The sequence below is a fragment of the Trichosurus vulpecula genome, chromosome 1 (genome assembly GCF_011100635.1).
Source record: "Trichosurus vulpecula isolate mTriVul1 chromosome 1, mTriVul1.pri, whole genome shotgun sequence".
NCBI classification, from domain to species: domain Eukaryota; kingdom Metazoa; phylum Chordata; class Mammalia; order Diprotodontia; family Phalangeridae; genus Trichosurus; species Trichosurus vulpecula.
In genome coordinates, this window is record NC_050573.1 from 362,099,382 (window position 1) to 362,387,739 (window position 288,358).

Here is a 288,358-nt window from a genome sequence, read left to right on the forward strand (position 1 = left end):
AATGCCAATAAGTAGAGAGTTACAGGGACATCAAGCACCAGATTCATTTCCCCCCAACCTAAACCCAAGATACTGGTCCACAAAGAAACAAAAAAAGTGCTAAAATTCAAGGGGTGAGAGGTGGAATAAGGGACCACCCACCAGATGCTAGAGTTTCATACTCCCAAGATGAGCTTTCATTATATTCTATCTCTCAGATGTACAATTCTATTACAAAATCCTCTACTGGTCAAGAAACATGACATTCTTTGTAATCAGCACTGAGAGCCACCATGCTAGTTGCTCTAGTTGCTGCACTATGATTAGTCCTAGAACAGGGAGGGTAAGTTTCCCCACTGCTTAGGTGCAGGCGTGGATTATGGACAGCATCATGAATTTCTGCTGAGGAAGTTTTACAGTTTCTTCCAGGCCCATGAATCTTCTCTACGCCTTTGCAAGAACTTACCATGGCTTGTGAAAGCTCCAGCATACGGGAATTTTTGGACATTTGTGGACAGTTCTAATTTTTAGAAAGTTTTTCCTTATGTAGAGTCAAAATCCATCTCCCTATAGTTTCTGTCCTTTGGTTCTTCTACTCCTGTCATGATCCATGTAGAATAAACAATCTCCTCTTCTGCAGAACAATCTTTCAAGTACTAGAAAGCAATGATCATATCCTCTCCCCCAAGTCTTCTCTTCTGGCTAAACAGTCCCAGTTCTTTCTAATTATCCTCACATAACATGAAGTTCTCATCCTCTTTTGAGTATGCACTAGTCTGTCCAAAATCCTCCTGGAATGTGACACTGGTCATGATGTGAGATCTGACCAGGGCAGAGTACAGTGGGGATATAACCTCCCTTGATCTTAATGCAATCTGAAATTGTATTTTTCCCCTCTAAAGTTCTACCTAGTGTCTATCATGTGAGAGAGACACAGGGTTCTCAAAGACTTTACTTGTTAGGAACTAGGTTAGGGAAGTCTTAACAATCTGGAAGTACTTCAAATACAAGTTCAGAAGTGGCCTGCATTTATGTTACCTGAACACTAGCCTTGCTGAATGTAAAGAGGTTTATAACTAAAAAGTTAGCTATAGCAACTCATGATAGATTTTTTGGCCACAGGAATTCATAAAGACTGTCTGCTAAGTAATAGAGGGGGTAGTATCCCCATTAATATCTAAATCAATAGGCTGTAAGCTTCTTGAGGGTAGAAATTATTTTGCTTTTGACTTTGTGTAACCCTATGTCTGGCACATAGTAGGCAGTAATAAATATGAATATTATACAATAGAATTGAATTGTTGTAGGAATTACCCGCACCAGTGAAAATCATGGATAGTTAGATGTATTTGAAGACAAGATCATATTATGATCTTTTGTCAGTCATTTTTATAGTGTTGATTAATTGATCTTGCTATCAACTAAAATCCCCTGGTCTTCTTCACATATATTTCTGTGAAGCTGTATCACCCTCATCCTGCATTTATGCAGTTGGATTTTTTTAACCAAAGTTGCAGAATTTGCCTTTTTCCCTAGTCAGTGTAAACTTGTCAAAAATCCAACCCATCATTCTACCTTATCAAAATCTTTTAGGATCTAGATTCTATCATCTAACATTAACTCTCTCCCAGCTTTGTGTCATGAACAAATTTGGCAAACTTGCCATTTATATTACCATTTATATCTTAATCCAAGCCGTTAATTAAAATGGCAAATAGAAAGTGTTAAGGAGAATGCCCCCAAAGTCTGCATAAGACACCTTTCTCCTGATTAGCACTCATGAATTAATTCACACCCTTTGAGTCTAGTCATTAAAACACTTCTACGGTACCTAACTTTATTGTTATCCAGCCCGCACCTTTTTATTTCTCATCTCACACGTAAGGATATTGTGAGAGTCTTTGTCATATGGCTTACCGACATGCAAAAATACAATGTCTATAGCAGTTCACAAGTCTCCCAGCCTTGTAGCCCTGTCAAAGTGGCTAATGTGGCATGACTTTGTCTTAGTGAACACATGCTGTCTCCAGTGATCATTACTTTTCCCTCTGGTGTTCACAACAATCCATTTAATTCTGCTGGGGACGGATGTCCTATTCACCGGCTTATATTGTGTGGAATTCGCCTTCTTCCTCTCTTTGGAAACCAGGACATTTGCCTGTTCCCAGGACTGCGGCTCTGCTCTCATTCTCCCACAGTTTCTTAATGATCACCGATGTGGCTCAGTAATCACATCTGAAAGTACATTCAGTCCCCTGGGGAGGAATCTGTCTGGGCCAGGTGCCTTGAACTCCTTTAGGGCACCAGGTACTCTCCTGCTATCTCTCACTTATCTTGAGTTTCAATGCCATCACAACCAATATTGGTCTCCCTACTTCACTCTGAGGGTCTTTCTGCTCAAGAAAATAAACAAAAGCAAATTTTCTGTTTCTGTACACAGGCATAATTTCTCTAGCCAAAGCATCAGAGGAGGCGAGTGGAGAATTAAAAACTAGAATGAAACTGGAGCCCGAGGGGGTTGCTAATCCTGCCGTCTCAGTTCCAGTCCCTAATCTTCTATGTACCTCATTCTTGTTTCCATGTTGCTAAATTCCAGTTTCTTCAAGTTCCAAGCTCTAGTACTACTGATGGATTTTCACGGAACTAGTTTCAGCCTAGCTGATTGATCTGTACTCTATACTTTTCATATTCTGCTTGTTATTAATTAATTTTTTAAAGACTGGATCTCCCTATCTCACATAAGCTGGAAGGATAATGGCTGCTCATGGACTCAGTTCCATTACCAATCTACAAAGAAACTTTGGTCTGCTCTATTTCCAGCCTAAGCCAGTTCTCCCCTCCTTAGGCATCCTGGTGAACCCCCATTCCCAAGGGCTCACCATATTGGTGCCAGTCTTAATATAGACACTGCTTAGCCTGTGGCAGCTCAGAACTCTTGAACTCAACCTATTCACCAGGCTTAGCCTCCTTGGCAGCCAAGATTACAAACATATACCACCGAGCCTGGCTATGCATTGATTCTTGACGTTTCCTAGCGTCAGTTTGTAACACTGTTCTTTACTTTCTAACTAATGTAATTTTGTTTGTTGAGCGTCAGTTTGTGACAGTGTTCTTTACTTTCTAACTAATGTAATTTTGTTTCTTGAGCGACAGTTTGTGACAGTGTTCTTTACTTTCTAACTAATGTAATTTTGTTTCTTGAGCGTCAGTTTGTGACAGTGTTCTTTACTTTCTAACTAATGTAATTTTGTTTCCATGTGGCATTTAGGACTTCCAAATGATAACACTCATTCCTGATGTGGCTCATTGTTGCTACCATGATGGTCATGATGGGGACCTTGCACTGTGGGCAGAAATGGTGTTCTCAAGATCTTATGACACAACATAATGTAGTTGCTGCATAGTTGCTACAATTTTTAAAGGATGCTAACCTGAGGGTGAAGAGAGGAAGGCAGACAAGCTACTCTGGCAAATGAGGGTGGTTCCACCAGTAAGTGGTAACTATAGTTCAGCAAACCTGGTCCTCTCACCTTGCTGAGCTCATGAATTATTAGCCACAAAGGCACATTACAAGCCTGGTACCCAGTAGGAACATAAATCTCTTTGCTACATAGTCCCCAAAGGAGAAACAGTGTGGAAAACATAATGGATAACACACTAGATTTGATCCCAGGAAGACTAAGGTTCAAATCCCATCATTGATTCTTACTGGCTACTTGACTTAACTAACCTTTGTCAAAGGGGAATAATAATCCCTGTAGCACTGACATCACAGGATTGCTGTGAGGCTCAAATAAGATAAGACATATGAAGCAGGCTGTCAGCTTTAAGTGCTACGTAAATGGCAGGTATTGGAATCTGGCCACCAGTTCTGCCCCCCGGTTAGTCCGTAGGTTAAATCAACATCGGGCCCAGTAAATCCTATTCTTGGCCTGATGTAGCTTTTAATCCAGTAGAAAATCAAAGTTTGGAACTAGTAAGAGGCATAGGTTACACCTGAAGATGTTTCTTAGACCTAATCACTTTGTGGTGATTGTGCTGAATTTACCACAGAAACTATAGCAAAATCCCTTTACCCTTTATTTAGCACAAGGCTGCCCTGTTTGGTTAGGAATCAACAGGATCATAGATCTAAAGCTAGAAGAAACCTTACAGGTCATCTCATTTAACAAACCTCCTCATTTTATGAAGGCCCAGAGAAACTAATTAATCATAGAGAAGGCATTACACTTTCACCCATGCATATATGTACCCCTGGGAAAGAAACAAAAAGTTATGTGTTTATATCATATAGAAACAGCAGCAGGGTACGAAGCACTTGGAAAATCCAGTAATAGGTAGGTCAAATCTTTTGGAAGCCCTGCATTCGCCGTGATGTCATACAGAACACTCAGATATGTAGTCTGTATCCAAATGGATGGCTCTTTTGGGAAAGCTCCATCATTTTTACACCCTCTTTCCACACCAGCATGCCATTGCTTGTATCTCTCAGTGGACTTTATCACGAGTTAGCCTGCTCCCAGGGGAGATGGTATAATTATAATTGTAGACAATTTGACTAAAATAGTGTGTCTTCTGTTTTAGACCTTCTTTGGGCAGCTGGGACTTCCCTCTTGTTGCACAGAAAACTTTCTCCTTTCATGGACTACCTGGCCATATCACTCAAGACTATCATATATCTCTCACTTTTGGACACTGAGGAGGCAGAGTTCCTGAGAATACAGTGTCCACTTACAACTTACTTTCTGAAAATGATTCTCAGGGAGGCCAAAGTTGGGCCAGCATAAGACAACCAGCAAAAGGTATGAACTTCTTTGTTTTGGGAAATCTGCAATGTATGCTACAGAGTGACATCTAAATTCCTTGGCTGGGCATTCAAAGTTCTCCACAATATAAGTTTTGATTAGACATGACCTCAAGCTATTTTAGCTCTTACAGATTTAGAAACATCAGCACTCCTGTGTTGCAAAGTCCTTTTCCTCTGACCTGGGCTTTCAAGGTATCAAGTTTTTAATTAAACAGTTATCTTGGTTTAGCTAATACTTTTATTTGAAATAGTCTTGCAAGGTCAAGGGAAGATGACCTTACCTGAAGTATATCTCTCCTTGACTCTACTGTTTGAATTAATCATTTAAAAAGCATTAATTAAACACCCAATTTGTGTGAAGCACTGTTAGGTATTGGAGATACAAAGACAAAAGTGGAATAGTCAAGGTACACTTGAAAAAATTGAGAAGTCAGGAAGAGAGGTGGGTTTGAGGGGGGAAAGAAGTTCTTTTTTAGATATTGTTGATTTTGAGATATTTACAATTCATCTAGTTCAAAACATCAAGTATGACATTAGCAACACTGAGTTCAAGTTCAAGGAGAGGGACTAGGTCTGAATATATCCATCTGGAAGTTATCTTTGTCATGAAAAGAGGTCCCTTAGAGAGGAGAGCGCATCCAAAAGGAAAGGATAATCAACAGAATCAAATGCTTCAGAGGTCAAAGTGGATGGAGATTGAGAAAAGGGCACTGAATTCAGCAGTTATGATATCATTGGTAATTTTGGTAAGACCAGCTTCAGTTGAATAGTGAGTCTGGAAGCCAGATTACCAGGGAATGAGAAGTGAATGAGGGGAGAGGAAGTGCTGAGGGTTTGGAAAGTGCTTTCTTCACAATAACCTTATGAGATAGGTAGCAGGAGCATTAATTATTTTACAGATGAGGAAACAGAGGCTCTGAGTGGTTAAGTAGATTGTCCATTATCTCAAGTATCTAAGGCAGGATTCAAATACAGTTTTCCTCACCCCAAGTAATACACTCTATCCACTGTCACATTGCCTCTTAGGGAAGGGAACATGTGTGTGGAGGTGAGGGAAATAGAAAGAGGGGTGGGGTTCAGCAAGAGGTTTCTTTCCCTGACTAGTCTAAACCTATGACATTTTCCCTCCAATTAGGACTAGGTTTTATCTCCATTACCATGGTGACCAGTAGCTGAGAGTACTTGTTTTCAACAAAGTCAGTCCTACCCTTTTCCTATTTTAAAGAGGAATCTGCATTTTTATAATTCCTTGTCTCCCTTAAACCTGCTAGTTATAGTATAAACCCAAACTTCTGTTTGTTTACTTGTTATATTTTGTTTTTTCTAAGTCTGCCATAACAAGATCTTAACAATTCATAGAAAGGATAATAATAGGCAAATAAAAATGCCAGAATGTTGAGCATGACAATCCAGTGAGTGACAGAACATTAGTAACCTGTATTTCTGGAACCTGGGCTTGTTTGTGGCAAAACAGTATTACTTAGGGTGTGGGGGTATGGAAGCATCTTCATGACCCTATTTGGGATTTTCTTGGTAACTAGATGCCATTTCTTTCTACAGCTCATTTTACAGATGAGGAAACCGAGGAAAACAGGGTTAATAAGTGACTTACCCAGGGACACACAGCTAGCAAGTGTCTGAGGACAGATTTGAATTCAGGAAGATGGGTCTTCCTGACCTCAGGTGCAGAACTTTGCCACCTAGCTACCTATGAGCCAGTACCAAAGCTAAGGCACCAAAGCCATGGCCCATGGATATTACTGGGGGCCAAGAACACCCAGGAAGTTTACAATTTAGGCCTAGGAGATCAGCCAGCAAACAGGGCCAAACACTATGGAGAAAATAGATCCAAGATATAAATTAGGAGCCAGGGAATTGTTTTTTTTTTTTTACTAATTTAAAGTTACTGAAAATATCAGTTTCATAATTCTACTTACAGCCTTAAAATTAGGTCATTATGGTAATAGTATAACACTTGGGACAAAATCTTTTTGTCAAGGAATTTATTTTATTTTTAAATTTTGGCTTGCAAGTGAGAAGAGCTGCTTTAAATTAAATTTTCCATAGCATACTAGCCTCACACGAGAGGATTTCTAGATATCAAACAAGCCTGCTGAAAGAACTGTTAGCAGTGAGAATGTTTTTACAGTAACGTGGCAGGGAGAGTAGTAACTTGTAGAAGGCTTAAACTGTTGCTGAGAAAAAACGGGGCTCTCTAAAAACAAACAAGTATAGGACGAGAAGTCATTCTCGGAATCATAAATTTATTCCAACATTTGTTGGTAGAAGCAGCTATTCTTAATTTTTATCCCCTTAAAGCCCCATACTTTTCCCTGGAAAGAGGAAAAAAATTCTATAAAGGCTTTGGATCCAAACATGTTCCAGAGATTGCACTACCACATAGATTATAGTGAAAAATTCACTTTTAAGTTCTTCAGTTCTATCAAAATTACTGGAAAGTTACCTTTTGAATTACATTTCTCCAATTGTTTTTAACTTCATGGTTGGCTTTCAAAAGTTGCCAAGATTTCCTTGCTCTTCCTTTCTACTTTTCACCTTACCCTTGAGTCTATTGATCACAATTTTTAGAGTTACAAATTCAATCCTGCTGGTTCCAGTGACTAACTGTCAGTCATCTGAGCTAAGAGAGAGAGGCTCATCACTTGTGGGTTGGTAATGAATTGGTTAGCCATGATAACACTTGAAATAAAAATGGCACTCAGGCCTGTGCCCCCCTCTTCTTCTTCAAAAGTAGCAGTGGAAAGGGGGTTCAAGTCAATTGAGCAACATTATCTCAGGAATATTCTTAAGTGAAACTGCCAGAAGGATATCAAATAGATGGAGAACGGAACAGGTTAACAATTCTATAATGATGTTTTCATCATCGGTGGCAGAGGAAGCATAACATCATGACAAAATTGGGGTGAGTATGTGGGACAGAGTACCATCCTTGTTCTTTACTCTGAACAGTTAAGTAAGTTTCCTACCTTACTGAGAACATCCAGGCCAACTGGCATGAGCTGTCTAATCTACCATTCTTTTTACTTTTGTTTTAGTCTAGGTAGCTAGGTAGAACACTGGATAAAGTATTGGATCTAAAGTCAGGTAGACCTGAGTTCAAATCTTGCCTCAAACATTAGCCTTGTAGTACTGGGCAAGTCACTTAAACTCTCTCAGCCTCTGTTTTCTCATCTGTAAAATGGGGATAATAACAGCATTCACCTCCTGAAATTGTTGTAAAGATCTTATGAGATAATATTTGTAAAGTGCTTTGCAAACCCTAAAGCACTATATAAATGCTGGTCATTATTCCACTCTCAGAGGTATTGATGTCTTTCTTCCTTGCTAAGGTTAAGCCCCTCTTCCCATATGCTAGAATCTATTTCTTCCTTTCTAACATTTTCAGGTTCTTCATAGCTCCATCCCACCTTCTTTCAAACAAGCACAAAATTTTTCCAACATAGCGGGAAAAAATCTTTATTTGAACTTTCTGCTCCCTCTAGCTAGCATCCTATTTCTCTTTTTCATTTTCACCATCAAGCTTCTTAAATGACAGTTCTGTCCCTGTTAATGTCTCATACTGCTCTTCTGAAGCTGAATTTTTGAAGGTCACCACTGATTTTCTAATCACCAAGTCTGTTGACTCCTACTTTTTGCAAGGTGCTGTTTTTTTTCCCCTGTTTTTGTCTTCCTTTACCATTTGATACTATTAAGCATTTCCTCCTTCTGGAAATCCTCTTATGCCTTGCTTCCTAGACATTTCAATTGCCTGAACTTCTCCTACTTTTGGCACATTGTCCTTTGTTAGTACCCCATTCTCTTCCTGCCCTTAAATTTGGGAATCTCCCAAAGATCAGTTCTTGACCTTCTGTTTCTTTTTTCTTACACTTTTTGTTTTGCTGAATAGCTCCTCTCTTACAACTTCATCTATCACCTCTGTGCTGTCAATTCTCAAATATATAACTCCAACTGGCTCTCTATGAAATCTAGTCCTGCACCTCCCTCTGTGTATATAACATTTTCACTCAAGATTTTTCATCTCAGTCATCTTATCCCCAACTGAACTCATCTTCCCTCCAAAAACAAGTTCCTACTTTCAAATTTATTATTTTTTTCAATAGTAACTCACATTTCTATTGCTTTACATACATTATATTAAGTGCCTTATCTCATTACGTTCATTATCTCATTTGATCCTCACAACAGCCCAGGGCAATAGGTGCTATTATCCTCCCATTAAAGATGGGGAAGTTGAGACTTATAGAGCTTAAGGAACTGGCCCAAGGCCATGCAGTTAGTAAAAGGTAAAGTGGAGGTTTGATGGCAAGCACCACATACTTCTCAGCCAAAAAAGTAGGAGCTGAAGTATAGGAGGGAAAATACAATATATACTTCTCAAGGAGCCAAATCAAAGAATCTTGAATAAAAGGAAGACTGGACTTGTGGAGCTGGAAAGATTAATTTTTACTGAATGAGCAAACTAGGAAAAAAAAATCTTTAAAATTGGTTACTATCTACGGCATATACTTGTTTTTCTCTCACTTGTAATTGAATTATACCTATACCAACTTCATTTCCTGTAGTAAGTGATTGTTATTGCCTCTAAATAGATGGCTTGTATGTTCCTAGAATGATTATCAATCAGTCCACAAATATTTATTAGGTGCCTACTATATGTAAGGCACTGTGCCAGCATACAAATACAAAGATCAAAAAAGTCATTTGCAAGACATTTTATTAATAGGATAAGATGAAATTTGGAAGAGATAAGGTCATAACCACAAAAAAGGGGCTTCCAGGCACCTTAGGGAGTAGAATAAAACCAGGGAGCTTTAAAAGCCAGCTGGCTACTAATTATCACACGTATGCAAAGTTTTAGTCCCCAACCCCTTTTTGATCTCCCCTTGCCTAATATCTATCTCTACTATTCAACCACAACACCTGAAGAAGACAGTCCCTGTGGCATCCCCCTTTCCCACTTAGGGCCCCCAGAATAGCCATCCAAGGTTCTAGGCATTCTGTGGATCCACATTCATTCACAGCAGTATCTCACAAGCTGCCACTAATATGTTGACTTTTTCTCTAGTCAAAGGATACAATTGGCTTAAAGTAAAGGCACTTAATGAAATAACATAATGAGGTTTCCAGTAGACCTTCCCTTCTGTAAACCTAGGGCATAATCTTCCATCCATACTATCAGTGGGAAGGCTTAGCATGCATAAGGATCATACTTGAGGGGCCTTCAAGTGGGAGAATACATGTGGTGGGGGTAACTCACACCTCCAATGTTCAGAACCAGATATTATCATATTGCTTTTCCTGGGCTGGCTCCCTTTGAGGTGCTCCAATGGTCTCCTAGTGATAACAGGTGCAGTATCATAGGATGGGAGATTAAGAGCTAAAAAGGAACTTATGGATCATTTAATCCAACTCTCTTATCTTACATATGAGGAAATGAGACCTAGAGAGGCCTTTAATTAATTATTAAATAATATAACATAACTAAATAACAATTAACACAGGGATGCATACAATGGCAGAGGTGGAATTTAAATTCAGATTCTCTACTTTTAGATTCAATGTTCTCTGTTCACTGAGCCATGATGCTTGTGTCTCATAGCCTTTGCTAGACTGGTCCAATTGTGACTAATGTGAAGGAAGTCTTCCTTGGTATGTTTCTGGTCTTGCATTTTTGGCACATCGTTCTGCCATTCCCCTGTCATCTGTGGACTAGTCAATTTGCTCTAGGAGTCCCAAAGTCTCATCTAAGTGTTCCCAGAGTAGCAATTAGCTGCTTCTCCTATAGTCTTTGTTGAACATTAGACTGTGAGTTCCTTGAGGTCAGGGACTATCTTTTGCCTTTCTCTGTATCCCACAGTCCCTGGCCCATGATAGTGGCTTAATAAATATTTGTTGACTGATTGACTAAGCTTTCCTCCTTGTTACTATCTTCTGTGCTCATCTCTTCAGGGCCATCCAAGCCACATCATCTTCAGACTGCTAGTACTCAGTGGCCAGAACATCTACTAGATTAGGAGAAGTTTATAGCTCTTGAGTTATACCAATCACATTTGGCTAGCAAAAGCCAAGAGTAACTCCACTTTAAGATTAGGTCTTTCCTCTGTAATTCATGTCTAAGAAAGAGCAAAACTGTCTGTTATGGATAACTATCTAACTTAAAGTTCAGTACATACTTCCAAGATCCCCTCTCATTTGGCATACAAATCTCAGGCAAATTATTTAACCAGTATGAGCCTCAGTTTCTCATCTGTAAAATGAGGGGACTGGACTAGAAGATAGTTGAGGTCCCTTCCAGCTCTAAGCCTATGGTTTTATGAAGGAATTTATTCTTCCTGGAAAGTTCCGAGTTATTAAAACCTTGAGTTCATATACCTAATGGCCAGGAATTACTGTTATTGGTCAGGTATCTATTTCATCAGAACATATTGTTGAACTTGCTCCATGACTGGCAGGTATTGGGTAGAATAGAAGACTGTACCTTTGGCCTTATCAGGTAACTGGTACAATGTTAGCCCTGAAGACCCAACTTGGGGGCCACTTCTTTCAAAAAGCCTTTCTTGGTCCTTGCAGTAGAAAGTGATTCCTTAATATTTTCTTAAAATACTTTCTTTCACTTTGTACCTTATGTCATATTCATTCATGTTTATGTTGTGATAAACTATCAGACTGTAAATTCATTAAGAGAATATGTTGCTTTGTAAATCTTTTTATCACTAGTGCCTAGCAAACTGCCTTCAGTGTAATAGGCATTTAATAAATAATTGTTGTATTTAATTGATGGTCCTATAATTTTAGATCAATAGTTTATCTTTTTTTTTTGGCAGGGGAGAAGTCAGGGCAATTGGGGTTAAGTGACTTGCCCCAGGTCACACAGCTAGTAAGTGTATCAAGCATCTGAAGCAGGATTTGAACTCAGGTCCTCCTGACTCCAGGGCCAGTGCTCTATTCACTGTGCCACCTAGCTGCCCCAATAGTTTATCTTCATCCAGGAGGTGATATACATAATGCTTAGTGGTGAATATCCTTGATTAAATTAATTCATTTTGAGGTTCTGGTATGGAAAGATCTTTCGGCCAGTGTTGATGCAGCATTTCTTATCGATTATTTTGAATTGTCATTTCTGGTCTGTTGGAACTTTGGAAATTTTCAAGCTATATACTACCTGTATCCTTTTTCTCATCTTTTCCACTTGTTCCTAATTGACCCCTAGTTGATAGGCAACTTAAAGTGTCCAGTTAGTTCCTGGTAAATTCTCAATCTACTTCTTTAAATGAAGTTGTTTCTTTGAAGAAATGGGTTCTGAATTCTCATGTTGAGTGTGCCTCTTGAATAATATGAATAAATATGAAATAAATATGAATAAAATGAAAATCTTTAATGAAGAACATTTCACTCATACACATTTATTAAGATCCTACTACAATGAATAATACTGTTTTTGACCATGCACAGGTGAAAAACAATATGACCCATGTCCTCAAGGAATTTATAATCTAAAAGATAATGTGCAGAGAAGCAAGATAGACTGTACAATGTGAAAACAGCAAAAGACAAGTCTAGTACCATATAGTACCATAAGGACTAATTCAAAGTACCATAAGACAATTCAAGGAATGAGAGGTCACTTTTGCAAGGCTAGAACACTAACTCTGGTCTCCATATGCTCTTATACCGGAGAGGCTGATAGCAGAGGTGTGACAAGAGAAAATAGGGAGTGACAGGGTATGTTGCAACTCACAAGCAGCTAACAAACAAGACCAGATTTCTTCTTTCTGCTCTTCTGAATATGAAATCTGGAGCAAGCTCACCTCCAACTTATACTAAGTACAAGAAGGTGTGGTCCTATGAAACAGATCCCAGCCTAGGGAGCTTTCCCATGGAACACAAAGGATCTGTTGGGAGTGATAAAGAGGTTGTCTAGGGAAATCCCGTTCTCCAGCTAAGCTGAATTTGCTGTTTCAGGAACTGATTTTTCTCTGCTCCTACCATCCTCTGTCCCTGCACTCTACTGTGGCCATCAGATGTGGCACCTGGTCCCCCCCAATTGACTGAGTTTTGCCCACAACATGACCCTTGTTCTGGTTCAGCAAACATTGAATCAGGGTCAACACATCAGTCTTTTGGCTTGCTTCCTTTTACCTGTTGTCTAGAATCATCCTTGGGCTCTGATCCATGTTGTCTAATGTACCTAGGGCCTTGCTCTTTTGCTCCCCAAACTAATCCTTTAGGCTCCTTAGAGCAGCTACGTGATCTCCCAAATGCTGTACTCTTGTTAAATTCTTTAAAAAAAATTTTTTTTTAAAGTACAGAGACTTTTTTTTTCAGTTCCAAATTCTCCCCTTTTCCCTAATGAGAAGGCAAGAAAAACAAAACCTATTGCAAATATATATAGTCACACAAAACAAATTTACATATTAGTTTCTTGAATTCTTTTTACAATCTTTTTTAAAAATAATTGATAGCTTTTGTTTTTACATCACTTTCATTTTCAAATAAATCCCTCTCTCTTTTCCTCCCCAGAGAGTTATACTTTGTAACAAAGAACAAAGAGTCAAAAAGCAGCTCAGCAAAACAAACCAATAGTTAAGGGAATCTCACAAAACATGCGGCCTCACACCAATAGTTCCCCAGCTCCACAAAGAATAAGGGGCATTTTCTCCTCTTTTCTTTGGGGCCAATCTTATTATAATTACACAGCATTCAATTTCAAGTTCTGTTGTCTCTTTTTATATTGTAGTAGTCATAATGAATATTGTTTTCCTGGTTCTGCTTACTCCCCTTTACATCAGTTTGTATCTTTCCATGATACTTTCTTGTATTCTTTATACACATTATTTCTTATAGCGTAGTGATACTCCATTATTGTACTGAGTCAGCTCGTATTCCTTTTTAACAATTTTCTCCTTCCTGCCTATACCAATTTCCTGGACTGGACTCAGCTTCTTTTATATTAACTAACTCCCTGGCTTTTATTCCTTGCTGTCCAGAAACTTTATATCTATCAGGCTTTCATTTCTGGCTGCTCTTGGCCTGCCCGATCTGTTGCTACTCATCTTCATATTGACATTCTGATGTGATGGTGTGAGTAACAAGAAAGGGTAGATTAGTCAAATAGGAACAAAAGGAAGTTATGAATCTTTCTTTGGCACAGGAAAATCAATGTCATCATCTTTTAAAATGTTCTAGTTCTGTCTTCTTGGTGTTAACTGATCTGGTATTTCCCCATTTGTGTTGAGACTCTCTTTCATCACTTAAGTAAAAAGGTATGAATGGAAACAAAACAGGTTCAGGTCTTAACCACATTTACAGATTTCATATCCCCTGACTTCAATCACATTTGGTACCTCTCGATTGTTCTCTAGGCCTATGAAACCTTAAATCACTTTTGCTGTTACTTCTCCTTTAGCTATGTGCTCACTCTGCCCCTCCTCCCTATGCCCAAGCTTCATTCACCTACTTCCTGAGCTTTCATTTGCTGCCCTAGACTTGTCAATACCTTCCTGGCATCTCTTCAGATTTAGATCTGAATACATCAACCAGCCTAGCCTGCACCAACAGGAGTAAGGATTTGAATATCTATCATTAGCCCTCTCTGCTAAATCTATGGTGTGTGTATGTGAGGGGAGGGCTCTAATGCCCAGATAATGTCCTTACTTTCTTTCCCCTTTTACAATCCAGGGGCTGTTTTAGGCAGAAGGCCTAGGCTGCTTCTCCTAAACTAGACCAGGCAGGACTTTCAGATAAATTTAATCGACTGTGTTAGGCCCCTTTTGATTCATGAAAAGTGTTATCTGGAACATGGCTAAGTACAGTGCAACTGAGTGGTACACAAACAATATTTAATGACCCCTCTCAAATTTCAGAATCAGTCCAACCCCATTATTTTATGCTACCAGCTTTTCATCTCATATACCTTTTTCTCCTTATTCTTTCTCTATCCTAATTTCATGTTCAGTCTTCCTTTCTTCTATTTTCTTCTTTTCTCTTGCTTTTTCTTTTACTTTTTCAATCCTCTGACCAAAATGCCTTAGGACATCTGGCTTCATATAAGAGGGAAAAAATGAGGGTTAATATTTTTCCATTTAATGAAACACCCATGTTTCACAGAGGATGATATCACAGTAGTACTTTCTTCTTGCCCTTATGAGTATATGTATGGGATGTGTTAATTTATTATAGCCTTAAAATATTTCTCTAGATGTGAACCTAAATTCTAGTAAATCACTCCCTTTGGGGGTGTAAGTTATGGAGAAGATATGAGTTATAGTCAGAAGATCATAGATTTAGAGTTGGGGGGGTGGGGGAACTTTTAAGGCCATCTGGTTCAGCTGCTTCATTTTAAAGATAAAGAAATGAGGGCAAGAGATGTTAAATAACTTGCCCAAAGCCACAGTGTCCATAGAGGGATTTGAAACTAGGTCTTCCTTGTTTTCATGTCCAACATTTTCTCATATTATAATTTGAGAGTAAGGAGATAGTTGAATATAGCTGGGGTGGTTAAAGTGTCAATTTCCGATCCAACTGCACTCCGTTGGAATTTTCCATCATGCTTGCTGGGTACCTTTGCTCTACCTTACTCCCTTTTAAGCTTCCTTTTATGTGCTTTCTTTCTCTATTAGACTGTAAGCTTCTTGAAGGTAGACTAGCTTTCTTTTTGGAATTTGTATCCCTAGCACTTAGTGCTGTGCCTGGCACATTGTAGGCCCCTAATAAATGTTTATTGACTCACTGTCCATTATTCACTGGCCCCAGCCTATTATCGAGTCCAAACTCACTGGAGCAGCAGGCTGCTTCAGAATTCTTGAATACAGCCTGAACTAGATGGAAATGTAGTTGGGAAATGTTTAACAAAATAAATGAAAATACATATAAAGTCAATTTGTGGTTTTCTAGGTCAACATACAGCCCAGGGATCTATTTAAGTTTGATGTTATTAATCTTTTTTTTTCTGCTCTATTAATGAGGCTTAGCAAGGGGAAGTCTATCCAAGGGCTGAAGCATGGGAATGCCATGGCAGAAGGGGCCTGGTCTTATGGGCTGGGATCATGACAAAAAGAGCAAACAAGTGAAGCAGTGAACCTAAATGCCAATCTAGGGTAGAGGATGGGAGGAAACTGCCACAAAGGGCAAACTCAAACAACTGGACTAAGGCATTTGCCTCAGGGAAGAAAGGTGGAAAGTTGTCATCTATCTGAGTTTTTTAGAGTAACAGAGGGGGAAGATGTCAACTATAAGCTTCTGACATAGAAATCTTGGTAGGTTAAATAGGGAAGGATCTTTCTTATCTAGGAGTCACATTCTTTCCCAAGAGGGAAGAAATGATCAACTCTCTGTTGGGTCAAAAGCCTGGGGTTTTTCTGAAGGGCAAGAAATAGGCATAGGAATGAGGTACGTGTCATAATATTGGGGCTCCCATAATTGAAGCTAAGCCTTGAAAGCACATTTTAGAAAAACAGACATCTGGAAGCCTTGCCAAATTAAATTCACATCATCGTTTTACACAAAACCTCCCTTCTTCCTAATTTCCCTATTACTGTTAAGTACCACCATCCTCCTAGTCATCCAGGTCCAAAAACTAGTTGTCATCCTTAACTCCTCATTAACATCCAACCCCCCCCCCCCATTCAATCTGTTGCCAGGCCTGTTGATTTTATCTGCCTCACGTATCTTGCATATACCACCTTTCCTCTTCTGATGTTGCTACCACCATCCTAGTACAGGATCTCATCATCTCACTTCTAGACTGTTACAATAGCTTACTAGTTGTTCTCCTGACCATAAATCTCTCCCCACTCCAGTCCCATCCTTCACTCATCTGGGAAAGTGATCTTCCCAAAAAGCAGATCTGACCATGTCACCCCTCCCCCCCCCCATTCAATAAACCCAAGTGACTACCACTTCCTGGATAAAACAGAAAATCCTCTGTTTAACATTCATTTAACATTAACCTTTCATAACCCTCCTCCCTCACCCCACCCAGTCTTTCACCTTGCATTTTCCAGCACACATCAATCCAGTCACACTGGCCTCCTTGCTGTTCTAAGAACAAGAAACTCTATCTTCTGACTCCAGGTAGTTTTCACTCCCTGTCCCTCCTCCTGTCTAGAATGCTCTCCTTCCTCATCTCTGCTTTCTGGCTTCCTTGTTTCCTCTGAGTCTCTAAAATCTCTCCCAGCCTTCCCTATTTCCTCTTTTTTGTTATTTCCAATTTATCCTGTATATAGCTGTCAGCATATTGTTCTCACTAGACTGAGAACAGGGACTGTCTTTTGACTTTCTTTGTATCGCCAACACTTAGCACAGTGCCTGGCCTGTAGTAGGTGCTTAATAAATGTTAAGTGACTGGCATCCAGAAATCTAGAGAACTTAATACCCAGCCCAGAAAGAAGTGAGCTAACCTATTGTAAAGGCAAGCTGCCAATGAAGTAAGTCTGGAAGGAAGAAGAAACTAAAGAAATAGTTCCCTATAGTTGGCTTATAGGACATTACAGTATTACATCTAAATATAACTTCTCCTTTTGAAATTATTACATGCCTCTAAAGAGAGGCTTTGTGCTACTCTTAGAAAGCAGGGGAACTGAGAATGGGAAGAAAACAAAAACAACACAACAAACTGGAGCACTTTCTCTAGGGAAAAACTAGTATGGTGCCAAGACCATTTACAGCAAGGATCACAGTTCTGTATCTTAGAATTGGCATGGGGCATCAGACACCATCTAATACAACTTCCTCATTTCGGGTAGTTAAATAAATATAGCAGGTGGGATTAGAACTCAGGAGACAATATGCTTTCCACTGTACTCAAGATATAGGGTAGGAAAAAGGGCAAGAGAGAAAGGAGAACGAAACAGAAGAGAGAAAGGGAGAGAGAAGATAAAAGCGGCGGGGAGGGGGAGAAGGAAGAAGAAAGGAAGTGAGAGAGGTAGAGGAGGGAGGAGAAAGGAAGTGAGAGGAAGGAAAAAGGAAAGGATGATGGGGGGAAAGAAGAGGAATAAGAGGAGGGAAAAGGGGATGGAAGAGAAGACGGACCGAAGAAAGAAGAAGGGAAGAGAGAAGAAAGGAGAGAAATAAGGAAAAGAGGGAGGAGAAAGGGGGGTTGGAAAGGATGGAGGGGATTAAGAAGAGAAGGGAATCAGGGACATAGGGAAGGGGTAGGCATGGAGAGAGATGTGCAGAGATGGGAGGGAGGGCAGGGAAGAGGAAAGAAGAGTGTGGAAAAGGACGATGGGAAGGAAGAGAAGGGAAGAGGGAGAAATGAGGAAAAAGAAGGAGTTGGACAGATAGGAAGGGGGGAGGGAAAGAGATGTATAGAGGGAGGAGAGGAAAGAATTGAGAGAGAGGCGGAGGAAGGGGGAGTGGGAGAAGGGGGAGAACAGAGGGAAGGGGCAGAGGAGCAGAGGGAGGGAGATAGAGTAAGAGGGAAGGGAAAGGAAAAGGAGGAGGAGAGAGAGAGTGGGAGGAAGCGGGCAGGGAGAGGCGCTGAGAAGCGGCGCCGGGAGCGCTGCGTCTGCCCTCCGACAGCTCTGCTCCCACCCCGACTCGCAGGACACTCCGCACACCCACGTGGCTCTCAAGGTGCATCCGGGTAAGCAGGAGTGGGGGCGGGACCGGCGACGACGCGTGGAAGTAGGGAGGGGACTCGCACACACGCATCGGCACTCGTCGCGCGACCGTCCGCGCTCCGAGAGCGGCGGAGAAGCTTCCTCCGAGCGTCCTGCAGTGCTCCCCTCCCCCACTGCTCCTTCTTCTCCTCCTCCTCCTCTTCCTCCTCGTCCCTCCTCCTCCACCCCCCTGCGCCAGCTGCCAGCCGCCAGCCGGAGCGGGGGAGCCGGACTAACGGTTGCCGCCACCGCCAGCGCCGTCGTCAGGAGCGCCACCCGCCGCAGCCAGTCCGCGCGCCGGCCCGGGGAGGAGCTCCCGAGGCCATGGAAGCCCGGCGCTTCTGAGGGGGATCTGGCGGCGCGGGGGCCCGAGAGCAGAGGCCGAGCCCGTGACGGGGACGAGCGGCTTCGGCGGCGGCGGCGGCGGCAGCAGCGGCGGAGACGAGCAAGATGAGGCACGGCCGCCCGGGGGCGTGTGGAGCCGGGTCCCTGTGCGCGGCGCCCTCCGTGTAACCCCTGCCGGCCGCGGACCCCTGTGAGCCCGGGGCCCGCGGGCGCCCGGAGCCGGCCTCCGACCCTCGGTCCCTCCCCTCTTCCCCCTGCCAGCCGGCCAGCCTGCCCGCCCGGGGCGGCTGAGGGGCCGCGGCGGAGACGGCGGGCGCGCTCCGCGGGGCAGCGGTCGGGAGTCCGCGGCTGCGGGGAGGCGAGGAGCCCAGGAGCAGGAAGGGGCGCCCCGGGAGACGACGCCGGCCCCGGCCGCCCGCAGCCGCGTCCTCCCGCACCGGACCGGGGCAGGGCCCCCGGGGACCGCGACCACTACGACGAGGAGCCCGCGGAGGACGAGGTGAGGGTCTCCCGGGCTGCGCACGGGGCGGGGGAGGCGGTCGTGGCTGTGGCCAGTTCCCTTTTTTTTTTTTGTCCGGCGTCTCGGAGGGAACTTGTTCTGCCGCCCTGCGGATGCTATTGAGGGGCGGAGGGGGGGGGCGGCTCCCCCCAGCACTGGCCGGTGGGTGTCTAGGTCACCTCCTCCCGGGGAGGTGAATGAGAGCCTTGGCCCTACGGTGCTCGTGGTCAATCCACCGGCGCCCCCCAGGCTTGTTGCTGCGCTCCTATCGGTCTGGGAAAGTTATCCGAAATGGGGGGAGTCTGGAGGTATAATAGGTACATTGAAGTCCGGAGACCGGCCTTCTGGACTTTGGCCTCTGACGTCCTCACGCCACATCCTTTCAGTTGCTCAGGAATGGGAGGTCACAAGTGACTGATATCGAGCATCCTACTCTTCCCCAGCCCACCCCCCATCCCCGGGCGTGGGGAGACCCAACCTCATGGCCCGCTTTATCTGGGATAGGAGGCAGCTCTTTTTTGGCAGCTGCTAAAAGCAACGAGTTTCGGTTTAACTGTAGTTTGACATTAAGTTAAGAGTTGCTTTTCTTTACAAAAAACGGAAGTTTTTGTTTTTAAAAAAAATGAACAGAAAACCCCCACACCGTATCTTAATATGGCCGTGGCACTTAAGCTAATCGGGAGGAATTTGGAGCAGTGGTGGTTAAGACCTGGACCTTTCTATTTCTTGTGTGTGCTGGAGAGGGGTGGGGAGGAGATGCTGAGTGTTACCAGGTTAGTAGTTGAACCCTTTCTAGTTCTATAAGAAGCCAGGGCTTACCACAGTTCTGTAAGTTAGTAGGCCTCAATGAGTGTTTGGTGATAGATAAGAAACCCCTTTCTCCCCCACCCCCCATCATGTTTTCAGAGATTCTTTGAACTCTGGTATGACAGTACTATTGATAATGTGTTATCTTTCCCATATGCATTAATAAAATGTTATGACATGCCATATTGATGATGAGTCAGTATTTTTAAATTTTTCTAGAAATCGTGGTGGTTTGCATTGAGTCATCTGCACTTTTACCTGGGTAGGCTTGCTAGTGGGGGAGGAAATTGTGTATATATGTGTGTGTAGTGTGTGGTGGTAGAACAGTTCTCTGCATCAAGCTTGTGACCTTGGCCTCATTATGAGCATAATGCTCAAACCATTTGAACTAACCAGTCCCCAGACAGAATAGATTATGTTTTTTGTGTGTGGTAGTGACTCTCACCCTCAAAGGCTTTGCGAGTGGAGTACAAACTCTGGTCAGTCGAACAATCTTAAAAGGCTTTCAGTTAGTAATAGACTGTCTTTTGAAGACCAGTCTCAAAAAGTTTAAGATACTCATCATCAGAAAGTTGGGCAATCAATCAACAAGCATTTATTAAGCGCTAGCTAAGAGTTGGGCATGGAGAATACAAAGAAAAAACAAAAACAGCCTGCCTTTGGGGAACTTGTCTTTTAATTGGGGGGTGGGGCAGAGGAAGGGAGACAACGGGTATATAGAAGATATATAGAGTAGATGGAAGGTTACTTTAGAGGGGAAGGCACTAGCATCTGGGGAGACCAAGTATTGCTTTTTTACCATAGCTTGTTAAACTGGCTCCTAAGACATAAAGGGATGCAGTTTGTGCTGGTAGAGATAGTATTCATGCAGTGAAATCATTCTTTTGAGGGATTGTTTATGTGTAGTACAGAAATGAGGCAGCGTGGCGATTGATAGAATGCTGGACTTGGAGGCAGGCAGAGTCAGAAAGACTTGGTTCAAAGCTGGCATGTGAGCTGTTTCAACCAGAGCCATATCGGTCTATTTCCTCATTTATAAAATAAGGATAATATCACCTGCTTCAGTTGTTGTGAGGTTTAAATGAAATAATAGGTAAGATCTTTTTTGGGGTTTGTTTTTTTTTGACAGGGCAATTGGGGTTAAGTGACTTGCCCAAGGTCACACAGCTAGACATGTGTGTGAGGCCAGTTTTGAACTCAGGGCTTCCTGACTCCAGGGCCAGTGCTCTACTCACTGTGCCACCTAGCTGCTCCTGCTTTTCGGATCTTAAAGAACTATGTAACTCATTTAGACAAAACATTACTTATGTTGTAGGATGGAAGTTCCTTGAGGGGAAGAATTGTAGAATCCTAGAGTTGGAAGGGACCTCAGAGGTCACCTAGTACAACTTCTTATTCAAAATATGAATAATTCCGTTTATGTATCTGGCATAAACTCATCTTCCCATTTGAGATTGAAGCCCTAAGTTCTGGAATTGATATTGCATCTTATCTCTGCCCCCTCGATAGAACAAGCCAACTTCGTTTAGTCCGGTTATAGTACATAATGATTCTAAAATACCAAGGCAGCAATACTTTGACTAATAAATCTTCAAGTAACAAAGCTCCATTATAAGGAAGTTGGTCATGTTAAAAAAAAAAACAAACCTTCAAAAATCACAGAATTAGGATAGGCTGGATCATAAGATTTATCATAAAGCAGGAGTGTGTTATAAAACTGGAGAGCCATCCTAGATAGTTAATAGATAAATGATTGGATAAAAATTAAATTTTTATGTCACGAGCTTCAAATATCACAGATCTGGGAGGGGGGGAGGTCAGATAGAAGAGAAATTCACTGCTTTTAACTTGCATCCGGAAGAGCCAGAGAACTAGGTCTTTTTGGCTGTCCTTTGCACCTCCTTATCCCCTTGTGATACCCCTGCTGATGCAGAGAAGCAAGTCTGCAATAAAAGATAGTGGATGTGTGCTTCACACATATTCAAAAGCACAAAAGGTATATATACCTGCACATACACATCATTTTGTCTAACTTTTATATGTTCTACAACATTAAGTCAGATGTCAAAATTCTTGTCAGGATGCGTATCTTGTATTGTCTGAAACGTGACGTGATTTTAGTTAATGATATTTTTTGCACCATAAACTCTCTCTCTCTTTTTTTTTTTTTTTGGTATCTAGAACAGGAGTGGGGAACCTGTAGCCCCAAGGCCACATGGGGCCCTCTAGGTCCTCAAGTGCAGCCCTTTGACTGAATCAAAAAATCACAGAACAAATCCCCCTAATAAAAGGATTTGGTCTGTAAGACTTGGACTCAGTCAAAAGGCCAAACCCAAGGACCTAGAAGGCCACAAATTCCCTACCCCAGTCTAGACTGTATCCCTGTGCCACTTGTTCTTTCTTTCTTTGTTAAAGTTTCTTAAAACAAAGTGTGTTGTGGGAAAACATTGAAGAGATCGCTACATTATGCTCTTTACTACATATCATTTGAATTTAAGATTGTTCCAATTTCTGATTTAGTGGATAAAACTAGAAAGATCTAAAATCAGAATATATGTAAAGCACTTTGAAACTCCACTAAAATAAAGTTAAGCCAGGGTCACATGACAGTTAAAAAAAAGCTTTTTTTTTTAAAGAACGTATATAAATGATTAAAATTACTTGATTTTAAAATGGAGAACTGATGATATAATATTTTAATTAATGAAGTGTCCTGGCAGCTCTCTAAGATCATAGGTTGTAGGGAAGATGCCAAGCTGAATTTGTAGAGGGAGCTTCCTTGTCTGAAAATATTCCATACCAATGAAATCACAGGTCCAGTCTTTCCTGTTAATAAATGCAACAAATACTTTTCTTCATGGAAAAGTTTATCTGTTGTTGTTCGGTTGTGTCTGACTCTTTATGATGTCTATAGAGATTTTTAAAAAAAGTTTAATCTGCTTTATTAACATTTTCCCCATCACTTTTTATAAGTCTAGACAATTAAAAAAAACAATAAATTAAAATCTGATTTTTAAGATTTGCCCAATTTCAGGGTGTAAATGTTCACCCTGGAAATTCAACAATCAGCTTTTAGCCCCAGCGGTCTCAAGCACATCTCTGCATGTAGTTTCTATTTTTAGCCTAGATCTCACCCATTTGGGGTTTTCTTAGCAAAGGTACTGGAATGGTTTGCCATTTCCTCCTCCACTTCATTTTACAGATAAGGAAACAGAGTCAAACAGGCTAAGTTACTTGCCCAGGGTCACACAGCCAGTAAGTGTCTGAGGTCGTATTTGAACTCAAGCCTTCTTGACTTTAGGTCCAGCACTCCATCCACTGCTCCACTTAGCTGTCCTTATCTATTGTGAGGAAATCTTTAATAATTTTAGATTATTCAAGCTGCAGCATAGCATGGGTCAGTGGATGAGGTATAGAATTTGGGGTCAGAGGCCCCGATTTCTAATCTTACTTCCTCATGCCCTGTCATTTAACCTCCCTCAGCTTCTTCAAGCAACATGTAAATTAAAATGTAGTTCAGTTTCACATTATGATGACTAAAATGAGGAGAGGCAAAGAGAGAGGCAGATGGAAAAGAGGAGGGAAATGTAATCCATGAAGAACTACAGAAGAGCTCAGCTCAAATCTCTCCTCTTCCATGAAGCCACCTGTCTTCAGCCACACCGTTTCTAGTCTCTGAGCTCTTATTGCACTTATTGTTGTTACATCACACTTTATTTTATGCGTTTTTGGTGTAGATTTCCCATCTGGATAGTGAGTCCAGGGGGCTGGGAATATTTCTGATAGTGTATATAACAGATATAACATCAGCTTGTGAATTGTAAAGCATTATACAAATGTAAAGACATAATTGCTTTTGATAGTGTTGAAAGAATACTTGTTGATAGGGAAGCTTTGTAGATTCTGAAGTATTATCAGATGAACTATTTTTATAACAGAAGGAAGGAACTTCAGTGGTGTAATGGATAGCTTTTACAAGGTAGCCTTTGCTGGAGCTTTTTGAGTAGAGCTGGATTTTATAGGAAGGTTATAGTTCAAGTACAGGTCTGACTAGATGACCTTTGAGGTCATCTTTAAACTCTGAGAGTGTCTGATTCTGTGAAGTCATTTAGTGTAGCTCATTGTTGAAGCTTGCATCTCATCTACATTTCCGATGTGCCCTTTCAGCTTTTCTATTTGAAGAACTCCAGAGAGAGGAACATCACCATCTCCTGAGGTAATCCAGTCCACTTTTTGACTTCTATAATTTGAAAGTTCTTATGTTGAACAGAAATCTTTCCTTTAAATTCTATCACTTGGTCCTACTTCTATCTCTGGGGACAAGCACAATAAGCATAATACTTTTTTTCTATACGGCAACCCTTACAGTATTTGATGATTGTAATCGCAGTCCCTTTTAAGTCTTCTCTTCAGCCTTAATATTCACCTGATTCTCATGCCATGACTTTGAAACCCTTTACAGTCCGGGTCACTCTTGGATCTACTCTCTCCAGTTTTTCCTTGTCCTTTCTAAAATGTAATTCCCAGAGCTGAATATATTTTAAATGTGACCCAATTGACTGGGTTAAAGTATAGAAGGACAATCAACTCCCTTATTTCACACAGTATTTCTGTATTAGAATCTCATTGTTCATTACATGTGAGCATAGATCCACTGAAAACCAGAATCAGCCCTTGTCCAAAAACACTTGCCCATCAATCCTTGGCCTTTTAATCACCCTCTTAGACTGCATTGGTAGACATATAAGATTGCATTATTGGCTTTTTCAGCTGCTTTGTCACATTGGTAGCACTTAGTCGAGTTTGGAGTTCACTAAAGTCCCAGGTCTATTTCACGGGTAATTGTCTAGCCGTATCTGCTCCATCCTATATTTCCTTGTGAACTTGCTTTTAAAAAAAAAAATAGAGCTGTAAGTTTTTTCCTATCATTTGATTTTATTAGATTTTGTTCATCATTCCGACCCATCGGCTTTTTTTCCTAGTCCAATTCCTTTATCTAATATATTAACATGGAACTGGAAATTACAACTGCTTGTAGTCTCTCGTGCTGGGGAGCCTAAGGCTGGTGGATTGCTTGGGTTTGAGAGATGTGAACTACAGAAGGGCTAAAGCCAACGTAGGTATCTGCATTACACCACACAAATATTTTCAGATTTTGGTGTTCTCCCATGAGTGAAAGCCCTCCAGACTGACCAAGGAGGGTTGAATTGGAGTAAGTTAAAACTTCTGTGCCAGTCAGGTTGGGGATCAGGCCGTGGCTATTGGATAGGGAAAGCTAGGAGGTCCAGTTGTCTACAAATTTGATAGGCATGATATGCTAATCTTTAGGTTTTTGATTAAAATGCTAAATGTAACAAGGCCCCATAGCACATCCTTAAAGACCTCTTTACAGGTTTACATTGATCCAGCACTTTGGATTTGATCAAATACTTGCTTAATTCTGCAGTGCTGTAATCTAATCAACAAAGCATTTATTAAATACCTGCTATGTACTAGGCACTGTGCTTTCTCTCCATGATGTTGGGAGAGACAATTTTTAAAAATTCAATATTAAAAATATCATTAAACATCATAATTATAGTGCAACTAATTACATTTAAGTTTATTTCAGTGTATAAAGTGTAATATTTCTATTAATATATCAGTCCTTGCTATGACATTCTTAGTTCCTTATTGTAGGTCTCCATGAAAGGGGAACTATTATCATTCTTATTAAATTTTCTTCATGTGATTATATTTAGTATGTATGCCATTTTTCTGGTCCTGTTTTTTTCACTTTGCATCATTCACAAAAGTCTTTCCAGATTTTTTTGTACTCCTCATTGTCTCCATTTTAACTGCTCTATAATATTCCATTTCATTTATTCAACCATTTCCCAAATTAGCCAAAATTTAATAGGCATAGATATAAAGTCTAACATAAGGGTATAATCTGTGTTGCCAGTGATTTTGGTTTGAAGATTCAGCACTCCTGATGTTTAAAGGAAAGCACATATTTAAGTTTTGGAGGGAAGTTGAATTATTTACAAGTGTTTAAGATTTATCGTAACTTGAGATTTCTGATGTTAGTTTTTTTTTAAATTAATGTTTATTGATTTCTTTTTTTTTACATCACCACAATTTCTTCTACTATCCCTCCCCACCACCAGAGAGCCATCTCATAATAACAAACATTTTAACAAAGAAAGAAAAAAGAAAAAAAGGAAAAGCAGTAGCATTGAAAAAAAATACGAAAATACGTGCAATGTGCCACACCCAAGGACTTCCCACCTCTTCAAAGGAATAGATTGTGTCTTCTTGTATCTCTTCTATGGAACCATTCTTGATCTCTACCACCATTTTGACCACCCTCTCCCTCCAGACCTTAAGGGAGAAAGCCTAGGACCCTAACTAACCCCAAGAGCCTTTGGAATAGCGATGTTTCCATCCCATCCCAGTGGAGAGTGTTCTGGCAACTACTGCTGCAGGTGCTATACTCATATCTATTGAACACTCAAGAAAAAAAAGTTCTTGTCACTAAAAGCTTAGTCATTGTCAGTAAGTTCAATATCAGAAACTGATAAGATTTTGTCAGTGGAAATTACATTAAAGAAGAGGCATTACTATGTGTCGTTGCACGTCTGCTTTGCACTAAGGTCATTTTAGTTTCTTTTGAACTATTAAAAATATTTCTCCAGTCTAAACCTTTTTCAGAGTTTTCCCTCTTTTAAAGTTTGTAGAAATTCAAGAACTGAGGTCTTTCTTAGGAAAATAGGGTAAGGGCAATAATCAAATTTATCTTCTTTAGATCCTTGCCTTTTCCATCTCCTGAAGCTATTGGTCTATTGAAGTACTCAAGGAAAGTGCCATCCTTTGCTACTCAGAAAGGACTGAGATACTGATCTAGATCCCAGGGAAGAAGCTTTTCCTTTTAACCTGAAGTGATCTGAGAAGGAATTGAATAGAGACTATTTTTCAGGAATGTTAACCTCAAATTGTATTTTAACATAATATAACTTTTTTTTTTGTTTTTAAGAGTCCCATAAATACTATTTCAAGTCATCTTAGCAACAGAGGAATGTCAGAAAGGGTGGTGGTGAGGTAGGACTATGGCAGTTCTGATATTTCTCTAAGATAGAAATGGCTTAGATGGTAAGATAATGTTAAATTAAACAAGATAGAGGACTAGATATTTTCTACTATAATTATGACCTCTCAAACCTCCAAAACATGGATTACGTGCAAGAGATGAAGTAATTTCAACTGTTCTCTATGGTCCAAAACAACAAGAACACAAACAAGGTAAAAATTTGTTGAACCAACAATAGAGAAGGTTGATTATACCTAATCCCTAAAAGGTTTACTTAGTACTCCTCCCCCACTCGCCACTATGCCTGTGTCAGCAGGACTGCACAGCTGACCATGAGCTTGCAGTAGAACTCAACTTTACCCTCCAGCCCCCCTCTCTCCTCTCAGTGCCCTAGAGATGCAAAAGACAGAAGCTTTCTCAGCATGGGACAACAATATGATAGGGCACTGTGTGGCAACAGTGGAGAACTGAGGAAAAGAGGAAACTGGAGTAGAATGTGTATGTGACACTCCACTGAACCCAGCATCTACTTGGGGCCAGTTTTAACACCCCAGATGTTAAAGTTAGGGCAAAGATTAAAGCTGGCAAACTTTGAATAGCCCAGCATAGGAGAAAGCTGAGATACCTGTGAGGTCCAGCAACCCTAAAAGAAACCATACTCAAAGGGGAAGGAGTCAGTGAATGATAGGGTACTACTATAAGGGAGGAAGAAAAGACTGAAATTGCCAACAATCTCAGAAGGAAGAAAACTCAGTTGAAGATCTTGAGTATAAGTAGGTAGGTGGCTCAGTGGATAGAACACTGACCCTGAAGTCAGGAAGACCTGAGTTCAAATGTGACCTCAGACACTAGCTGTGTGACCCTGGGGAAGTTATTTAATCTGTTTGCCTTAATCCACTGGAGCAGGAAATGACAGACTACGCCATTATCTTTGCTAAGAAAACTCATTAGTCCGTATTGGCATGCTACAGTCTACAGGGTCATGAAGAGTCAGACATGACTGAACAATAACATAAGCAGATCAGCCGATTGTTAAGATTGATAACAAAAGGGAATATAACCTCTAGGTTAGGTAAAAGAGTCCAGACATCTAAGAATAAATAAATATTCTTTGTCTTTAAAGGGAACTGAATCAATACTGGAGGCAAAAGACCTCATGGATTCCAGAAAGAGCATAGAAGCACAACTGTTTGTTCCTGAATGTTTTAAAAGAGAAATAGGAATTGTGAAAGTAGAATTTATGGCCCACATAATAGTAATAATTAGCAGAACAGAAAAATTTGAATCCATGGTGGTAAGTCTTACCAAGTGAGGGAGAGAATAACCGATTGGGAATGCAAATGTACCAAAGTAAAGGACAGTCTAAAAGAAGAAGAGTAAAAAGCAGTAATGTTAAAGGAGAATATGATCTTCCTATAAGCAAAACATATTGATCTCAATGCATAGAGACAATTTAAGGACTATAGGTCTTTCAGATGAACACAAGTCAAAAAACGTGAACAGTATAATGCAAGAAATAGTGCAAGAAAGCTACCTAGAACTTCTGAATACAGAAAACAAAGTGACAATAGAAAGAAAACAAATTACTAATAGAAAGAGAAAACAACTATATGCTGTAAACTGCAAGACACTTACAGGTTAAATTGAAAATTCCTCTAACAAAACATCAGATTCTGCAAAAGACTGAAGATCTTTATGAAGGAAAGGAAATTGAATAACACTTTCATTCTATACCCACTAGAAACTGCAGAAGGGTATGGAATATTTTGTTCTAAAGAGGATGCAACCCAAAATGACCTACCCAGTAAATTTGAACCTAACCATTAATGAAAAAAGATGAATGCTCACTTATTTTTTTTAAAAAGGGCAATTGAAACATTTCTGGAAAGAAAACCAGACCTGAAGAAATTTATATCTCAAAAAACTCAGGGAACAAAAATACAAGAAAGGCAGATGTGTAATAATCAAGGACGACAACAACAATAAAGTAACACTGAGAGAACACTGAGATTTCTTTCTAAATGCACACAGGAGAAAAAGGTGAAAGCAGAAGTCAAAAAGAAGTGATAGTGGGGAAACCAGGCCCAGAAGCATTGTGGACTAAATCCCACACTGTCCTGCCTATAGGAGAAAAAACTTTTTGGTGGGACTAAATTATGCAATGGGAAGGTACATAAAAAGGAGAAGTGCAGGAAAATAGAGGGGGATATGTGGTATGCCTTAATCAAATCAAATCCTATCAGTGATGTTATCTTTTTTTGTTTTGAGGGGGGAAGGCAGGCAATTGGGATTAAGTGACTTGTCCAGTGTCACACAGCTAGTAAATGTGTCTGAGGCCAGATTTGAACTCCGGTCCTCCTGACTCCAGGGCCAGCGCTCTACTCACTGTACTAGTTAGCTGCCCCAAGTGGTGTTATCTTACCAGGGAAGAATATGTCCTCTAGTTGTTAGTAAAGGGAGAGTCTACCCGTAGGAAAAAGGGTGGCAGGAATTGGAATTTCTAAGAGTGAGGCACAAAAGAAAAAAGAGAGGTTGGGGGCAAGATCTACAAGGCAACAATATAGAAACTGTTAAAAAGAGGGAACCTAAAATAGTTACCTTAAAAGCATTAATTCCATCATGAATGCAGAGAATAAAAAAGGACTGAATAAATACAAGGGCCATGAATCAAAGAATAAAAGGCCAGACTATACAGAAAGAGAAGAAACATAATGAAGAGAAGGAATGAAAATCACTTTTTAGAAAAAAAGACACAGAAAATGAAATTTAAAAATCTGACAAAACAAGTTAAAGAGGAGGAAAGGGGGGGATATTTTCCTTGACTGCTTAACTGAGAGGAGAAAAAAAGAGAAGAAATAAAACCAGATAAGAACAAGAAAGAGAAAGGAACTAATGAATTGAGCAAAATCTCAAAATTTGGATAAAGGGTAACAATTAGAAGTAGGAGGTTTTGAAAGTAAGGGGAAGAGAGCCAATGGGAATAGAGTTACCTTAAAGTAAATTAAGTTAAAATAATTGAAGAGGCAAAATGTACTGTCTTTACAAAGAAAGAAGTGAAAATCCTAATTGGGGGGGGAACCATCAGAGACGAATGGAGTCTTAAACTTATGTAAGCCTAACTCTCATAACTTTAAATGTGAATGGATAAAGCAATCAATAAAACAAAAAAGAGTGAAATTAGATAAGAAAACAAAATACCACAGTCTGTTGCTTACATAAAAACAAACCAAACCTAAAACAAAACAAAACAAAAACACCAAAGAAATACACAGAATAAAAATGAAGGCCAGGAAACAATTTTACTAAGCATGAAAGCAAATCCAAAAAGCAGGAATTGTAATCATGCTGTTGTTTGTCCTAACAGCAAAGCGAAAAGAAACATCCAAAACACAAAAAGTGATAAACAAGGAAACTTACAGTTTGCTGATAGGAACTACATGCATACAACAAACAATTACCAATATTAATAAGACTCCAAATGCCTTAGCATGTAAATTTATAAAGGAGGAATTTTTATTGCAAATTTCTCTGATAAGAGGTCTTATTTCTCAGATTTATAAAAATTAAGAGCAATTGTCCAATTGATAAATGGTCAAAGGATATGAACAGGTGGTTTTCAGAAGTCAAAGCTGTCAATAAAAATGTAAAAAAATGCTCTAAAACACTAATAAAGAGATGCAAATTAAAACAATTCTGAGGAACCACCTCACATTTATCAGATTGGCTAACATGACAGAAAAGGAAAATAACAAATGTTTGGGGGTGTATAGAAAAATAGGTACACTATTGTACTATTGTTGGAGAACAATTTGGAATTATGTGCTAAGGGCTATAAAACTGCACATACCCTTTGACCCAGCAATACCACTACTAGGTCTGTATCCCAAAGAAGCCAGAAACCAGATTGTAGGGAATTAGAATAGCTTGCCCAATTGGGAAAAACAAAACAAAATAAAAATAACCAGGAACACTGTGCTGGTGGTTTCTTATTCATTGAAGGTAGAATTGCAAACTAGTAGAATCTTTTTGTAAAGAATCTTGCAGTATGGACTAAGAATAAATTGGTTTTTTTTTAAAGTATAGCTTTTCTTATTGGGAATATGTCCTAACAGTGTTATCAGCGAGAAAAAGCTATCTGTTCAAAGATTTTTGTAGCAGAATATTTATAATTGAAAAAAATTGGAAGCACCCTAAAATGTTCAACAGCAGGGGAATGGTTAAATAGAATTATGATACATTAGTATAATGAATAATGCACTATGATTAAGATTGAGAAATATAAGAATCATAAATTTAGACATATAAGTGCAAAATAATGAAACTTGGGGCTGGAAGGGGTTGTGACTTTTCCAAAACCACACTAAGTGGCAGCCCTGGGATTTGAACTCAGATCTTTTGACTCCAAATATACTGTTCTTTACACATATGGTTCCCATCTTGAAATAGAATAGGTGACCTTTATATTACCAACATCCTGTTCAAGTGGGCTAAAACAGAATTATTTCAATTCAGTTAAACATTTATTAAGTTCATACTCTGTAAGACACTTGCTAAATCTTGGACACACAAAGAATATTTTCTTGCATGTATGCTTTTCTTCACCATCTTTTTTTTTTTTTTTGAAAAAACCAAAATGACTTTGTTTTTTTTACATGCATTCATTTCCAAATATGCCTCTTTTTCTTCCCAGTGAGTCTTCTTTTGCCCAACTTCTTCCTCTTTACCAGGCCCACAGTTTCTCTAAAAGCTACATTTCTGTATAACTCTATGCCTTCATCAGGGTCAGAATTAAGGAGGATTGGTAAAAGTATAGTGAAATTTTTAGGTGGAAATGAGAAGGTGAGTTGTGAATTTAGTATAAAATAGAACAGATCATCTTCTAAGTAAAGAGAGTAGGCATGGGATTATGAATTTGAGGAAAGTGGAAAAGGATTGGAAATTAGTTCTTTGGGGAATATAATGGTAAGTCAGAGAGTTAAGAGTCTTCCCATGTTATAGCAAGGTTAGCATAAATTTGTAGCAAAACCAAAGATGGCTTTGTGACTTTTTCTAGCAAATCTGGGAAGTCTGAGAGTAGCCATTATTTAGTATTGGGAAACAGTAGATATTTAAGGGAGGGTGAAAGAGTATAGGGTACTATCAAGAAGATTATTGAAATGGCTGACTATAGGATCCAGTCTGAGTAAGGAAACAAGTAAAGCCAGAAAAGTATTGAAGGATTGTTGGAATTGGGAGGGGTCAAAGGATTGGAGGTTACCATTACTAGGATTGTAGAATAGCTTCAGTAGGAATGAAGCCATAGAAACAGTGAAAGGAGGCTGTGGTTAGAAATGGAATTTTGAGTTTATGATCTTGAAGGTGGAGCAGTGCTGGTGAAGAGGAGTGGGGATGAAGGTAATTGAATCTTGGTATTAGTGTTATCATTGTGGATTTTGAAGTCTCTGAGGATGAGGAGAACAAAGACAGTTTCGTTTTTGTATCCACCAGTGCCTAGCACGTAGTAGATGTTGATTGAGTAATAACAGAAGATGGGGATAGAGAAGAAGACTATGAACCCAGATACAGATGTCATTGAAAAAGGTGGGAACATATTCTGGTTTTGATGATTCTAATTTCTCCCCTCTCTCACAGAACCTTAATAAAACTGCCACACAAATTGTCTTAAGACATAGTTTAGAACCACTCCTTAACCCTGGCACTTAAGGCCCTTTACAGTTTGACTCCTACTTCACTTTTCCATCCCTTTGTATACTATATATTCCAGCCAAACTGGACCGTCTTCTGTTCCATAAGCTCCACATGCCTTCTCCTACATTTATGCTGTCAAAACTATCCTCTTCTTTCAAAGGTTATAGTTATCCTCCAGAAAGCCATCTTGGATTTTTCTTCTCTCCTCCAAAAGAATATTTTCTCCCTCTTTCACATTTACCTACAACACTTTAGGTCTCTTTTTACCTCCATCATTTTTTAATGTTATATCAGACTTATCCGTATGTCAGCGTAACCTTTCTCCCCTTTTCCTCTCCTCTTCCCCCAACTCTTTGAGGGCATATTTGCCTTTTATATCTTTTTATTACCAATGCCTGCCACAGTGCTTTGGGCACAGTAGGTGCTTAATAAATGTTTGTTGGATTTGCTAGCTATATCAGATGATGATAGAATAAAGATAGATAAAATAAAGATACTAGTTAAAGGTAGAATTGTTTGCCTGAACATGCTTAACAGTTTTTGACTAAGCAACTTCATAGTTTATTGCAACATTAGGTGTTAACATATGGAAAATATGGCATATAAATGATCTTGTTACATAATTAACTAAGGTACTAAAAACAAATTTGTAAATACCTTTTTATGATTGGTACATTTTGCTTAGGGCAGAAGTAGATAATTCTAGGTGCTCATACTCATATGAGCCCAGGTAGCCAGCCTCTCCCTGTTCTGGGCCACTTTCAGGCAACTCTCAGCTATTAGAGGTGGTTCTGGGAACTATATTTTGAAATCTGCCACAGGTTGTCAGAATTTTTTTTTTCTCAGGGCCATTTGAATTACTGGGCTTCTCTTAGCTCCCTGCTTGCCCATCAGTGGAGCATGATCATAGGGACTTACATCCTAAGATTGATTATTCTGTAAGATAGGTGGGAAAAGATTATTAAATGCTTTCACAAACAAATTACCTGAAAAATAATTCCAAAGAACTTGAAACCTATGAAGAGCATATATGATAATACTTGGCTAAATGGCAGTGTTGAGGAAGGGAGTCTTCTGATTAAATGGGGATGAAATCATTGATATAGTGAAATTTTTTTTGAAAATGCCCAGGGAAAAATTTGGTAGGGATTTGCTAATCCAAATATTATTCAGAATTCTGTCTGGTATGTTCATTGTTCAGAAGTAGGTTTAGAAATACATTATTTTTACTGACCATAGATATTCATTTTCATAAACAGATTATTATCCTGTGTCAGAATACCCAGGTTCCCCTGTGGCAGTAGCTCCCAAGGATCCTCTTGTTCCCATGTGAAAGTGTGAATGGGTTGGGAGGGAGGTGGCAAGAAGACTTCATTTTTTTAAAGTGAAATGTTGTAAGGAGAAGTTCATAGAGCTAGTCTCTGGGTGAGGGGAGACCACATATAACTTTCAAATGTTTATTTTGAATCTTTCATTGGTGTTCAAGAATGGTAAAACTATGTGATATACAGGCTGGGGGAGGGGAAGATCAGGAAAGGCCTCATGTGGGAGGTAGCATTAGAATTGAACTTTCTTAAAATGTCTTCACACTGTAATAAAGTTCACTTGTACACTTGAAGCATCTGTACCTTCTTTAATAGTGGCAATATTCACTTCTATCTTCTTCTAGTCCTATTTGCTTATCCTCAATATATTCTCCATTTTAAAAATTTCTATTCTCCCACAATATCCTCAGGCCACCAGACAATCAAGCATTTAATTAAAGTACTATTATATGCCATAGAAGCTTATTAGAGATTAGCAGTAACTTGAGGGGCTTTCATTGGTCCTTTTTACAATTACAAGGGGAAGAATTGCAAGGCAAAGATCTTGCAGAAAAAGTTTTGGCTAAAAAGACATTAAAAGCAAATGTGTTGTGAAATAGGCCCATTAAGGAACACTCTACCATTTATTAATGGTGTGATCTTGGACAAAAATACCTCTAAACCTAAATTCTTCATCTGTAAAAAGAAAAGATTGGACTAGATGTTCTCCAAGGTCCCTTTCTGGCTCACATTTTATGGTTCTTAGTTTGAGAAATGGGCTCCAAATTTCTATTTTTTGACTGCAATTTTACTTGTATAAGGCATTTCTCACACTAGTTTCTAAAGCTTCATTCCCCTCCTTGCCCTCCAAGCAATTCTGGAGGCTTAGTTATGCAGCTTTTGAGTATATTGTCTTTTTTTTGGTTGGGTGGTTTTTTTTTTCTTTTTGGTCAATAGGCTCCCTCCATTTTTTGCATGCAACTTCTGGGTTTCAAAAACCTGAGTGCATGCTGAAGTAATGATACTAGCCAACGTGCTACTTTTATTTGTTATTGTTGTCATTATCCTCTTGAGAAAAATAACAATATGACAGAGTACTTTAGCATTCATTGTTCACATGATTCATAATGATTCGTGGCAGGTTTATACTTTTTTCTTTTTCTTTCTGTAATTGCATAGAGCACTTATACATCAGGCAAAATTTCAAGACATATAATCATAGATTCTTACAATATTAGAAGTGGAAAAGACCTTAGAGATTATTTGGTTCAAGAGTTCTTAACTTTTTTTGTCATGGACTCCTTTGGCAGTCGGGTAAAGACTATGGACCATAAACCCTTTTTTAGGATAATTTAAAAAAAAAATCATAATCTAAGAAATGCTAACTTTGAGTTTGATTGAGGTTAGTGAAAATTAAAGTGTATTTTTTTCCCATCAAAATTCATGGATCCTATAAAATTTATCCCTGAACCTCAGGTTAAGAGGTTTTTTTGTCCCACTCCCTCATTTTACAGATAAAAGAAATCACGTGACTTATCCAAGGTCATATAGGCAGTAAGTAGCAGAGCTGAGATTTATACCTAGGTTTTCTGGCTCCTAATCTTTACTTTCCATTACACCTTAGCATTTTTAAATCGCCGCCTTTATATTTTGATATATGTTGGTCTTCATTTTAAGGTCTTTTTTTTTAACTAATCAAAAAACCATTTTGCAGGGGGAGGGTGTAGGGGGTTGGGGGAGGAGGGGAATGGAGTTTAGGATAGGGACTAGGCCTACAATTTCATTGGCATAGTGAACTCTCTTGTTAGGAAATTCCCTCAACCAATGCAGTTGAGCACCTTCTCTGGAAATCATAATCTTAGAGTTTCCTAGAGCGCTGGGTTATAGGGCTCCTGTGTGTCACAGGCTAGAGTTAAGACTTGAACCCAGGTCCTTCTGACTTAACCCAGGTCCTGGTTGGCTTTCTACTACTACTTTCTTTTTGTTTGTTTGTTTTTGTTTTTGCAGGGGGGAAGGCAGGGCAATTAGGGTTAAGTGACTTGCCCAAGGTCACACAGCTAGTAAGCATGTCAAATGTCTGAGGCTGGATTTGAACTTAGGTCCTTCTGACTCCAGGGCCAGTGCTCTACTCACTGCACCACCTAGCTGCCCCCACTACTACTACTTTCTACTACTACATGGTGTACATGCTGCTTCTGCCTATTATTAAGGCTCCGATATTGAAAGTAACAAGAATATATATCCACCTGTTAATCTTCTCAAAAATATTAGGGGTCAAAATAGAGATCATAGTAAAGTGAGGAATGTATTGTCCTGGTTTTGGAAAACTTAATAGTAAAGACGTGAGTTACAGTAGGACAAGTAAACTGCAGATTTGGTTTTGAAAGAATTTCCAAGGTTGAAGTGCTTTTCTACCTGGACTGATAGTAAGGAATCAGAAGTAGCCAAGAGAAATAAATTTACATTCCAATAAGCATTAGGGAATAACTATTTCTCTAGTGTCATATAACTTGATAACTTTTCCATTTTATTGTCTTTACCTTCTTTCATGTTTTCTTGTATTCACAAGTACTACATACGTTTAGAAAACTTCCAGAGTATTGTGCAGCTATTTCCAAGGTAGAAGGATTTAGGGAGATAGAGAGATCAGAGTGCACTTTGGATAAAACTTAGTATGGCAGGGTACAAGCGGTAAAAAAGGAAAGGAGCACAAGGACAGCCCCTGTGTTGCAACAGTCTGGCTAGCAGCTGTTGTGGGGGTGAAAGACCAACACAAGCCCAACAACAAGCATGCTACCAGCATGCTGTAAAAGCCCAGGTTCTTTTGATCTGCTTTACTAAGGAAAGCAACATTAAGGGGTTAACAAGCTTATTTTAATCCCACATACAAATATCACTCACTTAATTCAGGGGGAAAAGCCAGCACCCTGAACTTCAGAGCAAAATACAAACAAATTACAAACATCGACAGACAGACCTTGTCTGATTCAAATCCCAATACATAGTTACCAGAGTTTAACAAAGTCCCAGCATCCGGGTTTATGAGCTGGAGGGCTCTTAGCTACAGTTTCTTGGAGTCTTCGCATGCAGTCTTCACATCACATATCAACGCACCATCAAGAGTGAGAGCCCTGTGCAAATGGCTCTGTCTTCTCCTCTTAAAGCATTTCATACGTCATCAAATACCATCTGAATGACCAGAATTTAGGCTCCTATGATTGGCTCTGGAGTTAGCACCTCCCCTTAGTTAGCCCCACTTTGGGGCCCACCTTAGTTACCAATCCACACCCACATAGGTTTTACACCTAATAGGGGTTTGGGCCTGGGGCTTAGCACCTACTAAGACTCAGTGAAATACACTGAATTAACAAAAGCCAAACTCTTCAAGGGCACTTGGTTGAACTGAGTGCTAAGAACCCATTTTGCTTACCAACACATGCTGGGATTGGCAAAAGAAGCAGGAAAGTTGTTAGAGTGCTGCCCCAGGACTCACATAGACATCTCAAATTCAGCATATTTAAAATAGATTTCATTATCTTTACTCCTAAATCTTCCTTCCTCTTGACTTATCCTATTTTTTTTTCTAGTTACCTAGGTTTGCAGCCTTGGAGTCATCCTCAACTGTTCACACTCACCGCTATATCCACTGACTTGCTAAGTCTTGACCATTCTGACCCCATAGTATTCTTTCATTTCTCTACAGTCACATAACTACCACCATAGTTTAAGCCCTCCTCATCCCTTACCTGGACTGTTGTAGTATCTTCCTTGTTTAGTTGGTCTCCCAATCTCCCGTCTCTTTCTTTTCCAATTTATCCTATGTACAGTTGCCAAATTTATATTCCTAAAGTACAGGCCTCACCATGTCACTGCCTTGCTTAGGAAGCATCAGTGATTCCCTAGTGCCTCTAGAATACAATTTGACATTGAAAAACCGTCACAATCTTATTCTAAACTACTTTTCCAGACTGATTTCAAATTATTTCCTCACATACTGTGTTTCAGCCAAATTGAGCTCTTTGCTGTTTCCCTTACACTGCATTCTGTGGCTGTTCCTCAGGTGTAGAATGCTCTTCCTCCTTGCCAGAGCCTCTTGGAATCTCTAGTTCCCTTGGGTTCCACCTCTACAGTGGACTTTTTCAGATTTAACGCTATGCCAAGCCCCCACCTTTGGCCTTTCCTGATCCCCAAAGAAATTACTCTGTATTTATTTTATTCCTGTTTTCCTGTGTCTATGTAGTATCCTCTACAGTAGAATATAATAAGCTCCTTGATGGCAAGAACATTTTTAGTTTTTAATTTCTAGGTCCTAAGGAGTAAATGATTAATGTAACTACTTGAATTAAATCACATGTAGTAGACAGCTAAAAATTGGTGTATTTCCTTCTTTCCTCATGTTCCTCCCAATTTTTCTTGGTTATTAGGAAAACTAGGGTCTTCATTTTTAGCTAGTAGAAAGGATCTTTAAAAATAACATTTTTTTTTTGAGACAGGCTTTTGGATTTTTAACCTGACCCTTGCCAACACCCAAGTGAGTTCTTTGAAATTCCAGTCATATTTCTGTGTACATACTTCCTAACATCTTTTCATTTCAAAGACTATGGTCTTAGAAGACAGATTCATATGTTAGTCTACAATTCTCTAAACCCTTCTCCAAAATTCTTCGGTCTTCTCCAGTCCTTTGCTTGCCAGGACTTGCTGTATCTATTGTACCAACCAACCCAAGTGAATGGTGACTTGCTTGAAAAGAAGTTAGCTGATAATTCTTGTAGTATAATAGGAGATGGAAGTCTTGGTGCTTTATTCCCTCCATCCTCTTCCCATCGTCACTTTCTCTGGAGAAAGTAGTAACAATACACGTTTTTGCCTCATCAGTGAAGGGGTGGTGCAGTTAGAGGGAGGAAGGGAGAGAGAAATGTCTTGAAATTTGATCCAAAGCTCTAGGTATTCCTGAGATATTTGAATCCAGATTCTTTGCCTACAGTTATTCAGATTCTTCATTTGACTGATGGTAGTTTTGGCTCTGCAAAAACAAAACAAACCCAGTCTCACAAACCTACTCCCACACACAGATTCATCAAAACTGAGAATTTATTTGATATTTTTACACAGTAATCATTCAGACCATATTGACTTACTGTGTTTCACTTAAGTTCTGGCTGGGGAGCAGCTGCATGTTATCTTCCTCACTTCCTGTTTGTCTTTACTAGTGGAAAGTTAGTCTGAGGTTGTGTTTTTCTTTCTTTTCTTTTTACTTTATTTTGAAGGGTGCCTTAGATTTAGGGAGGTTGTGGTGGTGTGGTAGATTAAATCTATGCAATATGTAGCTGAGAGTTTGTTGCTGTTGTTGTTTTTTTAAGAAAATTTCCAGTCAATTTATGCTCGCTGGTGTAAAATAGATAAACAGAAGCATTGTCACTTTGGGCCATCTGCTGGTAGGTGGGAATAGCTTTGTTAAACAGAACTTTACTATGGAATTCTATTCACTCTAGTAGAATTTTACCTGTGTGTAGTTGCTGGAATTGAGCCTTTGGTTTTCTTTGCTTGGATTATATATGTTAAATCTGTGATCTAGATTCACTGTCTAGTCTGTTTGATTGCCTATTTGTGCTAATTAAAGCTCCAGATTTTATTTAGCATTTCCTTAATGGCATATTAAATATCTTCCACGGCATAGATGGTATAGAGATTATGTAAGTAACCATGTTTTACTATAAGTAGATAATTGTTTCCAGAAATAGGGATGAGAAGAACAGGTACTATCAAAAGACTGTGCAGAGGTAGAATGAAAAAAAAAACCTAGAAAAAATTATTTTGAGATCCTTTTTTACTCTGAATAACTTTTAAAAACAATAGGTTACATAGCCTTTTACAGTTTGCAAAGCACTTTACATTCATTATCTCATTTGATAAATAGCCTTAAGGATTAGAAATTATCTTTTTACATCGATTCTGTGACGTAAGTAGATTTTCTTTTGCTTTGCACCTGTCTGTGATTTCATCAGTGTAGGGAATTCCAGTGAAAATTTCTTTACCTCTATAGATTGACAATTTGCATATTATTAAATTTCTGTGGTACTGAGAGAGTGAGTGATATATGCCATAGTTATATATCCAGTGTTTGTTCATTTGGGTTTTTTTTATGGTCTAGCTTTATTTTGGGGGGGCAGGGCAATTGGAGTTAAGTGACTTGCCCAAGGTCACACAACTAGTACATGTGTCAAGTGTCTGAGGTCACATTTGAACTCAAGTCCTCCTGACTCCCAGCCCAGTGCTCTACTCACTGCGCCACCTAGCTGCCCCTGTATCCAGTATTTGTAATGACAATTTGAATCCGTATCCTGAGACTAGTTCTTTATCCACGCTGAGTGAGTGATATCTCCATTTTACAGCTGAGAAGACTAGTGACGTACCCAGGGTTGTATAGATCATCAGCCGGCAAAACTCCTGAGTTTTCTGCCAAACCAGATTAAAATGTAATTGGGAAATGTTTAACAAAATAAATAAAAATACAGTACAACATAGATAATATTAATTTGTGGTTTTCTAAGTCAGTATGTGGTCACAAGGATCCATTTCGATTTGAGTTTGACACCATTGTATAGATCCTAATTGTTGTGATTTGGGAACTGAATTTAGTCCTATAGACTAAGGCATCTTTCTGTTATACTACTGCTGCTTTAATCTAATAGTATTTATTATACAGAATAATTTTTTTTAGCTGCTTACTTAGGAGTAGCTTCTTTCTGAAACCTTTGAGACAGTTTTATTCATTTAGAAACATTTTGTTTTAACTGACACCAATTAATATTTGCACTGTAATTTTAAGAAATGAATTTTGACCTTAATGATTTATCCTTTTGGGTAGGGATAGAAATAGTACTAACAGAATGAGTCTTTAATTTGGGATTTAATGGTGTCCTGAAGCATTTACATTTTGGTCTTTATTTATCTAGGTGGACAGAACAAACTTAATTTCTTAGAATCAGAGATTGAACTCTGAAAAGGACCTTAGATATGTCATCCTAGACAACTTCCTTATTTCACATAAAGATGGCTTCATAGAGAACATAGAGAAGTTCATAGAGAACTTATGCCTCAACTTTGTGTTAATACAAAAGTATTGTGTATTTACTGGAAGCTTTAGCAGAAGTGCATAAACACATATCTTTTTTTTTTTTTTTTGCAGGGGGTAAGGCAGGGCAATTGGGGTTAAATGACTTGCCCAAGGTCACACAGCTAGCACGTGGGTCAAGTGTCTGAGGCCAGATTTGAACTCAGGTCCTCCTGATTCCAGGGCCGGTGCTCTACTCACTGTGCCACCTAGCTGCCCCATAAACATATATCTTAACATTTTTATGGCATTTTAGTTAAATTCACCATAATAGTAAAGCCAAATTTGTGGTGGTAGAAAAATAACCAGCATGGATAATTGAAATAGATAATCTTCAAACATTGTTTTTAGTGAAAATTTCTTAATTTCTTTTCCAACAAAGTCTTTTACCTGAGATGTTATAATTTGCAACATTTATTGGTTAGTTTCATTAAAGAATTTTTTCTGCCTCATCTCTTCCTTGCCACTCCTTCCCTTTGTTGGAAACTCAAATAAAAATAATACTTTGGAGCAGTGAAGTGACCTGCTGAGGAAGGGAACCAGATAACTTTCATAATCTAAAAACTGGAAAGTCATCTGTTTAATAACTGAGAGCTGAATATTTTGTTTGGTTCAGCAGGTGTCATGTTGCTTTACCAATAAAATAGCTTATTAATAAGTATTTATTGAATTCCTACTGTATGCCAGAGGCTATAGATTTCAATGCTGTTATTATATGTATTACATTTATTTAATAAGTTTTTTCCTGAGTCACAGAGAATTTAAAAAGGTTTGTTTTTTTTTATAGTGTGGTCAGTCAGTAAGCATTTGTTAAGCATCTACTATGTGCTGGCACTGTGTGAAGTGTTGGGTATACAAAAAAAGGCAAAAGACAATTCCTGCCCCCAGAGAGCTTACACTGTTGTGGGAAAACAACATGAAAACAACTATGTACAAACAAGATACATACAGGATAAATGGAGTAAATTATACAGATGGAAGGGAGTAGCATTAAGGGGGATCAGGGAAGGGTTCTCTAGTAGAAGAGGGGATTTTGGGATTTGAAGGAAACCAGAAGGTAGAATTAAGGAGAGCATTCCACGTGTGAGATGTAGCTGACAAAGATGCTTTGAATCTGGAGATGCAGCTTTAAATTTATGTTACTGTCATTCTTGCTTCCGAAATTCTTCGATGTGGCTGGAAATAATAGGAAAATATGCAGTAAACAGCTTCATCTTAAAAACATAATGCATAATAATGCATTCTAGAATTTGAATGTTAATCATCTAACAAGTTGGTGGATTTTATTGGCCATTTTTACTTATAGTTGTAGCAGCAACAGAATTGAAAGGCATTTTTAAGCATTTAATTTTGTATAGTTCTTTTAGATGCCCTGTAAGAATTATTATACTCCTTAAAATGTAACATACACGCCAAACCCCAACTCCTCTTCTATGGAAACAGAATCTTCTTTTTGGTATCACAGTGCCCCAGGACAATCTTACAAATACTGACATGGTAATTTTATACCTGAACAGAAATTACATCAATGGAAAGAAAAGAGAGAGAGAGAGAGAGAGTGTGTGTGTGTGTGTGTCTGTCTGTCTGTCTGTCTGTCTGTCTAGACCTGTGATTTAATTGTTGTAACAAACTTTCAGTGGGGAAATCTTTATACCAGTGCAGACCTAGTTTTTAAATTTAATGCTGTCTATGTTTTATTCATTATTATTTATTTTAAAAAATTATTTTCCAATTACATTTTAATCTGGTTCCAGCTACACTGGAAGCATAACAGGCTACATGTGACCCAGTTGTATGTTCCCTAATCTGGACCATGAAGATAGTTGAACTTGCTTTATCTTTGATGCGTAATTTCTGTTTTGGAGAGGTTTGAAAGGTGGTGAGGATCAGAGAAAAGGTCTATTCCGCCCTTTGGTGGTCATGTGACTCCAGAATCCCACATCCCCTCTATAGATAAGTAGAGGAAACTATAAAAACTGTATAAAATGTTACCAAATATGAGTGTCTGAAGAGACATTGGTAAACCAAAATGAGACCTGGTTTTGAATTCCAACTCTGACACTTACTAGGTGTGTGGCCTTGGTTGGGCAAGACACTTTATCTCTTTGGATCTCCATTTCCTTACTTGTAAAATTAGGGAGTTGGACTTTGTCAGTTAATAATAATTTATTAATTGCTTACACTGTGCTAAGAGACAGGGATACAAAGAAAAGTAAAAATAATTCCTGCCTTTGAAGACCTTATATAATAATGGGGGGAGACAGCATGTAAGTACATTGATATATACAGGATACATAGGGAGTTGATTGGAGATGTCCTAGGAGGGGAAAAAAAACCTAGCAGTTAGGGGGCAGGGAGCATCTTGCAGAAAGTGAGACATAAGCTGAGTGTCAAAGGAAGGTAGGGATTCCTAGAGTTGGAGGTAAAGAGAGAGAAACATTGCATCAGGATATTTAGCTGCTTCAGTATCCTCTTTGGTAATTTTAACATTATACAGTTGAATTTGAATCAAACCTTGCATTAAAAGTTTCTTTACTATCTGCTTCATTTACATTTTCTTTCACTGCTAAAAAACAAAAAACAACCAACCCTTGCTGCTTTTGTCTGAATGATACCTATACTAAGAATGTTTTTTTTTTTGTTTACAAACTTCTGTCTATACAGCTAAAAGGTGTTCCATTCCATCTCTAACATTGTAACACATAATCTCCATGTGTTTTTGCAAATCACAAAAATTTCATGTAGCTTTGCCTTTTAAACTTTTTTTGCCTACTTGTTTTATAATATTCTTTATTATACATTTAGGCAGTCTAACATCTCTTCCTAATTTGTTCTAGTATAATAACACTTTTTTGTACTAGTGATATTTCCATCTGAAATATTCTTCCTTTAGTCCATTTTGTTAAGGGCTCTTTAAAACAAATTAATACAACCCTTTGTAACGTGAAACATAGTAGCACATTACATCCACACATGACATAGGCAAGTGCAGACTGACGACAGTGCTTCATTGAAGAACTCAGAACTAGCTTGCGTGTTTCACATTAATTGAATTTTGGTTCATATTTATATGATCTGTACTCTATAATTTGCATTAAATTGAATTTTGCATTATTTCAACTCATGTTAATTGTGACCTAACTGTATTGGTTAGAATCAGGGCCGGAATGACAGTACCTCAGATGATTTCTTCAACTTACAGAAAGATGGAAGTTATTAGCAAATTAAATCAAGAATATATTAACTGCCATGTTTTTAATAGAGATTGACAGCAGATGTGTGAATAGTGAAGTTTTCCATCATAACTGTATCCTGTTTCTGTGCCAGCTTTGTGATCTGTGTTAGACACATACAGTTCATCCTACTGGCCTGGTGGCCAGTCTCACTACTATATTGATTCTGTGTCCCTCCTTTAACCCTCTGTCAAATACTCTACATCATGTGTCTCCCTGCTGTGCACAGCCCCTCCCACTTGATTTCCAAAAAGCTTTTTGCTGTGCAATGCTACCCTGAGTTTCTTAATTTGTTCCTCATAAACAAGATGTAGCCATCCACCTCACCAAGTCTCAGTAATACCAGTGAGAGCATATTTACCTCTCCTTACTACAGTATCTATTTTTTTGTTCTACTTTTGTGTATAATATGAGTATAATTTCTGATTTTTCCCCTTGATTCTTGTGCATTCCTGAAGCCTCTACCCTTACTCTGTTTTTCCGTTGACTTTCTAATAGGAGCTGATTTAACAGCTCTCTCTGGATATTTTCCCTGTCCCCTTTTTGTCTTCTGCCTTTTTAGTTTAAATTCCTCTTAATCATATCAGCCTGTTTCTAGGCAAATATATTCTTTCTACTTTTCATTAGATGTGCTCTATGGTGTGACAAGAGCTCTTCATTCCTGAATCTGGTGCTTTTTTTTCGAAAAGCTAAGTTCCTTTCTCTGATACTTAGACAGATGTTCACTTCACCTTCAGTTGGCAGCAGTGATGAAAACACCATCTGTGCCCCTGAATTCTTTACTTTCATGCTCAGGACTTCATGATACCTAGAGATTCATCTGTGTATTCCTAGCACTTGTGATAGTGCATTGTACATCCCATAGTAGGCACTTAATAAATATTTGTTGAATTGTTACTGAATTGCTAGATGGGGTTAGCAGCTATCTTTTTATTCCGGTGACTGTTATACTGTAGGATAGGAAAAGATTGTCATCTGAATCTTTTTCCCTCATATGAACTCATTTTTTTTTGTGATTGAAAACAGGATTTCTTTATGGCCCACTTTGCTTTAATATTTCTGTTTCATAAGGCGAAAGAGAATTATTTAAGATCCATCTTTATTAAGAGAGGTAGCCCTGGTGAAAAAACTGTGCAAAACATACAGATGTCTGAATGAGAACATTAATCCATTGTACACTAAAATGTTCACACAGCGCATTAGATTCCTTATATTTCTTTTAAAAGGTGAAGTTTCAGAGGAAAGCAATTAGAATGACTATAGGGGTTAGAAAGTATTAGCTATGATTTCTGTGAAAGGAATTGGACTATTTAGCTTACCCAAAAGAAGCCTGAGGAGTGACTTAATAACTCAGCTTCATAAATAATTCTACTTGCCGAAGGAAGAAAAAGTATTTTAAAGAGTTGTAAGGAGGATATGTTTCCATAAAAGATAGATGTAATTGCCATAAATTGCATAAGAGAATTAGTATAGATGTTTCAAAACAAAGCTCACTCTGTCTTACTGATAATATTGCTGACTGAATACTAGATATTTTCAAAAATATAAGGGACAATTCTGTCACAAAGCCTATTGTGAAAACTTATTTTTCGAACACAGGAGTTTCTTGTTAATATTTAATCAGAGTTATGCATTCTGGTAGTATTTCTTTGGGGTAGATAATCCTAGTTTCTTACGTAAGGAAGTTGATACCAAGAAGTGGTCTCATTCCACATATCTTTTATCTCTCTCTGAAGCTAAGTGGAAAGGACTGATTTCAGTGGTGAAAACATGTTGTTTTGATTAGTGGAATACACACAATTTGTGATACCAAAATGTGTAAGACATGACCTCGGGCTCCAGGGAACTTAAAATTCAGATGAAGATATTGCATATGCACTTAAGAAAAGAAAAGAAGTAATACAGAATAGTAGTGTGTATGCTTATGCTATCCCTAGATATCTGGGGATTCTTAACCTTCTTTATGCTATGGACCTGTGCTTACAATAATGCTTTTAAATGCATATAAATGTTTAAGATTAAAATGAAAACTATAGTAAAATACATTTATCACAATATTGAAGAAAAATTTAAGAACCTCAAGTTGAGAACCCCTGCTATATAGATGTTTAGAAAAGGAAGAAATAAGTGTGGTTTAGAGTAGTTGGAGAAGAAAGTCCTGCATTTTCATCTCCCGTTACCTGCCCACATGAAACCTTTGTTCTTGCCAGCTGGATCTTTTTACTTATTCTGCAGACATGCTTAGGACATTCTTAAAGGCTAAAGTCTAGAAGAAACATCCACTGCAACCAGACCTAAACAAGAATCTCCTCAATTTCAAACTCCATAAGTGGTCTTGCTGCCCCTGTTTAAAGACCTACAATGAGATGAAACTCTCTCAAGACAGTCTTTTCTATGGTTGGATAGTTCTAATAGGTTCCCTCCAACTTCCAGCTATCATTCCAAGTGTTGTCCTCTGGGGAGATGCAGAACAAGATTAATCCTTACTTATGACTGCCCTTCAGATGCTTCAAGATAGCTGTAAATAAACTTCCCTATCTTTTCACCAGGATACACATTTCCAGTTCCTTTAGCAAATCCATCTCCTTAGAACATGCCCCAGCTTGTCTGTCCTCCTAAAATGTGCCCAAGATAACTGGCTTAGTTGTAGAAATGCTAGTGATAGCAGTAAAACAAGAGAAAGAAATTAAAGGCATAAACATCAGCAGAGAAGAAACAAAACTGTCATTTTCCAGGCAACATGATAGTTTACTTGGAATACCCCAGATAATCAGGAGAAAAATTAATTCAGATGAAGAACAGCTTCAATCAAGTAGCAGGATACAAAATAAATTACCAAAAATCAATTGCATGTTCATATGGCAATACTAAAAACCAGTAAGAAATGATTAAAAAAAAAGAAATGACATTCAGAATAGCTTCAAAATGTATAAAATATCTAGGAGCCAACCTACCAACTGATATTCAAGATTTATATAAATACAGTTAGAAAACACAACAGAAATAAAGGAAGAATAATTGGGGCAATATTCATCGTTAATGGTTAGACTAGGTCAGTGTAATAAAAATGGCAGTACAAACTTACTGTATAGATTTAGTTATATGTTAAAATGCCAAGGACTTATTTTATAGAATTGTAGAAAATAACAGTGTTTATTTGGAGGAACAGAAGTCTAGAATAACAGGGAAAACAATGGGAGGAAAATGAAATGGAAAGAGTACTTTAGGACTTTAAGCTGTATTCTAAAGCAATAATCATCAGATATCTTTGATACTGGTTAAAATAATAGAAAAGTAGACCACTGGAACAAACTAGATAAGCAAGAATCAGGAACAGTTGAACTTAGTGTTCTCTAACAACAGTGTTTTTATAAGAATATAAAATATGGAGTGGGAGTAGGGAAGATTTCCTATTTGACAAGAACTACTGAGGAAACTAGAAAGCAATTTATCAGAATGTAGGTTCTGACTAGGATCTTACCCTATATACCATAAGTTCTCAGTGGATATGCAAAGACAAATCATTAAAAAGAATCTAAGGAGAATATCTAAAGGTATTTTTACAGCTATGGCTTAGGGGAATATTTCATAACCAAACAAGGGATAGAAGTAATTCTTAAAGAGAAAAGACAATTTTGACTACATTAAATTAAAAGGCTTGTGTGAACAAGATCAGTGCAGTTAGTCTAAGAAGGAAAATTGACAAATTGAGAATAATCCTGGCATGAAATCTCTCTGTGGAGACACTTTATTATTTATCATCTGTTAATATTGCTGAATCTTGATTTATTTGGTTAGAAAATGTCTAACCTAAAAGCTTACTGTAGAGGTCAGCCTGACCTCAGAGAGGCTCCAGGAAAGTGGGATGGTTGTAAGGAATGCTATATCCTACCCAATGCTTTCTTTGGGTCCTCAGGTTTTGTTTTGGGACCACCTAAAGCTTGTGTTTTGGATTTCCCAAATTAAATTGATTTACCTACTGGTATACATCTCTAACTGCCCTTCTCTTGGAAACTACCTACTGCTTGTGTGAGGCCAATCAGGCAAATGTCCTTGTGCTCTTGTTGGAACTTTATAATAATGTAGCTCACAAAGACTTATGGAGAGAGCCACCCTCCCTTTTAGGGTCTCTCCCTACCAAATGACCTAATGCATTTTTTTCTAAAACTAATTCAAATTTTGGGGTTTGTTCACACTAATGACATTTGCTAAACATGTGGCATCCAAGATAACATGTAAGTGGAGAGAGAACTGGCTTCCAACAGTCAAGAGGAACTGTGTTAACTCCTGACTGATACTGGTTCTGTGACTCTGGACAAGTCACTTAACCTCTCAGCACTCCTCTAAAATGCAGGTATCAACCTGCATTGGTAGCAAGAGTTTTCTAATTTGGAGTTTTCAATAAAAATGAGATGATATGTTATATGTTAATTCTTTATATATCATGGATAGGACTAACATAAAACTAGGAGTTATTCTCTAATAGATAAGTATTCAAGGCTATAATAAGATTTCAAAAGAAGAGTTGCAAACCATCAACAATAAACATGAAAGACTGCTACAAATAACTCAGAAAAATGCCAGTTAAAAAAAAAAACTTTGAGGTTTTATTGTCACACCACCTACCTGATCACCAATCTCCAGGGAAAGAGGAGAAGCACACCTCTCTTGAGGGCATTGTTTCCAGACTGGTCTCCTGCCTTGGAGGGAGGAGAGTATCACCATTCCGGCTCCAAGTTCTTATTGCCTCACCTAAACTGGTTAAGACTCTGAAAGGACTTCCCACAGAGATCATAACAATATTATACTTAATTCTTTCAGAGATCACAATATTTTGAAAATCTCTCTGAATTTTTCGTCTAATGAACAAACTCCCCCTGGTCAGGCCTTCCCCATTCCATTGATTCTGAAACCTTGTAGGTCATCATCCAAACCTCATTACCCATCCTGTACTGCTCATTTCTTTATTCTTACTCCCCTAAACCCTTCCCCCCCAAGACCCAACCAAAAACTACTCACCTCTCTTTCATTGTGCCATCTAGAACTTGCTTTCATCTTAACTCTTTTACTTTCCCAGTCCTTCCATCTTTTGGCTCTCACTGAGGCCCAAGTCTTCCCTGATGACACAGCCTTCCTGGCCACCCTTTTCAGTACCAGCTGCACTTTCACTCATTCCCTGCAGCCTACTATCAAGGTATAGGGGACTTGGAATACTCTGGTTTCCCATTGTGACTTTCAGGATCTTTCTCTACCACCATCACTCAGTAACCTCTCATCCTTCAAGATTCATGCAGTCCACATCTACCACTCAATCAAAATCCTGGTAGCTATCGTCTACCAGGAGGAGGAGAGCAGCCTATATTGCCTTGGGAGATTTCAGAGTTGTTTAACGATTCCACATTTCTTTGTGGAACAAAAGCCTATCTTTAAACCCCACCCCTCACCCCCTGCCTCCCCCTCAAAAAACCCTCAGCTTTCATTTTTCTTGTTTTATTTATTGTTGTTAAATTCTTTATTCGTATCTTTTGTTTTTATATCACCTTTATTTGTCAAAAAAGATTAAAAAGGGGAGATAGTTCAGGAAAACCAGTGAACACATCAGCAATGTCTGACATTTTCACATTCATAGTTCCCCCACTTCTGTAATGAAAGCAAGGGAAGTGCATTTTCTGAAAACTCCAGTGAGGCTAAGCTTGAACCTTATAATTACATAATGATGGTTTTTATTTTTTTGTTCTTTAAATTTGCATTGTTGTCATTGTGTTTTCCTAGGTCTATCTATTTAATATCAACATTCTGGCATATGGCTTGGTTACACATGGAATTCTGCTAGAGGGTGCCAGCAGATTGTAATACATTACAAACAGGAAATCATGAAGGAGAACTAGGGTAAAAGATATCATCAAAGAACACATGAATGAAAAAGAAAATGGATTGGTCATGTAGCCACAGGGGAGGGCTAAGCAATGGAGAGACTGCACTCTACTAGCATCCTTTCAGTGTTATGAAGAAAGTACAGGCACCTCCTAATACATTGAGTTTGAACTTCTAGGAGGTTGTGGACAAGAATTGCATCTGATGGGTGGGCATGGATGGGTTGTGATCTGCATCTTTGGCTAGAATATCCACATTTATGAGATCGAAGATCCATTTGAGTATTTAAAAGAGATAATTAGTAGCATCTAGAAAATTAAGTGTTGATTACAGAAAGTCAACATAGCTTCACTAAGAAAAGTTTATAATAGTCTAAATTTAGTTCTTTCTTTGAAATTGATTGATCAAAGAAATGTAGATAAAATTTGCCTAGATTTTGGCAAATAATTTGATAAAACTTTTCTGGCTATCTTTGTGGACAAGATAGAGAAATATGAGCCTGATCATAGTATAATTAGATGGGTTTGGAATGAGCTGAATATCGGGACCTACAGATTAGTCATTAATAATTTTACTTTACCTGAGTGCAGAACTAGTAACAATGGGTAGAAGTAGCAAGGAACCACATTTAGACTTAATGTAAAGAAAAAAGAATTTCTATTAATTAAAGAGCTATCCCAGAGTAGAAGGGGCTGCCTTGGAAAGTGGTAGATTCCTTCTCATTTGAGATTGTGAGAATATCAATATCTTCCCTGCCCTGCCATCATGGAGGCTCAAATTAAATTCCCTGACTTATCTAGGCAAAATAGGGCATGCAATAATGGCTGAGAGTTCTTTTCCCAGTGTGAAGAGTTTGAACATCAATTGGATATTAGTTTGCCAAGTGACATTCACTGTACCACCACCCATACCTAATCCCACTCTCCCACACTACTTCCATGAATCTGTACCAGGTCTAGAACCTTGATCTGTGCTGTCCAGGCTCCTTGACTTCCCTAATACTTGGTCCTGTGTGACCTGGATAAGAAGCCTATAAAAAGCTACCACCACCATGTTTTACTGGTTTTGGTGTCCCCTTCCACCAGTCCCCAGAAGACCTGTTTCCATCATCTCTGCCTCCTCAGTAAAGCTGACTGTAAAACTGTCTAGTACTCTGTGCTTCCTTTAACTGTAGGTTGGAATCCTGAACTTTACCTCAAACTCCATTGACAGATCTTTAAGCAAAGTTGAGATGACCACTTGTGTCTTTTGTGGTGGGGTAGACTTTTTCTCATTTGGGTTGGATTTGGGTATTTCAAGAACTTTCTAACTCTGAATTTCTGTGATACCTGTATGTGAAGTTTGTGTTATCTGTATCTGTAGACCAGTTTGGGAGTGTGCTGCGTATAATGTCAAGTTCATGGTTTTGATCCTTGAATGGGCCTTTTCATTGAAGGGGCAGTGTGGTATAGAGGAAAAAAGACTGGCTTTGAATTCAGAGGGCTTTGATTCAAATGCTGGTTCTGCTATCTTTATGACCTTGGGCAAAGTCACTTAACCTTTCTGTACCTCAGTTTTTTCATCTGTAAAATAGATTTAGACTAGGTGAAGTAAGATGTCCCTTCCAGCTTTACATATATGATCCTCTGATCATCTGAAATTCTTTGAGCAGATTTAAGGAAAGTTACTGATTTGAGGTTCAGATGGATATACAGAGAGCAATTTAATCCTAAAATCAGGGGAGTACCTGGGGTAAGAGGTATTTGAAAAAAAAAAAGGGTCTCAAAGGAGACCAAGGGAGTTGAGAAATAGTCCTGACCTTGAATTGATTTAAAGATAAACTAGAGAGGGAAACTAGAAACAGCTATGCTGTCTATGTGCTTTAAGTTTCCTAGTTTGTATATAATTCACACACTGGAGTTCCTTTTCACAATACTAAAATAATTTGCCAATTTTAAATGCTTACATACTATATTGTACTGATATTGACAGAGGCCCTTGTAGGTACTTAACTTTTGGAGCACAAATCCTTGATTACCTGGACAGTTGAGGAAATTTTCTCAAGGGTTGGTGAAACTAGCTAGTGATCTTTTAGTTTTTGGGTTGTCTTAGGCTTCGTTTTGTTGAAAATTCCATCTATCATATTAGAAAAGTTGTAATTTTTCTGCCTTTTAGCAAGTGGACATACACCAAAGTTACATTGAAATGCTTAGTTCTTTCTAGGTAGATTGAAATAGCATTCGGTTGACAAAAATAGGATTTTAAATTTCATAAGCAATTCTAATTTAGATTTTAACTGTCTTATCTGGAACACATTTAAACGGTATCCTTACTAAAATTAAATTAAGCTGCACATAAACGTCTTTCTTCTTTTGCTCTCATTTTTGTTTTTTGCTCTCCCTCAAGATGTTTATTTATCATGAAACATTGAGATTATGTCAGTTAGAAGTTAAATTTTCTTCTTTATTAAGAAGGAAAACGCTTCCCTGGAATCAGTTACTTTTTCCTACATAGGGCAATTTTCTTTGGTTTTCAAAAATACTAACTGAAAAATTGAAAGTTAAACTCATCTTTTTGGTACAATTGTGTATTAATTTTATAGTCTGAATTGTAACAATAAGCTCCATCTCTTTCCTTTTTTTTTACATGATGTTAAAATAGGATTTTTAAAAATGTGCAGCTACTTATTTTACAGTTATTTTAAACGATAATTTCTAGGAAAAGAAAGGTGATACTAGATAGAACATCTCAAAAAAATCATTATTTATTTATTTAATATTTTTTGTTTTCAGCATTGATTTCCACAAAAATTTGAATTACAAATTTTCTCCCCATTTCTACCCTCCCCCCACTCCAAGATGGCATATATTCTGATTGCCCCATTCCCCAGTCAGCCCTCCCTTCTGTCACCCCACTTCCCCTACCATCCCCTTTTCCCTTCCTTTCTTGTAGGGCAAGATAGATTTCTATGCCCCATTGCCTGTATATCTTATTTTCTAGTTGCATGCAAAAACTTTTTTTTTTGAACATCTGCTTTTAAAACTTTGAGTTCCAAATTCTCTCCCCTCTTCCCTCCCCACCTACCCTCCCTAAGAAGACAAGCAATTCAACATAGGCCACATGTGTATCATTATGCAAAACCCTTCCACAATACTCATGTTGTGAAAGACTAACTATATATTTCCCTCCATCCTATCCTATCCCCCTTTATTCAGTTTTCTCCCTTGACCCTGTCCTTTTCCAAAAGTGTTTGCTTTTGATTACCTCCTCCCCCTATCTGCCCTCCTTTCTATCATCCCCTCCTTTTATACCTCCTTCCTCCTCCTTTCCTGTGGGGTAAGATACCCAATTGAGTGTGTATGTTATTCCTTCCTCAGGTCAAATCTGATGAGAGCAAGATTCACTCATTCCTCCTCACCTGCCCCCTCTTCCCTCCCAACAGAACTGCTTTTTCTTGCCACTTTTATGTGAGATAATTTACCCCATTTTATCTCTCCCTTTCTCCCTCTCTCAATATATTCCTCTCCCATCCCTTAATTTGATTTTTTTTAGATATCATCCCTTCATATTCAACTCACCCTGTGCCCTCTGTCATATATATATATATATATATATATATATATGTATATGTATATTCCCTTCAGCTACCCTAATACTGAGGTCTCACGAATTATACACATCATCTTTCTGTGTAGGAATGTAAACAAAACAGTTCAACTTCAGTAAGTCCTTTATGATTTTTCTTTCTTGTTTACCTCTTCATGCTTCTCTTGATTCTTGTGTTTGAAAGTCAAATTTTCTATTCAGCTCTGGTCTTTTCATGAGAAAGCTTGAAAGTCCTCTGTTTTATTGAAAGTCTATATTTTGCCTTGGAGCATGATACTCAGTTTTACTGGGTAGGTGATTCTTGGTTTTAATCCTAGCTCCATTGACCTCTGGAATACCGTATTCCAAGCCCTTGGATCCCTTAATGTAGAAGTTGCTAGATCTTGTGTTATTCTGATTGTGTTTCCACAATGCTCAAATTGTTTCTCTCTGGCCTGCTTGCAGTAGTTTCTCCTTGACCTGGGAGCTCTGGAATTTGGCAACAATATTCCTAGGAGTTTTCTTTTGGGGATCTTTTTCAGGAGGCAATCAGTGGATTCTTTCAGTTTCTGTTTTACCCTCTGACTCTAGAATATCAGGACAGTTCTCCTTGATAATTTCTTGAAAGATGATATCTAGGCTCTTTTTTTGATCATGGCTTTCAGGTAGTCCAATAATTTTTAAATTATCTCTCCTGGATCTATTTTCCAGGTCAGTGGTTTTTCCAATGAGATATTTCACATTGTCTTCCATTTTTTCATTCCTTTGGTTCTGTTTTATAATCTCTTGATTTGTCATCAAGTCACTAGCTTCCACTTGCTCCAATCTAATTTTTAAGGTGGTATTTTCTTCAGTGGTCTTTTGGACCTCCTTTTCCACTTGGCTAATTCTTAGCCTTTCAAGGCCTTCTCCTCATTGGCTTTTTGGAGCTCTTTTGTCATTTGAGTTAGTCTATTTTTAAGGTGTTATTTTCTTCAGTATTTTTTTGGGTCTCCTTTAGCAAGTCACTGACTTGTTTTTCATGGTTTTCTTGCATCACTCTCATTTCTCTTCCCAATTTTTCCTCTACTTCTCTAACTTGCTTTTCCAAATCCTTTTTGAGCTCTTTCATGGCCTGAGCCCAGTTCATGTTTTTCTTGGAGGCTTTTGTGTAGACTCTTTGACTTTGTTGACTTCTTCTGGCTTTGTGTTTTGGCCTTCTTTGTCACCAAAGAAAGATTCGAAAGTCTGAGTCTGAATGAGTCTGTTTTCACTCACTGGCCATGTTCCCAGCCAACTACTTGTCCCTTGAGTTTTTTTGTCTTGTTTGACTGCTCGTAGAGTAGAGAGTACTTTGTCCCACACTTGAGGGGCTGCGCCGTTGTTTTCAGAGCTATTTCTACACAGCAAGTTCTGCCACACCAGTGCTGCTCCTCCCCTAAGAACCACCAACCCAGACTGGACTCAGATCTAAGCAGGCTCTGTACACCTGCTCTGATCTGCCACTTAATTCCTCCCACCATGTGGGCCCAGGGCTGGAAGTAACTGCAGCTGTAGCTCCGTAAGCAGCCTGAGAGCTGCACCACCTCCAGTGCCAGTGGTCGGTGGGCAAACTACGAACTCCTTTCACCCTGTCCCCGCAGCTTTTCCCACTAACTTTCTCTGTTGTCTTTGGTGTTTGTGGGCCGAGAAGTTTGGCAACTGCCACAGTTTACTGATTCAGGGTGCTAGGGCCTGTTCCGCCTGTCTCCCAGTCTGGTTGGTCCAGTCACAGCCCATGCTGGGCTCTGCTCTACTCCGCTCCCAGCTCCATGCGATAGACCTTACCCAGAGACCATCCAGGCTGTCCTTAGCTGGAGCCCTGCTTCCCTCTGCCATTTCGTGGGTTCTGCAGTTCTAGAATTTGTTCAGAGCCATTTTTATGGGTGTTTGGAGGGTCCTGACAGAGATCTTTAGGCAAGTCCCTGCTTTCCAGGCGCCATCTAGATAGAGCATTTTATTAAAGTCCCAATACGTGCCAGGCACTGTACTAAGTGGTAGAGATGAATACTGGTACCAGCAAGCAAGACAGTTACTGCTTTCAAGGCATTTCCATTCTGATGGGGGAAGCCAACATAAAAGGTAGCTGAAAAGGGATGGGGTACTTTATTTGTTGTCCCCTCCCCTCCCCCACCTGGAATGCTTTGCTGTCTCATCTCTTCCTCCTTGCTTCCTTCAAGACTAGGTTCAAATCCCAACTTCTGAAGAAAATTGTTCCTGGGCTTTCCCTCCCTTCACTTAATGCCTTGCTTCTGAGATTCCCTCCTATTTACAGTGTATATCTCAAATGTATATTTTTTTAATTATTCTTTTGCACATTGCCTGCCTTGTTAGAACATGAACCCATTGAGGGCAGTGATTTTGCCTTTCTTTGTATACCTAGTGCTTAGCACAATGCTTGGCATAGGTAGTGCTAAATAAATGTTTGTTAATTGACTAACTGATGATGGCATGGTCTGGAGGTGGCCAAGAATTAGATGGAGTTCTGGTTCCTAGAAAAATAAGGTGGTAGGATCAAAGGTTGTGGGAGAGAGATGAGGATGATGACAAGAGTGTAGGCAGCTTGGTGAGAAGTGAAGGGGAAATAACTTGGAAGCCAAGTTTTGGGTAAGATGTGAAAGCTCAACTATTAGAACCACTGTTAGGTATTATTAATGTCGTATATATGTTTTGGGAAAAGTTTATATAAAAATTACTTGGATTTTCTTTTAAAAATTTTATTGCTATTTTTTGTTTTTGTGTCACCTTCCTTTCCAAATATATACTGCCTCCTTCCACAGAGAGACATTCCTATTAACAAATAATTAAGGTGAGGGGGTAGGGTGGGGGGAGAGTAGCATTATAATAAAATCAGTCTTCTGTATTTGCTATGTTCCAAACCCAAATACCTTCTTCTCCCCTCCTTCCACCCTTCTACAAAAAAGGGTGGAAATCAATTTTTCTTCTCTTCTTTTGGGCTAAGCATAGTTGTTATAATTACACAGTATTCAGGTTTTTTTTTCCTTTCCATTTACATTGTTGTAGTCATTGTGTGTTGTTTTGGTTGTGTATTTTGTGTCAGTTCATGTACTGTTTCCTACCCTTTACACCATTCGACATATTAAACTTGCTAAGATTCAGAAATGCAGAAATATCATCTAGTAAGCACATAGTACTTTTTATGGGTATTAAAGACAAACATATTGGAAAAACAAAGATGGTAGCTAAAGGGTTTCGAGATTCTAAAAGAATCCCACTTTTGAGAAATGGATTAAGTCAATATCTTAGACTGATGTTGGAGAGATTTATGTTTTATTGAGTCATTTAAATTAGACATCATCAATTATTTTTCTTTTACATTGTTATATAAATGGGAAATTGGTTGCAATGATTTTCTGTTCCTGGAATAGAAAATAATAGTCCAAAAATCTCACCATGCACCCAAAAAAGGCAACAAGTGAAGAAATTTTATAACACAAATCTTCAGATACCAAGAATTAATGCTGCAATAGACAGAAACAAAAGCAACCTGAAGAGCTCAGAAGATAATGAAAAAACAGACTAGTGGCAGAGAACCAAGTCAAAACATAGCTGGAAAAGGTTGATGTATTAAAAAGTTCAGGAAAACAGAAGAAGCAGGGGGAAAAAGTAGGGGAGGGAGATTGATATAATAATTATAGCTCACATTTATATAACTGTTACAGAATACCTTATATACATTACCTCATTTTATTTTCAGAGCTCTATAAGGGCATTGCTATTATTATCCCCATCTTAGAGATGATTTCTACATCTTTTCCATTTTTTGCCTCTGAGGTTCAGAGAGGTTACGTGACTTGCTCAAAATGACAGCTAGTAGTTGTAGGAGGTAGCATTTGATCCTGAATCTTAGGTGGGAAGATGAACCTCAGTTCTTGCTTGCTATATTGTTTTTATTAGAGTGAATAGCAATAGAATATAGTGCCTTGAGAGCAGATAGTATTTCATTTCTTTTTGTGTATTCCTAGTATTTAGCAATTTGGTGGGTAGAGGCTTTACTTATACATGTGCCAGTCTACCCCAGTACAATCAATGTAAGTATCTTGAGGGCAGGGACCCTTCCTTCCTTCCTTCCCAGTTTCTAATATCTAAGCACTTGATAAATGTAAGTTGATAATTTATTTTTGTTGTTTAGTCATTTTCAGTCATGTACAACTCTTCATTTCCCCTTTTGGGGTTTTCAAAGATACTGGAGTGGTTTACCAATTCCTTTTCCAGCTTATTTTACAGATGAGGTAACAGAGGCAAGCAGGGTTAATTGATTTGTCCAGGGTCCACAGTAAAGTGTCTGAGACTGGATCTGAACCCAGGTCTTCTTGACTCCAGGCCTGGTGCTCTATCCATTGTGCCAGTTGGCTGATCATGATGAATTTATAGTAGTCTCTTGATAATGTATCTTTTGATTGGTTGTACTGTGATGCTGAGCTACATAGTCCCATCCTCTCCTATGGTCCTGGTCATGTTACCTGGGGGATCAAGGTATTTTGGATGGGACATCCTCCTACCCTCTAGTTTTGGATGGATTATGTAGGAGGAGGTTGGAGTTTCTTTGCTGCTGAAACTTATACGGTCCCATGTTGTCTTTTTTCCACTTTGGTCGAAATTATGACACCAGTGTTTCTTTTTGGTCTTCTCTTCTGTTTGGCAATATTTTCCTTTTTTTCTTTTCCATCGTTTTTGAAGGAGCTCATCTTGACTATGGAACCATTTTTGTCCATATTTCCTAGAAGTACTATGTCCCTTAATCGTCTCCCACCCTGTTGTTTGTTCCCTTTTGCCCTTCCTGCTCAGGTGTTTCATTTTAGATTTTACTCATTTCCTTGTAGAATTTGAAATGTACTCAAATAGAGTTATACATTTACATATTACTGTTGAAACTTCCTCTAAGGTCTCACATTGTTTTCTTAGATTTAGATAGCCTCTACATTTATGTTTGAAAAAATAGTAAAGACATTATTTACTCAGTTAACAGTCGTGTTAACTCATTTATTGTATTGAGTCAAAACTGCATGTTTTGAGAAGCTAAATAAAGACCAGTTTTTGACAGTTTTTGGTATGCATCTGGATTCTCACACCCCTTACAATAACTCTCTGGCTCCCTCTGGGGTTTGTAGCGGACAGATTGGAAACTGTTGCTTTATGGTAATAGTGAAAGCAATTAAACGTAGAAGTCTCTGGTGTTTAAGGTACTATACAGAGTTTCTACAAACAAAAAAATTTAATGCTTTAAATGAAACCCCAAAATAATGGAATTTCTGTGCCTACTTGTAAAGAGTTCTCAAATTCTGGAAGTTTTTTCAATATTTACAAACGTCATTGTGTTAGTGTACCTAATGGTAGTGAATAGCCATGAAGAAATATAATTCTAGTTATTTTCATTTCAAATTTATTTCTTTTGTTCAGTCAACAAATATTAAGCACCTACTATATGCATTGTACTGTGTTAGGGACAATAGGAATTCTAAAGAGTAAGAATTTTGTTGACATAAGGGAGTTAAAAATAATTTATACCTAGCTCAAAAATGCATCATGGCTTTAAAAGATAAAAATCCACAGTAGTGTGTATAAGGTAATAGAGATTTAAAATATAATATTCTCAATTTCAAGAAGCACTATTATCTTACTTTAACAGGTCATAGAAATAATAAAACTTGCATTTTGGGTTCAAATATTAGATTGGCAATCATTGATTCAGATTATTTTCCCAAAACTTGAGAAGACTGAAACATGAAATAACAAAAAAGAATTAGGAAAATATTATAATGATTCTCCAACTAGAGAAATCTCTACTTAAAATCTGTTTAGAATGGCAGAACTCTTAGTTTTTATAATTTGAGTGTCGTTATACTCGGTTATAAAGCTTAGGGCTATCTACCAATGATCATAATCATCAGCAGATATTATTGTGTGATTATTAATACTGTGCTGGATATAAAGAGATATAAATCATGGCTCTTGCCTTGAAAGGATGTTAGCTTCGGAGGGAGAGGTACTTCTTCTTTGGCATTTATTCTGAGAAAGATTGGATGCAGTCAGCCTGAGAAAATATAGTGTCTACCCCTCCACCCTTCCCCAATTCAGATCACCAGTAAGTGGGTAAGGCAGCTTCACAGACTAACCCTCTTCTTAATCATTTCAATAACCAGGCTTTTCCTGACAGCTTCCCACCCCCTAGCTCTAAATCAGTGCCTCAGTGGACTTCCCCTTCCCTTCTCCCCATATACACTTCTCTCTCAGATTTTGTATAGTACTTTATAAAGTTAAATGGGGCAGCTATAGATGGTACAGTGAATGGAGTGCTGGGCCTGGAGTCAGAAAGACCAGAGTTCAAATGTGGCCACAGACACTTAATAGCTGTGTGACTCCAGGTAAGTTACTTAACTCCTGCCTGCATAAAACTGGAGAAGGAAATGGCAAACCACTCCAATATCTCTACCAAGAAAATCCCATGGACAGTTGGTCCACGGGGTCATGAAGAATTGGAAACTACTGAACAACGACAAATTATATTTTCATGTAATATTGTGTGTTATAGCTATCTGTGTTGGTATCTTAACTCCTCTAAGCTATTTGAATGCAAGGACTGGTCTTTCTTAAAGTTAGTATCTCCTACAGCACAAAGCAAGGTATTCTGTTCCCTTTTATACTTTGGAAGCATGTGCGGTCTCATAAATGTTGATATCAAGTAGTACAAATTACTACTCATCCACAGCTTTTCATACTTTGTGTCTTGTTCAGTTGCAATGTTAACTGAAGCTTTCTTGTACCCATTTGATAATTAGAAGTGGGAGGATCCAATCTCTACCTCTTCTTTAGTGACCAGCCTAAATCATTTTTTGGTGGTATGATCTTCTTTGGTTAAGGTGTAGTTTTTTGTTGGGAGCATGCTACAGACTTTTTATCTCACTATGTTTGTGTACCTATTGTTAAATAAAGCTTATTGTCATTCAACACAAACATTAAATATTTACAATGTTTAGAATATTATAGCAAGTTTATTTAAGGCTCATTCCTGGTTCTAGTACTGCATGTGGTAAGGTCAGGTTGAAAGGACAGAATAAGAATGCCAGGATGGAGATTGTTGATGAATGAAGATAGTTAAGAAGAGTAGTGCCTGGTTATGTTCACTAGACTTCAATTCAGATTAATAAGTGCCTTTTAATAATGTCTAAGGAACTTGGAATGCAAAGAAACAAAAGGAAACAGTATTTGCTCTCAAAAAAGTTTAAATTATACTGATGAGGAGAGGTTAGACACTTGACATTGTATTAGCAAGGCAATAATCACAATATAGATGATAATTGTCATTTTTATGCCTATGTGGTTCTGTATAAGCAAAATATAAGAGACTCTCCTTATAGAAGGTAGAAGAAGTAAACCATTTATTCAAACACCAGAGAACCAGATCTCATAACCAATAAGCCCAATCCATCACAGTAGCAACCAACTCCCAAAACCAGTAAGCCCACTTTATCATAACAGCAAGGAACTTAAAACACAATATCACAGCATGGAGCCTCGCCATCCCATAACCTTCCACCCCCCTGCTGGGGCCTTCCCACACACACGGACAGCACAGCACATATCTGCTCTTTTCCTCAGCTCTAACTGCTCTCTCTGAGCATTTCCTGTGACACACTTTCCTTTTCCTCCCAGCAAACTACTCCTACCACATGTGACTTAGGCTTCCTGTGACATAAGCAGATCACATGGCCTATTAATGGGGAGGAAAGATCTTCAAATCCAAATTGTCATTACACATATACAGGTAAGAGCAACTTGGAGTATCAGGAAAGGATGCACATAGAGGGGGTAGAAATGAGTTGGGCCTTGAAGGAAACTAAAGATTCTCACGTATCTTTCCTGACCCCCTTAAAGCATTGCCCTGTATGTTGCTCAGTCCTTCAGTCATGAGTGACTCTTCATGACCCCATAGACCATAACACAGTAGGCCTTACTCTCCTCCACTATCTCTTGAAGTCTGTCCAAGTTTATGTTCATTGTTTCCATGATACTATCTATCCATCTTATTCTCTGCCATCCCCTTTTCATTTTGCCTTCAATCTTTCCCAGCATCAGCCTTCAGCTTCAGTATTTCATGTTCCAGTGAATAGCCAGAATTAATTTTTTAAAGTATTGACTGATTTGACCTCCTTCTTCTCCAAGGGATTCCCAAAGGTCTTTTCCAGCACCACAATTCAAAAGTGTCAGTTCTGTGGCACTTAGCTTTCCTTGTAGTCCAACTCTCACAGCCATACATTGCTACTAGAAAAAGCATAGCTTTGACTATGTGGACCTTTGTTTTCAAGGTGATGTCTCTCCTTTTCAGTATGCTGTCCAGATTTGCCATAGCTTTCCTTCCAGGGAGCAAGTGTCTTTCAGTTTCATGGCTGCAAGTCACCATCCACAGTGACCTTTGAACCCAAGAATATAAAATCTGACACTGCTTCCATTTCTTCCTCCCTCTATTTTTCAGGAAGTGATGGGATCAGTTGCCAAGACTTTTTGAAGCTAAACGTCAAGCCTGCTTTTACATGCTCCTCTTTTATACTCATCAAGAGGTTTCTCGATTCTTCTTCACTCTGTGCCGTCAGAGTGGTATTGTTTGCTTATCTGAGATTGTTGCTGTTTCTCCAGACAACCTTAATTCCAGCTTTTGATTCATCCAGCCTGGCATTTTGCATGATGTATTCTCCATATAAGTTAATTAAATAAGGTGACAATATATACAGCCAATCTTAGACCAGTCAGTTGTTCCATGTTTGGTTCTAACTGTTGCTTCTTGGCATATATACAGGTCCCTCAGGAAACACGTAAAATAATCTAATACTCCCATCTCTTTGGAAACTTGCCACATTTTGTTGTGATCCACACAGTCAAAGACTTTAGTGTGAGCTAGGAGTTACAAATATTATTCTCATTTTCTACTCAGCAAATACTTATTAAGGACTTAAAATGCTAGTGTTAGAAAAGCAAAAAAAAAGTCCTTGATCTCAAGAAGCTCACATTCAAATAGGGAAGAGAACATGCAAATATCTATGTATAGACAAGATATACACAGAGAAAAGATCAAAGGTAATTTGTAAGAGGAGACATCAGCAGTTGGAAAGGAAAGACCTTCTGCAGAAGCTGGCTATAAATTTGTCTCTTGAAGGAAGCCAAGGAAAGCAAGCAGCAAAAGTCATACAACAATTATGTGGTTGTGACATTATAAATCACTGTCAATATTCAAATCTGGGTCTTTCCTAATTCCAGATCCAGAAATTTTCCCACTTTTTGCACTGCCTCTCACTGCTAAGTAACTGAGATTTATACTCCTTATGATGGAAACTAGAAATACAACTAAGACACAGAAGCCAAAAGCACTTTGCATAGAGCCTTGCCCAGTCACCATTAGGTGACTCTGGAACATTTCCTCATCTGTAAAAACTGCAAGTTTGGAGTAGATATCTGAGGTCCCTTACAATTTGAATAATGATGCTATGTGAATCATTTAAATCTATGCTAAGTCTACAGTCTCTTATTTCTAGGAAAATAAAAGTAAAAAGAAGGCAGTGTCAGAAGATCTTCATTCTCTCTAGACTCCTCCACTCCTGACTCTCTGGACAATGGCAGAGCAGCCTCCCCACTCTGAAAGTTCACTCTAGGAAAGCACTGAGACCATCTTTTCTCTACAGATTTTCTCTATCATATCCTTTCACAAGTGCCTTCTCCTTCTCTCTCCCCACCCTTTTCAGCTTCCTTTTATGAGTGGACCCCTTCCATATTAGAATGTAAGCTCCTCAAGGGAAGGGACCACTTTTCCCAGTTCATTGCACATAGTAAGCACTTAAATGCTAGATGATGATGACTTAATCAGGTAAAAAAACTATGTCTACTATGAATTTATGTTACCTAATCTTTAGGCAGTTCTTTTACTTCCCTAGTCTATTTTTTATTCCACTTACCAGAGTGGCTGCTCAAAACCTCTTCTTTCTCAAATCTCCCACAGAATACTTTCCCTAACCATCCAAGATAAAAGACCTTGCCCAAGAAGAGAACTTGAAAACTATAAATAAACTTTTCTCTAGGATTTTGAGTGTAGAAAGGAGGAGATATGTAGGGCATAGAAGAAAACAACAGAATGGGAAAGACGAGAGATCTCAGGGAAATTAGAGATATCAAGGGAAAGTGTCATTCAAAAACGGGCATGAAAAATAACATAAATGGGTAGGGATTTAACAGAAGTAGTAAAGATTAAGAATAGGTGGCAAGGATACATAAAAGAACTATACAAGAATGCTCTCCTTACCAGACTAGGGAGCCATCCATGTGATTCGTTCTATTTTTTTTTTCTTTTTGTCCCAAATGGGGACTAGGAAGAGAAGCAAGCGTGTTGGTTTCTAGACCTTTCTGGGGACAGGAAGGAAGACACCTTTAATAGTTATCAGAGATGGTAAAATATAAGTGCTGCTAGGAAGAAAATTTTCTAAGTAAAATGCTTACATGGACTCAGGGAGGGCCAGCTACCCACATAAAAATCCAGTGAATGTCTTTTAGGGGTGAATCGTCTGAATAGTCTTTTTTAAAAAAATAGTTCTCATGTGTTGGGTTAATTTTTGCATAAACTTTTATTAATTTGGCTATGAATATTATAAAATGCAATTTAAATGCTGTCAATTGCCAGATATTTGAGTAATTATGACTGAACTACTTGACATTTTAATGAATAATTTATTTGAATGAAACACACAAAGATTCTAAATTACAGAAATTTTTTTTCATAAAAGTTAAAACACAAATCACTAACATTAATAGAGGAAGTGAATACAAAAGAAAGCAAATTATGTAAAGTAATTGTACCCCTCAGCCCAAGGATGCCCACTCTGGGTTTAAAGGACCTGCCTGGATCCATGCTGGGGGCCTGACCCCACAGGAGTCAAGTGCTCTTTTGCTCCTTAATTTCCATACCTAGATATTCCCAGGAAAATCTCTAAAAGAAAATCTTTGGCATGGCTAATATCTAAGGTTTTCTGGTGTACAATATGGATATCAGGTATAGGATAGCTTTTTATGTCTTCTGCTAGAAATAACTGCAAAAGACAAAAAGGATTCACAGACATCAACACACAAGGAATTTTAAAGAAAGATCCATTTTATTCAGTATACTCTTGTAAATTTGTGGGACTGTGAATGAGTGCTTTACCTTGACCTCATACCTTCCCTTTTTGGGCAACTCAAGGTAGTCATGGAGTCTTAGAAGGGCCTTGCTTCTCATTTCTTGACTTTAGGTCAAGAAATGGTTCTTGTGGTTCTTGGCAGTGGGCCTCTTTTCCTAAGAAAAGTGCCTTCCTGAGAAGGAGACCTTTCTCTGGTCTCTTCCATAACAGTTGTGTTGCTGCCACTCAAGACTGCTTTTTCCTTCCTCTTTCTTTTGTTTCCTCCGCATTCCCCCTTGTAGCTAAACCACAACTGCTGTCTCCAGTCCTGTGACTATTCCAACCCAGGACCAAACCCTCATGGATAGTCTTTTGTACATATAAGCTCTAGGTAAGTTTTCTTCATTCTTTGAATCACTCCTCATATGAAATAGTTTAGGTAGTCTTTACTGTCCTAGTTGCCCATTTCTGGAAACATTACTTCACTTGATAGGAGCACACATCTATTAATTGTATGTGACATAGTAAATGGGAGTTGTTTCTGATTCAGTTCTTTAACTTGAAAGTTCCTCCTTTGACATACACTGGTTATGTGATCTTGAACAAATCACTTAACCTCAGTGCCCCCAGCCAATGCCTAACACTCTTGAGTCAGAGAAGGTGTCCATATGCATTGGTTGAGGAAGTTTCTCACCGAGAGTCCTTTGCACTGAAGGAATACCACCCTCACCCCACCCCCCAAAACAAAAGCTTGTGTTGTTTTTTTTTTTAAAGCAGCTGCATCATACTTTTGGCATGTGTTGAACTCCTTTACTGTGTTTGTGTAATATATTTATTTTAACATCACTGTGGGACGTTGTGTTTGTCTTCCTTCAATTTCATCGTGTTAGCTGAGGCCAGCCCTTTCAAATTTTTTTGAATCTTGATTCTGACGTTTAAGGTATTGTAAGTTTGTAAAGTATCTTTTTTCTCTGTATTCACCCAAGTGTTTATATATCAAAGAGCTCTTTACATATTGGCACCACTCAATTAATTTACTTAAAACATTTATTAAGTACTTACTAAAATATTTTAGATCAGAGAGATGCTGTTCTATCACATGCTTATCTGTCTTCCACTTGCCAGGGACCTTTCCTCCCTGCAGGCCAGAGAAAGACCTTTCATGCTTTCTATCTCTATCTCTTGATTTTATGTGCATGTAAAGGTTTGGATAAGAGAGAAATGCCTTCATCCATCACCTCCTTCCACCCACAGTGGTCTTGTTGCCTGAGGTACTTAACAAATACCTAGAAAGAGCTCCAAACTTAGACCAAATTTAACAACCCATCTGAGCTCCTTTATCAATGATTAACAAAATCTCAACTAACATACTTTCCCCATTCTGAACGCTAGTTGTCATTATTCAAACCCTTTCTTCCTTATTCTCACCCTTTCAGCCAAGTCCTTCAATGTCCCACTTCAAAATTAGCTATCCCTTGCACTGTGTGCTTTCCAGAATGTGTAGGTAACAAACTTGTTTTCATTTTAAATCTTTTCCTTTTCCACTCTTTTCATCTTCTGACTTTCATTGAGACTTGACTCCTTCCTGATGACACAGCCTTCCTGACCACCCTTTCCAGAACTAGTTACAATTTCACTTTTATCCTCTGACTCATTGATCAAGGTAAGGGAATTAGAATACTCCTTACTTCCCATTTCCACTTAAAAGCTCACAATGTATTTGTTACGCTCTTGACAGTGATAAACAATTATTTTCTCTCCATCACTATTGCTATTTTCTCCTGAAGCAGATTTCTCTCTGGTTCTCTGGTTCTTATCTTCATTTCAGACAGAATAGCACCCCAGATTCATTCTCTTTGGTTTCCAAGGAGCAGGACTCCATTCTAGTTTGATGTTTTATGGATAGTGAATTCTTCCTGTTACTTCCTGACAGGATTCTATTAACTTTCAGAGAATCAGTTATATCTGAAGCCTCTGATTTCTTAATTCTTAGAATTCTTAGGATCAATGAATTTCCAAGGGAAGGTTATATTACCTTAATTGGGCTAAAATACTTTTTCTTTTAAATCAATCTTCAGAAGTGTTCCTCACTCTATTTTAAATTGTTCTATTTTACTCCCAAGCCTATTTCAAACTATCTCCCTTAATGTGTTCCTTGTATGTACTAAAACAGTTTTTCAGTTAATAGCATCCCATTACCTGATTCATTTAAAGTTATATTCTCTCAAAATATTAGTTTCAGTATTTAGCAAGCAACTAGAATTGCAGACCAAAAGGAGAGAAGCATCTCACCTATTGGGTCTCATTCTCCACCAAGGGAAAACTTAGATGGCCTGAAGAAGGGGGGTAGAAACCTCTTTTTGCTTTTGCCATCTCCCTTGCCCTCCAGATCTTACTTGAATTCCAGTTTGATCATTCTAAGTACTCTTGGGTGGTGGGGGAAAAACTAAAAAGATCCATGTGGTCCTTCCCTAGTCTAGTCAGGAGGAAGAATGACCCAGAAGATCATGTTACTTGTTACATGTTACATGTTACATGTTACAGCAGAATTCTCCCCAAACCCTTTAAAAATGGAGATAATTTTAAACATGCTTATATATTAACACAACATAAACCATTTCTCTTTCAAAATTTTCCCTTATAAAAAAAGACATTAAAGATAATGGTGTTATAGTGGCAAGACTGCTGTAAGATGATCTCGGTTCCAAATCTTCAGAGGTTTGTGACCATGAAAAATGAAGTTAGGTAGTTTCACAGTCTGTTTCTGCATCTATAAAATGGGCCTGATTGTAATATTTACACTACTTACCTTACAGAGATACTATGAGAAAATCACATTGTAAACTTTAAAGTGCTATATGAATGAGTTTTTAATTTTTCTCTTATAGTCTTAAAAAGTTGCATGATATGCTGAAATGTTAAGTGATTTTCCCTTGATTACAAAGTTAGTGTATATCAGAGGCAGACTTAAAACAATACTCTTTGTGATTCCTAGGCCTTCCCTCTATCCACTGTACTCCATTGCCTATCTCATTGTAACTGTCTTTTGATCAGGCATTTGTTAAACATCTATTGGGTGCAAAGTTCTGGGAATACAAAGCAAAAAAATAAAATTTCCTACTCTCAAGGAGCTTACATTCTGTCAGGGGAGACATGTATGTAAGTATTTAAAATACATGTACAAAGCAAAACTAAGGTAATCTTGCATTGGAAAACACTAGAAGCCTTCAGTTCAATTAACAAGTATTTTTAAAATACCTACTATGTGCTAGGCACTGCTCTAGGATGTAGAGATACAAAGACCAAATAAAACAGCCCCTTCCTTCAAAGCTGACATACTACTAGGGGAAACAATATGTACATTTAGAATTGAATACAAAACTATTCCATATAGAAAGCTCAGACTAACTATGAAATGCAGTTTGTTAACAATAGAACCTGGGTTCCAGAGGGCATAGTGTCTAGGTAGGAAAAAATAGGGTGGAAATTACTTGGAAAAATGTGCTAACATGAGGGAACAGAGAATGTTGTTTAGAGAAGGGAGCATCTGTCTGGGCAGCATCGTGCTCAGAATCAGTGTATGATATCATTATGTTACAGTTATAAAAATATATTGTAATATAATACTGCCTTTTTTGGTCTTAGATGACTATGGGCAACTACCAAAAGCCCTTCTTCTTTCATCTAATCTTGGTTGCTTTGCTGTCTTCTCTCATGGATAAATAAACTCATTTTCATCTTAATCAATAGGCCTTCCATGAGAAATTTTTGTATTTGTGGGATAGCAAAAATGTATATAGACATTCCTCAAAAAACATTGTGAAACCCCTTTGTGTTATTGTTTAATTGTCTGATATACAAACTATAACATTGTTACTGTGGAGCTAACCATCTTTGTGTTAGGTAACTTCATTTACTATAGCATTTTCATGAAAGCAGTGTTATTCAAGCATTCATCCCTGTGTTAATATTTCATTAAGTCCTGCCCTTATAGAGTTTGGGGGGGTGGGGTGGAATAGGGAGAGAAGATATTCATAAATAAGTATGAAAGAGGGGCTAAGAAAGTGAGGCCCAGGGTAGATTTGGGGGATCACAGTAGGCTTTCCAGGGGTGACATTTGATTTGGGCTTTAAGAAATGGTCACTTGCAAGACACAGCATCATCTTTCTGATGTCATGGTCCTCTTTGAGAATGAAGAACAAACAACAACAATAGGGTATTTAGTAGGCCTAGTTTAGGAGGTGGAGGGGAGAAGAATAGTGTGTGTGGAATTAGTGACTGAAGCATTCCAGAGATACAGAATATCATAATTAAAAGCACAGGGCCTGGAAAGCTGGTGTTACACAGGTATGCTTGTATTTGTTAGCTGTAAAACCTTGTATTCTGAATGATAAAAAAAGGTAAATGCTTTTTATCAATTTAAGGAAAAATTCATTTATAGCTGTAGTTTCGAGTGTTTTTAATCAAAATGAGTGTTGTACTTTATCAAAAGCTTTTTCTGTTTCTATTGATAGAATCATATGATTTTTATTCCTTTTATTATTGATATAATAAATTATGTTAATAGTTTAACTTATGTTAATTCATCCCTCATTCCTGGTATAAATCCCGCTTGGTCATACTGTATAATTTTTGTATATTGTTGTAATCCTTTAGCTAGTATTTTATTTAGGATTTTTGTGTCCATATTCATTAATGAAATTGGGCTATAATTTTTGTTTTCTGTTTTACTCCTGGCATGGTTATTAGTATTATGTTTGTTTCATTAAAAAATGTGGCAGGACTGCTTCTTTGCTTATTATTCCAAATAATTTATTTTTTTATTGGGATTAGTTGGTCTTTAAATGTTTGATAGAATTCACTTCAAAGTCTGTCTAGTCCTTGTGCTTTTTACTTAGGAAACTTATTCATGCCCTACTCAGTTTCTTTTTCTAAAATAGATCTATTTAGATATTCTGTTTCTTCTGCTAATCTAGGCAGTTTATATTTTTCTAATAGTCTTCCATTTCACTTATATTGTTAAATTTATTGGCATATAATTGAGTAAAATAATTCCTTATAATTATTTTGATTTCATCTTTGTAAGTGTATATTCACTAGTGATTTGGTTTTCTTCTCTTTTTAAAATCATATTAACTACTGATTTATGTATTTTACTGTTTTTTTTTACAAAACCAACTTCTAGTTTTATTTATTCAATGAGTTTTATATGTTCTATTTTATTAGTCGAAATTTTTTTTATTTAAAAAATTTTTAATTTAGTGTTTAATTGGAGTTTATAGTTTGTTCTTTTTCTACTTCTTAAAGTTGCATACCTTGTTTATTAGTCCACTCTTTCTCTATTTTATAAAATACCTGAGAATACACCTGCCAAAACAAACCCAAGAACTATATGAACAAAATTTAAAAAAAAAAACAACTTTTTATACAAGTAAAATCAGATTTAAATAATTGGAGTTAATTGTTCATGAATAGGCAGGACCAATTTAATAAAAATGACAGTTTTGCCTAAATTAATTTATGTGTTCAATGCCATCCCAGTTACCAAAAAGTTATTTTACTGAATTAGGAAAAAAAATAATAAAATTAATTTGGAAAAACAACAGGTCAAGAATATCAAAGGAACTAATGAAAAAGTATAAAGGAAGGATATTGAGCAATACCAGATCTTAAACTATATTATAAGACAGTAATTATCAACACTATTTAGCACTGCCTAAGAAATAGAAAGGTAGATCAGTGGAATGGAATAGACATACAATTTGCAGCAGCAAATGAGTATAGTAACCTTGTATTTGACAAGTGTAAACACTTAATTTCTTGAGATAAGATTTCATTATTTGGTAAAATTTGTTGGGAAAGCTAGAAAGCAGTCTGGCAGAAACTGGGCATAGATCAATATCTTATACCATTTATCAAGATAAGATCAGAGTGGATACATGACCTAGATATAAAGAGAGAGATTACCAGAAAATTAGAAAAACATGGAACATATTACCTATCAGACTTATGGATAGGTGAACAATTTATGAATAAACAAGAGTTAGAGAGCAGTGTGAGGTATAAAATGCACCATTTCTGTTGCATTAAATTAAAACATTTTTTGTATAGATAAAACAAATGTATCCATGATGAGAAGGAAAACAAAGTTGGGAAAATTGCATAATTCTCAAGTAAAGGTCTCATATATCAAATATATAAAGAACTTTGTCAAATTTATAAGAATACAAGTCATTCCCCAATTAAGAAATGGTCAAAGGATATGCCAGGCAATTTTCCAGTGAAGAAATTAAAACAATTTATAGTCATATAAAAAATGATCTAAATCATTATTGATTAGGGAAATGCAAATTAAAAACAACCTTGAGACAGCATTTTTGACCTTTCAGGTTGACTAAAACAAATGAAGGAGAAAGTGGCAAATGTTGGAGGGGATGTGGAAAAATTGGGACACTAATTCATTGTTGGTGGAATTGTGAACTCATCCAGTTGTTTTAAAGAGCAATTTGGAGTTGTGCCCAAAGAATTATTAAACTGCCTATATACCCTTTGACCCATTAATCCCACTACTCGGTCTATTTCCAAAGATGATTAGGAATAAAGGAAAAGAACCTCTGTGTTCTAAAATATTTATGGCAACTCTCTTTGTTGTGGCAAGGAACTGGAAATTGCAATGATGCCTGTCAATTGGAGAATGTGTAAACAAGTTTTGGTATATGATCATGATGGAATACTACTATGCTATAAGAAATAATGATCTCTATGATCTTAGGAAAATGTGGATTAACGTGCAAGAAATAATGAAGAGCAAAATGAGCAGAACCAAGACAACATTGTATACAGTAACAGCAATTTTGTTTTAAGAACAACTTTGAGCAGTTAAGTCATTTTGACTATTATAAATACTCAAATTAACTACAAAAGACCTATGAAGGAATATGCTGTCTGCATCTAGAGAAACAACTGATGAATAGAAGTATGTATAGAATGATTTTACATATTTATACATATATGTGTCTAATGGTAGCCATCTGTAGTGTGTAGTAGGGAGAACAAGAAAGTTACATTCAGTATTTTGTAGTGATTTTTTTTTTTGTTTCAGGCATAATTGCATCTTCTAAGTCATTTATTATGAATGTGCTGGCCAAAGAAGTTAGGTTAAAAAAAGAGCATTTTAATGACCCAGCAATATTACTACTAGGTCTGTACTCCCAAAGAGATCAAACGAAGAGAAAAAGGTCCATATGTACTAAGAATATAGCAACTCTTTCTGTGGTGGCAAAAAATTGGAAACTGAAGGAGTGCCCTCAGTTTTAGAAAAACTCTACAAGTTTTGGTATGTTTATGTGATAGAATACCATTGTGCTGTAAGAAATGACAGTGGGGATGGTTTCAGAGAAACCTGGAAAGACTTGTATGAACTGATGCAGTGTGAAGTGAGAAGAACCAAGAGAATAATTTATATAATAGCTGGTAATATTGTAAAAATAGACAACTTTTCTCCCAATTTATAAACTTTTATTTTATTTTTAACATGTTTAAAAAATTTTTTGTTGCCTTTCCTTCCCCTTCCCTCCCTTTTTGCTTTCCCCTTCCCTTTCCCTTCTTTCCGTCTCCTTCTGCTTCCCCTTACACACACACACACACACACACACACACACACACACACACACACAGATATATACATACATACACATTCACTTATATATATATACATAAACATATATACATATATGCATATTCCCTTCAGCTACCCTAATACTGAGGTCTCATGAATCATACATGTTATCTTTCCATGTAGGAATATAAACAAAACAGTTCAACTTTAGTAAGTCCCTTGCAATTTCTTTTTCTTGTTCTTTTTCTTGATTACCTTTTCATGCTTCTCTTGATTCTTGTGTTTGAAAGTCAAATTTTCTATTCAGTTCTGGTCTTTTCACTGAGAAAGCTTGAAAGTCCTCTATTTTATTAAAAGTCCATATTTTGCCTTGGAGCATGATACTCAGTTTTGCTGGGTAGGTGATTCTTGGTTTTAATCCTAGCTCAATTGACCTCCAGAATATCGTATTCCAAGCCCTTCGATCTCTTAATGTAGAAGCTGCCAGATCTTGGGTTATTCTTATTGTGTTTCCACAATACTCAAATTGTTTCTTTCTGGCTGCTTGCAGTATTTTCTCCTTGATCTGGGAGCTCTGGAATTTGGCGACAATATTCCTGGGAGATTTCTTTTTGGGATCTATTTGAGGAGGCGATCGATGGATTCTTTCAATTTCTATTTTGCCCTGTGGCTCTAGAATATCAGGGCAGTTCTCCTTGATAATTTCTTGAAAGATGGAATCTAGGCTCTTTTTTTTGATCATGGCTTTCAGGTAGTCCAATAATTTTTAAATTATCTCTCCTGGATCTATTTTCCAGGTCAGTGGTTTTTCCAAGGAGATATTTTACATTGTCTTCCATTTTTTCATTCCTTTGGTTCTGTTTTATAATCTCTTGATTTCTCATCAAGTCACTAGCTTCCACTTGCTCCAATCTAATTTTTAAAGTAGTATTTTCTTCAGTGGTCTTTTGGACCTCCTTTTTCATTTGGGTAATTCTGCCTTTCAAGGCATTCTTCTCCTCACTGGCTTTTTGGAGCTCTTCTGCCATTTGAGTTAGTCTGTTTTGTAAGGCGTTGTTTTCTTCAGTGTATTTTTCAGTATATTTTTGGGTCTCCTTTAGCAAGTCATTGACTTGTTTTTCATGGTTTTCTCTCATCCTTCTCATTTCTCTTCCTATTTTTTCCTCTACTTCTCTAACTTGCTTTTCCAAATCCTTTTTGAGCTCTTCCATGGCCTGGGAACAGTTCATGTTTTTCTTGGAGGTTTCTGTTGTAGGCTCTTTGACTTTGTTAACTTCTGTCTGTATGTTTTGGTCTTCTTTGTCACCAAAGAAAGAATCCAAAGTCTGAGACTGAATCTGGGTGCGTTTTCGCTGCCTGGCCATATTCCCAACCAACTAACTTGACCCTTGAGTTTTTCAGTGGGGTACGACTGCTTGTAGACTAAAGAGTTCTATGTTCCACGTTTGGGGGGGATGTGCCAGCTGTGGCACACCAGCACTCCTCCTTCCCCAAGAACCCCCAACCCAGACTGGGCTTAGATCTTCAGCAGGCTCTGCAGTCCTGCTCTGATCCACCACTTAATTCCTCCCACCAGGTGGGCCTGGGGCCAGAAGTAACAACAGCTGTAGCTGCCCCACCTCCGCGGCCCCCCCCCCCCCCCAGGGCTGGAAGCCGAACCATGAACTCCTTCCACTCCCGCAGCTTTTCCCACTAACCTTCTCCGCTGTTTTTGGTGTTTGTGGGTTGAGAAGTCTGGTAACTGCCGCAGCTCACTGATTCAGGGCGTTAGGGCCCACTCCGCCCGGCTCCTGTTCTGGTTGGTCCACAGGACACTGGGCTCTGCTCCGCTCCCAGCTCCCAGCTCCGTGTGGGATAGACCTCACCCAGAGACCATCCAGGCTGTCCTAGGCTGGAGCCCTGCTTCTCTCTGCTGTTTTGTGGGTTCTGCAGTTCTAGAATTGGTTCAGAGCCATTTTTTGTAGGTTTTTGGAAGGACTCGGCAGGGAGGTCACGCTAGTCCCTGCTTTCCAGCCGCCATCTTGGCTCCGCCCCCAGACTATGAACTTCTTGAAAGCATGCACTGTCTTTTGCCTTTGTATCCCTAGCACTTAGTACTGTGCCTGGCACTTAGTAGGTATTTAATAAACACTTGTTGACTGACTTACCAATTTGTGGGAAGAGCACTGACTTGATTCAGAGGACCTAGGTTCAAATTTTCATTTGCTAATCCTTGACTAATCTTGATCAATTCACTTAGTCTCCCTGAACCTCAGTTTCTCAACCTGTAAGGGTTTCCCATATAAGTTTCCCAACCTATAAAATAAGAGATTAGGCTACAAAAGATGTCATTTAGTTTAGATGTCCCATTTTACAGGTGAGAAAACTGGTGCCCAGAGAGGTTAGATAACTTGCTCACAGTTTATACAGGTCATAGTAGTAAGTATCAGGACTGAGATTTTGAACCCAGGCTCTTTACACTAATTCTAGTTTACACTAATTCCAGTGGTCTTTACCTTTGGCTAAACATGTACTCTTGAATTAAATGACCGTTTTCTTCCAAGGTTCCTGTTATTTCTGTTTCTTCTTTTCCTTAGAATCCAATCTGAAGTAACAGTTCTCTTCTTGTTTTCTTTTACTTCCTAAAACAGATTTTTATCAGTACAGTTTAAGGATTTCTAGCATGCTTGATTTTGATAGAAGGACCTCGTGTTTTTGGACTTAGAATTAAACTTGGCTTCACATCCTTGCTCTGAATTCACTGTCATACTTTGTCCAGTATTTAATCTCTTTGAGCCAGTTTTCTTACCTGTAAAATGTGGGATGTGTAAAATGTGCAATTCTTTGACAGCCTCTCAAATGATATATACAAAAATAAAGCACCCAAAATATTTTATTAATCTTCAAATGCTAAATAAACCTGTTATTTTGATGATATTGATGGTTAGATAATCTGACATCAAAACTATTCTTTGTTCCAGTGTCAGTTTTTGTGTGTTATGTATCAGCAAATCACAATCTATTTCCTCCTTCTGTTAGGATGGACTTTGATGGATCCATGATCTTACCAATATGGGTACTCCCTCCAACAATTCAGACTGCAATCTTACCATGCCCTCTCACTTCGTGCGATTTGTACATATGTTGCTGTAAAGTTTTCCGTGAAGTCTAACAAACAGAATAGTAAGAAATTGCCATGCATATAGTGATTTAAAATTTACAAACCTTTAACTAAATTATCCCATTTGATCTTCATAACGATCCTTCTGGGTAATCATCATCTCCCTTTGCAAATTATGAAATGGAGATTTAGAGCAGTTAAATGATTAGTGCATAATCAAAACCTTGGAATTGTGAGAGGGGAGACTCAAACTTGACTCTCCTTACTCTAAGTCTGGAGCTCTCTTTGATACCATACTCCCCCTCCAAACTTATATCTAAGTATAATCAAATATAGACTCCACTGTCACATCTGCGTTGCCTCTCTTTGTTTAGTTCTCACCCAAGTGTTCTCTGCTGTGATTCTTCAGTTTTGTGCATTTGTGGGATTTGGAGACCCTTACCAGGGTAACCTCAAGTTGCTCCCTAAAGAGTATTGTCCCAAAGGACTAGAAAAATTCTTAGGTAACCGTGATTTCTCATGTCTGTCTTTAAGTTAGAGGTTGGCATGAAGGATATTATGGTAGAGTGATTTGCAATTAAAGAGAACAGATACGTTGTTGATTTTTGTAGCACTTAATACTCATAGATGTGGTTATTTTGGTCAGAGAATTTATCAAATGCCAGCTGTAATCATTCAGCAAGCATTTAATAAGTGTCTGCTTTGTGCTAGACACTGGGGATACAAAAAAATTAAACAGACTCTGAATTCAAGGAACTTAATATTTTCTATAGCAGGAGCCAACATTTACATACATAGACAAATAGAAAATTGTGATCCTCATAATTACCAAGTGGTAGCCCTACTTAGCTGAAGAGGTATCCTTAACATTGGTTTTCTTTGCTATGTTCCAGTCATGTCAGAGAAGATCTTCTTATGCTATCCAATCAGTTTGGATTAGTATTTACTTCATAAGGGTTAATGTCTTAAGCATATTTTTCCTTTCAAATTAATGGCTTACTGAATCCAAGATTGAATTTATACAAATACTTATTTCATAGTAGATTAGGCTTGAGAAATACAGTGGTATAATTTATTTAGTATAGGAAAAAAATTGCTTGTAGCTTAGAGTATAACTTAAGTTCCTTTTTAATGCTCTTGTGTTCAGTATACTTCTAAAGGGGAATTGTGGCATTAGATCAGTTGTAGTAGCTATATTTAATTGATATATTATATAACAATGATGCCAGCTGTATTTATATATTATATTACCAACACAGAACTGTTTTGTGTCAATAGAAGAAATGCTGTTCCTTAAGAATTTTCTATAAAAATAGTCACTTTTGTGTTTCGAGGCTTATTTTGAATATAAAGTTCATTGGCAATTACAGATGTCCAGTCTTATCTCTGTCTTTTTGGAAAGCTAAGTAGAATTCCTGTGTTTCAAATACCAGAGAATTTTAATTCTTAAGTTATATTTATTGATGTTTCAAATAAGCACCAAAATGAAATAGTACAGGATATATATGATAATCTACACTGACTTTTTGCTATAATGTCAAATGAATCACTGAATTTGTCAAAATGTGGTATTTTGTGACCTTTAAGTGTAGCATACTTTAGGCTATTCATTTTTCCCCCCTTTAAGCATAATTTAAACCTTTTTTTTTTCTCCCTGGAAAAAAGGACTTTTTGTTTGACCTATTTTATGATCATACTGAATCAGAAAGATCATTGTATCATAAATTTAAAACTGCAAAGACCTTAAAGGCCATCTCATCCAATCCCCTCTTTATAGATTAGGAAGTAGACTCTCAGAGAAGTTAAGTGATTTGCTCATGCCCTCACAGTAGTAAGTGGAAGAGACAAGATTTGAACTCAGGCCTTGATTTCTGCTGCTTTAGTATTATTCATGAATTCTATGGCCTATAGAATTTACCTGATGGTACGTCTTCTGGTGATGAATTTCTCTGATCTAAAGCTAGACTGATTTTTGATAAATAGGCATGAAGTACCTTGATTGAACCATCCATACTCACATCTGTCCCAACTTGATGAGACCTTTCAGTGTCTATTCTCTTTCATTTAAAAATTTAATCTTATTTTGATTTCAATTCTCAATTCTCTCTCTCCCTTTTCTACTTCCCCTTCTCATGGAAGAGTTGAGAGAATCAAAACCTGTTACAAATATGTATAGTCATACAAAACAAATTCCTGTATCAGCCATGTCAAAAAGAGAGAGGCAGGCCTATGCTTTATTCTGCACTCTCAGTCACTCAACCAGCTCTGTCTGTAGAGGTGGATAGCCCATTTCATCATGAATCCTTTGGAATTATGGTTGGTCATTGTCTCGATCAGAGTTGATTATCTTTACAATATGATTGTGTGAATTTTTTTTTACTGGTTCTGCTCACTTTACTTTGCATCATTTCATATTAGTCTTGGAAGACTAGTATGTCCAGCGTGTAGGGGTAAAAGAATAGGAGTTGGGTAGATGATGATGCACTAGCAGCATTTTTTGTTCTTTTATAAATATTTATGTTCTTTATTTACCATTTAATTATCTTATACTTCAAAAATTCCGTTAGCCTGATATTACACAAAGTAAAGGAGAAGCTACCTAGGTACACTTTCACTGCAATCCACTAAAAAGAATTCATTAATGGTTATGCAGTGCTTTGTAGCCTTTTCCCTTGTAATTAATTAAGATGAAATTTTAATTTCTTAATGTTTTGTTGAGTTCCTTATCAACATTATAAAATATTTTTTCATGTCTGGTGTAATTTAATTAAAAATTAAGTTTAAAAGCGTAGAACAGTTCATAATTGTATCTTATTCTATATCTCATCTTAAGGCATTGTTGTTGTAATGATTGATTACATAATGAACTTTTAGATTTGGTATTTTCATCTAAATCATGTGAACCTGAACTTTTCTGGGCTATAGATTCCTTATCTATTTAAATTGGCAGGGGAGTCAAACCATATGATTTCCAAGACATGGTCCTAAGCCCTACTTTTAAGGAAATTCAGTAGGTTTTGGTGATAAGCGAAGCCACGTAGTGCAGTGAATGGAGTGCCAGGCCTGCAATTGTTTCACATTGGACCTCAGACACTACTAGCTTATATGACTCTGGGCAAGTCACTTAACCTTTGTTTGCCTCAGTTACCTCATGTGTAAAGTGGAAATAATAATAGCACCTATCTCCCAGGGTTACTGTGCTACTCAAATGAGATAACAGTTGTAAAGTGCCTAGCAAAGTACCTGGCACATAGTAGGTGCTACATAAATTTTAGCTACTATTAAGAAAATTATATTAAACTCTTAAATTTTCATAAATCTCTGAAAACAAAATTAATAAATATTGAAGTAAATTGGATTGAAATCTTTCTTAAATTCATGGTCTGCAGTTTTAAGTAGAAAACAATGTAAATGTTGGCAAAAACGAAGCATTTACAATTAGCGTTTTAGGGTGACAATCTAGTTTGAACATCTCTTGGTCAGGTTTAGTACTGATATAAAAATTTGAAGTAAATACTACATTAATCTTATAATTTGTTTTCCTAGTTTTCTGTTTTTTTTTATTAATTTGAGTTTTTTTTATTTTTCTCATTACAGGTTGTGAAGGTGATTTCTCATGAAACTGATTTGAAGTTATCTTGGAGATATTTCTATATTTATATATTTTAAAGAATTTTTGCATTTTATTTAAAGTGCCATGAGAAAATTTGCATATTGTAAGGTGGTCCTAGCCACCTCCTTGATTTGGGTACTTCTGGATATGTTTCTGCTGCTTTACTTCAGTGACTGCAACAAATGTGATGAGAAAAAGGAGAGAGGGCTACCTGCTGGTGATGGTGAGTTAATTTTTAGAATTTTGAAAAAAAAAATACAGCTGCAGCATGCTAAGATTATGTTTGTATATTTTAATACTCAGTTGGGAAAATGTACGTACTTAATCTTTTTAAAAAATCTCTGTTACCAAATAAAATGATACATTCTTGGCTTTGTTAGGTTTTTGAGGAATTCTTCCAACAGTTAAAGATAGGGAAGAGCAAAATATTCAGTGTACTTAGCTGTTATCTTATTTTTTATGTTTATCATTTTATTCAAATGTTATTCATAGTACAGTACAGTATGAAATGGTTGAAAAATGGAGGTGATAGTTACTTCTTAGCCACTATTTTAAATAAAAAATATATAGAAGTAGTCAATGATTGAATTTCTCAATATATGAAATCTGCTAATTATATTCTTAGTTATCAGCCGGAGAGAGCTCCCAGTCTCCTATCTCATTCCAGATGGAAAAGAACCTTAATGATGAGAGGCCACTTTGGTAACTAGAACAACTTAGATCTTGCCATCTACATCAATCATGGGATCTGGTGCTGGTTGTTGAGAATGCTATAACCTTTGAAAAGTAGGAGTAGGATCAGCAAGAAATATGATAGAGGAAATAAATGCAATTATAAAATGAGTCTGGGTAGGTTAACAGTACCTATCCAGAAGCTACCATATTGCAGTGTCGACTTTGCAACTTTAATTTTAAATTCCATGCATTAGAACATCATGATTTCATTAGCATATCAAGTGTTAGAATAAAAATAATTTAACATTTATGTAACCAGTAATTCAGCTGTTCAAACTTTAGATCTTTTAGTGTTAGGTTATGAAATATATAACTTAGAAATTTTTAAAGGAATTGTAGTGTAGCCAGTTCTTCTGTAGAAACTGCAGTGAATCTGCTATTTTAATTGAGTTTGTAGCCCACTTTTCGTTGCCTGCACTAGTGTGCTCAAAGCTAACATAAACATGAGATAATTCTGTACGTATTTTTTGTTTTGTTTGTCGGAAGCTTTTGGCTTTTTGAATATTTAACTTTGTGAGAGACAGGAATGATGGATATAGAGCAAGCCTTGAAGCAGGAAAACTTGGGTTCAAGTACTGTCTTTTACGCATACTATCTATGTGGCCATGGGCAAGTCATTTAACCTCTTGGGGCCTCTAGCAATTTTAAGACAATTATCACAAAGTTACAAAGTTGTGACTCTGCATAAGTGAAAAGAATTTCCATTGCTGGAGTTTCCCACACTGATTAAATTTATGCAGGTCCTTCCTACTTTCTCTCTTGATTTAACACTTCTTTCTATTTCTGCTTATCTTTTAATTTAGTCTCAAAAGCCCATATATATGTATGTGTGTATACACACACACATACATACATGTACTTGTATGTGCATGTGTGTGTGAGTGTGTGTGTGTGTGTGTGTGAGAGAGAGAGAGACTGGTATTTTCAGTCATATCTTTTTTATTTTTTTGCAAGGCAGTTGGAGTTAAGTGACTTTCCCAGGATAACACAGCTAGTAAAGTGTCAAGTGTCTGAGGCCAGATTTGAACTCAGGTCCTCCTGACTCCAGGGCCTGTGCTCTGTCCATTGTACCACCTTCATACACACACTCACACTGACTCACACACTTTCTCTCTTATTCTCTCTCTCTCTCCCTCACTCACTGTCTCACTAGATAAGGAAACCCGTATACCTTTTGTTGTTCTCTCTCCCAGAGAGGCTGAACTTAACTGCTTTAGATTTCTAAAGCTTCTTCTGCTTAAAGTTATTTTATTAATCTTTATATTCCTTTTTCAGTTTTTCATTGTGATAAACAAAAAGATAAAGAAAAAAGTTAGGTTTTTTATATTTATTCATGTCAATCCTGTGTTCTTGTTTTTCATTCATAGTGGAACATTTTTGTCTTCATCCTTCTATAGATCTCTAACATTTAAGGCCAGAGCTCCTCTTATTTGGATTTTGTTGTTGTTGTTGTCAAATTACTTCCTTAACTATCTCTTAACTTCCAATTTGGCTAAAATAGATATTTGATCAGTCTAGATATCTAGTGTAAATCTTGGAGTTACAGAAAATCTGAGGTTCACCAAACAACTTTATGAAACAAAATTAGAACTTTAGGCACATATTAAATAGGCTTTCCTTATTTTCACATTTGGTATTTGTGCAATTCACAGTACTTTCAAGATTGATTATACTGACACTTATGTAGCACTTTGTACTTTACAAAATGTTTTATTCCAGTTATGAAGAAATGTCTCAGGAAAAGCTTGTAAAATAGACCAGCTAATCTCTCAATGAACTGAACAACTGTAATTGTTGGGAAGCTTTCTCTTACTTCCAGTTGAAATTTATATTTTTGTGAAATTTATATGTCGTTGCTATATTGCAATCTGGGGCAAAATTCAAATCTAATAATCTGTTTAGTGTGATGACCTTTCAAGTACATGAATATAGCTCTCGTGTTCTGGCTCAGCATCTCTAATTCCTTATTATACCTTTCTTGTATAATTCTCCCTTACACAATTTCATGCAGGCAATACCTGTAGCTGAGCACTTTTGGCTCTCATTTCATTAAATAATTCATATTAAGTGTGTGCTATGTGTAAGACGTTCTTGGAGCTAAGGATTCAAAGATCATAAAAAGTAACCTTGTCATTGTGAATTTAGATTCTACTAACAGGGGTCTGATATGTATGCATAAATATAACAGAAGGTGGAATGTGTTGGGGACAAAGGGCTCTAGAAAATTTAAGGAGGGAGAGAACACTTAGCTTCATGATTAAGAAGTAGCACATGAACTGAGCCTTAAAGAAAGAGAATTCTTTCTGAACGACAAGCATGAGGCGTACATCCTAGATGAGGGATAGGGGAGAGTTAGAAGTGAGTGTGAATTATCTTTTAATATGCAGTGGTGGGCAATATTATCTTTAGTTTGAAGAACAGTCAGTACACTTTGGATTGAATACAGTGTGTGTAAATGGAAGTACTCTGAAATAAGGCTGCTAAAGATAGGTTGTAACCAGATTGTAGAGGGCCTTAATACCAGCTTAAAGAGTTTTTGTTTTGTCCTATAGGAAGCAGGCTTTTGAAAGTTACTGAAGCTCTGGAAGGCTTTTAAATAAAGAAATGATATGTTGAGACTCCTGTATTGTAAATATTAGTATGACTTTATGAAGAGTGGTTTGTAGAAGAAACAGCAGAGGTAGTGAGATCAGCTAAGAAGCTACTCAGTGGTCTGGAAGGGAGGTAACGAGACCTTGACATCAATTGGTAGCAATGTAAATGTGAAGGCTATTGAAGGAGGTAGAATCAAAATCACTTGGCAGCTGATTGATTAGATATGGTAGGAAAGGGATAAGAAAGAATCTAGAATTACTCTGAGATTGTTAGCCTGGGTGCCTGAGAGGATGGTGATATCATCATAGAAAAGTTTAAAGGCACATTTGTTTTGGATCTCTGGTGTTTAAGACATGGTTGGATGATCTATGTTAAAGATACCTGGCAGGTAGTTGGAGATGCCAAATGGAAGTTTAGGGAGGAAATTCAGGATTTTTATGGTTTTGGAAGTCATCTTCATATAAGTGAACATTGAACTCATGGGAGTAGATGAGATCATTGAGATAGATAAGAAGTTGGCCTTTGGCAGGACTTTGGAAGGCATCAACACTTGACACACAAGGGAATGGTAATGAAAGGAGTTTGAGAAGGAATTCTTTTAGGTATGAGAAGCCAGAGAGGAGTTGTGAAAGCCTAGGGAAGAGAAAGCAATATTGTGGATAAGTGAAATGGAAAGAAAGATATTCTAAGGAATTAAGAAGTCATTGGTGAGACTTACCTATCATGTGACCAATAAAATGGAAGATTAGACTTTTTTTCTGATCCTTATGGACATCTCAGACCTCTCCAAAACAGAAATTATGCACCAAACAAAGCAATCTCAGCTGTCTTCCATGGCCTTGGACATTAGGAAATTAAAGTAAAAATCCCATGGACTAATGTCAACTCAGACTCAATCAGAACCCCCCTCCCCCACTGCCACCATTTTTCAAATGGGAGTAAGACTATCTTAAAAATTATTAAACTAAAGTTACTGAAGAGAAATAGTATTGTGTTTACAGCAAAAGAGGGGGGACAAATCATAACTTAGAAGAACCAATATTAGAAACAAATGAAGGAAAATATAAGCCTAACTCATAATTTTAAATGTGAATGAATTAATTAATCTAATAAAACTAAGTGTGACAGATTAAGGAAAAAACCCTACAATTTGTTGCATATAGGAAACACGTTTAAACATTTAAAAAACAAAATTGAGGGAGTGGAAATTTATTGTTATTTTTTACTATGCATCGAGGGAATAAAAAAAACAAGTTGCAGTCATGCTATATGAGAAAGCAGAAACAAACATTCAAAAAACAAAAGCAGTAAACAAGGAAATTACATTATGCTAAAAGGAATACCACATATTCATTTGCTCCAAATGCCTCAGCATCCAAATTCATTAAGGAAACAGTAACTGAGCCACTAGAATACATAGACAATAATACGAAAGTGACAAGAGACTTCAGTGTCCCTCTCTCAGTTTTGGATAAGTCTAACAGAAAAATAATCAAAGGGGAAAATATGGAACTGAACTTTTGATGGCAAGTCTCACCAAGCAACAAGTGAGAGAACAATAGAATGGGAATGCAAATATACAGAAAAGAGAAACAATCTAAAAGAAGAGAAGCAAAAAACTAACATTAAAAGAAAATATCGTCACTATGAAAGCAAAACATATTAATTTTGAAGACAGGATACATAGAGACAGCCAAAGGATCAGAGGTCCCCCAGAAAAACATGACAAGATGAAAAAAAATTGAACACCATAATGCAAGAAATAATACAAGGAAACTGTCAAAACTTCTGAACATAGAAAATGAAATTCTAATTGAAAGAATTTTTAGATTGCCTTCAAAAAATATTCAAGGCTGCACACTAAAAGACAAATAGTGGTTAAATTTAACAATTCAATTCAGAAACACCAAGTTCTCCAAGCAATCAGGAGAAAACTCTTCAAATACAAAGGAAAAAATATTCGAACAGCACAAGACTATTCTGCACCCACCAGAAAGCAGGAAGGAATGGAATAATGTTTTCCAAAGAGTAGTGGAACTCAGGATGCAGCCCAGGGTGACCTATCCTTCAAATATGAGTTTAGCTATAGATGAAAAAAGATGTTCATTAATAAAGAGGCTTTTGAAACAGTTTTAGAAAGAAAACCAGAACTGCAGATACTATTTGTTTTTGAACAAGTGCAGGAAGAATGAACAAATACAATGGCCAAGGACAGCAAAAGCAACAGCAGAGAGACCAGTAAGAGACTTTTTTCTAAATGTATACAAAGAGACAAATGAAGGCAGAAGTCCGATGGGGGTAACTAACAGTGAAGAAACAGTCCTGGGGGCATCGTGAACAGAATCTGGTGATACCCTGCCTACCTACGGGGGAATCAGTGCTTTTTGTGGGATCACAATAGAACATGGAAAGGTCCATGAAAAAGAGAGAGGGAAGAAAGGGGAGGTAGAGAGAAATGTGTGATGTGCCCAGATCAAAACAAGGTCTAGCAATGAGGGGAATGTGATCCTTGTGGTCTCAGTAAGAGAAGAGCCAGCAACAGAGTGGATGGGAGGAGAGTGGAGAAATTGAAAAGGGAGAGGGGGAAGGAAGGAGACCTTAGTTTGTTGGAGGGGGGAGGGTTTCACTGATGAATATTCCTGTGGGTGAAGAGGGATGGAGACAGTGTATTGGGAGTTGTCTGCCATGATGAAGACAGTGCGCTGGGTACTTTCTGTGGGGAATCTGATGGTAGAAAAGACTACTTTTCTTGCCTCAGGAATGGGGAGTTTCAGTAGGTAGAAATGAGAGAGAGCGGTTCTAGGCATAAGGCATAGCAAAAAAAAAAAATGCTTGGAGCTGAGAAATGGAGAGTCTTTTCCTGGAACAGCAAGGAGGCTAGTCTCACTGGATTGAAGAATATATGGCAGGGAATAAGGTGTAAGAAGATTTGGGAAGGTAGGGGAAAATGGAACTAGATGGTGAAGTAAGTGCTTTGAATACCAAACAGTAAGTTCTGTTGGGTCTTATAGGTGATAGAAAGCCACTGGAGTTTATTGAGTATATATGGGGAGGGTGACACGATTGGACCTGTGTTTTAGGAAATTACTTTGGAAGATGGATTAGAGTGGGGAGAGACTTGAGGCAGGCAGACCCACCAACAGGCTATTTAAATAGCCTAAGCATGTGATGATGAGGGCCTGTATTAGGGTGGTGGCAATATCAGAGAACAGAAGGTGGAGTATTTGAGAGATGTTACTAAGGTGAAATTGACAGGCCTTGGTAACAGATTGAATTTGGGAGGGTGAGAGATAGTTTGGAGTCCAGGATGACATCTAGGGCCAGAGGGCCTAGAATGGTGGTGTTGCTTTCTTTAGTAATACAGAAGTTACAGGAGTTGGAGGTTGGGAGAAGGCTCAAGGGGAAATATAATCAGAACTGTTTTGTACATGTCCGGTTTAAGATTACTATTTGGCATGCAGTTTGATATATCTGAAAGGCAGTTGATATGAGATTGGAGGTCAGCAGAGAGATTAGGGCTGGATAGGTGGATTTAAGAATCATCAGCATTGAGATGGTAATTAAATCCTTGGGAGCTAATGAGATCACCAGGTAAAGTAGCATAGAGGGAGAATAGAAGAGGGCCCAGGACTGAACCCTGTGGGACACCTAAAGGTTGGAGGGCATTATCTAGACAAGAATCAAAGGAGACTGAGAAGAAATGGTCAGAAAAGAGGAGAACCAGGAGAGAGGGGAGTCCTGAAAACCTAGAAAGAAGACAGTATCAAGGAGGAGAGCAGTGTCAGAGGCTACAGAGAGGTCAAGGAGAATGAGAATTGAGAAAAGGCCATTGGATTTGGCAGTCAAGAGATCACTGGCAGCTTTGGTGAGAGCAGTTTCATTGGAATGATGAAATCAGAAGCAACACGCTGGTGCAAAATGTAGGAGCAAAGGTGTTAGATGGTATGGGTGATCCTTGGCTGAGGCTTGGCAGAGTGAAATTAGTGATATGATAAGGGGTCCAGGACTTAAAGGAAGATGACAGTATAAGAGTTGAGCTAGTTTATAAAGGGGTCAAGATGGGGAAAAGAGGAGACAGTGGCCAATGGAAGGGGAGATAGCCTAGAAGAGAACTGAGAGATTAGAGGTTGTAGTGTGGATAAGAAGCAGGGTTTGGTGAGGGAAAGCAGAGAGAGAGGTGGATAACCAATGTCAGATAAGGGAATTTTGGAATTCTTGCCCATAGGCGGTATATTTGTGGGTGATGGCAAGATCAAGGGTATGACCATCCCTCTGTGTGGCTGAAGGAGTAGGTTATTGGAAGTGAATAAATAGGTTGAGAAACTTAGTGCTTAGGATATTTGAAGAAGAGACAATATGTATCCAATATAAGGTTAGGTGGGAAAAATTGTTAGCCAGGTATCAAACTTATTGAACAAGGAAGGAAACCCACCTCGGCGTCTATAGACAATAAATAGTTATTAGGATTTTGTTTGAGTGGGAATTATGAATTGCATGAACCTCAAAGGAGAAGAGGTTACTGAGTGATGGAGGTAGGGGGTAGAACCGGAAGTGACAGTAAAGAGTGAGAAGTATTCCAACTTTCCCCTCTTGACCAGTTTGCTGAGGAGAATGAGTGAAGGTATAGTCAGTAATGGAAAAGGTGGCCAGGGAGGATGTGTCATCCGGGGAAGCCAGGTTTTGATAACAACTAGTAGGAAGAAGTGGGAGAGAAAAAGATTTAGGATAAGGGGAGTTTGTTGCCTATGGAACAGGCATTGCAGGTGGCACAAAGAAAGAGGTGAGTGGCGTTTGGTTGGGATTTTGGGGTAGGAGGTTTGAGGGCACGGATGGAAGATGGGAATAAGTGTATAGCTCCTACTATGTGCCAGACACTGTTCTAAGCATTTTATAAATATAATCATATTTGATTCTCACAGCATCCTTATGAGGTAGATGACTGAGACAAAGAGAGGTTAAGTGACTTGCCCAGGATCACACAACTAGTAAATGTCTGAGGACAGATTTGAACTTAGGTCTTCCCTATTCTAGGCCCAGGTCTGTACTTACCATCTAGATGCCTCAAATAAGCAATCATATGGTGTTGAGGAATAGGGTTTTGATGATAACCTACAGGTGTTCAGTATCACTGGGATGTGTAGGGTATGACCATATTTGAGAATGTTCCAAACCTGTTCATACCCTACATGTCCCGGCGATCCTGAATTCCTGTAGGTCATCATCTAAACCCCATTTCCAGAAGAGTGGCACCTTCCACTCAGTGATGAACATTTTGGAGAGAAGGGCAACACAAGATGGAAGGCACAAGATGGAAGTTCCATTTCACTACTACTCTTCCTTCAGAAGGCTGGAGACTAGGTAGGAGAGGAAATAGCAGGAGAAAGACGTCTCTCTCCCCACTGACTTTCCTTTTCTTCTTCCCTCAAGGGACAAGCACATGAGGAGATCAAAAGCCTGAGGTCAAAAGGGAGACACATCAAGAGACAGGAGATTAGGCTGGCAGCAGGATGCTTTGTGCTGGCATAGATGGAAGTCAGGTTACTAGAAATGATTGTTTGTTGTATAAAACAACCAGGTATGTGTGTGTGTGTGTGTGTGTGTGTGTGTGTGTGTGTGTGTGTGTGTATGTATATGTATATATATATATACACATACATACATACATATATACACACACATACCTGTATATGTCCAGTATTAACAGAAATATGTATACATGTATATAAGTGTGTACACACACACACACACACACACAATTAGCATCTTTGGAGGCACCAGGAAGGCATTTTGGTGAAATGGCAGACCTTTTCTCCAGATTTTCCTCAGTCCCTGAATAGGATATGTTAATGGTATCAGCTGTTGTCTGTTGGCTTGAATATATAAGCAAGAAATTTTTGTTCTTAATGCCAAATTTATTGTATCCAAACCTCTAGCTTTCTTAGAATTTCTCACAAAATTTCAAATGTAATAGTAACATTTTTCGGACATCAGTATTTCTGTTAATACTGATTTTGCGGGGCAGCTAGGTGCTGCAGTGAGTAGAGCACCAGCCCTGGAGTCAGGAGGACCTGAGTTCAAATCCGGCCTCAGGCACTTGACACATGTACTAGCTGTGTGACCTTGGGCAAGTCACTTAACCCCAGTTGCCGTGCCAAAAAAAAAAATACTGATTTTGCAAGGGCTGTCCTCTACTTTTAGCACAAGGATGCTGTTGTTTCGTTCTAAGGGAGGCAGAATAGACATCTCTAGCCTGCCCCCCACCCACTTTGTCCAAGGAAGACTTTAATTCCTGCCAGAAGGGTAAGAAGGAAGTGAGGGCTTGCACTGGGTTAGAATTATGTCTATCTGCTCTCTTAAATATTACTATTTTTGGGAATGTGATATGACTGAAAACAACTGAACAATACCAGTTGGTCAACAAGTATTATGCCAGCCTGTGCTAAGTGCCAGAGTTAGGTTGTTGTTCATCCTTTGTTTTTGAAGAGGACCAGTAACATTACTGGGTGATGTCTTGACGTGTGTGTGAGTTGGATTTAAGTGAGTCAGCTTTGCACAGAGTTGTCAGCCTCACTCTTCTTGAGTTGTAGAAGTCCTAAATAGAAGCAACAAGACAGTTCATGGCCTAACTGAGAATACATTGTAATGGAGGAAAGCAGCCTATACATGAGCAGCTGAAAATCAGTAGGGGGAAGGGAAGAAGTAGGGATATGGTGGCTAAGACTGGACAGATGGTCATTCTTGACTTCTTCCCAAAATGGAGGTTCCTGGAAGAACTCATTAGTGGGAGAAGGGGCTTACATGAGCTGAATGAAGCAGCAGTGGAGGCATGGTGGTACGCTTTAGAGAATCAGGGGTGGCCAGGCTTGACCTTTCCCCCCAAATGGAGAAGATTTGTACCTTCTTAGGACCTCTGGAATGATTTAGTAGAAAGATAGATTCCTGCATAATAGAGAAATGATTTAGTTAAGAGTAAACATCTATTTACTATATTAGTCCAAATCTGAGCCATAGTTTGGGGTCATAGTTTTCGCTAAGGCTGGCCTATATGAAATCAGTTTTGTTTTTGGTATTGGTTTAAAAAAATATTTTAGACTGTCTTTTCACACGAATACGGTAAAAGATAATCCTTGAATCAGTACAGAAGAAGTTTCTGTGGAAGACATTCTATATCAAAATATGTAAATTGAGTCTAGTTTTTCCAAGTTATATTCCTAAGAGCCTGTTATCCTGCTTTTTATAGAAATAATCAGAAACATTTAATATTTAAATTACCAATTAGTTATATGCACATTCAGTGCATAGTGTGAAAGCTTTTTAGGATTTATCTAAATCTAACAAGGCAATGTAATAACTAATCACAATTTAATTTTATTTCATGTTGAATAGACTTTCGATGGGAGGATCTACAAGAGACAACAATTGCATAAGGATAAGAGGCCTTAGATAAATTGTACCGTATTGTATAAGATGCACCCTTTTCTTTTTTTTTAACTGTCTTATTTTTATTTTTAATGGTTTTTTCTTTATTTGTTTGTTTATTTAATATTTTTAGTTTTCAGCATTAATTTTCACAAGTTTGAATTACAAATTTTCTCCCCATTTCTACCTTCCCTCCCCCCACTCCAAGATGGCCTATATTCTGATTGCCCCATTCCCCAGTCAGCCCTCTCTTCTGTCACCCCATTTCCCCCATCCCCTTTTCCCTTACTTTCTTGTAGGGCAAGATAGATTTTTATGCCCCATTGCCTTTCCTAGTTTCATGTAAAAACATTTTTTTTGAGCATCTGCTTTTAAAACTTTGAGTTCCAAATTCTCTCCACTCTTCCATCCCCACCCACCCTCCCTAAGAAGACAAGCATCATTATGCAAAACCCTTCCACAATACTCATGTTGTGAAAGACTAACTATATTTCCCTCCATCCTATCCTATTCCCCTTTATTCAATTTTCTTCCTTGACCCTTTCCTTTTTCAAAAGTGTTTGCTTTTGATTACCTCCTGCCCTTACCTATCTGCTCTCCCTTCTATTATCCCCTTTTTTATCTCCTTCCTCATTCTTTCCTGTGGGGTAAGACACCCAATTGAGTGTGTATGTTATTCCTTCCTCAGGTCAACTCTGATGAGAGCAAGATTCACTCATTCCCCTTCACCTGCCCCCTCTTCCCTTCCTACAGAACTGCTTTTTCTTGCCACTTTTATGTGAGATAATTTACCCCATTCTGTCTCTCCCTTTCTCCCTCTCTCATTATATTCCTTTCTCATTCCTTAATTTTATTTTGTTTTCTTAGACATCATCCCTTCATATTCAGCTCACCCTGTGTCCTCTGTCTATATGTATATGTATACTCCCTTCAGCTACCTTAATACTGAGGTCTCATGAATTATACATATCATCTTTCCATGTAGGAATGTAAACAAAACAGTTCAACTTTAGTAAGTCCCTTATGATTTCTCTTTCTTGTTTACCTTTTCATGCTTCTCTTGATTCTTGTGTTTGAAAGTCAAATTTTCTATTCAGTTCTGGTCTTTTCACTGAGAAAGTTTGAAAGTCCTCTATTTTATTGAAAGTCTATATTTTGCCTTGGAGCATGATACTCAGTTTTGCTGGATAGGTGGTTCTTGGTTTTAATCCTAGCTCCATTGACCTCTGGAATGCCATATTCCAAGCCCTTTGATCCCTTAATGTAGAAGCTGCTAGATCTTGTGTTATCCTGATTGTGTTTCCACAATATTCAAAATGTTTCTTTCTGGCTGCTTGCAGTATTTTCTCCTTGATCTGGGAGCTCTGGAATTTGGCGATAATATTCCTAGGAGTTTTCCTTTGGGGATCTTTTTCACGGGGTGATTGGTGGACTCTTTCAATTTCTATTTTACACTCTGGCTCTAGAATATCAGGGCAGTTCTCCTTGATAATTTCTTGAAAGATGATATCTAGGCTCTTTTTTTGATCATGGCTTTCAGGTAGTCCAATAATTTTTAAATTATCTCTCCTGGATCTATTTTCCAGGTCAGTGGTTTTTCCAATGAGATATTTCACATTGTCTTCCATTTTTTCATTCCTTTGGTTCTGTTTTATAATATCTTGATTTCTCATCAAGTCACTAGCTTCCACTTGCTCCAATCTAATTTTTAAAGTAGTATTTTCTTCAGTGGTCTTTTGGACCTCCTTTTTCATTTGGGTAATTCTGCCTTTCAAGGCATTCTTCTCCTCACTGGCTTTTTGGAGCTCTTTTGTCATTTGAGTTAGTCTATTTTTAAGGTATTATTTTCTTCAGTGTATTTTTGGGTCTCCTTTAGCCAGTCATTGACTTGTTTTTCATGGTTTTCTCACATCACTCTCATTTCTCTTCCCAATTTTTCCTCTACTTCTCTAACTTGCTTTTCCAAATCCTTTTTGAGCTCTTCCATGGCCTGAGACCAATTCATGTTTTTCTTGGAGGCTTTTGATATAGGCTCTTTGCTTTGTTGACTTCTTCTGGCTGTGTGTTTTGGTCTTCTTTGTCACCAAAGAAAGATTCCAAAGTCTGAGTCTGAATCTGAGTCTGTTTTGGCTGCCTGGCCATGTTCCCAGGCAACTACTTGTCCCTTGAGTTTTTTGTCTTGTTTGACTGCTTGTAAAGTAGAGAGTACTTTGTCCCAAGCTTGAGGGGCCGCACTATTGTTTTCAGAGCTATTTCCACACAGGAAGCTCTGCCACACCAGCCCTTCTCCTCCCCTAAGAACCGCCAACCCGGACTGTGACTCAGATCTTAAGTAGGCTCTGCACTCCTGCTCTGACCCACCACTTAATTCCTCACACCAGGTGGGCCTGGAGCCTGAAGCAACTGCAGCTGTAGTTCTGTCCTCAGAGCTGCACTTTCTCTGCTGCCCCTGGGGCGGTGACCTTACCACAAACTCCTTTCACTCTGTCCCTGCAGCTTTTCCCACTAACCTTCTCTGTTGTCTTTGGTGTTTGTGGGTTGAGAAATCTGGTAACTGCTGCAGCTTACTGATTCTGGGCACTACGGCCTGTTCCTCCCAGCCCCCAGTCTGGTTGGTCCAGGTATAGCCCATGCTGGGCTCTGCTCCCAGCTCCATGCAATAGACCTTACCTAGTGACCATCCAGGCTGTCCTGGGCTGGAGCCCTGCTTCCCTCTGCTATTCTGTGGGTTTTGCAACTCTAGAATTTGTTCAGAGCCATTTTTTATAGGTTTTTGGAGGGACCTGGAGGGGAGCTCATGGAAGTCCCTGCTTTCCAGCCGCCATCTCAGCTGCACCCCTTTTCGAAAAATTTGGGGTCTAAAAACTGGGTACGTCTTATAGAGTGGTTGTAGATTTTTTTAAACTTGCATTTCCCACTTTTTCACTCTTGTTTTTGCACTCATTGTTGTAAATTTTTTTACTTGCATTTCCTGCTTTTTCACACTTCTTGTCTTTGCGCTTATTTGTTACCGGTATATTAGGTTATGTTTTTTCACGTTCTGCCCAGAAATGGCTCAGAAAAGATTTTCATACAGTGCCGAATTCAAGTTAAAAGTGATCCAGTTTGCAAAAGTGAATGGAAATCATTCTGCTGAACGTAAGTTTGGTCCTCCTCCAACTGAGAAAACAATCCAAGACTGGCTACAGGAAGAAGAAAGCCTACTGAAAACGCCACGGCAGAAGAAGGCCATGAGCGGCAAGTTGGCAAAATGGTCTGATTTAGAGAGGGAGTTGAAGATATGGATTGAAGAGCAAAGGGCAATTGGAATTCCTGTGTCCACAAAGATAGTTCAGCATGAGGCAAGAATTGCTGATGAAAAAGAAGTTGTTGATGAAAAAGAAGTTACTGATTTCAAAGGAGGACACAATTGGGTGCTTCAGGTTTATGAAATGGAATGGATTAAACATGTGTACACACACCAGACTTGCCCAAAAGATGCCTGAAAGCTATGAGCCGATGAATAAAACTTGAGTTCAATAACTTTATGTAATACACTTTTTTTTCAAATATCGGGCCCCATAATTAAGGTGCATCTTATATATGGGGAAATATGGTAACTTACCTTGACTGAGGGAACATCCAACCATGAGATTATAGATCGTTTGAACTATTACAGTATTTAAGGTATTTCACAGGTGAGGAAGTGTAGGACCATGTTGCAAGGGTGGGGAACTTGGGGCCTCAAGGCCCCATGTGGCCCTGTAGGTCATCAGTTGTGGCCCTTTGACTGAATTGAAACTTCACAGGACAAATCCCCTTAATGAAAAAAAAGGATTTGTCCTGTAAAGGCCACATCCAAGGACCAAGAAGGTGGCCTCAAGGCCACAGGTTCCCTGCCTCCGGATCAGGAGATCAGATCCCAATCCCTCCAAGCCCCAAGATGAAAAGCCATAGAAAGACTCCTTGGGAGCAGGGGGACCAAGGCCCTGAGGCCAAGAATCCAGAAGATTGTGGGATAGGGGTTTTACAATGTTGAGGGCAGACTGCCTAAAGCATTGAGACAAGTAGTATAATCTTATGTATTAATTAAAAGTTGTGTAGCACCAGTGTTAAAGTGATCAACAGATCATCAGCAATAAGTTATCCCTATGGCTGCTGGTTTTCATCCCTTTATTGTCAAAAGGTTTTGTGGGAGGGAAGCAGTGAATGAAAATGGCTTAGTTTTGGTATTTGGGGGGTGGTTGGACCAGGAGAGTGGTCTGTTTTACCTTTATGCTTTCCTCTCAAATACCTATCTGAAACAGTTTACCTCACTGCCTATGGTTTTGTGGCGGGTGTAGCTGTCGTTCACTGAATGTGGTTTTGTTTATACTGCTTTTCCCTTCCATGTGTTTTTTACCAGGTTTGTGGGGAGCCATAGCAGGTTGTTGAACAGAGGAGTGACATATTTAAAGTGTTCTTTTTAGGAAAATAAATCTGATGGCAGTATGCAAGAAAAATTGTAGAGGGGAAGAGGCAGGAGGCAGAAAGACCAATTAAAATACTTTTGTAGTATATCAGGTATATGGTAGTAAGGGTTGGAATGGTAGCCATGGAAATGTAAAAGAAGAGGATGCAGAGGAGAATTAGAAGCACAGACAAGATTTGTTGACAAACTTAATAAGGAAGGTTTCAAAAAAGACAAGTTTTGAGCACGTATGGTGAGATTAGTAATAGTAGAGAAAGTCAAAAAGTGAAAAAGCTGCTTTGGGGGTATAATTCACCAATTTGATTTAAAAACTTTGACATTAGAGTTTAGAGTTTGAGATGCTAGTATGTCATCTAGATATAGGTGATCAGTAGGTGAAACTGAAGCTCAAGAAAAAGGTTAGTGTGGGGAAAGTTAGATTAGGAGTCATTTACATAAAGATGATAGTTATAAAATAGTATTTCTCAGTGTAACCTAATGTTTGTGGAAGACAGTGAAGAATTTTTGTAATCTAATGGTTTTTTGGTATAGCTGCCGAAAAATAACACCTAGGGATTTTGAATACCCACATGATTGATTTTGCAAGTGACTATACTCCCTGTGCCCTTGCGTAGTAAATTCTGTGGGTATCTAGGAATCTGTAGCCCATAATTTAGAAACCGCTAGGCTAGATGATCTTCAAAGCATACTTTTCACATTCTCTGATTCTGGATGTTAAATAATAAATTTTTCAAAGACAACGATTTTTATAGAGGTAAGAAGACAAATTGAGAGAAGTGTCCATGCAAAAAGGGACAGGTTTTTTTTGCCTTTTTTCAGCATTTGGCTCAGTACCTGGCACATAGCAAATACTTAATAAATGATTGTTGACTGATTAAAAAATTTGACTAAACTAGATAGAAATAGGGGCCAGACCTAAAGTCAATGTGTAGTGCACTCATTGACTTAATTTTATTTATTTTTTTTATTTTCTTTTTGTTTTTTTTTTTAATTTAAATTTATTGATTTAACATATTTGGTTTTCAGCATTGATTTTCACAACAGTTTGAATTACAAATTTTCTCCCCATTTCTACCCTCCTCCCCACTCCAAGATGGCTTATATTCTGGTTGCCCTGTTCCCCAGTCAGCCCTCCCCTCTATCACCCCCCTCCCCTCTCATCCCCTTTTCCCTTCCTTTCTTGTAGGGCAAGATAAATTTCTACGCCCCATTGCCTGTGTATCTTATTTTTTAGTTGCATGCAAAAACTTTTTTTTTTTGAACATCTGATTTTAAAACTTTGAGTTCCAAATTCTCTCCCCTCTTCCCTTCCTACCCACCCTCCCTAAGAAGTCGAGCAATTCAACCTAGGCCACACATGTATCATTATGTATAACCCTTCCACAATACTCATGTTGTGAAAGGCTAACTACATTTTGCTCCTTTTCAACCCATCCTGCTTTATTGAATTTTCTCCTTTGACCCTGTCCCCTTTCCAAAGTGTTTGTTTTGATTACCTCCACCCCCATCTGCCCTCCCCTCCATCAGCCCCCCCCCCCTTATATTTGAACTCAGGTCCTCCTGACTCCAGGGCCAGTGCTCTACTCACTGCGCCACCTACTTGCCCCTGGGACAGATGGGCTGTGAGACAAGTTCAGAGTTAAGAGAATAGGCTGGATTGCTTTTGAGAGACTGTGAAGCTTTTGCTGATCCCAAGCTTCCCATGAAAGCAAAGGCCCAACTTTTCATTGCTAACATTTTATTATTGTTTCTGTGTGGCATTGAGACATGTAATGTCATGACCTCTGAAGAACTAAAAATGAGTATCACGCAAAAGGCAATGGACAGGTGGTACATATGGTTGATGTGAGCAGATGCAGCGTATAACCAGGGAGGGGCTCTGAAACAGAACACAAGTAAGAGATATAATCAAGGAATTACACAACAGGGAGAGCTGATGGATAAGCTGGTCCTGTGGCAAGAGTGAGGGATAACAGCCCTTTCATTGTCAAGAAAAAACAAGGAAGGTCTCTATCCCAGATCATTGGGGCCCTCCTGTGTTGAACTTTTGAGAGAACATGGATAAGAGTTGCATAGTATTGTCAGGCATAGATTGGTTGCATTTGGCATTATTAGAGGTAACCCCTGAATTTATGAGGTTATAGATCAATTTGAGTAAATACTAGACTGTAAAATACAAAGTGGTCATATGGCTTTTTTTGGCTAATGGTGATTATTCCATTAGAATGTAAGTTCCTAGAGAGTAAGAACCCTGGTAAAAAGGGACTCTTTTGTTCTTGTTGTTCAGTTCATAGTACTTAGAAGAGTAACTGACACAAAGTAGAAACTTAATTAATACGTGCTTGATTATTTTGATTTTGTGGTTCCAAAGTCATATAAATGTGAAAGACCATAGAAATTAAGGCACTTGAGAGTAGGGATTGTTTGTATTCATTGTAATTGTATCCCTAAAGCCAAGTAGTGCCTAGAACATAGGTAGGCACTTGATAAATGTTTGTTGAGTAATAAATAGATCACTTTTCATTTCTCCTACCTATTGAAATAGTATTTTTTTCTTTTAAATTCATCCCAGGTGCCAACTCCTCTATGAAGCCATTCCTTTTCCTCCAACCTGAAAAGTGCTCATTTTTCTCAAGTATTCTTATATAGCATTGAACATATGTTGACTTTTCCCTTATCATACTTTCTAATAGGTGTAAGCTTCATGAAGGCAAGAGCAGTATCAGTTTACCTTTGTGACCTCAGTACCCAGCAGCATGTCTTGGAGAGTATAGATGCTGCTAAAATAAATACTGAATTGAATTAAATGGCTTGTTTTAAAATCGTAGTGAATTAGTGGCAGAACCAAACTAGGATCTTGGTCTTCTGCCTTCCAAGTCAAGGGCTTTCCACTATACTACAACTATTCCCTTGAATGTGTTTTGTTGTTTTGGAGTAATGGAGAGGGCCAGGTCTCCCTCTCTAGACTAGACGGAAATTGCAGCAGCCAGGCCATGTTAAATCCCAGTACTGATTGACACAGAAACTGCAACCTGCTCTTTGTTTTCTGACCTGGGTCAGTTTGCCTTCCCTTGAGCAGACTGGTGGTCCTGTTCTCCCAGGGGTTCACCATATTTGTGGCTGGACTTAGTGCAAATATCTGATTGATGTGATCCACCAGCCTCAGATCTCCCCAGCGTCAAGGACTAGGTATGGGTCACCATACCTGGCAAACGTGGTTGTTTTTTGTGGTTTGAAAAAAAATTATATTTGGAATTTAACACTATACCCACATTTTCAGATTGTTTTGTATTATGCGCATGAAGGGATTCCCACAGCCATCTTGTGGAAAGTACTCTAAGTACCTTCTCTGGCAATCTTAGAGTGTAATTCCTCCCCTGAAGGGAACTGATCTTATTCTCAGAGTACTAAAAGTTTTCTGCTTAGTATTTAATTGTTGAAGGAGCTAATTGAAATTTCAAAGGGAGATTATAGCTTTCCAACTTGCATACTAATCATAATTTATTGAGTACTACTGATTACCCCTTTTCTACCACAATATACTACTCCCTTTCTTACTTTCTTATCATTATATCCCTTCCTTAACTTCTATCCCATCCTTTCTTCCCCTTGTGTTCTCTTCTCATTACTTTTTCTTCCCCCTTAAATGAATATAACATGGAGCTGGAATACATTCCTGCTTGCTTTTTCCATTTTTTGAGTAAAGTTTTATATTCCTTGTTCTTAATTATAGAGAAGAGGTAAGCTGAATGTTTTGTATTTCTTTTAAAAAGTTGCTTTAGTTAAGGGACTTTTAACTTGTGTGTGGTCCTTAACTAATTGAATCTTTCTATGGGGTCAGTAGCCCTTCACTAGAAAGATTTAAAAAATTGTCAAGTATCCCCCACCACCATTAGTTGTATTTGGGAATCTAATTTTTTAAATATGTAGCTTTTTGGGGGGAGTCATGTTGAGCAATTATAATTAGATAGTTTAACTCTAATTTTGTAAAACAGAAAAACAGATTGGTTAATTTCTGTAAAATTAATAATTTGTTAGTTAAATTGCCTCCTTATTTTTAGTTCTAGAACCAGTACAAAAACCACATGAAGGCCCTGGAGAAATGGGGAAACCAGTTGCCATTCCTAAAGAGGATCAAGAAAAGATGAAAGAGATGTTTAAAATCAATCAGTTCAATTTAATGGCAAGTGAAATGATTGCACTCAACAGAACTTTGCCGGATGTCAGGTTAGAAGGGTAAGTACTTGACTTATAACATTTTAAAATTTAAATGAAGAGCAGTGTGTCCTGAATTTCCAGCACCTTAGCTCCTGAACGTGTTTGATGAATTAAATCGCTAAATTACTAACTTAACTTTCAAACAGTCAGATTGGTATTAAGATGCCATCAGTTCTGAGCTTCAGAACTGTGACTTTCAAACACTGTAATATTCCTTCTAAAGTAAAAAGACCTGTTTGCCTTAGAAAACAGGTTATAAAGAATTTTAGTATTTCTACATCTTTGCTAAGAAGCATTTATATGGTTGTAGCCTGTGGAGGGCTGAGTATAAATGTTGAACACCAGTGCAAAGAGAACTACAATGTAGTAGCAGAAAAGAACTGTTATTGCATAAGAATTGGATCACTTTTCTAGCAATAACCCAGATAAAGACCCCAAACTGCCACCTGTAGCATCAACGGCTGAATCAAGAGAGACATTTCAATGATACAATTATGGCTGTCCTTTTTTGTTGTTATTGTTAAATAGATTGCCATATGCAATTCAACCCAGAGAGTCACCTTGTTACAGATGAGTGGGTTGGGCTGGCTGAATTTAAGATGGTGTCATTATGTAGTTGAATAGGTGTCACATAAGATTCTGATCGCCGAAGTCAAACAGTCATTATTATAGTTGAAACTAAGAGAGACCCTTTTTTGTTCACCCTGTCTTTCCATATAAAGTCTTCCACAGATTCCTTGTCTCCTACAATGGTCCAGTCTTGATAAGGAAGGATTAGTCTGGATAAAACAAAATAATGTGCCTAGACTCTACTCTTCTTTCTGCTACCTTTTCCTCTACTCCTAGAGGTAAATCCAGTGGTTTTTTTTTTTTTTAACAATTTCTTTTCTTATAACTTGAAAGCACAGAATTTGTTATGATAGCAAATAGTCTGCTTGATTAATAAATCAAAGTCTCTGTTTTAGAAGTAACCAATTTCAAGCCTCTTAAAATGAGAGGATTTTGGAGACATGGTTTTGTTTTGTTATGTAATGTATTTTTTTTCTTTTTTTAAAAACATCATTGTGACTTTCTAGAGTGACACCCCTCAGATTCCCCCCCTCCCCGCCATACTTTTTATAAATGTTCCTTGTTATTAATAAATGCAATTTAACAAAACAACACATTGGCTAATGTGTCTGAAAATGTATGCCTCTTTCAGCACCTCTTATCCCTCATCTTTATCTATAGATTAGAGGTATGCATTTATCAGAGTTCAGAAAGTCTTTTACTGTTTTTTTTTTCTTTTACTTATTGTGGTGTTCCTGTGAATTTTTTTTTCCTGATTCTTTTTACGTTGCTCCACATCAGTTCTTACAAATCTTAACAAGTTTTTTCTGAATTCTTCATATTTGTCATTTGTTATGGTGCGATAATATTCCATGCATTTCTATACCCCAATTTGTTCAGTCATTTCCCAGTCAATGGGCATTCACTTTACTTCCAGCTTGCTTTTACAAAAGTGCTACTAGAAATATATTTTTGTTTATGTAGGATCTTCCTTTCTGACTTTGATTTTCTTGAGGTATATGCCTGGTTGTGTACCATCCCTAGACTAAAAGTCATTTGCAATTTAGTGATTTTTAGTCTAATTCCAAATTATTTTCCAGAAAGGTTGAACTATTTCACAGCTCCACCAAGAGTGCTTAATAGTGTCTTTCTTATAGTCCCTTCTCACATTTATCATTTTTGACTTTTATCATTCTTGCCAATCTAATGAATATGAGGTGAAATTTCAAGAGTTGTTTGAATTTGCATTTTTTTTGTTTGTGATTTGGAGGAATTTCTTTTCACATGGCTGCTAATATCTTGCATTGCTTTTTGAAAAATGTTTGTTCATATACTTTGAATTAGTCAACCCATAAGTGTTTTAATAGTATTTTATTTTTTCTCCAATCACATGTCAACACAATTTATAGCATTCATTTTTAGAAGATTTTGAGTTCCAAAGTTTTCTTTCTCCCTCCTCTATCCTTTTCCAAAAATAGTAAACAATTTGATACATGTGCTTTCATGTAAAACGTGTTTCCATATTAGGCACAATTGTGAAAGAAGAAGCAGATCAGAAGGGAAAAAACCATGAAAAAGAATAAAGTAAGTAAAAAAATATGCTTCAACCTGCATTCAGAGCCCATCAGTTCTTTATCTGGATGTGGATAGCATTTTCCTTCCTGAATCCTTTGTACTTGGATCAACCAACAAGTATTTTTCAGTGTCTGCTGTGTGCTAGGCATTTAGACCATTTACCCACTGGGGATGGCTTTTGTTTTTATTTGTTTGTATTGATTTCCTGTATATCTTAGATAACATAGAGATATTTTCTACAAAGAATGTTTCCCAGATAACTACTTCTCTTGTAATTCTAGCTGCATTTCTTTTGCTTAAGCAGAACTTTTCAATTTTATGTAATTGAAGTTACCCATTTCATTTTTAATGAGGACCCTTACCTTTTGTTTAGCGGAGAACTCTTATCCATTGAGATGTTTAGTTTTACCCTTTTTTAAAAGTTCCCTCCCTTCTTTCACACCCTCCAGATATTCATACCCAGAGCTACTTATATAAATGGTTTTGATGTTAGCCTGGGATCACCCCCCACCCCCAAATCATAGAAAAAGATGCTTAATGAGAAAAGGCCACATAGGAAACATAGACTTACGAAGATATGCCATGCATTGAAGCTGGGTAGAAGGATAGAAATATAATCCATCAAAAATATTAATTTACGCTATAGATAAATCCATTGAAACAATAAATCACTGTGTATACACTACAAACTCAAGTTAGATACATTTCTTCATTGGTTTGTTACTGTTAACAGTTTTGTATTTTCCTAGTTGGTATAACTTAATATAATGTACTGTTTGTGAAGAGAAACTAACCAAGCTAGAATGAAACCAGAAGAGATTACAAGAATGGTGGGATTATTCCAGTCAATCATAGCAAAGTGGAAGAATACTAGATTTAGTTTCTGAACATCTGAGTTCATGTCCTAGCTATATTTCTTACTACTTCTGTTACATTGGGTAAGCTATTTAGTTCTTCTTGGCCTCAGCTTCCTCTTAAAAAATGAGATTGAAGGAGCCAAGATGGCGGCTGGAAAGCATGGACCAGCGTGAGCTCCCTGCCGAGTCCCTCCAAAAACCTATAAAAAATGGCTCTGAACCAATTCTAGAACTGCAGAACCCACAAAACAGCAGAGGGAAGCAGGGCTCCAGCCCAGGACAGCCTGGATGGTCTCTGGGTGAGGTCTGTCCCACACGGAGCTGGGAGCTGGGAGCTGGGAGCGGAGCAGAGCAGAGCCCAGTGCGAGCAGCGCGGACCAACCAGACCAGGAACCAGGCGGAGCGGGCCCTAGCGCCCTGAATCAGTGAGCTGCGGCAGTTACGAGACTTCTCAACCCACAAACACCAAAGACTGCTGAGAAGGTTAGTGGGAAAAGCTGCGGGAGTGGAAGGAGTTCGTGGTTTAGCTTCCAGCCCCAGGGGGGCAGCGGAGGTGGGGCAGCTACAACTGCTGCTGCTTCTAGCCCCAGGCCCACCTGGTGGGAGGAATTAAGTGGTGGATCAGAGCAGGAGTGCACAGCCTGCTGAAGATCTAAGCCCAGTCCGGGCTGGGGGTTCTTGGGGAAGGAGTAGTGCTGGTGTGACAGAGCTGGCACCTCCCCCCCAAACGTGGAACATAGAACTCTTTAGTCTACAAGCAGTCATACCCCACTGAAAAACTCAAGGGTCAAGTTAGTTGGTTGGGAATATGGCCAGGCAGCAAAAACGCGCCCAGATTCAGTCTCAGACTTTGGATTCTTTCTTTGGTGGCAAAGAAGACCAAAACATACAGACAGAAGAAGTTAATAAAGTCAAAGAGCCTACAACAGAAACCTCCAAGAAAAACATGAACTGTTCCCAGGCCATGGAAGAGCTCAAAAAGGATTTTGAAAAGCAAGTTAGAGAAGTAGAGGAAAAATTGGGAAGAGAAATAAGAAGGATGAGAGAAAACCATGAAAAACAAGTCAATGACTTGCTAAAGGAGACCCAAAAAAATACTGAAAAATACACTGAAGAAAACAACACCTTAAAAAACAGACTAACTCAAATGGCAAAAGAACTCCAAAAAGCCAGTGAGGAGAAGAATGCCTTGAAAGGCAGAATTAGCCAAATGGAAAAGGAGGTCCAAAAGACCACTGAAGAAAATACTACTTTAAAAATTAGATTGGAGCAAGTGGAAGCTAGTGACTTTATGAGAAATCAGGATATTATAAAACAGAACCAAAGGAATGAAAAAATGGAAGACAATGTAAAATATCTCCTTGGAAAAACCACTGACCTGGAAAATAGATCCAAGAGAGATAATTTAAAAATTATTGGACTACCTGAAAGCCATGATCAAAAAAAGAGCCTAGATTCCATCTTTCAAGAAATTATCAAGGAGAACTGCCCTGATATTCTAGAGCCAGAGGGCAAAATAGAAATTGAAAGAATCCATTGATCGCCTCCTCAAATAGACCCCAAAAAGAAATCTCCTAGGAATATTGTCACCAAATTCCAGAGCTCCCATATCAAGGAGAAAATACTGCAAGCAGCCAGAAAGAAACAATTTGAGTATTGTGGAAACCCAATCAGAATAACCCAAGATCTGGCAGCTTCTACATTAAGAGATCGAAGGGCTTGGAATACGATATTCCAGAGGTCAGTGGAGCTAGGATTAAAACCAAGAATCACCTACCCAGCAAAACTGAGTATTATGCTCCAAGGCAAAATGTGGATTTTCAATAAAATAGAGGACTTTCAAGCTTTCTCAGTGAAAAGACCAGAACTGAATAGAAAATTTGAATTTCAAACACAAGAATCAAGAGAAGCATGAAAAGGTAATCAAGAAACAGAAATTGCAAGGGACTTACTAAAGTTGAACTGTTTTGTTTACATTCCTACGTGGAAAGGCGACATGTATGATTCATGAGACCTCAGTATTAGGGTAGCTGAAGGGAATATGCATATATACATATATATATGTTTATGTATATATATAAGTGAATGTGTATATATGTATATATCTATGTGTGTGTGTGTATATATATATGTATATAAAAGAGAGAGAGCAGACACAGGGTGAGTTGAAGATGAAGGGAAGATAGCTAAAAGAAATAAAATCAAATTAAGGGTTGAGAGAGGAACATACTGAGAGAGGGAGATAGGGAGAGATAGAATGGGGTGGATTATCTCGCATAAAGGTGGCAAGAGGAAGCAGTTCTATGGGAGGAGGGGAGAGGGCAGGTGAGGGGGGAATGAGTGAACCTTGCTCTCATCAGATTTGGCCTGAGGAGGGAATACCATACATACCCAATTGGGTATCTTACCCCACATGAAAGAAGAGGGAGGAAGATTAAAAAAAGGGGTGGGGCGGGATGATGGACGGGAGAGCAGATGGGGGTGGAGGTAATCCAAAACAAACACTTTGGACAGAGGGACAGGGTCAAGGGAGAAAATTCAATAAAGAGGGATGGGTTGGGAAGGAGCAAAATATAGTTAGTCTTTTACAACATGAGTATTGTGGAAGGGTTATACATAATGATACACATGTGGCCTATGTTGAATTGCTTGACTTCTTAGGGAGGGTGGGTGAGAAGGGAAGAGTGGAGAGAATTTGGAACTCAAAGTTTTAAAAACAGATGTTCAAAAACAAAAAAAAAAATTTTTTTGCATGCAGCTAGAAAATAAGATACACAGGCAATGGGGCATAGAAATTTATCTTGCCCTACAAGAAAGGAAGGGAAAAGGGGATGGGAGGGGAGTGGGATAATAGAGGGGAGAGCTGACTGGGGAACAGGGCAACCAGAATATATGCCATCTTGGAGTGGGGGGGAGGGTAGAAATGGGGAGAAAATTTGTAATTCAAACTGTTGTGAAAATCAATGCTGAAAACTAAATATGTTAAGTAAATAAATTTAAATTTAAAAAAATGAGATTGAATCATATGATCTCTATTTCCTCATCTTGTTCTACTTCCCATGAACCTATCATGTCTTTAACTGGCTGTCATGTAGAAAGGGAATTAGATTGTCTTTCTTGTCTAAGGGTTCAGTGTAAGGAAAATATTCCTAACATTTAAAGCTGTCTCAAAATTGAATGGAGCTCCCTATTGCTGTCAGTCTTTAAGTAGAGGCCAGAATACCACTGTAGTAGGAGTCTACCACTTTTAATTAGCTTAATGTAAAAGTAAAGTGGTATGTTTTCTTAATAGGCATTTATATGCTCTTGGTTACTAGGTACCAAAGGGCCATAAATAAGAAATAAAATACATGGTCCTCAAGGGTAAGCAAAATATGAATCCTCAGTAGACATTAATAAAGCAACCTACAAACAAGTTGACTTGATGTATTAGTAATACTATATTAGTAATACTATATTATAATACCATATTAGTATTGACAGAATGATGACTCAGAAAAGAGTTAAGACATAAGTAGAAAGTGTCTATCAGTATTAGAAAGGGTAAAGGAAAAAGATAAAAATGGAATGAAGTTGGATTTACACAGAAGACTTTCTTACAGATACTAGCTGAGGGCAGTTTTGTATTTCTTAGGCCCTTGAACAGGAATCTTATATAGATCAAAGGACCTAGATAAGGACCTGGGAGCCCACTTCAGGATTTGTGATCTCCTTATGTGGGTAATCCTGCCAATTGTTTTTCAGCAACTCATCTGTGCTTTCTCATATTGTAGAACTCTTATCTATGACTTCCCATAAGCCTTCCACAGGGGGTCTACCCAACATGCTTGAGGCCTTCCTTTATGTCTCTTAACATCATATGGTTTTCAGTATATGAACTGCCAGCCTGTTAACTACTGCTTTTGCAGTATGACTATTATATTCTTCTCCTTTTTTTGGTCAAATATTTCCTTGATATCTTTCATGTGGCTTCTTGCTCATAGCTCATTGTTGTTGCTATTTTACAGCTTATTCATACCTTCCATATTTCTCTATTGCCCTTTGAGTGACTTATAAACAGTAGTCATAATGAATCAATAAGACCATAAAGATAATTGTTATGTAATTATGTTACAAGAAGCCTCATGTCTATATATAATAAATACATCATCAAGAAAAGAGAATTGAGATGTACTAGACTGGCAGGCACCAAATAAAATTACAAAAAAAAACCCCCGACAATATCTTAACAAACAGTGAATGACTAGTTACTTAGGTGACAATCATTTCCAAATCACCTCTTTGTATACAATGGCTTGTTCAAGCAGATTGTGAGAATAGCTTCATTAGAAACAGCAGACTTTCTCTTACAACAAGAAACAAAGAAAGAAAAATGAGCACATACGTACATACACTCACATACATTTTTTCATTTCTCTCCAGGTTCCATTCCTTTCTCTCCAGACTTTAAAAAATTAATTTAATATTTTATTTTTTCCACTTACATGTAAAAACAATTTTAACATTCTTTTCTTCCAAAATTTTGAGTTCCAAATTCTCTCCCTCTTCTCCTTTCCCCCTCATATTAAGGCAAGCAATTTGATATGGGTTATACAAATGCATATATTTTGGACAGTGAGCAGGACCCAGAATGTAATAGAATTTAGGTTGTTTTTATTCTATGGGACCACTGTTTACTGTCCAGTTATAAGACTTTTTATGTCTTCCCTTTTCTTTACCTTCTGTCCCCTTCAACAGTTTATAGAAGTTTCTTTGAAACTCTGCCCTCCATATGAGACAGGTACCAGATTCTGACTTGCCCTTGGTTAGTTCTCCTGCTTGTACTGCCTAAAGCTGGGGTGAGCACAGGATTGGTTCCTCATCTTTATAAAAAGACATAGCCTCTTTGGAGGAATGAAATATCTTTTTGTCATACAGAGATTGTGTAATATTTGTATTGGAGTTAGTGTCAAATAATTACACATTCCAAAATGTAGGTTTGTCTAGAAGATAACATCAGTGATACGTAGGAACATATTTCTCCTCTCGTCAGTGAGGTTGAAATGTTTCTGGAAAGAATGGAAGTAGATTTTTAAGGGGAAAACAGAAATGAATAAAAAAGCTCAGATGCATAGAGAAATCCAAAGCTTATCTCATGAGGAAGACACAAGAATGATGAGGACCACTGAAATCTGTTCTGATTCTGAGATTCCTTGAGTCTTATTTAAGGGAGAGGTTTCTGAATAAATTAAGAATTGGATGATGGTGATCTAATTGCTCCCTCTGGAAGAAGTGAGATTTTTAGCTGAGTTTTATGGAGTGATGATCATAAATTGGGGTTGCGTGGTATAGTGGAAAGAGCTCTGGATTTGGAATTAGCAGAGACCTGAGTTTAAGTCATTGATCACATGCTTACTAGCAGTGAAGCCATGGGCGAGTCTCTTTAGGTTCTGCAAGGTTCTATAGCATGTAACTGTAGCAATTATGAGGATTTGCAGTTTACGTGCTGTTTCGGTGAGTTTGATGAAACAATGTACGTAAAGTTCTTTGTAAACCTTAAAATATCATCTCTGCTAATATGATGATTATAATTGTTATTAGCAGAGAGGCATTCAATTCATTCAGTCTTTCCTTCTGTCATACCTAGCAGTGTAGCTCTTTCAGCTTCCCCTTTCCCTAGTATTGACAGTGGAAAGCAGAATTGGCTCTATTCTCTTATTTTCCTGTCTTTGCACTAATCTGCTATGTGATTTACCTCTAAACCTTGGTTTCCTTCATTCTTTTTGTAAAAGGAGGGTGGTGATACTTGTCTCTTACACTTTTGATATCTGAGGTACCAAACTGATATTGTTTGTGCTCCTGTCCTCTGCCTCCCCGCTTCAGTTGCTGTTAGGGAAGCTTCCATGGAGGGGTGTGAGTGAGGAACTCACCTGGAGTAGCCTCAGAGGAAATTTGCCTTCTGGGAACCTTTGCTTCTTGCTAACTAAACCCTAGTTCTTGCTAACTAGTTTCTGTTGTGCAAGGGCAGTGAAAGTGTTGTCATAATGTAGGGGTAATACTGAACAATGTTTAAAGAAGCATTAGTTGAAATTTTTATTCCCTCTAAAATCAGTGTTCCCCAAGGAGCCCTGCCCCAGTTTTAGCTCTGATACTTGCATTGCCCAGAAAAGAATTTCATGAAGTTTTACATGTGAGTTGTTAATGATTTTCATCCTTCTGGTGAGGGATATTTAATTTTAAGCCAATTCTCTCTTACCTTTTGGTAGTTTTTAGTTAGGTAGCTATGACCTAAAAGACATATGTATTAGTTATGTTTCCAGCTCTTTTCATTTCACTCTCTATGTAACCCTGGGTAAGTGATTTCAACCTTCTGAGCCTTTGTTTCATTTTCTGTAAAATGAGATTGTGTGATCTCTCTATAATAATAAATCCTATGATTCTTCAGCAAAAATGGTGAGGATCCTTCAGATACTCATTGTACCCTCTAATCATTTATATTTTCAATGACAAAAATAATTTCAACTTGTATTAAGCAGAGTTTTTACCCATTGTCATGTCTCAGTCCTATGTCATTCCAGGATATCCTTTCTTTGTTCTTCTCCTTGGGCTCTATTGAATTTGGGTAGACAACCTTATTCTATTCAATTCAATGTACATTTATTAAGCACCTCCAGGATTTGGAGTTGCAAGGGGGAGAGAGAGAGAGAGAGAGAGAGAAAGAGAGAGAGAGAGAGAGAGAATATCAATAAAGTATGTTTAGATAAGGGAATTTAAGAATTCATAAACATGCAAGCTATGTGTGATTGTAAGATCCAAGAGGATGATAATAAATACAAGGTAGTTTGGGTGGCAGAGTGTAGCAGTTAGGATGAGGAAAGGCTTCATGTAAAAAGGTAGTGCTTGGGAAAGAGGGATTCTGAGGCAGAGGTAAAGTGGGAGTTAATTCAAGGTATGAAGAAGGGCCAAGGTAAAGGCAGGGAGACAGGATAAGGGAATATTATATGTGAGGAGCAGCAAGAAGGCCAGTTTGGCTGGATCTCAGGATGAAGAGTATATACAGTGTACAGTGAATGAGTCTAGAAATCTAAGTAGGGCTAGATTGTGAAGGACTCTAAAAGTTAAACAGAGGGCTTTATATTTAATTTTAGAGGCAGCAGAAGTTTATTGAATAGGGGAGTGACATGGTTAGATTTGTGTTTAAGTAAAATCATTTTGGTGGGTGTGTAAAGGATTCACTTGAGGAAATCCAATTAGGAGGCCATTGTTGTAATCCAAGGTTAATAAGGGCCAGAACTAAGATGGTGCTTGTGTGACTGATGAAAAAGGGTTAGATGTAAGAGTTGTTGTAAAGGTAGAAATGCTAAGATTTGCAACTGTGACTGGATAGGTGGGATGAAGAAGAGTGATACTGGAAAACTGGAAGAATAGTGGTAATTTCAGCACAAAGAGAAAAGTTTGCAAGAGGGGTGGGTTTAGGAAGAAGGATAATGAGGGGTTTTTTAGACATGGTGAATTTGAGGTGTTTGGGGGAAATCCATTAAGAAGTATCCTGTAGATGGTTAGTGATATAGGACTGAAGTTCAGGTGAGAGGCCAGGACTGGAATCATAGAACTTTGAAACATTTCTTAGAGTCCTTTGGAGGCTTTCCTTGGAGTAACCACATTTTTGTTTCATCCTCTTTTATTGCACTTCCATTTCAGTTTAGGTGTTTCTTTTGGCTTCTTTGGCTTCTTTCCTTTTACCCTCCGTTTCTGTTCTTAGTGTATCTTGCTCCTGACCAGTTTCTGTTGATAACTTTTTATGACTAAGGCGGTTTTTAGATTCAGTTGGTCTCCTTGTTATGACAGTTCGATTAAATCAGTTAAGCTTGTCTTTGAAATTATTGTAGTCAGAGTTAGTATCCTTTTCAACAGACTCCTTTCTGAGCAAGTACGTTTCCAGAACAGTTTTTTATCTGATGAAATTGTCAAAATTTACCCACTTTTACTATATCAGATATGAGCAAATCAAATGTCCCAGAATCTAATCAGAATAAGAACAGGCTGACTATTCAAGCATATATAGTAATGCTTTGGTTCCAGTAAAATAAAACTTTTGGTGACTGGAAAACTTAAGTTTCTGGAATTTTTTTCCTTAAGTCAGTTAAACATATATTACTCGCAAAAGTAAATCTCTGATGAACAGAGATGTTTGAATGTCCACAAAAATATTTTTTTCAGAACCTCAGGCTTATCCAAGTATGGTAAAATTATACTACTCTGTTGCTAAAAATGGAAATCTGTTCCTTTTTAGAGAATATTTTGCTTTCTTTCTGCCTAGCTATTACCTTAGTCAGTCAACAAGAGATTTTTACGAAAAAGGTGTTATATGAGAATCTCAACCTTGTTTGAATAAAAGTGGAATTTTGAATGTTACTTTTGTGCAGAATTTTATAAAAACTGAAGGCATTTAGGACAGTTTGAGGGGAAAGTGTCAACTTACATCATGTTCTTCAGAAGTTGCCATTGTCCAGGGTGATGATTCAGCATAATTTTTTGCAGGCATTGTAGTAAACCCTTTCCCAAGCTATGTTTTACTTTGAGGCCTATTTTGAAGTCATTCTCTTCTTCCAGTGTTATATCTCCCTGTAACTGTAATAGTCTTTTCATGACAGCATTCTCTTTTTGTTTCTCATTCTTCCAGCATACTTCCTGACTTTGGCCTTTATTTTAGGGCCTGGTTCTGCAGAAGGTCTGGGCTGGTCCTGCTGCTGCTTTCTTGGGGTATTGAGTGTTATGGTATTCCAGGATGTCAGGGACAACTCAGGCTGGGAGACCTGCAATCTTTCAGTGCTCCCAAAAGTTGTATGATCAAGGGCAAAGTCTGATTTCTGCACTTCTGATCTAAGCTCTGCAAGTTCTTGATCTGGGTTTGAGTATAAGGGTTTGAACTTTTGGAATTCCATTGGACTGCTGCTGAACTCAGCCACTAACAGCCAGCTTGAAAGATCTGCTGGTTCAAAGTAACAGAAATGCTGCCTTCCCTTAAGTCTAGAATTACTGCTGTAGTTATTCTGCTGCATGTTTCACACTGGGCTGGACACTGGAACTAAGACCAGCTCCATTCCTGGGGTCTGAGCCACACAGCAGCTGTTCAAAATCCAACTCCTTCTACAGAGCTTAAGGCCTAGGACTACTTTTTAATTTATAATGACACCCCAAGGCATAGCTCCCTTAGGCTACCCTAAATTAGTGACCCAAAACTGGGTAGAGAGCACCTATTGTCATACCCTGAGTTTAGGCCCCTCTGTGCTGGATCTTGGACCTCTTCTTGCCTTGGTGCACAGTCTTTCCATGGGCTGGAATGCAGGCATCATATTCCTATCTAGATGCTGTCCCCAGACCTCCTTGTCTTGCTCCCTATGCTGATTTGGCTGGAAAAATTAATCACTGTGATTTTCCTTGTCTGCTATGCGTTCTGATCTATTTGGAGGAGTGGGAGGTGAGGCAAGGGAGCTTGATATACTTCTTCCTGATATTCTACTATCTTGGCTCTGCCTCTCCAAAGTACATTTTTTTCCAAAATATCCTAGCACAAATTCTTGAAATAATGTGAAATTGACAGAAATTTGTGTTTCATTGTGTTAGTGATGAGTGTTTTCAGTGTTCCTTAAAATTCAAGACGTTGATAAAAACTGTAAGAAATAAAACTATTTTCTGGAGGGTAAGAACATCACTTGGGAGAAGACTTATTTTCATCTTTGACTTACAAATTAATTTTACAAACAAGTAGTTGTATAGAGTGGTGCAAGAAAGATAAGAAAGATAGAAAGATAAAAGGTATTAACCAAATAAAATAACCCAAGGGACTTTCTCAAAAAAAAAAACTAGGTTCACAGTATTTCATAAGGTCAGGACATCATCTGCATCTGTAGTTCTGTGTGTGTGCATCACAGTAATGTTTGGAAAAAATTAATTTTGTTCAGTAGACTTTAAGAAGGTCAAGATAATAGATCTAGAGCCTGAAGATATCTTAGAGACCCTTTTGATGGGCCCAATTTCAATGAGGAAATTGAAGGACAAAGATGTAAAGTGATTTGCCCAAAGCCATACCCAGGTAGTAAGCATCAGAGTTAGGATTTGAACCTAGATCTTCTGTTTGCAGAGCCAGCTCTTCTTCCACTGTACCAGGCTCCATCCTTGCTGTAGTAATTGTTGTTCTTTGTGACCCCGTTTGGGCTTTTCTTGGCAAAGATACTAAGAGTAGTTTGCCATTTCCTTCTCTAATTCATTTTACAGGTTGAAGAAATTGAGGCAAACAAGATTAAATGATTTTCCCAGGATCATACAGCTAGGAAGTGTCTGAGGCCATTTTTGAATTCAGGAAGATGAGTCTTCCTGACTTCAGAACCGGGACTCTATCCACTGTGCCACCCAGCTGCTCCCATCATTAGAAAGATTGTAGAAACTAAAGTTAAAAAGTGTTTTATTGATGACTTTTGTTTCTTATGCCACAGCCACTGTCACTCATTTTCTTTATGATCTTCGTGCATTAATTATGGCCTTCTTTTTCTGACAATTATTTGTAGTGTAAAACATGCTTTCAAGAGTCATGTTTCTAATATCTAAAAAAGAAGGCTTTATCTTTTAGTTAGATAGCTTTATTCCAACAGGGTCATCAAATCATGCCTCTGAATTTTTCCAGTCCAATTCATGTCTGAAATAGGAATCTTGTCTGAAACATCCCTGACAAGTGATTACTAACCACCACTTAAAAACTTCAACATATGAAGAATTCACTATTTTCAAGGACTGCCAGTTCCATTTTTGAGCAACTCTAAATCCTAGGAAAGTTTTCTTTATTTTGAACTGAAATCTATCTCCTTATAATCTGCCTTCTGGAGACAACTTAAAAACAGAACAAAAAACTGGTCATTTTTCCTTGTTACATTTCTTCAAATATCTGAAGATGTTTACTTCTAATATCACTTCTTCAACATTTTCAGATCCTTTACTCATCCTCTAATGGCATGGTGTCGAGTTCACATCTATGTACTTTCTAAACAGTGCTCAGAACGGACCATAATACTCAAGTGATAGTATACTTCTTTTAATGCAGCCTAAGATCATATTAGCTTTTTTGCCTGCTATATAAAGGTTTATGCTGTTTAAGATTGCAACTGCTAAATCTCTCCGCTCTTTTTTTACATTAACTCCATTATAGTTATATTTCTTTACATCCTATATCTGTACACTAGTTTTTTTAACCCAAGTATAGGATTTCTTAACCTTTTAAAATTTTATTAGATTTTAGAAATTGCCGTTTTATTTTTAATTTACTTTCATTTCCAAATATATGAGTCTCCCACTTCTTCCCATCCCTGTGGATGATAACTCAAAACCATGTCGTTAGAGTATATCCCTTGTAGCAAAAAATTTAAAAAGGTAAAAAAAATCTTTTAAGTAAATGTATACAATATATCAACCAAGTCTGATAGTACACGCAGTAAGGGAAGGTGTATTTTCTTATCTCTTCTCTAGGGCCAAGCTTACTCCTAATTATATACAGTATTTAATTTCACTTTCTCTTGTTCTTTTTATTTACAGTATTGTAGTCATTGTATATAATGTTTTTTTCTGATTGTACTGACTTTACATCAGTCCATATAAGCTCCCATGTGTCTCTAAATTTTTCGTATTGTTTCTTATAGCTCAGTAATATTTTCTTATATTCGTGAGTTATAGCTTGTGTCCCTATTCCCTAATCTATGAGCATGTATTTTGTTTCTTTTTCAAAATAAAATTTATTTGATGTTTTTTGTTTTTATATTACCTATTTCCCTCTGTATTCTTCCCCCCTCCCTTCCAGAGCACCATCCCCATAAGAGTTTGCTTAAAAAGGAAAAGAGAAAGAAGAGGATAATAATTCATTAAAGTCATTCGATACATTGGAACAAATTTGAACATTATATACAGTTCCACACTTAAAGGGGAGGCATCTTTTCATATCTGTCCTTTGAGACTAAGAAGTTCTTTATAGTTGCACAACATTCAGTTTTGAATTTTTTTTTGTTTTTTTTTGTAATTCTGCTTATTGCTGTTTGTATCAGTTCATGTAAAAGCTTCCCATGCTTCTTCGTATTTACTGTGTTTGTTACTCTTACAGCACAAGTAATATTCTATTACATTTATAATTTATTCAGCTATTCTCCAGTTAATGGACATCTACCATCTCCAGTTCTTTGCCACTACAAAAAAAGCTTTTGCATGATTTTTAATTGCCATCTACTTTTCTGTGTTTAAGAAATATAGATTGTTAAACCATGTGTTTTACTTTTCTTGAATTTCTCTGGGTATAATTCTTATGTGTTACTTGTGGAGACAAAATAAGGAGTTTTTGTCGTTTTTATTATATTGTTTGTATGTGTTAGTAGACAGTTTCTCTTATTTCACATAACTACCAATTAGGAAACAATTACTTTTTTTGCCCTATTATTGTATTTATTGTAACCAGTTTTGTTTATTCTTAGTCCTGTGTGGTCTTCTGCTTCTTCAGGGTTGGTTGTAGTGGAGTGGTGGAACAGTGGGGCCTGGAGGCTAAGAATCACATATATATAGTTGGCTAAAATTAAGCTTATGCTCTAAATTCCTAGGTCTTTTTCATGTGCCCTCTGGAAGTCCTAAAAATTAGCTCTCTGTATCTGTCCTCATAGAAATGATTTCCAATTTACCCTTACTTTGTGTTCTGGTCTAATTTCTTTGCCATATAATTTGAGCACATATTCCCTTAAAGTTTCTGACAGTACTAGGTCTAGACTGTCTTTCGGTGCTTCTGTGTTTTATATATCTGATATACTCAGCCCTTCACCTTCCTAGTCACTCTCTCTGTCTCCTTCAGTTTTTCTTATGGGAATTTATACTCATATTCTTCATAGGTATTTGTTTTTGCTTAGTCTTTTTTTTCTTAAATGTCTAGAATAAGTTCTCCTCCAACTCTTTTTCCAGGAAATTGTTGGTATTGGGGATTGGAAGTTGGGGAGGAACAGGTGAGTAAAGACTCCAGGAAACAGCATAGTTTGTAGGAGAAAAAAAGAGTAATTTCCCATTGGGGGGGGCGGGGTGGGGTTTGAGGGGCAGAAAGTCCTCAGCTTTTTTTAATATACAAGAAATACCTAAAAGACAGTACATTTTAAGAGACTACCTATCATAGGAATCATTTCATTTAGCATCAGTTGCCTTTTGTTGCTATCTGATTGTTATTTTGTTATTATCTAATTGTTGCATATGTGTGGTCTTATCAACATTTGTAACTCAATGTGATTTCCTCTATTTAGGTAGTCTTTTCAACTATAATCTGTCTATCTCTGCCTTCTCATTTTGTGCAGTTTTTGTCCACATCCTGACATAAATCCAACATAGGGAATCTACCCCATTGCACTGGACATAACGCCTTTGTTTCCACATATTCCACAGCTATATCAGAGCTGCATTCAGACATTCAATTTCATCCTTCACATTATGATTTGTTTCTTACTCTTTACTATATGATGAGTCTTGACTCTTACCTGGATGAGGTCTTTTATAACACTTCTTGCATAAGTGGAATCATTATTAATTTGCTACAGCCTACTTATGTATATCCTGCTTATCTATATTTTAAATCTTAAGAGATTATGGTTTTTCTTGAGGTCCCTTTAACCTTATTTCCCCAACTAAATTAAAAACTTCTGGGGGAACTGTCTTATATGTGTATCCTTTGTAGCACCTTACTTAGACTGGAGCTTAATAAATAATTTTCTTGAATTTTTTATTTTTCTGATATTTAGATTACATTTTCTAACCAAAATTTTATGTCCGACTTTTTATAGTGGTGCCTAGCTATATTTTTGGGGTGAAAGTTTACAATGTTATTTGTAATTATGTAAATGCTAGTTAATCTGAAAAGATAATTTGAGGATAATGGCAATTTTTCCTATCATAATAGATGCTTATCAGAAAGGGTAGCAATATTGTTAGCTTAAAATAATTCAATTTTTTTCTTTCATAAGTTTAATGTAATAAGGCTACCATAAAATTATAACAGTACTTAACATTTACATAGTATTTTAAGATTTGCAAAATGCTTACATATCTTACCTTATTACCTATCACAACAACCTTGTGAGGTAGACACTACTATTATGTCCATTTTGCAGGGATGAAGAAGTCAAGTGACTTGCCCAAGATTACTAATTAGTAAAAATAGTAAGTGTTTGAGCAAGAATTTGAACTCACCTCCATGTCCAGTACTATAAATCCACTCTATCACCTAATATCCAATGGCCCATAAACTTCCTGTGATTGTAAGGGTTGCATGAACACTTAGCATTTTCATTTTGATCTTTAGTGCTAATAAAATATTCACTATTTAAGTAAACAAATGTACCAATTCATTGTTATTTGTTTCCTTAGCATCTAACAGTGTTTTTCAAATTTATAGGATGCCATTATGATTACTAAAATAGAATTTCTTTTAAAAGAGCTACTCGGTAATACTTTGTCTTCATTTTTTTTTAAGAAAGCATTTTCAACTTCTCTTTGTTGTCTGAGTAAGGTAATAGACTCTTGTAACCATCCTCATGTATTTTGTTGGCCAGCTTTTCCTGATAGAACAACAACTGTCCAGTGGGGAATCTCATGAACAAAAAAGAATAAGGAACCCCTAATCTAAGAGTATACTGTTAATCAACAAACATTTATTGAGTGCCTATTGTGTGCCAGGCGCTGTGCTAAGAAGTAGGGATACAGAGACAGAAATAAAACCTTTCTGGCTCTCAAGGGACTTACATTTTATTAGGAGCAAGCAAACAGCATTATTTATACAAGTGTATATAAAGTAAATGTAAAATAATCAGGGGAGCAGCGGGGGGGAATCAGAAAAGGTGTTAGTAAAGTTTTGTGTTACAATTTTGTTTTTTCTAGATGTAAAACAAAGGTATATCCAGATAATCTTCCTACAACAAGTGTGGTGATTGTCTTCCACAATGAGGCTTGGAGTACACTTCTAAGAACTGTCCATAGTGTAATAAACCGATCACCAAGACACATGCTAGAAGAAATCGTTCTGGTAGATGATGCAAGTGAAAGAGGTAAATCAAAAATATAAATACCAGTAATGTGCCATATAAGAGAAGAATGCATTTTGCCAATGACAGTAGCTTTTCCTTTTTTTTTTAACTTTTGTATGAATTTTCTTTTTGTTTCAGAATTCCATAGTCATTTAAATAGTATGTCAAGGAGGAAAAACCCTCCCCTTTGTTGACTCCATAGTCACTTCATTTAATTAGCATTCTTAATTTTAATAGATTTTCTACTGGCAAGTCTAAATCTTTTATTTTAAAAGAATTAATACTGCATTATGTGATATCTCACTGAAATGTAAGGGATTTTTAAGAATTACACTTTTCTTAGGGTGCTGATTATGGCAAGCTACAACCCTTATTTGGGGAAGAGATTATATATTCTGTAAATTTATCCAACCTGGGCAGCAAAATAGGAGGCTTCAGCAAACCCTGGGTCAATCCTGGAATATTAGGACACCTGGATTAGCCCTATTCTACCTCCTGCCTACCACCTCAGGCATAGTAATTTGTATTTTTCTTACATTTCTTCCCACTTGCTTCCAGCATAGTAGGATCTGGAATTCCTATCCTATAATGAACAAACTCCCCTCATTCTTGTCAGATTCTTCTTATAAATCCTTCCATCTAATTGCTCTCACTGAGACCTGGTGTCCTCCAACAACACTGAGTCTCTGGCCATCCTCTCTAGCAGTCTTCTGACTTCATTTAAATTTTGTATCACCTTCCTCCCTTTTCCCACCCCAAAACACTGATATGAGAGAGAGAGAGAGAGAGAGATTTGAAATATTCCTTTCTCCTCCTTGCTACCACTTTCAGACTCCATCTTTGTTAGACATCACTCAACAGCTTCTTTTTTGAAGATGCTTCACTTAAAATGCTTCACTCAATACAGATTAGGGTGGCTGTTATCCATTAGCCCTCAGGTCATTATCCCTTTTTTTTTTTTCAGTTTTCTGTGTGATTTAGCCCTCCTGTACCCCTATTCCTGACCTTATACTAGGGAACTTCATTGTTGATGTTAGTTAAATTATATGATCTCCCAAATCCTCATTCTCAGATCTCGTGGCCACATCCTCTACTCCATCTCAACTGTGCACAGGAATGGTTACACCCTGAATTTCAATATTATCCAGCAATATTCCTCATCTTTCATAAAAAAATTTAAAAACTGACATTCCTCTATCTGACTTTAAGCTATAATTAATTCCTTTCCCAAATCTATTCTATTCTATTCTAGATTTCCCAAATCTGTTCTTCACTTTCATTGTACCTTTCTCTTCGTGTATGTCATCCTATTCTTAGAGATACATTTCTTAAAGAATGGGTAATAGTGGCAAAGGGAGAATCTGGAAGTAGCAGTGGGGAACAAGTAGTATTTCATCTCTTTCTCAAGGAATACTCTGACTTTGTTTTCTCCCTTCCCAGCTCTGACCCTGTAGTTCACCAGTTCAGCTCTACATTATCCTTTCAAATTCTTCACCACTTTATGGTTGCTCATCCTTTGCAGAACCCCAACTCTGGATTGCTCCTCCTCTACTCCTATTTACATGCCGATGGATGGAGTTATAGGGAGTTATAAAACCATGCTGGTGGGGTACAATACCAATTTATCTTATGCAACTTCAGTTGTATCCTTCCTGCTGCAAGGCAGTCCTTTAATTCCTCCCTAACTGATTCCCTATCTCCCCCACAAACACTATTCCAAATTTTCTCTTTATTCCTGAAGCCTCTGCTACCTCCATCTCAATCTATCCTCTCAACTAAGAACCTAGTCTTTTAATTTACTGAAAAAATTGAGGCCATTCACAATGGGCTCTGTCCTCTCTTTTTTCCTTTATCTCTAAACACTTTGACATCACCCCTACCTTATTCTTCTTTCCCACAGTGTTGGACAATGAGGTTAACCTTTTTGCCCAGGCCAGTCCTTGTTCGTGGACCCTTCATCTTAACCTCTCTTGTCTTCTTCAGAGAATTACTCCTTTATTTTATTTTTTTTTGACTAGGTAGAAGACGCCATTCTTTGCCTTATTTCTTACCTAGCCTTAATTACTGAATAGGTGTTGCCTCAGTCAGACTGAGACCTGGGAAGGACCTTAGTTCAAAAAAGCCAAGGTCTCCCGCTGCATCTCAGACTATCTCGAGTCTTCCTGATTTATATCTTGCCTCTGGACAACAAAGTGAGGATGGTGACTTTGCACAGCCCTGCCCCATTTAAATCCAATTCAGTTGGGTTATCATCATCCTTTTTGAGAAGGAAGGACAAACAATGCCTCCCTTAGTCATCCCCTCCTCCTTCCCTTTCTGATCTTTAACCCCTTCCTATCTGTTTGTTTTTCCTTCTTCCTTCAAATGTACTCAGATGTACCTTAACCTTAAAAAATATCCACTAGGACCCCTTACCACTCCTTAAAGCTGTCATTTTATATCTTTCTTCCATTTCCCAACTAAATGCCTAGTTAGTCAGTAAATATTAAGTTTCTATTGTGTGCCAGACACTGTCCTTACAAGGGAGAGACAAAGATGAAGGACTAGACATTTACTTGGATCCCCACAAGCTCTCACACATCTCCAAAGATAGAAATTATGTGCCAAAGATAAAGCAACTTAAGCTGTCTCCATGTTCTAGTGTATTCAGAATAAAAGAGGTTTTAAAAAAACCAATCATGAACTGACGCCTACCCTGATTTCACTCAGCACCCCTTCCCCACCTCCCATTGCTACCAGCAGTGAGGCTACGCTAGCCACCCAAGGACCTGGCACATGAGTTTGCAACAAAACCTAATCCCACATTTCAGTTCTCCCTTCTTGTTTCCAATGACTTGGAGACCTTAGATTCAGGCTGCAGAAGTTTGCTTGGGCCACAGCAAATAGCCAGCTTAACAGTAGCCCTTCAGGAGCAAAAGCTTCCTGGGGTCCATGACAGATAGCCAATGTATGACTGACAGTCCTGTCATACCAGTGCTGTAAAGCTGTGAACTGTGAATGCAGAGAACCAGGGAACACAGAGTGTGGGGCAGGACAGTATATGTTGGGGGCAGGGAGGATAAGAGGATCCTGTGTAGCACTTGACAATCTGAGAGAAAGACCTCAGCATCCAGCTGGGACCAGTTCTGTTCATAAAAAAGTCACTTGGGGCAGAGACCTACTAGGCTGGTAAACAATGAATTGCCCAGCATGGAGGGAGTATGAAACACTTTGAAATATAGCATCCATGGAAACCACCATCTGAAGGAAGAGAGTCAGAAAGTGAACAATAAGGGAAAAAAGAGTAAAATTACCAAAGATCTGAGGAAGAAGAAAACTCAGACTTTGAATGTAAGTGGATAAATCAACAGGGAAAACATTAACAGGAGGAAATATGGCCTCCAGATCTAGTAAGTGAGGTCAGATATCGATAAATATAAAACTAAGGAAAACAACCTAACGCTTGATGAGACAGTGGACCCTGTGGAATGTAATGAGAGAATGGAACCACAACACACTGGTCCTGAGTGGTTCAAAAGAAAAATGAAAATTATGAGAACAGGATTTATGGCCTGCACAGCAAAACTAATAGGCAGAATGGAAAAACTGAAATCTGCAACAGCAAGTCCTACTAAAAAAAAAAAGAGAAAACAATAGACTGGAAATGCAAATATATATCTAGAAGGAGAGAAGCAAAAGACAATAATATTAAAACAAAGTATGATCACTATGCAAACAAAGCATCCTGAGATCAAAGACTGGAGGCATAGAGACAACATGAGAATCATAAATCTTCCAAAAAAAGACTAACACTATAATGTAAGAAATAAGAGAACTGCTCAAAATGTCTGAACTGAGAAAATGAAATGCCAGTTGAAAGAATTCATCAATTGCCTCCAGGGGAAAAAAAACCCCTAAGGCTGCAAACTCTAAGACACATAGTGGTTAAATTTAACAGCTCAATTCAAAAACAAGTTCTGCAAATGATCAGGGGAAAGACCTTCAACTGCAAAGGAAAGGAAATTTGAATAACATGAGACTATTCTCCACCCACCAGAAAATGCAGAAAGTAATGAAATAATGTGTTCCAAAGAGCAATGGAGCTCAGCATGCAGCCTAGGATAACAAATTGGAGCATAGCCATAAATGAAAATAGATGGGCATTCAATGATAAAGAGGCATTTGAAGTAACTTTAGAAAGAAAAGCAGAATTGAAGAGAGTATTTGTTTCTCAAACACCACAAACAGCAGAAATGCAGTGGAACTGGATAAATGCATCAGGCCAAGGACACCAAGAGAAACAGTGACAGCAGAATAAGCAGTAAGAGACTTCTTTGTAAATGAACACAAGGAAAAAGGGTGAAGGTAGCAGTTTGGTGGAGGTAACAGTGAAGAAGCAGGCCTGAGGTATTATGGATAGAACCTGGCAACACCTTGCCTAGAGATGAATCAGTTTTTTTTGTGTGACTGCATAACAACATGAGAGGGTACATGAAAGAGGGAGAGGAGAACAGGGACACATAAAGGAATGTGTGATGTATCCAGGTCAAATAGAGCTGGTAATGAGGCAGGAGAAGAGCCTACAAGAGAAATAGGTAAGTAGAGAGGAAGGCTTGAAAAAGTGGAAGGGGGAAGGAGAAGGAAGAAGGCCTTGCTTTGCTGGTAAGAGGAGGTTCCATTGGTGAATACTATAGATGAAGAGAAATGGTCTGTGAAGGGAAATAGAGACAGTGTGCTGAGTTTTGTTTGGTGTTTGAAAAGACCACTTTTCCTGCCTTGGGAGTGGGGATATTGGAGTTCATGGGGGGGGGGGGGAATAGGAGGTCCTGGACCCTGGGAAGAGATTTTGAGGCAAATGAAAAAGAATAATGGTAGGGTATATATATATATATATGTGTGTGTGTGTGTGTGTGTGTGTATGTATATATACATGTGTATATGTATGTATGTGTGTGTGTTGGCTACATAATCAGGGGTGTTGTTGGGGAGACCCTACCATGGGGCAGTGATCACTGCAGTAATTGGCATTGTTGGGAGTGAGGATAGTGGAAAAGGGCAAGCTCTACAGGGCAGTCGTAGAAACTCCATAGAGGAGAAAGCCTAGAGTGGATACCTTGGAAGTTTTGATTGCATGATGAATACAGAGAATAGAGACTAGATAATTATAAACATCATGAATCATAGAAAGAGGGTCTAGAGTAGACAGAAAGAAAAGGTGGATAATGAAGAGAATAAGAGAAATCCTTTTTGGAAGGAGTACTAAACAAATGAAATTTTAAAAAAAGTAATGAATTAGACTGATTGAAGGGGAGGAAAGGAAAGGGAAATCTACTTGACTGAGAGGAAAAAGGGAGGGGAAGAATCAGATATAACCAGATTAAAGCAGGAGAGAAAAGGAACTAATATTCAAGATCCCAAAAGGAAAAGGTTAATATATGAGAGGATCAATGGTGATGGGAAGAGAGCCAGTGGGAACATGGCCAACTTTATTTTAAAAATTAAATAAACAACTGAAGGAACATAGTACTGTGTTTATAGGAGAAGGGGGAAAATAATCATAGCTCAAAAAAAAAATTAGAGCCCGATAGGGAAAGTATAAATCTCTCTTAATATTAAACGTGAATGGATTAAACAATTCAGTAAAATGAAAAAGGCTTACAGATTGGATAAGAAAACTAAAAACTGATTCCCTGAAAAAACTAATAAAATCAATAAACCTTTAGATTAATCTAATTAAGAAGAAAGTAGAAAATCAAATCAATTAATTAGTAAATGAGCTAGGTGAAATCACAACAAAACAAGAAGAAATAAAAAGAAAAATCAGAGCATATTAAGAAATCAAAATTGAGCAATACCATGTATATTTGTATATATATGAAATGCCCAGACTTATCAGAAAACCACATAGAAATCTTAAATAACCTGATCTCAGAAAAAGAAATAGATCCAATTTTAAAGGAACTAAGAAAAAATTCCCAGTCCTGATGCATTCACAAGAGGATTCTAGCAAACTTTTAAAGAACAGTTAGTTCACAAATTATTCTCCAAAATTGAGAAAGGACCCTGTCAGGATCCTTTTATGAGACAAATACAGACCTTATACCTAAGCCAGGGAAAGATAAACACAGAAAGAATAGGCCAATATTGTTAATGAATATTGACTCAAAAATTTTGGGAAAAATCCTGTCAAAGAGACTTAGAAAATTTTTATCCAAGAAATCCTTTATTTTAACCAACTCTTATTTATACCAAGGTTTCAAGGATGATTCACCATTAGGAAAACATTCAACATAATTAATAATTTTAAAAACCAAAACATCTGAAACCACATGTTTATCTGGGTATTGGCTTATCAAAGCACACCAAAGATTTGCACAGATGCAACTAAAAAGTGCTACTTGAAGAAATAAAGAACAACTTACATAGCTGGAGGACTATTCAGTGCTCATGGCTAGACTGTGCCAATATAATGAAAAGGACAATAGTACCTGAATTAATTTTAACTTTAATGCTATTCCATTCAAATTACCAATGGTGTGCTTTTTTGAACTTTATAAAATAATAAAAAATTTCATTTGGTAAAACAAAAGATCTGGAATATCATGGGAAATGATGAAATGAAGAAGTAAATATGAAGGGCGAATAGCATTGAACCAGACCTCAAACTGTATCATAAAGCAGCAGTCATTTAAACCAGTTGGTAATTTGTTAAAAAATAGATCAGTGGAACAGCTTGGACAAGGGAGAATCAGAAACAATAGAACTCAATAACCCAGCATTTGATAAAATAGAAAACATAAATTATCTAGGAAAAAATTCTTTACATAATAGTTGCTGGAAAAAAATAAGAAAACATGCTGACAGAAATTAGGTTCAGATCAACACCTCATACCATATTTCATAATATATTCTAAATAAATTAATATATTCTTAATAATTAAAGGTTATGTTATAAAAATTACAAGAGAGACAGATCATGTACCTCTCATCTATGAATAGAAGATATATTCTCTTTTTAAATTTTTATTTCTATCTTTATTGTTATTATATAAGCTTGCATTCTCCCCTGTAGTTAAATATTTGCATGTATCTAGCAGTTCCTTGATAAGAATATGAAAAGAAGAGAGCAAGACTTTTCCGGATGAATTTCTATATGAGAGCACAGATACTGAGAGAGTACAGTCTCATTGATTCTATTTTTAAAAAAGTTTAAAAGTTAATTTGTAAAATAAGATTGACTTTGAAAACTATCCTCAAACAAGATATCTCATAAGAATTTTAAAATTATTCAGGACATTATATGAAAAATGTCACCATGGGAAAAATAACAACCCACTGACATGTAATTGTGGACACATTTTTTCCTTAAAAGTTTTGTTTATTTGGGGCTAGAAAAGCTATTTACACATGTTACACATGCATATAGTTACATTTTCTAAAAGTGAAAATAAATTTCCCAAACATTTCCTGTCACTTTATTAAAAACCCAAATATGCTTACATTTTCAGTATTTCCTTTCTCTCCTTATCTTTTTTTTTTGATAAATAGTATTTTTTCTAATTATATGTAAAGATAGTTTTCAGCATTCATTTTTTGTAAGATTTTTCATTCTAATTTTTTCTCCTTTGCATCCCTCCTCCCCAAGATGGTAAACAATCTGACATAGGTTATACATGTGCAATCATGTAAACATATTTCCACATTAGTCATGTGAAAAAAGAAACAGAACAGAAAGGAAAAGCCACCAAAGAAAAAAGGTGAAGATAGTATGCTTTGATCTACATTCAGATTCTATAGTTTTTTCTCTGAATGTAGATAATTTTCCGTCATTAGTCTTTTGGAATAGGCTTGAGTCATTGCTGAGAAGAGCCAAGTCAATCATAGTTGATCATCACACAATGTTGCTGTTACTGTGTACAGTGTTCTACTGGTTCTGCTCACTTAACTCTTCATCAGTTCATGTAAATCCTTCCAGGTTTTTCTGTGTATCAGTAAGGCAAGATTCATGACCTTGAGGTGACCATGAACATGTCTGTGTGGTTCGGAATTGCAAAGTATGAAAAACTCTAGGTAGAAGGCAGAGGAAGTATAACATTTATTTAGACTCCAGAGGATGAAATCCCAACACCAATAACTCCAATTTGATATAGCAGTAATTATATTCCAAAACCAGTAAGCCCACCTCAATGTAGCAACAAAGAAATTATAACACAGTAGTATAGCAAGGAACCAAGTCATACTGTGACCTTCCCCCCTGCTAGGGCCTTCCCATAAACAATCATCAAGAATCATGTCTGCTTGCCTCCATCCTCTCCCCCCTCAATTCTCTGGTCTCTGCAGCTTCCTGATTTCCACTTTCCACTCCACACTCTTTCTTCGACTCTGTTGTCTTGGAGTTCTTCTCCTCCTTGGGCTGGATTCTGAATTCTGGCTTCTGACTTTTGACTTCTGAATTTTCAGTTCTCAATGGCTACCTTCTGGGTATATATACTCTTTTGAGGCCTGAGGGCTTCATGCCCAATCACCAAAAGGTGTGGGCCTGAGGCTTAGTGCCTAATAAGTAAAAGTATTAAGCCTGTTTACAAACAGACCTCTAATTAAGCTTCCCTTAAATGGCCCCACCTGAGGTATATTGAGTTTGTGGGAAAAGTCTTTAATCCCTGATTGGCATCACAAAGGTGTGGACCTGCCTCTAATCAAGCCTCCCTTTGTTGGCTCCACCTGAGGCCTGTTGAATGGGAGGGAAAGATCTTTCACTTACTGATTGGCCTCACATTCTGAAGTCTACCTGCTCATCTCTTATAGCATAGTAGTATTCCATTATATTCATATACCATAACTTGTTCAGCCATTCACCAGTTGATGGGTATTCCCTCAATTTCCAATTCTTTGCCACCACAAAAAGAGCTGCTATAAGTACTTTTCTACATATGGGTCCTTTTCCCATTTGTATGATCTCTTTCAGATACAGCCCTAGAAGTGGTATTGCTGGGTCAAAGGGTATGCACACTTTTCTAGCCCTTCGGGCATAGTTCCAAATTGCTCTCCAGAATGGTTAGATCACCTCACAGCTCCACCAACAATGAATTAGTGTTCCACCTTTCCCACATCTTTTCCAACATTTATCATTTTCTTATTTGGTCATGTTAGCCAATCTGATAGGGATCATGTGGTACCTCAGAGTTGTTTTGATTTGCATTTCTCATCAATAGTGATTTAGAGCATTTTTTTCATATGACTATAGATAGCTTTTATTTTTTACTCTGAAAACTGCCTGTTCATATCCTTTGACCATTTGTCAATTGGGGAATGACTTATATTCCTGTAAATTTGACTCAGTTCTCTATGTAGTTTAGAAATGAGGCCTTTGTCAGAGACACTAGTTATAAAAATTCTTTTCTAGTGTTCTGCTTCCCTCCTAATCTTGGTTGTGTTGTGCAAAAACTTTTCAATTTAATGTAATCAAAACTATTCATTTTGCATTTCATAATGTTCTCTATCTCTTTTTTGGTCATAAATTCTTACGTTCTCCATAGATCTGACAGGTAAACTATTCCTTGCTCTCCTAAGTTTCTTATGGTATCACCTTTTATGTCTACATGATGTACTCATTCTGACCTTATCTTGGTATACGGTGTAAGATCTTGATCTATGCCTAGTTTTTGACTATTTTCCAGGAGTTTTTGTCAAATAGTGAGTTCTTATCCTAGAAGCTAGAGTCTTTGGGTTTATCAGACAGTAGATCACTATCATGATTTACTACTGTGTGTTGTGTGCCTAATCTATTCCACTGGTCCACCACTGTATTTCTTAGCCAGTACCAAGTAGTTTTGATGATTGCTGCTTTATAATAGAGTTTTGGATCTAGTATGGCTAGGCCACCTTCCCTTGCATTTCTTTTCATTAATTCTTTTGATATTCTTGACCTTCTGTTCTTCCAGATGAATTTTTATTATTTTTCTACTTACATAAAATAATTTTTGGTAGTTTGATTGGCATGGCACAAAATAAATTAATTTAGGTAGAGTTGTCATTTGTATATTAGCTTGGCCTACCCTTGAGCAGCTGATATTTTTCCAGTTGTTTAGATCTGACTTTATTTGTGTGAAAAGTGTTTTGTAATTATGTTCATATAGTTCCTAGGTTTGTCTTGGCAGATAGACTCCCAAGTATTTTATATTGTTTATAGTTATTTCAAATGGAATTTCTCTTTCTCTTGCTGCTGAGCTTTGTTGGTAATATATAGAAATGCTGGTGATTTATTTGGATTTATTTTATTCCTGAAACTTTGCTAAAGTTGTTAATTGATATTTCAGGTAGTTTTCTAGTTGGTTCTCTAGGATTCTCTAAGTATACCAAAATATCATCTCATCATTCAAGTCCAGCTTGATCATGGGAGCTGATAGTACCACTAACCGATAAGATAGAGGCAGAGGAGGAGAGGACAGAGCCCTTTGGTACATCCATGCTTAGTAGACATGACATGTATGAAGATCCATTAAAGGAGACTAAGGAACAGTCATATAGATGAGGAGGAGAACTAGGATAGAGTTATGTTACAGAAAATCAAGAGAGAAAAAAGGATGAAGGAGAAGAGGGTGATTAACAGTGTCAGAGGCTGCAAAGTGGTGAAGAAGGATGAGGATTGATAGGAGGTCGCTAGATTTGGCAATTTTAAATAACAATAACTTAGGAGAGAAAAGTTTCAGTAGAGTGATGAGGTTGGAAGCCAGAATGTAGAGTTAATAAGTGTGTGAGATGAAAAAGCTGCCTATACTCATTGGCTCTTCTTCTTTTCTCATTTTGTAGTCAGATTTCCTTCCCTCTTCCCACTTCCCAATCTTCTTTGCTTATTGGTTCATCATCCACATCATACATGCCCCCTTATTGTTTTTTATTCCTCAAGACTCTGTCCTGGGCCCTCCACTTTTCTATCTATACTCTCTTGGTGACTTCAACAACTTCCATTGTTTGTTTTGGTTTGTGTTTGCTTTTTGTAATCTCTATGCAGATATCTCTCAGATCTATGTGTCTATAAAACTGAATGTCCTAGATATACCTCTAACTCAGCATGTTTAAAATAGAATTCATTCTTTCCGTTGAAACCTTTCCTTCTTCCAAACTTCCTTATTTCTGTTGAAAGCACCATCATTCTTCTAGGCTTTCAAGCTTCAAACTTCAAGTTTCATCCTCAGTTCCACACTTTCCCTCACTTTTCATATCCAGTCAGTTACCAAATTTTGATATTTTTATCTCTATAACACTTCTTGCATCCAGCTCCTTTCTGTTTCCAGAGTACCTTACTTCATGTCCTCATCATCTCTAGCCTAGACTATTACAGTGGTATCTTGATTAGTTTCTCTGTCTCATGTCTCCTCACTCCATTCTGTCATCCCTGCAGCTGTTAAAATAATTTCCTTCAAGCACACATCTGATCATGTTATTGCCCTGCTCAATAAATTCTAGGGGTTCTATATTGCCTTTAGGATAAAATATAGTCTTATTTGTTTATCTTTTAAAGTCCTTCACGATCTGATTCCAACCAATTTTTCTACATTTCTCACAGTCTTCCTTGTGTCTCCATTCCTTTACACTGACTGTTTTCCTAAAATGCATTCCTTCACCTCCACCTCATAAAATACCGTTTTTTCTTCAAGAAGCAGTTTACGCACCTTCTAGATGAAGCCTTTACTTTCTTCCCCCTCCCTGCAACAACTAATGCCTTCCCCTACAGCCTTGTATTTAATTATTTGTATTTATTTTGTACATATTTTTTATGATTTTGCTCGCATATAATATATGGAATCATGTTGTCTCCCCTATTAGAATGTGAACTACTTAATAATAGGGATAGTTTCATTCTTTGTATTTTTATCCCATTGTTGAGCATAGTTCCTGGTACCTGTCAGGCACTTAAAAATATTGAATTCTTGTTTAAGAACATTAGCCCCTTTTTAGTTATAACCCTAAAGCAATGGCATATGGAAATATATTTTACATGTGGCCTGTGTATATTTTAGTTTTCTGTTTATTTTAGCTTCTGTCTCCAAGGAGTATATAATTTAACTTCTTTTCCAAAGATGGAATGGAATCATCTCTGCCCCTGGGATAGTAGGTTTCTGTAACATATCCTTTTGCTGCTCTGAAAATGATTTGATCCAGTGATTTTTCTCTAGGATATGTTCTATTCAGACAGCAGTGTGTCTGATCCTCTACTCTCATCTCTTGTGTTGAGGTAGAACTGTAGGTGTATCAATTCTCCATTTCTCTCTATAATAATTCAGTCAGAGGCTTATAAGAATACCTTCCTGGAACTCTATAATAAATAAAAGGAGGAAAGGAAGTTGGGGGAGGCAAGGAACTGTTCTTCCCTTTTCACTTCATTTCTGACCAGCCCAAGCTTTGTTTGCATGCTCGTGAAAAATCTGCATGGAACCTTTACTTACCACTTTAGCACAGGACTGAAGTTGCTCTCTAAGCGGTGGAATTGACTAATGGCCTACATCCTTTCACCAAGGACCTGAGCCTCCTTTGTCTTTTCTTCTAGAAATTTTAAGGTTTCTAGAATGCCCCTTCTAGTGCAGTGGAATTACCTTTCCCCTTTTCTGTGATTTCTTTTTGGGAGAGAATACAACTCCTTCTACTATAAGAGAACAAGAACATTTCTCTGACCTCCAGAATCAGTAAAACTTCAAAGTTTGAGGGAGTCCCCTTGCTGACCTGAGAAGGGAGTCTTCTATCATAAAAACAATTCCAGAATTTGAAATCCACTTTTTTATTACTTTACAGGTACAGATCTTTCCCTAACCTGTGTTCTCAGGCACTGCTCTAAAAAATTACCACCCTCCAGAGCTTTTTGTCTTTTTCTCTTCATTACGTCACCAACTTCCTCTTTCACCTTTCTTCCTTCACGACCACCAAGTATTATCGGGAAGAACAATCCATTTCACAGAGACGATATTTACTGAACTGTCCCCTAATTTACCTTTTGGTAGCTACTGGCACCAGTTCAGAGCTGACTCCAGATTCATTATCTCATTATAAGGAAGGAAGTATAATTTAAGCAAATGAAAGATAGGTTAATTTCCTCTGAATCTTTCTAGAGGAGATGAATTATCTTTCTTTCTGGGAGAAATACAATTCTTCCTCCTATAGGAAAGAATCATTTTTCTGTACCCCTGAACCAACGGTACCTCAGAGTCTAAGGGTTTGGTTGTTAACCTAAGAAAACAAACTTCTTTCATATTACTTCGTACTTGATGTCCCTTCCCTATACCTAAACTTATTCAAGAAGAGTATCCTTAAGGAAGGGATACATTCATTTCATCTCTGAGCTAAGGTAGAAATTTTCTTTTGATGTAGAAACTGAGGTTTGGACTATTGCCTTTAATCAAACCCTTTCTTCCAAACCCTTCTTTTGTTTCCATTTCTTACTGGGAAAAATTCTCTCCCATGAAGAAAGATACATCATGGAAACATTTACTGACAAAACTTTCTTGTTTAACTTTTGAAATAGAACATTTGGTAGCATTTTAACTCCTGAATCAATCTAATTCTAGATTAGTCTTATTGTTAACTGGAGCCCTAAATCAGTAATATTGTTAAATTACTTGTACCCTCCCAGTCTTCATATCCCCATCCCCTGAGGATGATTTAGAAATTAGAATGATGGCTGTGACTATAGAGTTCTATTTAAATGTGATACCACATGGAACTCAAACAAACTAAATCATATTCTCTTTGAAATACTTCTTTTTCCCCCAAGAAAATTGAATAGGAGGATCAGTCTTTATCTCTGCTCCATAGAGTCCACAGGGACTCCTTCAGGGAAAGTCTAACCACTTTTTCTCCCAAAGCACAGGGTGAGTCAGCCCACCATTGTGTGACATTAGAATTCAGGCAAATGGAACCAAAAAGATCAAGGAAACTGGAATCCTAAGCCCCAACCAGAAAGGTCAGTGGAAGTTATAGCCCATTTCTTCAGTATAATCGGTATAATCAAATGAAGTTACCTCCTCATGTTTTATGGCTACCATCCCAAAAGAAAGCTAACTAAAGTCCTTGCCTCTTCTGGAAACTTAGAGGCCAAGCTTGCACATTTCTTCCACACTAATTCTGGCATAAAGCCTGAGAGATCTGACCTTTTTCTTTCCTTTCCATTTATAGTTCCTTGGAAATTTACAGAGACTAGACCCACCTGATACCTCAAGGCCTGACATTTCTGATAGTTGAGGGATGTTTTATGTTTGGAATCTATGTGCAAACATTCCCACTAATTGGGAGAAAGCTTGGTTTTTGTGACTTAGAACAAGAGTTCTTAACTTTTTTTTTTTAGTCATGGACCCTTTCTCAGAACAGTGTTTTTAAACAATTGAAGGAAATGCTAAGTTGGAGGTTAGTGAAATAAAGAGTAATTCTTTTTTTTCCCCATCCAGGGCTATTATGGATGGGAAATTTATATTTTGATCCAAAGCTAAGAACTCCTGATGTAGAAGCTTCATACTCTATACCAGGGCTGTCCAAAATGCAGCCTGTGGTCCTCATGCAGCCTACAGTACAATTTATGCAGCTGGTCTACAAACATAGAAATTTACATAAATGTTTTAGTAAAGGAAACCCAGCTACTGCAGAACTGTCACTAAAATGGCAAATCAAAATATATTGTCTATTGTTTCAATAAAAACCTAAGGTTGGACAGTCCTGCTTTATACTCTTCCTACCTTCCCCCTTGGCCTGTCCTATGTCTTACGGCTATTCACAAAGTATTCACAGTTGTTGTAGCTCGCCAGATCTTGTTAACTGTCATTACTTAGATAGTTGTTTAATAATGAAGAAGATTTATTGGGCTGCATACCACCTAGAATCTTTTCATCCCCAGGTTTCTAATGATGGTCAGGTAGCCCCACATTATTCTCTTTCAAGAACTGAAAAGGAGGCAAATCTAAACCCAAGATGAAAGAATTTTTTTTTCCAAACTCTATTACACAAATCTTAGTACAGTGAACCAGACAATTTAGTTATCTCCCAAATCACATCCCTGTGCTAACTCCATCTTCTAGGGTTCATAACAGCATCAGGGGATGCCATTCCTGGCTCCACAAGGCATCCATTAGGCTTTCCTAAGCCTTGTGGTACCAAAACTTCCAACCCTATTTATTCATGTCTGTCTGTCTTCACCGGTCTCAAGGGCAGTTTAGAGTGTTATACTTTTCAAAATCACCTCTCCTGTATCTCATTCCTCATATCAAGTATATGTCTGTGAATATTTTCCTGTTGATTGGGGAGAGCACACATTCTGCTTTGAGGCCTTAAGTATCCTATTTCACTTAGAAGAGGCCTTCCATCTACCATAAAAATTGTCAAATAGACATAGGGTAAATAAAAGAACATTTTAATTCTTTATGTGGAATCAATCAAATTAATAGCAAATTAGTAGAAGTAGACAACAGGATGCCAGATTCTTTGGTCTTCCAAGTCACAGATCTGTATTGTCCCTGGAATTAAGGACAATGGATAACCTTGTTCAAAGATAGAAATTCGGGATTCAGATCATGGCTTAAGTTAAAATTTAAACTGACTTGAAACTCCTCGAGAAGCCTTTCAGAGAACATAAAGCATAAGAAATGCTTAGCTTTGGTCAGCTTTAGGTATTCAGATAGACTTCCCCTCAGTCCCTCCCATTCACAAGGTCACATTAAACTCCCAAGGCAAGGAAGACAATTTATTCTAAAACTCGGTGACTTCTACTAGCCCAGCTGGCAAGTTGAAGTCATTGACACTGGTAGCTAGGAGTTTTTTCCCTGCCAGCTAACTAAACATCATCAGGTTGTCCTGGTGGTTCCAACACCAGAAAAGCTTACAGAAAACAGAAGCATCGACAGTCGGTGCCCTTGCTTTAGTACTGTTGTTTACCTGCTGTCTTTATGTCACTCTGATCTTCAGCATTTAGTCAGTTAAGTTGCATCCTATTACTTTTTATTTTCTGCTTACCACTAGTCTAAAATCTAATTGTGTATCAGCCTTAAAATTTTTCTTTCCTGGAAAGGTTTTCCAGATTCCAGTCTCTAACTGACAAGCATCAATTTTTTTTTTCACGAGGATTATATAAAACAAAATTATTCTCATGAATCACCCTAATTCCTCCTCAAAGTATGTAAAAGGCTTGCATGTTAATGGAGCTTTTCATGTTAAACTTGTCTTCCACTAACTCTTTCTTTCCTGGGGAGACTGAGATCTCAATCTTTCTATGGAGAGTTGCTGAAGGGAAGAATAATATACTAACAGCTCTTTGTTTCCTCTGGCTACATTCTTGTCATCAAGTTTCTAAAAGAATACTTCTTTATAGCCTTTACACAACGCTCATTCTGCTACAAGGAAATTGGACTTCCTCTCTTCTCTAAAGTTAGACCCCATTTGTGGAGACAGAACGGCCTTGGCTTAGAGACAGACCTGTTTAGAATCCATAGGTTAACCACCTGTTTTCCTTTGCCCTCCCAGTACTTCAAAACAAAACAAAACAAAACACTTTTTTGCTTAGACATAGCTTCCTGCCAGAAATATCTGCTTGGTTCTGCAGTTATAATCTGTAATTACTATTCTCTTCCTACTTCCTGGTGATCCAACCTGCATAGTAACCTATTGTAACAGCTGACAAGGATGATTCAGTTCATTCTTCAAGAAACCTCAGACTTATCAGTAAAACATTTTTCTCTGAAGATAGATCTTAATCCTTTAAGTAGTACAGTTCTCTCACTCCTCCCTACTATTGTCTCTGACATCGTCTCCACTTACAACTTGTTTCCTTACATAATCCTTGAATTAGATTGAAAGAGTTATCAGTAGCATTATGAAAAAAAATATCTAAATCATTAATAAGCATTAAAATATAAATTAAAACAACTCTGAAGCACTACGGACAAGGTGATGGAGTAGCAGGAAGAAATATGTTGTACTGCCCCACTTGCCACCCCCTCCTGCCCCTGGCTCCTCCAAATGAATCTAGAAAACACAGCAAACAGAATTCTAATGAGAAATTTTTTTAAAAAAAATCAGTTATTTTTCCAGCGTAGGTCAGCATAGAGAGATGGACTGAACTATCTCTCTGCACACTGGTCAGGGTCAGGAGCAAGCTACATGTGTTCCTATGAAAAGAGAGGAACCAAACAATGATAAACTATTTAAATTCTATTATCAGGAAATAATACGTGTATCCTGATCAGAACCTATCATCAAGGATCATAGAGGGAGTCTAAAAAAAAGAAGGAAAAGATAGGGGAAGAGGAATGACCTGTTTGGAGGTTGGGAGGAAGAATGAAGAAACTATTTCACATAATCAGTGTGCTCTGGTAGAATTCTATATACATGGGGAGATAGGTATTGGGGAAGAAGCTGACACTTGAACCCCACTCATTGGAACTGGACAAGGGAGGGAAGAACACACACACACGCACACACACACACACACACACACACACACACAGTTGGGCACAAAAATAGTTTCATTCAGCAGGAAAACAGGGAGAGGGAAGAAGAAAGAGAAAGGAATAGGAGAGAAGGTAGATTAAGAGAGATTTTTAGTCCAAAAGAAACAAATTCTGAGAATTTACAGAACTATTTATAGCAGCTCTTTCTGTAGTGACAAAGAATTGGAGTCTGATAGGGTACCCATCATTTCGGGAATGGCTGAACAAGTTATGGTATATAAATGTGATACAATACCGTTGTACTGTTAGAAAAGATGAAGCTGATGATTTCAGAGAAATTTGTATGAACTGTTGCAAAATGAGGTGAGTAGAACCAATTTATAAAATGACAAGAATATTGTAAAGGTAAGCAACTTTGAAAGACATAAGAACTCTGACCAATTCAATGATCAAATAAATACACAATTGCAGAGGACTCATGATGACACATACTAACCATCTGCAGATAGAGATGTGATGCACTCAGAGTGTAGCAGATTGAAATATATTTTGGGCAGACCTGGCCATTGTGAGGATTTGTTTTTGGTTTTTTTTTAATGTAACAGAGGTTTTGTTTTTTCTTTCTCAATGAAGGAAGGGGGGAGCTGGGAAAGGTAGGGGAGGATTTTCATTGATTGAAAAAAATAAAGAATTTGATTGGAAGCTAAAGAATTTACCCACGAAAGGATTGTCAGTAATGAAGTAAAGAGAAATATGCCCTTTTCCTGATCAATCTGATTTCTGTGGAAATCTACTGGATCAAAAGCTTTTCTAGACCTCCAAGTGGTATGATATATTGGTGAAGAAACAAATTTATTGGTAAGTAATGAGGATCTTTTAGTTAGGTAATTCGTACTTAACACAGTACATTGTACTCAGTGAACATTCAATATATATTTCTAATCAATTAATATACATCATAAGATAGTGAGTTTAAGACATAATATGAAATTTAAGCATGTTACATTCTTCTTCCATCACTTTTGGCATTCTTGCCTCTATGTATCCTTTTCAGAAAAGGCAAGGTTTTGAGCTTAGAAACTTTTGACTTATCCTATATATCAAGACTTCAAATTAATTAAGCTCTGAGCGTGAATACAGCTTGGTTTCTTTTTTTTTCTTTTACCCATAACCTTGGTACAGTGTCTAACATTCACCCACTTGAGGGGAAGGCATAAATTGAAGTTGTACTATGACTTCTCAGGTCCTTTAAAAATAACTGTTAGAGAGGTAGCTGAAAGGGGAGACCAGGAGCTTCAGACACTTCTGTGGATCCATCAATATAGGGACAACAGAAGTACTGGTCGTAGACTGCATGGTTCCTTATCTTGTGTGGTTCTTGTCAGATCCTCATTACATCTTCAATGGGGGCTCTACCCGACATGTTTAAGGCCTTCCTCTGCATCTTTTAATAGTTTACGGATACCAAGACAACCCTAGGACTGTCTCTGTCATCTTTCAACTTTGCTCCACGATGAGTTATCATGTCCTCATTGTTGATATTATAGCTATTTCCCGCAAGCCAGTTATCTGGGGTCATGTGCTGCAGTTCACTTAAAATTGAGGCATGCTTTTTCATGCCCCTTGAAATAACTGATATTTTTGAGTTTTTTGAGATGATAATGTTCAATTATTCAGCTTGTATAATAGAAAGAAATTTTTCCCAATTGAGAAATAGGAGTTAGAGAAGGATTATTGACATCATGATGCTTGAATGAGTGAATGAAAAAGTGGTTATTAAATGCTTACTATGTGCCCCATATCATGCAAGGCACTGGAGATACAGATACAAAAGTTAGGTGGTTTTCAAGTAGTATACATTCTAAAAGGGAATACATAAAGGGATGGGAGCCAGGGATGGGAGTTTTGTCCTGGGGAATCACAGCAATGGTAAGTGAAGCTATCATACCCTTTCCAGAATCAATGATTTTGATTGATTACTGTTCCTAAAGGTGGAAGGGGAGAGGGCAGGTGAGTATTAAGCAAGGCATTCAGAGTGGATGGATGTGAAACATGGTCTGGGACTGGCTTAATATAGTGGGTTAGGTAAGTTTGCATTCATTTACCAATTAGGAGAGCTTAGCTATAGGATGAAGTTGCACAGCTGAGAGTATTAATTCCTCCAAGCAAGGTGATATAGATGGAGAGAAAAGAGGAAGTAGTAGGGCAGATGCTGCAGTCTGCTTTCCTTATGCCATTCTGTTGCCCTTTGTCATTTACCTTCAATAACTGCAAGAAAACTAGACAAATGTTATCTTCAAGTTTAATATCATTTGATATCTATTCTTTAGAAAATCAGGGCATGGTTATTCAAGCCTTGCTATGCTTGAATCCCTTGGGACTCTGGGCAGTAGGACTGTGGAATGAGTGAGGCTGTATCAAGATGAATTCTTTCTAGGACTTCCAGTTAATAAAATATTTCTAGACAGAGTCCAATCCCCTATCACCTGAATTCCATATTATATTAAGGCTGTAATATATAGGGTATGATTATAAAGTAAAGATATTGATTTCTTCCTGAATATACCAGAACTTATACGATGGAAATTAATTGCATCGCCTTCAAAGGAAACACCTTATGATGTTCTATACACCACTTCACAAATACATTTTTGGAACTTCTTTTGAAATTGTCTTTAGTATCCATGCCACATTCTTTTGAATATCTTCACTGATAGCGTTTCTCCATTGGGACTGAATTTAATTTAAAAAAAAAACAAACTACTGTATCTTGTGTACCTAACCTATTCCATTAATCCACTACTCTTTTTTTTAGCCAGTACCAAGTATTTTTGATGATTGCTGCTTTATAATAGAGTTTTGGATCTGGTATGGCTAGGCCACCTTCCCTTGCATTAATTTTCATTACTTCTCATGATATTCCTTACCTTTTGTTCTCCAGATGAATTTTGTTATTACTTTTTTCCAGCTTTAAAAGTAATTTTTTGGTAGTTTGATTAGTATGGCACTGAATAAGAAAATTAATTTAGGTAGAATTGTTGTTTGTATTATATTAGCTCATCCTACCCATGAACAACTAATATTTTTGCAGTTATTTAGATCTGACTTCATTTGTGTGAAAAATGTTTTGTGATTGTGTTCATATAGTTTCTGGGTTTGTCTTGGCAAATGGACTTCCAAATATTTTATAGTGTCTACAGTTACTTTAAATGGAATTTCTCTTTCTATCTCTCACTGCCGAGTTTTGTTAGTAATATACAGAAATATATTACTATATATATAATATATAGAAATGTAAATGATTTGTGTGTTTATTTCATATCCTGCAACTTTGCTAAATTTGTCAATTATTTTAAGTAGCTTTTTAATTGATTCTCTAGGATTCTCTAAGTATACCATCATATCACCGGCAAAGAGTGATAGCTTTTTTATTGCCTACCCTAATTCCTTCAATTTCTTTTTCTTCTCTTACTGCTAAAGCTAACATTTCTAGTATGCTATTGAATTACAATGGTGATAATGGACATCCATGTTTCACCCCTGATCTTATTGGAAATGCTTCTAGCTCATCCCCATTACATGTAATGCTTGCTAATGGTTTTAGATAGATGCTACTTATAATTTTAAGGAAAATTCCATTTGTTTCTATGATATGTAGTGTTTTGTTATTGATATGGTAAATTATGCTGATAGTTTTCCTAATATTGAACCAGCTCTGCCTTCCTGATATAAATCCTGCCTGGTCATAGTGTGTCATCCTTGTGATAAATTGCTGTAATCTCTTTGCTAATATTTCATTTTTTAAATTTGCATCAATATTCATTAGGGAAATTGGTTTATAGTTTTCTTTCTCTGTTTTGGCTCTCCTGGTTTAGGTATCAGCACCATATTTGTATCATAAAAAGAATTTGCCAAGACTCCTTCACCTGTTTTCCCAAATAGTTTATACATTATTAGAATTAATTTAATTATTCTTTAAGTGTTTGGTAGAATTCACTTGTAAATCCGTCTGGTCCTGGAGTTTTTTCTTAGGAAATTCATTGAGGGCTTATTCAATTTCTTTTCCTGAAATGGGATTATTTAAGTATTTTATTTCCTCTTCTGTTAATTTGGGCAATTTATGTTTTTGCAAATATTTATCCATTTCACTTAGATTGTCAGGTTTATTGGCATACAGATGGGCAAAATAGCTCTTTATTATTGCTTTCATTTCCTATTCATTGGTGGTGAATTCACCCTTTTCATTTTTGATACTGGTAATTTAGTTTCCTTTGGTTTTTTTAATCAAATTAACCAAAGATTTATCTATTTTATTGGGTTTTTCCCCATAAAACCAGCTCTTAGTTTTATTTATTAGTGCAGTAGTTTTCTTAATTTCAATTTTATTGATTTCTCCTTTGGTTTTCAGATTTTCTAATTTGGTATTTAATTGGTGATTTTTAATTTGTTCTTTTTATAGCTTTCTTAGTTGCATGCACAATCCATTGAGCTCTTCTTTGTCTATTTTATTCATGTAAGCATTTAGAGATATAAAATTTCCCCTAAGTATTGCTTTGGCTGCATCCTATAAGTTTTGGTGTGTTTTTTTTTCATTCTCTTAGATGAAATTATTGATTGTCTTTATTATTTGTTGTTTAACCCACTCATTCTTTAGAATTAGATGATTTAGTTTCCAATTAATTTTTAGTCTTATCTTTCCATGGCCCTTTATTACATGTAATTATTATTGTATCAGGATCTGAAAAGGATGCATTTAATATTTCTGCTTTCTGCATTGGATTATAAGGTTTTTATGCCTTAGTACAAGGATGGGGAACCTGCAGCATCAAGGCTACATGTGGCCTCTAGGTCCTCAAGTGCTCCTGTTTGACTGAATCCAAACTTCACAGAGCAAATACCCTTAATAAAAGGATTTGTTCTGTAAAACTTGTACTCAGTCAAGAGGCCATACCCATGGACCTAGAAGGCCACATATGGCCTCAAGGCCCCAGGTTCCCCACCCCTGCCCTAGAACATGGTCAGTTTTTGTGTGGGAGCCATGTACGGCTGAGAAAAAGGTATATTCCTTTCTTTCCCCATTCAGTTTTCTCCAGAGGTCTACCATATCTAACATTTCTAAAATTCTGTTCCTCTCTTTAATTTCTTTCTTGTTTATTTTGTGGTTAGATTTATCTAGCTCTGAGAGGGGGAGCTTGAGGTCCCCCACTAGTATAGTTTTGTTATTTCCTCCTGTAACTCCCTTAACTTCTCCTCTAAGAATTTGGATGCTTAACCACTTGGTGCATATATGTTTAGTATTGATATTACATCATTGTCTATGGTACCTTTTAGCAAGATGTAGTTTCCTTCCTTGTCTTTTTTAATTAGATCTATTTTTGCTTTTACTTTGGGATCAAGATTGCTACCCCTCCTTTTTTTTACTTCAGCTGAAACAAAATATGTTCTTCTCCAGCCTTCTGCCTTTACTCTGTGTGTCTGTCTTCCTGCTCCAGATATGTTTCTTGTAAACAACATATTGTAGGATTCTGGTTTTTAATCCACTGCTATCCACTTCTGTTTTACAGGAGAGTTCATCCCATTCACATTCACAGTTATTATTGTTAAATGTGTCTTTCTCTCTGTCCCATTTTCCCCTGTTTACACTTTTCTCTCTCCTTTCACCCCATCCCTCCTCACCAGTGTTTTGCTTCTGACCACCACCTCCCTTAACCTCCTGTCCTTTCTTTCAACCCCCTTCCCTTTTCTTTCCCCTTTCTCTCCTACTATCTGTAGGGTAAGATAGATTTCTATATCCAACTGGATATGTATGTTATTCCCTCTTTGATCCAAATCTGATGAGAATAAGGTTCTAAAAATGCTCACCTCTCTCCCTTCTTTCACTCTACTGTGTTTGTGCCTCTTCACGTGATGTAATTTACCCTTTTCTGCTTCCTCCTTTCCTCTTCTCCCAGTACAGTCCTTTTTTTAACCCCTTAAATTTTTTGTTATCACATCAAAATCAACTTATACCCCTACCCTCTGTCTATGTGTACCTCTTCTAAATGTCATAATAAAGATACCGTTCTCAAGAGTTACAAGTATCATATTCCCATGTAGGTGTGTAAATAGTTTAACCTTATTGAATAACATTTTTTTTTCCCTTTCCTGTTTACCTTTTTATGCTTCTCTTGAATCTTGGATTTGAAGATCAGATTTTCTGTTTAGCTTTGGTTTTTTAATCAGGAATGATTGAAAGTCCTCTCTTTCATTTAATGTCCATTTTTCCCCTGAAAAACTATGCTCACTTTTGCTGGGTAGTTGATTCTTGGTTGTAATCCAAACTCCTTTGGCTTCTGGAATATCATATTCCAAGCCCTCTGATCCTTTAATGTAGAAACTGCTAGGTTTTGCATAATCTTGACCGGTTCCACAATATTTGAATTGTTTCTTTCTGGCTGCTTGCACTATTTTCTCTTTGACATGATAATTCTGGAATTTGGCTACAATATTCCTTGGAATTTTCATTTTGGGATCTCTTTCATGAGGTGATTGGTGGATTCTTTCAGTGACTATTTTACCCTCTGATTCTAGGATATCAGGGCAGTTGTCCTTGATAATTTCTTAGAAGATGCTTTCCAAGCTCTTTTTTTAATCATGGCTTTCGGGTAGACCACTAATTCTTAAATTATCTCTCCTAATGAGGTATTTTACATTTTCTCCTATTTTTTCATTGTTTTGATTTTGTTTTATTATTGATGTCTCATAGAATCATTAGCTTCCACTTGCCCCGTTCTAGTTTTTAAGAAATTGTTTTCTTCAGTTAGCTTTTGTACCTCCTTTTCCATTTCGCCAGTTCTACTTTTTAAAGAGTTGTTTTCTTTAGTGGATTTTTTTTTTCCATTTGGCCGGTTGTGTTTTTTTAGGAATTGTTTTCTTCAGTCGATTTTTGTCCTTTGTTTTCCAAGCTGTTGACTCTCTCTTGCATACCTCTCATTTCTTTTCCCAATTTTTCTTCTTCCTCTCTTATTTGACTTTTAAAATCCTTCTTGGGCTCTTCCAGGAAGGCTTCATGGGCTTGAGACCAATTCATATTTCCCTTTGAGGTTTCAGATGTAGGTATATTAACAATATTGTCCTCTTCTGAGTTCATGTTTAGATCTTCCCTGTCCTTATAGAAACTGTCTGTGGTCAGTGTTCATTTTTGCTTTTTGCTGATCTTGTTTGCCTACTTCCAGGCTTTTAAAGTTGAGCTCTGCTTCTGGGGCACAGTGGTTCCTGACCCAGGCTTCTTGTGCTGGGGCCCAGGAGCCTGGTTGCTGTCGTTGTGTGCTGGGACCTCTGGTGCTGGTAGCTGGAGGCTGTAGGGGTCTGACAACTTATCTGGTGCTGAGCTAGGGACCTAGTAGTGGTGTCTGGTGTATGCTGAGGCTTGGTGGGGTTTTTCTGCATTTCCCTGGTGCTAATGTGAAGCATGTGGAGGTCTGGCCACTGGAGGATGCCTGCCCAGCTTGGGCTGTGCCAGAACACAGGGAGGTCCAGCACCTGAAGGATGCCTACCCACTTGGGGCTGTGCTGAAGCACATGGAAGTCTGGCCACTAGCATGTAGAAGTCTACTGCTAGAGGACACCTGCCTACCCGGCTATGCCAGTTCATTTGGTGGTTCTCTGAACTGGAATCTGCTGTTTCCCGGCTATGCTACATCACGTCTGGGGTCTTGGTGTTGATGTTTGCCTGCTCCACCACCCAGGGACTCAGGATCCCCCACTGATTTGCTGAGGTGGGGCTTGTTGCTGGCTTGCGGGGATACTTCCTGTTTTGAAATGTGCTCCTGTTTTACCCCAATGAGACAGACCTTTCTTGCCTATCCTTCAAGTTTCCCAAGCTAACAGACTATTCCACTCCATCTTTTCCCCTATTTTAGGATTTTTCCTGGGATGATATTTTCTGGGTTTTTCAGAGGTCAGTATGGGAGAGTGACAGTGATTTCCTGCTTACTCTGCCATCTTGGCTTCCAGAACCTAGCATCTGTGAATGGATTTCAGGAAGTCTGTGAACATGGATAGGGAAAAAAAAATTACATCTTCATTTTCACTCATTCCCTCTGAAAAAAACTTCGTATTTACTCTAGTTACATATTCTTAAAAAATCCTTTATAACTGTACTCCATCCTCATTCCAGAGTTTGTCCGTATTACTTCCATTCTTGTACTCTGTGGTTGAGCCAAACTGACTTTCTTGCTCCTCACACACAACCCTCCCTCTTCTACTTCCCAGGTCTTTGACCTGGATGTCCCCCCATGCCTAGAACATGATTCCTCCTCACCTTTGCCTCTTGAATTCCTACTTTTCTTAAAAGTTCAGCTCATGTGCCACATTCTACTCATCTCTCTGGCTGCTATTGCCACTCCCAGCCCAGTTATCTTGTATTTATTTTTTATATTTATTTACTTATTGCACACATCCCCCATGAAAGGCTGGGATCTTTAGGTGATTCAGCTTATATTATGGGATGAATTTTTCCCCAATTGAGAAATGGGAGAAAGAGGAGGACTGTTGACATTATCATGCATGACATCAACAGTTTGATTTTTGTCTTTATATCCCCTGCACTGTTACTGGCACTTAATAAATGCTTAAGTAAATTCTTGCTTGCTTGCTTGCCTATTACTCTTGTGTTCTTAGGTTACACTAGAAAGACATGGTATCCAGACCAATGGAAGATCATAGTCTGGTTGTACTTTGTCACATCCACCATATCAGGAGTGTTCTGTTCAGTTCTAGGTATCATATTTTGAGAAGGGTATTGACCTGCTGGAACATGTCTAGATACTGGCTACCAAGGTGGTAAGAGGGTTGAAGACCATGCCATGTAGGCTTCAGTTTAAGTAACTAAATATATTTAGTTTAGAATTGAAAAGACTTAAAAGGGACATGATAGCTATATTCCAGTATTTTTTAATAACCTCACATGGAAGAGGAATGTCTTATGTTTGGCCCCAGAGGATTTAATTGGGATCAATAGGTGGAATTTGTAGTTAGTTTTTATTTCAGTGTAAGAAAAAAAAAACTCTCTGCCAGTTAGAACAATCCAAAAAAGTGAAATGTGGTAGTGGAATTGCTCATCAGTAGAGGTCTTCAAGAAGACTCTAGATGTTGTAAAGGGGATTCCTGTTTAAATACAGGCTGGGTGAGATAACCTCTAAGGTCTTTTATCATCTTGAGATTCCCCTCTTTGTTTTTAAGACATATGGTCACCTAGTTGTGCTTGTTAACTTTTGGATTCCTCCAGCTGCTAATGCCCTTCCTACCTATCTCATACCTGTATGTTGTTATAGATGTGCTCTTTGTCCCTCTGAATAGAGTGCAAGCTCCTTTTTTCTTAATGGACTTTTCTTTTGCGGGGGAGGCAATAGGGGTTAAGTGACTTGCCCAGAGTCACATCGCTAGGAAGTGTCTAAAGTGGGATTTGAACTCAGTTCCTCCTGACTCCAGGGCCAGCTCTATGCTCTGCACCACCTAGCTGCCCCTATTTAATGGAATTTTCAAGAAAGTTCAAGCATAATATAAAACATCCTTTCAGTTTTATTTCTTTGTTTCCTTCTCCTGCACTCCCTTCTCCCTCCCCCCAACTCAAGGGGTAAACCAAATTACCACGTAAGGGTAAAACAAAATTACCCTAGTGTTCATGAAGCAATGAATCCAGCTTTTTATGCCTAATTTTTGTCATTTTTCTTTTCAGACTTTTTAAAGAGACCCCTGGAGAGTTATGTAAGGAAATTGAAAGTCCCAGTTCATGTAATTCGAATGGAGCAGCGCTCTGGACTAATCAGAGCCAGATTAAAGGGAGCTGCTGTTTCTAAAGGCCAGGTCATCACCTTCTTAGATGCTCATTGTGAGTGTACAGTAGGCTGGCTGGAACCACTCTTGGCAAGAATCAAAGTTGACAGGTAATTATCTGGAAACTAATATTCCTTCAGACTGATTTTAATGCATTCATCCTATGTAACGTGATAGTCTTTACTTCAACACATAGAGTAAATGACATGATAAATGTTCTTGCTGGGTTTGTTTGGGCAGATGTGTTGTTATTTTGGGTGTAAATCAGATTTTCTCCCTTAATTATGAAATACTTTTTCTAGTAATACTCACTTTTAAAAAGTTACATCCTCCTACCTGGAAAGTTGTAGCCTCCCTCCTTTCTACTTTGATAGCTTGGTTGAGCCAAAGTGAAATTTCTTAACTTGGAGATCAGTTGGCTTTCCGCAGTTTCACATTCTTGCTCATTGATATAATTCAGGAAGACCTCCTGAGAGATAGGAAATTTTTAGATCTTCGTTTCCTAGTGCTTAGTGTTGGAAAGCAAAACCAGAAAGAATTTGATTGGAAATCATGAGGAGAAAGAAATGGAAAAGGGAAAAGAAAAAGATTATTTTAAAAAGTAACCTGTATCATAAGAATTAAACAATTTTAAAACTTTTTTTAAAAAAAAAATTGGCATTTACAAGCCCACTAGTTGATTTAGAATATTGCCTTTATAGCATGTTAGAAACTAGCCTCGTAAATGTTAAATGTAAAATTAACCCACAGTTTTCTCCCAAAGTTGAATGTTGCTGCCTATAGTGTATCCTACCCACCCCTAGTTAACCACCATTTCCTCTATCCCTTCCCCAAATCCCAAATGTCTAATAATTCTTATTCTGTCTTACCTCCTATGAAAGGTATTCAGTAACCTAGGTATAGAATTCTGGGGAGAATTGTATACTTTCATACATTTAGACTATTCTTAGCCATATACTCAGGACATTGTATAAAATGATATTTGGCTACAACTCTAAAACCATTTCTGTTTTAAACCTAATATGACAGTACTTGTATAGCTGATGAAATAATAGAATAAAGTACTTAATGTATAGAGAGTTTTTGTTATGTTTCTCAGCCAAAAATGCAAAAACAAAAAACAATTTAGATGATTAATATATTTTTTAATCCAACTGCTTTTAATGTCATCCTGAAAATAAAATATCTTTAACTTTCGGGTTCACAAATATTTTTGTTCATCTCCAATTTAAAAAAAAAAATTTTTTTTTTACTTTTTGTTTTTGTTTTTTGCAGGGGGGAAGGCAGGGCAGTTGGGGTTAAGTGACTTGCCCAAGGTCACACAGCTAGTAAGTGTGTCAAGCGTCTGAGGCTGGATTTGAACTCAGGTCCTCCTGACTCCAGAGCTGGTGCTCTAGTCACTGTGCCACCTAGCTGCCCCAATTTTTAAAAATTTTACTAGTATTATGCATTTTATAGAAAAAGTTGTGAGTAGCCTAAAGGAGTGCATGACTATTATTATGACATGGTTTTCAATTATTAAATTTTTATTTAACTAAAAGAAAAAATTCTTTAAAACTTAGCATAACTTATTTTAAGACTTGGGAATGTTTATCTGCACAGATAATTTTTTTATCTCATTGAATTATATATTTTAACATTACTTGGTGATTAAAAATGCTAAACTGAGTATGTGTTTATAGTGATCAATCAACAATCATTTATTAAGCTCTTACTATGTGCCAGCACTATATTGGGCATGAGGAATATAGATAGAAATGAATGAAATGATCCCTGCTCCCAAGGAGCTTACATTCTCATGTATATCCACTTTTCCTATAGTTTTTTAAGATTTGGACCCCCAAGTAAAATATAAAAATTGCCTACTTTACTCTTTTTCATTTGAAAAATTAATAAATTTCTACCCTTTTTGTGGGTCCTTTGCAGTGTAGGGCCTGCTTGGTTTATACTCCCTGATATTTGTCAGTGACCCATCTAAAGTGGATAATAACACAGCATGTGTTATAGGCAGTTGAAAAGGAGCACCCAAAAGAGAAGACTATATTTAACTAAATTAGCCTAGCGGTTAGAATTGCTGGTGCCAGTTCAGTACATATATTCCCTGTTGCTTTAGTTACTTCAGGCAGAGTTAAGGTAGCTTTTTTATCCATATCCCCTATTATATGTCATGCTTAATCTCTCTTCTCTGCCTCTAAGTATTAGCTTTGTCCGGACCATGCTCCTCTTTCTTTGCCAATGTAATCCTAAAACCTTTAGGATTCTACCTTAAGAACCACCTCTTGGCTGTTTCCATTCTAGTTTCTTCCTTTCTTTGAAATGTGGTATTTCAGATCTACTGTAGATTAGCATAATTATCTTATATTGTTCTCTAGATGTTTCATGTCTGTCTGTTTGCTTCCCCAGCCAAGAATATCAAACCAAGGGCCAAGCCTGTGTCTCCTGGCTGCTTTTTGCCCTCCATGCTCTGTCACAGGCACTTAAATATCTGCTGAATAACTGAATAACAAGCAGTACTTTTGTGACTTCAAACCCAGACATCAAAAAATTGATTTGACCACAGTGAATCAACAGTTTAGAGGATAAGATCAAGCGTCTTCTCGCCCATAATCATGCTACGTTGATTATTCTCTCAAATGACAGGTTCCTGTCATAACTTAGTAAATGCTCTTTGTGCACAGGAGACTTTTTATATATAAATGAAGTAAATAATTTTTTATAGGGTGTGATTCATTTTCTTACTACAGGTATCACACTAATTGGTTTTGATATGTTTCTTTAGGAGAACAGTTGTGTGTCCTATTATTGATGTTATCAGTGATGATACTTTTGAGTACATGGCAGGCTCCGATATGACATATGGTGGATTCAATTGGAAGTTGAATTTCCGGTGGTATCCTGTTCCCCAGAGAGAAATGGACAGAAGGAAAGGTGATAGAACACTTCCTGTCAGGTATAGTGAAATAAATGTTTATGTTGTTAAAAAAAAATTTTCCCTTACATGTTGCTTTCAGGAGACTAAAATGTTTCACAAATAGTGCTAAAAAGGTTAACATTAAGAAAGTAAAACTCTGAGATTTTAAAGCTTATTTTTAGGATTTATATTTTTTATGAAGAGGTGGATAGAGAGCTGGCCTTAGAGTCAGTAAGACCTGAGTTCAAATTCTACCTCTGCCACCTACTGGTTATGTGACCCTCTCAGTGTCCAAACAATTCTCTGAGTTGCAAAGTTACAAAGTGGGTACTGATCTGTATTAGTTGACAGAATCTTCTCACCCTTTAGCAGTAAAATCTCAGGTATGTTAAAAAAAATTTCTATCAGTTTTTTTTAGAGGAAGCATTTTTTCCCTTCTGTTTTATAAATACGACATAAAAATTTCATAGAAAAAATATGAGTTCCTGAACATTTGAAAATTTTTGTTGAAAATACCTTTGGATTCTTTTGCTTCCTCATGAATTTGAGGTTTGTAGAGCCTAGGTAGTGTCAGTGATATTATCCCCAGCTTATGGATGATAAAATTGAGTCTGTTGAGAGATTAGAAGACTTAAAATATGGTCACACAGTTAATAAGTACTCGAGGTGGGACTCAAACCCAGGCTGCTGGACTTTAAATCTTAGCTTAGTGCTCTATCCATAATGCAATACTACCTCCCTGATATTTACTACATCTTAAGCCAGGGTTCAAGTGTGTACACCTGTCTGGTTGGTTCTCTCCCTTTCCCCTCCCCTACCCCATGTTCTCCCTTAATCATCCTAAGAGTTTATATCTATAATGGAAATGAATGATTTGCAAATTAATAAATCAGAGTTGTGTTTATTCTGTTGTGAAAAGTAATCATTTTTTGCTTAAGTAAAACCGTGCCTTAATTGTGTCAGTCTATGAAAATAATAGCTTGGATTCTGCTGTGAAGTTTAATATGAAATTTAAACCAGTTTGTTTACATTGACTTATTGCTTACTGATTTGTTTTAATAACTCATAAAGTTAAATGTTGTTAAGCATTACATGACCTCATTATTCTTTGAGTAGATGATCTAATTAGGAAAAGGCATATTGCTCCTGGCCCCTGTAATAATTAAGAACACCAACCCCCATATATATCCATCTAAATTTTTTCTCCATCATCCTATTCTTGAAACTTAACCAACCTGGTGGGAACTAGAACTTCTGAGGAAGGGAAAGTAGATGTCCCTTTCTCCTTTTTCCCGGTCAGCCATGTATGGAGTGTTTTGTTTCTCTTTTAGGCCAAAGTTCAACTCATCCTCTAGGTAATAACCCTTATTTAGTATGCTACCTTGGGCTTCTTGACCACAGAGGTCCAAATCTTCTTTCTGCTCATTTTTTCATTTGGTTAATAAAACACTCTCATTTAAGTTTTCTTTTCCTATTTTTCTTTCTTTGCTTCCTCCTGGAACTGCTCCCACAAGAAAGATATATTTTTGTACCTCAACCCCTAAGGCAGAGTTTTTTGAGGGTTTTTAGAAATTAATCCTAAAACAAAAGTATTTTTCTTTTAAAATATTTCCCCAGTTCTTGGACTTTATTGTTTTATTACTTTTTCACAGGTAAACACTGACTATGCCAGTTGTTAGACAGGAGATACATAGGAAACACAGGAGGGCTTCTAGCAGGTGTTCTAGCACAGGTTCACTCTTGATTCAGGGATATAGGAAGACAGGAACGTAGTCATAATAAGGAGTTAAATAAGCTTACTTTATTCTAGTCTATTCTTCTCAAGGGGTTCCTAATAATGGGAGCACCAACTCCTACAGGATTCCCCTGATTACCCTTCTCTCAGGGGTGGGCAAGGGGGGAGGGGACAGCTACCCCTACATCTTGATGGGGTCAGTCGAGACAGGTGCAGCATTCCAACTTGTGCACTCCCCTAAATCCCCCAAGCGTTAGTGAGGGCCAGTTGAGGCAGGTACATGCATTCCTCTATGTGTTACCCAAAACCCAAATCCCCACTTACTGATCAGTGTCCACTTAATTTATAGGGCAACGGACAAAGAGGGCATGTATTGTCAGCAGTAGCCTCACAGGTTAACTTTAGCAATATCATCATTCAGCGCAAGCGTAGTAAAAATCACATTATGTCACCCCCATATTTCACCGTGCAGTCACAGTAGGACTCTTTACAAGTCATGAGCCTGGTAAATATTATCTAATACTTGGGAACTAAAGATTGTTATGGCCATGGATCCTGGGAACTAAACAGGATAACAAAATCCTCCTTACCTACAATTGCCTCATTGGATGGAATCCTTTCTTTTTCCTGTGGTCTTCCAAGTGTACCATCTGATAGATTACTTTCTACTGTATGGTATTTTTCTTCTTTTCTTCTTCCTGTTCATGAAAACAAATCTTAAGCTGAAAGGAATCAATAGTTATGACTGGTGCTTTTTTCCCACTTCTTTCTTAACATCTACTCTATCCTCTCTGCCCTAGAAACTGCACCATCTTCTTATTCCACTCCAAAGCCATCTCGACATACATCTGAAGCAATTCTTCTCCTTTGTTCAGCAAAGGTGGAGTTTAAGTTTTTCAAGATGAATTTGCATTTCTTCACTTGTGTTGTGTTTTCTTTAATATAATACCAATACAGCCACATTAATAAATTTGTGATTTGACCTTTCCTGGCGGAGCCAAGATGGCGGCTGGTAAGCAGGGACTAGAGTGAGCTCAGTACCCGAGTCCCTCCAAAAACCTATAAAAAATGGCTCTGAACCAATTCTAGAACGGCAGAACCCACAGAACAGCAGAGGGAAGCAGGGCTCCAGCCCAGGACAGCCTGGATGGTCTCTGGGTGAGGTCTGTTCCACACGGAGCTGGGAGCTGGGAATGGAGTGGAGCAGAGCCCAGCCTGAGCGGCGTGGACCATCCAGACCAGAAGCCAGGCGGAGGGGGCCCTAGCGCCCTGATTCAGTGAGCTGCGGCAGTTACGAGACTTCTCAACCCACAAACACCAAAGACTGAGGAGAAGGTTAGTGGGAAAAGCTGCGGGAGTGGAAGGAGTTCGTGGTTCGGCTTCCAGCCCCGGGGGCAGCGGAGGTGGGGCAGCTACAGCTGTTGTTACTTCTGGCTCCAGGCCCACCTGGTGGGAGGAATTAAGTGGCGGATCAGAGCAGGGGTGCACAGCCTGCTGAAGATCTAAGCCCAGTCTGGACTGGGGGTCCTTGGGGAAGGAAGAGTGTGGCTCTGACAGAGCTGTCACCTTCCCCCCAAACGTAGAACATAGAACTCGTTAGTCTACAAGCAGTCATACCCCACTGAAAAACTCAAGGGTCAAGTTAGTTGGTTGGAAATATGGCCAGGGAGCAAAAACGCGCCCAGATTCTTCAGTCTCAGACTTTGGATTCTTTCTTTGGTGACAAAGAAGACCAAAACATACAGCCTAAAGAAGACAACAAAGTCATAGAGCCTACAACCAAAGCCTCCAAGAAAAACATGAACTGGCCCCAGGCCATAGAAGAACTCAAAAAGGATTTGGAAAAGCAAGTTAGAGAAGTAGAGGAAAAATTGGGAAGAGAAATGAGAAGGATATGAGAAAACCATGAAAAACAAGTCAATGACTTGCTAAAGGAGACCCAAAAAAATACTGAAAAATACACTGAACAAAACACCACCTTAAAAAACAGACTAACTCAAATGGCAAAAGAGCTCCAAAAAGCCAGTGAGGAGAAGAATGCCTTGAAAGGCAGAATTAGCCAAATGGAAAAGGAGGTCCAAAAGACCACTGAAGAAAATACTACTTTAAAAATTAGATTGGAGCAAGTGGAAGCTAGTGACTTTATGAGAAATCAGGATATTATAAAACAGAACCAAAGGAATGAAAAAATGGAAGACAATGTAAAATATCTCCTTGGAAAAACCACTGACCTGGAAAATAGATCCAGGAGAGATAATTTAAAAATTATTGGACTACCTGAAAGCCATGATCAAAAAAAGAGCCTAGATACCATCTTTCAAGAAATTATCAAGGAGAACTGCCCTGATATTCTAGAGCCAGAGGGCAAAATAGAAATTGAAAGAATCCATTGATCACCTCCTCAAATAGATCCCAAAAAGAAATCTCCTAGGAATATTGTTGCCAAATTCCAGAGCTCCCAGATCAAGGAGAAAATACTGCAAGCAGCCAGAAAGAAACAATTTGAGTATTGTGGCAACCCAATCAGAATAATCCAAGATCTGGCAGCTTCTACATTAAGAGATCGAAGGGCTTGGAATGCGATATTCCAGAGGTCAATGGAGCTAAGATTAAAACCTAGAATCACCTACCCAGCAAAACTGAGTATCATGCTCCAAGGCAAAATATGGATTTTCGATAAAATAGAGGACTTTCAAGCTTTCTCAGTGAAAAGACCAGAACTGAATAGAAAATTTGACTTTCAAACACAAGAATCAAGGGAAGCATGAAAAGGTAATCAAGAAACGGAAATTGCAAGGGACTTACTAAAGTTGAACTGTTTTGTTTACATTCCTACATGGAAAGATGATGTGTATGATTCATGAGACCTCAGTATTAGTGCAGTTGAAGGGAATATGCACATATATATATATATATACACACACACACACACACACACACACACACACACACACACACACATATATATGTTTATGTATATATATATAGGTGAATGTGTATGTATGTATCTATGTGTATATGTATGTATGTGTATATATATGTGTGTGTTTTTTTATATATATGTGTGCTTATATGTATGTGTATGTATATATGTGTATGTATATATATATATGTAAAAGAGAGAGAGCAGACACAGGGTGAGTTGAAGATGAAGGGAAGATATCTAAAAGAAATAAAATGAAATTAAGGGATGAGAGAGCAACGTAGTGAGAGAGGGAGAGAGGGAGAGATAGAATGGGGTGGATTATCTTGCATAAAGCTGGCAAGAGGAAGCAGGTCTGTGGGAGGAGGGGAGAGGGCAGGTGAGGGGGGAATGAGTGAACCTTGCTTTCATCAGATTTGGCCTGAGGGGGAATACCATACATACTCAGTTGGGTATCTTACCCCACAGGAAAGAAGAGGGAGGAAGATAAAAAAAAATAAAAGGGGGGGATGATGGAGGGGAGGGCAGATGGGGGTGGAGGTAATCAAAACAAACACTTTGGAAAGGGGACAGGGTTAAGGGAGAAAATTCAATAAAGCGGGATGGTTTGGGAAGGAGCAAAATGTAGTTAGCCTTTCACAACATGAGTATTGTGGAAGGGTTATACATAAAGATACATGTGTGGCCTAGGTTGAATTGCTCGACTTCTTAGGGAGGGTGGGTGGGAAGGGAAGAGGGGAGAGAATTTGGAACTCAAAGTTTTAAAATCAGATGTTCAAAAACAAAAAAAAGTTTTTCCATGCAACTAAAAAATAAGATACACAGGCAATGGGGCATAGAAATTTATCTTGCCCTACAAGAAAGGAAGGGAAAAGGGGATGAGAGGGGAGGGGGGGTGATAGAGGGGAGGGCTGACTGGGGAACAAGGCAACCAGAATATAAGCCATCTTGGAGTGGGGGGGAGGGTAGAAATGGGGAGAAAATTTGTAATTCAAACTGTTGTGAAAATCAGTGCTGAAAACCAAATATGTTAAATAAATAAATTAAATTTAAAAAAAAATAAATTTGTGATTTTTTTTTATATTGTTGTACAACCATTCTTTCTAGGGGTAGGCCCAAATGGTGATCATGTGTGACAATAGCTGTAGAAGCTTCCTAATCCAAGTTCAATATGAATCAGAAGGTACTTGAGAAAATATATGATATGATTTATAGGTAAAATATTATTTATAAAAAGAGACACAAATTAAATATATACATTAAAATTTTGGCTCAATTTTATACTTCTTTCTAATTAAAAATCAGTTTTTGAAAGATTAAGGTTTTACATGAAAACTTTTAAGAGAAACATAGAGTGGAAAAATTTAAACTTTTTTTTGAATACCTGTTGACGTGGTATCAGGGGATTTGAACACTAGGATGGAGAGGTTCTTTTACTTTAATATACTTGTATCTTGTTGTAATACAAATTTTGACAGAATATTAAAATTTTCACCAGAAATCTTTTCTATTATGGTACTAGCAATTCATGATTGAAAACCCTGGGCTTACAAATAATTTGTGCTTATATGTGGCTGCCCTGTCTCTTCCCCTTACTGATGGGACTGTTGCCAGGAAAGAATTTATCAGTTCAGAAACAGATAAAGGGGAAATGCTTAAAAAGAAGCAATAGCTCACAGAAGCTAGACCTTGGGAAGAGTCAGCCTGCCTCCCTGCCTGCTTGTTCACTTACCCCTAATTATCTTTCTCCCTTCTACTTGAAATTTTCACTTAATTTTTTTTACATTACTTGAAGTTTGCCAATTAGAGATAAGTTAGGTTAATAAACAAGATTTTTTAGAGATGCTTATACTTTTAGGAAGTTTAAATAGCAGTTAGCCATTGCCACCTTGGTATGAATTAGTGTTAAAACTACCAGCATGTTGGTAGTTTACAAAGAATAAATTACATCCAATTTTTTTTGAGTGATGATCTCTTTAATGTTTTTTAAATATATAAGTGTTCAGGCTTTATAAACTAAATTTTTACATGTTAAAAAGGGTTAGGCACATCCTGTCCTATTTAACCACTCCCATATTACCATAGTAAAAGTATAATATTGGAAGGCTTTATCAGGAAAGGATATGGCAGAGAGTGAAAAATCAGGAAAAGACAGAAAAAAAACCCCTGGGAAAGTACTAAGGACATATGTAATTATTTTCGCAATTTTGTTGCAAGCCAGCAATCTTCCCTGAAAGGGGGTGGGATGGAGGGAACAATGGACAACTCATTTCTCTTTTTCCCATATTATAAAGTACCCAGCTTTCAGGATCCAACCACTGCTTATTAATATTGTGATTCAGTTCAGTTTCCAGCAATTTTTGTCAAACAGTGAGTCTTACTCCATGGACTATCAGACAGTATGCTGCCTGGTTTATTTGCTTCTTTGTGTTATGTACCTAATCTGTTCACCTGATCAACCTTTTTTTTTTTAAAACCAGTACCAAATTGCTTTAACGATTATTACTTTTTTGTAGAATTTGATTTCTGGTACTGATAGTACTTTTTTTTATAATTACTTTTGAGATTCTTGATCCTTTGTTTCCTCCATAAGAATTTCATTATTTTTTTCTACTTTTACTTAAAAAATAATCCTTTGGTAGTTTGGTTGGTATAATGCCAAATAAGTAAATTACTTTAGGTAGTATTGTCATTTTTATTATATTAGCTTAACCTACCCATGAACAATTAATGTTTCTCAAGTTATTTAGGTTGGTATTTCTGCAAAGAGTTGGATTCACATATTTCCTGGGTTTGTTTTGATTTAGATAGAATTCCAGATATTTTATACCTATAGTTATGTCTGTAGTTATTCTGAATGGAATTTCTCTATTTCTTGTTGCTTGGTTTCATTGCCTTATTCCTCCAGACTCTTGAAATAGGCAAGTAAATCTGATGAAGCATCCTGAAATTGGGATTTGAGTCCTGAGCCCTCTCCACCCCTTTAAGCCTCCAGCTCTAATCAATTAATTACCTTTACTCTTTCAGATATTACACTGAGTAGGATTCAGTACTTTTCCGTTGTTCTTTCTGTTCCTTTGAAGAAATTAATTTTGCCTTTCAACTCTTAATAGTATAAATTAATAGTATAATAGATAGGAAACATGGATGAAGAGGTATCTAAACTCAAAATATCTAATCAGGTGTTAAATTTCAAGAGATTCCCCAAAATAAAAGAGTTGACTTTTTTCCCATTATGTCACTGGATCATTTCGATCACTATAGATACTTTACTCATTCCCAAAAAGGCTTTGGGAATATTTAGTTCTTCATTTTTGAACCAGCTGTTCTTCACTGGTTGGTTCCCCATATGTTACCCTCTCCATTAATAGCTGATAATTATGTAGCATTTTAAAGGCTAGTGCTTGACCATCCAAATAAAGTGTTTGATTCGCATACAGTGGCTGCCAACTAACCTAAAATAATTTTTCTGATGACTTGGAGTTTCAGGTCTCCACGCAGAGTGTTCCTTAGCATGTCTGAGGCTTAGGCCCACTAAGTTCCCCACAATTCCCTATCAAATCTCTATGAAAACTAATTTTAAACTTATAGTCCAACTTAGGAGTCTGAGTCTTCTAATGTAATATTATTCATACGGAACTGTCTCCTGTAATGTTCTCTCTGCATTCATGTGATTTTTTTTCCTCTCCAAAAGCAATGAATGACATTAAGGTTTATATAGCATTGAAGCATTTCCCTTTTTATGGGGGTCCTTGAAATATGCTCCCACAAATGTCAGTTTTTCCTTTGTAATGCTGTTTTCCCTAATAGAACTCAGATCTTTCTTCATTTTATTTTGGCTTCAGTCCAGTTATTTTTAAAAGATAAATACTAAAAATATTCCTTTTTTTTTAAAATGAAGGAACATTTAAAAGAAAAAAGGAAAAAATCCAAAGCAAATGCTCCAGGTTTCAGCAATTTGTATTATATTTTCTATATCCAAATTCCAAATTGGTATAGTTTCTTGGGGGAGTTTTCAAAGTTTTTAAAATATTTTAAAATCTTTTTTTCTTATGTCTGTGCTTTTAAAATACATTGTAAAACTTTTATTTTTCTTTTGGAGTCCCAAGACAACTTGCCATGGATTCTACTGGAATGGTAGAAGGACTGCAGGGATAGAATAGAGGAAGAAGAGAACAGGGAGAGAAACTGAGAGACATAAGAAAAGCCAGGAAGGGAGATCTAACAATCCTGCAAATCAGGATACCTAGTAAGAAAGGAGTGAGGTACTAGAAATTGGGGACATCCAGTAGAGGAAAAGGGCAGTTATCCTAAGGCAATTTGTTCCACACTTAAATGACTTTATCTTTCCTGAGAATTTACTACCTCATAGATATCCACAGCTGCATTTATTACCATTCTAATAGGTGCAGTGATAACCATCGAGGAAGGAATCATGCATCTTGGCTTCTCCCTCATTGGCTTACAATAGAGCTATAAAATTTCTTCAGTTACACTCTTGCCATACTTCAGTTTTGTACCTCACTCCCAACAATGCTACCTTCCAGACTCCATGTACCATGTGAAGGAACTAGGCCTAGCAGTACCAGAATTCAAACTATACTACAAAACTAATCATCAAGACAATTTGGCACTGGATAAGAAAGAGTGGCTGATTAATAGAAGAGATTAGGTACACAATATACAAAAGCAAATGAGTATAGTAATCTAGTGTTAAATCCAGAGATCTCAGCTAATGGAGCAAGAACTCACTATTTGACAAAAACTACTGAGAAAACTAGACAGTACTCTGGCAGAAATTAAGTATAGAGGGGCAGCTAGGTGGCGCAGTGAGTAGAGCACCAGACCTGGAGTCAGGAGGACCTGAGTTCAAATCCGGCCTCAGACACTTGACACTTGTACTAGCTGTGTGACCTTGGGCAAGTCACTTAACCCCAATTGCCCTGCCAAAAGGCAAAAAAAAAAAAAAGAAAGAAAGAAAGAAATTAAGTATAGATCAGAGACCATCTCCAGGCATCCTGATCTATATTTTGCTACTGGACCCAGATGGTTCTGGAGGAGAAAGTGAGGCTGCTGACCTTGCACAGGCCTCCCTCATTTAAATACAATTCACTTGCAAATCATGGCATCATCTTCTTGATGTTGTGGTCCTCTTCAGGAACGAAGGACAAACAGCAACAACATAGACCAACATCTCATACTGTATGTCAAAATAATCTCAAAATGAGTACCTGATTTTGCAATGAAGGGTGATATCATAAGCAAATTAGAGGAACATGGAAGAAATTACTTGTCAGATTTATAGATAGGGGAAGAGTTCATAACCAAACAAGAGATAGAGTTCATAGAAGATGAAATGGATAATTTTGATTACATCAAATTTTTTTAAATTTTTTTTGGTTTTGTTTTTTCAATTATTTATTTATTTAATGTTTTTCGTTTTCAGCATTGATTTCCACAAGAGTTTTCTCCCCATTTCTACCCTCCCCCCTACTCCAAGATGGCATATATTCTGATTGCCCCTTTCCCCAGTGAGCCCTCCCTTCTGTCACCCCATTAGCATCCCCCATCCCCTTTTCCCTTTCTTGTAGGGCAAGATAGATTTCTGTGCCCACTTGCCTGTATATCTTATTTCCTAGTTGCGTGTAAAAACTATTTTTTGAGCATCTGCTTTTAAAACTTTGAGTTCCAAATTCTCTCCCCTCTTCCCTCCCCACCTACACTCCTTAAGAAGGCAAGCAATTCAACATAGGCCACATATGTATCATTATGCAAAACCCTTCCACAATACTCATGTTGTGAAAGACTAACTATATTTCCCTCCATCCTATCCTATCCACCTTTATTCAGTTTTCTCCCTTGACCCTGTCCCTTTTCAAAAGTGTTTGCTTTTTATTACCTCCTCCCCCTATCTGCCCTCCTTTCTATCATCCCCCCTTTTTTATCTCCTTCCTCCTTCTTTCCTGTGGGGTAGGATACCCAGTGGAGTGTGTATGTTATTTCCTCCTCAGATCAAATATGATGAGAGCAAGATTCACTCATTTTCCCTCACCTGCCCCCTCTTCCCTTCCAGCAGAACTGCTTTTTTTGCCACTTTTATGTGAGATAATTTACCCCATAATATCTCTCCCTTTCTCCCTCTCTCAGTATATTCCTCTCTCATCCCTTAATTTGATTTCATTTTTTTAAATATCATCCCTTCATATTCAATTCACCCTGTGCCCTCCCTCTCTCTCTCTTTCTCTCTCTCTCTCTCTCTACGGACATGTGTGTGTGTGTGTGTGTGTGTGTGTGTGTGTGTGTGTGTGTGTATGTATATATATATATATATGTATGTATGTATGTATGTATGTATACATATATTCCCTTCAGCTACCCCAATACTGAGGTCTTATGAATTATACACATCATCTTTCCATGTAGGAATGTAAACAAAACAGTTCAACTTTAGTAAGTCCCTTATGATTTTCTTGTTTACTTTTTCATGCTTCTCTTGATTCTTGTGTTTGAAAGTCAAATTTTCTTTTCAGCTCTGGTCTTTTCACTGAGAAAGCTTGAAAGTCCTCTGTTTCATTGAAAGTCTATATTTTGCCTTGGAGCATGATACTCAGTTTTGCTGGGTAGGTGATTCTTGGTTTTAAACCTAGCTCCATTGACCTGCGAAATATCATATTCCAAGCTCTTCGATCCCTTAATGTAGAAGCTGCTAGATCTTGTGTTATCTTGATTATGTTTCCACAATGTTCAAATTGTTTCTTTCTGGCTGCTTGCAGTATTCTCTCCTTGATCTGGGAGCTCTAGAATTTGGCAACAATATTCCTAGGAGTTTTCTTTTTGAGATCTTTTTAAGGAAGCGATTGGTGGATTCTTTCAATTTCTATTTTACCCTCTGGCTCTAGAATATCAGGGCAGTACTCCTTGCTAATTTCTTGAAAGATGATATCTAGGCTCTTTTTTTGATCATGGCTTTCAGGTAGTCCAATAATTTTTGAATTATCTCTCCTGGATGTACTTTCCAGGTCAGTGGTTTTTCCAATGAGATATTTGGCATTGTCTTCCATTTTTTCATTCCTTTGGTTCTGTTTTATAATCTCTTGATTTCTCATAAAGTCACTGGCTTCCACTTGCTGCAGTCAAATTTTTAAGGTGGTATTTTCTTCAGTGGTCTTTTGGACCTCCTTTTCCATTTGGCTAATTCTGCCTTTCAAGGCATTCTTGTCCTCATTAGCTTTTTGGATCTCTTTTGCCATTTGAGTTAGTCTATTTTTTAAGGTGTTATTTTCTTCAGTATTTTTTGGGGTCTCCTTTAGCAAGTCATTGACTTGTTTTTCATGGTTTTCTCGCATCCTTCTCATTTCTCTTCCCAATTTTTCCTCTACTTCTCCAACTTGCTTTTCCAAATCCTTTTTGAGCTCTTCCATGGTCTGAGCCCAGTTCATGTTTTTCTTGGAGGCTTTTGATGTAGGCTCTTTGACTTTGTTGTCTTCTTTAGGCTGTATGTTTTTGTCTTCTTTGTCACCAAAGAAAGATTCCAAAGTCTGAGTCTGAATCTGAGTCTGTTTTCACTGCCTGGCCATGTTCCCAGCCAACTACTTGACCCTTGAGCTTTTCATTGGGGTATGACTGCTTGTAGAGTAGAGAGTACTTTGTCCCAAGCTGGAGGGGCTGCGGTGTTGTTTTCAGAAACATTTCTACACAGCAAGCTCTGCCACACCAGAGCTCCTCCTCCTCTGAGAACAGCCAACCCGGACTGCTCAAATCTAAGCAGACTGTGCTCTCCTCCTCCGATCCTCCACTTAATTCCTCCCACCAGGTGGGCCTGGGGCTGGAAGTAACTGCAAGTGTAGCTCTGTAAGCAGCCTGAGAGCTGCACCACCTCCACTGCCGGTGGTCAGTGGGCAAATCACAAACTCCTTTCACTCTGTCCCTGCAGCTTTTACCACTAACCTTCTCTGTTATCTTTGGTGTTTGTGGGTTGAGAAGTCTGGTAAATGCCACAGCTCACTGATTCTGGGCACTAGGGCCTGTTCCACCTGTCTCCCAGTCTGGTTGGTCCAGGCACGGCCCATGCTGGGCTCTGCTCTGCTCCCAAGTCCATGCGATAGGCCTTACCCAGTGACCATCCAGGCTGTCCTGAACTGGAGGCCTGCTTCCCTCTGCTATTTCGTGGGTTCTGCAGTTCTAGAGTTTGTTCAGAGCCATTTTTTATAGGTATTTGGAGGGTCTTGGGGGAGCTTTAGGCAAGTCCCTGCTTTCCAGCTGCCATCTTGGCTCCACCCCCTCGATTACATAAAATAAAAAAGTTTTTGTACAAACAAAACCAAGCAACAAAACAAAATTGGAAGACAATTAGGAAACTGAGAACACAGTTCTACAGCAAGTTTCTCTGATGAAGGTCTAGTTTCTCAAATATATGGGGAACTAAGCCAAATTTATAAGAATAAAGGCCACCGCATAATTGATTGAGGACTATGAACACAGTTTTCAGAGGAAGAAATTGAAGTTATCAATAATCGTGTGGAGAAATGCTTTAAATCACTAAAAATTAGAAAAATGTAAATTAAAACAGCTATGAGGAACCACCTCATACCCATCAGATTGTCTAACATGACAGAAAAGAAAAATGCTGGAGAGGACTGCGAAAATAGGTACACGAGTGCACTGTTGGTGGAGTTGTGGATTGATAGAAACTACTGTGGAGAACGATTTGAAACTATGCCCCCAAAGCTATAAAACCTTGCGTACTCTTCGACCAGCAATATGTCTGCTAAGTCTGTATCCCACAGAGATCAAAGAAAAAGAAGGACCGTATGTACAAAAATTTTTATATTAGCCCTTTTTGTGGTGGCAAAGATCAGATGTTGAGGGGACATCATCAATTGGAGAATGGCTGAACAAATCGTGGTATATGATTATGATGAAATACTGTTACGCTATAAGAAATGACAAAGGGGATAGTTTCAGAAATACATGGGAAGACATAATGTGAACTGATGCAAAATGAAGTGAGCAGAACCAGGAGAACAATTTACATAGTAACAGTAGGTTATAATGATAATCTACTGTGAAAGATTTAACTACTCTGACCAAAACAATGATCCACCACAACGACAAAGGATTTATGATGAAAAATACTACCTACCTACAGATAGAGAACTGCTTGACTTAAGAGTAATATTGAACTATATATTTTCTCTCTCACTTTATCTCTTTTTTTCCAGAGCATGACTAATGTGAAAATGTGTTTTGCATGTCTCCAAACATATAATGGATATTGTAGTTCTTGCCTTCCCAGCAGGTGGGGTCAGGGTAGAAGAAGGGAAAGAATTTGGAAATGAAAATTAAAATAAAATTGAATTAAAATTTATTTTAAAAAAGAAACAGTTTTGAATAATTAACATTAGAAACAGTCTGTCACACAAAAGATAGCTTATCAGGGGTGGAAAACCTGTGGTCTTGAGGCTGGATTTGTTCTGTGAAGTTTGGATTCGAGCAAAGAGCTGCTTTTGGGGACCTAGAGGGCCAAATATAGCCTTGAGGCTGCACAAACTTTGATATAGGGAGTAGGTCTTTGGTCTTGGTGCAGATGAGTAGCACACATTATCTAGATAAGTGGGAGTAGTTATATTCAGATACCATGTTGGTCTGACATTTTCTCCATTTTTAGATTAAAGTAGGTCAGACTACATAGTCTTTCCTAAGTCCTATCTAAATGGTATGACCTTCTATATCTAAATATTGCTCATTTCCTTAAGATGCTTTATTTGACAGAGATTATATTGACAAGAATTATATCTATAGGCCAAAAAAATTATTGTATTAGAAAAATACTTAGATTTTTTAAAAGTATTTCAATTCAAATAAAAATGTCTCATTAATTTTTATCTTCACTTATTTTGTTATTATTTCTGTTATTGTACTCTTCCTACAATATGTCTTCACTTATCAACCCTTGAATTTGAAAGGCAATATTTTTTGAAGCTGGAGATGATGCATCACGCAACTGTTATTAACCATGCATTTAAAATACAGTTGTATAGCAGCAGATCTACTGAGTCCTTATTAATTTTTGTACCAATGTAGGGCTGGATCTTCCCAATAAAAGCCAGTTGGAGTAGTAGGGAGTTCTCAAAAGCATCATGGTGTGGTGGAAACAGCACTAGATTTGAGTTAGGAATTTTGCCTCCAGTTCTTACTGACGGGGTGACCATGGACAAGTCACTTAACTTGTTAGAGCTTCAGTTTCTTCATCTGTAAATTGTGGATAAAGATAACTATAATTCTTACTCCACAGGATGGTTGCTAAGGTCAACTCAGGTTATTTATGTAAAAAGTTTTGCAAACTTTAAAATACTAGATCATTACCAGTTGCTATTAATACTGGCCCAACTCAGGTTTTATAAGAATCTGATTTGGGATAAAAGTGAAAATATATTTGGACCATCTAGTAATTAGGATTTAACTATAATTTCAAGGTCAATTATATTTAAATTTACAAACTTATAGCTTTAAAGCCAAAAACTGATCTTAAAGTTTAAAAATGTGATTAATTTTCAGGACACCCACAATGGCAGGAGGCCTTTTTTCAATAGACAGACATTACTTTCAAGAAATTGGGACATACGATGCTGGAATGGATATTTGGGGAGGAGAAAATTTAGAAATTTCCTTTAGGGTAAGTCATCTCTTATTTGTCAATCTTCTTCAAAACTTATAGTAAATGGGTAGTTAATTTTAATAACCAGTTAACTACAAATACAGATAAATAAATGTATTATTAGTCTCTTTTGAAGTGATTAGTTAAGATACTTCATTTTCGTTGATAGAAGCTACTCATTTGTTTTTAAAACCTTCATAAAGCCTTAAATATAAAAGTTATTACTTTGATAAAACATTTATATTAAGAAAATATATTTATTCTCTGAGAGAGCTACCCCAAAATTTCATTTGGATGTTATTTGGCATGATTACATTTCTCTTTGATATGTTTGGTACTGTTAAAGGTCAATAAATATTTTCATTCTAAGTTCTTTTAGATATAATTTTGCTCTTATAAATTTAGTTATAAAATACATATGAGACACATGAAATTTTAATAAAAAAATATAAATATAGGCAGTTGTAAAACTTGTTTAGAATTTCCTATTCATCAGTATTTTGTTTCGTATTTTCATCAAAACTTGTTTTCATGTTGGATTGAACACAGAATAGAGTGTAGAATTTGGAATCTCATTAGCATGACCACTCTCTCCACTAGGTCAGATTGCCATTCACCTATGCCTTCTTGTTCTGTGTGCTCTTTGTCCACGTGCAGCCTCCCATAAAGACTCCATAAAGACTTTAACTACAATGATAAAGGCATTCCTCTAAGTCTTTTATCATTTTGTAGGTATCAGTATATCTCCAAAGGTAGTTTTTTAGTCCTTGCTTTTGCTATATGATTGGTCCATGTTACTTTTCACAATCATATGTTCAATTCAATGAACATTTATTTAGTTCCTGCATCCTTGATAATGTCTTTTGTGCAGTGTGCAGTTCATTACAAAGAGTGCCAGATTTGAAGCCAGATAACCCATGTTCATATCCCAGCTGTTCTGCTAACTACTTTGTGATCTTGAGCAATTCACTCAACCTCTCTAGTCCTCAATTTCCTTATTAGTAAAATACAGTAGAATTAGATGGCATTGGCTTCATTGGTGATATGCTGCTACTCAAACCTATCATGTAACCTCATTGCTATTGGATTATTTACAGTATTGATTCATTGGAGATTTTAGTGTCTCATTCATAGCCATCACTTGGAGAGTAGTAGTGTTGAAAAGATTTGCATCAGAAAGCATAGACAGATTAGGATCAAGGAAAAATACTATACAGTTTACTAAATGCTGTCCAGCCTGTTCTTTTTTATTACAGTTCTGCATCAAGCTCATTACTTATCCCATAGAACCTGTCCAAGATATAGGTACTATTTGACAAGTTAACATAAAGGGCTGCCCATGCAAATGAATTTTCCATTATGGGTTGCCAGCAGCTGTGAATTTCATTGATAATACCTTGCAGTATTCTTTGGCTTGATGCAAAAGATCATATGTGGGTTTTAAAAACATATATTTCACGTATTTTAATCAGCCAAAATCCACTTTCTCAAAACAAATTTCCACATAGGCTGTGTCCAAAAAAAAATTTGTCTTATTCTACATTCTGAATCCTTCACCTCTCTATTATGAGGTGGGTAGCATGTTTCATAATTAATCCTCTAGAGCAGGGCTGTCCAAAATGTGACAGGCTGTGTGCTGCAATTTATGCAGCCCACCTACAAGCATATAAATTTACATAAATGCTTTAGTAAACAAAGCCGAGCTACCGCAGAACTGTCGCTAAAATGACAAATCAAAATATAACATCTATTGTTTCAATAAAAACCTAAGTTTGGACAGCCCTGCTCTAGAGTCATAGTTGGTCATTACACTGATAAAAGATCAGCACAAAATGATTCTATCACATTTATATGCCGTGGTTTGTTCATTCCATAATTTTTGTACATCCCTTCAGATTCCCATTCTTTACCATTTCAAAGTACTATAAATATTTTGTGTTTCCTTAGTTAGAGTTTGTTTTGCTTAGGACTAGTCCCTCTCTTAATCTATCCTCCCTCAAATTACTTCTTCCCTTTCCTTCCCATTTTTCTGTTAAGTGAATTTTATTTCTGTGCTCAACTCTGTATGTTTTTCTGCTTTTGACCAGTTCAGATGAAGGTGGCCTTTTTCAGACTTCATTCTCCTTAACCTCTCTGCAGTCTGTGACACTATTGATCACTCTCTCCTCCTTAATACTCTCTTTTCTCTAGGTTTTTAGGACACCACTCTCTTTCCTCGTTTTCATTATGCCTATCTGACCATTCTTTGTCTTCCTCCTTTGCTGAATTATTCTCCAGATCATACTCTCTATCCATAGTTGTCCCTTAAGATTCTGTCCTGGGCCCCCTTCTCTTCTCCCTCTGTTCTATTTAATTTGCTGATCTCATCAGCTCCCATGGATTTAATTACTATCACTCTGCTGATGACTCTCAAATCTACCCATTTTGCTCTTTCTTCTGACCTCCAATCCCTCATCTCTAGCTACCTTTCAGACATCTCAAACTGGATGTTCAGAACAGAACTCACTATCTTGCCCCCTAAATCCTTACCCCCTCCTACTTTCCCTATTTCTGTGGAGGGCAACACCATCCTCCAGTCCCTCAGGCTTAAAACCTAGGAGTCCTTTTGGATTTCTCACTATCTTTCATTTTCCGTATCCAAGCTGTTGCCAAAGCCTGTTGATTTCACTTTTACAACATCTCCTGAATACACCGCCGCCTTCTCTCCCCAACACTGCCACCATTCTGGTGCCGCTTCTCATCACCTCACACCTGGATTTTTGGAATAGCCTGATGGTGAGTCAGCCTGCCTCAAGCCTCTCCCCACTGCAATCCGTCCTCCATTCACCCACTGAATTGATTTTCCTAAAACACATGCAAAATGCCTTGTTCGATATTCAAAGCCCTTTATAACCTAACCCCCTTTTACGTTTTCAGTCTTTTACCTTTTTCCCTGAAATATAGCCACTAGCACTGGTCTTTTGACTGTTCATAAGCAAGGTACTCCATCTCGGCATTCTCTCTGGGTGTCCCCAATGCCTGGGATTCTCTCCCTGGATTCCTTTAAGTCGTATTTAAAATCCCACCTTCTATAGGAAGTCTTCCCTATTTCTTCTTAATTCCAGTGTCCTGCCCCTGTTAATCATTTCCTATTTATCCAGTATATAGCTTATTTTGTCTGTATTTGTTTGCACATTGACTCCCTCATCATATTTTAAACTCCTTAAAGTTAGGGATTATCTTTTGCCTCTTTCTGTATCTCCAGAACTTAGCACAGCCCCTGGCACATAGTAGGTGCTGAATAAATATTTCTGATTGATTGAGTTGCACTGTTTCTGATTTTCCTTTGTCTAATCTGTTCCATTGGTCCACCTGTTTATTTTTAAACCAATACCAAATGATTTTGGTGACTGTTTCTTCATAATATAGTTTTGAGGTCTGGACTTGCTAGTCTTCCTTCATGCCTACCTCTTTTCATTATTTGTCTTCATATTATAGATCCTTTGTTTTCCCCAATGAATTTGTCTAAATTATTTATTGCTAGAATCATAAATTAACTTTGATAGTACTGTCGTGTTTATTATATTAGCATGGCCTAACAATGAACACTGAATCTCCTATTTAAGTTGCTCTTTGTTTCTTTAAGGAGCACTTTGTAATTAAATTTATATAATTATTTTGCATATACTTCAATACTGGTACCAGTTGTAAGCCAGCTATTTGCTTTCTAAATGTGCTCATCTCCTTTGTGGTCCTTACCTTCTGTTGTTAGCAGTGATGATAATACTACCTATGCCTTTAAAAGCTTCAGTATATCTGGTGTGAGAAATCACAAGAGGTTCTCTGTCATGTCTTGGAGATATGCCCCAGGAAGACAGCATCCTCCTCTGTCATTCTCAGGAGAGCAAATAGTTGCCTCAGTATCCTTCAACGGGATGTGACTGTTCATCTCATCTTCTTCTGACGTACAGTCCTAAGTAAAAAAGAACCAGTTACACACATTTGGGGAAATCTAGACAAAAGCTTTATTGTGAGCATATTTAAGTATCTTCCTGGTTAAGGTAGCAAGACAGAAAAAGAAGTGACCTTCTTGAGGTCAGGCCTCCCCTAAAATCATACCGTTTCTATGAGTCCAGAGGTGCTGGGTTTTTTTTGTTTGGTTGGTTTTTTTTTCTGTTCTGTTTTTGGGGAGGAGGAAATGTATAGAGAGGGGATCTAAGTCATTGCTTTTACTATCTTTCCAGATTTATTTTACACACCCTCCCTTCCAGCCAAACTAACTTACTTGCCATTCCCTGTACCTGGCATTCCATTGCCTAACATATACCTTAGTACAGTTTATGATCGTTGTCTGGAATATTCTCCTTCTTCACTTTTATCTCTTGGAATCCCTAGCTCTCTCTAAGGCTGAACTCAAGTGATGTGCCCTACAAGAAGATTTTCCCAATTCCCCCTTTTCGTTAGTGCTTCCAGCCATAACTGGCTAAATTGTTTCATATTGATTTACAAGTGCAAATAAAAGCTCCTTGAAGATAGTCACTATTTCATTTGTCTTTATATTCCAGCACCTGGTCTAGTATGTTGCACATAGTAAGTGCTTAATAAATGCTTGTTGGATTAGTCTTCATTTTTCTCTTCTTTGGAACCTGCTTCTTATCTATTACGTGATCCTTGAATGACTTCAAAATTATGTTGCCTCTAGTACCTACATCCTCAGACATGTTAGGTACAAGCCTCTCTTTCCAGTTTAATTTTCTAAGTATCATTATCATGTACTAATGTGCCAGTGCCCCAGTGTTCCACTGTCAGTGAGTACAAGAATAATGCTATGAAGTAGTACTGCCATAATCTTCCAATGTTTTCTTCCTTTGTATGTTTTGAAAGTAAACTTGTACTAAGGGAATGTTGTCTTGTAACTTCCGTGTCTCTAAAGTGGCAAGGATGTAAGTGTTTGCTGGCTGAGGTGATTTCTGGGTTATTTTAACCTTGTTTTGGTGGTTCTTTTGCATCACTTAGACTTGCAAAATCTCTTCAATTGTGACCTCATTTAGGTGGCTCAATAGAGTGCTGAGACTGGAGTTAGCAGACCTTGAGTTCAAATCTGACCTTGCACACTTACTAGTTGTGTGACCCTTGGCAAATCATTTAACCTCTGTTTACCTCCGTATCCTCATCTGTGAAATGGGAAGAATAATAATAGCATATACCTCACAGGGTTGTTGCAAGCATCAGATGAGATAATGATTTTTAAAGTGCTTAGCACTGTAGTACTACATAGATGTTAGGCAGCTCAGACTGTTCACAGGTAACTCAGCTCAACCTCTCCTCCTCTCCAAAGGGAGGTAAATTTAGATGGCCAGAAGCTCCCCAGTTAACTTGGGGTTTACTGGATAGACCCCTTCCCTCCCTCCCTTGCTTCCTACCTTCCTTCCTCCCTTCGTTCCTTCCCTCCTTCCTCTTTTTTCTTTTTCTTTAATTAAAGGGGCCGCCCCCTGACTCACTTCTTAAAGAGGCCTATTCACTGAATGGGAGTTAACTCATGCTAAGTGAGTACCTGAAAAAGTTTTAGCCTAAAAGGACCAGGGTCTCCCATTGCATCCTGGGTCATCTCCAGTCATCCTGATAGATATCCGGCCACTGGACCCAGATGGCTCTGGAGGAGAAAGTGAGGCTGGTGACCCTGCACAGCCCTCCCTCACTCAAATCAAAGTCATCTGCAAGTCATGTCACCCTTTTCCTGATGTCATGGTCCTCTTCGAAAACAAAAGATGAACACAGCAACATAGACGTTAGTGCTATTTGCTGCTGGTATCTCATCTCAGCTTTACTCTTCTAATTTTTTGTTAATTTATACCTTTCTTCTAACTAGCCAAAAATGAGGTGTGACTTTTGTATCTGTAACCATTTTTCCTGTATTTTAAAATAGTTAATTTCATTTTTTGCAATGTTGCTCCCTGATCATATTCAAAATATACAGGTACAATGCTTGAATAGTCTGTGAGTCTTTAACCTCTTTCATTTCTATATCCTGAACCATATTTTTCAGCATTTTCCTGTTGTCAGCTGTCCCCCAACTTCACATGAGTAGCAAGATAACTGTTATCTTGGTTGTAAGAAACCTCATCACATTCTTTAATATTTCTTCATACTCTATAAAAGTTTATTGGCATATAAGCCTTTACTATTTTTATAGGAGTTTTTCTTGTTTATACTTTTAATTAGTCACAGCAGGGTTAGATGACCATAAAATTACTTTTCTTCGTGCCCTTGGGCACATGAACTCTTTTGTTCAACTGTCTTTAAGCTCTAATAGCTTAAAACCACACTAAGCCTTTTGGGACACTTTATATTTTTTTTTAATAAGTTAATTAATTTTTAGTTTTCAACACAGTCACTTCCATAAGTTTTAAATTTTCTCCCCCTCCCTCTCCTCCCCCTCCCCAAGACGGCCTGCAGTCTGATATAGGCTCACATATACATTCCTATTAAACATATTTTCACATTAGTCATGTTGTATAGAAGAATTAGAACAAATGGGAGAAAGAAAAACAAAAAAATGAAAATAGTCTGTTTCGATGACACTTTACATCTTGAAGTGCTCTGTTCGTGTAGGCAGTTTGATGGAGAATTTGGTAGAATGTTGAGCTTAGCATCAGGAAGAGCTGAGTTCAAATCCTGCCTCCCTAGTGGACTGACCCAGGTCAATCATTTAACCTCAACTGCATTTTGCATATCTGTAAAATTTGTGAAAATAACAGGATCAAATCCTGTGCAAACCCTAGTGTGCTCTATGAATGTTAGCCGCTGTTGTCATTGTCGTCGTCATCATTGTGGTCGTCTTCTTTCCCCCCCCCCCAACCCCCCCCAAGTAGTATCTACTCATAAATTGTTGGGAAAAGATCTCTCATTGCTTTTACTAATGTTAGTTCTAATTAAATGCTTATAGATAGTCTGTAAACTGGGTGATTCTCAGCCCACCTTGCTCCCTTTGCCTCTGCTACCATCACTGTAGCAGCAGAAAAGGGCTGACTAGGATCAAGGACCAATTTGTATTCTCCTTTGTTTTGTGGGTTGCCATGGCCAAAGAACACATTACCTGGTGCCATTCTGCAAAAGATAAGCCTCTGGTTCTCAGATAACTAGGTTCCACTAGAGGCTGGGACCATATATGGAGCTTTTCAGACTTCATGCCCATTAAAATCACCCAACTCTGTGAATGGAATTTTTAAAAAATGTAACTATATGCAAATTTTCAAAAGTAATAAACCATTAAAGCACATTGATGTAAAAATATATTTTAGATATATATTAACTGGAAATTTTAGTTTTTATTTAAAGAAAATAGGTCCTGAAAGAAGTCAAAAGAGTAGGCTAATTAGATTAAATGGAGAAAATGGCATAAAACCAGTGTGATGATGGTAGCTTGTATCAAAGCTTTTTTTTTATTTCTGTTGAATTTTTAAAAAAAATTCTTTTTAGAAGAAAAAAAGAAGGGTGCTCATGGGCAATTGTTTCAATTTTTGTGGTTATTTCCCTTTTCTGGGTATTAACAGGACAATCTGTGACTTAAATTTGTGGTATCTTTATCTCATGTTGAATACATAACACTCTATATGTCCTTAATTATTTGACCTTCTCTTTCCTATTTAACTACAAGCTTCTGAGGCAATTTAAATGATGGTAATAGAAGAACCACAATTTTATTGCATATCTTAATGTTATGAAAGTGTACAGAAGCTAAAAAGATTCTGTAATTACTAGTGTGTGTGGTTCAGAATTTAAACAGAAAACACTGATCTACCTAAAAGGAAAAATGTCAGATTATCAGGTAACTGTTTCGGGTTTTTTCCATCTGTTATTCTAGAGGTATCTTCTTAGATGGTATTCATTTATTTTCAGATTTGGCAGTGTGGGGGCACTTTAGAAATTGTGACCTGCTCACATGTTGGCCATGTGTTTCGGAAAGCTACACCTTACACATTTCCTGGAGGCACAGGGCAGATCATCAACAAAAATAACCGACGACTTGCAGAAGTTTGGATGGATGAATTCAAGAATTTCTTCTATATCATTTCCCCAGGTTAGCTACATTTTGAACTTTGAATACCACAGTTGCATCACCTCTAGTGTGAGATCTATTGAGAATAGAAACTGCATCGTATATGTCTTTAAAGTGTCCCAAAAACACTATACAGGACAGTAAGTACTTGGTAATACTGTTAATTGAATATCTTTTTGAGACTTACAGATAAAAAGAAATTTCTGGAATTTCCATATTCAAATTAATGATCTAGAAAACACAGAGAACATTCTTTTAGGGTATAATAGGCTTTCCTGAGTCCTTGGGTATGCCATGCACCTCTTTTCCCTTAGAATTGTAACTGTGCACTTGAATATGATGATTTTTTCATATAAAATAATATAATAAAATGTTAAACATACAACATTCAAAGAATTCACCCTTAATATCTTTAAATGGAAAACACTGTTACCTGACTGACTTTGGCACCTTTCCCTTCCCCATTTTAAGTGACAGAAAATCATACCCTGCTGGTGAAGCCTTCATTATAATTGTACTCCTAGAATAGAGCTGTCTGTTTTGCAGAGCTAGAATTAGCACAAGATTGTTGTTTATGTTGCAAAAAGGAAAAAAAATAGACGTAAATTTAAGTGTTTGTGTTTTATCACATAGCTTTAACAACACTGATAATTTTCATTCTCTCTTTCATTTTATGCTCTTAAAATCTATACATTTATATGACAGAATTTTTTAAATTATCATAATTCTCTAGAAACTGCCTCAGTCAGCAAATACTTGATCTCTTTACCTTTCAAAGAAAAATGGCATCCAAGAGTGATCTGAGTTTAGAATCCAAACTTATCTATGAAATCTTATTAATTCTTCAGCATTAAGAACAAAACCTGCCAAATGTGAACTCTAGTCCAGATAGGCTTCCTTGAGGAAGTGGAAATGGTGCTGAAGAAAACAGAGATATGAAAAAACATTTAGGCTAATCAAAATTGATAGAAAGGAGGGCTGTACTGGTAAGTAGCACAAGTTTAAGGGCTTTAAGTTGTCAGTTCTTGAGGTACATGAAAGAGACTAGATAACAAATTGTATTGGTAATTAAGGTGGGACTTTCTTACTGTTTTAGATGCTAAATTAATTGTCTTTGAGCCTTACTAGGTGTGTTGGCAGTCAAAATCAATCAAAATGAGCTCTTAGCACTTAGTTCAACGAAGTGCCCTTGAAGAGTTTGGCCTTTATTTCCTTGATCAAATTAGGAGTCCTTGGTGACCTCCTTGCCTCAAGGGAAAGCCTAGTTTACATGGGTTTGAGTGACATGTTTGTGACATCAGAGGCTTTTAGACCACGTGGGTTTAAGTCACATCTTTGTGACAATTTTAGGTCACATTGGTGAGTTGCTTGTGTGACTTACCCTTGACCCTGAAAAAGGTATAAAACCAGGGGTTGGCTTTCTCTTCTTTGGAGCTCTGACCCACAGCCGTGGTGGCACGGGTGACTCTGGGCCAGCCCTTGTTATGAGCTTCTGGGCTGAACTTAGATGTTGGTAACTATGAATTGTATTTGGCCTGTCCATGTTAGTAATTTGTTTGTATTTGCTCTGAAGTTCAGGGTGCTAGCTTTTTCCCCTGAACTAAGTGAATGGTATTTGTATGCTGGATTAAAGTAAGCTTGTTAACCCCTTAATGTTGCTTTTCTTAGTAGAGCAGATCAAAAGAACCTGGGCTTTTGCAGCGTTCTGTGAGCTGGTTGTTGTTGATTTTACACCCTGCACAGCAGCTGCTAGCCAGGTTGTTGAAACACTAGGTACAAAGCCCCAGGCCCAAACCCCTAATTACAATAGTGGTAAGCCAATGTGGGCTTGAAGCCCTCAGGGCCCTAAGACCAGAGCCAATGGTAGGCACCTAAGTTCTAGTGGCTCAGATGATGGTTGATGACATCTAAAGACTGTATAAAAAGAGAGAACAGAGTTGTTTGCTGGAGGCTCTCACTCTTGGAGGAGTGTTGATGTGGAGACTCTGGGCAGCTGTAGTTAAGAGCCCTCCAGCTTGTGAACCCAGATTTTGACAGTTTCTTGGTAACTGAATTGTGATCTGGTCTATTTAAATTGTTTATGTTTGTAACTTGTTTGTATTTGCTCTGAAGTTCAGGTTGCTGGCTTTTCCTCCTGAACTAAGTGAATGATGTTGGATTGAAGTAAGATTGTTAACCCCTTAAAGTTACTTTCCCTAGTAGGGCAGATCAAAAGAACCTGTGCTGGCAGCGTTCTTGTTGTGGGCTTGTGTTGGTCTTTCACCCCCACAGCAGCTGCTAGCCTAATTGTTGCTACACAAATGCGTTGAAAAAGGTTTGTCTCTAATACCTCCCTGTCCCCTCCCTGCCACCAAAAGACGATTAAAAGAATATCAGTAACCAATGATCCATATCTCTACTTTTCTACCTATTCACAGTTTTTATGAGTATATTCTGCATACATACTGAGGACATCCTTGATGAATCCATTAAGAAGAAATATCTAGGTTTCCATAAGCTCTCCCATCAATTGACTGAAAAGTGTGAATACAAGATCCCAGTTGCTTATTTTTTATTGAGTTTTTAAAACGCATTTGATTGGTTAGAGCAGAATACCTGACCTAAAGGCCCTATAAAGGCTCTCTTTTTAATAAAGTATCTCCAGTGAACATGCCAGATTCAGACAGGATTCCTTAAAGATGTAATGGCAAAGAGTACTTTGGCTCCCTCTCCATTGAGGCATAAAGCTTACCAAAGGTGTTCACCCCTGTCATGGAAGTGCAGTGCAGAGTACAAGTCAAAGAGGAATTCCTTAAAAATCACAGTGTCCTCCTGATGATACAGTTTTCACATACATTGTGCCGATTACGTCAAGCCCAGGAAAATTTCTCCTAAATGAGATTTATAATCACTCAAAAGAGTTTAACCTAACAATTTACTGAGGAATGATTAAGTAGATGAAAAATGTTTATTGTGAGCTTTTGCAGACACACACAGATTTTGGACAGAAGCTGCAAATGGACAGTGTCCAGAATTAAACAGAAAAGATAGCTATGTTGCCTTTGTAAAATTACCGAGTTCTTTTCATGATCCCAAGCTTCTCACAGAACCAAGACACTACTGAATAATACACCAATATTATTCCAGTGATGATATATATAGCTAAGATTCATAGATAAATACCATCTCCTAAGAATAAAGTTAAGGATGAACCAAAGGATAATGGAGAAGTATATGGTACACATGAGTAGTCTATAATGCATCACAAATGAAGAATTGTGCAGAAGTGATGTAAAAGATATCATCAGATAAATGTATGACTGAAGAGGGGATAAAAGATGGGTCAGTCATGTAACCAAGAGCAAGACTGATGAACAGTCTGTCTATTCTATTGGTATCTACATAATGTGAAGAGAACTAGGTGAATGTTTCCAGCATAATTGGTGACAAATTCCTAGGGTGACATGGAAAAGACCTCACAAACATTGGAGCAGGCATTTCATAGCAAAACAACTGATCTGGAAGACAGATTAAGGAGAAAAAAAATTAAGAATCATTGAACTACTTGAAAGCTAGGATCAAAAACAAACTTAATCATTGTATTTCAATGTTCACAAAAAACACTGACATATCTTAGAATCAGAGGGCAAAGTGGAAATAGATTCTGTGGGTCACCACCTGAAAGAAACCTCCAAATTAAAACTCCCACGAATATTATAGCCAACATCCAGAACTTTGAGTTAAAAGAAAAAAATACTGCAAGCAGCTAGAAAGAATTCAAGTACTGAGAAGCCACAAGCAGGATTACACACTATTTAGCATCCACTACAATAAAGGAGGAGAGAGCTTAGAGTATCATATTCTGCTAGGCAAGTGTATAGGCTTACATCTAAGCATAACTTATACAGCAAAACTATAATCTTACTGAGGGAAACATGCACTGTTAGTGAAATTGAGGACTTCTGAGCATTCTTTATGAAAAGACCAGGATATACAGAAATATTTATAACTTTGTGAGCTGGTAGAAAATGGGAACCTTAACAGGTGCCCATCATTTGGGGAATGGCTGAACTATTTATGGTATATAAGTATAATAGAACATTATTGTACCTTCAGAAATTATAAGGGGGGGTAGTTTCAGTGGGAAGGTTTATATGAATTGATGCAGAGTGAAGTGAACATAAACAGGAGAACATTTTACACAATGACACCAATGTGGTAAAAGCAAACAACTTTGAGAGAATTAGGAAGTCTGATGAGCATAACCAACTATGACCAATGATAAAACATGCTACTGATCTCCTGATAGGTAAAGGACTCAGTGCATAATGACATATATGTGTCTAATGTCTAAATCTGTTTTGCCTGACTCTACATGTTTATAACAGGGTTTTGGGGTTTTTTGTTTGTTGGTTTTTGTTCTCAATTGGCAGAACAAGGAGGATTGGGGTAGGAAGGAGAGAAAGCAGATTTTTGCATATTGAAAAAAAAAATTTTAAGTACAACTTTAATTCTTCTTTTCCATGACAGACTTTCAGATATTTAAAGATAATCTATCATGGCTGGACTGAGATTAGTCGTTAATGATTCAGTGTCAACTTGTAAAGAGGTCTCCATTGAAATGCCGGTATATTTATACTTGACCTAATTAACATTTTAAAATTTGAAAATGACAGAAAGTTGGGAAGGATAACTAACATACCGGATGACAGAGTCAAGATCCAAAGTGACTGTGGTAGGCAAGACTATTGGGCTGAATCTATAACAAAATAAAATTCGTAAATGTAATTAAAGGGTCAGAGAAGAAAACAAGAAATCTGTTAAGTGCCTCCTATGTTTCAGGCATTATGCTAAGTGTTTTTACAGATACCTCATTTAATTCCCACCACAGCCTTATTAGGTAGGTGGTATTATTATCTGTATTTTTTAGGTGAGAAAACTGAGGCAAACAGAATTTAAATGACTTGCCTAGGATCACACAGTTTGTAAAAGTCTGAGGCTACATTGCAAATTATAGCTTTTAAGAACTGTGACACAGTATTCTTTCCTGGTTGGATCTTATCTCAAGTATTGTGTTCAGTTAGGAGCACCACAGTTTCCAAAGGACATTTACTATGTCATGATTTAAATTCTGAGAGACAAGCACAATTCCAAGCACAATCAACTTATTAGTTAGGCTAGCAGTAGCCAGTAAATTGGATTGATGGCCTCTCTCAATGACCAAAGACCTTGAGTGAGCACTGACAGGGTCTTTATAAGTTAGCAAGATGAGAGAGCAAAATCTTAAGCAAATAGGTGTGTCTTCTAATTGGCTATTGATGACATAATCAGAATTGAGATTACATTATTTGGACCTCCCCTTCTGAAACCCTCTTAACCCACTGTCAAGACAGTGATTCAAGTCACAAGGTGAAGGTTCTCTGGTGATGAGCTTAGTCTGTGGCCTACAGTAGTTTATACTGGTGAGATTTGACCTTTTAGGTTAATCAAGTTTCTGTGCAAAGTGGATGTGAGTGGAGTTACAGAGGTAGCAAGTTTCTCTTGGATGTGGGTGGTAGGTGAAGTTTACAAAGGAAAGGAACTGTAAAAGAAAATATTAAATCTAGCTTGAATTAATTCTTAGCAAAATTGAATTAATCGATTTTCAGTTTTACAATCTGCATCCAAAAGAAAGTGATCAAGATAGTGAAGAGCTTTGGTTGAAGGAATTGGGAATATTTAGTTTGGAGGAGGGAAGACACTGAGGAGATATCACAGCTGTTATGTATTTGAAAGGCTGTGGAATAGGGATTAGATTGGTTCTCTTTGGCCCTAGAGGGCAAAACTAAGCTATGGGTGGTTGCAAGGAAGAAAATTCAGGCTTGATATAAAAGAAAAAAATTCTGTAAACTACGTTGTAGCTATCCAAGTGTGATACATCCTGTCTTGAGATAGTACTGGACTGTCATTGGAGAGATTCAATCAGAGACTGACCATTATTAAATATATAGTGAGAATTATTTTCTTGTATTGTTTATACTGGATGGCTACTATGGTCCCTTTCACCTCTAAAATTCTGTGATTCTGTGTTACTCTTTAAATCTTTTCTTAGCTCTAGGCTAAGTATTCTTGATTCGCTGAATCACACTTCATATAAAATAGTTTTGGTACTCTTTACTATCCTCATTGTCCATTTACTTCCCTTGATGTGAGCACATACTTCTATTGTGTGAAGCATAGTGAATAAAGAGCCAGCTTCTGACTTGGCAAGAGCTGGGTTCCAGTCCTTCCTCTAACACATATTGGCTGTATGATCCTGGGCAAGTTATTTAGTTGTTTAGTGCCCCCAGACAACTGTCTAAGACTCCTAAAGTTGCAGAAAAGGTGCGTGTTAGCATTGTTAAAGGAAGTTTCTCACCAAAAGTCCCCTACACTGATGAAGTTACAGATCTGTACTCCCTCCCCGCCCCCTCCCCCCAAAAAGGTCTGCTGAGTTTTTTTTGTTTTGGTATTTTTAAGCAGCTACATCACATTGTTGGTATATCCTGAGCTTTTTTCAATTAAGTGGCCAACTTATTTTCACATGAACTTCTGTCAAGCCTGGTTTGTCCTGTCCTGTGTTAATGCAATAGATTTATTTTATTATCAGCACAAGACATTACATTTATCTTCCTTCAGTTTCATCTTGTTAGCTTAAAGCTATCCTTTTCAAATATGTTTGAATTAGGATTCTGACATTCAAGTTATTTGCTAGCTATTTTAAAAGCATCTTTTCTGTTTATTCACCCAAGTCTTCAACAAAAATGTTTAATGGGAAGAGGATGGGTTTTCTGTTAATCCTCCAAGGAGTTCTTTACATATCAGCATCTATCAATTAATTTAAAACACTTATTAAGTATTTATAATATATAAGATTTATGATGGTCACTAAGGATACAGAGATAAAAAAATTAACTAGTCCTTGCCCTCAAGGAGCTTGTAGTCTACTACGGATATACATCAGGAAACAGATAATACAAGAAAATGAATGTTTGAATTGGACTGAATCAATCTCTTTGTCATCACTCTTTATATATGATCATTCAAGTGCCTATAAATCTACCATTGACTTGAATGAGACCATATCTTCAAGGCACTGTGCTAGGTATTGGGGATACAAAAATTGGAATCTAATAAGAATAGGAGATGTAGAATGAACACAAATAAGTATTTTGTAAGATAGAATGTGATGAGGTAAAGGCAAAAGACATATAAAATATTCTAGGAAAATCTGAGGGAGGGAGAGAGAGAATCAATCAATAAGTATTAACTACTTAACCCTCTCAGGCATTGAGCTCAGCTAGTGAACACATCCCATATTTTGGGGCTACAAATACAGGGAATGAAACAGTTCCTACTCTCACATAGCTTACATTCTAACAGGGGAGGCAACAAAATAAGTGTAAAGAGAATAAATGCAAAGTACTAACAAAATGGTTTGAGAAAGAGGAAACTAGCAGTTGAGTTTGGAAAAAGCTTCATTTAGAAGGCCGTGTTTGAGCTGCTTCTTGAAGGAAAAGAGGGATTCTGTGTGGCAGAAATGAGGAGGGAGTGCATGTTTGGCATGGGGAACAGCCAGGACAAAGGCATAGAGAAAGGAGATGAAGCATCATACCTGGGGAACAGATAAAAGGCCAATCAGGCTACATTACAGAGTTGAGGAGAAAGAATAATAACTGTGAGACTGGAAAGATAGCTTTGTGCCAGATTGTGAAGGGCTTTAAAAGCTAACCAAAGCACAGAAGATAAAATGGGCAATGTTGATTACATAAAATTAAAAAGTTTTTGTACAAAAAAATCCAATTCAGCTAAAAATCAGAAGAGAAATAGGCAATTAGGGAAAAAATTGCAGTAAGTTTCTCTAAAAAAAGTCTCATTTCCAAGATAGGAAGTTACTGATTCAAATTTATAAGAATAAGAGCCATTTCCCAATTGATAAATGGTCAGTGGATATGAACAGGCAGTTCTCAGGGGAAGAAATCCAAACATTCAATAGCCATGTGAAAAGTAGGCTCCATATCACCGATAATTAGAAAAAATCAGATTAACAAAATTGACAAAAAGGAAATAAATTTTGGAGGGGCTACAGGAAAATAGGCACAATAATGAAATTCTGCTAGAATAATGAACAATTCCAGCCATTCTTGAAAGCCATATTCAACTGCCCCAAGAGCTGCAAAACTATGCATACCTTTTAATCAAGCGATACTAAGTTTAGACTCCAGAAACATAATTTTTTAAAAAAGGAAAAGGATCCATATGAACAAAAATACTGTAGCAGCTCTTTTTGTGGTAGCACAGAACTGGAAACTTAGGGGGTGTTTATCAATTGGAAAATGTCTGAACCAATTATGACATACAAATATAATGAAATGTTATGTTTTAAGAAATAATGAAAGTGATGGTTTCATAGAAACCTGTGAAAACTTTAATGAACACTTGTATAAACTAATACAGAGTGAAGTGAGCAGAATCAAGAGAACAGTTTATACAGTAACATCCACCCTGTAAAGACAAGCAACTTTGAAAGATTTAAGAACTCTGATCCACACAGTAACCAACCATGACTCCAGACAACCAGTGATGAAACATGCTGCCTACCCACTTTCCAACAGAAAGATGATAGACTCGGGGTGCAAAATGAAACATTTTTTAACATGTCCAGTACAGTAATTTGTTTTGCTTAAATTTAATTTTAAAAAGCTAAACAGGAGTTTATAGTTTATCTTAGAGGCAATAAGGAATTACTGAAGACATGGGAGTGAATGAGATTACCAAGGGGAACAATTAGAGAGTTGAGAATAGACTTCATAGCCACTGACAATTTCATCATATTTCCTGTTATTTTGTTTTGTCATTTGATTATGCTGAGAAGTAATTCTTGACTTTTTGCCTTTATTGTATTTTGGAGGTTTCTAATATCAAATATCATTATCTGGTTTAAATACAGTTTAAGTCACCACACTTTCACATATGAATTTAAGTTTTTCAGAGAAACTCAGAATGGACAGTTAATATAATAATAATAGCCAGGATTTATGTAATGTTTAAGGTTTACAAAGTACTTTACAAATATCATCTCATTTTAGTCTCACAATAGTCCTGGGAGTTGGATGCTCTTATTATCCCAATTTTACTGATAAAACCTAGGCAAACAGGTTAAGTGACTTACCCAAAGACACACAGCTAGTACGTGTCTGAGGCAAGATTTTAACTTGGTTTTTCCTGACTGAAAGTCAAGCACTATGTGCTGTACCACCTAGCTGCCTCAATTCAATAATATTTTGTTAATAGTGTTCATTATAAGTCAGTAAGACAATGGTACACCTCTAGTGATACCTTCTTTCTTCTTTCCTCCTCTTTCCCCCCATCTCTAGCCTTATTCACCCGACTTGTTAGATGTGCTAAAGCAAATTATTTTGTAACTTACTGAAAATTCGTTTATTTATCTCAACAGGAGTAACAAAGGTAGATTATGGAGACATATCAACAAGAGTTGGGCTAAGGCACAAACTACAGTGCAAACCTTTTTCATGGTACCTGGAGAATGTTTATCCTGATTCTCAAATTCCACGCCATTATTTTTCTTTGGGAGAGGTAACAAATTTTTATATTATATATTTGCTAGTATCTCATCTTTATCTAATATGATAATGATTGAATCCTTCAGTGCCAAAGGAATCCTTTCTTATTAGAACTACATATACTGAAATATCCATGTTATCAGACAATTATGTCTCTTATGAAGATGTCAAAATGTGATTACTTTAAGTCAGTGTCACTGGATAGTTATTTTTATTGTATCATGGTATTATAGATAGATTTCAAGCCCAGGACTTGAAATTAAAATAATTTTTTACCTAGGTACATGTTAAAACAATAAAAAGTTACTCTGCCTCAGTACTTTTTTTAACTGAAAAAAAAATTTAAGATAACCTTTCTCTCGGGTTTGTCTTAAGTGGTTAATTTAATTATTCTTCCTATACCATGCAATTAAATTTAAAATACAGTTATGTATAGAATATGCTCTCTCCTTTCGCATTTTTTCCTTCTTTATGTTTCTGAGTTAGTTTTACTGATTTGTTAGTGAAAGTATTCATAGTTCTGGTTATCTTTACACAAACAAACAAACAAATATGTGAATAAAGAAATATAAAACTTGCAAAATGATTCAAAGTAGACTATTTATAACTGCATAGGCACACCATTGATATTTTCCATTTGGACATTATCTTTTTGCTCTTGGTAAAAAAAAAATTACTTGGAAAATGATAGAGTGTATGACCGAGGTTAGAAAGTGAATTTTAGAGCTAGAAGAGATCTTGAAGATCATCTAATCCAAGTAATTCAGTTTTAGTTAGGGAATTTTCTCTAAAGTTGGAAAAATTCGCCTCTTGTCAGTTATTATACTGGTAGTTTTTGTATTATCTTGGAGTTTTTAGGGTATTTTTTTTTAGTCCAGGGTCACCCATAGTCCTTAAACTAGTTGGTTTGAGAATGAGACTTTGCGTAGAAAATTGATGCCATTCACTGAGAGCTCCCTCTTTTCAGATACCTTCCCCATCATCTCCTCCATGACTGTCTCTGATGAAGGCAAGTCTTCTCCTTGCCAAAGCCATCCCTTTACACATGCCTTTGATCGCCTCCCTTCCCATCTTTTCTCTAGCCCATTGGCTCCTCTTTCATCCTCCCTCTTTCTCTAATCTTTATTCTCTTCCCATCTAATGGCTTCTTCCTTGCTGACTACAGACATGCCCAATTCTACCCTTCTCTTGAAAAAAACTCACTGATCTGGCCATCTCCACTAACTATTATCCTGTATCTTTCCCCTCTTTAGCTACAATCCTTGAGAAAGTTGTTCACAGTAAGTGCTTCCAGTTTCTTTTCTCTCATTCAGATTTCATTGCTTACCTCAAATTGCCTTCTCCAAAGTTAACAGTGGTCTCTTAATTAGCAGATCATCTGTCTTGACTTTTCTGGAGCATTTGATTACCTTTTTCTAGGTTTTCATGACACCACTCTGTCCTGGTTTTTGACTGCTCTCTCTGTTTTGCTGGGTTTTCATCTAGGTTATGACTACTATCCATGAATGTCCCACATCGTGAATTATCTGTTGAATATCTCAGATATCTCAATGCCTATCATATAGGCATTTCAAACAACACATCCAAAACAATTCATTATAGTTCCCCTAAAATCCTCCTTCTTCCCTACCTTCCAGTAACAGTTAGAGGCTTTACCATCTTTCCATTCACTAAAGCTTGCACCTTTGGTATCATTCTAGACTCTTCAGTCTCACCCCCCATATCCAGACCTAGTGCCCAATCTTGTCATTTCTACATTTACAACATCTCTTACATTCTTCCCCTTCTCTCTGCATTCACCAGCCACTGCCATAAATCAGGCCCTTGTCACCTCTCACCTAGACTGTTGAAGTGACCTTTTCATTGCTCTTTCTGCCTGATGTCTCCCAACTCCAATCCATTTTCCACTCTGCTACCAAAAGTGTAGGTCTGAGCGTATTACCTCACAAACACACTCACTAAACTCCATCGGCTCTCTAATGCATCCAGGATCAAAGGCATTTAAAGCCCATCACTCCCTGGTCTTTTCCTACCTTTCTATTCTTCTTATGCTTTACCTTCCTCCAGTCTCTGTCATCGAGCTGCACTGGCCTACATGCTATTCCTCACACATGACAGTCCATCTCCCATCCTGGTACCTAGCGCTAGCTATTCCCGAAACCTGGAACCTGACTGTGGGCTTTGTGGGCAAGGAATATGTAAGGATCCCTGTGATTTAAGGGTAAAGTTTGTGAGACACCCCCCCCACTTCTTTGTTTAACTGTTTACTCCTGAGGCAGGGGGAGGGGAGCTGCTTCTACTTCAGGGTCATAAAGTATTTTTTTTATTAAAGTAATAATTTATCTGAACCCTTGCCTCCAAGTGGTACATTGCACCAGGTATGGGACAAAAAGAATGGGAGGAAAGGAAGTAAACCAAAGAATTATAAATAAATAGCCGTAGTTCTCTCAAACTAAACCCTTTGTGATTTGGCATATGCTAGAGATATCTGGTTATTTGGGCTTGGTTTTATTTTTCTTAAGTTCCACAGCTTTCCATCATTATCTATTTTATTTACAGATCCGAAACGTGGAAACAAATCAGTGTCTAGATAACATGGCAAGGAAAGAAAATGAAAAAGTAGGAATTTTTAACTGTCATGGTATGGGAGGCAATCAGGTGAGTATGATAAGGCATGGAGAGGAATTTTTAGAATTTGAATTAAAGTTCTATCCTTTTTATTTATATAATCATTTTCAGAAAATACTTCCCCTACTTTTATTAAGAGGAATGAATGAAGACCTGTTGGTAGACTGAATGTGAATCTTACAGGTATTAAATTGAAGCTATCTTTCAAAAGACTCTTTGTGTTAATTATTTATATTGCTGATGCAAGATATTTGCTTTCTCTTTAGTTAAGCTAATGTGTACCCTTCATAATAAGCTCTTTGTATTTATAAAAACCCTCTTTGTTTTCTCTAACTAACTATAGAATGGCAAGAGTTTGAAAGGGACATTAAAGGTCATCTATCTCAGTCTCCTGGGGCTGCTGGAATCTCTAAGGGTTTCAGACTTTAATTATTTGAACTCTTCCAATGACAAGGAGCTCATTACTTCATAAAATGGCCCAATTCCTTTTTTGATGAGGCATTATAACAGTGGATGGAGACCTAGCTTCAAAGCCAGAAAACTTGGGTTCTGGTGCAGCTCTGACATATATGGCTCTGTGACCCTAGGTAAATCAATTAATTTCTCAGTACTCTAGGAATTTTTCTAAGGTACAGGAAATTTGCCAACCTGCAGTTTGCTGGAGTAAGTTTCCTACACTAATGAAGTCAGTTTTGGCCCCCCTCCATATTTAATTGTTACTTTTCTTTATCCAAAACTAGTTTGTCTGTAATTTCCAATCTTTGGTATTAGTTTTGCCTTCCAGATAATTGTTTGCTCATCCACATGAGCAAATATTTGAAGACTTGCTAGCATGTACCAGCTAAAATTTTCTCTTCTTCAGTCTGACTTTCAATTCATCCTTGAAATTAGGCCATTTAACATGTGGGTTTTCTCCTTCTTAGTATACTCTAATTTTTCATTGTCCTTACTGTGCTTCCCAGAACCAAACACAGTATTTCATTTATGGACTGATCAATGCAAAATATGGTGGAATTGTTACCACCCTTGTTCTAAATCATATTCCAGTGTTCAAGGTAATCATATCACATTGTTGAATTGTATTGAGTTCACAGTTGGCTAAAATCCCTATGTCTTTTTCATTGAAACTGCTTGTTAAGCTCACAGTCTTCCCTATCCTGTACTAGTGCTGTCATTCTGCTCAAGCTTAATAATAACCTTACATTTGTCACAATTAAAATCATTTTGTTAATCTCCACTCAATATTGTAGCCTGTTCTGATCTTTTTAAGTATTGATTCTATCTAAATATTAGCTTTCCTTCCCTTCTACAAGTATGGTAAACATCTTCGTCCAAATCACTGATAACAGTGTTGATGATAAGGACAGCTATTTAGCTGGTCTCTAATATAGCCTCTAATCCTAATTTCCTCTTATTCTATCCCCTTCTTTGCCAGACTCCTCCTATACCTTTTCTTTGGGGATTGTATGGAGGAGTTCCAAGTCTGAAGGAAGCAGAGGGTCCCATGGAAAAAGGAGAGGGAAGGGCCCAACCCTTACTTTTTTTATGTATTAGTGATTTTATTTAATATTTTAGTTCTCAACATTGATTTCCACAAGATTTTGAGTTACAAATTTTCTCCCCATTTCTACCCCCCCCCTCCAAGATGGCATATATTCTGATTGCCTTGTTCCCCAGTCAGTCCTCCTCCCTTTTACCCCACTCCCCCCCATCCCCTTTCCCCTTACTTTCTTGTAGGACAGGGTAGATTTCTGTGCCCCATTCCTTATATATCTTGTTTCCCAGCTACATGCAAAAAACAACTTTTTTAAAAAAATTTTTTGAGCATCTGCCTTTAAAATTGTGAGTTCCAAATTCTCTCCCCTCTTCCCTTCCCACCCACCCTCCCTAGGAAGGCAAGCAATTCAACATAGATCACCCATGTGTCATTATGTAAAACACGTCCACAATGCTCATGTTGTGAAAGGCTAACTATATTTCCTTCCATCCTATCCTGTCCCCCTTTATTCAGTTTTCTCCCTTGACCCTGTCCCTTTTCAAAGGTGTTTGCTTTTGCTTACCTCCTCCCTCTATCTGCCCTCCCTTCTCTCATCCCCCTTTTTTTTATTCCCCTTCCCCTTACTTTCCTGTGGAGTAAGATACCCAATTGAGTGTGTATGTTATTCCCTCCTCTAGTTGTATCCGACGAGAGTAAGATTCTCTCATTCCCCCTCACCTGCCCCTTCTTCCCTTCCAGCAGAAATGCTTTTTCTTGCCACTTTTATGTGAGATAATTTATGCCATTCTATCTCTTCCTTTCTCCCTCTCTCAATATATTCCTTTCTCATCCCTTAAATTTATTTCATTTTTTTTAGATATTGTCCCTTCATATTCAACTCATCCCGTGCCCTCTGTCTATATTCCCTGTAGCTACTCTCCTAATACCGAGAAAGGTTTCATGAATTACACCCATCATCTTTCCATGTAGGAATGCAAACATAACAGTTCAACTTTAGTAAATCCCTTGTGATTTCTCTTTCTTGTTTACCTTTTCATGCTTCTCTTGATTCTTGTTTGAAAGTCAGATTTTCTATTCAGCTCTGGTCTTTTCACTGAGAGGGCTTGAAAGTCCTCTATTTTATTGAAAGTTCATATTTTGCCTTGTAACATTATACTCAGTTTTGCTGGATAGGTGATTCTTGGTTTTAATCCCAGCTCCTTTGAGGTCCGGAATATCATATTCCAAGCCCTTCAGTCCCTAAATGTAGAAGCTGCTAGATCTTGTGTTATTCTGATTGTGTTTCCACAGTATTCAAATTGTTTCTTTCTGGCTGCTTGTAGTATTTTCTCCTTGACCTGAAAACTGGAATTTGGCAACAATATTCCTAGGAGTTTTCTTTTTGGGATCTTTTTCAGGAGGCAATTGGTGGATTCTTTCAATTTCTGTTTTACCCTCTGGCTCTAGAGTATCCTTGATAATTTCTTGAAAGATGATATCTAGGCTGTTTTTTTGATCATGGCTTTCAGGTAGTCCAATGATTTTTAAATTGTCTCTCCTGTATCTATTCTCCAGGTCAGTGGTTTTGAGATATTCCACATTGTCTTCCATTTTTTCATGCCTTTGGTTCTGTTTTATAATGTCATGGTTTCTCATAAAGTCACTAGCTTCCACTTGCTCCAATCTAATTTTTAAGGTAGTATTTTCTTCAGTGGTCTTTTGGACTTCTTTTTCCATTTGGCTAATTCTGCCTTTCAAGGCATTCTTCTCCTTATTGGCTTTTTGGAGCTCTTTTGATGTTTGGGTTAGTCTATTCTTTAAGATGTTATTTTCTTCAGTATTTTTTGGGGTCTCCTTTAGCCAGTCATTGACTTGTTTTTCATGGTTTTCTTGCATCACTTCTCATTTCTCTTCCCAATTTTTCCTCTATTTCTCTAACTTGCTTTTCCAAATCCTTTTTGAGCTCTTCCATGGCCTGAGCCCAGTTCATATTTTCTCAGAGGCTTTTGATGTAGGCTCTTTGACTTTATTGACTTCTGGCTGTATGTTTTGGTGTTCTTTGTCACCAAAAAAGGAATTTAGAGTTTGAGTCTGGGTACATTTTTGCTGCCTGTTCATGTTCCCAGCCAACTACTTGACCCTCGAGCTTTTTGTCAGGATATATGACTGCTTGTAAAGTAGACAGTACTTTGTCACAAGCTTTAGGGTCCAAGCACTGCTGTTTTCAGAGCTACTTCTACTCCACTGTCACCCCAGGCTCTGTCACAGCAGTGCTTCTCCTCCCCCACGAACCGCCCACCAGGACCACAATACAGATCCAAGCAGGGCGCAGCAAGAGAATCTGCCTTTGTGCCCACAAAGCGCTCCTTGTACTCCTGCTCTGATCTGCTGCTAGATTCCTCCCACTGTGTGAGCCAGCGCCTCAGGAAGCAGTTTTAGGTGCTTCCTGCTGCTGCTGCTGCCACCGCTGCACCACTTTGTCCACCCCCAGAGCTGGCGGCTGGACCGCTCTGTACTCAGACCCACAGTTTCCCCCTAACCTGCTCTTTGGCGTTTGTGGGTTGAGAAGTCTGGTAACTGCCACAGCTCACTGTTTCATGGCCCCAAGGCCTGTTCCGGCTGGCTGACTCAGTGTCTGGTCTGTCCCGGCATGGCCCTCCTTGGGCTGCCCTCCGCTCTCAGCACCATGTGACCCTTCCTGGTGACTATCCAGGCTCTCCTGGGCTGGAGACCTGTTTCCCTCTGCTATTTTGTGGGGTCCACAGCTCTAGAATTTGTTCAGAGCCATTTATTACAGGTGTTTGGAGGGATTTGGGGGAGAGCTTAAGCAAGTCCCTGCTTTCCAGCCTCCGTCTTGGCTCTGCTCCCACCCCTACCCCTCCCCAACACTTATTTTACTGGTTCTGTATTCTGAGGACTGGGTTTAAGTCCTACCCTATGGTCTTGAACAAGTCACTTAACCTTTCTGGGCTTAATTTTTCTCATTTATACATTTAAAGGCTCAGGCTAGATAACCTCTAAGGGTCTCTTCCAGCTCTAGATCTTTGATCTTGAGTTGTAAATCACACCTCAGGTGCTTACTAGATTGTGACTCTGGGCAGGCTTTTCAGTCTATTAGTTTATTTCTCTCTAAAATGAAGGAGTTGAACTCAGTGACTTCATAGGTCCCTTACCATTCTGAATCTATAATCCTATGATGTAGTAACTTGGATAACAAAATTAGGTATCAAAAAGATCTTGGCAAGTCAATTCAAATATTTAAAATAAAATTTAATCAGGATAAATGTAAAGACAGGGTTGGGTTAAAAAAAATCAACTTCAAAAGTTAAGGATAGGGAAGAGAAGGCTAGATAATAATTTATCTGAAAAAAAGATATTTTAGTAAACTGCAAGATCAATATGCATCTGCAGTGTAGTATGACATCCAGGAAAGCAAATGTAATCGTAGGTAACATTAAAGTAGCATCGTATCCAGGAGTAGGGGAGATGATTGTTCCGCTGTATTGTGCCCTGGCCCAATCCAATCATATCTAAAATATTGCATTCAGTTCTGGAAACGACATTTTAAGGACACTGATAAACTAGCATGCCCAGTGGAAGGTACTTATAGCATTGAGAAGCCTCAGGTTCTTCAGCTATATTGGGACAAGTTTTAGAAACTGGGACTATTTAGTCTGGAGAAGATATGACACGATAGCAGTCTCCAAGTATTTGAAGAGGGACTAGATTGGTTCTACTTGGCCCCAGAGAGTAGGAGTAGGAGCAACGAGTGGAAACTGCAGAGGCAAAATTAGGCTACCTGTCAAGAAAAACTTCCTATGTAGAATGGGGTTGCCTAATGCTTTGCACATAATAAGCACTTAATAAATGCTTTTTCATTCCTTTGTTCAGGAGACAGCGGATTTTCCTTCACTGAGAAACTTTAAAGAAAAAACAGATGACTACTTGTTGAGGGGGTTGAACTAAATGGTCTGTGAAGGTCCTTCCAACTCTGAAATTCTGTATGAATCTAATGGCTGTGTTTTGTTTTGTTTTTTAAGGTTTTCTCCTATACTGCTAACAAAGAAATCCGCACAGATGACTTGTGTTTAGATGTCTCCAAACTTAATGGCCCAGTCACAATGCTCAAATGCCACCATCTTAAAGGCAACCAGCTTTGGGAATATGACCCAGTGGTAAGTCCCATAATTATTCTATTTTATTGAATTGAACAAAACCCAAGCTGTTGTTAAGAATATAAATGATTATTCATTTTATATTATATAATTTGCTTCTGACAAAATGAATTCTTTTTGTTGGTTTGGAATATGAACTTCCTTTACTCCAAGTGATGGCAAGTAGTAAAATAATTATTTGCCCCTAACTTTTTCCTATAATTAAATCATCCTTATAATAGAATCAGTATTCTTCATGCTTAAAGTCTATGTGTTGTAAGAATGGGTACCTTCCCCACTTTAGGTTTTATTTAAACTGCTACTGTTACTTTAACGGTTATTGATTAATAGTAGGTATTCTTTTTAAAAATTTTTTTAAAAAGAAAATAATCTTTACCATCCTTGTTATCTTCCATATTTATAAACATGTTCCTTTTTTTGTGGAGCAGGGTCGAGTACCAGACCTCTTCATTGTGTGTAATTCATCAGTGTAGGGAGCTCCCAGTGAGAAACTTACTCCACAAATGCAGTTTGGGACAGCTAAGTGGCACAGTGGATAGAATGCTGAGCCTGGAGTCAGGAAGACCTGAACTCAAATCTGGCTTTAGACACTAGCGCTATAACTTGGAGCATGTCACTTAGCAGCTATATGCCTCAGCTTCCACATTTGTAAAGTAGTCATCATAATAGTATCTATGTCCAAGGGGTATTATAAGGATAAAATATAATAGTATTTGTAACTCACTTTGTAAACCTTAAGGCACTATATAAATACTAGCCATAATCATCATTATCATTGTCATTATTATTGTTATTATAGAACCTTCTTTGTAATTTGCAGTCTTAGAGTCCCTGGGGTACTGAGTAGTTTAGTGACTCCTGGGATTACATAGCCAGCATGTGTCAGAGGTGGGATTTGAACCCATTTCTTCCTGCCTTGGAGTCCATATGCCTCTTATATGGACTTAAAAGACCATTTATGAGAACATGTATCCCATTTCTGGGTCACATGAGCAACAAGGTCATCCCCATGACCTCTCAAACCTCTCCAAAACAGAAATTATGCACCAAAGATAAAGCAACTTTAGTTGTTTCTATGGTCTGGGATCAAGAATCCAAACCAGGGTTAAAAAGAAATAATAAAAATCCAGGAATTGATGATGCTCACTGACCTTGAGTTCCCTGAACAACCCTCCCCCCACCTCTCAGGCTACCACACTAGCAAACCCAAGGATACAACACAGGTTTATATCAGAACCCATCCTTACACCACGCCCCCTGCCTCCCATCTCTTCCTGCCCTCATTTCCAGTGCTATGGAGATCAGGCTATAGAAGTTTTCTCAGGCCTCAATAGCCAGCTTGGCCACAGCCCTTCATGAGCAACAGCCTACCAGGGGCTACAACCTGAAACTACCAATGCTGCAAAGCACTGAACTGCCAGGAAAATGCGCTTGGTGAACTGTGCAGTATTCCATCAAGCCTGAGGCAAAAGCGCAGTATCTAGGGTACAGTTCAGATCACCTGAAAGGCATTTGGGGCAGACACTTAGTCCGGTGAATTGTGAATTACCCAACACGGGAGGAGGCTGAGATGCTTTGAGATCCAGTCCCCAAAGAAACCATCATGAGAGGGGAAGGGAGTCAGAAGTGAGCAATAAGGAAAATAAGGGTGGGGGGATGGAGAGGGAGGTAGGGAGGGGAACAGGTTGAAAGTGCAAAGTTTCCAGGAAGAAGAAATCTCAAAGACTTTTAACATAAGCAGATAAATCAATGACGAACAAGAACAACAAAGGAAGTATGGCCTCCAGATCTAGTAAAGGAAATCAGGACTCTGAATAAATACCGCAAAACAAAGGAAAATGATCCAACACTTGATGAGACAGAAAACCTTGTGGAAGTTGAGGAGAACTGGGTGGTTTAAATGACTCTTCTGAAAACATAATTTATGTCCTGCACAGCAAAAATAATGAGCAGAATAGAAAAACTTGAATCTGCAATGGTAAACCCCACCAAAGAGAGAATAATAGATTGGGAATGCAAATACACAGAAGTGAAAGACAGTCTGGAAGAAGAGAGGCAAAAAAACAAGAACATTGAAAGAAAATGTGCTCACTATGCAAGCAAAACATAGAGACCTCAAAGACAGGATGCACAGAGACAACCTAAGGATCATAATACTCCCAGAACAATCTGACAGGGCAAAAAGCCTTAACAGTGTAATGAGGAAAATAATAGTAGAGGACTGTCCAGAACTTCTGAATATGGAAAGTGAAATTCCAGTAGAATGTGTGTCCCCACCCTACGCATTGTTGTCTAAGAGCACCTCTTTATTGTCTTACATTCTTATTTCCTTATACTGATATTTAATAGCAATAGATATATTAGGTTAATGTATTAAGAGTAGGTGGGTTAAAGCATTTTTAATATGTTTCTTTAACTTCAAGCCCTTTGCTTATCTTTAGAATGCTTGCTCAGTGATCTACCCTTTCTTTCGCCCACATACTTGCATAGATAATAAAGACTTAGAGAAAAGCTGAGTTCTAACTAGTGGTATAATATAAACATTGTTTTCCACTTGATCATGCTACATCAAAGCCTTTCCAATCACATTTTCCCAGCTTTCCACCTTAGGAATACAAATAATAATAATAGCACTGGATTTGGAGTCTGAGGACCTGACTTTAAATGCCACTTCTCCCTACTCCTTACTGTCTGTGTCACCTTAAACCAATGAGCCTCTATGAGCCTCTCTTACCTCATCTGTAAAGTGGAGGGTTGGGCTAGGTGATTTCTAAGGTTTCTTCCAGCTTCTCCTTATGGTTTTATGTTCCCGTGTTCCTAAAATAGCTGACATCTATGTAGCGCTTGCTACTTGCTTTGCTTCCAAACATTCTGTGAAGTAGGGAGTCTAAATATTATCCCCAGCTTGTAGCTAAGGAAAATACTGTACTAGAGGGTAAGTGACTCACCCACACTTGGACAGTTCATTCCACTTCAACAAATATTCTTGTTCCCTTGAGCCCTTTCTTTTTGCTTTCCTCTGGAATCTTATTTTCTCAGTTATTCACTGCTTAATTATCTCCTTGTTCTTCATTGTCTTTTTAATTTGTTACTCTCTGGTGACTCTTTCTCTTGCCCACTTAACTAGCAAGTGGCAGAACCGTTATGTAAGCCATTTGTCCTGGCTATAAATTCAGTTTTTGATCTACTAAATTTTTACTTCACTGCCTCCATTTATATCTCCCTCCTTAACTGTCCTTTTTTGTCTTCTTTCAGAGGAAAGGGTTTTTCTACTCAGCCCAAAACTAGCCCCCTCAATCTGTTTCCTTGACTTCAAGCCCTTTGCTTTTCCTTAGATGTTTGCTCAATGATCTGCCCTTTCTTCTGCCCACATACATGCATAGGTAATAAAGACTTTTATTGATACAGCATTTTATTCCCTGGAACAACCAAGGTAGGAGAGGTATCATTATCCCTGTTTTATAGAAAATAAAACTGAGGCTCAGAAAAGTTACTTGATTTACCCAAGAGCTAACAACCAAACCCAGTTCCTTATGACTCTTTTTATGTTCCACCAAAATTACCTATGGTTTCCTCTATATTGAAAAGATTTCCACTTATCCTCAGGCCACCATATTCTTTTTATTCTACTCACAGTCAAGCTACTTCTTGTTGCCTCTAAGTGCCTCACCTCTTACTCTGTCCTTGGTCCTTTGAAATCTGGCTTCTAATCAAACAGTTTTCTCAGAATTCACTTGATCACCAAGTTCAAGTCTTTTCCCAGTTCTGACACCTGGCTACTCCTTTCATAAACACTTCTGCTTTGGTTTATGGGACTCCATACTCTCCCGATCCTTGTTTGTTTTCTGCCTTATTTGATGGTGCTACCTCTTTCCCCTTCTTGACCTAAGGTCAGTTGCCACTTTGTCCACGAGACTTTTCCTAATGTTGTGAAAGAAAGCAGCTCCTAATTTAGAGTAGAAGGACCTATGTGCTAGTCCCAGCTCTTCCACTTTATATGTTCTGTCATATTTACCTTAATGTCTGTACACTAGTTGATTCTTTTATTTTTGAGAAAACTACCTTCACAAGCTTACATTTTCATTCAGGCATCTATTACCATTTCAGTAAGCCTCTTAAAAAAAGATTTCATAATATTAAACAAAGTTGTCTTTGGTTCTAATTAAGGAGAAGAAAGCTAAAAAAGAAAAATTAAACTTTATCCCAGACTGCAGGACTTTATTAAAAAGGGCAGATGTTTCAAAAATAATGTTTGATTAGAAGTTCAAAAAGCTATAAATAACTCCACAAATAATGAAGCAAATGTATTCCTCTTTTGACTTAGGATTTAAGTTCCTTATAGATGTAGGCTTAAGGCTTAAAACATCTACGATAAAAATGTTAATATGCCTCTGAGGAGAGAGAGTCCTATACAAGAAATATTATGAAGGTAAAACAGGCAGGTCTTGGCAGCAGCTTGCGTATGTGGCTAAGCAAGAGTGTGAAGGGGAGGATGACACTTAGGTCGTGACTCAGTAGTACCTGAAGTTAGGAAGAGGAGACGTTTGAGGAGGAAATCATGAGTTCAGGTTTGGGCTTGTTGAGTTTTAACATACTTTGATGTTTTGTCCCCTTTCTTCTAGTATATGCTATAAGATAGTCTCATCCCATTTTTGGCCACATTCTTATCCAGCCTCTTGCCAAGTCCTATCATTTCTCTCTTGCCACAACTTTCATATACATCCCCTAATCTTCTCTGACACAGCCACTCCTCTGTTGCAGGCCCTTACCGCGTCACATCTCTACTAATGGAGTAGCCTTCTCCTTGGTCTCTTGGCCTCTGTTCTCTCCCCAATCTGGTCCATCCTCCACTTAGCTGCCAAACTATGTCACTCCCCTACTCAGCAAACTCTAGTGGATGCCTGTTGCCTCCAGGATCAAATATAAAGTCATCTGTGGGCTTTTAAAGTCTTCCACATTCTGTTCCCTTCATACATTTCCCCTGCACATCCTCTGTAGTCCCGTGCCATTGGCCTCCTTGTTGTCCCTTAAACAGATCACTCCATCTCCTGATTTAGTGCCTTTTCATGCTAGTGTATTCTTTACCCTGCACCCTGTACGTGCCTTGCATGTGTACTGCTGTCTTCGTGTTGTCTCTCCCATTAGACATCACTCTTTGAGGGCAAGGACTGTTTTTGCCATAGTAAGTACTTAATAGATACTTTTTGACTGAACTTTCCCTAACAGTTTTTATTGATTAATGTTTCCTTCCCCCATTGTTTTGTGGTTTTTGACTTACCAGAAATAATATATATCTTTAGTTATAATTTTGGATTAACAGAATTATTTTATAGTGTAATTAGGAAGCAGTTAGGTGGCAAAGTCAATGAGGGCTGGACATGTAGACCTGAGTTCAAATCAAGCCTCAGGCAGTTGTTTCTGTGTGACCCCAGGCTAGTCACTTAATCTCCCTGAGCCTCAGTTTTTTCATCTGCAAAATGAGGTTAATAGTAGCACCTACCTCCCAGGGATGTTGTGAGGATAAAATTAGGTAATATATGTAAAACTCTTTGCAAATCTTAAAGTACTAGATAAGTGCTAGTTATTATTATTTTTAATTATGCAGCTTAAGTACCTACCCCATGTTTTTTGTTTCCCCTCCATAATTCTACTTATTTTTCCATGTAAATTTTAATTTATTCAGTTCTATGAGGTAGTCCATTAGTTTGATTGATGTAACATTAAAATATATAAATTAATTTTAAATACTGACTTCTACTATATTGGTATTACCTAGCTATGACTGGTTAATTGGATGCTGATTAAAGAGAAATGTTGTTGTGATATGAAATTCTAAGTCTTCTCTAAGAAAAAAATATTTCATCTCTCTTCGCTCTCTATCCATAAATATTTAACCATGACTTATAGAAACAGTGCTTTCCAAACATTGAAGTGATCAGGAATGAACCTCCTGCAGGAGGGGTCATAAATTTGTTTGCATGGTCTGCTTGCCAACTTTAGCAGTGTGTTATGTTTTGTTGTCCTTTGGACTGGACCTTTTCAAAAATTGATTGAGAATAGAAAACTGAATATTACTATATTTGCAAAAATAACACTGAGACATGAGTCACAAGAGAACAATACAAACCCACTCACTTGAAAGGATAGCTAGGTGGCCCAGGAGACAGAGCAATGACCTTGCAGTCAGGAAGACTTGAGTTCAGATGTGACCCCAGATACTTAAGTAGCTGTGTGACCCTGAAAAAGACTGCTCAGTTTCCTCATCTGTGAAAACGGGGATAATAATAGCACCTACCTCACAGGATCAAATGAGAGAAGATTTGTAAAGCCCTTTGAAAACCTAAAAGAGCTATAGAAATGCCAGTTGTTATTACTATTATTGAAAAGCAGACTTTTGAAGACAGGAAGAGAGACATAACTTTTGAAGATCAGAAGCTTAAGTTAAGTGATGGTTATGTTAGAGTGGAAAGTTCTCCCAAGAAAGAGGAAATAAGAATAAATACCTATAAAGAATTAAACAGAAAGATAAAGAATTACAGGTGAAAGCATTAGATAAAAAGCTTCACGGTAAAAAATCTTACAGTTTTTCTGATGTTTGGCTAAACAATTGGAATTATTCACTATACAGCCTCTTCAGCTGTTGCTTTGGAAGGAGAATCCCTTATATTAATAGGACATTGCTGATCTCTAGGAGGTCTATTTTATTTTATTCTAATCCTTATCCATCTTGTCCCTACAAAGATTAATTATGACTAGTAAAAATTTATCTAATAACAAGCACATGGATTGCATCAAATACAGCATGCCTGCCTCCTTAAAATTTGACAGCAACACTTGAACAGTAGAAGTATCTCCAAATGTATCTGCCACCAAAGTTAACACAGAATCACGAAGCTGGAAGGCACGTCCTTTATCCTACATGTATGGACCTGTTAAAATGCTTATCATTTTATTGCTAATCCTAATTATATATTATTTAATTGAGTATTTTTAAAATAATGGGTATGGGGACAATAATAAGTATAGAATATATGTATTTCCTGGAAGTCACTGTCTTTTTAAGTTAGAGATCTCATAAGTATCAAAAATGTACAAGAGACTTGCTCTTTTTCCCCCTTTATAATGATCAACTTCTCTTTCTTCCATCCCTTCTAGAAGTTAACCCTGCAGCATGTGAACAGTAATCAGTGCCTGGACAAAGCCACGGAGGAGGACAGCCAGGTGCCCAGCATTAGAGACTGCAGTGGGAGCCGCTCTCAGCAATGGCTCCTTCGAAATGTTACCCTTCCAGAAATATTTTGAGACACTTATTAAAAAAAATTAAGGATTGACTGGGCTACCTCAGCACACATTTCTGCCACATTCTTAAGTAGCAAAAAAGGAGAAGTGCTTGCCTGCTCTGCAGGATGCCAGGTTTATCAGCCATTAAAACTTTGACTCTCGCTTTTCACTAGCTGTGAACCAGCCTTCCTTTCTAAGGACGTGAAACTACATACTAGTGAAACTGTGCACACTGATGTTTACAAGATTGAAAGAGTCTTTCATCAAAGAATCATTGTAGAAAATATTTAGACAATGAAAACTTAACCAACGAGATATGCTCTCTGGAGAGCTGCACATATTGTTATAATTTGCTTTTGCACATCAGTAATTTCTGCTGAAAGTGCTATCATAATGAAGAGATTTCCAAGATTTTTTTTCCTGATTAGAACTGGTAACCAGCATATGAAATATTGATATAAGAAAAATGAAACAGCTGGAACCAGATTCACTATCATGAAGTAACATTTTTACAACAAAAACTATATTAAACAGGGTTCAAAGGAGATTAAATCAAAACTATGAGAAGTACAATTTGTTATAGTATAGTATCAAATTTATATGTAGATTTTATACCTCAGTGGGGAAAAATAACTTGATTCCAATGACATTTCTTTTGTTTTCATCTGTGTGATAGTCATGGATGCTTTTTTTTTCCTGGGGTGCTGAAATTAATTGAGCTGAAAAAATTTGGCTCTTTGAACATCAGTTCATTTTTCCACACTTTTTTATTTGTATTTGGTTTGTGGGCTGTTGGAATTGTAACTTTTTTATTGCCTTCTAAGAAACGGAGGTTTAGCGTAATGTCTAACTTGTTCAGTTTAGACCAGGCATCTCAGTTGCTCTTGGGTCACCTGGCTTGTGGACTTTTCACAAACAAAAAATTTCTTAGTGCATTTTCAATTTCTTAACTTAACTTGACTGATTATGCTTAATACCCAAGACTCATACTACTGTACTACAGATTTGTTTTCATAGCAATAAATCTTTGGTTATTTGTTTATGATTCCAGTCAACAAAAGGCCTGCAAAAGTGATTTATTATTTGGGTAGCTGGAGATAAAATAGTTGAAGGTTTTCTGGAAAACCTTTTTTTCGCTCCATACTCAGATGTGCTTCATTGTCAAGTGCATATTTAGATTAGATTCTCGAATTGTAATGTTGATCTGCTGCTTTTTTTTTAATAAAATCTGACAGAAAATGTTTAATTGGCATTTTTTAATAAGGTAGCCAAAGAAGTGCTTCATATGCCAGCCCTGCATTTCTTGCCTAAATTCCATTTTAGTTAAATTCATTTGGATTTTTCTAATTTTTGAACCACAAGATTATCTGAGTTTACAAGTTGGCAGAAACCTTTTAAAAAAAAAACCAGTTCTTTGATATGTACAAGTTTTTCATCCTATTTGCAAGATTCCTATTTAACTGTTAACTCCTTTTGTTGATGATATTGTAAGACTCACTGCTGGCAGTGTTATTTCCTGTGCTTAACAATGTTGCTGAAAATAACTTCGTCACCAAGGGTACCTGCCATGTTGATTGTATATATATTGTCCAATAATCTATTTAAGTTAACTAGTATGTATTGCGCATCCATAGGATCCCCTATACTAGGTGCTCTCGGGTGCACTACAAGTCAGAGTATGCAGACCAGGCCCCCATGGAGCTTTTAGTCTACTCTCGAATATGAAACATATCATAAATTGATTTTTTTCTGTCCAACTGGCTTTGTCAATTCCATCTTTCTGTGGAACTTATGCTTTAATAACCTAGGCCTATTATTTACAAGTACATGTTGTGACCAAAAATTTATGCTTTAGTAGTGTGCTATAGCCTGGAAATACCCTACTATAAGAGAGCCATGGAGCAATGAGATTTAACTTCTGGGTCATTATTGTTAGAGCGTGATAGATAACCCCATTGCTTTCTCTTTTTTTTTCCTTTCTCTTTTTTTTAATTAAAAAATAAAATCCTGAATAATGTCTTGAAATTTTAAGATTAACTACTAGTTGTGACTCAGATTGGTTTTATTAGTAGTGTTTAATGGATTCCCTTCAGTTACAGCTATATAGCAGGTACCTTCATGATTGCACATTATTCTACATGTAAGCTGGGTTGGAAGAAAAAAAATGAGAAAGAGAGAGCAGGATGGTGAAGACGAAGAGGGAAATGTCACTTTTTACTTAAGAAGAAAAGGACATTAAATGTAACAGAGATGGGTGATAGGCAATTAAAATAGTTCTTTAGTTACTTGCCCGTTTTACTTAAGGGACATTCTCCCCAACCCACTCCAGCACTGATGTTTTTGTTCTTTTGTCCTCAGTAGCATTCTTGAATGTATAACGTTGTGCAGTACTCTGTAAACTGTGGAAACAACCAGTAGACATTTACCTTACTGATCATGTTCAACTAAAAAGAAATTAAGGTTTTATTTGATTTATGTGTGGTTCCAAGTAGTTACCCAAGAAAAAGCTGTGTGACCCTGGGCAAGTCACTTCACCCTGTTTGCCTCAGTTTCCTCATCTGTAAAATGAGCTGGAGGAGGAAATGGCAAACTTCTCCAGTATTTCGGCCAGGAAAACCCCAAATGGGGTCACGAAGAGTCGGGCTGAACAATGACAACCAACAATGAAGGGAAGAAGGAAAAGTTTAGTTTTATGGTAAGTACTGTTGGGAGAAGTGTGATCGAGTGCAGAAGTTTATGCCACCTTTTGCCAATCCCTTGTCTTGTGTCATTTCTCTTGTTCTCAGTGATTTCCGTGACTAATAGCAATAACATCTTACAAATCTACATCGTGTATCTACAAGTATATTGGGATGGAATTCATTTGGTCTGGGTCATTTGAATTATTTTTCAAGCATTTAGGTCAAATCTTTCCTTATTATCTCTTTAAATATTTTGGGGTTCAGTTCCTTCTGAACTCTGTATGTTCCACCCATTTGGGTCTGAAGATTAATTATCCTTCTTGGTAGAAAGAATAGAAACTAGTGGAGAGCTGAGAAAGGTCTTTTTTCCCCCCAGTATTTGTTAATCCTGCCCTCAAGCAGTGGAACTATTCCTTCCTTATTTTTCATTTCCTTAAAACAGTTTCAAACAAAGACCATTTTTGTTGGCCTTATGGTTCATCAAAAGTTCATTCTCAGATTTAGCTTTTTTGATACTGTTATTACAGTTCTTTGTCATTCCTTCTTTTGTACATGCCCTTTAAAATTTAAGTTTATCAGAGAAATCCCTTTATACTCACATTGATTTCTTTGAATGCCTACCCCATTTTATGTGCCTCCTATTCCTTTTGAGCTGTCTTTCCTTTTTTTTTAAATTTAGATTATCTGGTTGGAAGATCATACCTCTCATTCCTTCATCTGTAAAATGGAAGAGAAGGGCTATCAGATGATCTATATACGATTTTCAGCTCTAAATCCTATGATTCCATGATAACTGCAGTAGCAATAGAGAACCCTGCATGTAGAGAGAAGACCTCCACGCATGACAAGGGTTTGTCTTTTTGTGTGGCTCAAACGGAGGCAGAGTACACCTCTTCTCCCACCCCTCTCCAAGGTAGTCTTTCATTGCTCCTAGGAGGGGAAGCAGCAGGTTGGGACCAGAGATCAATATTCTTTAAACATTGTTAGTCTAGGGGATATGATTGGGTTCAAGCTAACTTTTTATCGCTTTGTCATTTGGGAGAGAACCTCAAGCTCTATCCAAGGTTTGATCCCTTTCCAACCAAATAACATTTTTTTTTCTATTTGATAAATACTAAGCACTTACTATGTATCGGGCACTGTGCTAAGCACTGGGGATTGAAAAAGAAACAGAAGACAGTCTCTGCCTTCAAGGAGCTTAGAGTGGGGGAGACAACATGCAAACAAACATAAAGCAAACTTTATGCAGGATAAACAGGAAATAATTAAAGAGGGAATGCAGTGGAATTAAGAGGGGTTAGGTGGGATTTGAGTCGGACCTTAAAGGAAGCCAGAGAACTCGGTAGTTGGAGCAGAGGAGGGAGAGCATCCCAAGTGTGGGGGCAGCCAGAGAGTATGCCTGGAACTGAAAAATGGAGGTCAGTGTCACTGAATTGAAGAGTAGGTCTTGGGGAGTAAAGCGTAAGAAGACTGGAAAGGTAGGAGGGGGCTTGGGCCAAACAAAGCATTCTGTATTTGGACCTGGAGGCAATAATAGGAAATCACTGGAGTTTGGCCAAATGGAGGATGGATTAGAGTTGGGGAGACTTGAGGCAGACAGACCTACCAGCAGGCCATTGATAATGCAGGCGTGAGGTGACGATAGCCTGCACCAGAACTGTCGCAGAGTCAAAGGAGAGAAGGAGGTATATTCTAGTGATGTTGCAAAGGTGAACTCAACAGGCTGTGGCACAATGAATGCTCATAGAGAATAGTAAAGAAACTAATTTATACAAATCATAGCAAAAACAAATCAGAGAAGATATACTTAGAATATATGCCAGACAATACAGTACGAAGGAGTTCTTCCATTGGGAGCAAGGTAGCTCAACCAAGAGAGAGGGTCCAGGCTTTCACCCAAGGAGAAACTCCCTGACGTCTAGAGCAGCAAGCTGGGAATAAGGACATGATGGAGATTGCCCACTCTTCTCATGTCTTCCCAAAATCTTTTCCTGTGGGTTATTGGCCTCTTCCATCATCTCTCTTGAAGCTGGAAGTCAGGAGTGCCCAAAGCAACTCGATACTCAAAAGTTTGATGAAGCCCCATGGGGGACTCGAAGGACACTGACAAAAGTTTGACATCTCTTGCATCTCACTAACTCTGCCCCACCCATCAAACAGTGCAAGGTCTTTATATCCACCTATAAGGAGAGAGTCCCATACTAATTGGCTTTGGTATAGGTTACCTCTCTGAAGTCTACTCTCCTAAAGCCTAGAGTATATATTGGATTATGTTCAGCTTTCCTTACCATGACTATTTAAAAACTCTGAGATGATAAGGTTGCTTTTTCTCAAAGTTTTCTTCTTAGTCACCAAATGCAGTTCTTTGTTGGACACAGTTAAGTTCTAAGTTACAGTTCCCCTTATATTTTCCTCTAACCTTTTGAAAGATAAAATTGTCAGAAAGGAAAGTCAAGAGTTTGTCAAATGAACCATTTTACTGGAATTGAACTTTCAGCATATAGCTGGACATTTTTATTCTAAATAACTGACTATAGCTTGTTTCTGTGTTAGTTTAGTTATTTATATTAGGAGTCATCCAGATCTTAACTGATTAAGCAGTAAAAAGTACAAATGTTTCTCTTCTTTTAGTTTGCCATTTTTATAGTTCAAGTAACAAGTATTTTTTTAATCCATTACTGCTATTACCCTTTCAAGCTATATAGTTCAGCAAAACAAATTTCCATATTAGCCATGACCAAAAATATATGTCTCTGAATTTTAAGTTCATCACTTCTCTATCAGGAAGTACATTTCATTTTCATTCTTTTGGACTTGGGATTTATCATTGCATTGATCAGTGCTCTAAAGCCCTTCAGTATTGTTTTTCTCTAAAATGCTATCCTTGTATAAATTTTTCTCCTACTTTGGCTCACTTTGTTTCCTACCGTTCCATAAAGGTCTTCCCAGCTTCCTCTATCATTGTTCATTTCATTGTTTCTTATAGTACAACAATATTTATATGCCATTTTGTTTATCCATTCCCCAATAAGAAGACATCTCCTTAGTTTCCATGTTTTTAATCTAGTATGAAAAGAGCTTTAATTAGAGAGATCTTTTCCTTCTACTTTCTTTGGGTTATGAGTCTAAAAGTGGTATGGTTAGGCCAAAGGGTATGCTATGCAGGGTTTGATAATTTTTTGCACATAGCTCCAAATTACTTTCCAGAATGTCTAGACAAATTCACAACTCTACCAACAACAGGTGGACCTGTTTTCCCTCAGTACCCCCATTTGTCATTTTCTTCTTTTGTCATCTTTGCCAGTCTGATAGGTCTGAGGTAGAACCTTAAGGTTGCTTTGTTTTTCATTTTTCTCATTTTAGTGACTTAGAGCACTTTTTCATATGATTGTTATAACTTGGTTTTCTTGCCTTGAAAACTACCAGTTCATCTCCTTTGACCATTTATCTATTGGGGGAATGGCTTTTAATGTTATAAATATGAATCAGTTGCTTATATATCCTGGAAATGAGCTCTTCATCAGCACATTTTCCAAAAAAGTAATCTGCCTTCTTAACACATCGTGCTACCAATTCCCACCCCTCTTAACTTATTTTCTTTTGAACAGCGTATAGCCTATTGCCATGTAATATCTATTACTGCTAATTTTTAGTGATATCTATCACTATCAGTTTACCTCTTTGCATTAACATTTCAAGTTTATTTTCTTTATCACCTGTATTTTGTGCATTCAGATGACATATCAAATAAGTACGATTCCAGACCTCTTTTCTTATTTCCTTCTTAGAATTACTGATCATGCATTCCCTTATGCTGCTTCTTTCCCACCTCCCCCACCCCAGCCTGTGCCAACCATCGTGTTTGGTTTTATAATGGGGCGTTTTTCTCCTTACCCTTCAAATATCACAACAAAGCACATTTGATCAGATCCACAAGTCTAAGGCCAAACATGTTCTCTCTGGTCTCCATGGGACACAACCTGTCCCTTTCTAGGAGCTTCTAATTCTGGTACAATAAACCATAGTCCAAACAAAAACTGTAAGCCTTTGTCTTAGAAATTAATACCATTTTCAGAGCCAACTGTTCACATAACCTTTTCTAAAGGCACCACTTTTGACCAGAAGAGATGAGACCATCACTTAAGCCCCAAATCCTTTAGTTACCATTCCACTGGCTAGGTTCATTCCTTCCCCTATGGATCACCAGCTGTGGCTAAGAGTCTTAGTGGCTTTGGTGAGCTTTGACAGATACTTGGGATGTGTGTTCTAAGACCTCATGTCTCCTACTTGGCCATTTGAGGTCTCTATACAGCTGCCTCGATATCCTCCAGTAGACCCTGCTTCTCTTTCTCTTAGACATAGAGAATAGGATGCCTTTTATGTGTTAGTGCCTATAAGTTTTTTAAATGTGCTTTTTTTCTGCTGCTTCAGGATGTCTAAATTCACCTCTCATGGGGAAAGCCTCATTCTTAAAAGTATAGCTGCAATGACAAGCAGTCTGTTCCACCACTCATTTCTTCAGTGCTACATTGTCATACTGGTCAACATCAAGTTATTTGTTTTCCATCCATTTTACACCTCTTGGCATCCCTTTCTGTATTTCTTCTTGGATTACTTCTAGTGGCATAGCATTCATTAATATGATCACAGGAATTATCTCTGCTTTGTAAAACAAAAAAAAAATTCTTAAAGGGGCTTAGAATTTTTAAAAATTAAAATTTTTATAAGAATTTAATTTTTTTAAAATACATATAAATTGAACCTATTTTAAAACTATTATAACTTTATCTTGATGGAAAAGAAGAATTCTGACAGGCAAATAGGAGAAGGATCTAAAGTCTTGATTTGGGGAAACATCATACACATTAATCGTAGCATGAGAGGCATGGCAAGTTAGCTATTAACTGAGCTGGACTGTAGTGATTGTAGTTTTCCCTGTTTCCACAAAGACCTTCCCTGGTGTATCACAATAAGAGTGTACAGTAGTTAAGATTAATTAAATTAAGCCCATGTGGAACTAGACTGAGGTTTCAGGGTGCCCCTGTGATATCTTCTCAAATCAAGAGCCTCCAGTGGTTCCTAAATCACTTTAGCAGATCCTGGCAGCAATATGCACTTTCCATAGTAGGACTAGGAGCCCAGGACGAGAAAACAAGAGGTAAAGGGACTAGATTCAGGGGTGGGGAACCTGTGAACTGTCAAGTGCAGCCCTCTGACTGAATCCAAACTTCATAGATCAAATCTTTTTATTAAGGGCCATACTTTAGATGGGGTCTTATAAAGTAAATACAACTACATAGGACATAAAGATTAACAGTTATCAGGACAGGAAGTGAAGTACCTGCTGAGCAGCCAAAGAAAAGCATATTCCTCCAGCAGAGCAGGGCCAAGAGTAACTAGAAAAGGGATGTTTATGTGGAAGAGAAATAAGATAACAGGATGGAAAGTTGATGTTGGGCGAGGGATTTACATAGAAGATAAACCCAAGGTGACCATTACAAGGGTTCCCTACCTGGTTATCTAAGAACTTTTTAGAAAATATTTCAATAACTATATTTCAACTAATTACATTCCTTTATAATCCTATATATTTCATCTTTAACACTGAAAATCACTATTCTGAGAGGGGATCCATATGCTTCACCATACTGCCAAAGTGTTCCATGACATAGAAAAAGTGGATATTCAGCCTTGCAAAGGGTGGGAAGGGAGACAGGAAGGAGAGGTGATTCATAAGTATTTTCTGTAGTCCTGGGGTGTATATGCTGGTAGAACTTTGAAGGCAAAGGCCTCCACCCTCATGGAGTCCTGTGACAAAATTACTTCTGCCTCCAATCTTGAGGGGTGACTATCATCAGTTCATATTGTATCCATCTTGTGGGAGCCAGGATACATTAGCCCTAACCATGCTTACTTAGATTCTGAATGTGGGCTTAAGTTATAACAATGTTCCATATATCTGCACAAATTAAGTGAAATAGGGTCAGGTGTCCTCTTTCTTCAAGGATGAGACCACTTGAACCAAAACAGAAGTCACATTGGATGACTAGTGGATGAGAGAATGAAAACTCACCTAACCCTCTCCGTGTGCCCAGTGTCAGATGATGCTCCACATCCCCTCAAGCCATCCACCAAGGCACCTAGGCCCACTCAGACCAAATACTGTGGCATCTTCCCTGCATGACAGTCTACGGCCCTATCATTCAACAAACAATCCTGGTCACCGGTCAAGATGGAAACTACCTTCCCTGGCCCCTCCCTGATACAAATCATATTCCCCAGTTAGAATGTAAACTCCTTGTGGCAAGAACTGTCACTTTTTTATTTGTTTGCACAGTGCCTGGCATAGAGTAGGCACTTTATGTTTTTTGAATGAATGTATGGATGGATTGTGAGGTTCCTAATATGTAAGATGTGGTACTATGGAAAAAATATTGGACCCAGAATGAGAACACCTGAGTTTGAATCCAGTCTTCAGTACTTACATAGGCACTCAAGCCTCCCCAAGCTTCAGTTTACTCCTCAGTAAATTGGGAGTGGTAATACTTTCACTACTTATCTCATAATAAGGAAAGAAATATTTAAACCTTAAAAGTGCTACAAAAAAGGAACCTGTTGTTATTTTCATTATATTTATAGAGAGTTCCTACATATACACCCAGAATGCTTTAATAAGCTTAATTTGTTCTTAATATAATTTTATTGTTAATTATTAATTTATAAAATTTATTTAATAATGCTTTTACATTAAAACTATATAATCTTTCCAGTCAAATGAGTTATCTTAGAGAACATAAGAATAGAAAAGAATGAAGCATCTAATAAAATAGTAAAGCTTAAGGAATTCTAGGGGGGATATGAAGGGACTTGGAGTCAGGAAGACCCATCTTCCAGAGTTCAAATCTTGCCTCAAACACTTACTGGCTGCATGACCCTGGGCAAGTCGCTTAACCCTGTTTGCCCTAATTTCCTCATCTGTAAAATGAGCTGGAGAAGGAAATGGCAAACCACTCCAGTATCTTAGCCAAGAAAACTCCAAATGGGGTCATGAAGTCAGCCACACCTAAAAATGACAAGAGCGAGGGAGCAAAAAGGATAAGTTCTTGGTTGAGAGAAGACAATTGTTTTTAGTGCTCTGCTGAGATTTTTTTTGAGCTAACAGTATACAGAATGTAGAACAATATAAAAGGGAAATTTTAAAATATTAGAATGCTATGAATCATCATAATTGAATTTGGTTCCAGAGAAGAAAAAATGCACTTCCCTCAATTCTTTGCAAAGGTGGGAAGTTCCTTTGACCTAGCAAAGCTACTATAGACATGTACCCCAGAGATGGAGACAAAGGGTCATAAATACCAAAAAGTAAAAAATAAAAGTCCTCATAGTAGCACTTGTGATACCAAAGAACTGGGGGTGGGGGCAGGGAAAATAGGTGCCCATGAACTGGGGAATGACTGAACAAAGTGTGCTGTATGGACATGAACCCAGAAGACCATTTACATGATGACTGTGATAACATAAAGGAAAACAATTTTGGAAGACTTCAGAACTCTCATCAGTGAAGTGACCTGTCATGGCTTCAGATGACTGATGATAAAGCACACCTCCCAACTCTTGCCAAAGAAGCGAAGGACCACAAGTACAGAAGGAGCTAGACACTTCCAGATGGAGCCAATCTGTTGCTTTGTTTTATTTAATTATACTTATTTGTAGTGAGGGAAGTCTCCTGTGTGGTGGGGGAGGGGGGGGAAGAAGGAGAGGTTGGAGAGAGTGATAGAGATTTAAAAAAAAAAACAAGTACCAGAATCAGGAGACTAGGTATGGAACATTGCATATATTGTCGTTGAATTGGTTGAGTGTTAGTTTTGCTGAACTGGTGCTGGTTTTTGTTTTGTTTTTATTCTTTTGTTGAAAAGGATGGATCTCTGTGGAGGGGAAAGGGGAAATTAAGATAATATACAAACAAAAGTTATCAATCAAAATATTCTTTTACATTTGAGCTAGAAAAAAATTGAGACCCACTAAACAAATGACCAATCTCTGAAGATCAGCCTTTCTGTGAGGAAACTCTATTACTTTACTTCTCCTGAGCTTTGAGATCATGGAGTGACGAGGTCCCAACAGTAAAGTTTCTAGGCAGAATTGACCGCCCTTCCTGGTGGGAATCCCAACACACCTCAAACATCAGGAGCTTGACTGAGATGGACTCTTAGCAGCAGCAAATATCTCTCGGGGGCAGCTAAGTGGCATAGTGAGTAGAGCACTGGCCCTGGAGTCAAGAGGACCTGAGTTCAAATCCAGCCTCAGACACTTGACACATTTACTAGCTGTGTGACCTCGGGCAAGTCATTTAACCCCAATTGCCCTGACCCCCGCCCAAAAAAATCTGAAAAAATGTCTCTCAGGCCTCTCAGATGAAACTTTGAGGTCTGCTGGTTAAAGACTTTAGATTTAGAATGAAGAACAACATGAAGGAGCTCAAGAAGTTGTGTGTAGAGGTGTGTACTTCAGGGTCCTCTGGCTTTTCATATTTCCTTTTCCTAATATTGTTAGCCACATTAACCTAGATGCACACACATGTATGTACATGCTATATCTATGTTATACACATGCTATTTAATAATGGACAACATGAAGGGGCTTGAGGGCATCTTTTAGGGTCACACAGATCTGATTGCCATGTTTCTTTTCCTGATATATTGTTACTCATGCCCCAGATGCATATACCCATGTGTATATTATATTGTACACATACACGTTCATGCTCACCGAGTGCGTATGGGGTATTCAGGAAGGACCAGCACCTCTGGTGTGAGGGCTTGCAGAGCCCTTTTCGTGGCTGCTCAGCCACCTTAAGTGTCCACCTGGGGCTCCAGGAAGCTGTAGCATTTTCAGTGGCCATACCCTGGTAAAGCCATCTTGGTAGATGGGCTAAACCAGGTTGAGGATAACCATCAAGCCTCAAAACTATCAGTGAGTTAAAGGGATGTCCATCCCAAGCATGTAAAGACTTCCCCTGGCAGAACGAGTGGATGAGAACAATCTGTTCCAATGGCCATAAAGGCAACCAAAGCAGGTGCTATGGAGCGCTTCGAGTTTGGTCAAACATCGAAGACACCAAGGTCATCCATTGCATCCCAGGCCATCACCAGTTGTCTTGACTTTTTTCCTGCCACTGGGCTTTGATGATTGGAAGAGAGATTGAGGCTGGCAACTTTGTGCAACTCTGCCTCACTTAAGTCCGATTCACATGGAAGTCAAGACCCCACCCTCCCTCACTCACCTTCTCTACTCAGACTTGAGTAGAGCTGCTCAGCACTGCTAGAGGAAGTAGACTGAGTCAATATTGATTCACACAATCAAATGTCAACTCAACCCTCACCATTATGTAACAACCCTTTTATTCATCCCTGACTGACTCCACCCCCCTGCCAAGACACTCTCCAAACTATTTCCTTTTAACTCAAACCCCCAATTCTACCTCAGTAACTTCTCAGAAGTAACCTCATATTCTACCCTATTGAGCAGATTGAGATCATCCATATGTCCTACATACCTCGAGACCTTGATAGCTTTTACCTCCTTTCCTGTGTTCCATTCTCAGAAGATGAGGTTGCCCTCTTCCTTGAGCCTGTCCTCTCCACTTCTTCTGGTCTCATTCAAGAGTTTGTCTCATTGATCATTCCCTCTCAGGATGCTGATGATGCTGATCAAAATGATAATAGACATTGATAGAGCACTTTGAGGTTTATAAATTGTTATACATCTCATTTGATCATCACAACAACACTTCGAGTTAGGTACTCTAGGTCTTACTATTACCATTGTATGGTTGAAGTTAAGTTCCTACAGTCACAAAACTAAATCCCATCATTAGATGGTACTTGAACCTCTGTCTGTCCCAATTCCAGGTTCAACATTCTTTCTACTACAATATCTCCTTTGGTGGTGGGGGAGGGGGAGTTGGAGGGGGGAAGGCAGGGCAATTGGGGTTAAGTGACTTGCCCAAGGTCACACAGCCAGTAAGTATGTCAAGTGTCTAAGGCTGGATTTGAACTCAGGTCCTGCTGACTCCAGGGCTGGTGCTCTACTCACTGCGCCCCCAACTGCACCTTCCTTGATTCTTTCTTGATGTGTATAAACATGGTTAGGTCACTCCCACATGTTTAAAAAGAAGTTCCCTTCTCAAGATATCACCCCATATATATTTGCCCATTCACTTCTAAAACCATGGAAAGAGAAGTCTATACAGTCCTTGCTGCCTCTACATCCTCATCACCCAGTGACTATTTAACTGTTTGCAATCTTGTTTCCAACTCCACCACTGTACTTTCACACAGCGGTCACCAGTGACTTCCTATTTGCCAAATCTCATGGCCTTTTTTCAGTCCTTTCCCTTGACCTCTGTTGACCAGCCCATCTCCTAAAAACTTTCTCCTTTGGCTTCTGTGACATCACTCTCTCTTCTTGTTTTCCACCTTCCTGTCTGACAGATGCTTCTTGGTTCCTTGTTTTTCTGACCTCCCACCCCTTCAATACAAATGACCTTCTGTAGCATACTTTCTGCTTTATGTCATGTGTTATTGTTAGGAAAAGCCCTCAGGAAAATCTGTTGTCAAGTTGGTCACTTGCCTATGGCAGCTTTCTCTCTCCCTGTATTGTCACTCTTTTCGGGTGGTGCTCTGTAGGCCCCTCCCTGCCTAACAATGTTGGGTACCCTAGGTACTAAAGGAGCTTCAGTCAATGAGCACTGGATTCCCTACCTCCAGGAACAATTCCTTGTGGATTGAAACAATCCTCAGAATGGACCTGGCTGGCTGAGAGAACAACCTGAAAGCAATAACCAAAAAAAGAGCCTAAATAACATAGTTTAAGAAATCTTAAAACTGCCCAGATCTCTTAGAATCAGAGAGCAAAGAGGAAATAGAATCCAACAGTCACCTAAATATCATAGTTCAAGAAATATTAAAACTGCCCACTCTTAGCAACAACCTTGAGAGCAATGATGAAACATCAACTTGAAAAGTGTGTAAGAGTAAACTGGGTCTTCCAATTAAGGTGGTGGAGTGATAGGTGCAAAAGGAGTCTTACTGTGGTGGAGTCAAGACGGCAGAGTCCCAGCAAGAAGTAGAGCCTCCCTCCTTCACCAAACCTCCTACACAAAGTGGAATTAGAAAGAATCCTCTGGTCACCTACTATGGGGGGGGGGGGTGGAGCGGAGGGGCCATGGGAATGACACCTCCCAGAAATATTATAGCCAAAATCTAGGGACCTCAGATTAAAAAAAAATACTGCAAGCAATCAAAAAAGAAAGAATTCAAGTGCTGAGGAGCCACGGTCAGTAGTGAGTAGCCACCACAATAAAGGAGAGAAGAGCTTAGCTAGGATATTCCAGAAGGCAAAGGATATATAGGTTTATAACCAAGAATAACTTAAAACTGAGTATAATCAAAACTGAGTTGAATCCTACAGAGGGAAAAGTAGACCTTTCATGAAATACAGGACTTCCAAGCCTTCCTGATGAAAAGGCCAGAGCTAAGTAGAAAATTTGACAAACAGGATTCAAGAGAAGTGTAAAAAAGTTAAATACGAACAAGCAAATCATAAGGAACTAAACAAGTTTAATTATGGAGGAGATGATACATATATCCTTTCAGACCTCCATTATCCTTGGGGATCATAGAGGAAGCCTAGGCCTGGGGGAGATTGTTTTATTATTTTATTTTTTATTTCTGTTTCAACCTTAAAGAGGGAGTGGGGAACAATGAGAAGGAAAAATATATGGTGATAAGATGGTTGGAGATATACAATTAACAAAAATAACTGAATTTGAGTGAGACAAAGCAGAAAACCAAGTGAATTAGAAACCAAAATCCAACGATATGTTTGTTTGTTTGTTTCTGCAAAACACTCTCAAAACAGAAAAATATACACAGAGTTAAAACAAGGGTCTGGAAGAGGATCTATTATGATAGAGCAAATTAGAGTAAAAATGATGGAGACAACAATCATAATTTTATAAAGCAATAACAAAAATAAACTTAATTAAAGATATAAACAAAGAAACTACATTTTGCTAAAAGGAATGAATATAAATACTAAGCATATATATGTATAGACATAGACACCACAATAAAGGAGAGAAGAGCTTAGCTAGGATATTCCAGAAGGCAAAGGATATATAGGCTTATAACCAAGAATAGCTTAAAACTGAGTATAATCAAAACTGAATTGAATCCTACAGATTCACAGTCATATGCTTAAAAAAAACTGAAAACACAAAAGAAATAAAGAAATACTTAAACCATCAGGAGAGAAGATAAAGATCTTAAATAACCTAATCTTAGAAAAGGAAATTGAAATAGCTGTAAAGGAACTGCCAAGAACAAACAAACTGGTCTTGATAGGCTCATAGAAGAATTCTCTCAAACTTTTAAAGAATAATTTCTACCCACATTTCACAAATTATTCTCAGTAATAGAGAAAGAAAGTACCCTACCAAAATCCTTTTATGTAACAAATATAGCTCCATTACTTACTAAATCAGGGAAAGATAAACATAGAAAGAAAACTATAGGCCAATATCATTAATTAACATTGACTCAAAAATTTTAAACACAAACCGGTCAGACCAAAGCTATTTATCCAAAAATCATTCATTATGACCAAGTGGGATTTATACAAGAGATGCAAGAATGGTTCAACATTAAGAAAACAATCAACATAATCATATTAAAAACCAAAATTTTGAGAACTACATGATTATCTCAATAGATAAAGGAAAAAACCTTGACAAAGTACAACATTCATTTATGCTAAAACAAAAAACAAACAAAAAAAACCCTACAAAGTAGAGGAACTTTTAAAAAAAATTTAAAGCATCTATCTAAAAGCAAAAGCAAGCATCATATTCAATAAGGATACACTAGAACCTTTTCCAATTAATATGGGAGTAAAGTAAGGATGTCTATTCTCCTAACTACTATTTCTATAATTCTGCATATGCTAGTAATTACAGTATGACAAGAGAAAGAAATTGAAGAGAAATAAAAAAAAGAATTATACTTATTTGCTCACAATTTGATGATATGCTTGTAAAATCCTAGGGAATCAGCAAAGATACTAATTGAGAAAATTAATAGCTTCAGCAAAGTTGCAGCCTACAAAATAAACCCTCAGAAATCAACAGCATTTCTAAACAATGATAACAAAATGTAAGAAACAACAATAGAAAGGGAAATAGAGATTTATGCTTAACCCAAAAAAGGGTGATAAAGGCAATTATAAAAGATAAAATAGATCACTCCAATTACATGGAACCGAAAAGGTTTTGCACATACAAGATTAATGCACCAAGGATAGGAAGGAAAGTGGTCAAATGGGAAAAAATATTCATATCAAATTTCTCTGATTCAAGTTTGGTATTCAAGACAGGTAAACAATTAATAAGACTAATAGCTATTCCCACTAATAGAGAAGTATTAAAGAATATGAACAAACAGTTCTTGAAAGAATTGCAAAGTATTCACAAGAACATGAAAGAATGGCCCAAATCACTAATAATGAGTGAAACGCATATCAAAACAAACTTAATGTTTCATTTTCATCCTACAAATTGGCAAAGACAGCAAAAATTGCAATAATCAATGTTAAAATTTTTTTTAATTAAAAAAATAAACAATGTTAAAAGGGTTGTGGAATGACAGATACACTAATACATTGATGGTGGAGCTGTGAAATGGTACAATTTGGAATTATGCCAATAAAATAACTCAAATGTCCATACCCTTTGAACCAGAGACTTCACTATTGAGCTCATACCCCAAAGAAGCCATTGATGAGAACACCTATATATGCCAAAGTAGTTATAGCAGTACTTTTTGTGATAGCAAAAAATGGGTGAAAAATAAATGTCCAACTATTTGGGAAATGACCAAACAAATTGGGGTATATGAATGTAATGGAGTATTATTATGCTATAAAAATGATGAATGTGATGAATATAGAGAAACATGGGAAAGGTCTACATGAAATGATGCAAATTGAAGTAAGTAGAGTCAAGAACACAAAATATATGATAACTACAATGTAAATGGAAAGAACACCAAAGCACAAAAAAAAATCAAGAATGAACAACAAAATTAGAAAGACCAATCATGAATCCAATGAAGTGATATGAGAGGACACTGCTAACCCACCCTATTCATGGAAGTGGGACATCCAAAGATATTACACATTTAACATGTTCTTGGACCTTTTCAATGTATTGGTCAGTTGTGCTGATTTTATTCCTTTTCACTTTTTTGTCTTTAAAAAACACTATTTGTTACATAGGATGGCTCTCTGGAAGGGGGAGGGAGAAAAGATACTAAAGACAACTATGATAGTGTAAAAAAAGAAGCCATCAATAAAACTTAATTAAAAGGAAATAAATTCTTAGGAATCCTACTAAAACAATTGACATCTTTTTTTAAATCATCCCTACATTTTGCTTCAATACAATGAGCATTTACCAATGAATACCAAGCAAAGCCTCCTACAAAACACAATCCCAGAAAAGAAGTAACAAAACTACACAATAGAATTATTTCAATGGATGATATATCACTTTTCATTTCTATAGTTAAGATATTAAAAGAAAGGATGTGCTTTAATTTTGATAGTAAAGTCCCAAAAATTGTCCACTGCATTTCACTGTTTTATTGCCTCATCACTGACTTCATTTATATTTGTTCAGTGGTATATAGTATTTTGGGGCTCTGCTTTCTTTACTCTTTCTTTACTCTTTGCTTTACCCATCTTCTCTGAATTCTTCCCATTGATCTTCTTATAAGCAGTAAGAGTCTATTACATTCATATGCTATAAATGTTCAGCTATTTCTTAGTCATTAGTAAAATGTATTTTGTTTCTAACTTGTTTATCACAAATACTTGATAAAGTCTTAAGTACTAGAATGTAAGCATGACGTTACATTGTTTATTGAATGAATTAATTAATCTAATGAAGGAGGTTCCTATGCCTCCCACTATACTCAATTCTGATCTCTCCCACTCTAAGCAGATGGTAGGACTACTGATACATAGTGTGAATGTGTATGTGTACATATGAAGAGTACATTTTCCTAAACATTAGAGTTTGATAGTCAAGTGAAAAAAAATGGGAGATAGTTTCTGAAATTAGAACGTGACCCTTGACTTAAAGGACCAGTTTCATGAGACTCCCTCCTCATTGGTGGAGATTGATTACTCAATGTCCCAACTTTTGCAAGGGGCAGATTTGTTGAGATCTAGAGAGAAGAGAAATCCTGATCTCCTGGCTTCAAGAGAGAAAATGCACTATTCAACCATTCTTCAGGTCCCTGAAGAAAGGAAAAGACTCAAGAAAGTAGCAAACATCTAGAGGAGCTGGCAATCTCTATCATGTCCCTATGTCTAACTTGCTACACTGGAGACTTCAGGAAATTTCCCCTTGGATAAAATCCAGAGCACTCTTTTGGTTGAGCTTACTTGAACTCATTCATTCTGTATCATCTGGTATATATTCTCCTATGTATATCTTCTCTAATTTGTTTTGCTTTCAACTTTGGTAAATTTTTTTATTTGCTAAAAACAAAAAATACTAAAAATTATATATGCAGTAAATAGTATAGCATCTAAATTCTTAAAGAAAAGTCAAATGAGTTATGGGGGAAATAGGCAATAAAACTATAATAGTGGGGGACTTCAGTGTGCCTCTTTCAGCCCTAGATAAATCTAACAAAAAAAAAAACAAGAAACAATCAATAAAAAAGAGAAATCAAAGAATTGGGCATGAAGGAAAAAACACTAAAAAACCCCAACAAATTTGAAAAAGTCAATTAAATCTCAAAATAGAAATCCTAAAAAATCAAGAGATAGTAACAAAATTGAAATAAAAAATTATTGAAATAATAAATAAAACTTTGAGCTGGTTCTTTGAAAAAATAAATAAAATAGATAAGCCATTAACTAATTTGATTTTCAAAAAGAAAGAAGAAAAGCAAATCACAACATCATAAATGAAAAAGGTGAATTTAAAACCAATGAAGAAGAAAAGGAAATTATTCAGAGCTATTTCACCCAATTATATGCTAATAAACCTGATGATTTCAATGAAATGGATGAATATTTACAAAATATAAATCACTCAGATGAACAGAACAGAAAGTAGAATACCTAAATAGTCCTGTCTTAGAAAAAGAAATTAAACAAGCCATAATTGAATTCTTAAAGAAAAAAAAAACCACAAGACTACATGGATATACAACTGAATTCTATTAACCATCTAAAAAAATTTATTACAATGCTACATAAACTACTTGAAAAAAATAGGAAAAGAAGAGGCCCTACCAAATTCCTTCTATGACACAAATATCATCTTGATTCCCATACCAAAGAGAGTCAAAAAAGAAAAAAGAAAACTATAAACCAATATCCTTAATGAATACTGATGAAAATTTTAAAGACAAAATATTGACAAGGAGACTACAACATATCACAAAGATTTATACAATATGGCCAAGCTGGAGTTGTACCAGGAATGCCAGTCTGGTCCAATATTTAAAACAATCATAGACATAATTGACCATATTAATAGCAAAAATCATATGATTATATTAATAGATGCAGAAAAAGCTTTAGACAAGATACAAGATCCATTCCTGTTAAAACACACATACACACGCACACAAGCATAGGAACAAGTGGAGCTTTCCTTAAAAGAAGTAATATCTATCTAAAACCAAGAGTCAGCATAATCTGCAATGGCAATAAGCTAGAGGCCCTTCCAGTAAGATCAGAGGTTAAGCAAGGATATCCATTATCACCATTACTATTCAATATAGTTCTAGAAGTGCTAGCTATACCCATAAGATGAGAAAAAGAAATTGAAGAAATAAGCATAATCAAAGAGTAAACAAAATTATCATCCTTTGCACATGATTGATTGGTTTGCTTCAAGAGCCCTAGAGAGTAAACTAAGGTAATTGAAACAATACCTTTAGCAAAGTTGAAAGATATAAAGTAAAACCATATGAATCACCAGCATTTTTGTATGTTACCAACAAAATCCAGCAGGAGGGGACAAAGAGAAATTCTATTTAAAATAATTACAAATAGTACAAAACACTTGGGAGTCTACCTTCCAAGACACACATAGAAGATATATGAACACAATTTCAAACCACTCTTTATCCAAATGAAGACAGGTCTAAATAATTGGATTATTAATAGGGGAAGGTAGGTGGTACAGTGGATAGAGGGATGGGCCTGGAGGCAGGAAGACTCCTCTTCCTGAGTTCAAATCTGGCCTCAGACACTTACTAGCTGTGTGACCCTAGGCAAGTCATTTAATCCTGTTTGCCTCAGTTTCCTCATCTGCAAAATGATCTGGAGAAGGAAATGGCAAGCCACTCCAGTATCTTTGCCAAGAAAATGCCAAAAGGGGTCACAAAGAGTTGGACATGACTGAAAATGACTAACAATAAAATAATTAGAGAAATATTAATTGTTCATGGGTAGGCCAACATATATCAACATGACAGTGCTATCTAAATTAATTTACTTATTCAGTGCCAGAGCAATCAAACAACCAAAAGATTACTTTACATAACTGGAAAAATAATAACAAAATTCATCTGGAAGAAAAATATCGATGTCAATCAAATATAATTATAAATAATAAATATAAATTATAAATAATACTATCAAGGGATTCTCATAGTTATATAAATAATTTGGTATTGAGCAAGAAATAGAGAGGTCGATTGGTGGAAGAGATTAAGTAGACAATAAACTGAATCAAATGACCACAGTAGCCTAGTTTGGTAAACATGAAGATCCCAGTTATCCAGGCAAGAACTCACTATTTGACAAAAACTCTTGGGAAAACTGGAAAGTAGTCTGACAGAAACTAGGTATAGACTAACACTTCAAACCATATACAAAGACAAGCTCCAAATGGGTTCATGATTTAGACATAAAGGGTAACAACATAAACAAATTGGAGAACCATGGAAGAAATTACCTGTTAGATCTAGGAAGACGATAAAAGTTCATGACTAAACAGAGACAGAGGAAGTCCATAGGAGGTAAAATGGACAAATTCGATTGCATAAAATGTGCACCTTTTTGCACAAGTAAAACCAATGCAGGTAAAAATAGAAGAAACATAGGAAACTGGAAAAAAAATCTTTGCAGCAGGTTTCTCAGGTAAAAGTCTCAATTCTAAGATAAATAGGGAACTGATTCAAAATTATAAAATAATTTTAAATAAATTAATAATAAATAAATTATGAAATAATTCCCAATTGATAAATGATCAAGAATATTACTAGGCAGTATTCAGAAAAAATCCAAGCTATCAATAACAATATAAAAATGCTCTAACTCACTAAAAATTAGAGAAATACAAATTAAAATAACACTGAGGTACTACTTCAAACTCATCAGATTGGCAAAATTGACCTCCAAAAAATCACAACTGCTAGAAAAGATGTGGGAAAACAGGTACATTAATTAACTGTCGGTGCAGCTATGAACTAGTCCATATATTGAAAGAAATTTGGACCTATACCCTAAAAGCCATTAAACCGGGATTTTTGACCCAGCTATGCCACTGCTAGGTCTATATCCCAAAGAGATCAAAGAAAGCAGAAAAGGACTCACATGTACAAAAACATTTATAGCCTCTCTTTTTGTGGTGGCAAAGAATTATAAAGTGAGTGGGGTGCCCATTAGTTGGGAAATGGATGAAAAGGTTATGGTATATGGACATGATAAAAAATATTGTGCTGTAAGAAATTATGAAAAGGATGGTTTCAGACAATAGTATAAACTGATACAAAGTGAGTAGAACCAAGAGAACAATTTATATAGAAACAACAAAATTTTAAAAAACAATGTTGAAAGACTTAGGAACCCTGATCAACACAATAACCCACTACAATTCCAAAGGACTTTTGATGAAACATTCTTTCCACCTCCAGATAGAGAGGTGAAGGACTCAAAGGACAAATTGAGACTTTTTTATGTGGCTGATGTGGGAAATTATTCTATCCAACTATTCATGGATTTTAGTTTTCTTTCTCAATGGTGATAGGAGAAGGAGGGAGATGGGAATTCAGAACTGAAAGTAAAATAAAATAATTTTTTTAAAAAAGAGCCATGCTTCATAGTTGGCTAAAAAACAAAACAAGACATAGAAACATCAAAAAGAAGAAAAACAACTAAGAACCCACACAAGAAAGTAAAAATCAATTGAAAGAAAAATAAACAAGAGTTCCTATGCAATTTTTAACAGTACCAGACAGCAATTTAAACACTAAAGTATCATAAGTAATACAATAAATTGTCTTCATAAGTCAATATTTGAAGGAAAACTCAGTTATGCAGCTAAAGAGCTGACCTGCAAAAAGACATGGAGTCCAGATGATGTCACAAGGGAATCTTGCCAAACTTTTAAAGCTACTCCTGTGGGATAAAAACATAAAGAAAAATGGTCCATGTTGGAGGCGAATAGGAGTTTGATTCCCAAAACGGAATAAAGGCAAAGTTGAACAAAAAAAACAAAATAGGCCAATATTGTTAATAAATATTGGTGCAAAAGTATTAAAATACTTTGAAATGAATGATAAAGAGCCAGCCTCAAAGCTAGAAAGACCTGAGCTCACATCCTGTCTCTGATTCATACTGACTCTGTGACCTTGGGTAATTTTATCCTCAGGCTCCCAGGTAACTCTCTAAGACTCTAAGTTGCAGAGAAGATGTGAACCTCCATAGGTTCAGGGAATTTCCTCACTTGCTAATTTCCTGTACCAATGAAATCATAAATCTGGTTCCCATACCTACTTGGAAATGGAACACGACAATACATTTAAAAGGTAACCAAACTACAGATGATTAGGGATAATAGAATTGTAGGAGATGTAAAGACAGTTCTACTGATGTGTTTTTACTTTTCGAAGTTTTTATATATACTTCATTCTTCATTTTGTGTTTTTTAAAATCTTTTGTTTCTGCTGATACCTATTATTTATAATTTTCAAAATTAAAACCAGAACAAACTATAGTTGTATATGCTCAAGGAGATCCTACACAAGGTGTTCCATGCGTTTGAATCCTTTAAAAGAATGTTTTAAATCAGCCTTCTCTTTCTCCTTTCCAACTCTCTAATTAAGAATGAAGGAAAAATAGAACATCTGTTACAAACATGTATAGTCAAGAAAAACAAATTTCTTCATTGGCCATGCCCAAAAGGACATATACATACATGTATATGTGTCTATATGTATATCTGTGTGTCTCATTCTGCATGAGTTCTTCACCTCTCTATCAGGAGGTGGGCAGCATGTTTTATCATTAGTCCTCTGGAATCTTGATTGGTGATTATGCCCATCAATTGCTAATTCTTTCAGAGTTATTTGCCATTACAACACTGTTATTACACAATTAATTCGCTTGTTTTTGTTCACTTCACTCTACCCTAATTCAGATAAGTCTTAGCAGATTTCTTTAAAGCATTCTCTTCATCTTGCAGGACAATAGTATTCCATCACATTTATATGCCATAGCTTGTTCAGCCAGATTCCAAGTGATGGTCACCCCCTCAAATTCCCATTCTTTGCCACTTCAAAAAGAAAAACACACATATTATGTATGTGATACATTACATGATTATATATGTTTTATAATATATATAACAATACATAAATCTTTTTTGTACATCCTTTGTTTTGCTTAGGACTAATCCCTCCATTAATCTGCTCTCCCTATAATTGCCCATTTTCCCTTTTCCCCTTTTGTTCTTATTTTCCTTTGGAGTGAAATTTATTTCTGCACCCACCTGTGGGTATGTATTCTTCCCCCCTTCGAGCAATCCAGATAACAGCCAAGTTCAATTGTTGCCTGCTCACCTTCTCTTTGTTTGTACAGATGTTAATATACACTGATCATGTGCGGTTATTTCCCTAATCTTTCCCTTCTTGCTTCAATGTATTTCTTCTTCCCTCTTTTTCTGATTTCCTAAGATCAAAACCCCCTCCCTCCTAGAATGATCTATTTCATTTTTGACAGCCTTTTTCTTCAGTGGATCCTGCATATGAGGAGATCTTCAGAGAACTGCCTCTCTCTAATGAAGTTGTACAAATGCACTGAATAATGAATTATCACTTGGTGTCCCTCCTACAGCCACTAGATGGGAGTAAGATATCAAACTAATTTCAAACTGAGCTAGAACCAACTTTATTTTTTTTTTGTCCTCTGTTGAGAGCAGCTGGTGCCTCTGTGGTGCAATTTTGAAATAAATAGAGTGAGAGAAGAAAAGCATCTTTTGTCCTTTAGTAATGATTATGAGACATCTTGTTTACTGAACTCCAAAAGAAGCTTGCCACCGTCTCAAAATACAAGCAGAGGAGTTTTTGACCCTGGCAGCCAGGAAAGGCAAGTGCCCTTAAAACTGTGAATGAAGGTAACAACTTCTCCTATAACTCTCAGACACGGATCTGCCATGTTGTTATCCAGGTCACTGGGGTGTCCCGTGGGGGTGTTGGTAGAGCTGGAAGAAGTGTACTTATTTAGATCACTTATGCTTGCTGGTAAAACACCATTCATTCCTTCAGAAATATTTGTCATATTTAAGGATCACTAGAAGCTGAAGAATAGCTAAGACTTAAGATGATAGACTCAGGACTTGACAAAACCTCGATATGACATATGGATCAAGATTTAGTGAGCTCAATAAAGGGCTCGAATTGGAGCCAGGGACCTGATCCCACCTCTGATACATGCTATATGAACCTGGACAAATCTGAGATTATGAATTTTAGATACAGAGTTGCTCAGTCTGAAAGGCTTGTTGTCAATCACATTCACATAATAAATGCAGGAATATGGGTCGAGGTGGAAGGTGATATCTCACAACAGCTCTATTTAGAGTTTTTGTCTTTCTTACATCCTTACCTCTCTTTCATTTGTGTGGAAAAGAATCTTGATGGGGAGGGCAGGTTGAGAAAAACCCTGGGGTCCCAAACCCACATAGACTTTTGGTGGTTTGTTGAATGGCAGCCCCTAAAAATGACTAAGAAGGGAGATAGATTGACAATCAGGAAGTTAAAAGGGACTTTGTAATCCTGAGTCAAATAGAGGCCTGGGATAGAACTACTGCTCACCATGAGCAGGAAGAAAAATGTCTAAAGACAAACCATATACCTGTGAACCTTTCTTGGTAGGATGGCTATTCTGTGTTCCAAAAGAACCTAGTCTTGGGAAATAATAACTCTCCATCTGGAGAGAAAAGCTACACAGAGCTGACACTGGATACTGACAGATTCCGCTATTTAATGGAGAGTAAGTAACTAAGGGCTTCTTCCTCACCTGATGACAAGTTTTCTGAAGGACCTGCCTCCCTCACTGGAAAAAAAAGCTAAAACTTAAGCCTCTGGACTCTAAGCTAAGAGAGATGGCAGAGCCCACTCCCTGTATGGGAGAGACAGTACATCAGATGAGGACTCCACTTGGAGCCAGGAGAAGTTCCATACAGCTGCATGCCCAACAAAGTAATATGCTCATGGGGAAACCACAATATGCTGGGGAAAGAGATGTGGATCTGGTGTTACCATCTATGTGACCTTGGGTAATTCACTTCCCTTCTAAAAGGACCTGTTTTTTCATCTGTAAAATTATGTAAAATGATCTGTAAATTTTTTGCTGGAATGCATGGTCTCTAAGATTACTCTTTACCCTACATCTATAAGCCTGTGAGCCTATGAACACCCAACACTTGAGACTAGCAGAAAGTGAAACCTGGAGGGATTGAATGTTTAGCAGAGAGCAAGCTTGGTGGGAGTTCCATGATGACACGATCAAAAGATATCAATGGCCCCACAGCATCAGAGACTAGAGCTCCCCTCCTCACAAGATCCCTGGCCCAATGTGTTTCCCATGTTTGTACTCCTTGTTTATGGCCTGGCTACACACACGTGCCCTAGGTGTGTCTGCTCTTCACATTGATAGTGCCCCCAATATATGGGGCAAATATTTGATTGCCACTTTTCTTGTTCTTGACACAGAGTGTTTAGTAAATGATTTTTCATTTATTTATTCATTCATTATTGCTACTATCTCATTAAATGTGTTTTCTTTGAACTAATTGTACCCTCCAGCTGACTAGTAAAAGTCAAGGAGAGCTTGTAAGCCATGGTTAGGGTAGATTGATAGAGGAGGAACCACATACAAGTGAAAGGATGCTACCAACCAGTCACGATTGGAATCTGTGGAGTGAGTTCTTACACCAACAAAATCATAGGTCCTTGAATAAAGTCATAGCTCTGTGACACTAACTAGAATGAAGGGCTGAATATTATATGATTAGATTTAATAAAAATTAAAATCAAGTCCTATACTTGGGCTAAAAAAATCGACTATACAAGTATAAAGGAAGAGTTTTAAGGACTTTTAGTTCATGACAAAAATCTGGCGGTTTTCATGGAATGCTATGCATCAACATCACAACATGATAGCCAGTAATGCTGTTGTGGCCTTGGGCTGTATTTTTCGAAATTTATTGTTGTATCATTTCAGTTGTCTCTGAGTTTTCATGACCCCATTTGGGATTTTCTTGGCAGAAATACTGGAGTGGTTTGCCATTTCCTTCCCCAGCTCATTTTACAGATGAGGAAACTGAGGCAAACAGGGCTAAGAGACTTGCCCAGGGTCACACAGCTAGGAGATGTCTGAGGCAGGATTTGAACTCATGAAGAAGAGTCTTCCTGATTCTAAGCCCAGTGCTCTAGCCACTTTTCCAGATCAAGAGAACAGTCAAACTATACTCTGCCCTCCAGACAACACTGACAGTGTTACATTTAGCTTTTGGCACCAGAATTTAGGAAGGACATTGTTAAGCTGGACTTTATCCAGACCACAAGGATGATGAAGGAATTTAGGACCAAGCTAGACTATGGGTATAGAGTACTGTATATACTGCCAGATTTGGTTGATGTGTTGGTTCATTTTCTTAAATTTCTTTTTTCTCATCTCTTTTTTATTCTTTTTTTTTACAAGGGATATCTTTCTGGGAAGAGGAGAAGAGAGAGAGATATGTGGAAATGAAGGTGATGTAAAAATGAAATAGATGAATAAAATTTTTTTTAAGGATTAACCAAAGTAAGTTTTTTGAAAGACCGGTCTCTGAAGCACAGACTAAGTCTCAGCAACTTATGAATTCTAAAGTACTCAGCAGCTTCTTTATCAACAAAATTACATTCTAAACACACACTCACTTTATCTTTATAAACAGTATAACCACAAGCCTTAGCTAGTCTGGGTGTACTTACTGAAATAAAATTGGGAAGAAACAGTTGAGGAAAGAGCATCCTCAGAAAATAGAGGTCTAATACTGAGATATTTTGCCAGAGCACTGACTCTGGCTGGGGGCTCAGAGCTAAGAAGAAAAAGAAAGCTACCTATCCTCTGATACAATTACCCAGAATGTGGAAGAAGCATTCATACAAGGAAACCCATCTAAAACCATATACTCCACACACATGTAAACACACAAATGTACATCTGGATCCCTTGGAGTTCAGTTATAGAGAGGAGATTATTGTGGGAAGTCAAGGCAAATCATTATGTAGGCACTGTATGTGGGGATGCCTAGGAACCATAAGACCTATTGCCACCTGTGCTCAGACACATTCTCTGACTTCCTCCAGATTCTCTCTCAGCCCTTTCAATGTGGATAAGATCCATCACAGGAAGAAATTATGGAATTGTAAATATGTGTGAGCTCAGCCCAGAACCCAAGAACCCAATTGCCAGCCCTACTTTGTTGCTTCATTCTAGACTGGAGATGATGCTGGTTTCTCAAAGAGCAGGTCAGTGGAGCACAAGCTTGGATGGTTTCCATCAAGCTGGAAAGATTTTAAAACCTTTCCTGGTCCTGGTGACAAAATGTACCTACTGTCTGTGGTTCAACAGAGCTAAATACAGAGCAGCTCATCACCAGCTGATTGGTAACTTATGACTTCTTTGATCAAATCAATCTGTGAAACAAAGGAAAACACAAAATGGCTTCTAGTCTTGGGCAACATCTTTTTGCTTTTGAAGAGACAATGGCAGAGTGAGTATGAATCACCGTCTCCTACAGTCATTAATCTAACTGCCGGTACACTATATATGAAGTCTTTGCCCAATGACCAATGAGTTGTTGTAATCTTGAAAGATCTTATCCACAACGAAATTCAACTCAATATGACTAAGTACGTAATGTGTGCCAGGTGCCATAGCAGGCCTTGACGATATAGAAAAAAATAATAATAACCCGACCACAAAGAACTTACATTCTATTTGCAGAAAATAGGATGTACACACATAAGTAAACAAAAAATAAGAGTATAGTGGGTGTCCCCCACCCCAGGCGTGTGTAGCCAGCTTCAGACCATGTATGATTCATGGCTAGATTGAAACCCCTGATTGGCTGCTGAGCGAGAACTCTGTGGATATTCTAAAGAGGTAACTTTCAGTTGTTGTTGCTGTCCAGTCACATCTGACTCTTTATGACCCCATTTGAGGTTTTCTTGGCAAAGATACTGAACTGGTTTGCCATTTGCTTCTCCAGCTCTTTTTGCAGATGAAGAAACTGAGGCAAACAGGGTTAAGGGACTTGCCCAGGGTCACGCAGCTAATAAGTAACTTGAACTCAGGGAGGTGAGTCTTCCTGACTTCAGGCCTGGTGCTCTAACCACTGTGCCACCCTAACTGCCTCAAAGAGGTGGCAAGTCCTTCAGCTGTTCTCCTTCAAGTTTTGAAGTGTGAAGTCCACTCTATTGTCTGGAGGGTTGGGTAGGGGAATGACTGTTGCCTGATCTCTCACTCAGCCATGAGTACATTCCGCCTAGTGATTTAAGCCATTTCCAAGAGAAGGGCCACTTCCCTTCTGTGTCTTCTTTCCTTTGGTTCAGGGCCTTAGGAGAACCTGGAATGTTCCAGCCACACTGGGCGACTCCTGTCACTGGTGTGCACTCTCTTCTGACTATCATTAAATCTTCTAATTCAGGCGCTTCCCCCTGCCATAAGCCATCAGTGTTCCATGGGATCCTACTGCCTTGCTGGGGAAAAGAAGGAAAATGGGGAGCTATGTCTGGCTCAGGTGGTGCCAGTGGTCTCTGTAAAAGCAACAACATGAAATATTTTTCCTCTGTAGGCCCCAAGTAGAAGGACTATGTTAATAGGATTGATAGGAAATGGGACTCCCAACTTTTACCAGCTACTTGCTGCACCCTTAATGATATTGGGGTGCTAGGACTGCTGAGCTCTTTTGATCTTGGCACATCTGCAAAGCTGAATCTCCAAAATAACTGCACAGTTTTGCTCTGGAGAGATTCAATAGAGATCATCAGAATATAGACCTCGTGGGCATTCAGTAATGAGCATATCAATCTAGTACAAGTTCAACTTCAAAGTACATAGACCACCTGGGGAATCATAAGCTCAGCAACATACGGATGTATCAATAATGCTGCCTATAAAATAAAAAATGGGTTCTTATCGATGATCTTATCAATGAATTTAAGACACACAATTATTCCTAGAAAGAGGACAGCATTGGATCACCTCTCCAAAGTCCAGCCAGGCATCTGGGGACATGGATCTATGTGGATCTTCCTAGCAGAGAGAAGAAAGAGGTTACGAAGTCAGGCTTTGGCTACTCCCTTATAGCTTCTGATGAGGCAGACATGGGACCCTGGGCACAGCACAGAATCTGCCAAACTCATCAAAAGTCACTATCCCGTCTCCATAGAAAGCAAGAAAGAAGGAGTCAGGAGGAAGCTGGGTCACATATTTAGTCATGTATCCCCTCCCTTTCACCTCCTTGGAAGTGATGTGATCCATGTTGGAAACTTTGCCAGAAAGAAGTCAGTTTTGAAGGAGGGGAGTCTGACCCCTATTAAGCGAATAGAGAACCCCCTTCTTTCCTCAGGCCCTACAGCATTAATAAAGAATATCTTACCCTATGTTCAGTTCTGTCCATGATAAGAAGCTGCCTCTTCAATCACATGATGATTGGGAATTATCTTTGCCCTGGCAGGAACTTGGTTGAGGAGAGACAGGTTATCCTTTACCCATGTCAATTCAAATAGCCAGAACGCACAGCTGCCAGCTCAGCACTACTGAGAAGGGAAGAAGCTGATATCACAGCTATCAGATATCAGTTATTATCTATGACATTGCCAAGGAAAGTGGGGAATTAAGGACACCTCACCACATTACCCCCATTGGTGTGTTGATGACATCCATCCATTACCAAGCTGTTATGGTAATTAGGGTGGGACTTTTATTGCTGTTCTTCCCTTTTGGAATGGCTAAGGCCATCAAGTACCTTTGGCCGAGTCTTGCCTTCTTTTCAATTGGGAGTCTTTGATTGAATCTAGAGTCTATGACCTACTTAAGAAACAAGAAAGCCTAGTTTACAGGGTTCTGATGCCCTTTGACCCTAAAGAAGTGTATATAAACTCAGAGGTTAGCTTTTTGCCTTGGGGGGCACACTCAATTGAAAGAGTGTTGATGACAAGACTCTGGGGAGCTGCTGAAGCAGCCCCCTGGCTTTGAAAAACCCAGATGTTGGTGCTTCTCTAGTAACTATGTATTGTGATTTGGTCTGTTTATATTGTCTCTGTTTTTTAATTTCTGTTTCTGTTTGCTCTGAAGTTCAGGGTGCTGGCTTTTCCCCCTGAACTGGTGTAATAGGAGGGCAGAGTTTATAATCTCAAAGAGGATCATAAACATGTCTGAAAGGTTCGGAACCGCCGGATATAAGAAACTCTCAAAGTAGAAGGCAGAAGAATCAAAACATATATTTAGGCTCCACAGTAACCAACCCATGAACCAGCAACCCCATTTTGATATATTGATCAAAAGCTTCCAGGCCCAATAAGTACGCCTTGAAGGAGTAACCAGGAGGCTACAGAGAAGCATGATTGCATAAAGCAAAATCATGCTTCCCCCTCTATGGTAAAAAGATTACCCACTGGCCTGAAGTCTTTGTTCAGCTTCCTCCCGTAGGTCAGCTCTGCTACTGGCAGCTCCTGCTTTGGCTGTGGCTATAGCTATAGCAGCCTCTGGCTCCAACAGGAGCTGCTTTTAACCATCCGGCTTTTGCGGGGGTGTAAGGTACGCCAGGGAAAGCACAGGTTCTTTCAATCTGCTTAAGCAAGGTGAAGGGGTTGACCGGGAAAGCACAGGTTCTTTCCATCAGCTTAAGCAAGGGAAGCAAGGTGAAGGGGCCGACAAGCTTACTCCAGTCCAACATACAAACAGCATTCAGTTCAGGGGAAAAAGCCAAACTAGTCAAGGGCACTTGTTGACTAAGTGCTAAGGAGCCCATTTTTGGTTGCCAATACAACTGGGTGAATGATACATGTATGTTTGATTAAATTGAGATTGTAAACCCCTTCAAGTTGCTTTCCTTGGAAAAGCAGATCAAAGAACCTGTGCTAGCAGCCCTCCTGCATGCCCTTGTTGTTGGTCTTACACCCCCTAGGCAGCTAGAGCAACATTGTTGTTACACAAGCCCACCCCATTTCCAAGTATGGGAAGGACTAAGAATACCCCATGTATAAGAAATGTGTAAATATTCATGTGGAAAGATTGCCTTCTAAGCACCGGGTCTTCAACGTCTGTCCAGTGGGCAACTTGGTAACATTCCTTTCCCAATCCCTAGATGGTAATATTGTGCTGAAAGGTAGCTTGGTGGGGGGAGTCAAGTAAACTCAGGAGTTTGGAAAATGGGTGTTGTGAGAGTTTGCTCCTTGATTCAATGCTGCTATTTACCTTTCATTCTGTTTTAAGTAAATATCGTTTGTCTTACTATGATATCACATGTTGCATTATGGTTTGGTTGGAGAGATACAGTAGAAATGGGGGCTCATGAGCTTTGGATTGAGATATATATGTATATAATATGTGATTTGTATCTTAAATATATATTATGAGCATAACATATACACTTATGTACATATACATATATATATACACACACACACACACATATATATACATATATATATATATATATATATATATATGTTTACACACATGTATAATGAATTTGGAGGTAGCCAGTGGAGCAACTTTAGAGGATCCAATTGCTAGACAAATACTCAAGATTCAAAATAACCTTGAGAAGTCTGAAAAGAAAGATTAAAGCTGTCAAGATGAAATTTAACAGCAGTAACAGTAAAGTCTTGCATTTTGGTTATTTTTAAAAAGCAATTCCTCGGCTATGGGATAGGTAGAGTATGGTTTAATAGTATGAAGAATTTTTAGAGTTTTAGCTGACTAAAATCTGAATAGGAGTCTAAAGTGTTACCGTATTTCCCCATGTATAAAACACACCTTAATTTTGGGACACAAAATTTGAAAAAAAAATGTATTACATAAAGTTATTGAACTCTAGTTTTATTCACCTGCTCATAGCTTTCAGGCATCTTTTGGGCAAGTCTGGTGCAAGTACGCATGCTTAGTCCATTCCTTTTCATGAACCTGAAGCACCAATTGTGTCCTCCTTTGAAATCAGTAACTTCTTTTTCATCAGCAATTCTTGCTTCATGCCGAACCATCTTTGTGGACACAGGAATTCCAGTTGCCCTTTGCTCTTCAATCCATATCTTCAATTCCCTCTCTAAATCAGGCCATTTTGCTGACTTGCCTCTCATAACCTTCTTCTGCCATGGCATTTTCAGTAGGCTTTCTTCTTCCCATAGCCAGTCTCGGATTGTTTTCTCAGTTGGAGGAAGACCAAACTTATGTTCAGCAGCACAATTTCCATTCACTTTTGCAAACTGGATCACTTTTAACTTGAATTCAGCACTGTATGATAATCTTTTCTGAGCCATTTCTGGGCAGAACATGGCAAAACGTAACCTAATATACTGGTAACAAATGCGAAACAATGAGCACAAAGACAAGAAGCGCGAAAACGCAGGAAATGCAAATAAAAAAATCTACAACTACTGTGTAAGACACACCCAGTTTTTAGACCCCAGATTTTTCGAAAAGGGGCACATCTTATACATGGGGAAATATGGTATATAACTAGTTGATTAGCATAACTTAGGTCACATTAATAAAAGTATGGTATCCAGAACAAAGGAGGTAATTCTATACTAATCATCCCACATTTAAATTATTCCATCATTTCTGGATACCATATTTTAAAAGGAACATTGATAAAATGGTATGTTTCCAAGACTGGGCAACCAATATGGTAAACAGTCTTGAAGCCATATTGCATGAGAATTGCTATAGCCTTGACTCTCCCCTGAGGCCTGCTCTCCTGATTGGTGAATGCCAGTTGGGATTGCCATTTGTTGAGGGTCCCCAGCCGTGCTTACTCCATTACCCATTCAACTAACTCTTCCTCCTCAGAAGCCTTACCCAGCTTGGGATGACTCCACCTTGGGCCCTCTTCTCCTGTTTGGTGAGTCCTGGTTAAGACAGCCATTTCTTTTCTTTTCTTTTTTTGAGGAAATCAGGGTTAAGTGACTTGCCCAGGGCAGGGTCACACAGCTAATAAGTGTCTGAGATCAGATTTGAATTCAGGTCCTCCTGATTCCAGGACCAGTTGCTCTTTCCACTGCACCATGTAGCACAACCATTTCTTGAGAAGGCCAAGTCAGGCTTGCCCACATCCCCCCCTGCTCAACTCATTCTCCAGTTGCTCCATCTCATCAGCAGCTTTGCCCCTACACAGATAATCTCCTCCCTAAATCACTGCCCTCTTTCCAGCTCCTTTTTATGTTTAAGTTATTAGAATATAAACTCCTTGAGATTAGGAAATATCTTGTTTTCTTGTACTTACATTCCCAGAGTTTAGCTCAGTGCCTAACATATAGTAAGTACTTAATAAACACTCTGTTTATCCATCTATCGATCGATCTAGCTGATGAAAAAGAACTAATAATATTTAGCTGAAAAAAAAATAGGAGACTTGGGGGGACATGATAACTGTCATAAAACATTTGAAAGTTTGTCCTTTGGAGGAAGGGCAGCTAGGTGGCGCATTGTATAGAGTGCTGGGAGGGTCCAGAGTCAGGAAGACTCATCTTCCTTAGTTCAAATCTGGCTTCAGACATTTACTAGCTGTGTGATCCCAAACAAGTCACATAATCCTGTTTGCCTCAGTTTCCTCATCTGCAAAATGATCCGGAGAAGGAAATGGCCAATCACTCCAGTATCTTCACCAAGAATAAATGGGGTCACAAAGAGTCAGGCATGACCAGAACAACTGAACAACAAAAACTTCCGGACTACAGGCTCACTGCCCTACCCATTACTGCACCCAGCTGCCAGATAACATCAAAGCTCTTCCCTTTAAGCTCTTAAAATCCTCTATGCTCACATGGATGGGAAGCCTTTGAAGGTCCCCTCCAACCTTCAAGTCCTCTTCTCCTGGGACAATGTGCAAATCAGATTAAATTCCTGTATGAAGCTGGAGCACCAGCGGTTTAGAGAAAACGTGGATGTGAAGAGCCGTGCTTATCTTGGCTGGCACAGACGTGCGGGTACCAAACAGTGTGAAGAGAGGACATGGTTTGGCAGCAGGGAAAGTGGATCCTCTCCGCAGAAATGACAGGAGGTGAGAGATTATATAATGTGGAGGCACCCTGTGCTGGCTTGGTTAGAGGGTGATCCTGAGCCTGACTGGAGTGGGATCTGGGGAAGGACATGGGGGAAGGGCATGGCAGAACATCCAGAATCTATATTTCCTCAGGACAATGTGGGGAGGTAAGCACTTGCCCACCATTATCATCATCATTGTCTTAGTTCACATTTCTATGTTACTTTATGATTTTCACAGCACTTTACATGTATTACCTCTTTTCAGCACCATGGCCCCTCAAGGGAGGGGCTGTTATTCTAATTTTCTAACTGGGGAGACTGAGATTAAGCAAGGTTAAGTGACTTGACCACAGTCACTCAGCCACTAAGTGTCTAAGGCAGGATTTGAACCTGTCTTCTTGACTCCAAGTACATTACTTTTCTGAGGCCAAATGATGCTGATACGCTGCATTTAACAAACCTGATCATATGTGGAGTGATACCCTTCCCCTTCCCACTTCACAGAATTAGGAGGGTTCTCTGAACTTAAATCCTGGCTATGCCACTCACTACCTGTATGACCCTAGGTAAGTCACTTTCCTTCTCTGGGACTCACTTTTCTTTTCTGCAAAATGATGGGGTTACATGAGACTTCCTCTAAAGTCTATTTCAGTTCTAAGCCTATGATCTGTAAGGTAAATTGAGAAATTTGGAAAAACAGAAGGTTATTTCCTTCAACTCCAGAAGCAAGGACCATTGCACTGTGATTTCTTTAGTTCATGGTTATGTGACAACCTTGTCTCCTCTCACAGCAAAATAAGGTCAGTTGCCATTCCTTAGAGGCAAGCCCTGTATTCAATACCAGCTAATCGTTTCTTGGTCCTTTGGGATTCATGCTATGGGCTGGTTTGAGCCAACGCAGATGACCCTGGTAGTCTGGCTAATTTAAATCCTTTGAATCACTGACAAAGATTCAAAATTTCATTTCGGAAACACAAAGTATGGAATGTCCTATTCTGAAAGCAAAGAAGTATTTGGGAAGGAAGCCCCCCAATCTTCTCCATTCTGCCTTTTCAGCCCCCCTCGACAGGTTCATGCACATCTGAAAAGATTATACCACTATAGTCTATCTGAGTGGAAAGGCTGCTATTGAGCTGGCTCAGGATCCATCTGGAGTGGGGCTATTTTCATTTTCATTAGAATATGCAAAATAATTTTCTCTCCAAGTGATGAATTTGCCATGGGGATGCCTAACTTTTAATTACTGAAATTACTACCTGAAGCAGACATTTAAAGCCAAAATCCAATATCCTGAAAGCATGCATAAATCCAGGGAAATGATTGGAATTAACTCATATCCCCTCCACCCCCACCCCAACAACCCAAGGTTTGGGATTTTATTGCCCTTCACTATTTTTAGCTATTTGAAAATGCTGTGGTTTAGAATTATAGCTGTTAGCGCCAGCTGCTTCTCCTTCAGTTCCTTCTTCTATCAGGGCGGATTATATGCCCTAAGAAACAAAAAGACTTAAATAAATTGTACACCAGGTAAGGTGCTCCAGGCTTGGTGTCAGTGGGAACAATCTGTGAGAAGAACAAGATTTATCTTCATCTCACTGATCATCTCAATTAGCTCAGCAGCCCAGGCCCGCCTTGATATTTAATCCCTTACATTTCTCATTTTATTTGGGTAATTCAGATAATGTTCTTTATCAAATCAGTGCTAAATGTGCACTTGGCTAAGTGGGGTGGGGAGGACATTACTCCATGAAGCCTTGGGCCTAATTAACGGGGAAATCAGGAACAATAGGCTATTGCATCTTTCTAAAAATCAAAATGCACCTTCGAGCCCTTACAATGAAAAGCAACGCCAAAGTAAGAGCACCCTGTGGAGAATTTATAGCTCATGGTATGCATAACGTCCTGTTTTTATTTAAAACAAATAAGCTTTTTATTCCGGAAAGGAGATATGTTGTCATGGCTTAGAGAAAAGCCAAGCTGAGAACTGTTTAATAATACGGTTGGGGAAAGGACATTTATCTCGCCAAATATTTATTGAACATCTAGAAAGTGCAAATCGCAGTGCTAAGCCCATTCATGATATCAAGTATTTCTGGAGCATTTTACCATTTTCCACATAATCTCTGGCATATTTTCATACACACATTATCTTATTTCATTGTCATCACAACCCTCTGAAGGGGTGATGGTGCAGGTTTTATTATCCCCATCTTACAGAGCCTCAGAGAGGTGTTGTGATTTGCCATAGTTACGCAGTAAGAAGCCAAGGAGGGATTTGAACCCAGGTCTTTTGCCTCTAAAATCAGTGTGAATAAAGGGCCTCCGTGTGGACATATATAGTATGGGGGTGGAAATGGAGAGGAAGCAGGAAAGCATTGGGTACTGAAGGTAGAGGGATAAAAAGGGGAACAAAACTGGAATAGGGAAATATACAAAGAGGAGGTTAAGGGACCAAAAAGAAAGTTTGCTTAGGCCATGCCCTATGGGTAATGTTGTTTTGGCTTTTGACTTCCTATGGCATGTCCTCATATTCACTGTTCATAATACAACTGTTGGAGAATGTTACTTGCACATCAAGGATCATAACCAAGGATCATGGCCAAGGAAGAGGGAGGACTAAGTTTACCAGGATGCCTGGGCCCAGGATGAGAACACTTACTGGAGGAAAAACAGGAATTCCAGTTCTCATGAGTCCTACATCCCCGTGGAACAAGTTGGTTGCACAAGGGCAGGGTTGAGCAAAGAGATAAATAAAATGGAGAACACTATTCGGTTTGTGGCCATGAAGAGGAAAGGAGACTCTCAAGAATGGACAGCAGTGACTTCCAACCAACATGGCTGCCTGATGCAAAGCCATCCCGGCAAAAACTCAAAATTTACACCAGACTAAATAATCGAGAAATCCAATGAGAAACTACAATAAGGAACCTTTACATGGCAGAAATGTTCCAAAAAATAATCAGAAGCCACTCACTGGGCAATAGGAAAGGAGGCTGCTAGAAAAACCAGTGTAAGTACAAAAAAAACTATCCTGCAGCCTCTTGAAATGTTGTACCCTGCAATCTGTGACTGGAGGAAGCAAGAGTAAAGAGTTCCCCAGAAAAAGTTCCAACCCAGAGTGGTTGGAATCCCATAAGATGGACCTTGGAAGTCAAGAGAAATGGTAGTGATCAATCCAAACCAACTCAATCCAATCCAATAAACATTTACTAAATACTTACTATGTGCCAGGAACTATGCTAAGCACTGAAGTGGATTAATAAAATTAATTATAAAAAATTAAATAAATAAATGATGAGTAATAAGCATTAATTAATTAATTAATTAATTAATTAATAAAAAGAAAGACAGTCCTTGACCTCAAAGACGGCAACCTAATGAGGGGAGACAGCACATGAAGGGAGCCAGGAAATGTGGGGGTTGCCCAGTGCCAGGGCATCTTGTTCCCTGGAACTAAAAACCAAGCAGAGCAGCAGATGCAGAATGGAGAGACCAGTGTGGCATGTCAGTACTCAGGCCTGGACGCTGCACGTTATGGAGCTTTTGGTCCCTAAAGTCCTAAAGATCCTAGAGCTCTGGACCTCAAAGATCCGTAGGAGCTTAACACTGGGAAGTAGAGGTCAGCTCAAGAGTCTGAGTGACCCAGAGTGAGACCAACCAGGGCCAACTATTCCACCCAAAAGCATTGCAGGGAGAATAGGCTGGTCCTGCCACAAATCCAATTCAGGAAATAAAGCAGTAGAAATGAGGATACCAAGTAAAGGCAGCAACTAGTATTAAACATTATTGTAAATCTAGAGAGCCCTCCAAAGGAGAGGGTAACTCCATAAGGACTGCAAATAGAAATTTAAAGCAAAGTATTAATTTTCCACAAAGACTACATGAATATATAGATGAAGCAAAAGATTTTTTTAAAGAATGAAATAAAAGCTCTGAAGGAAATAATTGGAAAGAGTATAAATAGCTTAGAAGAAAAAATGGTAAGCCTTACCCAAGTAACAGACTCCCTGAAAACTAGGTTAAAACAAACAGAAATCAAATTTTCTATGAGAGGGCAAGAAAAGTTAGAATAAAAACAAAAGACTGAAGAAATAGGAGAAAATGTAAGATATCTGATAACAGAAACAACTGGCCTAGAAAAAAAAGGCCAAGGAGAGATAATTTAAGAATCATCTGATTCTTTGAAAACCATGATTAAAAACAAAAAGCCTGGAGACTGTATTTCAAGAAATCATAAATGAAAACTGCCAGAAGGCAAAATACAGACAGAAAGGGAGGGAAGGTAGGGGATAAGCAATTATTAAGTAGTTACTATGTGCCAGGCAAAATGCTTTACAGAAATCGGTACCCTTAACAGAGAGCATCTCATTTGAAAGAACCTCCCATTTCCAAAAGAAATCCCCGAAGGAAAAGTCCCAGAAATGGGAAGCATTCAGAAAGAGGCATTTCAAATACCAAGAAAAGACATTCAAGGTCATTAAGTCCTGGCAGATTTTCACTATAAATTGAAGTGTATATTGTTGGATAGGTTTACAAACAAGAATTACTTACCCAGCCAAATTGAGTATAGTCTTAAAGAGGAAAATTGGACCTATAATAGAATAGAGCAGTGATGTCAAACTGTAATAGAAAGAGTAGCATATTGTTTTAGAAAACTACAAATTAACATTAATTGTGTTATATTGTACCTTTATTTATTTTGTGAAACATCTCCCAAATACATTTTAATATGGTTCAGGCTGCCCTGGGGAGTTTTGTGGGCCACATGTTATAAGGAAGCAGTGAGTCTGACACTTCTGGAATAGAAGACTTCTAATAATTTCTACTGAAAAGACTAGGGCTGAGTAGAACTTTGAAATACAAATACCAGAGCTGCAAGAAACCTCTCTATTGCTGTTCTGTCATTTTCAGTCATGTCCAGTTCTCTGTGAGCTTATTTGGGGTTTTCTTGGCAAAGATACTGAACTGGTTTGCCATTTCCTTCTCCAACTCATTTTACAGATGAGGAAACTGAGGCATCCAGGGTAAGTGACTTGCCCCGGGTCACACAGCTAGTAAGTATCTGAGGACAGCTTTGAACTGAGGTCTTCCTGACTCCAGGCTCGGTGCTCTATCCATTGTTCCACCTAGCTGCCCAGAGGAACCTAGTAAGGTAAATATATTTGAGCAACTGGAAGGGACTATACAATGATGCAGTGCTAATGTTTTCATACGAGGAGCAGAAACATATGCACCTTCAGAACTTTGTCTTCCAAGAGTATTAAGGGAATTAAATAAGAAAAACAGAGAACCTGAGGTAGATTAATTCTATCCTGAAGAGCATAAGGGAAAGAGAAAGGAGGACAAAAAGGAATGTACTGGTATAGAAAGAAAGAGGAAAGGAATGGAACTTGCTATTTCTTCTAATTGAGATATGTGAAAAGAGACGTATACAAAGATGGAGAGAGGAGCAGGGCGAGTGGGCATTGAATAAACTTCACTGTTATATGAAAGCAACAAAGGCAGGTGAACACATGTACACACACACACACACACACACACACACACATACAAAATGGTATAGAAATATGTCAAATTCAACAGGGAAACCAAACAGGTGCAGAAATGAAGGACAGGTTAAAAAGGAGGCTAATGCCTGGGGAGGAATAGTTGCAATCAAAACAAACTTTCTGATCCTGAAAAGGGAGTTAAAAGGCGGAAAAAAGAAAAGAAAAAGAAAGGCAAAGAACTACAATCTAAAGGGGGTTCTGAACAAACTGTGGTATATCAATGTAATAGAATATTGCACCGTAAGAAATGATAAAAAAAAGATGATTTCAGAGAATCCTGGATAGCAAAAAAATGAGGCTAAGTGAAATGAGCAGAACTAGGAGAAAGAAATGTTTACAATAACAACATTGTAAAGAAAAACAACCTTGAAAAACTTAAGAACTCTGATCAATGCAACAACAAACCTTGTCTCCATTGGACTGATGATGAAGCATGTTACCTTACCCACCTCCCACCAGCGAGGTGATGAACTCAAGGTGCAGAAAGCAATACATTCTTGGACGTGGCCATTTTGTGGATTTTTTTTCCTTGGCTATAGTCATGTTACAAGGAGGGTTTTCCCCTCCCTTTATTATTAATTAGAGAGTTGGGGCAGCCATAGGGGTCCCCAAAAGAGGGCCATCGAAACATTTTTAAATGTTCAGAAGAGAACAAAAGGGAATTCAGAAGGGACAGCAGATAAGCCAGAAGGTTTAGAAAATAACAAATTACATACTTTTTTAAAAAGCAAGTGGTATAAGATGAAGATTCACATTTTCACATTTTTGTGTTCTGCTACGTATGGAAATGCTCTTTTATGAGTTTAAGTTCAAAATAAAAATTCTTTTAAAACAACAAAAAACTAAAAATCGTGTAACTAAAATGGTCAAGCTGGTCCCCAAAGAAGATATATGAGACTTTGCCTCCCTCCCTTCTTTGCAGAGGTTGGGACCATGGATATGCAACGATGACTGTGCCGTCAGATTTGATTGATGCGTCAGCTTTGCTCAACTGATTTTTTTCTTTCTTTTTTAGTTCTTTGTTTTAGAGCACGGATCTCTGGATAGCGGAAAAGAAGACATGTTAGGAAATGAAGGTGATAAAAAAGATATGAATAAATTCGAAAAAAAGAATGAACCGTGGCAGATTTTTGTTACTCGATCTGACACAGGGCAAGGAGAGGAAGACTTCTTGGCTATTCTGGCTGTCAAAAAGATGGTGAGCTGGTGAAGAAGTGACTGCCAGCGAAGGTGGCATTAGGGAGAGCAAGTGGACTGGAAAGCAAGTGGTCAGCTAGACACAAATCCCACCCTTTACTCCAGGCAGGCTAGAGTGGGATCTGTCCAGGAGGACCATCAGGCTGTGGGCGCTACCTTTTCCTGTTACAGAGCCATGAGTCTTAGGAGAGTCTTGATCCATTTCAACCCAACAAGAATTTATTAAACACATTGCTACGCGTCAAGCACTGTGTTGGATGCTAGAGATACTGAAACAAATAACAAAAACATTTCCTGTGCTTGTGAAGCGTGCTTTCAGCTTGAAGGATACAATATGTCCACAGATAAGTCAATATAACCTGGGGGGTGGGGGGAGTTGGTAGTACAGAAATTTGAGATGGTATAGTAGGGATAACAACTTTGGGAATAAGGAAAAGCTTTATATAGAAGATGGTACTTGGATGGACCGAGGGAGTTCAAGACAAAGAGGATTTCAGGCGTGGGCAGAGGCACAGAAATGGGATATGGAATGGGTCATGTATGGGGAGCAGCAGATAGGCTGGTTTGGCTAAAACACAAGATATTTGAAGGGGAATAACATGAAGTAGGTCTACACAGATAGGGTGCAGTCAAATTGTGAAAGACTTTAAATTCCAAACATAAATTCTATTCGGTCCTAGGGACAATAGGGAGCCACTAAAGCTTCTTGAAAAGGGCAGTGACATAGTCAGACCTGTGCTTGAGGGATTGATTGGAGAGAGGAAAGCTTAGAGGCAAAAAAGATCAATTCCTACTATTGCAATAGTCCAACACTTAGAGATGCTGAGGGCTTGAACGACAGTGGCAGCCATATGAATAAAAAAAAGGGGTTGTTGGTGTTCAGTTGTGGTCAACTCTCCATAACCTCATATGGGGTTTTCTTGGCAAAGATACTAGAGTGGTTTGCCATTTCCATTCCAGCTCATTTTACAGAAAAAGAAACTGAGGCAAAGGGGGTTAAGTGACTTGCCCAGGGTCATATATCTAAATAAGTGTCTGAAGCCAGATTTGAACTCAGGAAGATGAGTCTTCCTGACTCTAGGCCCAGCACGCTACCTACTGTGCCACCCAGCTGCCCCACAAAAAAAAGAGTAGGGGCAGAATTGATGAAACTTGGCAATCAGTTGTATACATAAGACCAGTCAGAAGTAAGATTCAAGAATGACACTGAAGTAGCAAATGCAGGTAACTGAAGGGTTAGTGGTACCCTCAATAGAAACCAGGAATTTAGGAAGAGGCATGAGTTTTGAGAGGAAATAAATTGGTTCCATTTTCTAAATGCTGAGTTTAAGATGTCTATGGGACATCCAGTTAGAGATGTCTAGCAGGCAGTTGGTGATTCAGTACTGGGATTACAGAGAGAGATAGGGTCTAAGTATATAGATTGGAGAGTCATCTACCTAAGGATGATAATGTAATGCATGGGAGTTGATGAGATCACCTAGAGAAAGAATATAGAGGGGCAGGACATGACTGATATTTCCAAGAAAAAGATTCCAGAGAAGGAGCAGCAAGGTGGGTAGGAAGAGAACCAAGTGTATAAAAATCCCAGGGGAAGAGAGGTGAAGATAGGTGAGGACTGAAACAGACCTTTGGATTTAGCAGTTAAGAGAGTGTTGGTAACCTCGGTAAAGGTAGTTTCAGTTCAGTGATGGAATTTGAAGCTGGATTGAAAGGTATTGAAAAGTGAATGAGGGATTGGAAGCAATGGATGTAGCTGACTTTTTCTAAGAGTTTGGCTGTGAAAGGGAGGAAAGATATAGGACTAATGAAGAAGGATAGTTAGGTAGCTTGAAGAGAGAAGAAAAAGTTTGGAATAGACATTGTAAGGAGGGTGTTTGCATTGATCAGAGAAGAGTAGAAAGACTGCCATGTTGCTGTGGGGAACCAGCTGAGATTAGTCAGCACACATTTTTAGTGGCACGGTTGCATGACTTCCTCCAGCAGCATCCAGCAGTGAGGAGGAGTGGAGATGTTAGTAGAAGGAGTACATTCTATGGTTGTGGTAGTTAGAGGGCAGGAAGACAAGAGATTTCGAATAAAGTTGAATTTGGTTAACTATAAAGACAAGATTTCAAATGGAGGAAAATTAACCTGGTGATGGACTTGAAAACAAGTAGAATCAAAGCACAGGAAGAGAGAAGATAGAAGGTCAAAGTTCGGTAGAGGAATTCCAGAGTACTAGGTCAAGGGAGGCAGGGTGGTGCAGGAGAAGAACAAATAAATTTTCAGTAAGAGGATCTGGGTTCAAATCCCAACTCTACCACTTGTGTGGTCAATTCTGGTGCATGGCCTGCCCATGGTGTCATTCTGAGTTGACTGTGTAAAGTTGTAGCATTTCGTTATGTCTCGGAGATACAAATAGCCTTGAAAGCTCTTAACCATTACCTATATCATTAGCATCATACAATAAATTATCAGAGTTGCTTCAAAGAAAAATCCAGGGGTGTGTTTTGCTGCCAGGAATGTTCCGAAAATGAATGAGGCTGCAGCTTCCCCACCAGGAAGCATAATTTGCCTTTCGATCTATGTGAAGCCACACATCCTTCCACATGAGCTCTGAGATCTTTTCTCTCTAAGACCACCAGCAGGGCTACCGTACAAACTATATATAATATAAGCACCATGATAGGACTGGGATGCCACTGCCCAAGAGGATGTCAGCAAAACTGTAAGGTCACAGTAATAATATTGCCTAATGGCTAGTTGAAAAAGTAGGGGTTAGGGAAGACAGGAGAGGGAGTTATTTCTGTATATGTATGGGAGTTGCAAGCCATCTGCTCTGAGGAATTCCCCAGAGCCCACAAGTACTTTGGGGGCCCATATTATTTCTTCCTGGGAAGGCCATGTGGAGCTCTCTCCCAAAGAAGGGAGAAAGTGCCATCTGACAGAATGTTCAAAGCACCCCAATGGAACTCTTCTTTATGCCAATATATACGTCACCCCTAAACAGGAATGAGTCTAGATCTGTTAGGTGTCATTGCATACATGGGTCACAAATATGAAAAGCTACATAAATGCTTAAATGACATCCTTCTCCTCTATTCCTGTCTCCCTGCCAAAGCCTGCTCTAAGGCCCTCTCTTTTCAAGTTAAAAGTCATAGGTTGAAATTCAAGCTTTCATCTTAATAGCTTTGTGATCATGGTAATTACTTAATGAAATAAAATGTGTTACACTAGAAAAAAAATAAATTTCAGTAGCTAGCAATTCTCTAACAACTTTATTCCTGCACAGCCATTACATATCATAATGCTACTAAGAGACTTTTCTCCAAAGAAAGAACTCTTAGAACTATCTCTTCTACCCATTGACAAAGAGAACCCACACCACAAGGAAGTCAGTGAAAGTCAGTGAAATAAGCTTTTCTTAAGTGCCTGCTACAAGCAGGCACTGTGCAAAGTTCTGAAGGTACAAAAAGAGGAAAAACAGTCCCAGCCTTCAAGGAGCTCAGCTTCTCATGGAGGAGAGAACTTAGAAACATGTATATATGCAAAAAGTACAAAAGGCCTTCAGCAGAAGGAACACGTAATTGTTGGCATGCTGTCTCCTCCGTGAGAAGGTGATCTCTTGGTGGACTGTCTTTTGCCTCTTTTTGTGTCCCCAGCACTTATCACAGTGCCTGGCAAATAGAAGGAATTAATCAATGTTTATTGATTGATTGGTTGCTGGATCTTTACCCAGGTCACCATCCACTAACGGTATCCCCCAGAACTCTGACCTGGTACTTCTTCTCCCTTTATATTATTTCACTCAGTGATTTCATCAGCTTCCATGGGTGCTAGGATCATCACTATCCTGATGATTCTCAAATCTACGAATCTAGCCCTAACCTCTCTCCTAAACTCCAAACTTACATCTCCAACTGCCTATTAGACATCTCAAACTGGATGTCCCTTAGACATGTTAAACTCAACATATCCCAAACAGAACTCATCTTTCCCCAAAAAATGGGACCCAATCTCTAACCGATTTCCCTATTACTGTCACAGGTACCACCATCCTTTCAGTCACTCCTCTGGAGCAAGAGCTGTTTCTACCTTTCTTTGTATCAGCACTTAGCACAGAGGCTAAGCTTAGCATAGGAGGCATGAAATAAATACTTATTGACTGGCAGTGACAGCGAGGAGTCAGGGATGGCACCAAGGCAATGAGCCTGGGTGACTAGGAGGACAATTATGCCTTCAATAGTAGTAGATAAGTTGGGAATAGGAGAGAGTTTGAGGGGAAAGGTGATGAGTTTTATTTTAGATATATTGAGTTTGAAATGTCTATAGGACATCCAATTTGAATTAACCAAAAGACAGTTGTTATGGGATGGGAGTTCAGGAGATAGATTAGGACTGGTTATATAGATCTGGCTATCCTCTGTAGAGGGAGTGATTAAACCCATGGGAGCTGTTGAAATCATTAAATGAGGGAGTATAGGAAAAGAGAAGAGATCCGCTTCTCTGGACAGGCTCAGAACAGAGCCTTGGAGGAAATCCACCATTTGTGGGGCATGATTTGGATAAAATCCAGCAAAAGAAACTAAAAAGAAGTAGTCAGACCTGTAGAAGGAAAACCAGGAAAGAGTACGGTCATGACAGTATGTACAAAAATATTTATAGCAGCTCTTTTTGTGGTGGCAAAGAATTGGAAATCAAGGGGATGCCCATCAATTGGGGAATGGCTAAACAAATTGTGGTATATGAATGTAATGGAATACTATTGCGCTATAAGAAATGAGGAGCAGACAGACTTCATTGTAACCTGGAAAGACTTATATGAACTGATGCTGAGTGAGGGGAGCAGAACCAGGAGAACATTATACACGATTACAGACACATGGTATCTGTGAGGACTAACTTTGATAGACTTGACTCCTCTCATCAATACAAGATTCAAAGACAGCTCCAAAAGACTCATGATGGAAAAAGCTATGCACATCCAGAGAAAGAATTATGGAGTCTGAATGCAGTCTCTTTTTTTTTTCCTTCTTTTTTGGTTTTGTTTCTTCTTTCTCATGATTCATTCCATTGGTTATAATTCTTCTTTACAACTGGACTATTATGTAAATAAGTTCAATGCAAAGGTATATGTAGAACGTATATCGGATGAAACATTGTCTTGGGGGAAAGGGGGAGGAGAGGGAGGGAGAGGAAAATTTGGAACTCAAAAACTTGTGGAACTGAATGTTGTAAACTAAAAATAAAAAATAAATTTAAAAAAAGAGTAGGATCATGAAAACCTAGAGAGAGTGAATAACCGGGCAAAGAGTGACAGTGTCACTTTGACAGCATCAAAGGCAGCAGAAAGGTCAAGAAGGATGAGGATTGAGAAAGGTCATCAGATCTGGCAGTTAAGAAATCATTTTGAACTTTGGAGAGAGTGATTTCAGTTGAACAGTGGGATAAGAAGCCAGATTGTAGAGGGTTTAGAAAAGAGTTAGAGGAAAGGAATTGGAAGCATCTGGTCTAGACAGTGTTCTGAAAGAGTTTAGTGGAAAGGAAAGGAACAATTTAGAATCACTGACAAGGATGATTGGCTCAAATGAGGGTTTTTAAGGATGATGGAGACATAGGCATATTGTGCCAGATGCCTATCTGGAAAGGAGCCAATACACAGGGAAACATTGAAGAGTAAAGAGAGTGGGAATGATATTGGGAGCAATCCAGTAGAAAAGGCAGGAGACGGAGGAATCGAGAGTTCATCCGTTCTTGCCTTGGCAAGGAAAGGGGTCACCTCTTCATTCAAGGCAAGGGTGACAGGGACTGTGGGGAAAGATACATAAATAGCATGAGATGAGGAGAAGAGAAGGCAAACCTCCTGCTGACTGGCCTCTTTTTTCCAGTAAAGTGTGAAGTGAGATCCTCATTTGAGAGCATGGGAGAAGGGGGTGCTGTGGAAATCTTGAGGAGGAATATAAAGATCTGGAACTGTGATGAGTGAGAGAGGTAAACGGAGTAGAAAAGCATAAAAGGATTGCCTTGCTGCAGTGAGTTCCCAGTTGAGATTATGTAATATAAATTTGTAGTGGACCCAATCAACATGGTTTTGTGATAGTCTATACCTATATGAAGAGAAGCAAAGGTGCTAGGAGTAATCTAAGGTCAATGTGATCAATGATAAAAAGAAATACATCGTATATACCCAAATAAGTATGCCAGCAGTTTGTTTGGAGTAGCAAAAGAACTGGAAACAAAGTAAACACTCATTGATCAGGGAATACATCAGTGGAATATAGCTGTTCTGTAAGAAACAACAAATACAAAGAATACTGAGAAGCATAGAAATATTTACATGAGCTCAGGAAGTTAAATAAGCAGAGATTGGAGAACTCTCTACAATAACTCCTGCTGTTGGGGGGCAGAAGGCAGGAGGCAGGACTGATCCTTCTGGGCATGGATCTTCCCATTGCATTAACACGGCACTCCTTTAGCCCAAAACTGGTTATGATGTCCAAGGGATACTGGTTACAGTCAATCAGTCAATAAACATTGATTAAATATTTATTGTGTGCCAGGCAATGTGCTAAGCACTGGAAACAAATACAAGCAAAAAGATAGACAAAAGGTACCTGCCTTCAGGAAACTTTCATTCTAGTGAGGGAAAGCAGTGCATAAAATGGTATCCAAAGCTGGGAAGGACTTCAAAGACCATCCAGCCCTTCCCTCTCATGTAGTAGATGTGGAAACTGAAGCCAAGAGGGGTTAAATAACATGCCTGAGGTCATATAGACAGCTTGGTGGCGCCGTAGTGCACAGAGCGCTGGACCTGGAGTCAGGAAGACTCATCTTCATGAGTTCAAATCTGGCCTCAGACACTAGCTATGTGATCCTGGGCAAGTCATCTAACCCTGTTTGCCTCAGTTTCTTCATCTGGAAAATGAGCTGGAGAAGGAAATGGCAACTCAATCTAGTATCTTTGCCAAGAAAACCCGAAATGGGGTCATGAAGAATTGGACATGACTGAAAAACAACTGACTGAACCAAGGTCACACAGAGAGTAAACAACAAAGACAGTATTTGAATACCCAAATCAAATCATGTTTTCACTCTTGTGTAATGAATACAATAGTGGATTTAGAGTCAGGTAAGAACTGAGCTCCAATCTTGCTATTCACTAGCTATGGGACCCTGACAAGACTTGTAACCTCTCTCAGTCCATTTTCCTAGCTGTAAAATAGGGATAATAACAGACAATAATAAACTCACAGAGTTGTTGCGATAATCAAATCGGATGCAATGAGATATTACGCGGAAAACGCTTTGCAAATGTTAAGGCACTACATATGTGATTGCCATTTTGTTGCATTGTCTTGGCTATTGTTACAGAGCAGTGGTGATTCTGAGGTTATGCTGCTTTTCCGAAGACCGACTACCTCAGAAACGTTCTTGGAATTACCCAGAATACTGGTCCCTGGAATAACACAGCCCTCTTAGCTCTCCCTCAGGTCTCCTCTGCTACAGTCAGTCAGAACACGTCCACCATTTTTTTTTCTTGACTCAGGATGAGCTCTTGTGCTCTCCAAGGGACCTTTCTCCCACAGTTGCTGTACATATTCCCTTCCAAGCGTGTTGAAACTCAGTTACTTAGATTTGACAACAACCCTGAATTCCTCTAAATATGTCTCCCACTACTCATAGGGATACAAGGGTACGCAGGCAGATTGAGTCCAAGGAGCATTCCTGGGTATCCATAATTTCATGATATTAACATGTGAACAACAATGTGGAGTAAGAGACAGAGAGTAAGGAAGACCTGGGTTCTAGTCCTGCCTCTGATATGTATTGGTAGTGTGACCCACAGGGAAGTCATTTAACCTCTTCATGCCCCTAGGCAGCTCTTCAAAACTATAAATTGCAGAGCATTGGTAGAGGGCATTTCTTCACTTGGAGATCCCTACACTAACAAAATCACACATCTCATGAAAGAAAAGCAAACTAAAATGTAATAACAATGCAGGGGTACATTGAGATTCTATTATTACAAAGACAGATGCACAGGTAGGTTTCCTGTGGAAGATTTATGGGGAAATACGAATGTGAACCACCCAGGCTGAGGAGGCCATGCTCCATGTGGATTGGAGGGGGTCCCCACGCTGATGGGACCACCATTCTTCAATGTATCCAGGTATAAATGAAGCTGCCCATGAGTGGCCACCTAGAGGGGGGAAGAGAGAGTATGCTATTACAGTTTCAGCCCAGGAAAGGAAAGTGCAGTGACATTTCTAAGATTTATTGCTATTGTCCAGTTTTATGGTACATTAGCATTTAAATAGATTCTTCAATATTTTCTCTTGAACGTCACAATAACATAAACCTTTTATGTTTGACTTACATAGTGGTTTGTTCCTTAGTTTCCCCTTAATTTTTAGTCAGATGTTATACTGTTTTGTGGCCAGGTCTTCCCCTCAAAAAGACTTGAAACTACAAGCCTTGGATTTGTTCTCTTATCTTCTTCAGTAAAAATAGAGATCTCCCTCTCTTTCCCTGCCCTGCAAGAGAGAAGTTGAGGAAAACTGTATAGCAACTTAGCAGGGACACCTTGTTCTTCCCCTCACAAGTGCCCATCTTACAATGGGAACCCTCCCAAGTGGCCCAGCCCTTGAGCAAAGCAGAAAATGAAAAGTATAAACAGGAGCCAGCAGATGGATGCCCCCCAAGCCTTTCATTCCTAAAGCTGTGGGAAGGGCACCACCATTCTTCCAGTTTCCCAGATGAAACACCTTGGAGTGCTCTTTGAAACCTTCCTTTACCTCATTATCTATACATAGCCTACCACCAAGAATGATATAGTCCAAAAATACTACTTTGGTTTTGGGCTACCCATCATATGACCTCCCTCATCACAAGCTGCCTCTGCGCTGGACCTGCCCTTTCCTTTTGCCTGGTACTTCTAATCTTGCCCTTTTCTGGAAGCTTCCAGATGCCATGCTAGAAACATCCATGCTCCCTACTTGGGAATGTTTCCACTCTGGGTAGGGAAACATGTTCAATATTAGGACAAAATTCCCTCCAGTGGATGCCAGGGCAATGCCCTGGGTACACAATGCTTACACAAATATCAGGTGAAATATGAAGGGAGATAGGTGCTCACCAGGCAGCTTAAGGTGGTACAGTAGATAGACACCTGGAGTCAGGAAGATTTGAGTCCAAATCTGCCTCAGACGCTGGCTAGCTGTGTGACCCTGGGCAAGTCACTTAACCCTGTTGGCCTCAGTTTCTTCATCTGTAAAATGAGCTAGAGAAGAAAATGGCAAACTGCTCCAGTATCTTTGCTAAGAAAACCCCAAATGTTGTCGCGAAGAATCTGACACACCTGAAAACAACTGAACAACAACAACGAAAATTGGTGCTTGCCCCTGTCATATGACAGGAAGAGTATCTAGTACAAAGTAAAGATTGGAGAGGGCTTCCCTATATAGAGGGGCTTCCTATTAACAAGAGATATTGTACTGACTAAATCATGTCCTGGAAACTTTCAAGGTCTCCTAAACAAGGTCCACAATCACTCAAAGGAATACCACCTAACGTCCAAATGGATGAAGTCTGCCTATTGCCCAGACTATGATATGCAGTTGGATGGACATCCCATTGAGCTGCTCCATCAATACATACACCCTGGAAAGGCAGCACACACAGACACTGAGCTATACACACAATTGAACAGGAGGAGGAATTTTGACTAGACAGCATTTAGGAAATTATGCAGTGCTTTTAATGACCTGAAATACCCCCCCCTTTTAAAATGCCAATATTCTTATGAAAATGCTATTTCAGAGGTGGGGAACGTGCAGCCTTGAGGCCACATGTGGCCTTCTAGATCCTTAAATGTGGCCTTTTGCGTGCACTTAAGGATCTAGAAGGCCACAGGTTCCCTACCCCTGTGCTATTTGGATACACCAGGCATGGAATATCACAATATCTATGGAATTAAAGTTTAGGGTTACTCAAAGGGCCATGGAGAGAAACATGGTTGACAAGAGCACCACATTACCAATAAAGAATTGTACAGGAGAAATAATGAAAACAGTATTATCATAGAAATGTACGAATACAAAAAAAGAGATTGGCTGGTCATGTAGTGAGAACAGGAATAACAGGCCTTGTGAGCATATTAGTGTTCCCATAAGGTCAAGAGCTCTAGAGATAGGCATTCAACTTGTTAAATGAACACTCTTCCCATTCCCAAGGAAGAGTAGGGTAGAATGTGGAAAAGAATTATAAGGAAGGAGAGGACCCTGATAGGTTTGGGCTCTATACCTTTGGGAGGAGTACCAAAATCAGTGAAGTTGTGGATCCTTCGAAATATTTAAATAATCAATGGAGAAACATTGAAGATTTTCATATCAGGGATGGAAACAGTCTTTTAGGTCTTCCTGAAAAGTTGTGTTGAAAATGGAATGTTTAAAAAGCATACATGATTGTGACAGAGTACTACTGTGCTATAAGAAATGATGAAGGAGATGGTTTCAGAAAAAGCTTGGAAGATTTATATGAACTGATTCAAAGTGAAGTGAGTAGAACCAGGAGAACATTGTACATAGTAATAACAATTTTGCTCGATGATCGACTGTGAAAGACTTAGCTACTCTAATCAAAACAATGATCGATGACAATTCCAAATGATTGAAGATGAAAAATGCTATCCACCTCCAGAGAGAGAGTTGATGAACTCTGAGTACATAATAAAACATTTTTCACTTTTTCTTGATTTTTTTGCAACATAATTAATATGGAAACATCTTTTGCATGATTTAACATGTATAAATGGTATTACATTGCTTGCCTTCTCAATGAGGGGCTGGGGGAGGGAGGGAGAGAATTTGGAACTCAAATATTTTTTAAATGTAAAAAACAATCCTATTTTCAATGTGCTAAAGAAGAAGATGGGCCTGTTCATGGGTCCTTGCAGTGAATACTCCTATAAATAAAGAATCCTTCTGTAATGGGAATGGTCAGTCACTCTCATATCAGAGGACTGAGAACCAGAGAGGAGGTTAGAGAACACTTAGGAAACTGCGATCTAGAAAGTCAAGCCATTCCTCTCTTCCTATCCACTTCTTAGAATCCCTAGATTACTCCAGAGCCCAGCTTGTGTGGCACCTCATCTGGAGCCCAAGCTCTTAATGACCTTTCCCTCTTGAAACGACTCTGTAATATACTTTGAATACATTTTATTTTTACTTTTCTGTGTTATGTGTTCAGTCCTCCAAATAGAATGTAAACTCTTTGAAGTCAGGGGCCGTTTCACTTTTTGGTCTGTGTAATCCTAGCTGCTAGTACAGTGACTTGCATGTAGTAGATGCTTAATAAAGATTTGTTGAATTAAATTACTCAAAATCACACAAATAGTCAGTAACAGAAACAAGATTCAACCCCAGGTTCCTAGCAAATCTACTGCTCTTTCCATTACTCAAAGGCTGCTTCTGTAATTTGTTGATTTATTATAATTTCGGAATTCAGATTTTCATACATAACTAACAACTGGCATGGCTACAGAAGGGAATAGTGTGGTCAAGGTAGTGTTAATTCATTTATACAGTGAAACTAGCCAGAGTAAGGACAGTCCTGGAGAGGGTGTACAGAGTTGCCTCTGGATCTCCCTCCTAGGGGCCCCATTGTACTGGTGGGTCTGCCAATGGTATATTTTTAGAAACACATTGTACCACTAGTCTTCAATCTGGTAACCAGACCATCAATCATTGTGTCAGTGTAGTTGAAGAAAGCCTTCAGAAAATTCAAAAGTCAAGGTTGTTTCTGAGAACTTAAACCAAATAGGAGAAAATGAAACAGAAAAGCAAACTATTTCCTCCACATTTCATATGGGAAGAAGGCAGAACTCAATACACTTCACGGAAACTTGATACCAAATGTGATTCTGAAGAGCAATGAGACAGCTGGAGAGCCTTTGTTATAGAAATTATAACTGGTACACACACAGCCCTCTATTTATTTGAATTATTAGTATTTCTCTCTCTCCTCTCCCCCAGGAATGAGGATAATGCTAATTTAAAGAGGGCTGAAAGGTAATATGTGTTCTGGAATTGGTCTTCTTCCCTCTCCTTCATTTCCCAATGAAGAAAACAGACTGGGGAGACACTAAGGTAGCACCAGAATCTGAGAATGGGCCCAAAGGCTCCAGGGGAGGGGAAGAGATGGGGGGGGTGTAGTCCTCCCTTTCTTCTTTCATTGCTTTTTGGAGAGATTTCCTGTCAGTTTTTACTTTTGGTGCTTGAAGTTTTTACTTTTGGTAGTGGAAAGAAAGGCTGCTGGCCCTTAAAACACAAAACTTGGTGGGGAGGGGTTGTCAAATGTTGGCAGTGCTGCTGATCCAGTCTGCCCCAGGAGCCATGGCCAGGATGCCGACATTGGACTGTGGGCCAGAGAAACCAATCAGGGATGAACAGGGGGAGAGGGTGAGTCCAGGGCAGATGGTGCAAAAGGCAGCTTCTGAAAATGGCGACCACCGGTGGGAAGACCAGGAGACGGACCCAATCTCTCAGCGTCACCCCAGATTTTTCTTTTGATGTAGAGTGCCCCCACTCCAGATAGGCAATCCCTTCACTCGATTCTTCCCATGCTTTGGAGCTTTCTTCCAAAGTCCTGATAAGGAACCTGATGAAGTTTGGGAAGAGGTGAGTGGGAGAAGTGTTCTGAGAGGGGGACAAAGAATGGTTTTCTCTGCATTTTGATATGTTTAATAGAAGCACAGAGCTGGAGGAATGTGGTTGCTTGTTTAATTATAAATACAGAGGATTTGACTGAATTTGGAAACTTTCCAGATGTAGGGATGGAGAGTCTAGATTGTCCTAATTTTATGATCCTGGGAAATAATTGTGTATCACCCTTAGGCTGGAGTTCAGAACTCAGTCAGCAAAGATTTCTTCATGGTGGGAAAATTGCACATGTTCATAGAGAGAATCTTCCACCTATTTGTCAAAAACACCCTGATGGGCCCGCTGTCCTGGTGGGTGAAATACAGGGTGCTACCTGGTAAGCAAAATATATATCACCTTCCCTTGCTTTAATTAATTAGAAAGTGATGCCTTATCTTCCTGTAGAGTTAAGGAAAGAGGATATGAGCCTACAAGGACTGCTACTGCTTCTGCAACATTTCACACATCATGTGAGATATCCACCAAGTGTACTCACAGCACACACCAGTGTCACAGAATCACTGACAAAAATGGAAATCTAAACTACAACGGGCTTCAATTTAACAAATTAAACAAGATGCAAAAGATACTATGGTAGGTAAGTGCCACAGTCTTCCCATCCTCAAAGTTTGTCTTCATTTGGCAATGTCTCCCAGCCTTCACCTGAGGGTTTCCTTGTTTCTTTTCTCCTTCTTTCCTCCTATTTTCTTCTCTTTGTTCATCCCCTCAGAGCCAGGCTACCCTCTTCCCTCAACAGGACCAGCAGCTAATCTGATAAACCCATTCAATAAATGAAAATGCTAATGGGAGAAAATTAGGACTTCCTCAGGGCCCTCCCTTCAGTTCCTGGGTCTCTCAAATGCATTTTAAGAAAGGTTCTCTGAAAACAAAAATTATCAATGGGTCTTTCTATTATATTCTGTATATTCTAATGATATATCCCCCTAATGTCTGTTTATACTGATAATCATTTAAGATCATCTAAACCTCAATAAGGGCCAAAGCCTGAACTAACCAACCAGGAGAAGCACCTCTACCTAACACACATGCCTTTCTTTGTTCTCTGAGTAAACCCAGAATGCCTCTTCCTGTGTCAACAACTACAGGGCCAGATGAAGCTGACCAAGAGTATTCCTCTGTTTATGGCCATTAAGGATGAGGAGCCTTAACCCAAGACACTATCTTGAATAATGGGATCTTTCCTATCTAAGTATTTTATGGACATATACTATGTTATGTCATGTTAATGGTAAAGGAAACAGATATCCCAGGTTATAATTTCGATTGACACTTTGTGAACTCCCTTATCTTATTATATTTACAACCTATTCAATTAAGAAAATTCCTTTCTCGTACTATGGTTAAATACATATGGAGATCATAAATCTGAGGAACACAGACATCCTGAGTTGGGCTTGCTCTAAAACGTACATAAGACTTTTCATTCTTTCTATCAGGCAGTTAGAATTAAAGCTCTGGCTCCATGTATACATGTATTTAGCTAGCTTTAAGGGAATAAACAATATGAATTTATATACCACCTAGCCTGTTTGCCTCTTTTAATCAAACTTCCAGGTAGACAATACTATGTGATTCTTTTCTATGTCCTCCTATAAAAGGACACACTCAGTACTCTCAGGCCTTCATCTAGGTCTCTTAGCATTGCATGGATACTACAAGAGCATGAGTCTTGCTCATACATTAAATCCTTCCACTTTGAATCCCATTTATGCAACCAGTTACATCTGCTTTCTAAGGACAAGCTTAACTAGGAATGGAGAGGCATCACCAGTGGGTGGCCAGTGGTGATACATTCTTTGATCATGGAGACCCAGGAATCAAAGAAAAATACAGTTCAAACAGAATCTATTGAGCCTACCATATGTAAGGCACTGTGTTAGGCACTGGGGATAATGAGACAAAAAAAGAAACAGTCCCTACCTTCAATGAGATTATCAAAAAATAGCCCTTAGTCCTATATAATCCAATTCCACTTCTACAGTACCAGCAGCAGGGTGACAAAAAGGGCACAAAGGTGCTAAGAATTATGTTCTATATTCAGAAAGTTCCATTCCAGGAATAGTATGTAAGAGTGTAGGCCAAAGCCCCTCCCAGACTTGGCTCTCTGCAGAACTCGAATGGCCTATTTATTCAAAGATTTGTAAAGGGTGTGAAAACACTGAGAAGGTCTAGAAGACTGAACTTTGACAAAGACAATGAGCTTGCTCAGGAGCTTTTCTCAGCTCATTCACAGATGAGGGCTAATGCCAGAGACTTAGAGTTTAGAAGCTAAGGAGCTGAGTCTGCCAGGAGTCCAGCTAGAGGGCCAAGGAGTCAAGAGTCTGATGCGTGAAGCTGGGATCCTATGGAAATTCCTGCTGTCTCTAGGGAAAGGTTCAAGTTCTTTCCAAAAAGTACTTAGCAGTGCCCTAGGCCAGAATGTCAGCTGAGCCCAAAGCTGGAGGCAATGGTGATTATAGCCAAGCAATTAAGCCTCAGCCATTAAAGCAGCATCTGGTAGCATCCAATGGAAGAGTGCCTGCTGGAGACTGAAACCAAAATCAGTGGTAACAGTAAGGAGGTTATGAGAGGCCCTGGAATACTGAGGCATGAGTTGTCCTCTTCCCATGAGCCTTGGCTACATGTGTCCCCTATATGTTTGCCTTTTTCCCTTGTAAACTTGACCTATCTTCACTCTCCCAACTGGCATGGTGGATATTTGTGGAAGGGTGTGTACCAGGTTTGTGGGGGAAAGCTATTGTCACTCTTCTGTTCTAGTAAATGCCTTTGCTTTGAGCTAATTGTGTTCTCTGGTGGACTAGAGACACGATAAATACACCAGTGGGGGCTCATGAGCAATTGTTTTGGGAGTACCGACTAACCCCGCCCCACACACACACACACACACACACACTTAATACCTTGAACCTGGGGTAATTGTCCTTAAGGGATCCAATCTGTAATTATGAGTCGGAAATTGGATAATCTGGAGAAGCATTGGAATATAAAAAAAATGCTTTTGCCTTAAAACATGTCCAGATTTGATATAATCTTCCTCTTTTATTTTGTAGCTGCTACTAAAGATACAAATGTGGGTAAGACACAAGCTCTGCCTTCCAAGAGTTTATTATCTAGCAGAAAAGATAACTATACAAGTAGCTATAGTACAGGACAGCTAGGTGGTGCACTGGATAGAGTGCTCATCTTCCTGAGTTCAAATCTGGCCTCAGACACTTACTAGCTGTGTGACCCTGGCAAGTCACTTAACCCCGCTTGCCTCAGTTTCCTCATCTGTAAAATGAGCTGGAGAAGGAAATGGCAAACCAGTCCAGTATCTTTGCCAAGAAAACCCCAATGGGATCACAGAGAGTCAGACATGACTGAAACAACTCAACCATAACTGCTACACACAGTATGATGTATTAAATGCCATGATAGCATTATAAACAAAATGCCATGGAGGTAGAATAAATGATAGATTTATAGCTTGATGGAACCATAGAAAACATTTAGGTTAATCCCATATTTTATAGATGAGTAAATTGAAGCCCAGAGATGGGAAGTAACTTGCCAAGGGTCACACAGCTAGTGAGCATAAAATCTGGTATTCGAAGATAGGTTCTCTCACACCAGATATGGTGTTTTTTCTATCACACCAAACAGTTGCCTCAGGTCCTATTGGGAAGATCAGAGAAGAAGGCCTAATGAAGGAACTGTCATTCAAAATGGACCTTGAAATACAGGCAGAATTTAAATAGGTAGAAATACAAAGAGTTGGGGAGAGGGAGAGAAGCCATTCCATAAGGATGCTGTTTGGAAAGCACCGTAGGAGGAGGTGGAAAATAGGGCTGGAATGGTAAATTTGAGGGTAGATTACATAGGGCTTTGAATGCCAAACCAGGGAGCTTGAATTTAATTCAGTAAATTATGTGGAGTTAAAAGGCTTTGAGCAGCAAAGTGAATGCAGGGTAAATTTTTTTTTTCTCCTGAAACAGCTAAACTACAGTCCTAGATGGTAGAAAGCTTCAGATATTCTTGGGGAATCAGTTATCCTGGTTAAATTAAATTTCATCCCTGTGTCATAGTTCTGCTGAATTTGCCTTGTGCTTGCTAGAGGTTCAAATAGCAGGTTTCCCCTAGCTGATATTTCAAAATATCAGAAAGGTTCAGATGCCTAAAAATGTCTTCCCTCCCCACCCCCACCGAGGTGTCAACAACTGTGTCTGAAATTCCATCATTAGAAAGCTATATCTTTTGGATTCACCCACTCATATACATTCTCTTTCAAAATGTAAATATTCCTAGGGTGGAGTAACTGGTGGAACACTATAGCTGTGTTTGTGATTTTTTTTATGTTTTTCTTCTGAAAGGAGTCAATTTGTCTATCAAAATGCATTTATTTAGCACTTGTTATTTGTAAGGCATTGTGCTAAGCTCTGGGGATACTAAGAAAGGGGAAAATTTGGTCCCTGCCCTCAGAAAGGAGCTGTTATTGAAGGTTGGGAAAGAAATAGAAAGTAGAATTAAAGGGTAATTAAAAACAACACACCATGTCACCTAAGGCTACTCTGGTCCTCACTAGGCTCACCTTTCTCAGTGACCCTGTGTTCAGGTCTATAAAATCTTTCCAAATGACTTATTTGTCCTCAGGCTTCTAACAGCCGATCTTGGAGAAAGAGGGCTTCTAAATGGGGCCTTTCTCTCCCTTGGGTCCAAAGCTTTCCAGATTTACCAAAGTGCCAGTGCCGAGGGCTCTGGCTAATGGAGGACTTATCTCAATGGGTCTACTGAGATTGTATGTGTTGTCAACATACCAAAGATCATGGGATGTTATGGGATAACATTCACAGCAAGTAAAATAGCCAAAAAAATAATGATAGTATTAACTTTATAGCATTTTGAAGTTAGTTACAAAGTGCTTTCCATAAATTACTTCATAATGTAATACTATCACATGATTCACTGAAATCAATCAGCACTATATCCCAGTTACTGCATGTTGAGAATACAAGATTCCACTGTTTTTCGTTGTAAAAAAAGTTTTGTTTTGGCAGAATGAAATGCAGCCTTATAGTCACTTTTCCCACAAAGTGACTCCCATGAATACATCAAAATCATTAAAGTCTCTTATAAGATATAACAACAGAGAAAACCTTGTTGGAAGACTTTATGATTAAGCTTATTGCAAGACTAATGCAAGGAGATTTACGCTTGCCAAAGGCGTTTGTTGCTTTCACAGAGATCCAACAGAATCTAAGTGGAAGATGTTGTTCTGTCATTTTTTCAGTCATGTCCGACTCTTTGTAACCGGGTTTTCTTGGCAGAGATACTGGAATGGTTTCCCATTTCCTTCTCCAGCTTATAGTACAGATGAGGAAACTGAGGTCAACTGGGTTAAGTGACTTGCCCAGGGTCACACAGCTTGTGTCTGAGACCAGATTGGAATTCAGATGTTCCTGACTACAGATCCAGCATTCTACCCACTTCACCACCTAGCTGAGGGAGGCCCTATTGTTAGCATTGTCCTCCAGATGCTTTGATGACCTTGTGCTGTTTGCACCAAGTCCTAAAATAGTAAGTAGACAAGCATTTTTAAGTACCCACTATGTGCCACGCACTGTACTCAGCTCTGGGGATACAAGAAAAAAAAAAAAACAAAAAAAAAACCAGTCATTGTTCTTGAGGAGTTCACAGCCTTATTGAGCTAATTGAAGTAGCCTCTTAGAAAAGATCTATAGCCACCAAAAGGGTTTGGCCTAACCATCTCACAAAAGAAAAACCAAGTAGATGAAGTGTATCTATTGCCTAAATTATGGCACTATTATATAGCCTTCAGTTTGTCATCCATTGTATATATCTTGAACAGACATTGAAAATGAATAATTTGGAACAAGATGTGGATATGATTATGATGGAGTACTATTATGCTATAAGAAATGTTGAGGGAGATGGTTTCAGAAAACATGAGAAGACATATATGAACTGACGCAAAGTGAAATAAGCAGAACCAGGAGATCACTGTACACAGTAACAGCAATATTGTAAAGATCATCAACTGTGAAAGGCTTATCAATACTGACAAGACTTATCAAAACCTGCCCAATACAATGGTGCAAGACAATTCCAAAGGACTCATGATAAAAAAAAATGCTATCTACTTCTTTAAATGCAAATTGAAATATAATTTTTCACTCTTTATTTTTCTTGCTTTTTGTGATATGGCTACTAGGGAAATATATTTTGCATGATTTCACATATATAATTGATATCCTATTGCTTGCTTTCTCAGTGAGTAGAGGAAGGGTAGGAATGAGGGAAAGAATTTGGAACTCAAAAAAAATTTAAAAGGAATACTAAAAATAAATAATAAATTTATTTTAAAAAATAAAAACAAAAAGAAAAAAAAGAAAATGGATAAGTTAGGCCCAGAACTGAATAGAAAGAAGAAAACAGACTAGATTATCTTTGGACAACTGCAAAAGTCTACAATCCCAAACGCCTCCCTGAAATAAAAAGCCCATCTTTTTAATACAAATATTCTACCAGTCAATTTCAGTTTTCATGAAGATAAGTGGGAGTGTGCTGGTGCAAGGTTGAAATGGTTGGAGCCTATCATTAAATTTTCAGTTTAAGCATTTACACCTCAGAGATCAGCAAATTCTACAAATTGGGCTTGTCATTGTTTTGTTGAATGTTAAGACTTTAAAAAGTGATGGAGAAAATGTTAATATTGCACATTAAACTTCAAGGTATATTGGATGTACTTTTTTTCCCAAGAGCAAATTGTTAAACATTTATAAGTACAAGCCTGCAGATACAGCTTTCGTAGTACCGTGGCCCACACTGGGGAGTGAGCCCCTTGGATAACACTTTCAATCAGTTTGTATTAGAAAGATGAACTGATAACTACCTGCACTTTTTCCTCTCTCTTCTTCTTAGAGCTTCCCAAGGTATGTCCTAGATAAAAGAAGGACTTTGTTTCCTTCTTTCCATGTGCTTATTTTATTTATGTTTTTTATTTTCTCCAAGTCACAGACCCTGTTTCAGGCATGATCCCCATTCCAGCACACTGGGCAGTCTGGCATTTTGGCCAGGAATCCCTGGCAGGGATACAGGTTATTCAGAGAAGAGAGAATGCCAACATGACTAGCAGTGGACAAGAGACCATCGCTATGAAATTACCAGGTGCCGGGAATGTGGTCAATTTGGGAGAAATGGTCATGATGACTAATTAATTGGGGTTGCCTCCTCTTCTCACAGATTTTGGGTCTCAGTTTACTCATCTTAATATGAGGTATAACATAAATTTCAATGACCTCTCCTACAAAGAACATAAATGCTGTTTCCGTAGGGCTGAGGAAAGGCACTGTGCCAGAAAGACCTGAGTTCCAGTCCCATCTCTAACATCTATGTGACCATGACCCCGAGTAATTCATCCCTTACTGCTCTATGCAACTAAGACTTTAAATTGCAAAGAAGGTTCTGATTTGCATTGAGGGAGTACCCTCACTTGGGAGTTCCCCATACCAATGAAATCACAGGTTCTGTCCCTGGTCCTGTCTTAAAGAACTAGTGTCTTGAGGAATTGTCAGTATAACTCTTATTCTGGAAAGTCTAGTTTTGTATTATGGAAGAAGAAAGACTGAGAGAAAGTAGGGAGAACGTAAAGGGAGAAAGAGGTTGAAGACAATTTATATCCTAACAACACTGCTTTAACTTTATGAAGAGAATTCTTGAAAGACTTTGTCAACTATCCTGAGAAAGCTGAAGGGTGGAATTATGTTTCCAAAATTGAGAAGTCAGCAGTTTTTAATAATAGTTAAAGGTGATTTTGGCTGTGGTCTTTCTCACAGCTGAGATAAGTACTTATTTATGTCTTAGTTTGGTTTTTAATCATACTTTTAATAAATAGTATAGCCAGTAACCTTTAGAAAATTAGGAGGGTTGATATATAGAGAAGTTTCTCTGGTTTATAAAGTAAATAAGAGGGAGATGATACACAGAATTTATATAACAGAAATGACATAGAGTTTGGAGTCAGAGGACCTGAGATGAAACACCAGCTTAGCCATTTATCTGTATAACGTTTCTCCCTTAACCTTTCTGGTCCTGTTTCCTTGTCTGTAAAATGAGGGAGTAAGACTTACTATTAGACACATACACACATATGCATGGATACATATGTATATATATACATATATATGTACATATATATGTATATATATACATATATATATATACCTGTATATAAAATAAGATCTGATAACTTCTAATGACCCTTCCATCCCTAAACCTATAAGCACATGAGCTTAGAACATTTAATAAACTGGGGTAGGATATCAGAGCTAATTGTTTAATTAATGAGAGAGATGTTGTAAACATTGCAATTAATTTAGAAATATAATGATATTGCCATAGAACTACGGATGGGAATGAATAAGGTTGATGGGCTAGTAGCAGGCAAAGAAAAAGATGAGCACCTCCCATAGGCTACATGTGGAGTAGTCTAAATCTTGATATTGATTTTTGTTGTTGTTCAGTCATTATAGTCATGTCTGACTCTCTGTGACTCCATTTGGGGTTTTCTTGGTAAAGATACTAGAGTGATTTGCCATTTCCTTCTCCAGCTCATTTTACAGATGAGGAAACTGAGGCAAACAGAGTTAAGTGACTTCATTGATTACCTCAGAACTGTGGATGGGAATGAATAAGGATGATGGGCCAGTAGCAGGCGGAAAGAAAGATGACCACCACCCCCCCCCTTTAGGCTACACATGGAATGGTCCACTTTAAACTTTGATACTGATAGTAGCCCTTCCGGGTTGAAAATTCTATGACTTGTGATATAGTGGAAAAAAAAAAGCACTGACTCTGGGGTCAGAGGATCAATCCCCATTGACTTAACCTCGTGAGCCTCAGTTTCTTCATCTATTGGATTGGACCACATGGCCTCTAGGGTCCTTTCCAGCTCTAGATCTGAGATTCTGTTACCTCACTAGCAATCTGACCATAAGCAGATCATTTTACCTCTGAGCTTGTGTTTGCCCCTGCTATAGTCAGGACAGAACAATAAAATTCCTGCTACCTACTTCAAAGGATTATTGGGAGGACCAAATGAGATAATACATATAAAAGTACTTTGCAGTGATAAAGAGTCATATAAATGTGAGTTACAATTCTATGATTTGGACCAGAAAGAAAAGTTGGAATTGTGTGAAGCAAATGGGGAGCTCACGGATACAATGAGATTTTTTAAAAGACGTGCACATTCAGAACTCCAAACAACACAGGTGCTCATCTCTTGAGGGATGGCTAAACAATTAGTGGCATATGGCCATGAAAGATTATTTTGAGATAAGAAATAACAAATAGAGAAACACGGGCAGATTTGAACTGATGCAGGCTGAAAGTCAGCAGAACCAACAAAACAAGATATACACTGGTTACTTTAGTCATTACTGTATGAACCAGCCTTCCTCTCAATTTAATTCAAATTAATAGACATTTATTAAATGCCTACCATGGGCCAGGCTTTGTGCTAAGCTTTGGGGATACAAAAAGGAGCAAAAGATCGTCCCTGACCTCCAGCAGCTCACAATCTAAACGAGGGAGACAACATACAAACAAATATATACAAAGCAAGCTATATACTGGATAAGTAGAAAATAATTAAAGGAGGGAAGGCACTGGTATTAAAAGGGATTGGGGAAGGCTTCCTGTAGGAGGTGGAATATCAGTGGGGACTTAAAGGAAGCCAGGGAGGTCAGCAGTCTGAGTAGAGGAAAGGGGGTGTTCAAGGTAAGCAGGATAGCCAGAGAGAATGCCCAGAGCTGAGATATGGAGTGTTTTATTAGTGAAACAGCCAGGAGGCCAATGTTACTGGATCAAAGAGTACCTATTGGGGGACTAAGGTATAAAAAGACTGGAAAGGTAGGAGGGGGCTAGGCCATGAAGGGTTTTGAATGCCAAAGTATTTTGTTTTTGCTCTCGGAAGCAATAGGAAGCCACTGCAGTTTACTGAGGAGGGGTAGTAACATGCTCACATCTGTGCTTTATGAAAATCGCTTTAGTGGTTGAATAGAGGATAGATTGGAGTGGGGAAATACTTGAGGCAGGCCAGCTCACAAGGAGGTGATAGCAACAGTCCAGGTGTGAGGTGAGGAAAGTCTGCACCAGAGGGGTGGCCATGTCAGAGGAGAGAAGGAGGCATATTCAGGAGATGTTACAGAGGTGAAAGTGACAAGCCTTGGCAACAACTAGGATGTAGGGGTGAGAGAGAATGAGGAGTCCAGGGCCTGAGAATTGGAAGGATGGTACTGCCCTCTATAGTAATAGGGAAAGTAGGAGGGGGAGGGGTTTAGGGGGAAAGATGATGAGTCCTCTTTTGGAAGTACTGAGTTTAAAATGTTTACTGGACATTTAAACTTCTATTATATTACTCCCTTTTGTGCATTCTGCAGGCCAACCAAACTGGCCTTCATGTCCTTCACCACCACCCCCAATGCTGGAATGTGCTTCCTCATCATCTTCACATCATAGACTCTAGTTTCCTTCAAGCCCAGCTCCAATGCCACCTTTCCCAAGAAGTCTTCCCTAATCCCCCAGTTTTTAAACCCCAGAATTACTGAGTATTTTGTATACACTTATATACGTATGTATTTTCCCATACCATCACCACCTCCAATAGAAAATAAGCTCCTCGAGGTCAGGAACTACTTAACTGTATCTTTGTATTCATAAAGCCCAGCACTGGGGCCTGACATATTTAACAGCAGCAACTTAATAAATGCTCATTGATCGCTTGACTGGGTAAATAAAAGAAAAATAAAACAAAGCCAAAGGCTATGTAATTATCATCATCAATCTTGCCATAGAAGAAAGAAATGAGGAAATGAAGCTCTTTTCACTGGAGAGATGGGGGGAAGGTGGGCGTGTATAATGCTGTCTCTTGGTTTTGCTCACCTGTTTTACTTTGTTACAAGAGAAGTTTCGTGGGGTTGGGGAAGGAGGAAAATCTAGAAATGACCTTGATATAAAAACAGAAGTCATCAATAAAACTTAATCAAAAGAAATGTGGTGTTTAGGCCAGGTACATGAAGGCCCTGAAAGCAAGGTCAGGATTTGGAGACATTGAATCAGTAAGCCAAATAGTTTTTTAAAAACCTTGTACTAAATACAAATACTCACCAAGGATATATGTTAACAGGTGCAGTTCTCCAGGTCCCCAACCACCCGGATGTACCCAGGTCGATAACAACAATCCACAGGAGAATAAAAAGTCTGCCAGGTCTAAAGAGCTTCCCCTCCCCCCTCCTCAGTTGATATAGTATTCACCAAAAAGTAGGCCTGTGTGTATTTTTCCTATAGTCCTGTAAGAAATCAATTTGGAGTAGAAAAGGCAATGGACATATACATTCAAATCCTGTGTAACCTTGAGTAAGTCACTTGACTAGTCTGAGGCTCAGTTGCCTCATCTGTGAAATGGACAGGGTTGGACTAGACAATTTCTAGGAGCCCTTTCAGCTCCATGTCAGAAATACCAAACCCAGAATGAACTAATTCTCCCAATGAATGCCAAGAAAAACAACAAGCCTTTCTAGTTATAGGAGGCAAGAGAAAATCATAAAAAGCATAGGACCACTTTTCAGAAAGGAACACAGTCACTTACATATGGTAGGTTCTCCATAAATGTCGAATGGAACTGTTGGATAAGCCAGGAGATGGTAACAGCATTTCACTGCTCATAATCAATTCTTGTCACCATGCACAGACCTACTACATCCTAGGGCAATGGGCTGACTCCAAGGAGTATGCGATCAACCAATCAAAGGGTGGGAAGATGGGACACATCCTACCCTACCTGAAATAGCCAGTCTTGGGGCTTGTCTCCAACATAAGCACATCAACCCTGATATCCTACTCTGCCCCTCCCTCTGCTATGCAATCTCTATACCTCTTGCCTTCAAGTCCTCCCCTTTGGCCTCTCAGGGCCACAATAACCTAACTTGGCATCCACAGCAATAGCTATGTGGATGTCATTGAGGAAAGCACCCCCTCCAACCCACCACACCCATTCACCATGACCTCACAACTCCACGAGGCAACCCACAGAGACCAGGATCTATGCTCCACAACAGTGACTGGTAAGAGCCCAGCCCACCTTCTTGTTTTGAGTGTGCCAGAGTGAGTTGTTGCACAGGATGAGTAGGCATGGATTTTTTGCAGTATTCATCATGAACCTGTTTACTCTTTCCCCCCAAATCTACCCTTTTAGAACTTTCTTCTTGCCCCATCCTTCTAGTCACCCTGGTTTGCAACTGTAGTATCGTCTTCAAAACCTCACTCTGCCTTATTCCTTATATCCCATTAGTTCCCAAAGCTTGTCGCTTCTCCCTCTACAACACCTTTTGCATTCATCCTCTTCTCTCTACTCATACAGTTAATACCCCAGTACATTTTCATCACCTCTCTCCTGGAGTAGAGACCATCGTCTCCTAATTGGTCTCTCTGCCTCAAGTGTCTCGCTCTCTAATCCATCCTTCACACAGCTCTCAAAGGAGTTTTTTCTAAACAAAAAGTCTGACCATGTCACCCTCCCCTCCCTCACCACAATAGACTTCCCACTAAACTCTGCTTGTTTCTTATTACCTCTAGGGTCAGCTGCTATTTAGTCTCTGTCTCATCTTTTTTGGATTTATATTTTTGTGTGCATTTTATAATGTACACAATTATTAGCAAACTAGTATATAAATATATATGCATATAAAATTTATAAATAAGGAAATGTAACAGCACTGTTGCTAGCAGCTGCTGTGGAGGTGAAAGACCAACAACAAAAGCACCCAGGAAGGCTGCTAGCACAGGTTCTTTGGTTTGCTTTTCTAAGGAAAGCAACTTTAAGAGGTTAACAATCTTGCTTTAATTAAACATACATATATCATTCACTTAATTGAGGGGGAAAAGCTGGTGCCCTGAACTTCAGAGAGAATACAAACAGAAATTACAAGCATACATTATATAAACAGAACAAATAACACAAACCAATAGACAGGCTTCTAGTTGTCTGTATAATATCCGGGTTTTCAAAGGCAGGGTGGATACTTTGGCTACTCAGGATCTCATCACCAACACTCTTCCAATGAGTGTGCCCCCAAAGGCAAACCGCTAACCTCTGAGTTTATATAAATTTCTTCACCATGTGACTCAAACCCATGGGAACTAGGCCTTCTCTTGCTGTAAGTAGGTCATCAAAGACTCCTGATTCAATCAAAGATTCCTCAGTGCTGAGAATCACTCCAAAACAAAGACAACAAAAGGTCCACTTTGCTTGCCATTACATTTGAAAGGCAAAACTCATCAAAGGTACTTGATTACCTCAGCATTCCAAAAGAGAAAACATTAAAAAAAAAGTCCCACCCTAATTATCATAACAGGAAATATGTACATTTTACATGCACACATGTAAGCTCAAACATGTTCTACTGATAAGGGTGTACAATCAAAGTTTAGGAACAAATGTTCTTGTTGTTCAGTCATTTCAGTCCTGTCCGACTCTTTCTGATCCCATTTGGGTTTTTCTTGGCAAAGATACTGGAGTGGTTTGCCATTTTCTTCTCCAGCTCATTTTACAGATGAGGAAACTGAGGCAAACAGGGTTAAGTGATGCAGCTAGTAAGTGTCTAAGGTCACATTTGAACTCAGGTCTTCCTGACTCCAGGCCTGGCACTATATCCACTGTGCTATCTAGCTGCCCTAAATGTCCTATGGTACTGAAAAAAACTTGTGGATGTGTTTACTGAACAGATGTTTTAAATCCTTTAAACAATAAACCAGTAAATGTGAGGTTAATTCCTGGCACTGTTCCAGAACACATTATTAAAGGGATATGGCTTCATCATGAATGACTTTAAAGTCTATAGAAAAGTCTATTATCATTAGTATTATCATTATTATTATTATCAGCATCACTTCTTTTTTTAATGAGATAACTAGAGTGGTAGATCAGGAAAATGCCAGGGACATCATATACTTGGATTTCACCAGGTGTTTAATGAAGTCTCATATCATTGAGGATAAGGACATAGGCCTGTAACATAACAGCTATGGAGCTGGAAGCAGGGAGAGAGGAGGGGAATCAAATTGATAAAGCGCAGAAGCTAGGCAGGTGTTATTATCTTTGTTTTGCAGTTAAGGAAACTGAGGCAGAGAGAGCTGAAGTGACTTGTCCAGGGTCATACAACTAATAAGTGTATGAGTATAGCTTTGTACTCCAGTCTTTCCTGACTCCAGGCTCAGCACTCTATCCACTCACTGTATCTCCTAGCTGACTCTAGAGTTGGAAAGAATCTCAGAGGCCATGGAGTCCAACTCTCTCATCTTACAAATGAGGAAACTGAAGTACAGCATTCAGTTCTTCCCGACTTCAAATCCAGCACTCTGTCCACTCTGCCAGGCTACTCCTTGATAAAGAAATATGGATGGACCGTATGGCGGTCCCATTAGGTAGCTGAATTTGGAATTTGTTCAGACCAAAGAGTGAGATTAATGAACAGAATCAATTTTGGTCTGGAAGAATGTCTCCAGTGGAGTGCCCCAGGGATCAGAACATGTTCTATTCAACATTTTTAGTAATGACTTGGATGAAAACAGAGTTGGCAAAGTTACCAAATTTGTAAATAATATGAAGCTAATAGCTGAAATGCTGGTTAATATAATTAAGACCCTAAGTATAACATGAAATTTAATAGATACACTTCATTTTAGAAATGGGGGCACTATAGGGGTAGAATATTGCATATCCTGTGAGGCATTGTTGATATATTGGTTAATTTTAAAGCTCAGCTAAATGACTGCATTCCACATGAAGCCTTTCCCAATCCCCCATTCTCTCTCTCTCTCTCTCTCTCTCTCTCTCTCTCTCTCTCTCTCTCTCTCTCCCTCCCTCTCTCTCTCTCTCCCTCCCTCTCCTCTCTCCCTCTCTCTCTCTCTCTCTCTCTTTCTGTCTCTCCCTTCTCCTCCCTCTCTCCCTCTCAACCCCTCTCTCTGTCTCCCTCTTTCCCTCCCCTCTCTCTCTCTCTCTCTCTCTCTCTCTCTCTCTCCTCTTTCCCTCCCCTCTCTCTCTCCTCTCTCTCTCTCTCTCTCTCTCTCTCTCTCTCTCCCTCTTTCCCTCCCCTCTCTCTCCCCCACCCACCCCCTTTCTCTCAACTTGCTAGGTAGCAGAGGGGGCAGGGATATATTTTGAAATAAAGATGAAATAAAAACAAAAGGCATCAATAAAAATAAGATAAAATGTTTTCAAAGAAATTTGATAGGAATAAATTTAAAATTCTACAAATGGGGTCAAAAAACCATCTGCATAGATATAGAATCTAGAAGATGTGATTGGAAAAAAAAGTGTGTGAAAAAACTCTAAGAATTTTCAGGAGGCCAAAACTTACTATGAGCCAATGGTGTGACATGGCAGCCAAAAATGCTTTCATTGCATAGTGATCTGAATTTGGGAAGGGTTAGTCCTAATCTACTATACAATGATTAGACCCTGTCTAGAATATTATGTTCAGTTAAGCCCCATCCAGAATTTTATGCTCAGCTATGGATGCCACCTTTGAACTTCTTGAGTTCAAATATAGCCTCAGACACTTACAAGCTGTGTGACCATGGGCCTCAGTTTCCTCATCTGTAAAATGAGCCAGAGAAGGATATGGCAGACCACTCCAGTATCTCTGCCAAGAAAAGCAAAGTGGGGTCACAAAGAGTCAGACACTAGTGAAACAAACCAACAACTGGATGCCACAGTTCATGAACAGTACTGACAAGCTTGAATGTGTCCGGAGAAGGGGGACCAGAATGACAAAATGACTAGAAACCATGTTGTATGAAGTTTGGTTGAAGGGACTGGGAATTTTTAGCCTGAAGAAAAGAATACTTGATAGTTGTTTACAAATATATGAAGGGTTGAAGTATAGCAGCAGGAATAGATTTGTTTTGCTTGACCTCTGAAGATCATGGGTAGAAATGACAAAGATTCAGATTTCAATTCAATATAAGGGAAAACTTTCAGGCCAGGCCAGGGGGAAGTGGGTTGCATGGGGGTTGGGAAAGGGAATGAAGGGAGAGAGGAGGGAAAGTAATGAATTTCTACATCCACGGATCTTCCCACAAAGGCCAGATGACCACTTGTCAAGATATTGGAGAGGGACTTCAAGCACAGGTTGAATTGGACCTCTGAGGTCCCTTCCATCTCTGAGTTTTTGTGATTTTTTTCAGTATTATTACCACCATACCAGGCTTCCCTTTACAGTAATCTCTGTACCAGTCTGGTACAGAAGCTGGTACCAGTCTTTGAGAAATAATTTCTTTGATCAGCCTTTCAGAGAGAGCTCCCACTGGAAACTTAATATGGTAACTTGGCAGTGACCTCCTCTGATGAAGGCCACATTGTCTTGGCGTTTATTTTACTTCATTAGCTAATGCTGTAATGTGGGCTATATAATCATCTGAAGTTTTATGGATTCATTTGTTTTCTAAAGTGGAATTTCCACGGATGAGTAAACTTCTTGCATCTGGGGCAGGATAGAAATAGTTGCTTCTTAGAAGCTGACAAGGTAACAAATAGATGGATACTCTAATATTGTGCCGTACCGCTCATCAGCTTGAGTTTTTATTTTTAATTAGCTGGAGAGTGATTAGTAAGATTATTTTTTTCCTTGAGGTATAAATTTCTAAAGGACAGAACGGGGAGAAAAATCTAGGCAATGCAATGATATGCTTCCATCATTAGTCTCAGTGGGTTGACTTTACTCGATCTTGCTTTGTCAACAAGTAACTGTTCACTCTGGAAGTGTCGACACGGCCAACCTGTTCTCTGACGCCTCCATTGTAGAATCTTCCCAGGCTGCCAGAAGGTTTCACTAGGGTGAGAATGACACAGTTCCAATACGAGATTCAAAGCGGTGGTGAAAATTCTTGTTGATAACTGCTCAAGGAGAAAATCAGTATTGGGATAATAAAATCTGAGCCAAGCTCCACAACCCTACAACACTTAATTAACAAGGGCTGAGTCAGGGTGCCCCAGAATAAAGAGCAAATGAAAGAAGGCAGCTAAGCAACTATATGGAATGATCCGTGTTGAAATTATCTTATAAACACACTACCAGCAAAAGGTGGCTTGCTGTCTTAGGAGAAATGGCGGTTATATCAAAAATTCTTTTGTGGCAGAAGGGGAAAAGGCAAAATTTCCCAGTGGATGGAGGCTAAAACTAATTCAAAGGACTAGACATGATATGCTTTTTGATAGTCTTTTCTTCTTTCTAGTCCTTTGAGTTAGATTGAGCTTCTAAGGATTTCATGTGGGTCAGATGAGTTGGAATAGCCTACCCCCCCAAATCAAAATCTAAAATAAAATAAATAAATGGGCAAAGACATAGAGGCATTAGGCAGAGAGAAATCGTCTTCTGATAATCCTAGGAGGAGTTATTCAGAGGTGCACTATGTGACTGCTGATGCAGATGTAAACCCTATGACTATACTTTTGCTTTTGTCTTTGAGCAGCCATAGAGCTGATTGGAGGCATTAGAAAAACAAACTAAGGGCTTCCTTAACACACTGTGAGACTAAGCAGGCTCGTGAACTAGCTAAGGCAAGAAAAAAATGTCATGAGTAGCCACAGAGTCAAAGACAAACTGAAAGAGGGGGCTTTGGATGTTAAGCTGGTCTACAACCTAGTACAGTAACTACGCTCTATGAACAGCTTTAATTGTCCACTAAGAGTCCTGGGTACCGTATGTACAAAAATATTTATAACAGCTCTTTTTGTGGTGGCAAAGAATTGGAAATCAAGGGGATGCCCATCAATTGGGGAATGGCTAAACAAATTGCGGTATATGAATGTAATGGAATACTATTGTGCTATAAGAAATGAGGAGCAGACAGACTTCATTATAACCTGGAAAGACTTATATGAACTGATGCTGAGTGAGGGGAGCAGAACCAGGAGATCATTATACATGATTACAGACACACGGTATCTGTAAGGACTAACTTTGATAGACTTGACTCCTCTTATCAATGCAAGGTTCAAAGACAGCTCCAAAAGACTCATGATGGAAAAAGCTATGCACATCCAGAGAAAGAATTAGGGATTCTGAACGCAGATTGAGGCAAACTTTTTTGCTCTCTTTTTTTTCCTTCTTTTTTCGTTTCATTTCTCCTTTCTCATGATTCATTCCATTGGTTGTAATTTGTCTTTACCACTGAACTACTATGTAAATAATTTCAATGTGAAGGTATATGTAGAACCACATGCTGTCTTGGTGGGGAGGGGGAAGGAGAGGGAGGGAGAGAAAATTTGGAACCCAAAAACTTGTGGAACTGAGAGTTGTAAACTAAAGATAAAAAATAAATTTGTTTTTTAAAAAAGAGTCCTGGGTACATTAGCAGAAAAAAGTTTTTTCTTTAAGCTCTAGGGGAAAAGTCAGAGTTGCATTAAACAATGATCATAATAGTCAATACCTACACATATTTAAATGCATTGTTTTCTTGAGTGAGACCAATAGTAGTTGTGGCTCATTAAGTGGAATAGATGCCATGGCTACATAAAAGGGCAGCTCATTCAGCCAAGATATTTGTAATGCAACCTAGGACTGTTGAATTAATTTCTGTCTTTTGGCCCTACAAATCTCCCTGTTGTTAACCTGTTGCTTCAAACCAGGACACAGGTTTCACTCAAGCTCTTCTATAATGTTGTTTACTGTCTGTTGGACAAACCTCAGTTTCCTTGCCCTAAGTTCATTCGTTCTTCTCTGACAATTTTGACCCATGACCCAATGTCACAACAAATCTTTTACCTCTGCCCTTTAGTGTTGTTGACAGACCCCCCCAACTTCTCCTCACACCTCACCTCCAAGTCAGATTTGCCAAGAGGAGCAGTCTGGCAGCCCCACAGCCTATGCCCCAGTCTTGGGGGGAGGCAGAAGCATATGGAACAGAACATTTAGCATTTTCCTTTTCGAATTACCTATTTAATTTGTTCATTCAACAAATACTTATTAAATGTCTCTATGTACAAAGCACTAATCTAGATGCTGGAGATAGAAAGATGAAAAACAACATAATCCCTGATTCCCAAGGAGCTTGGAATCCATTAGAGTAAATATGAAATAGACACAATAAGTATGGTGTAAAATCAGATATGATAAGAGCCAATGAAAGATCTGGACAAAGAAAATTTGGGGATATGGGATGGAGATCACTTTCATTAGCCATCTAGGGAAGGTTTTATGAAGGAGGTAATGCCTAAGCTGACCCTTGAAGGATAGGGAGGATTTCAACATGGAAGGAATGTATTCTAGGAGTGAGGGTAAGCCTAAGAGAAAGCATGGTGGTAAAAAAGATTGGGGAAAATTGAGTTTGGCAAGAACATAGAGTATATTAAAGGGAGTTGTATGAAATAAAGCTGGGAAGATAGGTATCATCCAAATTGGGGACAGTCTCAAATGCCTTAAAGTGTTTGTAATTTATCCTAGAAATAATAAATGGTCTTTATACAAAGGAGTCGTGGCTTGTGGTCAGAATACTATGAAGGATATATTGGAGAGACAGGATAAAGGGAAATCAGTTAGGAGTATGGTAGGAGCAATATCCTAACCCTTCCCCCCATACAAGTTAGGCTATTTTTTCATTAAAGGTATTGAGAGCATACTCAAGTCTGGGTTTGCTCAGTGTATTAAAGGCTCAGGCTGTTAACGTCACTTCCTGGTCACCTGACCACAAAGTAACCATCATGAGCTCCAGGTAGTCTGACGCTTGGCTGGTGGATCTTGCTGGCCATCTCAGGCAAGGAAGCATAGCTCACCTGAATCAGCTCAAAGTGTTCTCAAATCCCTATTCCTGTTGAATAGCCTTCTCCTGCTATGGGCTAAGAAAACTTTTCATGTTAATAGCTGAATGACCTATGAATGTCTCATTTTGTTCCAGTATAAGTTAAACTTCCAAAGGACTTGCTTGAGTGAGGCCCAGGCCAGAACAGGAAGCTATTACAATTGTCAATGTAAATGGGGATTGAAGGTCTGAACTACTCAGGGTGTATCAACGCAAACAGAGAAGAATGATCTTTAAAAAAACCCAATTATTTAGTGATTAAACTAGGTCTTTTAATGAAGAATTTAAAATGTGGAGGGTTTTTTTTTTTAAGGAATGGAAAAGGATGGTTAAACACGATGAGCTTGAGCAGAAAACTGCCCTAGAAATCTATCAGACATACTCGTAGCATATGCCAAACTCCTCGGTACCTAAACATAAAAGCACCTTTTTAAAGAGACAAATAATTCTTTGGAGCTTTAAAGCTCAGAGAGGCTGATGGGTATTTAAAGAGAGCCGTTGTTATTATCCTTATTTGTTGTTGTTCATCTTTTGTTCCTGAAGAGGACCAATGACAGCAGGAGGGTGATGTGAACTGGATTGAAGTGAGGCAGGGCTGTGCAAAGTCACCAGCCTCACTCTCTCCTCCAGAATCATCTGAGTCCAGTGGCAAGACAGAGGTCAGGATGACTGGAGACAGCCTCGGATGCAGTGGGAGATCTTGGCCTTTTTAAGCTAAGGTCTTTCCCAGGTCTCACTTGTTTGAGGTAATACCCATTCAGTGATTTAAGGCTAATGAGGCAAAAGATGGCCTAGTTTGTCTACTTAAAAGGAAAAAGAATCAGTCTAGGAGGGGAAATCCCTCAGGGTTTCTGGCCAGAACAGAAACAATTGCTATTTACACTCACTCTGAGCCATCAAAACCCAAACAATGACCAGGTGAGGCTTGAGCTGGGACCTATTATTGGGCAATCAGTGAGAGCCATAGTGATTTGGGTTTAAGGCATAGTCAAGGAGCAACATAGCTGGTGTTGTTTATCCTTTGTTCTGGAAGAGGACCATGACATCAGGAAGGAGATGGCATGACTTGCAAGTGAATTGGATTTAAGCGCCAATGCCCTGGACAACTCTCTAAGATTCTAAGTTTTAGAGTGGGTGCAGATCTGCACTGGTAGAGGACTTTCCTCACTAGGAGTTCCCTACATGAATGATATCCCAGGTCTGGCCCAAAAAAACCTATTTCTCAGGGTTGTTGGTGAACTGAGTCACTGTACATACTGTATGAATAGTTACTATTATTAAAGATATGAAAAGACTGCACATCACACTGTTTCCATGTTGATTTTCTTTTTGTTAAATAAGTTTTCATTGATGTCTCTTGGTTTTTCACATCACCATATTTCCTTCCTGGGGCAGCTAGGTGGTACAATGGATAGAACAACTGGACCTGGAGTCAGGAGGACCTGAGTTCAAATGTAGCCTCAGACACTAGCTGTGTGACCCTGGGCAAGTCACTTAATGCTGTTTGCCTCAGTTTCCTCATCTGTAAAATGGGCTGGAGAAGGAAATGGCAAATCACTCCAGTACATGTGCAAAGAAAATCCCAAATGGGGTCATGAAGAGTCAAACACTATTAATCAATCAAAAAATAATTCCTTCCTTTCCTTCCCCCTGCCAGCTATCCAATATAATCAATAATATTCTTTGAAGACAAAAAAAAAAGAAAGAAAAGGAAAAGAAGAGGAAATAAATCAGCATAAAGTCTGAAAATATTTGCAATGTACTATACTCATGAATCTCCCACCTCTGCAAAGCGGCATGATGGGTGTGTCTTCTTCTCATATCTTTCTTTCAAGCCAGCCACGTTCTTTGTAATTTTGTCACATTCACTTGTGATTTTTTATGTGTGACTATTCTTTCCACTTATATTGTTGAAGCCAATTGGTATATTGTTTTCTTGGCTCTGCTTACTCCATCCTGTATCGGTTCACATAGATCTTTCAATACTTCTCTGTATTCATCACATTCATTATTTCTTACAGTAATACAGTATTATTCCATTACCTTCAAGTACTACAATTTGTCTAATCATTCCTCATTTGATGGATATTTACTGTTTCCAGTTCTTTGGAAACACAAAAAACTGTTCCTATAAATATTTTTGTATATATAAGGACTTTCTTCTTATTAATGGCCTCCTTGGGGTAGAAACCTAGTAGTGAAATCTATAAGTCAAAGGGCATGGGCATTTAAGTCACTATTTGCATAATTTCAGAATGCTTTCCAAATGTTTGTGCTGATTCACAGTTCCACCAACAATCTACTAATGTACTTCTCTTCCTACAACCACTCCAACATTGACTATTCCCATCTTTTGTCATCTTTGCCAATATTCAGCGTATAAGGTGAAACCTTAGAGTTGTTTTGATTTGTATATCTATTATTATTAGTGATTTGGAGCATTCTTTTCTATAGTTGTTAATAGTTTGCGATTCTTTTAAGAATTGTTCACTTATACACAGTAACAACAACATTGTGTGATAACCAACTTTGAGACACTTAGCTCTTCTGAGCAATACAATGATCTAAGACAATTCCAAAAATCTCATGATAGAAAATGCTGTCCACATCCAGAGAAAGAACTAAGGAGTCTGAATGTAGATGGAGGCATACTATTTTCTCTTTTTTTTCTTTCTAGTGGTTTTTCCCTTTTGTTCTGATTCTTCTTTCACAACATGACTAATGTGGAAATAAGTTATGATTATACATGTATCATGTATATCAGATTGCATGCCATCTTGGGGAGAGGAAAGGGAAGGGAGGGAGAAAATTTAGAACTCAAAATCTTACAAAAGTGAATGTTGAAAACTAAAAATAAATTAATTAATAAACTTTTTTAAAAAAAGAACTGTTAGTATCCTTTAACTACTTGTCTATTAGGGAAATCTTTTGGTCATATGCATATGTACATGTATTTATACGCACATATACATATATGTGTGTGTATGTGTGTGTGTGTGTAAATATTATATATATATTTCTCTTGGATACCAAATGCTTAACAGAGAAATTTGATACAAAGATTTTTTTTTTCCTATTTGACTACTTTTCTTCTTATGCTAGGTACATTAATTTATGCTTCTGTGCAGAAGCTTTTCTGTTTTACATAATCTAAGTTTTTATTTTATCTTTTGTCATTATCTCTCTCCCTTGTTTACTTAAGAATACATTTCCTACCTATAGCTGTGAGAGGAATATGATCTGCTTCTCTCCTAATTTTTTTTATAGTACTCTCATTAATATTAAGGTAGTCCATCTTTTCAGAATGTGATAAAAGCTATTGGTCTAAGCCTAATTTCTGTCAGACTCCTTTCCAGTTTTCCCTGCACCTTTTGCCAGATAGGAAGTTTTTTTCTTAATTAATTTCTGTTTTCTGATTTATCAAACAGTAGGTTATTGAGTTCCATTGTTTCTGATTTTCCCTTGTCTTGATATACTTCTTTCTTTTTTTAACCTATAATAGATGGTTTTTATGATCCATGTTAATTTTTCAATGCTATTTCATGTAGTTGTCACTGAATACAATTTGGTGGAGGAAGATGACAATTTCTGATAAGCGAAATATATTGTCACTGGGTTCAATTGTCTTTTGTTGGTCTTTTGTAGTTGTTTACCTAAACTGCTTTGGTTTTTTGGTCCAGACCTATACTTTCATTGGTGTAAGAAACTCTAAGTGTAGAAGCTTCCCTTCCACAACGTATATGGGCAACTCATCTATGACCTTTAGCCTTAGAAAATGGCCAAGGACAATGAGAGGTGTGTTTTGGCCAGGGTGCCATAACTTGGCTGTGGTAGGACTTGAACCCAGGTCTTTCTGACTGAGGCCAGCCTGCTATCCAATCTACAATACAGTTCTTTGTGTTGCTGTCCACTGGCAGATTTCTGAATGGCATGCCTTATTTTCTACTAATGACAATGAAGTTCAAAGTTGGGTTACTTGTATCTTATCCAAGACAATTCCAAAAGACTCATGATGAAAAACATTCTCCACCTCCAGAGAAAAAAAATGAGGGATTCTGAATGCAGATGGAAGAATACTTTTTTTACTTTCTTTATTTTTGTTTGTGTGTGTTTTTTTCATCTGTTTTCTTTCACAACGTGACTAATACGGAAACATGTTTTGTATGACTGCACATGTATACTCTATATCAAATTGCTTGCCTTCTTAATGAGGGAGGAGGGGAAGGAAGGAGGGAGAGAATTTGGAACTCAAAACTTAAAAAAAATGTTAAAAATTGTTTTTACATGTAATTGCAAAAAACAAAACGAAGAGATCACACATACCTTGGCCAAGAAGTTTCATTCATCAGTATCAGTCAGCCAGCAAAAATTCATTGAGTCTCCATTATGATCATTGTTATTATTATTAATAGCTAGTATTCATATAACTCTTTAAGGTTTACAAAGTACTTTATATCTATTATATCATTTGTTCCTGTGCATGATGCTTTGGTAGATACCAGAGGAAAACAATACGTGGTCCCTGTGGCTATTACTGAGCATTTTAAGATAACAGTTGGTGGTTCTGGATTATTTCCAACATCTGATTCAAAAAAATGTGTTTTTTCTTTGGATGTAGCCAGGAATAGGAGGTGGTCAGACTTGTTGGCCACTCCAAGCGTCACCAGCAGTAACAATAACAGCAACAGCCAAAGAATTGATATGGTGTATGAAAGCAAGAATCAGGGGTCAGGGAGGCTCCCAGACATGCAGCTGTCCAAGCAGGTCCCTATAACATTATCAGTAGCTGGAACAAAATTCTGGATTAGAGACCACCTGGCACCTGGATTTTTGCCCTTGTGGTGATGGGTTCCACTTTTCCTTGCATCCCTTCATCTTTGGTTCTCCCCTCTTTTTTTGTCTCTCTGGATCCATTCCTGTCCCTGCGTTGGCTGATCTGATGGAATACAATATGGTCCCTTTAATTTATAGCAAATTACTAATACCATCTGTTAGAGAGGAATATAACCCTCATACATTTAGAATTACAGTCCCTAAAGACTTGGTATAACTGATATTATATTTTGAAATGCCTTTGGAAAACCATTTCATAAAAAGGTTCAATGAGCTTTAAGGTTTTTAGGAAAAAATAGCAAATAAATCCAATGTGTCCTCTCCTAACGTCCTACTCTGATGTCTCGCTGTGGTCTGGAGGGTGCCTTGGGCTCTAAAGGCTATGACAGCAAAGGGAAAGTGGAGGCAGCTGAAGAAGGGGCAGAAATAGAACTGAGGATACACCGTATGTCTACTGTCCAAGGACCAGCCTCAGTAAATAGGAATAGTCTCATCACCAGTAGTTTGGCCACTGAGTGATGATTTGGGCAGGGGGGCCAATAAAACATTTTAGTCATTATATGTGTGTATGTGTATTTGTATATACTCAAATGCCATATACACACATATATTCTCTATATACATGTATGTACACATGTGTGCATATATGTATATGTGCCTGTGTGCATGTGTATTTAGTCATACAAATATGTATATATACTTGTAAGGGCAAGTAAAGTGGGACTTTTTGTTGTCTTTTCTTTCGGAGTGCTTCTCAGCACTAAGGTAAGGCCTTTGATTGAGCCTTGCCTTTGTTTGTAGGAAGGCCCACACCCTTTTGCTAATTAGGTCACTAGAGGTGTAAAGCCCTCCAGAGTTGGGATGCCCTCTGACCCTGAAGAAGTGTGTATATACTCTGAGGTTAGCATTTTGTTTGGGGCTCACTCGCTGGAAGAGTGTCATGTGATTTGACCAGATGAGACTCTGGGTAGCCACTGGAGCCCCCCAGCTTTGAAAACCCAGATGTTGGTGCTTCTCTCTCTGGTAACTATGTAATTCTTTGGTCAGACAGATAGAGGTCTGTCTATTGATCTCTGTGTGTTATTTGCTCAGTTTATATAATGTATGTTTGTAATTTCTGTTTGTATTTGCTCTAAAGTTCAGGGTCCTGGCTATTTCTCCCTGTACTAAGTGAATGATATATGTATGTTTAATTAAAGTAAGATTGTTAACCCCTTAAAGTTGCTTTCCTTAGAAAAGGAGATCAAAGGACCTGTGCTAGCAGCCCTCCTGTGTGCTATTGTTGTTGGTCTTTCACCTCCACAGCAGCTGCTAGCAACTTTGTTGATAACAATACTATATATAACTATATCAAACTGTATACATATATAACTAAAATGTAATCATAGTTAACAATACAAGCACTGAACAATAGCATGAATAAATGAAATTGACTACATCTTACAAGTTAGGAAATCATTGGTTATCTTCTGGACCCATACCTTCATTGAGGCAGGAAACTCCCTGAGCCAAAGCAGCTTGGTAGCTTGACTACAATCTTTAGTGTTGGAGAGCTGCCTAGGGCACTGAAAGTTTAAGTAACTTGCCTGTGATCGTATAATTATTGGGAACCTCTTCTGAATGACTATCTAGAGCAAAGTTCAGAATTGGTACCCAATTAGAAGAAAGGAAAAAGATGAAGCTATGGTTTGTCATTAAAATACTTGCAACACTTGAACCTGACCAATAGGAAGCAAGTTGACACCCCCAAAAGGAGGGCGATGTATAAAGAAACATACTCTCCCCATTTCCTATGGAAGGCTAACCAATCACCACAATGTTGGGTGAAAAGCGCCTAGGGCCAAAAATCTCCCTCAGCTAGACAACATTTGATCTCTTTAAGCAGTGTGACATAGCAGCCAAGTGAAATACTCTTTTTAAATATAAACTAGCTCATAAAACTTTGGAGAGAAAGATGGGTGTTCAAGTATGAAAAACATCAACTCAAAACACTGGGTGTTAAAGGGGGAAATGAGTTTGCAGAAAGCTTGGAATGAGACCCAATTAAGCCAGATCATACCCACGAGAATTTTAGGAAAAAAAATTGGAAAGAGAACAAAAAAACAGATGAAAAACAGAAAAGACCTTTTAACATGACTATAATCAACCAGAGCTACTGTGGATGGGAGTAAAGGCTTATCACATAATCCTCCTCTTTGTGGCTGAGTTAGATTTATAACAGAGGCAAGGGGAGTTGAGATATTTGAGGAACTGGGAGGCTGGCTATTCAAAGGGAATAAATAGACCTTAGGGTAGAGAAGACGACCCGACTTTGGTACCTGAGCCAGGGACTGAATTTACTGGGGAAGATGAAAACTGACATAGATGAGAGCAACAAGGATCTGAATATGATGGAGTGAACTTTAAAGGAGGAGAGGTGGCTGCTGAGAGAGAGTGACAGAAGGAGCATGTGAAAGGAAAGCAAGGGCATGCCAATTCTTCCTTTTCCTCTTCCTCTCCATGTGGGAGAGAAGCTGCACCCAATCTTAGAGAAAGTGCCAGGAGACACATTGCCTCCAGAAGAAAGCTTCATTTCATCGAACACCAGAAGATGAAAGGAATATGAGGAAGTGTAAGATGAATGAGGAAGTTTTAACAATACAGAAGCTTTCCAGGGGACCCAGTGGAAACAGAGAGAAGAATCGGGAACTAGGGCTAAGTTTACTGTTAGGATATAGGAGGAAGGGCACAAAGGACCTTCATTTCTGATCCTACCTACCTATCCCTGAAATTAAGTATGGTGCAGATCTCTGGGATAGGCAATATATTGGAGGCATTATGCATTGATGGGGAAGGGGAGAGTGATGGTTTTGGCACCCTGAATGCAAGTCCAAGGACAGGGGGAAAAATGGGTCAGCTAGGCAGCCAGAACTTTGTTATGGAGATGGAGAAGAAAGCTGCTGGCAGCTGGGTAAAGGCTTCACCTTGCCTCATGCCAGTTCCACTACTGGAACAAACTCTTAATGTTCATCAGTAGCAGCAGAACCACCACATCTGGACTGCAGCACCTCCATCTCCAATGTGCTGTATGAAGGAAGGATGTCACAAAAGGAAATGAAATGGAAAGAGCTATTGGAGTGGATCAGGTATACACAGACGAGATCTGTCCTGAAAGGGACACCATTTTGAGGATGTTGAGGGAGCAATTCATAAGACATCTGAAGAGATATCAAACGGCTGATTAAAAAAAACTATTACTACTAGAAAAAAGGTAATCAAGAAAAATGTCAATAACTGCCGACCCAGATGTCGTCTTTCTCGTTTCTAGAAAATCTTTATGAAAATGTTATACATATGCATCAAGGACATTGCTGAAGATACGAGAGGGAAGCAGGCAGGCTTTTAAAATGATAATTCTACAGCAGATCATGTCTTTGCACTTGCTCAATCAACTAAAAGGCACAGAGAATACAAGATTTCACTGTGCTCATTATTTGTTGGCTATTAGGAAAGCATTTGATTTGGCGGAACAAAATGCCTCCTTAAAGGGACTCAAACAGGGTGTTTGCCACGCGTATGTTAATGTCCTACAAGATCCTGTGATAGATGCAACCACTGAGATAACTTTGATCCTCAAATTATTAACATCAAGAAATTCCTAAAACTGGGAGATGGAGACTCGCCAAAAGTGTCTGCCAGTGTCAACAGAGGATATCCTGCCCATTTGCTATACATGGTGAGGTCTTCCAGATGCTCATTTTCACATGTCATTATGCCAATTACATTAAGCCCCAGAACACTACAAAGTCTCCTAAATGAGATTCACAAACACCCAGAAGATAATCTGTACAGGGAAAATGAGTTGGGCCAAGAATGCCCATTGCCCAGACTTGCTGATTAAGCCCACTAAAAGTGACATTATCTAATCTTGACTGGACCTTCACGATAGCAAGGCAGGCACTCCTTCTACTTCTCTCTAACTGATTCTCCATCCCACTCACTCACCACTCAAGCTGTTTCAGACCTTCTTGTTTCTGTTCAAAGCTCCCATGGTACCCCCTCCTCTCAACCTCTCAGCTGATACTGTTGTCTCATAGTTCACAAAAAAATAGGCCATCCGTTTAGGGCTCCCTCTTCATTTTTCCACATCTCATCTTCCTCTGGCATTATCCCCAACTCTCTGCTCTTTTATTCTGCTTTCTGCCTTTTGCTTTTAATTGTGCCATTTGCCACCTGCTAAAGCTAACCCCTCTACATGCATTCTTTTTTTTAAGTAATATTTTATTTTTCCCCCAATTACATGTAAAAACAATTTTTAACATTTGGGGGTTTTGTTGTTGTTCCAAATTCTATCCTTCCCTCCCTCCCCTCCCCTCTCCCTGAGACAGTAAGCAACCTGATACAGATTATACATCTACATGCATCCTTGATGCAATTCCCCTCAGTCTTCACCGGCAGAGTGGCCCCACCGGCATCCTCACTCTCTATCTTCAGTTCCTACTCGCTTCTTTGCTATTATCCGCAAATTTTCACCTGTGTCCCCCATCTACACAAAACAAGTACAAAAACCAGCTCTCCCTTCAGGTGACCATTCCCACTAGCTATTGTCATACACTTCTCTCCTTCCACACTCAGTATCTACGTTTTTCTTCTCTTCTACACCTATTGCAATCTGACTTCTGACTTCAACGTTCAACCGAAAGTTGTCAATGATCTCTTTGTTGTGGATAATGTTGTTCAGTTGTTTCAGTCACATCTGACTTTTCATGACCCTATTTGGGGTTTTCTCAGCAAAGACACTGGAGTGATTTGCCATTTCCTTTTATGGCTCATTTTACAGATGAGGAAACTGAGGAAAATAGGGTTAGGTGACTTATCCAGAGTCACACAATTCACGAAGATGAGTCTTCCTGGGGCAGCTAGGTGGTGCAGTGAGTAGAGCACCGGCCCTGGAGTCAGCAGGACCTGAGTTCAAATCCAGCCTCAGACACTTGACACACTTACTAGCTGTGTGACCTTGGGCAAGTCACTTAACCCCAATTGCCCTGCCTTCCCCCCTCAAAAAAAAAACCAAACAAACAAAGATGAGTCTTCCTGACTGCAGGCCCAGTGCTTTATCCACTGTGTCACCTAGCTGCCCGTAAAATCTCTCTTAATTGCCAAATCTAATGGCCTTTTCTTAATCCTCATCCTTCAGAATTTCTCTGCAGCATTTGTCACCACCAATCATCCCCTCTTCTGAACACTTCCTGCTCTCTTGGTCCTCCTCCTACTTGTCTGACTCCTGCTTCTCGGTCTCCTTTGTCAGCTCTTCATTCTTTTCTCACACCCTATGTGTGTCCTTCGAGGATCTGTTCTGGTCCTTCTCCTCCATCCTATTTCACTTGATGATCTCATCAGCTCCCATGGGTTCAGCTCTCACCTCGATGCAAATGATCCTCAGATCAGATTCCTGAGCTCCAATCCTGCATGTTCCTCTGCCTATTGGAAATTTCAAAGTCAATGTCCTTTGACATCTCAAATTCCGCATGTACAGAATTTAACTCACTACCTTTCTCCAAAAACTTTCCTCTCTTCCCAACCCCCTATCATTGTTGAGGCTGCACAGTTTCTCAGACTTGCTATCTCAAGTCATCCTTGACTGCTCACCCTTACTCAGCCCATGTAGTCAATGTATTGTCAAACTGTTTCTACCTTCACAACATTTTTTGTATACTTCCCCTTCTCCCTAGTTCCATCCCTCAACATCTCTCGCCTGAGCTACTGTAATAGCCTTCTAATTGGTCTCCTTGCCTAGTATCTCCCCACTCCAATCTACCCTCCACACTGCTGCCAAAGGGACTGTGTCACTCCTCTGCTCGGACAAGTTACAGTGGCTCCTTAATATATCCGGGATCAAATACGAAGTCCTCTACCTGTCATTTAAGACTCTTCACAACCAGTGTTTTCACTCCATTCCAGTTTCCTCACCCTGTCATCTCCTCCATGCACTCTAGAGTAATATCAACTTCTTTGTCATTTCTCCTACATGACACCCCGTGACCTGCCTCCATGCTTGGAGGCAGGTATTGGTTGTCCCCATGCTTGGAATGCTCTCCTTCCTCATTTCTGTATCTTGAAATCCCCCACTTCTTGCAAGACTTCATTCAATAAAATTGAGACATTAATGCACTGTTGGTGGAGTTGTGGACTGATTCCACCATTATATAGAGCAATTTGGAATTATGCCCAAAGGGCTATAAAACCATGCATGCCCTTTGACCCAGAAATGCCACTACTAGAGATTAAAAAAAGGACATACATATACAAACATATTTATAGCAGCTCTTTTCTGATGGCAAAGAACTGGAAATTGAAGAGATACCCATCAATTGGGAAATGGTTGAATAAGCTGTGGAATGTGATTGTGATGAAATGCTACTGTGCTGTAAGAAATGATGAACAGGATGCTCTCAGGAAAACCTGGAAAGACTTACATGAACTAACACAAGGTGAGATGAATAGAACCAGGAGAACTCTGTACACAGTAACGGCCATATTGTAAGATGATCAATTGTGAATGACTTAGCTATTCTCAGCAATACAATGACGCAATACAATGACCCAAGACAACTCTGAAGGACTTAGGATGAAAAATGCTATCGATTCCCAGAAAAAGAACTGGTGGAGTCTGAATATAGATTGAAGAACACTTTTTTAAACTTTATTTTTCTTGGGGTTTTTTTGGGGGGGGTCTATATTTTCTTTTATAATATGACTAATAAGGAAATATGTTTTGCATGGCTACACATGTATAACCCATGTCAAATTACTTGCTGTCTCACAGAGGGAAACGGGGAGGGAGGGACAGAATTGGAACTCAAAATTTTAAAAATAAATGTTAAAAATTGTTGTTACATGTAATTGCGGAAAAATAAAATACAAATAATTTTTTAAAGACTTCATTTAATAATTCATATGTCTCACCACCACTCTCTAGACAAACGTTTGATTTTTTCAGAGATTGTGGTGTTCCACAGTTTGCGTCCTTGCATCCACAATTTACATCCATCATCAGAAAAGTACTGGTGCTGAAGAGACTGTTTTTTTTTTCTTTTAAGGAGAAGCTTGGGATTGTTGAAGTGCTATTCAGTTTCCCAAATATGAACCAGCCGACTTCCTTCTTCCCATTCAATTCTGGGTCCAGATCATTGTCCATCTTCTGTGTCTGCCTAAGACATATGTACTGATAGGCCAACTCGATGAGCTGTCCATCCAAAAGCATACCATCAGTCAATAATCATTTTTATACAGGTCAGAAATAAGCAATCACTACAAACCAGGACAGCTAGGTGGCACCATAGTGCATAGAGTGCTGGGCTTGAAGTCAGGAAGACCCATCTTTCTGCGTTCAAATCTGGCCTCAGACAATAGTGGTGATACTAAACGAGTCATTTAACCCTGTTTGCCTCCGTTCTTCATTTGTAAAATGAGCTGGAGAAGGAAATGGCAAAACAGTTCCAGTATCTTTGCCAAGAAAACCCCAAATGGGGTCACGAAAAGTCAAATGCAACTGGAAAAGAAAGGACTGAACATAAATTAGGGCTTGATTTGTTTTATTGATAGCCTGATTTAGGAAAGTGTTAATAACGCTGATTAACCCTAATAGTGTGTATGCACACACCCCTGCACTTCTCTATAAACATTGCTTGAGTTCAGCAGAACTGAGGTTGAAGACTCAGGAAAAGAAATCATCTCCAGGCTAGAGGCCTGATCACTAGACGCTAATAACAATGATAGCAACTGGCATTTGCATAATGCTTTATGTTTTTGCAAAGAGCTTTACAATGTTATCTCCTTTAAGCCTCAAAGCATCGCTGCTTGCTACCTACCTCTCCATAGAGAGGTGAAGATCTCAAGGTAAAGAATAAGGAATACATTTTGAGGAACATGACCCTGCATAGGACTTTATTTTGTTAGGCTGTACATATCTGTTACAAGGGCTTGGATATTCTTTTTTTTTTTTTCAATTTGAGGAGGGATGAGAAAGTGAAGGGGAATAGGGTTTGGGAAACAAAAAAAAAAAAAGAAGGAAAAAGAAAAGAATGAAAAGCGTCATAGAGGCATCTCTTTTTAAAAATTAAAAGAACTCAGAAAGCCAGACAGAAACCCAAACAATAGGGCAGATTTGAATGCTAAAAAAGGATATTTTTTTAAAAAGCAAGTTATTCACAATAGAGAGCTGCAGCTTCAGGCACAATGCTCTTGTTCCATTCTGCTACTTTTTTAGAAATGCACATTTTATTTGGTGTTTGCTAAGTTTGGAATAAAAATAAATAAGAATTTTCAAAAGACAGATCATGCAGGAGACCTTCCCAGTCACTTAAGCAGTGCCCTCTAAGGTTACTTTCCCTCTATGATATCTGTCATTTATGTACTCGTCTATTTACATATTGTCTCCCCCCATTAGTATGCCCTCCTTGAGGGCAGGGACTGTCTTCTTGCTTTTCTGTATATCCACAGCACAGTTTGGCTATCTATTAAACACTTTAAAATGTTTATTGATTGGTCACACGCCATTGGATGGATAGCTCATTAAACTGGCCTACTGATACTTATGTATTCGATAGACATTATACGTGGATATAATGATCTGGACCCAGAATTGAATGGGAAGAAGAAGAAAATGGGCTGGTTCATATTTGGGAAACTGAATAGCATTTCAACAACCCCAAGCTTCTCCCTGAAACAAAAATCAATCTTTCTGATGCCAGTATTTTTCTGGTGATGCTTCACGGATGCATGTGGAACACCACAATCTCTGAAAAATTAGAGGTCACCCACAGGCCAATGGTGAGACATATAGCAGGTAGAAATAGGCTGTAGCCCATTAGCATTAATGACATGTGCAAGAAGAAGTGGAAAAGATATGGAAGAGAGAGATAATTGTAAAAGAAGGTGGGTCAATCAAGGCTAGAACAAGGCATTAACACAAACAGTTTGTGTGGCTCATTATGCCCCCATCATGTTAAAAACCTAGAGAAAGGCCCTCTAGCATATTGCATAGACCCAACTATGGAGGATTTATGGACAAATATGTCCATAGAAGAGGCAGGGTGGTATAGTGAATAGAAGGCTGGCTCCCTCTAAAAAACAAACCCAAAACCCAGGGCGGGTTTTATTCAATATGAAACAACTGTGTAATGTAGTTGCCAAATAAGTTAACGAAATCCTAAGTTGCATTTTTATAGAATTATAGCATCTGGCTCACTGAAAGTATCAGTCCCACCCAGCATACTCCTGGCTTGTCAGATCACATCTGGACTGCTGTGCTCATTTGAATATATTTTGCGTTTGAAGAAGGGAAATGACAAGTTTGAGTATGTCTAGAGGGGAGAGAGAGGTCTTCAAATGGTTTTATGAGGTTCAATTGAAGGAACTGAAAATGCTTCAAATGGAAAAGGGATAGTTAGAGGAGATACGAGGGCAGTCTTCAAATGTACAAAGGACTGTCGTATACAAAAACTTGTTCTTTGTGGCTCTAGGGGACAAAATTAATGGGTGGAAGTTAACTAGATTCTGGTTTAAGATATGAACCTTTTCAATTTAACTCAATTCAATAAGTATTTATTGTCCATTTTGTTTAAGGTAGAGTGGTAGATGTTAAGAATTCAAAGACAACAGTAAAAGAGCCCCTGTCCAATTTTTTTTTTAAAATTGGGTGTTATGTATAACACAGACTACCATGGTGGCCTCGCCGCCTGGAAGGCCAGATAGATTTCACTCTTCCCTCACAGGGTGCTCTGGTTCCCTTAAGAGGATTAAGGGGATGTTTAGGCTCTCTACAAATGGGTCCAAGCCCTACTGATGTTGTTCCCTCAATTATAGGGCCTTTACTATTTATCCTGCATTAGATTGCTTTGTGTATATTTGTTTGTATATTATCCCCTCTCCCCATTAGATTGTAAGCTCCTGGAGGGCAAGGATTGCCTTTTGCCTCTTTTTTGTATTTCCAATGCTTAGCATAGTCCCTGGCACATAGTAGGTGTTTAATAAATGTTTATTGAATTGAATTATAGGAGCGGTCCCCTGCATTCTAGCTCCATTTACCCCAATTAGATTAGCTTCTATACAGAAATATTTATATAAAACGATATAATCACTGTCAAGTAGAAGCCGAATATCAGTAATGCTATACAGTGAATTCTTATATCAAAGGTTGGATAAGATGGCTTCTAAGGTCCCTACCAATTCTAAGATTCTATCAATACTTCCTAGGAGGCAGCCAGGTGGCACAGTGCATAGAGCACCAGGCCTGGAGTCAGAAAGACCTGAGTTCAAATGTGATCTCAGATACTTACTGTTTGACCCTGGGCAAGTCACTTAACCCTGTTTGCCTCAGTTTCCTCATCTGTAAAAATGAGCCAGAGGAGGAAATGGCAAACGGCTCCAGTGTCTCTGCCAAGAAAATCCCAAATGGGGTCACCAAGAGTCAGAAATAACTGAACAATAACACGAATGCTTTCTATACGTAGCTAATTTCTTCTCCTGTAGAAAAAATTATTTAGCCATAGAAGCAAGGCATCATAGAGTCAGAGCTAGAAGAAACTTCGGACTCCATCTAGTCCAACCTTCATATTACAGATGAGGAAACTGAGGTCTGGAGATGTTAAATTACTTACCCAAGCTCCCCGGGGGGTAAGTAGGAGAGCTAGAATTTGAACCTTTCGCTCCAAAGCCAGCATTCTTTCCACTGTCCCCTGCTGCCTCTAAAAACAATGACAACAAAATATAAATCTTATTTAAATGTACATGTAACACAGGCTTACGTGGGAGTGCCGAGATAGCGTGTCCAGACTGCCCACCATGGAGGCTTCTTCACCTCCTAGCACATGGGTGGAGTTAGCCTCCTTTGATGGGCTAGATAAGGAATGGAAGAGTCTTTGACACTGGTGAGACTTTGGCTCCTGCTGCTGCTTCCTACTCATTCAGACAGGGAAGGTTCCCCGCTGCTGGCCTCCCTGAACTTAGCTTTGACAGGAGAAAGACTTCTTTCCTCTTTTCTCCCTCTTTTACCCCAGCTTTCTAAGACATGGGTCAGGCGGCAGGGAGGGCAGCGGGAAGGGGGAGTTCCATTTTGCATTGTTTATCCTGCTTGGTGTCGAGTGCTGGAGATGACCCCCATAGGCCACAGTGCAGTCGGTCAGGCTGAGTCAGAAATCCTAAGAAGCAAGAATGCCCAGGGCTCAAACTGAGGGAGATTTTGGACTTGGAACTGGGCTCTATAGGAACCAAGCTAAATTATGAACCCCTTTCCCTCCCCAGAGATGGAGGTGGGGGTAGTGTTGGAGGTGGGGAGAAGATGATACCTCTCACACATTTAGGCAATAAATTTGTATATTCATGATTATAATGTTTTATGCAAATATTTCTTATAAAAACTAATCCAACTATTAGTGGCTGAATGGAGCTAGAGTCTAGGGGACCACCCCCTAGAATTCAATTCAATAAACATTTATTGAACACCTACTACTTGTCAGGCACTGTGCAAGGGGTTGTTGCTGTTTATCCTTCGTTCTGGGAAAGGACCATGACACTGAGGAGGTGATGCCATGGCACGAAAGTGAATTGGATTTAAGTGAGGGAGGGCTGTGCAAAGTCACCAGCCTCACTTTCTCCTCCAGAGCCATCTGGGTCGTGATGAGATATAGACCAGGATGGCTAGAGATGGCCCCCTTAAGGCCAGGCAAGAAATGAGGCAAAGAACAGCTTCTTTTACCTAGTCCAAAAAAAAAATCAATCTGGTTGGGAAAGACCAAAACAAAAACAACTGCTATTTACATTCATTCTGAGCCAATCAGGGCCCAAACAGTGACCAAGTGGGGTTTGGCCTGGGTCCTATTTTTGGCCAATCAACAAGAGCCAGAGTGATTTGGGTTTAGAGCATGGTCCTTAAAGGGGTACAAAAAGAGGCAAAAAACCATTCTTGCCCTCAAGGAGCTTACTATTTAAGGATGGGTGTGGGGGAGATAACATGCAAACAAATATATACAAAGCAAGCTATACGTGGGATAAATAGGAAATAATCAACAAACCAGAAGGCCCTACAATTGAAGGAACAACATCAGTGGGACCTGGAGCCTTTTGTAGAGAGCCCCCCCGGTTCCCTTAAACGTACCAGAGAACCCTGTGGGAAAAGAATGAAATCTAGCCTATCTGGCCTTTCAGGTAGTGGGGGCCCCCTGTGTTACATACAGCATCTGATTTTTAAAAAATATTTCTTTTTCTCCACCTTGTGAGAAATGTAACTCAAAGTTATTGCACACCCTATGAGTCTAATTTTGTTGCATTATTATTAGGGCTTTAGTGTCAAATGCTGTACTATTTGTCCCTGGGAGTCTTTTAGTCTTGTGGCATTTGATGTGGAAATCCTTAATGCACAGGCCAAAACAAATGACATGATTACAATGACAATTCTACTCCTTCCAAAAGTTCAAGGTTATCAATAACTTTGAAGTTAGTTACCAGTGTCATTTATGTAGACCCAGCTGGCATTTGACAGAAAATTGTTGCATCATATATGTGAACACGGACTTCAGCTAAAGGTCACATTTTATTCAAATTATCTTTTTATCTAATAAATGATTTGGTTGAAGATTAATGATAGCACAGGGGAAATTATATGCTGTCACATGTCCATGAATAAAAGCTGCCACCAGAAATTCATGAAAATGCAAGTTATTTATATTTTTACTTCGGGTGAATGCAATTTTAATTAGTGTGATTAACTTGTGACTTTAGTCAACTTAATTATAGAGAAAATAGCTATACTTTTTATCATGTTATTTTAGAGTGATTAAAATTTACTGGAGAAAAATTGTATAGGAAAGGCAATTTACCTTTGTTTGGATTCCGCTCTGGCGACATTTGTTGCAGTTAAATGTACCATATTTTGCATCTTCAGTTGGGCAGTAGTTCTTTATCCTGAGCTGAGCGAGATCTAATCGAATTCCGACTGTGTTATGTGTCAGCCATTGCTGCATCGATTCATCAGAATACATCAAAGTCACTGTAAAAAATACTGTAGTTGATGAACTAGAGTTGCTTCTTGGTTGCTCACTCACCATTACTTCACAAGCTCATTTCTTTCCACTGCTTTCTTTGGCATGGAAAAATAGTGGCATTTTCCTCTAACATTTCATCAACATTGGTCAAATACTAGCTTGTGCCAGTCTGACACTATGAAGAAATTGAGGTTTTATAGCTGTTCAAAAACTGGCTTTGCTATGTTAGATTAGGCTGGGACACGCAACAATATGGTATGATGGAAAGAGTCTTGGATGTGGAGTTGGAAGACCTGAGTTCAGGTCTCTGCTCTATTCTAGTTAAGTTTCTTTGGGCCTCATTTTCCCCATTTGTAAAATCATAATCCTTTGACTAATTGTTCCCTAGACTCCTTTTCCTGCTCTAAATCCTATGATCTTGTATGCCAGTTTTCAAGAAAAAGTAGTCACCATTTCAAGAGACCTCCTTTAAGAAACAAGTTAGGGCAAAAATGCAGTCCTCAAAAGAGACAATATACTCCATAGAGTATTTTGTAAAATTGTTGTTGGTCAGTTCTGTCTGACCCCGTGGGGTTTTCTTGGCAAAGATACTGGAGTGATTTGCCATTTCCTCCTCCAGTTTTATTCAGTCAGGGGTTAAGTGATTTGTCCAGGATCACACAGCTCGTTAAGTATCTGAGGTTAGATGTGAACTCTGTAGATATATAGCTATAAATAGGCATAGATATATAGTTTATATATTATTATTGTGAGAAACGTGGTTTTGGGGATCACTGGACTTCCCCAAATTGTGAGAACATGAGGCTTTGGGGATCATTGGACTTCCTAGGCAGGGCCAAAGTCCTGAGGAAGAACCCTGTGATAATCCCTAGGGAAGGATGTATAGATCACAGGACTCCCAGAGGAAGACCAAGTGGTAGGCACCCCTTAATCTGTGGGGATCACAGGGCCTCCTAGGGGTGAGACCCTAAGAAGGACCCAAGTGATGGCCCCTTAAGACAGCGGTAAGATCACAAGGCTCCCGAGACAGGGCCGGAAGTCCCAAGTGATGTCCCCTTAAAGAAGGCTGTGCAGACCACAGGGTTCCCCAAGGGAATCCTCAGTGGGGCTCACAGGACATCCCAAAACAAGATCCGGGAGTAAGCCTGGCAAGCTTCCACTGCTTATTGCTTCCTTTCACTTCACCTTAGGAAAATCCATGTGATTTGCCCATTCTCACCCAAAGAACTCAAGACCAGAGTGGGCAGAGGAAGGCATTTTATTACACTCCTAGAAAGAGCAGTGTAGTGCTCACGGGAACACTCACACACTGATACAACTGCAGGAGCAGGGGTAACCATTCCCTCCACTCCTGCTAGAGTTATGGTTAGTTTACAATCTTTGTTTTTT

At 38.3% G+C, this 288,358-nt stretch overlaps 1 protein-coding gene across 1 annotated transcript; it reads left to right on the top strand.

The window, feature by feature from the left end:
* Positions 1-18,466: 18,466 nt before the first annotated feature.
* On the top strand, positions 18,467-197,540 carry GALNT1 (polypeptide N-acetylgalactosaminyltransferase 1). The gene is made up of 12 exons (XM_036765028.1): positions 18,467-19,252; positions 79,395-79,633; positions 98,671-98,845; positions 116,728-116,894; positions 143,994-144,201; positions 146,871-147,041; positions 162,218-162,335; positions 170,196-170,376; positions 179,810-179,949; positions 182,496-182,594; positions 188,082-188,216; positions 195,372-197,540. The coding sequence occupies exons 2-12, from the start codon at positions 79,495-79,497 to the stop codon at positions 195,516-195,518; spliced, it is 1,680 nt and encodes a 559-aa protein (XP_036620923.1). The 5' UTR covers positions 18,467-19,252; positions 79,395-79,494; the 3' UTR covers positions 195,519-197,540.
* The last annotated feature ends 90,818 nt before the right edge of the window (positions 197,541-288,358 follow it).

Bases quoted from the DNA above. Each gene is read 5' to 3' on its own strand.
- GALNT1 (XM_036765028.1), top strand. From the start codon at position 79,495: ATGAGAAAATTTGCATATTGTAAGGTGGTCCTAGCCACCTCCTTGATT. The intron at 147,042-162,217 runs GTATAGTGAAAT...ATTAATTTTCAG, and splicing joins GATAGAACACTTCCTGTCAG to GACACCCACAATGGCAGGAG. The intron at 182,595-188,081 runs GTGAGTATGATA...TTGTTTTTTAAG, and splicing joins ATGGTATGGGAGGCAATCAG to GTTTTCTCCTATACTGCTAA.